Raw genomic sequence first — 244437 nt, forward strand, 5'->3', positions numbered from 1 at the left:
TGTGTGCTTTAACATCAGGGCCATACAGGTGCTCCCTAGAGAACGAGTCTTGTACCTCATGCTATGCATTCAAGTCTGAGTCTAACACTGGGTAACCTGGTTGTGACGTGTGCTGAGCACTGCACTTCCCCATGGAGCACAGGACTAGTCGTGGACCATGATGACCTCCGTCAGTAAATGCAGTAGTTTAGGAGACTGATTTCAAGTATGTAAAACATGGGAACTTAAACCAGTTTACTTAACCATGGCAACCAACCACATGAAGTATTGTATATCTCATGTTGAGGAAGCTGTTATCATAGGAGAAGCAATGCCTAAGTATCTCCTATTACTAATGGAGCCACATCTTGTCAAGCTAAGCAACAGTAAAGAGTGACTCCTACAGCAGGAGATTTAATCAGTCTGGTTCTCTGCTTGGATCAGTCTATCAGCACAGCCTTGAGCACCAGCAGGGTGGGTGTTCTTTGCCTTATGAAGGAAGTTTTGGATTTTTTCCTAAATGGACAAAATAAAACATTGGCTTCATTTTTTAAAATCAAAATAATGCACAGGAAAAACCAATAGGATACCAATTTGGTATCATGTGGAAGTGAATTCACCCCTCCTTCCTTACCACAAAAAAACCCAAAAAACCCTCCAAATCCTTTGGGTTTATTAGGGCTTAAAAGAGTCTAGTTAGAAGACTTGAGTGAAACCAAACTGTGGTCCATTGGAACAATCAGCTGTTCCTTCAGGACCTACTCTGAAAAAGTCAGACACTATTTTCATTCTATTCTTGTTAGTTCCTAGGGAGGATAGCCTCCATCACGGGGTAAGAGTGGGGCTGAAGTAGCCTTCCTGGTTGGTCTGGTTTTTTTAAGGAAACCAAGAGGGAAGGGGAATAAAACAAATACAGTTGCCTAAACACAGTATGTCCAGAACAGATGCCTGTGTTTCTATGGTAACTGTGACATCATACGTGCAAATTTTAACACTTAAAAAACATTTTTGTGAAAGTTATCAGGAAAGATTGAATGCCCTGATTGCATGTTCAGAAGTTTCCATTAGATCTTAAATCTTGAGATTTTAACCTCTGAGGACAATGTTCTATTGTGCACAACAGAATGAACACAATGACAAGTTGTTTTAGAAATTATTTAATATACAAATGCATACGCTGCTTCTTAAAACAACCACAGTACAAAATCTTACCAAATCTCAGCTGACTGCATTGAAGTAAATGATTATTTTAGATTAATTTACACTAGGAAGTCAGTTTTTCCAGTAATGCTTCTATTCCTTTTACATTTTTATTCTGCTTCAGCTTTGGGATGAGCTTTTTTAATCCTTTTTTGACTGCGCTTGCCACGTTTTCATCAGTGCTTCGGAGAAGGCTGCAAGACACAGGAAAAAAATGAAGGATATCAAAGATCAGCATGCAGGTTATAGAAAGAGAAGCAGTCCATGGCAGGAAACAGTAACTATTTAAGACTACTGTAGTTCAAGCCGGACACTATCATCTGGCTATATATACTATAAAAAAGATGTAAAACATTCCATAAAATATGAAACTTCAAGTCAGAACACAGTCAACAGAGGATAAATCAGCCTGCAAGAAACTGCTGATCCCTATTCAATGCACTTTCAAATACTGAGTCAGACCAGGTTGTTCTGGGTTTCACCCAGTCTGGGCTTCAAACCTGCCAGGCTGGGGACAGCCAGAACTCCGTGGACCCCAGCCCCACTGCTGCACCATCCTCATGGGGAAAAGGTTTTTCCTTATCTCCAGCCTAAGCATCTTCTGTTTAAGCTTGTACCACTGCCTCTTACACTCTACTCACACATTGCTGTGAAGGGACCAGCTCTCCATCCATCCACTGGTGCCAGACATGCTCTCAGGAGCCTACAAGCTGCCCCTTTTCCCAGCTCAAACAGACTTGGCCGCATAGCCTCTCCTTCCAAGCCAAGGGACCCAGCCCCAGGCTATGCCAGTCGCCCTCCATTGAATTAACTCCAGCTGTTGGTGCCTTTCTTGTAATGCAGGTCCTAAAACTGGATGCAGTCAAGTACATCTAATATACATCAAGCACCTTCATTATTGTACTTTCACGCTGCAGTTAGTGAGGAACGATGAAGCCTTACCAGTTCTGTTCTCCTTTCAGATACTACTTTTGGAAACCAAATCAGATTTCCCAGATAAATTCTCTTCCTCAGAAACAAAGAAATTCATCATCAGCTGTAAAATACTATCAGCTTAGTAGTGCCTGTCCTTTTCTTCAGTTAACATTGAAATATTCTTGGATTGAAGATCTGCTGAGTTAATGACATACCAAATTTGCTACTTCAAAGTTATGAGTGAACACTGGCTAGAAAAGTGCATTCTACAGCCAGTTTGTGCAACTGTAACACCCACGCACTGGTATGAAGCAGGCTGCATGATACTGCAAGTCCTTACAATCCCTAGGATTCTTCCAAGTGGCTCCCAAATTTACATCAACCTAAAAGCTTACTTCTTACCTACCTTTTAAGCAATGATTAGACATGGCAAACTGAACTGAGTAAGACATAAAGGAATTAACGTAGCTTAAGATGAGATTTAAATTTTGTCTCCTTTAGGGCACCAAATCCTGTGCTGGATGGCAACAATATAGGCAGAAAAGCACTGGATGTCCATCTGACATCGCCACAATTTTCAGCTACTTCCCAGATTTATTTCTATGACTTTACAACATACTTCAGCAGCAAATTGTGTTACACTTTTAGATGTAATGGTACCATTTAATCAAGAGCCCTTCTTTAAAACTGAATTCAGCTGAGAGTGGTATTTTCTCATCTCTTCTATGACTCACGTGCCCCTGATAAAAGCAAGGAAGTCCAGAATCCTGGAAAAGGACATCCTGAACACGCTGGTAATTAACATGGAAAGGTACGTTAACATGGAAAGGTATGTATGTTTCACTCACTACAAGAGACAAGGACCACACAAAGTAGCAAGCCACTCTGGACTGCATTTTACTTATGTCTAAAAATGAATGCCAGCTTCTGACAGCTGTACACGTGTGATGTTGCTTTCAAACTCATAGTAACCACAGGTATGTCAAGAGAACATTACTAATACAGAACATCTGCATGTTTGATAACACAGCCAAAAGATCAACATAGTGACAGAGAGGGATATTTTTAAACTACTATTCTCTAAGTTCTTACAAGGTCTAGAAAGCTGGCACCTATGTATTTTGTGGATGTAAAACATAACTTCCACAGATTACAGAAATAAAGGAAGTCAATAACACATTTGGTAAAGTACATTCTTATCCATGTTCTACTCTGACGCTACACATCATTTAAAAATTTAAAAATATACCAAAAAGTCATATATAGAAATTTAAATAGGCAAGCATCTATGACATTCATGTACTTACAACGCTTAGTACACATGTGAGCATGCAGAGGGTCCTCTCATTACCTTTGGGATCCTCAAGATAGTACTAAGTCAGAACCAGGTCCCATATATTTTTATTACAATCAAAAGCAAGTAGAGCAAGGAAAGGAGAAGGTCCAGAGGATACCAGGTTACTGAGAAGCCAAGCACATGCACTGCTTATAACTGACAAATAAACTTAAAGGACTAGATAGCCAAAAATTTTCAAAAGAACTCACTAAATAATTCTGAGTTTCAGATCTCCGCATATGTGACAGATGGCTTCCAAAAGCCAACAACAAAACAAAAATCAATCATGGCTTTAGGAGGAACTAGTATTGTCTGAAAATTACCAGTGTCTGAACATTTGAGATTCTTTATGACAAAAGAAGTGTGTTGGTTTTATATGGCCTAGCTTTTGGTAGCTGGGGGGGCCACAAAAGTGGCTACTGTGACAAGCTGGCAGAAGCTCCAACCATGTCTGGGAGAGCAATCCCTGATGGCTATGAGGATGGACATGCTTCTGGCCAAAACTGGGCCAATGAGAGATGTTGGTAACACCTCTGTGATGACATATTTAAGAAGAAATTCCTAACAAAGTAGACACACAGTTTTTTTCTACCCAGAGAAGAGGAGGCGGTGAGAACGTGTAAGGGAAACAGCATGGCAGTACCAAGGTCAGTGCACGACAAGGAGGGAAGGAGGTGTTCTAGGCACTGGAGCCAAGCTGCAGGCCATGGCACAGATCACGGTGAAGCAGCTGTGCCCCTGCAGCCCATGGGGATCCATGGGAAATCCACCTGCAGCCTGTGGGGGATGTGCTCATTCCAGAGTGGGTGGATGCCTGGAGAAGGCTGTGATCCAGTGGGAGACTTTATGGGAGAGAGAGGGCCCCTGCTTCCAGGGTGGAGCAGCCTGTCCTTGGAGAACTGCACCCCATGCAAGAGTGACCACACTGCAGCAGTTTTGGGAGGACTGCTGCTCATTAGAGTGGACCCACAGCGGGGAAGTTCGCAGAGAACTGTGTCCTGTGGAAGGGACCCCATGGCCTCACAGGGGAAGGACTCCTCCTCCTGAGCAGCAGAAGAAAACCCCGGGTGACAAACTGACCAAACCCCTGTGCCCTGTCTCCCTGCACTGCCTGTGAAAAGGAGGGAGGGGTTGGAAGAGAAAAAAGTGATTTTTTTTTTTCAAGGGCTTATTTAACTTCTCATTATCCTCTGCTGATTCTGTTATTAATAAATTCACTTTCTACCTTTAAGTTAAACCTGTTTTGCACTTGGAGTGTTTTCGCCCAGCCCTTATCTTAACTCATGAACCCTTTGATAATTTTTTTCCTCTCCTCTGCCCAGCTGTGGCAGGGGAGGGTGAGTGAGTGGCTTTCATGGGTGCCTGGCATTTGGTCAGTGTCAAACCATGACAAGAAGTACCTGGGTTTTCTAAATGAAAAGATTTTTTAAAAATCAGCCATTACTTCATGTTAAAGAATCCCCTGCTGTTACTTTACACTAGACTAAATTAATCACTGCTGTACAATTTAGGTAGTCTCTTGGCTTCAGTGCATGCAGTTAAACAAAAATGCGATTAATTGCTATGTGATAGTGAAGTAAGCCAGTGTGACATGAAATAGAACAAAAGGAGATAGTTATGTTTGTGTGCTCTCAGCTGCTTAAACAAAAGGACATCATGCCTAAAAAGTCATCAAGAGAAGTTCACTCTAGAAAGAATTTAGATTGTGAAATAAGTGTTATTTAAAGTGAAATAAACCAAAGACTACCAACAAAATTCATCAAACACACAAACAGTCCTACAATATACTTTTTTCTCTCATTCCTGTTAGTTAAGTTTCATTATGGATGAAGTACTGCCAGTCTGGGAGGTAAGATCCTCTGCATGGTAACAAAGGACACTTCTTAAGGCTCCACTTGTAGAGACATGAGTAATAGTGGAGACGGAGAAAGACTGCCATTCCTCTCAGACTTTTCCACAAAACACACCACCCCTGGGCCAATTTCTTTAATGATCAATTAAAACAGTTTCCTCTTTTATCTCTAAGTCTTCTATGTCTATTAAAAGACTATTACAGTGATCACGAACAGTTATTAAAGTCTTAAATATAGGAAAAAAAATCTATTAATTTACTTAACAAATATATTTCGACAATCCCAACAGCTTAGTACATATACCAGCAACATCACATGTTAAATGAATCTTGTTCAGCCTTGACTTAAAGGAAAAATATCCAAGCAATATCCAAGTGTCAGTGAGTAAGCCTTTCCAACAAAACTTCACTGAACATCTGTGCACAGGATCAGATAACTTAAAGGCATTAGGCGCATTTGTTGAATTCTAAAGGCCTGTTATAAGAGGCAAAGAAAGAGCATTATCATTTTGGCAGCTGAACAATCTTAACAGCCACATACATGTGAGACTAGTAAGATGTTGTGTGAACTGGTTTTGTATCTGGATTGCAACTACTCTTCTACTACCAGTTCTTCTCACCAGTGATCTGAGTGACAATGACTAAAAAAATGTAGAATTAAACTCAGATTAGCTAACAGAAGTAAAAATGGCTTTTGATTCACCTTGCAAAAGGGCACAAACGTTGAAGCAGCCCTACTCTAAACTGATAAATAGCAGAGATGGAAAACAAAGAGCAAGGAATCTAAAAGTAACTTTAGGACAGAGAAGAGTGGAGCAGAAAAAAGAGATCAAGGCACTTAATGTTCAAAATCATGTTGTCTGTTTGAATTGTTTGCTGATTTTGCTTCAGTGAAAGTCTTTATGAGGTGCCAGAAGGGCATGGCTGATAAAAGAAGTTCCAGAACACAGACCGCATACTTCAGGTTATAGGACAAAACCTTGGGTTTCTATGACCTGATACTGACAAGCAGATACAAGGTGAAAGCAGCAATGATTAACACTGCAGGTCACTCTTGATAAAAAATGTTACTCTTAATCTGATCCCTGTGGGGTGTTTTTGATTTCACTAGTTGCACGGCTCACTGCTTCAAATTTGTGAGCCAGTTAGCTCATCATAGGCCTTTGCATATAAGTCTATTCTTATGTATGGTCTCTTCCAAACACTTCTCTGCTTCAGTGTGATAACTTTTTAGGCTTTGCAATTAAAGCATCAACACAAAACAGTAATTAACCAAAACAAGCAAAAGAAAACAATTTACAGATTTTTGTATGCTGCCACCAGTCCCAGGTATTCTGAAGTTAACTATTTTAATGTAGCTATTTGTGGACTGCTCTTTTGAGAGTTTTGTGCTTGTAAAACAAGACACGGTAGGCACAATTTAAATGAAATGTTTTTAATCTTCAGATTTTCTGATACTGAGCTGCTTCCTAGTACTACAAAAGATGAAACTCAAGGAATAATCTATGGAAACACTGATTTGAATTTTTCTAATCCTTGTTTCGTTCAAGACTTGCCAGCTGCATTTAAGATAGCACATGCTGAATATCATTTTGTTGGTATAAACTTCAATTTATGTTCTCGCAGCTGTTCAAGAAATTAACAAGGTTAATTTAATCAGAAGTAGTCATGCACCACACTTACCAACAAAGAATAATGGCACCTCGATTTACTTCTGCCCAAGTCTTCAGGTTCTCAATACCAACATGCTCTACCAGTGTTCTCCCAAAGCAAACTGCAAAATGTGAGAAAGAAGCAGGGAAGTAAAAAAATGAGACAATATCTTTCTACAAAGAAGCCCGTTAAAAGTTCTCTGTAGTTTTGATTTAATCAAATAGTTTCTAGTGCCCCCAAGTATTCACAAAGTTCTGCCCCCTCAAAATAATTGACTGTTCAATGCATTGCAGACCTTTATAGATATTAGACTGCTTCCAAGTACTGCATGGAATTTGTTAAACAACACCAGCACTGTGTGACAGTTTACTATTATAAAGTATGCAAACTTGTTTGTTTTTTAAAAAGAGTGTAAAATGCTATTAATATCTTAAAGCAGGCACCCAGTCCAAAAAGAGTACTCAGCAAGAATCACAGAATCATTCTGGTTGAACAGATCATGATATGCAATATATTAAATATGTAAACACCTCTATTGAAAAATGTTGTATTTTTAAGCATCTGACTCTGCAACTGAAGGAAAAGAATTTGAACAGAAGTTACTTAAAATTTCAGAGCTAATCCTTTATTGTTGCAAAAACTTTATCTTTTTCAGCTGTACTGGTGCTCCAGAGCTCTATTTCTTCAGTAGCTTCAAAAGCCTAAGCTGACTTCAGACTCATTACATTATCTAGTTTGACTTCAAGGCCCCAGCTAAATTTAAAGAACTGAACTGCATGGAAACTGTTCTTTCAACTTAGCCTGCTGAGCAAACTTATCGGTAAACAATGCAAAAAACTCACTCAACCCCAAAAAACACCTGCCTCCAAGCACTGCAGCTGTTTTTCGCTGTCACTTTATATCCCAATTCCACCTGAAGACAGGTTAGACTTTATACAACTTGCTCCCCATGTGATAGGAATTTGTTTAGGGTTTAATGACAATTTAATAAACTTAGAGCAGAAATTATGAATGGTACTTTTTTGGAGAAAACCAAAGGGAATAGCATGTGATTAAACTGGAAATTGTACAGTTTTTACAGAAATAAATCCAGATTAAGATCATCATTTCAGATAGGCAAGTCTCTGAAAGACACAAAAGTTTTCCTTTGGACATTTTCAATGATCTGCTTGAGAAGAGGGAAAACATTCAGAAAAATTTAATAAAACATAACCAACATTTTTAAAGGAAATAGTGGCTACCTAATTGTAGCAAGAGGAAAAGAAATAAAAAGTTTTACAAGATCTGATAATTCTACATAGACAAAAATACTATTACACACAGAGAAGTTCCCTCAAATTACACTTTGCCAACCATGTGCTTTCATTTTTTGAGCTTTCTGTATGAGAAAAAGTAATCACTATTAGGATAGAGTGATACCCACAGAACATTTTACAGTTACATAATAACATAAGTTTAAAAGCTAAATTAAGATGGGAACATCTGTGCCCAATATCTGCCTTATGGAACATAAACTAGCAAAGATGTCCTATTTTTGTGCACAAATTATTTTAGTAACAGTTACAAAGCATTAACCCAGCAGCACTAATGAACACAGTAAAGATTACAGCCTGGCTTACAAGGACTAATGGAACAGGGGCTCCTGTAAGAAAGACTTCACTGTTTCTATTATTATCCTTAAACTACTATGTAATTTAGCAAAGACACTGTAAGCATAGAAATGAACTCTGCCCCAAATACACAATAAAGTACTGAGAAAAAAACCCCAACCACTGCTTGCATTGCAAAAAAAAGCAAACATATCCTTGGCATTCTGTTTGTATAGCAGCTCACAACAGCAAAAACATAGAAACAATAACATTAATATTTCCATATACTAGTATACTCAAAGAAATAACTGCAACTATCTTATCTGAGGTCAGATAGCAAACTACTCTGAAGTCAATCTGAGAAAATAAAGCTGTATTTCCAACATACCTTCTTTTCCACTTGCTTTCATTTTTTCATCTTGCTCTATTAACCATTTCAAAACTAGATGGCCTGCTGGATGTTCTGCAATGTGGAGCTTTAAGGGAACAGACAAACAAAAAAAACCCCAAAATTATTTAGTGATGTTGGTTCAAAATTCAGTTACATGCCTGCCCATAAATATTTCTGCTTGGTTTATTCACTCTGCCGTCACACTGATTCACTGAGTCGTGACCTATACTAGTATAACAAGTTTGAAGTAAACTTCTCGTTACTCATTTAAATTGACCATTTAAACTCTTACTATCTTCCCTGCAACATTTATCTTTCAGTAATATAAACTATGCCAACCAACATTTCATCCACCCTTCCAAGGACTTCATTCTTAATAAACAAAACCTCCTGGTCTGTCTCTGCCAGAACTTCTACATCTTTCACATTTTCACACCTGAAAATCAACTACAGTATGGTTTACAGAAAGTCACAGAAAACATGTGTAGTTCACATTAAAATTTCAATAAATGTTTATCAAAGAATGTGAAACACAGAGCTAAAACACCCCAACTACGGAAATCTGGAGATACCTATCTCAAACACAGTACACATCATATTTTTTTGTTTTCTAGTCTATGAACACATATCTGACTGAGTTTAACAAAGTAGGGGAGGGGAACTCTTTGAAGAGAAGGTCATACTTTGAAGACAAACAGCGCTTATCTAAGATCTTTCCTCGTATGGAGATATGCATGGTGAAAGGTAAGAGATCCTGTCCCTCTCAATGTAAACAGTCCGATGACCTATAAAACTTTGCTAAGGGCTTGACTGCACATCAGGCTGTGTAACATGCTTGTCAGCAACCTTCCCACTAAGTGTTTAAAGCAGTTCTGAAGATTGAACATCATGAAGCACCTTGCCCTACAACTCATATGAAATGCTGGCTTCAAGCCATCTCTCCAGATGTGCTAATAATAAACTATGAATTCAACAAGTCAGAAAACAGGATCACATCTAATGTGCAAGTGCTATCAGTGCAGTACAGTGATGACATACATGAAGGAAATCAAGACCAGACTTCATTTTACTGATGCAGAAGATCTGCAGGATATCAGCACCTTGTCTTCTGTACATTACCTGTCCATCACGGCCCCCTGGAACCAGCTCTTCTGCTGCTAACTTAGCAATTGCATCTAGTGCAGGCTGGATGTCACCAAGAGCTGTTCTTAAAATATCAGCAACCAAGACAAAAGTAGCTTTGTCTATCACTACTTCTTGGGTATGTTCTTGCAAATATTCTAGCAAAGGTGAGGAAATGGCTTCCAGGAGTTCATGACGACGGAGTTCAGTATTCTTCTTACTGATGAAAGAGATAGCAGATTACTGCAGAAGACTTGCACTGTATGCACATCAAGTAACAAGAAATTTCAGAATGTATGTGCTATTTGAGACATTTAAATTATTGCTAGATTCAAATGCAGGCATAATTGTTCCCTCTGTTTCATGTACAATTAAACACATGTTGGACACAGAAGTTAAGAACGCATGGAGTGAAAATGTGTTTAAAGCTGACTGTCTCAAAACCTCTTGAGTTTTTTCTTGGAAGTAACATTTACTATTTCTTTTCATTTTGTTATCTCAACTATGGTAATGTATTTTACACAGCTTACTAGTCATCTAGAACTGCTCCCTCTTCAAAAACTGGTAAGCATCAATGTCAATAACAGAAACTGAAACCAAATTAACAATTTCCATTCTTATTGCTACATTTTGAGATATACTTTTATGCTAGCCAAAGAACCAGTAATGCATATTACAAATTTTCTTCTAACTGAATTTGATATATGAGCTTACACACAAAATATATCACAATATTTTCCCTTTATAAAAGGGGCAAAAGTGTATTATTTATATATATTTACATTACTTAGATTTATTATGAAGAAAAGTTGAAATTAAATCATCACAAAAAGTTGCATGACTTCTTCTGGGCTCTTAAGAAAAACCATGTAATTTTCATATCTGAGTTACCTATAGGCATTTCCATCTCCCTGTTGCAAAAGTGTGATGATTTCTGGAACAAAATGTGCAGGATCTCTAGGACTTAGCAAGTACAACAAGACCTTCTTTCCATATTTGTTGTTTATTATATCAGGCAAAGAAGCCTTTATTTCCTGTGGGAGTAAACAAACCACAACAAAACGTTAATGAAATAATAGTTCTTGGTCACTATCAGTATTAGAACTGCAAAAAAAGTACCAGGAGAAACTCTAAATGACAGAGACATGCTATCTCTTGTTGGTAATGTATCCATCTTTCTGGAGTCCTCGTGAAAAAGAGGGATTTTGTGCTGTAATCTGCCTGAATCCTTACACATGCCAGGCACCCAGTGTACAGTTCCAATCACATACCAAAGTTCAAAGCACCACAGACAGACTTTGGTCCAGGATTAAGATTCTGTGGACCTGGGAGATGATGGTAAGAAGAGACTTTCCTTCAGAGGATTTAAAGAGCTTAAAGCCCTCCTTTACCTACTAATTCTCAGCCCATACTGCCAACCCAGACAAATGTGAATTTTGCAATACTACCAAAAAATTCCAAACCAACAAAAACAGCCCCAAAACAAAAAAACTACCAAGAATTTCTTTTTCTCTGTCTCAAGTTATACCAGCTTTTTTATCTTCCTAAAGCTGTATATTTTATGGACAGAATGATAATCTCTATAAGGTATCTTTGAAGTGCAACTGCTCTTTGAAATAATTTTAAAGATTGGTTTTCTCTACAGAATATGCTTCAATGCTTGATTTTAAGATGCCCCCACCCCATCATCTGCTACTAGTTTTCATTGGTTATCTGAAGAGCTGGTTTTGATCCTAAAATTTTTTTCTCCCTCTTCCACCATCCTTTCCCCATTATTCACCACACCTAAGACCTGATGGCCAATTGTGTATGTGGGAAGGCCATGTCGTGTTCTCCATTCTCTGCCCAGACTGATGTTGTAGGATGACCAAACAATAAACATTCCATTACCTTTGATAATGGATTAATTCTTGATCTCAGATGATTCTGTAGTTAAATGACACCTTGGAAGCTCAGCTAAAGACACAGTATCTGAACTAATAAACTCTCCAGAAAGCAGAGTGCTTGTTACACAGTACAGGAATAGGTCAAATATATCATACTAGGACAGCTCAGATATGTCAGAACTTACTTCCTTAGACCTTTCCCAGAAGTTGTAACATTCCAAGCCTGGCTCTGGGAACCAAACCCAGCTGCAATCACAGCTGTAATCCTTGAGGAACAAAAGCCACCTCCACACAGAGATGCTTTCATCCTTCCAGGCCCATTAGAGAGGCACAGTCTAAGGGACAAATCCCTATGATATGGTACAAAATCCCAACTGCACCCTACACAAAGTTTCACAAGGGAAAAATTGTTCCTCTGCTTTGCAAAACAAGCCTCATCAGAACCACTTTCTCCTCATATTCCTTCTCCACACACAGAAGATTTGCCTCCTCTTTACCTCCCTGCCACTTCCCCTAAACCCATCAGCCCCTACAGCTATAGCATGAGTACTACTGCAAGCAGATTACACCACGTACGTCAATGTGAATTTCTCTGCTGAGAGGATGCAAACAGTTTAGCTTGCAAAATCAATAAGGTACCATCATCATTCTCAAGTTTTCCACCAATTTCATCTCTAGAAATACTAGTAGAGTTTAAACTTCTATGATAAAAGACATTGACTTTAAAGAGACTCCAGTCACCCCTTATCCAGAATGAATGTGTACTAAAAGGGAAAATTCCACCAAGCACTGAAACTAGCTTAAAAATAAAATCAAGTAAATAATTAAAATTATGTCTGAAAGCGCTACGCTCTGCTAGGAAAAGAAAAAACGAATCATGATACATAAATATAATGAAACAGAAAAAATGGGAAGTATTTAAATAGTCTAAAAAAGCAGATGGATTCCTACTTTCATCCTCCTATACACTGACAAACACATTGACACTATTTAATATACTATTTTAGGAGAAATTCAATTACTTACTGATATAATTAACTGCTTCACAAGTTTAGTGTCATCAATGCAATCAAATGCTGCCAGCAAGACCAGATGAGAAAATTCACCCTGCAAAGATGAGACATCAGAAACCACATGCAATCATTTTTTATGAATCTACTAACTGACTTATAATCAGGATTTCTGAGGGTTTGTCTCAAACATAACACAACATGAAGCACAAGCAAATTCTGACTACTGTCAAAGAATGAGAGAAGTCCAACATTTAGATTTCTTTTCAAAAGCAAGGCTTGTTAAAAGAAATATGTTGTTAAAACAGAGAAAAATCTTCCATTTCCAGTGGATACACTGTTTTATCACATGCAAGCTATTAACCTAATACTACTGTATTATCAACATTTGAAATCATAGTATTTTCCCTACAGCAACATTACATACAGACTTTATTTCTATTGTAGATTTGCTTAAAAGTGAACTAAGTCACATAAAATGTTTTTGGAGATCATATCTCTGCAATGAGCCATACAGTCCCTATTACATTGTTGGAGATCAAGTCTCCAGTACATTCAAAAGGGCACAAACAAACCAGTTCACTTGCATGTCAGTGAGGCGCTACATCGAAGTGAAACCAGATCTTCCAGTGTTGTGTCAGTTATTATTTACCCACTGTCTCGTATTTCCACATAATTTATAAAATTAAACAATTCATTTATTCTACTGCTAAATTATGGAGAGAAAGATTACCTAGACCAGTGGCCCTCAAAGTGGGCTGTACAAGACAATCCACCACGGTGCAGAAAGAAAATATTTTTGGAACCATTAATAAAAAATAAAATTAGCCTCTGGTTATTTTTATCTCATCCTTTCAAATTTTCTATTTCTATTATAATGTACACTACTATAGTAGTAAAGGCATGTGATTTATACATAAATATATATATTGGGGATATATGCCCGGGATGTGGTCAAAATGCTTGAATGCCACTGATTGAGACCACAATAACTATTAGAAAATAAAAAACTCCACAGCAACCAGGAAGGGAAGTTTAAAAAGCTCTTCTTTTACACCTACTGTTTAGCCTGTAGGTGTAGGTGTGAAATCTGGTTTCAACTGTTACTCTGCTGGTACTGCAGACTCCAAAAACATGTTTTTCCTTAAAAAGTAAAACAGACTTCTTCCATTGTATGCCAATTTATTTTGAAGCTTCCTGACTTGAAAAAAATATTGAGCATCTTCAAAGAAATACACATGTTAAGAGAGCTTTTTCAGTGACATCTCCAGCATATCTTTATTTTAATTCCTCCTCTTTATACAGGCTGCTTTACTCCCAATCAAGGAAAATTAACCAATGAGCCACATGAAGATGTAGTACAAAGTTGGGATCAACAAAATAAAAAGTAGAAAGAAAACTGAGGAATAATAATGAACTCAGCAATAATGAAGCATAGTACTACATGCAGTGCTCACAATGAAGCTTCTTGGCATGTCTTCAAATATTCCATACAGTTCAATTATTTTATATTATCTAAAACATCACTGCTATTTTAAGACTGGTTTTATAAAGATCTCTAAATTGTTCCCAGTGCCAAAGAACATTCAAGCTAGCCTCTATCAAATCACTAGTTTCAGAGACTATGAAATAAATGGTTAATATACACTCACCGTTGCTATTTTTTCAATGTACGTCTTCATAGTTTTCACAATGACTTTCCTGTCCTATCCAAAAGGAAAGAGGAAACTCAAATGAGCCTAGAATACCAGTGATTCTGAGTAACTAAACTGCTATTTACACCTTTCAAAAAGATAATCTTCAGTTTGCTTTCTAAGGCAAAGGCATCTATGAAAGATTAACCCATATTCTATTACTTTACACCCAGAACCAGCATGGAAAGTTAAACCTCAATTGTAACTTGAACCCAGACAGATCCCATGGTATATTTACAAGTCCAGATCACCAATGGGACATGACAAAAAAACTTGGAAAAAACCACAGCAAACAAAAAACCCCAAACCATCACATATGTTCATTCATAATTTGTCCATTAATTAAAGGAGAATGCATTTCATCTCTTCATTTGGTAAGAAGCATATTCAACAGAACTTGAAACTCTAGCTTGGTTTAAATCCCTATTACTAGCAAGAATATTTTGTCAGAAAGTTCCCTCCCTGTATTTTTGGCTCTTGGAATCAGTCTTCTTTAGATCAATTACTATGCCTAGATCCTAGGAATTTTTTTTCTGCATTCTTTAGGAAGTGGACTATTTTAATAAGTAATCTTTTTTATTTTTTAACAGAGAAAAACATAGGAGGCATTACATTATGTCCAAGATGTGATGACATGTATTACACCAAAATTTCTGGATACTGTATCAGCTGATGAAACTAAACCACACTTCCTGTAACATTTTGCAAGTCTTGGCATTCTAAAGCCAAACATGGTTTCACACTACGACTACTTTACTGTTCCCTCCCTACCATCAATTTCACTTATATTAAGAAACCTATGGGATAAATGAAATGCCAATAACCTTGCAGTGGAAAAATTACTGCAGGCATCACTGCCAAAACCTCTGCTAAAAATAAAAGGAGGTGCTTCTCCTATAGAAGTTCTAATGAAAGCATTTAAGTCACAAAAAGCATTGCTTAAGTTTGCCAATAGATAAAAAGAGCCCGTTTTTAACCTTGCTCTCAAATTGTTAATTGCTTCGAAATGTGCACAAGCATATGGGCAGCCAGAGAGAACTAATTAGAGGGAAACCAAATATTACCTTGGGAGTGCCATGCCACAAACAGTGCATTGCTACTCGGGCTCCATCGTGAGTGTGTGCCAGGTAGATGACAGCCTCTCTGATAGCTTCTATCATTTCCTGAGGAAGAAAAGGTGATAAAGCAAAACATCAAAGAAAAGGCTTGAGGAACTCAAGAAATAATTATTTTGTCTGCCCACAGGATACTGCTCTACACTCCATCACTGGCTCTAGAGAATCACTCTCATTTCCCTGACCTATGAAAAACTGCCATAATAGGAGTCCAAAAGACTGTAAATGACACAAGTTTTCTTTCTTTAAAATTACACTGTTCATCATAATCATGCCATGAAATCACAGCTGTACTGAAGCTTGTCTGCTATCCTATTACAAAAAAAATCAACAAAGGGTGCTCAGAACTGAGACAGAAATTAGTGAAAAACACAAACATTAATTTAGGACAAAACCTTTGAAGATGATGCATATTCATAGATACAGAGTAGTAGCCAGAAAGTAAGAAGAACTAAGTCATTTAAGCACCAGGTTATGTTATAAATCAGGTATTACAAGACATAGCCAGAAGTTTTGTCTTCATATCAAAGGAATGAAATACCATTGCCAGATAGCTTCAGAAAAGAAGAAAAAAGAAAAAGCCAAAGAAAAAAATCTAATTAAATCAAATGACACCCTCTTGGGTTACTAGATACTACTTCTGTTACTATCCAATAAACTTCCTCAAAGTGCAGTTCCTACCTATGCCTGTTTTCTGTCCCTAGTTCTTCTTGCTCTTTAGCCAAAGGCTCCAACCATTTTACCAATTATTTACAAACTGTTCAGTCACAACACAATTGGTATCACTACTGTAAGCATAGGCAGGAACAGATCTGCAGAAGGGGTTTCCAAACCCCAAAGACCATGTCCATATACCAGCACATTTGCCCAGAAAGCCAAGCAAGGAGATACAACCTTATTCCCCTGATTCATGCAAGCCCACAAAACCAAAAGCATTCTCAGACATAGCATCACATAAAACCATGCACAGAAATGTTCTGGGCTCTGAAGATTTAGACTCAGAACAGGCCCTAAATAATCCATTCCCTATCCCTAGCTTTGGGTTTATTAACAGTAACAAAGATGTATTCAGGAGTCCAGTCTGGCAGAAAGAAGCAAGAGACAGCAAGTTTAGAAGGCTCTGCCTAACTTGAAGTGAGATGGCTCTGAGCTGCAGAACCAAGGTGAGGCTGATGGACAGACCTTGAAGACAGGTAAAGTCAAACAGGATACCAGCTTAAACCATGTCACATCACACAGACAGACTTAGGCCTAAATACAAGAATGTCTGATGTAATCTTAAACCTGCAATTTAATATGGATATAGCAAACAAAGTTTTGCTGACAGAAGGGCCAATTTCTCTATTTTGGTCAAGAGATTTCTGGACAATCACTGCAAGTTGTTAAGAAACTGGAAAGCTTAACTACTCCAAGCAATGGTCTTCACTTAAATTATGTTCGCCAGCTACTGAGAAGGTCATTTAGCAGGAAAAGAGGGAACATCAAAGTCATCTCACTTCTTTTTTAAGAATTCAAGTATCACAAACACTTGTGAAAGTTCGCTGTAGCTATAAATTTCCATACAACAATACTTCCCATCCTCTATCTAGAATCACCAGATGTGTAGAACTCTATTAACGAAAGATGTGTATTTTTGTCTAGTTAATTTACATTTTCACAAGAAGATGAAAAACCTTCCACAGAAAGACAAAAGAAGACAAAAAGCAAAATAAAAATACTTACAGATCTTTGTTTTGGAAGAGCGTAAGTGAAGAAGTCCAAAAATACTTTATGTACCAGTGAGTGCTTTATCACCGCCTCTCTGTACGTGGATAGTTGAAAATAAGCAACAAGCTCCCCACAAACAATCATTTTACATTATGTTAGCAATACCTCATTTGTATTTTAAAAAGTTAGGCAGCGTGGTGAGCAAAAAACACACGGTCATTTTGGATTCTAACAAAACTTACAAATTATAGAACGTATTTTCTTCACTGGAGAAGCATATCAAATAATGCATTATGGAAATATATCATAGTGCAACATTTCTGCCAATTGTCTGACTGGGACACAGGACACTAACTCAGAGAAGGAGAGTTCAAAAATCAGGGAAGACACTCTTTATGACACCTGGGACAAAACCACAGTCTATTCAGCACCACAGCATTACAGCTTAAAAGAGTATCAGTATCACTGTCATCTGAACCTACAAACATACTAGTTGTATGTAAGAAACAAACTGATTTGTGCTAGATTGTCACATGTTCAGCTGATTTTTGTCCTTACTTTTGTGCCATTGGTGTAAGAATCTGCTTCATTTCATCCAAGATAGTCTCTCTCTTTTCAGGTTGAGCTTCTAGCACTTTATCCAGTGTTGGGACAGCTGGTGTCTGAAACGAATGCACAACCAGAGGTTTAATCATACCAGAGTTCATAGAAAATTACAATGCCTAGAAATTTTTCAATCAAATGTCAGGAATATCAAAAACAAAATTAATTTTCTGCAAAACTAACAATTTTTACAATTTTAAAAATAAAAAGCTACCTTTTCTGAGTATGTCAGAAGCTGTAAATTTCAGTTTCTACAAATTAAATATTCCTCATTAGCAAACAATACCCACTTCTATAGCCCGAGCTGCTTTTTGCCAATCACAACCGTATTGTGATTGCCAATTACATCAGCTCTTCATGCCAGATAGAAGGCAAAATACATAAAACTGGCATTGTGTTAAGGTGCTCCTGAGCTAAGCAGAAATCCTGCTTTAGGCACACATCAGAGGGCAACACAACAAGTTAATGAACTGAGAAGCCAACAAAGGTCCAGGAAATTCCAGTTCAGGAACAGCAGAGAGAGGGAATATATACTATATACCTTATACACAAAAGTACTTCCTGGTAACTCTTCTAAAATAATCTGCTCTCAGAAGAAAAGTCTGACTGGATAGACAACTAGAAGAAATATTTTTTAAACCATCTCTGCTACTTTTTAAAGACTACACTGCAATTTTTTATAAACCTACATTTGCTGAATCTTGGTTTTGCACCACAATGTATGGCTACCTAAAGCACTTACGCCAAAAATACCAGAATGATGGAAGCTAACAGTGCCCTTCATTCCATGGGCTGTTTGACTCTCAGTACATATTACAGCCCATAATCACAACAAACAAGTGTGATTACTCAGCGCTGCAAAATGCCTAACTAAAACCTACAATAACCTGTTAAGAAAATACAGGTTCAGAAATGAGCTAGTTAATTTCTTAAGATGATTTTAACAGAAATCTTGCGTATCAGGGAACAGGTGAAAAAGTCACTAGAGTGGAGTTAGTAATTTTGTAAAACAGTTTTGTACTTTGTAGCAAAATTCATAACCCTAATGGATACCAACTTTACAAGTCAGCAAAAATTAAAAACAGAATTCAAAAGAATGGAGTTCGTAGTTTTTAAGAAGGTTCCAACTGCCTGGTGAACATCTACCATAGACCTAGATTTTGGTGCAGTTTGAACTCAAGTCCTACAGTCTCCACGGGAAAAGAAAACAAAGATTAAAATTAAGCCCAAATGGAACACTGTATGTGGATACTGGCCCATTCTGCCCACACTCAGTTTTCACAAGACCCAAGATAGTTCTGACACAAGAGTCATCTACAGCACTAATAAAGGATTACACCTAAGTCTTACCTCAGCAAGGATGATATCAGCCTAGGCACTATGAGAACTGAAACTATATAAGAATAAACTGTCTCTGATGAGCAGAGCAAGCTCATACATGAACATAGCATATTTTACATAGTACAAATTAAAACAACCCACAACAATTTCATCTAAACTAGAAATGTGCAAGTAATCATTACATTTAAACATGCTAAACTAGACTGCCTTTGGACAGCTGACAGAAAGAAATGCTATCAAAAGAAATAGCAGGTAAAATAGGTAAGGCGTTACTAACACAACACCTTATGGGCTAAACTGTCTTAAACCACAATATATTGAAATACCACCTTGTAAACCTGGAAAGTGTTCCCATATAGCTCTTCTGTCAGCATGTTCCTCTGCTCCAGAATGGCTTTGTCATTATATGCATATTCCACCACAGCAGATGCTTCGGCATGACGGAGCATTTTTTTCACATGGCCTTTAAAACTTTTTATTATTTCTGCAACTTGTGCTTTTGTCCTGTTTTACAAATACAAATATTAAGAGTTAAAACTTCTAGAGATAAGTTTACCTATTGACAGTTTTATTTTTAGAAACACATTTAGGTAGTAAGTTTTATCACAGAAACCATGAAATTTATGAATCTGAATCAGCTTTATGGCACTTGGGAAAATATGTAAGGCATTTTGAGGGAAAGTAAACAGTGAATAAATTCTAGAGAATAACAAATGCCATACTGAAATGCTTAGCAAAGAAAACTTTTTTAAACCAGTGTTTTATATACAGCAAAGACCAACTCTGACAAAAAATCTAACAATTTTTTTGGTCATGTTTTCCTTGACATGTACAGCATTAGCTTTATTTCTTGCAAAAGGAAAAATACAGTTAGCACCCCCCTGCCATAGTATTACAAAGGTGTTGCCGGAGACGTATTTTTCATTCATGATCGATCCACTACAGATTAAGAAGGAGCATTTACACTGGAAACGAAACAACACTGATGAGCAAATTCACTTGATACTCACCCATACATAAGAAACTTCTTCACAATATTTCTGGAATATTTTGACTTGCTCAATTCTATTAGGCTATCTAGAAGAAGAGAGAAACATTCAGCTGGCTTATTTTTCACTACATTAACTCCATGAAATGATAAGGCATTATTTAAATAAGTATGAGGAGTTCACTAGAAATGATGCATCAGTTCAGAAAAAAAGGTAAAAATATTCAATAGAAAACAACATGGTTTGTTAAAATCCTTCCTAACCACAATACAAATGCATATAAGTAAAATGAAAATACCTTTCAATTCTTCAAATGTCTCTTGCCTTTGCTTCTCATTACCATACTGAATAAAGCACTGGATCACCCGGGTTGAATCGTGAGCAAACGCCAGCTAAAGGACAGATATTTTGTTACTCTAGGCCATTCAAAAGGCAGTATGCACCATAATTATTTTAATGTATGTGCTCTCTGGTATTGTTTCATCCCACATGTAATGCCGATTATAAAATCAGAAAAGCAGTTACCTGCTTATAACAAACCAAGACTTAAGGGTTTTTACCTTAAGTCAAAGAAAATACAGACAACAGCTGGTGACAATTAAGGACAAGCATTAAGGTTTTCCATACTGAAATAAAACCATTAAATGGTATCTCCATTTTGTTCCTCTTCTTTATAATTTCAGAGTAAGTATGATGAAACAGTTCCACTTCAGCACAGAATATGAAAAGCTCAACATGCTCCACACTGCAAATTTATTCATTTCAAGAATAAAGCAGAAAGACTATTTAGAATGATTAAGCATGAGGACACTAACTTCCCTAGAAAATTGCAAAGCAACAGTTGTGACTAATTAAACCTCCGAGCTCCTGAACCCCAGCTAACATCAAATTTCACAGGACTAAATCTACTTGGCTACTTTTACAACAGCCAGCTGACAGACAAAGCATCCCAAGACTACTATCCCGAAATACAGGTGCCAAACGCAATCTTTCAGCCTTATTTTTTATTCTTTTTGCTCACAGTTTCACTATTCATTAAAGAAGAATTTATGAATTTCCACACTATGCCATTAGTATTTTCTTACATTTTTAATTTTCCCATGAAGAAGCTTCTGTAGTTCATTCATCAGTTTTTCTCGTTTCTCCTTGTTGCATTTCTTCCTACAAGCAAAAAAATCTAGTAAAACAATTCTAATTGAGGAAGAAGCCTTTTTGTAGTATGATTCACTTTTATCTATAAATTAAGAAGCAAGACAGTACAAATAAAACCAGGCTGGCTTCTGCCAATCCAAATTTATACTGTCATTCATTAACCCAGTACAGAGATGTGATTAAGCTGTTTTGGTTCATGGAAATCAAACTAGAATTCCACACTTTAACTTTATTCTATTTTTGAGTAAAAATTTCAAAAATATTTTTTGAAACATAAACTCAAATTTGCAGTCAGAGTTGCTTACAGGTCCAAAAACCTGTAGGCATGCAAAGCACAAGCACTTAGAAGAAGCAAAATTAACTTTTCTTGCCGATATGGGGCACCAGTTCTACAATTACACCCTCAGACAGACACAATGAACCTTCATATAAAATTCATGCAGTAATCCCACTGCAGAATCAGGGTGAATCAGTGCATGCTCTGCATTTCAGAGCTGAGAAAACCAAAAAAATACAATTTCTTAAGCAATTACTCACAAATTTAGGAATTTTAGCCTAAAATACAAGTTCAATCCAGACATTCCTAGGACCACAGGTTACCATATTCTGTTTGATCTACCTACAAAATTGCATGCAATGTTACTGTTCATTCAAAGAGACTCAGTTTAGAAATATAGTTTTATATAATTACAAGATAAGAAAGATGGTATTCTGGCAATTTATGACTAGAAGTCAACAGAGTGGAAGAAAAAAGTCATTACCTTCTCATGCCTTCCCATATTTGTTTAGATTTTACAATTATGTCATAATTACTTTTATCATTAATTTGTCTGGTTTGCTTTAACTCTTTCCTTTTCTTTTTGAAGTCATTCCAATCTGGCTTCTTAGAATCCGACCCTTAGGGGAAAAAAAAATTATTTTCTACAGTCAATAAATAAAAGAGCAGCAATAGAATTCTTTACCAGTCTAAACTGTGGCAGTTCTATGACTTGAATTACTAACAATTCAGGGCCTTTGCTTGCAGTTACCCAGCTAGCCATAAATCTTGAATGAGTATGCTAAGCTAGTAATCTAGACTACTGGGAGAACAAGGCAAACAATTAATTTTCCTCAAAACTGTCACAGGATGCATCACAAATCCCTTAACAGCTTGAAAGGTGACTGAAGATGTATTTAGCAGCTATGGCTGCCCCAATAATTCTCTCATTTTAGTTTACTTGTAATTCATGCACACCTTACCCCTCTCCCAAAAGGAGAACCCTAACACAAAGACACATATCTGAAAACTCTATAAAAGAAAAGAAGTGAAACTCTTTTTACATGCCTAATCTTTTTACTCAGTCGAATTTCTTAAGCATGGTATTTTACTATACAACCCTTGTACACTGCCACACAACAAATTGGGGCAAAATAATGTTATAAAGGGGCCACAATTTATGCATTAAAGACACCACCTAAAATTTGTATAGCTTAAAGCACTGTTCATTAGTATTTAGCAGCATGTACTTAACTGTTTTACCCATTCAAAAACTCATGTTTTCCTTTTTACAAAGCATATTATTGATTTTTATATCACTCTTCTAAAGCAACAGTGACAAGAAAAACTTGTAATGCTTTGAGAGCAGTGCAATACACAGAGGCTTTAATTTATTCTTATGAACAACATTAAAAGGTTTGCTGTGGGTTTACTTTTTTTTAAAGCAGGCTTATAAAAACATTCTACTGTTATTAGATTTTCAGACATCTAGTGCATATTCCATGTGAAGCCATTCTGCAAATGTGCAAGAACAGCCGTAATAAAACACTTGACACAATCTACTCTCCTTCAAGCAAATGACATATTTCTGCAGAACTTCAGAATCCCTATTTAAGTTCCCACTTCTAATTTTACAGCACTGATTAACTGCCCCAGTAGAGCTTTACTTTAGAAGAGAGGATGGGAAAGGATGAAGATCTCAAGCAGAAGGAATTAATTTGAAAAAGAAATCCATTTAACATGATTATACCAGACAACTCTTCAGGCTTTCTGTATAAACATCAGAAAGAAAAAAAGCTGTAAAACATAAAAGCAGTGTTAACACCCATTATGCTTTTTTTTCTCTCAGAGGATGTGACCATATAGTCTGGACCAGAGAAAGGAAATAATGTAAAGGATAATCAACACGAATTTCTGTTCCAAAGCCCATAGCAAGTACTTTTAGAACAGTCCAAAACACACCATGGAAAGCTCTGTGTTTGCAAATCATGTGTAACAATTGCCAGTTTCATGCTGACCACTTAACACTGCCATTAAAATAAATAGCTTTAGGATGGTAAGACAATTTTAAAATTTGCTACTGGGTCTTTATTTTTGACTTCCAAGAAAACTCCAAACTGTTGATTTTCATGATTTGACTAAGCCTCAGGCTTAGTCAAGTGAAGTAATCTTTCCCACAGCAAAGATTAAACAGGAAGCTAACCTGGAGTTAATTCAGCCAATTTGGAAAGGCAGATAGAAAGAGGAAAACCTAGATGACCAATGTGTTTTCCAAAACCTGGTTTCCCTTGATATCCAGGCTTAAAAATCTGCTCACCTCCCTCTTCACCATCCTGGCATTTTCTCTTCTTTGCAAACTTTTCTGGTTGCTGTTTATTCTTGAATTGTTTGACAGTAGTTTTTCCAGGTCTTAACTGTCCTTTAACAAATTTCTTGGAAATGAATTTTGGCTTTTCTTCCTCATCTCCTTTGTTAAAAACTTTCTTTGGTGGACCTGAATCTATTAACCAACACAAAAGAAATTAAAATGCTATCACATAGCTACTATCACTTCAAAAAAAAAAAAAGATTAAAAATTACTGCAACAAGAATTAAACTTCTTTCTAATAACAATTTTGTATTTAACAAAATTTATTATGTGCTTCTCAAAGCTGATGTTATCACTGCAGCCCCTGCGTGTGTATGCTTTCTCTAGGGTAGTTCTGCCCAGGCTTTATCTTCTGGGCAGCAGTGTAACAGCTCAGGCATAAAAAGGATTATTCCATATTAACAATTTCACCATCCCCGACATCAAAGTCATCAATCCCCAAATCCCCACTCCTTTCACAGTTCATGATCAGAGCTGCTCCAACATCATCTGTTCTGAGGCAGCAGAGAAAGGGATTTTCTCAATCCTAACCCACAGTAGGTTCCCATCTAGCTTCACCTCTCAGATAATTTTGTCTTAATGTAGGAACACCAAGTCTAGAATCAAAAGGTTATCAACTTCAAATTTTTAACTGAGAATATTTCAGGTGAATCAAACAGAGATGAAGGGCTTGCAATGCAACCTGTTCAAAGCATTTCAGCAAATTAGTGGCTCATACAGTCAGCACAGTTTTGAACACAAGACAGAGTTAAAGAATGGCTGTGGCAGGGAGGCACCTCTCAAAGACACCTGCTCCAACCCTCCTGCTCCCACAAGGCCACTCGAAACCAGGACCATGTCTGGGTGGCTTCTGACTGTCTCCAATGTGGTAAACTCCACCATCTCCAGGATAACCTGGCCCCGTGTGCAGTCACTCCTGGAATGTGGAGGTTTTCCTGATACTGAGAAGGAATCTCCTGTGTTTTAGTTTGAGCCCGCTGTTCTCTGGTCCTGTCACTGGGCACTACTGGAAAAAGTCTGGCTCTGTCTTTGAACCCTCCCTTCAGACACTGTACACATTGAGCAGATCCCCCTCAGCCTTGTCTTCTCCGTGGGACAGGCTGAACTGACCCAGATATCTCAGCCTTTCCCACCAGAAGAGATGCCCTGGTCCCTTCACCATCTTTGCAGCCCTTCACTGGGCTCTCTCTCTCTGTCTGTATCTCTGTTGCACTGAAAAGCCAGAGCTGGGCCACAGCACTTCAGGTGAAGCCTCACCAGGACTCCAGGACTGAGGAGAGGGCAAGCACACAGCCCTCAATCTGCTGACAGCACTCCTGCTAATGCAGCCCAGGATGCAGCTAGCCACCACAGCCAGGAGCCCCTGGGCCTTCCCCAGTATTTTCCAGTGCATGATGGAGCTGTTCCCCTCAAGCTGCAGGACTCTGCCCTTTGCTCCTTGAAGAACTTCCCTGGCTTCTGCCATCCCATTCATCCGACCTGCTGATATCCCCCTGGTGGGCAGCACGACCCTCTGGTGCATCTAACACTCCCTGCAGTTCTGCACCACCTGTAAATCTGCCGCACTTTGTCCCATCATCCAAGTCCTCCATGAAACTGTTGAACTAAACTCGATCTTGCACCCACTCCTGGGATCCACTGCTAATCAGTGGTCTCCAAAGAGCACACCAGTCTCTGGACCCAGCCGTTCAGCCGGTTTCAATCCACCTCACCAACTGCTCTTGCAGCCCTTAATTCATCAGCACCTCTCTGAGGATTTCAAAGGAGAGAAGCCACTGCCAAAGTCTTACTGAAGTCCAGGCAGACACCACCGACTTCCTTGTGCTCATCTGCCAAAACTAATCGTTTCAAAATACGAATTTACCAAGAGAGAAAAGATAAAGAATTCCAAGCTTTCCTGTACACAACCATAACCACGGAGGCAGCGCTCCTACTGACGACCTTCTTACCATTATCTTTTTTAAATCTCCTTTTCCCGTGCGGCGCTTTCCCACGAGGTCCTTTCCCACTCTTCCCCACGAACTTCTTTTTACCCCTGTTCTCCATCGCGGCAACACTGCAAATGGAGCAAGACACAACATTACTGCACCGCCGCAGCTCCTCCGTGAGGGAACGACAAGCCTGCGCCTGCTGCTTGACACCCACGGACAAGTCAAACCCTCACAGTGGAAGGTGGGGTACCAGAGGCCGCGCACGGGCAGGCAGGCAGGCAGGCAGGCTCGGCCCGGCCCGCCCGCGGTCCCGCTGTCCCGGCCGCCCGGCCCCGGCCCGCTCGCGGTCCCGCTGTCCTGGCCGCCCGGTCCCGGCCCGCCCGCGGTCCCGCTGTCCCGGCCGCCCGGCCCCGGCACACCCGCGGTCTCGGGCCCGCCGCTCTCACCGCACACGTGCGGCCCGGCCGCGCCTTCCGCCTGCGTGCGCTGCTGCGGCGCGACAGTGCCGCTCTGCGTGCCGTACAGCGCGCCGGGGCGCTCCTGTGCCGCCACGGGCGCCGCCAGTCCCGGCTGCGGGGCGGGGCCGGGGACAGGGCGGGACAGACCGGGACAGCGGTCGGGACAGGGCGGGACAGACCGGGACAGTGGGGACAGGCGCCGGGACAGCGGTCGGGACAGGGCGGGACTGACCGGGACAGGGCCAGACAGACCGGGACAAGGCGGGACAGGCGTCGGGCTGCGGCCTGCGGAGCGGGAACTGCCCGGCAACGAGCCCCCTGAGCCAGCTGTGTGCCCTTGTGGCCAGTGGTGTCCTGGGGGCATTAGGAACAGTATTCCCAGCAGGTCCAAGGAGGTGATCCTTTCCATCTGCTCAGCCCTGCTGAGGCCACCCCTGCAGTGCTGAGTCAGTTCTGGGCTCCTCAGGACACGAGAGGCATGGAGCTGCTGGAGCTCCTGGGTCCAACGGAGAGCAAGAGAGGTGACTGAGGCACTGGAGCATCTCTGAGGAGGAAAGGCTGAGAGAGAGAATTCTGTTCATAGAGTCATAGAATGTGCTGAAGGGACATGGAAGGGACCCAAAAGTATCATCAAGTCCCATTCCTGATGGTGCACAGATACCCCCCAGAATCACATATATATATATCTGAGAACATTGTCCAAATGCCTCTTTAAATGCCTCCACGAAGCTTGGTACTGTCACCACTTCCTTGAGGACTCTATTCCAGTGCCCAGCCACCCTCTTTGTGAAGAATTTTTTTTAGGTCCAACCTAAACCTCCCCTGACACAACTTCAGGCCATTTCCTCTGTCACTGGTCACCACATGTATTTATACTCAAGATGTACTTATTAGCATAGGAATTTTTTTTCTGTTGGGATTTTGTGTGATAATTATTTATTTTAGAGGAAGTATCATGTTCAGTTCTGTGCTATTTCCTGAAATCAGGTGTATTTCATGTTTTGTGGCAATATCCTCCTTTATTAATGCTGTTATGAGTGTTTGATTAATGTACATTTGAGGATCTCTGTAGTCAGAGATCACCTTAGCATAGAAATCTACTCCTAACTCTGAAAGTAAGTCTCTCCTTCCCCTTGCATCAGTGAAGAAATGCTAAAGATTGGGATTTCTTCACAGATACTCACAAATGTTTACTGTAGAAAAAAAATCAAATTAAAAATAACAATTCAAAGCAAAAGCTTAACACTAACTTTTGTTCAGAGGCCATTAAACATAAGATTTATTATCTTAAGTTCCATTGAGCCATTGAGCATTGCTCTGTTGGCAGTAGTTTGAAATCGTGATCCACTGGATATCTGACTACAGACTAACCGGTTACGAAAGGAACATCTAAAACCTCCTGCAAAAAAATGCTGAAGTCCCAGCAAAATCGGGCTGAAGTCTCCATTTAGTGTTGTGAGATCACATGCCTCAGAAATGGCTAATCTGGGGAGGGGCAGCCACTGATAGATATTTTTATACTTCCTGCTCCCTTTTCTTTGTTTTCTTGACTTTACTTTTGTTTTTCTTCTGTAAATATGTCCATCAGAGTGTCACTAAAGTCAGTGTGGGTTCAACCTGGGCAGCTGAACCTGAGCAGTTAACAGGTATTCAGTGACCTCTTGGATGCTTAAAGCAAGAAAGTAATTTTTCTGCCTGACTCTCCTATTGAACTCTTGTCCTCTATCCTGCTGACTCCCCAGCTACATTGTGACAGTGCATCTTTCCCCAGTTTTAGCTCCCATCTGATCAATGCACAGTTGTAAATATGTGTGTTTTCTAATTATGAAACGTAGAAACATGTATCTCACATGCCAGGGCTTAAGGAAGAATAAAATGCATGGAGTCTGGAGACTTACTCTTCCAACCTCTAAATGCCTTTTTTCTTTTTTCCCCTCCCTGTTACATGACTTGTGAGGGTTCCTCAGGGTGAGAGAGATAGACGAGAATCTTGCTTCATGATCAGAAGGCTGGATTTATTAATTTATGATATATAATACATTATGACTATACTGGAAGGAATAGAGAGGAAAGTTGCAGAAGCTGCTAAGCTAAGAATAGAATAGGAATCTAATAACAAAGTTCTGTGTCCAGGCAGAAAGCAAGGACAAACTCTCCTGTGAGTGGTCAGCAAATCCAAATGCTCACAGAAGACCAATCACAGGTGCACCTGTTACATTCCACAGCAGCAGATAATAATTGTTTACATTTTTCTTCTGGGGCCTCAGCTTCCCAGAAGAGGAAAACTCCTAAAGAAAGGATTTTCCACAAAAGATGTCTGTGACACCCTCCCTCTTTTTTTAGGGTGTTTTTATCTTAAAAAAAAAAAAAAAGAAGCAAGCACAACATGTAGAAACTTAGTTAAGCAAATTAACACCAAGAAAATTAACACCATAGTTATTTCACCGCAGTTAGATCCAGATGCATCAAAGTTGTTTTTTGATATCGCAGTTGTCATAATTATTGCAAAGAATTCTTTGGGTCTAGCACACGCAACATGCAGTGAATCACTGGGTCTCTTAAACACATTGATTTCCTATACTATTCCTAAGGATAGAACAGTCTAATACCACTTCAGATAGACAGACACTCAAAATGAATGCTACTGAAAATACAACTTACCATGAATTGCTATGTATATATCACTGCTTACAAAAATTTAAATATATCTGTTTGGGGTGAATGTAAAAAAATCAACCATCTGCAGTTGATAAGCCACAAAAAGCCTTTCTTACTGCTGTAATTTATTGAAGAGGAGCCTACTACATGACCATGAATCCAACCTGACAGCACTGTCTGCTGCTGTTGTTTTCCTCCCTCTCATTTACTTTCTTCCTTAAAAAGATGTGAAATTTTCACAAAAAATTCACAGTGTAAGGTTTTTCCCCATAGAAAATAAGTGTACAGATTGAGACTGAAATGTGAGATCAAAACAGACATGCAGGTCAATAGGAGATACAACAAATCTCTCAGTTGAATTCGGATTTCATGTACTCCTTTCATTATTGGCAAGGGAAACTTGCCAGACTCTCGAGAACTAAACAATGGCTGGCTGGTATTTGGATTCGGACATTCTTGCATTTGTTGCCTTCTCATAGAGGCTTCAAACCACCAATCCCTGTACAGACTAAATTTGGGAAGGATAAATAGTGAACTATGTGACATTGCATCAGAAGCCTCATTCCACTCCTTGTGCAGGGTAGAATGATAAATTCTGTTATAATTCAGAGGCAGCATACCACATAAAAAAGTGTAGTATATGGTAGAGATAATTCATGCTATTAATGTATAAAATATTGTAAAATCCAAACCATGTCTTTTGACCATCCTGGCCGAAAGCAGTTGTCTTATTCATATACATCTAGTTCTCGGACCACTTTAAGATAAACATTGACGCTTTAACGTAAGAATAGAAGCTTCTAGGTCGATAATCGTAATCTTAGGCTTCTCCAGGTCACTGGGCCCACCTGAAAACGATTATTGCCCCGCCAATTGCATCTGTTGAGATAACCAACGGTGCCACCCTGATACATGTGAATACATGGCTTCTCCAGAGCCAACTGACAACACCGAGACACCTGGACACAGCCTTTGTCCACCTCTGCACATGGAAAATAGTAGCGATGCATGTGAAAAGACACAAAGAACATTCGGTCATCTCTGCCTGGGGCAGAATAAACTGTATAAGAACTTATTTGTGAACTGGGGAGACTCTGACACTCGGGATCAGATCCATGTTCACCTGGCGCCAATCCCGGGCTCCATGCTGACCCTTGGCTGTGGTGGTTTCAACAACCGAACTTCGGTCTCACAGACGAATTAATAAATCTTTGCTAAATTTTCTTTTAAGTTTGGCTCACCATTTGATCATTTATAATAGCAGTATTTTTTTATAACTGTGTAACAAAGCAATCTTTTGTTGTGCCATCTTAATTTTATACTAGAAATCTCTCACCCTGCTTTATTAAATGTTACTAAAAATAACAAGCCAATTATTGCCTGATGCTACCTTCAGTGGTTTCATGGCCTCACCCAGGAAGCTCCAGCCATTTACAATTCCCACAGTTTTAGGGACTACTTTCCATAATGTCATAAACTATCTTTAAAGATCTGCAAATGGCCGTTGACTTGGAGAAAAATCTCTGAAACTACAGCTGTTTCTTAATTATTTTGAGCAGCATGTAACTTCCTCAGAGGAGGAGGGTCTGTTTTCCTGGGGCTTTTCACTCAAACCAGCCTTTCAGCAGCATGTGGAAGGCTAAAGGTTGATCATATTGTGCTAGAGGTAACGCTGCAGTTATGTTTTTGGTATTAAAATTATATCTGCATTTCTGATTTGACTCTAGCTCATTTGTTCAGAATGAGGCCTACATATATAAATGTGCTAGTGGACGGCATTACATAGTGAGAGATCTCATTAAAATCTGTTCTACAACTCTATAGATTTCTTCATTTGCTAGGTACACAAATGAAAGATAGATATTTATATAGGTTGTACTATCAAAACTTCTCATAGAGCTACAGAAAAGGTGAAAGACACACATATCCTGTAATTTTTATCACGCTGTGCTGAGGGGAATTTACAGATATGTTCTGTTAGATTTCTCTAGGCATAGAGAAATCTCAGAACACTTATAAAGGGTGTTAAAAATTATCAAATCGGTAGCCAAATTTTTGAAAAATTTAACAAGGATTTATTAGATCAATAACAAAAATAGAAATTTCGAAAAAAACCCAAAAAACCTACCACAGCCAAGACAGCATCAGCCCTGGGTGCGAACGCTGGGTGAACTAGGGTTCCGGCTGACAGAGTGACAGCATTCCCCCAGAAGTTCACTCTGAGTGCTCCCAGCAGCCAGCTTATATACAGTTCATTCTGCCTGAGGCAGGGATGACCACATATTTCTTTGTGTCTTTTTACATGTAGAGTTGGATCCATACATGTGCAGAAACAGACAAAGACGAGCTCGGGGACCCAGATGAATGTCTGAGTACCCAGGCAGAAGATGTATTCACATTTAGTAGGGTGATGTCAGCTCCTGAGTGCCGAGATTTAATCATATCCAGGTGGAAGTCTTGTGAGCTTCTTTGAGACATTCCATTAATCATCGTCCAGGAAGGTCCAGATGTTATCTTCCAGGTGCAGGTGCCAGAGGAAATCCTCTCTGATGGCCCAGGACTGTCCCATTCATACGGTAACAGATCTGGTATTGTCTCAATGCTGTCCGGGAACTGGTTACAATGTGCATAACTGTTCCCGCCCAGAGTGGTTGCAGGCATAGCTCATGGCAAGGACTGTCCCATTCATATGGTAACAGGTCTGATATTATCTTAACACTGCCCGGGAACTGGTTATAATGTGAATAGAACTCTGTTCCCACCAGAGTGGCTACAGGCATAGTTTTGGATTTCACTAATATTTTATACAAACATGTATCTATTTCTACAGCATGAATTATCTCTACCATATATAACAAGGGTATACAAGATGTCTCGAGGTTCATGCCTCAAAATGAACCAAATTGCTAAGTCCATTGAGAGAAAATTGCAGTATTTAACAGACTTCTGTGGTGAGCCACAGGATTATCCTCACACAGGGAACTACCTGGAAAGAGGTGCTGAATTTTTAAAGAATGAATGCTGCATATTGCTTGTTATAAATGATCAAATTGGGAGCAAATTTATAAGAAAATTTAGCAATGATTTTTTTAGATCATCAGCAAAACAGAATTTCAAAAAACAACCACCACAGCCAAGAGTCAGTGTCGAGCCTGGGTTTCGTCACTGGGTGAACAAATGGACCTGACCCCTGAATGTCAGAGTCTCCCCCTGTTCAACCCCACTGCTTCTCCCAGCAAGCTTATATACAGTTTATTTTGCCTGGGGCAGAAATGACTGAATGTTCTTTGTGTCCCTTCACATGCAGAACTGGGGCCAAACATGTGCAGGGTTGGACAAAAGTCCGGTTCCAGGTGTCCAGATGATATCAGAGCACTCCAGAGAAGTCGGTATTCACATGTAAAGGGTGGCGCCGGTAGTAGATGCAATCTTCGAGGTGCAGATCACTCTTGAGTGGCTCGGACATTCCAGGGAAGTCAGTGATCATGGTCCAGGAAGGTTCTATTATCTTAAGTTTGTCCAGAAACTGATTGAATAAAAATAAGACTCTGCTCCTGGCTGGGGTAGTCAAAAGACATAGTTTGAATCTTACAATATTTTATACATAAATAGCATGAATTATCTCTACCATATACTACAGTGCTTGAAGATCTTCTGACATGACGCATTCACATCATGAACATGCTGTGGGTTTTGTTCAATAACCTAGAATATTGGTAAGAATATTTTTAAAAGTAAGACCAGTGAACCTATGCAAGCGTACTGTAAAACAGTAAAAACAAATGCAAAGAAATAGTTCTTTCTCTGTCAAATGATCTCTCAGGAATAAAACTGAGTCTGGTGCAATTCAAGTTTAAATGTTAGTGCAAGCTAAATTTCAGATTAAAAAAAAGAGCTGGAAGGACAATATTCCCTTCTCATGTGACTCACATATAGTGATGCACAGCTGCAAACTGATTTTATACAACACCAGTAGGTCTATTAGGAACCTCTGTTTTCAGATGCTGTATTATGATATATTCTATCCATATGTATAAATGGATGGAATAATAAAGTGCTTCTGATAAAAATATACAATTCTGCAGCTTATAGCACTAGCTGAACTAGGTAAACTTAATAAATTCCAATATATTTTTTATTTTACTCTGCAGTAAAAACTATTGTAGTAAAAACTATTGGCAGCTTTTTAGTACTTAATAAAGAGTTTTATGAAATTGAACAGGTAAGCACAACGCTCAGCCAATGTGTGTCAGAAAAATATCACTGGAATAAAGCCAGGAAATCAATTCTCTGTGGTATTACTGAATTTGTTAAAAAAAACATTATTTCAAATTTGGATTGTAAGACTTTTCATCTTGATTTGCAGCTGTGCAAGCAAGTGTGAAATGCTGCCAAATCCACTGTTGTTTACTTTGCAAAGGCAGAGGCTTTCTTTTGCTCTTAAGTATAACATCTTGTTGCCTTCAGGGAAGTGAAAGGTTTCACTGTCTGGTGAAGTCCAATCTTTTCTTTTTACCTTATGCTGTAAAATTAGTAGGGAGTTGTTTTAAATCAGAAAAAAATGTCCAGAACTGCCCCTTCCCTACTATCCATCCATGTGGTACAGAGGCAAATATTTGCATCTGGGACACTTTGAAGCAGTCAGGCCATATGTGTTGGCAGAATCTCCCACTATGCACAGGAATTAACGTGTCCTAGTTTAAAACCTGTAATTTTTTAAAACCTTACAAATGCTCTGTAAGTTATCTCTTGCTATTGAATATGCCTTTTTTTTTCTTCTTTTGAGAAGTATTCTTTGCCTTTGGTTTTTCTTTCAAAGTTCTGGTAATTGTTATGGGAAGGCAGAGGATGAATGGAAAAGAATCAATTCAAAAAAGAAATGTAATGAAGCCTCACAAAGAAAGTCTATTAAATATGGTTACTGCTGTGGCAGGATTTCACAACCGAGCACTCTAAGAACAGTATATAAGAACAGTAGTCAACATTGTTGAACTCAATATGGTTAATTGGCTAGCAACTATGAAAAAAAAGTTATCCATTACTTTCAATTTTCAAACCAGAATACTACTTCATATAACTTAGGGTATTTCTAGATGTAACACACAATTTGAACATTTTACTTGGTGCTTTCTCACAAACAAGTAATAGCACTCTGAAAGTGATTTCTACTTCTTTTGTTGCTTCAAAACTTATTAAAAATTTCTTTTGCTTGTAAATAAATAGACTTGTATCATCTTTAAAGCCACTCATGCAATGGGTGCTGAGAATAAGAACAGAGATTTTAGAAAATCAGTAAATTTGTTCGTAATTATCCTTACAAAAAGCTTTTAGACTTGCAACCACTATTAGCCAAAGCAAAAATGTAAGAAAGCTAGGCACTGTCAATGTCACTGGTCAGATCTAAAGAAACTGATATTTTTTAGTGCTGCACTTTTGATATGCCAATGAAAATTAAGTAATTTTCATCAGACTCCATGAGTATTTGTTTTGTAGCTTTACTGTGGAATTTTCATATACATCTGAGTCAAAAATACAAAACAGGAAACAATTAATGTGTTTTCCATGGGTACTTCCAGAGAAAAAAAATAGTTCCACCAGCTGTATTTGCATATTTTTGTGCTAAATAAAGCATAAGAATGAGAATAGAGCACAGCCTGTTTTACTTTAAAATCCTCTCTTTTTCTTCTTCTTCTTTTGGAAAAATTGATGGCTCCTTCCTTCTGCTTGTTTTGATCTGTAATTAACAGCTTTTCTTATAAAATATGCTGCTGTAAACACCTAATTAAGGTCCCTGCTCAGTTGGAACAGATTGCAGCAGGTAGAATTTTTTTCCTCCGTTTGCATTTAAAACAGAAAGGACGTGTCCTTCATTTCCAACGCCAATATACTTACTTAGCAGAGTGCATCTTGGCATACTGCTGATTCCTCCAGTCATGTATAACAAAAGGAAACAGCAAGGGATTTAAGAACATATTAGTTCAAGTAAATGTCAACTATTTTGTCACAGCACTAAATCATTATCAAAGTTATATGAAGTTTTTGTCTTTTGTTCTTTGTCACGCAGCCTAAATAGAATTTGGACTTATATAAGTAACCACTGCTAATACAAAATAACAATGCCTGCACAAATACAATAAACTGTAACTGTAATAATAAGGTCAGAAACCTGTTCTTCTACAGTAGGTGTGCCTTATTTCCTGTCCTACAAGAGCTGACCACCACTGTAAAATACAATGGTGTATTTTAGTGAAAATAATTTCTTACCTAGAAAAATTGAGAGTTCATCTTTTTTTGCAATGATAGGACATAGAATACTAATTTCTCTCTCCTCTTACCACTCAGGCAACTTCAACAAATCAGGAAATCACAGGAAATGAAAATTTGTCTTTAATGTGAAACATAATTCTTTACAATAGAAGTTTCCTCCTTAAATAACACTCACCAAGGTGGTCCTATACTTAGTTTTCTCTTCCAAGACATATTTCTAGAATATACTGAAAAGATCTATAAGTACAAAAAAGGGATAACTTGGATATTATGGGGAGACAAATTGACTGAGGTTTCAAAATGTTAAGATAAAGAACTCCCAGAGTTGTAGACAGACAAAAGAACTGCTAATTAACAATTGCCTACTCCAAAATGGAAGCCTTCTCAGTAGATAGTTTAAGTCAGTTCTTAAGTCTGCCGTTTTCTTAACTGTTATAACTGATGCAGACTTTCTGGTTCTTTTTTTTTAAGTATTAAAAATGTTACTATCAGCTGTTAAACTAAATACAAATGGACATATGTCAATTTTCTTTTAATGTATGTACTATTATTAATTCCTGACAGTTCTAATTTCAAGGACTAATAAAAGGCAATTATCAACACAAATTAACAGAAGTGCACTTCAGAACTTACTGATAAACATCACCCCTCTTGCAGAAACATACCATAGAATCAGCAGTCACGCAGGAACATGTTAGTTCCAAGAATCACTGACATATTTGATGCATATTTTACAAATCTATCAAAGACTGTTCTATTCAGGCAAGAAACAACAATTTTTGTCCAGAGATTAATCACTCAGAGAAAATAAACAGTGGGTTTCTTTGACTTAGAGGTTGCTCTGTTTATTATAAGATAAACACATTTTAGTGTCCTCTTCTGCAATGCTCATTTGCGTAAATTGAGCTAAGACGGTGTGGAAATACTTGAAATATTACTTAGTATCATTTAGTATAGAAAGCAAAATTACTTAATACAGGTTGTCCCTAGAAAAAAGTTAAGAGTGGTCAGCCAGCAAATGGAATTTTTTAACTTAATTTTTCATTCCTTAATCATGTGTCATAATCCTAGTCTATCATTGCTCACAAACTTTCTTTTAAGTAAAGCAAACTTAATGTAAAGTCTTGTAGCACATTGCCCCAAGTTAAGCCATTAATAATTAATATCTAGCTACAGAAAATGGGTGAAGCATGGAGATGTGTGGTTTTTAAAAGAAGCAACAATTTAATTATGTTATAACTGCTTTTATTGAGCAATTAGTTCCTGGTCTTAAACAGAAAAAGAATCTCAGCTGAGAAATCAAAGCCAAACGTACTTCATTCAGGATGCAAGTGTGTGCTGCAGTCCTAGGGATTACTCTACTCTCTAACTGAAAGCCAGGGAGTCAGAGAGACATAATGGCTGTGCTATAGTCAAAGATAGGCTGAAATTTATTTTAAAAAATGAGAGTTTTCTCTTATGCATTTCTAATATCAAAAGCAGTAGAGTGCAGAAGGTCGTATCAGCAATCTGATGGTCTTGCCAGATTTCTGGGCAGGTTTTAGGGTTGCCATGCAACAGCAGCTGGAATTGTTACTTAAACTACTTAGCCTAAAGATAGCAAATATTGGCTGTTTTTTTCTCCAGAGTGGTAAGAAAGATTTTTTTTCCCACATTTTTTCTAAATAGGTCCCCCCCCTAGATTTTACTGATAAGAAAGATGAATAGTGGTGGGTACTAAATCCAAGAGACAAAAAAGAAAAAAGGATCATTACATGTTAAAAAGGGTTGTTTCATTATACAGAAACATGCTCATTTGCTCCTTTCTCTTTTCCTTTCATTTGCGGATGGCAAGAGAAAAATCAAGGTCAAGTCGCTTGTTTAACAGACTAGAAACAATGAGGGAAGCTAGCTGCATGTTAGGAAGGCAGTTGTTCACTGTGGCACCCTCACCCAGCTCAGAGACAACACCAGGGTGGCTGAGCCCAGTGGTGTGAGGCTCAACAAGGCCCAGTGCTGGGTCCTGCCCTTGGGTCACAGCAAGCCCAGGCAGTGCCACAGGCTGGGGCAGAGTGGCTGCAAAGCTGCCCCAGGAAAAGGCCCTGGGGGTGCTGGTGACAGCAGCTGAGCATGAGCCAGCAGTGCCCAGGTGGCCAAGAAGGCCAATGGCATCCTGGCCTGTGCCAGCAATGGTGTGGCAGCAGGAGCAGGTCAGGGACTGACCCCCTGTACTGGGAACTGGGGAAGCCACACCTCAAATCCTGTGCTCAGTTTTGGGCCCCTCAGTACAAGCAAGGCATTGAGGTGCTGGAGTGTATCCAGAGAAGAGCAATGGACCTGTAAAGGGTTCTGAATACAAATCTCATGAGGAGCAGCTGAGGGAGCTAGCCTAGAGAAAAGGAGAGGAGGTTTGGGGGGACCTTATCACTTTCTACAACTGCCTGAAAGGAGTTGTTCTGAAAGGACGCTGTAGCCAGGTGGGGGTCAGTCTGTTCTCCCACGTTACAAGTGACTGGATAAGAGAAAATAACCTCAAGTTCTCATGGAGAGGTTTAGATTGGATATTAAGAAAAATTTCTTCACAGAAAAAGTGGCCAAGCCTTGGAACATGCTGTCCAGGAGAGTGGTTGAGTTACCATTCCTGGAGGGATTTAAAATTCATATGGATGGGACACTTAGGGACATGGTTTAGTGGTGGACTTGGCTGTGCCTGGTTCATGACTGGACATGATGTTCTTAAAGGTATTTTCCAATCTAAACAAATTGTGATTCTCTGATTCCCAATGTGTTCACATTTCTAGGCATCTGTTATTAACAGCAAAACCAGAAATATTACATACAATAGTTAGCTATTTTCCAACAGCTCTGTTCACACTTGTGAGGTTAATTCCTGGCTCTTTATTCAACAGCCACTGTGCTCTGTTAGACAAGGAGGGTACTGTAGCTGTAGGATTTGGGGAAAGAGAGGGAAAAACAAGAAATTAGATCCCAGACATACAAACTTACCACAATACGTTGTCAAAAACACATCCACAGCTGCACTGCACAAGCTGCACAGGTTGATCCTACAAAAATATTTCTAGTATCTAAAAACACATAAAGTGTTCAGGGAAAAATTGTTTTTTTCTGTGTTCCAACCAAATGCAGGTATCCTAACTGTAAATGGCACGTGTAAGTGGCAGGTGAAGTGTGGCTAAACAATTATTTCCCTTTCTTCTGTCTTCCAAAAGGCCAAATTTCAGCCTTCCTAATCTTACCTTACCTTTTCACATACACGCTATTCAGCACTGGGGTGTCATTATCGCCTAGAATGGACATATGGAGACATTTCACACTATGCCTCTGAAAGAACAGACACACCAAGCAGAAAATAGGAAGAAGGACTGAGCTACTTTTAAACTACTTTTGTAATCTTGAGCTTTTCAGAATTGGGAATGGACCTTATATAAATCAAAACAGGGATGAGGGCACCTCTTTTACAGGTCTGTTATTTTTACTGATATCAAATAAGAAAATAAAGGTCAACCTATACCAAAAGAATGAGGAAAACCAAAATTTTGGTACTATCAATACGCAAATGTGGATTTGATCTATATTCCAAGTACTTCCATTATCAAATCTGAAATGAAAATATACATGCTTGAAGTAATCTTCTTCTTGCACATTACCCTCTTATCAATTAATTGAAAAATTTCATAGGTGTCTTTATTTCCAGGTAACACAAGGGGAAACAGAAAGGAAGCTCATCTCCTAGTCCCAGAGGTGTGGTCGAGATACAAAACCATGGTCAAGCCTTCTAACTTTTCAAGAAGCACTTAAAAAGGGTAACTTTGAATGTTTGTCATCATTGTTACATCATCATACAAATCCTAAACTATAACAACTTTTTTCAACATGAATAAATTAGTCTAGACCCTTCTTTAATGGCTTCTGGCTATATTCCTTAATAAATTATGCATTACTAGTTCTAAGCTAATTGCATAAAGGGAAAATGTCCAGCTGTGTGTCTTAAAGATATCTTAGAAGACATCCTTAAGGAAAAAACTCAAATGAACACCACAGAGAATATCAAGTGTCACCAGTAACTGAAAGTGACCTTTTACCCTTTTCCATATGTTTGCTATGCTGTACTAGCACTGACCACCACTAAGCCATGTTCCCTAAGCATCATGTTTTTGTGGTTTTTAAATATATACAGTGATGGCTACTCAATCCCTTCCCTGGGCAGCCTATTCCAAAGCTTGACAAGCCTTTTGGTAAAGAAATTTTCTAACCTAGACCTTAGCTGGAGCAACCGGAGGGCTGGCTCCTTTGGTCCTACTGCTGTTTACCTAGGAGACCAGCCCCCACTTCCCTGCAGCCTCCTTTCAGGGAGCTGAATAAAGCAGTAGGGTCTCCCCAGTGTCCTTTCCTCCAGGCTAACCAACACAGTTTGCACTGCTCAGGACCCAACTGTGCTGGGGATCACTCACCCCTCACACACACAGCACTAACAGTTACAGCGTCTGGGGCAGCAATCAGAGAGAGGAAAGTGTCTTGTTGATTTGAGGTGCAGATCTTTCTGCAAATAACTTTAAAATTGAGAGATGGGTTCACAAAAAGGCATACTCTTATACTTGCCAGTTCAATTCAGTCAAGCAAGGCAAATAATGTATATTAAATTTTAAATTTTTTTTACACTTACTGGAGATTAATGAATAGACAAAAAATATTTTTTAACATAAAACTCCTTTTTTTGTCAATTTTGAAGTGTTACGGTATACTTCCCAACTCTTCCTTTCAGAATCTGTGATTTTAACATATTTTGATCTCCAATTGATCATTTCTTCCCTTTGGTATTTTCTTGTAAACTGAAGTACTCACTTTAGTTCACTTCCCCCCCATCTTTTTATTTTCTCTATGCATTGTTCCACTTTTCTATTTGCTTTCATGTCTTCTTGTCTCTCCTATAGAAATAGATACACAAAACATTGTGTGAGTACCATTTACAGGAGCAAAATATAGGCTCTTCAGAAACATTAAAGAAGCAAACTTTCAGCACTTAGAGGAGCAACAGAAAAAAAATTTCATCCCAAAATGAGATTTTTTTTTAAACAATCCTCATGTTTAAATATATTCCATTTAAATATTTTCCCTCCAAAACCTTTCCAAGCAGATCATCACATGAGAACCGTGTGGTGCTTGCACAAAGTACCCAATTATGGTAGAAGGTTTAGCAAGGGATTACAAAGGGTGGGCTTAGGGTGCTTTGCATCTATGTTGTGCCTCAAAAGAATTTGCACCTCAGACTGGAATCAAAATGGCTTAATTCTGAGTATGGAACTGCCTGGGCAGACTTTCTGGAATAGTCACACCTGGGCCATCAGGACAGATTTGAAGCAAAATCATAAAGTTGCATTTGTCTAAGCCACCTGCTTTGGAACGATCTCCTGGAGTAGGGTTTCCAAAACTCAAGACCACTTGGGAAAATGCTACCCTCTTCTTTAAAGTAAACCATCAGAAAAATTATTAACCCAAGAAATGACGGTGCTCACCAGGGTCCAAATTTATTTGTCCCTGACTGACTTTCACAAGCTGCCTTAACAGTAATTTCACTTACTGGTAAAAAATCAAAACAACAAAACTCATCTCACCTTCTGTTTGAGCTCGCCTACTATCAGCTAGATCTTGTGAAGTATTTCTTGCCAGGCTGAAGTCTTCTTTAGTACCAAGCTTCTGTTCCTGATCCTTCACCTTCTCCCTGAGAAGTTAACCAGACTGGGTTTCTCATCATTAGGCCCTTTTGACCACCTCTCTGTTGTGCTCTCATGGCTTTTCTCTGCAACCTTTCACTGGATTTAAGTGGCAAAGTCTTGTAAAGGGAGACAAGGTAGAACAGCACAAGTGGCTTCTATGAGAAGACACCAGAAGAGAGACACTGTTTCTCCCCTCCAGGGAACTAGCTCTGCTCAGCAACTTCAATAGACATGGCTGGCTCCTTTTCTACCACGACTGCCCTACACTCCAGCAGGTGAACAAGACTGTAACAGCCAAACTGATGAGATGAGACTGGTATGGGATTTACCAAAGCCATGGAGATTAGCGAGAGGGGCTGAGAGCCCCACAGGACCATCATTCCCGGTATGCAGTAAACCCCTCAGGTTTAGCCAGGGCCTCTTGGAGAATAGAATGCTGACACAGCAGCAAAGAAGTTTCCTGTCTCCAGGGACATCTGCCTTGTACCCCATCCCTATAGCCATGTAAGGCAATATTGAGTTAACCCTACTATTGGTCACTTATGGTCACTCTAACCCCTTTGCCATTGGTCAGGATTGGATCCGGGCCAAGGGTATAAAAGTAGCATACTGTACCCCTACTAACTCGGAAGAAGAAGAGCTGAGACCCTTCACGGACCCTCCAATAAAGCCATACTTGTGGAACACGGACCCTCCAATAAAGCCATACTCGTGGGACAGCCGGCATCTTCGGCTTCTCCTCTCTCTACCGTCTGCTGGAACCTTAGGCCAAGGGAAAAGCTACCTAGCAAGCAAAGCTGAAATCATAAGAGCTGCGTAATCACTAAGAGCTGAATATTCCCTGCATGCTAGGGCTGTCCCGCGGCCTTGGTCTGAGAGCGAGCTGGCTTCTGGCACCCAGTCCCCTTGGGGACTGAGCTCTGGAGCTGTAACAGCTTGCATATGATAAGACCAAGTAAGGCTCATTTACCTGTCTACCTCAAATTGAATGATCTTGGCTACACAGCCCAGATGCCAAAACCATCCTTGTCAGTGTGGACCCAGAACAGCAATAGAAGCCATAAACAGCAAGGACACGCAGTCCACCAGATGGTGTGACTGTAGCTGGCAGGGCCAGCCTGGACTGTGCTGCATCTTTGCTTCACTGTGCTTTGTGCAGGAAGGCTGACACTGCTTGGGAGCACTTGGTTTATTGGGCTTGTACCTGGGCTTACACTTTGTTGCTTACCTATCACAGCTGTAACTGGATTGGATCTTCAGCACCCAAACCCATGCATACTGCTCTCTATTTAATGTTTTTTGGGAAGGACCATTAGCAAACTGATGCAGAGAGCAAGGTGTCAGTGAACTTTCCAAAGAGGCTGTGATTATACCCCATGGGTATATTCCTGTGAGTTTTAACAGGCAGTGCTGGAAGCCAAATGTTGCTACCTGCCACAAGGCCTGCACACCCTCATCCTACCAGCAGAGAATTCACTGGGGCCTGTCAGGAATGTCCAGTCCCAACTTCTGCCTCCCTTCCTGCTTGGAACTTTCATGGGTGGTGGTGAGGCTGTCTAAAGAAGCTGTTCTATCCCTGGAAGTATTCAAGGCCAGATGGGATGGGGTTTTGAGCATCCTACTTTAGAGTAAGATTTTCAGGCAGGGGAGTTGAAACTAGATAATCTTTATAGTCCCTTCCAACCCAAAGAAGATGATGCTACATTGCCCCTCCACTGTCCACGCCCTAAGACCACTGTTACCAAAACACTGAACCAGCTGCTCTGTGACATCAGCCCTGGGGCCAAAGGCACTGCATTAGTTGGTGGCTGCACTGAATGAGCCCTCACTCCTTGCAGCACATGCCACGGCAGTGATGCATTTGCTGTGCCTCCTTGTCCTACTGGCCATGTGCAGGTCTGTGCTCAGCACATGGCACACCTGTGGGTAAGTGGCCTCAGGCTCTTGGATGTAGTTTAGACAACTCTTGAGGGGTGTTCCCTGTCCCCTCTGGCCACACTACAGTTTTGTGAGCTCCACGCAGAAGCTTCAATTCCTTGACAGTGCCCAAGCTGCAGCACAACTTTCTATGGAGGCTCAAGAAGAAAACAGGAGTGGACAGACGTGTGCCCCATGGGATTCCCTGGCTCTGCTGTCCATGCAAACAATGCCATGTGGGGAGGGAAGTTGGCTGACCTTCAACCTGAGCAGCAGCAAGCCATCAAGCAATGACTTTCTTTTTACAGAGGGACCTGTGGTCTCTGGCCCATGGCTGCTTCCTATGGCCCCATGGCTTATGACTTTGACCCCATGGCTCCAGACTATGGTGAAGTGAACATCACTGGTGGCACAGATGTCCAGCCAGGAGCCTGGGCCGGGATTGTCAGCATCCAGGATCCCTGGAAACCAGGCACAGGGCACATCTGTGGAGGGTCCCTCATCAGCACAGAGTGGGTCCTCACAGCTGCCCACTGCTTCATCAACGCCAGGTAGGGAACAGCAGGGAATGGGTCTATCTCCACTACACCAGCAGGTACCCTGTTGGCAGCACCATGGGCTACTCCCATCCTGTCACCCTGCATTATGTCCAAGGTCTGTGCACTGCAGACCCCAGTTGAGAGACTACTCAAGAGAACACTGTGATCTTGCCACTGCTTCCTAGAAGCCTCTACGTCAATGTTCTCAGAGCCTAAGTTATGCTAGGGCAGTCATACATACTGCTTTCTTCTCTGACTTGCAAAGCAGAGAACAGGGAACTCCTGTGCTGCTGCAGCACGTCTCTGCTCCCTCTCACCTCCTTCTCCATGTCCTCCTTAGGAACACCAGCACATGGCATGTGGTGGCTGGGGCCACCCGGTTGACCAAGCTGGGCCCTGAGGTGCAAGTGCGCCAGATTAAGCAGCTGCGGGTTCATGAACACTATATTCCTGGTGAGGAGAGGAACAACATTGCCTTGCTGAAGTTGGACCAGCCTGTCGTGTGCAACCACTACGTACAGCTGGGCTGTGTGCCTGACACCACACTGAAAGTGTTGGAGCTGGAAGCCTGTTACATTGCTGGCTGGGGTATTACTACTACAAGAGGTGGGTTCACAAAAGGGACACATGCCCTGAGGGCAGACTTGGCACTTAAGGGAAATGGGTTGAGCTTCCCAACAGCAGAGGCCAAAGCCAGAGTCAGGCTGTAGGATGTCTGCCTCTGGAGCAGTAGTCCTGGACCACTCCCCAAAGCCAGACAGAAGGGGGAAAGCACAGCAACATGCTATTTGCCTAGGGAACCCCAGGGAAGCCCTAGGGAAGGGATTCATCCCCCAGCAAGAGAGGGGAATGGCCAAAGAACTGCTCTATGCTCATTTCTTTCTGTGCTCACAGCTCAAAGACCAAGTGATGTGCTGCAGGAGGCCAAGATCCACCTCATTGATGTCCAGCTCTGTAACAGCAGCCTCTGGTACACAGGGGCCATCCACACTCAACATCTGTGTGCTGGTTACTCAGTGGGTGGCATCAACCCCTGCCAGGTAGGAGCGTGAGATAAGCCACCCAGCCCCCAGAAGCACGGGCAGCCTGAGCAGCACCACCCCAACACAGCCCAGGTCCTGCTTTGTGGCCAGTCACTCACAGCCTCAGCTGCCCACCACTGTTAGGGCTTCCCTCCCCTTCCCCATGTGCAGGTCCTTCCCCAGTGCCCCCATTGTCCCAGAGGCATTACACCCAGAAAGCACATCTAGCACTCTTGGCTGTCCAGAGGTCTAGATGCTAACCCTGGAACATCTGTGCTCTGCACGTCCGCGATTACTGTGCAGAGACAAGAGACAGCCCTACCGTACATGCCCCTCACTGCTCCCAGCCAAGGTTCTGGAGGCTTGAGTACCTGGGCTGAGACTTTCTCTACCAGGAATACAGCTCCGTCAAGGGCTGTGAGAGAGGAGACAGCTCTAGTGCTGGCAGCAACTACCCAATATTACCTTATTCCTCTCTTGCTCCACTGCAGGGTGACAGCGGTGGTCCTCTGGTGTGCAAAGATAACAATGCTGCCTTCTTCTGGCTCATTGGTGTGGCCAGCTGGGTGAAAGACTGTGCAGGAGCAAAACAGCCTGGTGTCTACACCTCCGTTCAGCACTTCTATGACTGGATCCTGGTCCAGATAGACCCGCAGACACAGAGAAGGGCATCAAGACATTCTATGACTGCCCTAACTCCCCCTCAGAAGCCAAGACCAACACCAACACCATTTTCACTCCAGAAGATGGTGGAATTTTTTAGTCAGGCACAGGAGCTCCTTCAGGTCTTAAGGAGAAAAGTGGCTGAAGAAGCAGGATGAACAGGATCCAGTGCAGGCTGCAGTGGACCATGACCATTTTCTTTTGGAGCAATGTCTGCTGATCCAAAGGGAGCTTCAGTGTCTAAGGCCTGCCCTATCCTGCTCCTGCTTCTCCTCTGTGTGCATACAAATCCTGAAACTCACTTAGTTGTGGAAATAAAGTTGTCTGGTTTCACTGTTAACCATGTTTTCAGTTCCATTCAGTCTCCCATGCCAGGCAAGGACTTCCACACCTGGTAAATGCAAAATCAGGCTAAGGACAGACATCAGGCTCAACAGAAAATAATCAGTCCAAAGGACTGAAACTCTGCTTGGTCAGAGAAGAAGGCAAGGGTGCAGTAGAAGAAGGGAATACAGCTCACAGAGCAATGAGATCCTAGAAACAACACTTGGAAGTCTAAAGTGTCCTAGGCTGCCTACTGGTGGGATAACTCTGTGTTTGTGCACAGTGCACTAGGGAAAAAGGACTCTTTCATGGAGACATGGTTCATAGAAAGACCCAAGATTTGCACCAAGGACTGGGTAAGGAACTTGACATCCAGTCACAGATACTACATGGATAAATTTCAATTAATTTCTATACTGTTATTTGAAGAACATGCTGTGCTTATGACTATAGGGAGTGAAGGTGTGTTCATGTTTCACTAGAAAACATCCAATCCAGATCGCCTGGAAAAGCAGAGAAGGACTGGACTGTGCTCATTCTCATGGAAGGGATGGTTATGGATACTTGGGTGCTAGTAAAGGCATTGCTGTGTCTCTGTCAACCTGGTTTGTTGTTCACAGTAGCTGTGTAAGTCTCTGTGTCTGTTTCTCTGTCAGTGTACCTTGCTCTCCGGAATGCACACAAGCATAGACACACAGTTTTGTCCTTTAGGAAGCAGAGCTATACATAATAAATAGTTCAGAGCTATCAGCTACCGCAGACACTACTCATCTTTGATGTTACTTCCAAACATGAATTATCGTACTGGCCAAGTTTATCCATCTCAAGAAGTCTCATCATATATAAGTCGAGAAATCCTTGTTATTGTTATGAAATGCAGAATGAGTAACAAATTGCCATTATTATGGTATGATAATGGTATGATATCATAACTAGTGGTTCTTAAGTAAAATATGAACTTTGAGTAATAGAAGAACTATAGGGCTGAATAGCGCTGAATTTTCCTTGCTATTTGTTATCTATGCACTGAGAAAGAAAATTCCTTTAGGAAAATTATGACTTTTCAAGAGCTTGCATTTCTTAGCAGCTCTCACCTCTTCCTTTCAGTCTCATAAATACATGCAGTGTGAGTTGTGAAAAAACATGATGACAATCATTTTCCCAAAGCAGACTGATATGATTGCTCTAACATTTTTATTGCAGTAGAAGGATGGAAAATTTCAAGCAGAAACAAAATAAATCTAATAATCTATTCAGAGGAACCATAAGCTACCATTATCCAGCAGTATCACTGAGATGCCTCTATAATGCAAAATTCATAGCATTAAGAGCGATGCCAGACTCCATTTTCCTTAAGAAACTGCATTTGCGCCATAAACACTCTGTACATCTTTTTAAGGATATCTTATTACCACAGGAGATAACCATCTACACTTCATACCTTCTTCTTTGTTGAAATGATAGTAAACAGTAAGTTGCAGACTAAAACTACTAAGAAATCATTCACTTGCCAGAGATGATTGTTCCTTGCAGCTTGATGATTTTTGTGCATTTCTTACAGTATATTTTCTTATATTATATACTTATATAACGGCATTTCTGTTGGACATGAGGAACAATATGTAATTACATGCCTTTCTGTTGTAATTTGAACCCCTGGGCACTGTGTTAGTGTGGTGGTTTGACCGGAAATGGGATTTCTGAGATGCTGCAGTCAAACCAATGGGTGCTCAGATTTTAATATTGGCACCTGATGTGTCCGTTGGGACATTGGGATCCGCCTCTGAGAACACAGGGTTAAAATCAGGGCTCCCCCCTGTAAGGTTCTCTTTGGATTTCCGGCGGGACAGAGTTGGTTGGGCAGGGGGAGGGGAAAGCTACGCGGCCCGGGAGAGGTGGGCCTGACCCTGAGGGGCCCAAAGGTGGAAGCATCCAAGAACTACTGAGAGGTATTCCCCCCCTTCTGGGAGACAGACAGAGAGAGAAACAGAGCCGTGCCTGGGAGTTACCTTGAAACTTGATAAACATGTGTGGCAGCAGGCAGCACGGCTCAGAAGGAGGAAGGGGGAGAAGGAGGCAGAGGAGGCAGCGATGTGTCCAGCCGCTTGTGGGAACTTTTAACCCCTTTGTGGATAATGAAAACTTTACATAACACTAACCCTTCCTAGAAGAGTGATGAAGGTCTGGGCAGAGAGAGAGATATTGGAAGAATGGAGAAGATGGAGTGGCATTTTTGCTGGACTCTTTTTTTTTGTATAGCCATGGACTGTTGCCTTCTAATACAGAGACTGCTTCCAGGGGGGGCAGTGCCTCAGAACCAGGAGGGTTCAGTGTGGGTACCCCTCAGCCCCAGGGGGTGCAAAAATTATAGGGGGGACAGATGTCCCAAAGTTGAGACTGTGCCTTTTTGGAAGGAGACCAGGCATCCTTAAAAGGACCCTAGAGGCCGCCCTGGTCTATGTGCAGTGGTGAGAGCACTGGGCATGGAAGGAAGATGGCACAAAGCAGACTCCTTCTCCTCTTGATGAATGGAGGATTGAGTATTCTAAAGGGTGGTGCTGGACCAAGAGTTGGTGATTTGGGAGATGTATTGTATTGGAATTTGGTGGGGGGAGTAGGAAAATGCTTTTGTAAGGTTTTCATTTTCTTTGTGTGTTTTTCTCTTTCCTTGTAGTTTAGTTAATAAAGTTTTCTTTATTTCTAAGTAGGAGCCTGCTTTGCTTACTCCTGGTCACATCTCACAGCAGACACCAGGGAGAGGGTATTCTCATGGGGGCACGGGCATTGTGCCAGTGCCAAACCATGACATGTTAGTAATTATATTTTCTTTATCCACTGTTCTTTTATAGCTTTCTTCAAAATTAATTCTTTCCCCAATTTCTTTAGGGAATCTTACTTCAAGCATGGTCTTTACTAAATACTGTTAATTTAAACAACCAGACCTGAATCATAAGAAAGGTTAAAGACAAAGCATGAGTGCAGTAAGATTTATTATTTTTACTCTCACATTACATTTGCCTGTGCTCTTGGACAAGTCTCTGAACCGCCTTTCTAGGGTGTTTTCTAGGGTATTGTTATATACATACTTAGCAGCAGGACGAAACAGAGCACTAGCTGCTGAGAATAAATTCCCAGCCAAAAACTGGGACAAATGCACTACATGAATTATCTGTTCTTGCAAGAGTGAACAGTGGGAATTCAGAACTGGAACTTAAAATGGTATTAATTTTAGGTGCAAAACTACCGAGTTTTAAAGAAAAAAACCTGCAAAGAAACAAAACATGCTACATCCTTCAGTAACCCACACTGATAATAAACATGCTCAAAAACCAAGCAGTTTGAACCGGACTATTTCGTACCATGACATATTTGCAATCTGAGATGCCTATATACTTTCACTGCACAACCAGTATCAAAAGAGGCCTCCAAGTTTTACAGTGCTTTTGGTACAGGCCCATAGCAAATGGCAAGAGCTGAGGAGTAATGTGCTCTGTTGATATGTGAATGGTGACACAGAGCCAGAAAATAAAGACTTAGAGTGAGGAGATAAGAAATTCAGAGTAAAACCAAGAATGAGATACTTTTTAAGAAAAGTGTCTTATTTCTGAAATTACAAACTCTCATTTACACAGAACAAGACAATAACGTGAAAAACATCGCTGGTTTATATGTTCCTTGTACTGAAAAAATGTATTTAGCGCTTGTGCACTGACATACATTTTCCTTTCTGAAATGTCCTGCTGTTTGTGTTAGCATCTTTTTCTAAAACTACAGTGACCTTATTTCCTTACTGATGGATCTTTACCAACGGCAGGATCCCATGGGGTATTCTACTGTCCAGTAGTTAATTTGAATGTCTTTGCACAGTGGCTCCAGGTATGGTCCCTGATGATTATCTTTTCTACTCCCATCTTCACAGAATCACAGAATCACAGAATCGACTAGGTTGGAAAATACCTTTGAGATCATCGTGTCCAACCTATGACTGAACACCACTTTGCCCACAAGACCGTGGCACAGAGTGCCACATCCAGTCTTTCCTTAACACCTCCATAGATGGTGACTCCCCCACATCCCTGGGCAGCCCATTCCAATTCCCAATCACCCTTTCTGTGAATAAATGCCTCCTGATGTGCTCCCTCCCCAACCTAAACCTCCCCTGGCACAGTATAAGACTCTGTCCTCTTACCCTGTCACTGGTTGCCATGGAAAAGAGCCCAACCCACATCTGGCTACACTCTCCCTTTGGAGATGTATAGAAAGGGATGAGGTCCCCCGAGCCTCCTAAACAACCACAGCTCTTGCAGCTGCTTCTCATAGGACCTGTGCTCCAGAACCTTCACCAGCTTCACTGCCCTTCTCTGGACATACTCCAGCACCTCAATGTCCTTCCTAAATTGAGGGCCCAAGAACTGGACACGGGATTTGAGGTGTGGCCTCACCAGTGCTGAGTACAGGGGGTCAGTCCCTGCCCTGCTCCTGCTGCCACACCATTGCTGGCACAGGCCAGGATGCCATTGGCCTTCTTGGCCACCTGGGCACTGCAGGCTCATGCTCAGCTGCTGTCAGTCAGTATCCTCAGATTCCTTTCTGCCTGACGACTGCCAGCCACTCTGTCCCCAGCCTGGAGCTCTGCCTGAGGCTGTTGTAGCCAAAGTGCAAGGCCTGGCACTTGGTCTTGCTGAACCTCATACTGCTGGATTCAGCCCTTTGATCCAGCCTGTCCAGGTCCTCCTGCAGAGCCCACTATACTCCAGCAGATCAACACTCTCCTCCAACTTGGTGTTATCTGAATTTGCCTGTAGTGGACCCTAACAACTCAGCAGCTATGATATTGCAGTTTTCCTTATAAGAGGAGATGTGATATCTTGTAATATTATCAAGGGGGAGGAACATCTTTAAACTAAAATGGGGTAGGTCTAGATGAGACATTAGGAAGAAATTCTTTACTGTGAAGTTGGTGAGACACTGGAACAGGTTGCTTAGAGAAGCTGTGGATGTCCCATCCCTGGAAGTATTCAAGGCCAGGATGGATGAACCTTTGAGCAACCTGGGGTATAGTGGAAGTGAGGATGGACTAGATGGGTCCCTTTCAACACAAGCCATTTTATGATTCTATGAATGTGATTAAAAATTTCAACATTACGCATTTCCTCCTATCCAAATAGTAACAAATATTAAAATGTTTTAAAAAAATCTTTGTACACTTCTAGCAAAAGGGAATGACATTAGGGAGAAGAATAAGTATTTGTTGTAATCTCACAATTTAAGCAATTTAATCTTTCCTACTTTTTCTAATCCTGTTTCCAGGATGGAAATCGTGGCAAAAAGATAGAGAAGGATGTGGGCATTGGGGTTTAGGAGGTACAAGGGAAGGAGCAGGTAGGGAATCAGGTGCTGCAGAGTGATTTCAGCCAATGATAGCCCTTTGGGGGCACAAACCAAAGTGCCAGTACTGAAAAACAGGCTATCATTCTCCAGGGAATGGGTCTCTGAGGGGTAGCTGGACAAGCTGCCTCCAGAGAGTCTTGGAATGGCATTGAGTCAGTAGGAGCTGAGGGAGTTGCAGGGAGGACAGGAACACCAAGGATGACTGAAGCACTGGGAGGGCACTTGCCTGGGACAGAAGGGGGAACCCTCATGCTAAGGACGCGCACCCCTTTCAGGGACAGGGTGACATCTCTTGAGGGGACAGGGTTGGCAGGAGTGCTGGGCTCTCATGGCCCTGAGGGTCCCACCAAGCCCTGTTCCCCCAAAAGTGGGTGTTGTGACAGCTCTGGAGCTCCTGAAAAGCTCAGGAGCCTCCTCTCTGGTCCCAGAGAGGGGTATCCCAGAGAGAGGGATGAGGTATCACAGACCTGAGGATCCTGATGACCCAGCTATCCCCCTCAAAAGATGTGTCCTGGTTGTCCCAGGAGAGAGGTAATGGGGGGTGTGTCATTGTCCCCAAAGTCCCACCAAATCCAGCATCCACAGGAAGATGGTTCTCGAGGAGTGGGATATTCGGGGCCATGCTGCTGCCATTCCATCACAAAAGGGCAGCAGTCAGTGGGCCAACACTAATCCCTGCCCAAGCTACCATCCCCTGAAGGTGTGGGGGAAGTAATCATTCTAGCCCTCTCCCAGTCCAACTGGTGTCCATTTTCCCAAGCCTGCACATCCTTCCAGCCCAGCCTGGCATCTACCTTACAGCCGCAGATTAGGGAGTACCCACCCCACGCAGCCGGCATTGTGGTGTAGTGCAGCACTGTGTTGTAGTACAGGTCAGATTCCAGGCCTGCTCACCCTCCAGAATGAGTTATACTGTCCATAGTAAAAAACCAATCATAATAAACAAGAGAAAACAAGATCCATTCCCACACTGAGGAAACACTTCCCACCCTCCAAGCTTCAGGGCTAGGATGAAGTCCCTCCTATCCCCTGAGGTTCAGCCATAGTGGAAGGTCTCCCCAAAACCTCAGAAGTCCTTGAGGTGGCCGTAAAAATCCTACCTTCTGAGTTTGCCCTCACAGGAGAAGCCTTTGAAGTAGAACTTGCACAGCCCCTCCTTGAAGTCCATGTAGTCCATGGGCCCACAGTTTTGGGATCTGCAGCATCGAGACACCCGTGGCCCTGTCAGCATCTGCAGCACAGCCCTCAGCCAGACCCATCCGGGGCACCTGTTGCGTTCTGCTGTAGAGAACTGCGAGTTCTTTCAGTAATGGGTTTTTGGGAATGAAATTAGGCCAAACGAGGCAAACATTGTATCTGTAAGCTGTTTACGGGAACAAAACCGAAAAGGAGCTGCCCAAATGAAAGGCGAAATAGACAGAAAAGGAGGAAGGAAAACAGAGAAGGAACGGCGGAGCTGGGAGAGAGAGAAGAGAGAGAGGAAAAGAGGGGGTTACCCCGAGCGAGCCAGGCAAGTGCTGTCGGCGTCCAGGCGCGGGGCTGTGCTGTGCCTGCCTGGGCGCGGCTCTCGGGTGGCGCAGCTCCGGCGGTACCGGCGGCACTGGGCAACAGAGATGGAGCTGCTCAGAGACACAGGGAGGCAGGGCAAACGCGGGGGCAAGCAAGAGCCGGCAAGGGCAGGAGACCTAAATGGCAGGCTTGGAGCCAGGGCAAAAAGCGTAAGACTCAAAAAGCCCCCATTCAAAAGCAAGTTTCGAAAAGTCTCAAAAAACCGAGCCTCAAAACCAAAGCAGTCTCAAAAAAGCCCCAAGCTAAAACCACGAAGAGGAAGTTTTGAAAAGCCCCGGGGGCTTGTTACGCAGTTACTTTTTTGCCCCTGCCCCCTCCCCAAGCCTGCCTGCGGTTAGGACTCCACTAGTGTTACTGTGCAACTAACAGCTTCAGCAGTCAATGGAGTAAATTTACACTACCGTTTGCACTGCAGGACTTAATTTTTAGTTGCTTTAAAAAGATTAAACTTTTTGTTCTGGAAAGTTCTTTGTTATGTGTTCTCGGGATGCGTACACAGACTGGGGATTCCCAATGCTCTCTATTCTTGTCAGAAATGTCTTTAAACCCCACTGATAAGATGTCCCTTCCCACTCAAATTATACTCCTCCACGGTATGGCAATGGCCTACTGCCCTCCAATTAGTATCCAGTTCTGGCAATGGTGACCATGAGCTATTTTCCTTACTGTGATTTCTTTAGGCTAAGCAATGAGATGGATTTTTCTTCCAGTGTTTTTCCTGGATGCAAACTTTCAATGCACAAATTTCAACACGCCTTCAAATTCTCAGAAGCTGACTTTGCAATTTGTAATGATACTGTTTAATGTAGGGGCTGGACATAATTAAATGTTTACAGAAAAAGAGACAGAATGTCCAAAAGAGCTTACATTATGGCTTGTTTCGTATGTCACCCTTAAGCTTTACTTGCTGTACTGTTTTATCCACTTACAGGGCCATTAAGAAGTGTGGTTAAAAATGGTTTTCTGTTCCTGCTCTGTTAGATGTAAGTGAATATTTATCCATTATTTTTCTAATCACAATGCTGATAAACAAATAGAATAACAGATTTATAAATAAAGACAATAGTTAACTAAATTACAGTAAGATATCACATGTGCAATTACAGAAAATTCACATAACTGAAGCAAAAGCATAAACACAAATAAGATATAAGCACTCCAATGGATAATACTAATGAATAAAGAAAAAAAAAAGCCAACTATTTCAACAGAATTATTTGAAATATTGATCAAGATGCTAAACAGCACTGATTGAAAGCTAATGAACATTTGGAATTCCAGTCTGGAATTCCAATTTGGCATTCCAAATGTGTTCTTCAGAAACAAAACCTGTTATTATGATTTTTACATTTCAGAAAAAAAAAAGACAGTGCAATTATGCTTCATTCAAGTGGGACAGTCAAATCTTGGGGAAAGTCAATATTCCTTTTGTCATCAGAAACACTATAACATAGTTATATTCCTTCCCCCAGCTGGATTCCATGGCACTTTTATTGATATCATGCACACATGGCAGTGAAAACACTAAGGAGTCCAACAATTTAAAGAGTTATATTTAATAAATGATTTATAAATGGTTTACAGTTTGAAGGTGAGAATTAACGTTTTTGAGTCTTGCAGAATTTTGGCTACTGACTTTAAGTAGAGCCAAAATGTCACTGAGTCCATTCAAAACCACTGTTCTCTGCTGTAAGTCTGCCCATGACGAATGGACCTGAAGCAGACAGGTCAGCAACGGGCTGTTCAATGAGAGTACATACCAGCTTCTTCTCTGGCACTTAAGGATGTTTCTTCAGGTTGCTCTTATCCCTGCTGGCAATTTGTCTAAACTAAGAAGCCTTGCCTGTTACAGACGTCCAGGCATGAGTTTTGCTTCTGCTCCTTCATAATGTGGTGTGCAGGTATGTCCCTGCTTCTTCCTTTGCAAGCCTGACAAACTCCTCCTGACCTCCCTTGTCTTTCTGTCTTGTTGTTTATCCAACTTATGTCTCTCTTTTCCAGGGGGAACACATGACCACACATCAGCTCAGCCACTGGAAATGTCCTGCACAAAGATTACCAAAGAGTCAGGTCCTTTATCTACAAGCATTTACTGTCTACCTTTTGATTCTTGCTCCTGGGAGGTAGAAAATTTGAAACAGGATATATTGTATGCTAGCCATTGTATGCTAGTTTGGGAGTTGTAAATGTCTTAATTCAAATACAGAATGCACATTAAATGATGTTTCCAGGGCAACACTGTGACTGCTCCATAAAAAAAAAAAAAAAAAAAGAATGTTTTATGTTCTTAGGTATTTGGATTTTCTAAACTTGGCAAGTTTGGCAACAGTTTTCTGGCCACACCAACTGTTTTTTTAAATCTTTCACTAGTTTTTCATTTTTTAAACTAGATTTTCAGCTTTTTGTAAAGAAATCAATGGAACTGAAAAAGTCAATGGTGCCAAAGAACAATCCCTTTCTTTTAAAATATAGACTAATGTCTCATACTTTTTCTTCCTTCCCTCTGCATTTTGGCAGAAGTCTCTTCAGATGATACAGTATGCTTTTACAGGACTTCAGTGTGCTGAATGGGGTTGTTAGGAATGGAGAAAACATTCTATTCATTCTCCCATCCATCCATCCATCCATCCATTCATCCATCCATCCATCCATCCATCCATCCATCCATCCATCCATCCATCCATCCATCCATCCATCCATCCATCCATCCCTTGGTTCATTCACCTAATAGCCTACTTTTAGATCTCCAGTTACAAGTTGAGCATACACTATTACTCAGAAGTGGCTGATCTTTAAGAAGCTGAAAGAAAAGTAATTTAAATAAGCCAACAAAACTTTAATTTGGCACTGAATGAACCCTTGTGCTTCTGCTTCTCAGTAAATTCATAGATCAGTGGCAAATACAGCTTGTTTGCCACAGAGATGCCATGCTGGTGCCTTAGCAGCAGTATAAAGACATCACAATATGCAGTGATAAGTACTATGTGGGATCTCATGAGGCAGAACAAGAGACAGGGACATTGCATCATCCCTAAGCAACCTGGTCCCCCAGGGGGTCACAGGTCAAAGTGAACTCTGCTCACTCTGCTGTGTTACAGGGACTTGGGTGAATGAAGACAGCAATGTCACAGCATTGAAAGTGACATCAGCTTCAGAAGAGGCACATCATGCTTGGCAGGCAGTGAAGCAGAGCAGAAATTTTGCTAGATGGCTGCAGTCCTAGACAAAGAATAGGGCCACCAGTGTCTCTTTAAGTTTATTTCAATTCAGATAAGTATTTCTTCTTGTATGTGTCTGATTTGCCTCAATTTTTACAAGATGCTTTCCTTCCCAGGCTTCTGGGGTTTCTGGAGTCTGGGCACTGTCTTTTCTCCTCTTCTAGAACTGGCTGTGCTCCCTCTCTTGTGGCTGTTGTCCTGCCATGATGCTCCTGCCCCCTGAGCAGACAACTAGGATGTTTCCTGTGGCTGTAAGTGATCCCCTGCACAGTGAGTTTCCAATATTCTTTAATGATATTACACTTAAAATCTTCTAGTAGACTGGTGGTTTTTATTTTTAAACACACTTCAACTGTACTTGCCAGTTGCTGTTCCCACTTGCAGCACAAAGTAAGATATGTATTTGGTGAGATGACAGTATGCAGCATTTGTCATTTTGCATTTTCCTTCAGACATCTCTCTTCTGTGTGCTTTTAAAAAGATTGAGAAACCCTCCGATTCCTTCCCTTTCTCTCTGCCTTAGAAAATATATTTGCACTAAGTACAATTAAGATCTGACTGACTCCCCCAAAAGAGGAACGTGTCTTTAGGAATGTAGTTTAAATGCTTCACATGTCAGAGTCACATTAACTGTGGTTTATGATAATTTCATGGAATTTGTCTTCCTCATGCAAGGGTTTACCATGGGCACTTCAAGTAAAATATAGAAAGACAGTGTTGGTCAGAATTTACAGAATTCACAGAATCACTAGGTTGGAAGAGACCTTAAAAGATCATCGAGGCCAACCCATGCTCTAACACCTCAACTAAACCATGGCATTGAGTGCCACATCCAGTCTTTTCTTAAACACATCCAGGGATGGTGACTCCACCATGTCCCCTGGCAGGCCATTCCAGAACTTTATCACTCTTTCTGTAAAAAACTTTTCCCTAATGTCCAACCTATATTTCCCTTGATGCCGCTTAAGACACTGTCCTCTGGTTCTGTCAGTTGTTCCCTGGAGAGAGACCAACCCCCCCTGACCACAGCCACCTTTCAGGGAGTTGCAGAGAGTGATAAGGGCTCCTCTGAGTCTCCTTTTCTCCAGGCTAAACACCCCCAGCTCCCTCAGCCGTTCCTCACAGGGTTTGTGTTCCCAGCCCCTCTCCAGCCTCGTTGTCCTCCTCTGGACAATTTTTTCATTTACATCCACTATGAGGACATCAGGGGAAAAAACTCCAAAAGAAGTTAGTAATTTACAAGTGATTAATTGTGTGTTGCAACAATTTAGACTTCTAAAGATTTAGACTTCTAAATCTTTATTTAAAGGAGCTCATATGTGCGGTTTTTGGCTCTGATTCAGGGGAGCTGAGCCCAGAAAGCAGCATTATGATCATTTAATCTGAACCCCAGAATCACAAAAGCCATAGAACCTTCCCTCATGGGTCCTGAACACATTAAGTTTTATATAAATTGCTCCAGCTTTTCTTTCCATGTATGGCACAGCAACTGTGACATCTGAAGAACCCATGGTACCCTTAGTATCATGACTCAGTGACTTGCAGCAGTAAACTTGCGGAAGAATACCTGAGGCAGTGAATTAGGTGCCTGTTTGGGTACTGTACTTAAACCTCTAAAAAAGCCTTACAAGTTTGAAGTGGTATGTCTTACTTCACTTAGTTTCATTTCCTCCTCACTATTATGAAATGATCTTAAGAAGAGAGAGATGACAATGCAGACAAGATTTGGGTAGGAGCCGTTCACCCAGGTGGAGCAGACAGCAATGAAGCAGCGCTGACCGTGTGAATCAGACACAGCCTTTTGCACAAGCTTTACAAAACTCTAGGCTGAGCTCATTCCCACCCCAAAATTAGGAAGATCTTCTGGATTATCTCATCTGTTTCCTCTTGTTGTGCTAATGGAGGGCACCAATGTCACATTCTCTCTGCTGGGCTGCATGATGATCACTATCCTGCCTGTCCTCAGCCATCCCAGTAATGGCCCAGGTAACTGTGCTACTGTTTGCCATGCCCTGGGCTGGGGAACTTTTCTGTGGATGAAAGGTGAAAAAGGTCTTTCAGATATCTAAGGTAGGCCTCATGTTAGTACATCTTGGTGTTATCAGAAAAGCAACATGGCCAAGAGCTATGTAATGTGAGTGATGTGAAATAAGATCAGAAGCTAATTTCAAACAAAATAAACAAAAAAGAAAGACAGCCTGATGGAATGCTATTTGTAGGAAAAGGCAAGGTTTTGAAATTTACAAAGTATCCATGGATATATTTTCAGTTCATGTGAATGAATGTTACTTAACAATTCATATTTTAGAAAACTGGGTATGTGTTGAACAATAGCTCTTAGCCTATTGCATCAAGCAACCTTTTATTGAGATAACTGACTTTTCTATGAACTTCTTTCCTGAATTTGAGAACATTGAAAATTACTCAATTTGTGTGTGTTTCTAAAGTAGATCTCAAAGTCTTCCTTTCTCGTTTCCATTCTTCTCTATGTTGTATATGGTTTCCCACAGCTGAAAATACAAGATGCAGAAAGCAGAACTGCTGCACTATTTTCTTTTGATTGGCCTCTTCATTTTCAAAGCAGACTGAACTTGTGTTTTGGGCTTTTTTTTTTTTTTAATTACAAAGATTTTAAACATACGAAAGTATGCTTGTTGCATCTTTTATCTAAGTACAATTTGGTGTGTATATTAGTTTTAGGTCCTTGCTGGCAGTCTACAGGCACACTGAAACACTGTGAACCGTGTCATTCGTTGTAGATAATACAAGCATGACCTGTGAGCTACACAGTGAGAGGTATACAGATATTCAGATACATATTTTGATATTTGTGTATTTATATATAGGCAGCACAGTTGTAGCAATTTGTAATTATATTCCCTGTGTTTACTGGCAGCAGATCTACCTTCCTAAAGAACAACCCTTTTCTTAACACCGTGTGAACAGAGCAGTATCCAGCAAGGGCAGGGGACTCGCTCCCCCCAGGGCAGTGCCAATTTTCCAAGCCTATGCCATCCCCAGCCCGGCCACCCATGACCCCCCCGTCTCACCGGTCCTTCCGACCTCGCCGAGGGACGTGGGCCACAGCAGCAAGTCCCCTTCCAGTAATGTACTGCAAGTCGTCGGGCAGACGGCTGGTCACCTCCAGGCCAGCGTCCAGCTTCTCCTTGTTGGCCTTGGTCAGTCTCTTGATCTTTACGAGGAGGTCCGGGCGGCCGTAGCGAAAATGCGGGTTCCAGAAGTGGTGCAGGGGCCCATCAGCGTAGCTGGTATCGCCCACCGCCGTGGCCGGCCTCGGTCTGGACCCGACCGTGCTGCTGGCGGGACTCACCGTCAGCTTGTGGAACCCGTACAGGTTGAGCTGGCGGACGATGCTGCCGAAGTTCTTGGTTTTGAAGAGCTCCTCCTCCCCGGCGGCGCTGAGCCCCACGCCCAGCAGCTCCTGCTCGAAGAGCCCCTGGTCGATGAACAGGCCTTCGCCGTGGGCGTCCCAGCGTACCGAGTGGACGCAGGGGCTGTTGACCAGCAGCCACAGCTTCATGGGGAAGGTGCAGGGCCGGGGGATGACAGGGCGGGAGCGGGGCCAGAGAGCGGCGGAGGAGGGGCGGAAACCAGCCGGCAGCGGCGGCTTCGCCATCGCGCCGGGCGGCAACTGTCGCGACACGCGGCAGCGCGCGCCCAACGCCCCGCCGCCCACAACGGCCGCCGCGCGGGGGCAGCGCCGCCCCCGTCGAACGCTGGCACGCGCCCGATGCACGACGCGCGCTCGGGCCGGCCCCGCGGGAACCCTCAGGCTCCCGAGCATCGGTCCCGGAGCGCGCCGCGCTGCCCACGGCAGCTCCGGGCCCTGCGAGCCCTGCGGTGCCCTCAGTGCCCCCAGCCCAGACCCCGCTGCCCTCCGCGTCACAGAAAGAATACAACTCTCTAGCACTGTGATTTCAGTATTAGAAAGCAGGCGTTACTTAATTTCAGTGCTGGGTGCACGGGGGAGGAGGGGGGGGGGGGGGGGGACGGATGGACACGCCAGCAGAGTTTTCGAAAATTCTCGTTCCCCTTATTAACATGTACAAAGCTGTACACCTTATAGCTTGGGCATGCATACAGAGTTTGGAGAACAGTCCCAAAAGGGTCTTTGGTGGTTATTTGGAGAATGGCTCCCACCTTACTTTATCCTTTCATGGCCACAAGTTCACCTGAGGACATGACATGAATTGGCTCACAGTCTGCTGTCTTGGTTGAGCAACTTCTTTCCTTGGTAAGAAAACTTTTTTTACAACTTATGAAACTTTAAACAACGCGTCTCAATTTCTCGTCACAACTGAGATACTGCAAACAATATGCTTTTTGAGTATTTACATCATCAGTTTCCTGATGTCCTCTCAGTGTCCCCAGCCCACACTGTAATGTCCTCATCCTCTGCCCCTGCCATCCCTCAGCCCTCCAGCCTCTAACACCCCCCTCAGCCACCCCAGAGCCCTCATGCCCACCACCTCCTCTCAAGCCCCACCTTCCCCTCAGCTGCCCCCAGCCCCCTTGGCCTCCTGTGCCTTCAGTGGCTCTCCAGTTCCTTCAGATGTGACATCCCTGAGGAGGCCAGTGCGGGTGCCACCACAGCTCCCACTGTTCCCATGAGTGACCCAGCTGAGGGGATAACGCAGGGTGGATGGGGGGGCCAGGTGGGAAGGGGTTCAGGAGACATGAATAACAACCCTGGTGATGGTGAGAGGGCATCCCTACCTGGGCCATAGGCATGACAGACTGGCTGTGCTCACTCCAGGAGACGCTTGGGCACTGCCTGGATCAGTGCTAGCACAGACCATCAGCCACTCCTCAGACCCAAAGATCACCTATGCCACGTGCATCAGAGCATCGCCTCTATCTCAGGAACCCAGTGCAGGTCAGTGACGGCAGATCTTCAGTAGCAGCAGTAAAAAAATAATGAGGAATGTTTCATGGCAGAGCAAAGGGAATAGCAGTGATGCAGTCACCCTAAAATGGGGTAAGGGACTTCTGCAAAAGCCTCAGAGACACTTTATGGTCTTGACTCAGAATGTGAAAGGGAAGTGGTGAAACATAAACCAGAAGCTGGTTGCAATGTCCTGGGCACAGTTATATTAATAAAATGCAACACAATGGCTGGAATGCGATATGGATGACTAATTTCCCCTGTTAAAATGCGGTATCTACTTGCTAGGTGCTGCATATTTATCAGAAACTACTCAGGACCCACAATTATGAAATGCTGAAGAAAGGCTCATAGACCCACATTTTAATGTAACTGCTGTGTGTTGATAATCAGAACCTGGTTTTATGCCTTGATCCTTTAAAAGGATTTTAAATCCTTTAAATTATTTTCTCTTGCGGTTGTTTTTGGGGGTTTTTCATGCTTGCATGCATGCTGACTAATGCATGCTCCTTCTATAATATGGGGTATGAAGGAGACTGATTTTCAGTCAGCAGTACATCAGGGAGAAACAGTTCAGCCATTATTTGTCAAAAGAGAAACAGTCTTTTGTAATGTGGGGCAATCTCTCGCTGAAATTCAATAGAACCAAATTATCTAGCCAAGAAGCTATTGAAGAGCAAAGGGTTTAATCCTTTGGTGCAGTATGGTATAGACTTTGGGATCACTGTCATTGAAGATTGCTTTTCCAGCAAAAGAGGCCTATGTGCAAAATAGCAAGAGGGATGGAGACAGCACTCCCTCTGTCACTTGCAAATAAATATTGTGGTTTTCTGCTCCATTTAACCTTAGCTATGGATACTTGTGCTGGCTGTGTGATTAAAGCTTATAGAAAAATACTTACCCAGCAGTCTGCCGGGGCCAGCACTTTTGCTCTTGCCCTGAAAAAACGAATTGTTCCTTGGATTCACAGCAGGAAAATCAGCCAAACCTGAAAAAATGTTACTGACTGCTGACTTTGGTCAAGGTTGCAGCCACAGAAGGAGAGAGGGTTGATGCTGAATAAACTCACAGACCAATGCTGGACCAACTGTATGTGATGGTTTTGCCTGCACATGTGGAGCAGGAAGTACAGTGGCTCTGCAGCGGGCAGGAGTGAAGTGGAGCAGCAGCCAAGACTAGCTGTGGCAATTAAATTTTACGAGAAATAGTTGCTCTTATGTTACAAAGCAGGTGGCCTGCACTGGGCCTGCAGAGCTACAGCTTTGCTGTCCTCTCCCTAAGCCACATCACATAGCTGCTTGCAATTCACTGTCCAGCCAGTCATCTCTGTGAAGCTGATCAGAGAGAAAGGTTCCACTTGCTTTGTAAGAAATAGGCCCAACAAATTGTCAGAGGTCGCAAAACACTATTTCGTCATGCTGGAGTTCTCACATATGAGAGCTTTTTATCTTTAGCAAAATACTCAAATAAAATAAGTGAACCAAGCAAACTCAGTGTGCTTAGACACAAGTTCATATTTTCAAAGGCATTGAAGCATCCAGTGCAATAGTCTGGAAGCAATATCCGAGACTTTTTCTAATGGCAAACCAAAATTCCATGATTTGCAAACTGTCTCAAACAAATTGCTGTTTACTCAGGCAAAAGCTTGAAAACTGATTGCACATTCCTGTGGTATAGCTATATTCAGATTTACTTGTGGGGTCATTTATCACCTCAGCTAAAGCTGCAGAATCAGAACAGATGCCTGGAATTCTAAAGTCAGATTAACTTTACTTATACCATATTTCACAGCCTTTCAGCAGTTCTTTCTTCCCATGTGCCCTGCTACCCTTTCCTTGTCATTTCACAAGCAAAATCAGACACTGTTCTAGTGGCAGAAAGGTCCCAAAACCAACCTTACAAGGAGTAGTAAGTCATAGCTGTGCCATCCCTCAGTTTCTTCTATGAGACAGGGGTGGGGGCATTTTTTTATTTATTAAGGCTGTTGAGCATAGGAAGAGGTGGAAATACTCAGATGTTATGAGACTGCACAAGAATATTTTCTTGCTGCCATACCAGACAGAGTCTACATTTCAGGAGTCTGCAAAACTCTGAAAATCCCTTTCTTCCATGAAGAACTTCCACTCTGAAAATCCTTGTGGTTAGCCACATTTGCTCTAAATGAGATAAACTTGATAAGATACAGTCATGTTTAAGAGGTCATGTTAATGCCTGGAGGAATCTAGAGGTTCTGGATAAGGCTTTGATCTATCTAGTTTTCATCAAGGATTGCAAGATGTGGTTACTTAAAAGCCTTGCAACGAGGTCGTCCTTGGCACAGTTAGCCCAAGCCGTGCCCAGAGCACATGTGAGAGCCGCATGCCCATCCTGCTGCTCTGCCTGGGCTGCTCACACATCTCTTGTGATCCCTGATCCCTGCTCAGCCTTATGGGATCCAAATTTCCTCAGACCACTGCCTTCTGGAGAGAAAGGAGCAGGTTCATTGGTACTGGAAATGTTGGTATAAAATTAATTATGACAATTGAGAAAGCAAGAGTGGAGTCCCTTATCTCTCCCATACCTTTGTCATTCTCTCATTGTCCCATGTCAGTTGCCTGCAGTATGGGACATCAAAGAACATTAACAAAGGTGTTGCCAGAGGTGTTGTGCAGTGTGATGCTCCCAAAACACCTGTGCTGGACTTGCAGGCCTCTGCCAGGCAATGCAAGCTCTGGACATCTAAGAACAAGTTGACAGGGATTGCCAAAAGCAAAAGCACCCCCAAAGCTTTCAGTGTTCCTGAATTAAGTACTTAAGATGAATACATAACAGGTATTTTTCAGTCTAGACTGCTGTTTGCTGTGAGAAATTAAACCCTCCTGAGATGTCAGCACTGATTGTTTTTGCATCCTTTAGAAACTTTCTTGTTTTAAGCAATTAAACACCAGTACTTTCATACTGTTCTTAGTATGCTTCTTTATGAGTAGGTTCAGTCCTGCTTAATGTGTGAGCTACCACATTCACCTCTGTTCCAGCACTGACACAGTCCTGCTGCCTGTGATGAATGAGAGGGCAAGAGCCCAGGCAAGTCCTGCCTTTGATGCAGATTTCTGAGAGTGGCTGTTTGACGTGGCCTGTGCCAGACTGCTCTCGCTGACAAGTTCTTAATAATGGTTGATTAGGTCTATTACAAGGTGAATTATTTATTGAATTAACAAAATTAACAGACATAAGACTTTATACAGACTACTTAGTACACAGAAATAAAACAAAAAGAACTACTAGTAGACAAAATACAGTGCATTATAAAGGTACCTCTATTTACAGCCAGCACAGAAATAGTACAGATTAGGATTCAATGTAATTAACCACTGAATTGGTGATGGAGTACACTAGAATTCTTTCACTCAGTTGCCAGGAAAGTATCCAGCAAATTTGCATCCAAACTCTGCTTGAGAAGTCCAACAGGTTTCCAGGGTGTGTGTAGGAGGTTTCTGCCTCCATGAAAGTTTGTGTAGCTTTTATAATTTGTAAAGTAGTGTCTCAGTCAGAAATATCCAGCTTACCTCCCCACGTGTTCTCACACTCAGGTGTTTATTGGAAGTTCTACCCCTGGTGCCACAGAGAGAAATAATTCACTAGCAAGTGACAATTTACAAGTCAGAGAGCTGGCCTAGGTCATGTCATCACACCATGTGTGGGGGGGAGAACGTCCAGAGCTATTGCACCAGAGCTATCGCACCAGCTGATCGACAGAGCAGAAAAGCTCTTCTGTGTAGGGGGATGTCCTGCCACAGTGCCATCTCCTTGATTCCTCATGAATTCCCTTTCAAATTGCACGTCAGTGCATGCTCTAATCCTCATCAACTGCTTTTCTTCAAAATCTTCAAAATCCACAGTTTTCCACAGGCAGTTAAAAAAATCTCCAAATAACCAGACTAAAGTTTCATACTAAAGTGGTATCATCAGGCCCACTTTGAGAGCAAAGCAAGCAAACCCTATATATATTCCTGGTAGGTCACAAGGCAAATGTCCATGTTAAGAGGTAGTCATTTACCTGAAACACTGTTTTGGAAGAACTAGAAATAGCCCAAAAGACTCAAGTATCTGATACTTGAATAGAAAAGAAGCAAGCAGAATTCCATCTAGCTGCCTTGGTGAGCAGTATCTGTTCTTAAAAGCCTATTATTTTCAAGCCACAATAGATAAGAGACCAATTAATGAGTTGATTCCTGGTACTTTTTCCATTGGGAGCACCTGATTCATTGTACAACTAGGAATGCTTCATTGAGCACCAGAAAGTACATTTCTGAAGGTGAAGAAGGGCAGTATCTACTGTCAAAGATATAATTTCCAGTACCACCTGTTCCAACTACATGCTCTAGAAACACTTCTTTGGGGTGCTGCAAGAGGGCTTTTATTTTCACTAATCATTCTAGTGTGATTTAGAGCAATTCTAGTGTGATTTTTCCTTTTCTTCTATTTTGAATAACTTGTTAGCCATACAGTAGTATACTTACTTGCCTTGCTTCCTTCTTGGTAAAATTGGAAATGTAGCCCTTTCAGTGAATTTTTAATATTGAGAGACCCCCAAAGCTCAGTGTTACCTAAAACCGCTCCAACAACAACCACCAGCAGTTATGCATCTCAGCCACTTTATTGTATCCAGTTACAACTCCTGCAAAACCTCATACTGCTATTTGAAATTTGACTTTACATGGTTCCTGTCTACTCAACTTGACATGTAATGAGTCAGTGCACCTCCTTTGTTATACAAAAAAATCTTGGAGGCCATGAGCCTGGTGTAAAGTTACCAGATTTGCAGAGAGAAGGCCACACTCCTTTTCTAATTACAGAGATACTTATTTTTACTTTATTTTTCCTAATTCCATGTCCACATCCTTCTGAGAATATCATTACATTTCAACTACAGTTTTATGTGAATAAAACTTAAAGAGAATGAGCTACCATGAAACAGCGAAGAAAGAGTTGTGATGATACATGACTTCTGATCCTTTAGAAAACAATATAACAAGACTGATATTATCAGATCATCATAACCTCAGCACACATGGTTTGCTCTCCAGATATCTGTACTAAAGGGCTGCCATTTGCTTTCAACACAAAATAACGTAATCATATAAGCACATGTAAGTGTAATGCCACCCATACACCTTCCAGGTATATGGCAACTGAAGTTAATGGCAATAAATCACAGCAGAAAAATCATTAGTATACATTTTTATAAGATGAGGATTTGTGCCTGACTCATTCAAAATTAGAAACCTCAGAGAGGCAGGTCCCAAGGAAGATGTGAAGGATCATAAAGAAAAAAAAAAAAAAAAGATAATAATATAAATATGTGATAAGATACAGCAGACTTTCCCTGGGGCTTTCACTAATTTACTAACCCTTACAAAATTCATCACCTTCGATAAATGAAGACACCAACAATCTAAAAATAGTCTTTCTTGCATATATAATGCCCAAATTTTACTCCCTGTCTTGACTTGACCTAACACATATAAGGACCAAACCACACATTTATTACAGATTTCCTAACCTTTTTTCAACTGTAAATAGATAAAGAGAAACTAATCTGCCACCCTCCCAGTTTTTAGGTTTGTCATTTACAACAAGACTACTGCAGATATTGTTACATGGAAGGTAAGGGGAAAGGAAAAAAAAAATCAGTATTTCAAAAAAGACTGTTTGCTTTTCAAAACAAAACTAAAGACTACTCTTCCGGTTTCTTCTAGACCATCCTATCCATGTCCTTTAAATAAAAAGACAGTTTGCAAAAGCAGCTTACCTAGGCATTGGTGAGTTTGCTCTGTATATAACTAGAGAGAAAAAATGCTTTATATTTTAGGCTGCTGTTGAATTTTGTCAAAATATCTGCTGAATCAGAAAAATACTACTTTCTACCCCCCCACTTCAAACTACTAGTAACAGCTAATAACTCTTTCCTAATACCTTTCAAAGGTATCAGGGATTTTGTTTCCTAGTAACCTCAGGCAAAACAAATAATGAGTGTAGAGCTAGTGTAATAGGCTTTTGTCCAGAACTTGCACTTTAATGCAGAAATACATGGGTTCTGCAGCGGTTAGTTCTTCTTTTCAGCTTCTAAACGGATCTAAACTTTGTTTCACATTAAAATTGCCATGAATGAGCACCATGTTATCTACTTCTGTTAGGTACAGCAAAGCTGGATGTGTTTTTTGAAGCTTAAATCCTGATGTGTTTATATCCTTGATATTTGTAAAGGACAAAAAAATACAGTAATAAATCAACAGATGAAACCAAAACCACTACAAGATTCCAAGGATTCTTGTAAGTGTATTCAAGACAGCTTATTTTGTTAGATAAGGTGGAAAAAATACTTGAGACAAACTGCAGCTAATGGTCTTTCAGAGCAATTAAGCAACAGTATAACTGAATTAGAGCTGTACCATATGCCAAACTCTGAACCTTTCAATAACTTCAGTGGTCTCAGTTTAAGACCACTAAGATCAGTTTACATACCAATTTACACAGGACAGGGAATCCATGAGGCCTAGCAGGTCTGGAGAGGCCACCACACTACTATATTTGCATCTTAGGACTCTGCTATCTGCTCTTAAGGTTCCTTAGATCCAGATGGGTTGCAGCTCTGGATTTTCTCTTGGCTTTCTAGGAACACTCTCTGGACAAGAATTTTCTACTTTCTTCTGAGAAGTGCTCACTATTTTTACCAGTGTATTTGCTTTTGCAATTCTGTTATGATCATTCCATAAACCACCTATAAATTACATTTTTAGTATCACACCCCAAAGCAATGCACTGTGTCAGAGAGCAGGATTTCTTCTGTTCAACACCCATTAAAATATTTTGACTGAAGGTCCGAGTCTTCTTAGTAGCAGCTGCCTACCTTTCAGGAGTTGTTTTGCTGATTACATTTTCATTTCTGAACCAGCAGTAATGAACTGTCCCAGACAGTAATTCAGGCCAAGTCATCATCTGTCTTATTGACAATACCTCTCCTCCACAAGCGGCCTCAAGAGGCCCAAGAGTCTGCAGCTCTCCTTGGCTTCACAGCTCACCAGAATCCATGGTTTTCCTGATGGATGCTCCTCCCAAAGCAGTGCAGCTCCAGCTCAGAGCCAGTCCGTCTGCTCAGAAGTATACTCACCTGCTGCCTGAGGCACCTGTACTTGGTTCTTCTTTCTCCACATATATGAATACTGCATTGTGGCAATTATTGCTGTCTACTGTCCCACACCTGAAGCAGGTCCATTGTCTGATAAAGCATAATGACATCTTTTTCTGTGTTTTAATATCTTGTATTTGTCAGTCTTTGCAGGAGCCAGTTATTCCACTTAAGAAGAAATTCTATTGCTTCAGCGTTCCTTTCTGGGTAACAGAGTGGTTGTACTTACATCCCGTGACTTTAGACCCTGTATTGCCCCAGCATGCATCCCCATGAAGGGTAAGTGCTTAACGCCTGAGCTGGTGGAATTCTTACAAACAACTGCAAGCAAGGAGCACAAAGTCCAGCAGCCACTCACTTGTTGGACTTTAAAATCACTCTGAGTACCAGTCATAAACTGTATACTGTGTATTATGCTATGTAATGTAGTCTGCATTCTTAGTTAGCTCTGTACTTATTTACAATTATTAAATTACAGACAATAACACAAAAGAATCAGACAAATGCAGTAGTGATACATGAAGTATAAAAACTATAGATAAACTGAGTGCTGTAACAACATCCAGTCCTGATGGATCTGAACTTGGATTAATTTTTGACCAGACAGTTTGACCAGGAATATTTTATGACTTGAAAACACACATAAAAAGTGCATGCTTTATTCTCTAAAAAAATATTTTCTAGAAAATATTTTCTTATTGGTAAAGAAAGAAGATGGTTTTGAAAGGTAGATTTTTTTTTTCATTTTGTTGTTTGTTTTTGTTACTTAAATGACAAAATCATTTAGGTTGGAAAAGAGCTCTAAGATCATTGAGTCCAACTATTAATTTTTTCCAGACTTATCCAATACATAGGGGACATATATTTATGTAGGAAGTTTGAAAGTAAAGTAATTTTCATCATTTCAGTTTGAAGCAGGGAGGGGGAAAAAGTCAAGATTTCAAATTATGTCAATTCTTTTTATTGCTTAAATGACATATATCTACCATATGTAGTATGTTTTTCTAGTACTAGTATCTGCTTATTGGAATGATCTTACTAATGTTTGTATTTTTTCACCCACTGGTACATTAGCAGTACTAATTATAGGCTGCACCATCTAGCTATTTGCAGACTTCTTCTCTTACCTAACACACAAAGTATTCAAGCATCAAGTTGCTGATCTACCAACTTTCATAAAAAGTTTTGTATTACCCATAGGGTCAGATAGGGCTTAACTTGAACATCTTCTTACAAATGGAAAAGAAAAAAGAAGACAGCCTGTACCTCAAAACAGCTTTGCAATATTCCTCTCTTTTACCAACAACAGCACACCGATGCATCCTCACCCAAAACTTACAAATGTGGTTTTATTAAACTAAAGCCCAGTGTTGCTGGACACAAAGAACTCAATGTACGCACACTATAGCATCAAAGTTTTCAGTTGTGTTCTATGTGAGCCCTTACGTTAATATAAAAAAAATTCCCCAAAGCAAGAAATTGTTAACTTTGAATTTCTCTCTGCTTCCAGCAGGTCGTTCACATGAAAGAATGTGTATAAAAGGAAACACCAAGAGAATAGTAACTACAGATCAGTCTTCTGAGTAATACAATGCAAGACAGAAGCCCATATCAGCTGTGATTAGTGGTCAGTTAATGTCACTTATGCCTTCTTAAATGACATGTTAGATGACTGAAAACCCAAGTCCATAGCCAGTACTAATACTGATTCATTTACATTGCTGACCAAAAACCAAGCATAACTCAGCACAAGTAAAATATCTATTCCATCAATCCATTCAGAAGTTACTGAGATCCATTTTGAAAAACCAAAGCCACGACAAGCACTGCATGTCTAGAACAGTTCCAGATTGGTCTCCTTCGTCCTCCTCACTAACTGCTTTCTGTACATACACCAATTTCAGGTGGGGGTTTTTTTCATCATCTTCCCCTCACCTAGATTCAAGCAGTTGGTTTTATTTTAAAATTTCAGCTGTGCTATTACCCTGTAGAGACACAAATTTGAAAGATTGCTTTCAAAAAAGTCAGTAAAGATGTCCATGCAGACATCACTTCTGCATCTTAAGCCAGCCTACTTAGACAAAGACCAGAACCAGAGAGAATTCCTTCAGGACTAAGCAGTACCCTTCTGGTGGACCAATTTGGACTTTCCCAGCAGCAACAGTGCATCCCAACACACTGCTGTGCTCTGCTGCCGTCTCAGCACAGCAGTCCAACTAGCAGCAGCAGCAGCAAAACAAACGTAGTTATGTTCATACAGCTGCAGACTGGCTTCCATTACTTTCTACCCTTTTCCAGCTGGTTTTCTCTCTCCCATTTGGCTTCATAGCGAGAGAAGACCCTGTCCTTCAGGTAAGGGGGAAAGACCTCTTCTGACCATCCCTGCCTTAAGTTACAAACTCAAGAAGAGGGAGAAGAAACAACCGTGGCACACCAGCCTGTACCTTTCCCGGACGGAGCAGCTCCCTACAGCCGAGAAGCGCTGCCCCGCTGCGCTAGCCGGGACAGCCGTGCCGGGACAGCCGTGCCGGGGGGTCGCTCTCCCAGCGGCTGCCGGCCTGACCCTCCGCCCGAGTGCCCGCTGGATCTTCGCCAGCAGCACCAACGCCGCGCCCGAGGAAAGCCGCTCGCACAGACACGGGCTCCAAGGGCTGAAGTGACCCCGGCCCGGCCAGGCCTGCCGCTGCCGAGCCCGGCGTCCCTCGGCGCAGGGGCCGAGCCTCAGCCGCCGCACACCGCGGGAGACGCGGCCCCGCACCCCCCGGCCCCGCTTAAAGGCCACCGCCGGCACTTGGGCCAGGCGAGGGAAGACGGCGGGAGCCTCTCGCACCGCACCGGGGCTGCGCGCAGTGCTGACAGCCCGTGAGCCACAGCACCTCGTCCCGCCGAGCCGCCAGCAAGAAGTACCCGGGGCGCTTAGGGACCAGCTGCTTCCCGGCCGAGCGGGATGCAGAGCCCGCCCTGGGCGGCGACCCGCGGCAGAAGTCGGGGAGCTTCGGTACCCACCCGAGTGTCACAGTCACGTCCGCGCACCTCTTTCTCCAGGCTGCAGGACGTTCTGGCCGGGGCTGACGAACAGCAATCCCGCCGGCAGCCCCTCCCTAGCGTGGAGCATCCTCACGCTTCAACGCTGCGGGTGCGGAGAGAGCACGGCCGTGATCCCGTGTCCCCCGCTCGTCCCCGCGTCTGTGTCGCTGCGCCCAGGGGAGGCAGCGGGGCACGCGACGCGAGGAGCTGGTGACACCGTGACACCCTTCCTCCCCCCGTCCGTGTCTCCCTGCTGCATGACCACGGCCCTTGGGGGCAGCCCTGTGTTGAGACCGCAACCTGAGGTTCGTGGCAGCCATGCAAGGGAGAAGGTTCGCCAGCTCCTTGGGAGTTCAGCTTTCCCCTCCCTGGCGTTTTCACCTTCGCTTTATTTTCGAGGAGCATAAGGGTGCAACTGTGATGTCCAGCAGTGGGTGTCGCTGTTTTGCTATAAAAGTTTTTCCTGGATTGTTTGGTTTTTGTTGGGAGTTAGGTAGTGCCAGCCCCGCCCCGTCGTGGTCAAAGGGAAAAAAAAAAAATCTCCTGTTAATTAATTTAGCATGTACGCCACTGTGCCGAAAATACACTATGAAGGTTAATCAATCAATCTTTGAGAAGTGCTCTTGGGTTTACATACTGTGTGGATTTTAAGTTGGCGTCAGCTGTGTTTCCAGACATTTTGTAGTATGAATGTCGGTAATGTGTGGAATCAATGGTTACTTCGGCTATCCTGTATGGAAAGGAAGCAGATGTATCCACCCTGAATGCATTCAAAGGATTGTGGGGTTGTACAAAGTGACAATCTCCTGCTACATAGAGAATGGTTCATCCGAGAATTGTTCCTTTGAGCTTCTTTAGCCACAAGATGTAGAGAGATGGGGCACACTTTGCTGAACCTCTGTTTGCACTGATGACTGAGAGGGTTCATGTATAACCATAACTTCTTAATTATTCCTGTGAGGGAATTTGATGTTACCCCTGTATGAAGGAGGAACAGGGATGTGCACGTGCCATCAGGTGCACAGCGCACTGCACACAGTCAGTACTTCAGCACTCAGCAGGATTACTTAAACCCAAACCAAATTCCACAGCCTCTTAATTAACACCTAGTCCAAATCACAGAGATTTCTGGGCTGTCAAATTCATTCTTGCAATGAAAGGTTGAATAAATACAGGTAAGGCAACACGGCATTTGTTTAGCACAGAAGAAGGTATCTACAGGTAGCTGAAATACAGGGCAAATGCCAGCTAAGGGTTGTAGAAATCTAGTGGATAAGCAGGAAAGTGACATGCAGATAGATTTTACCTCTCCTAGATGTGAGAACCTGATGATGCAGCAGTAATAAAATGGAGCAACAGGCAGGATGTTGCTCACAATACTCTGAAAAAGATGGTGGCAAGACTAGTTTGAAGGGTAAGTTTTTTCAATGTACAAGGAGACAGAAGAGTATCTTTTTTTAACCAGGATCTTTACTGGATGACTACCTCACCTCAGCAGAAGTGTAACACTGACCACCCAGTCCTTGGCAGCTTCTCATGAGCATAAAACACAAATAGTGTCCCACAGAAGAGGCCAACATCAGGCAATGGTTGTTGCTGCTTTTACTGCCTCAGCTTCAACTTGCAGCCTTGGTTCCAACTTCAGGCCCCACCATTAAACCACTAAACAGCTATATGCCTGTGGCTCCAGTGCACTAGTTTTTAGCTGCAACTGTGAGTCTAAGGTAGCAAGCTTGCTTCCTGAAACAAATATATGTGGTTTTGAGGAAGGAAGGGGGGAACAGGGACATGCGGGGAAGAGTTCTGAGATAATTTTTGTGTTGCAGCCCTTTATCAAACATACACTGGGCAAATACGTTTTCTGAAGGCATAAATTAGTTTTAATTATCAAATCAAATAAGAGAACAATGCATCTGAAAAAACTCACCTGTATTCCTGAAAGTTTGAACAACAACAGGTAGTATGAACTTGAAATACTGAGGACAGGAAATTTTGATCCTTCCTTTTAGTCTTTATTGCACATGTTAAATTGTTAGGTGAATCAGCAAAAAAAACCCCTCAAAAAGACCAAAACCCAACTAACAATCAATTTATATTCTGCCTTTGTAATTTCCAATGATTTTCCTATCCAGATTTCCATCAGTCTCTTTAAACTATGGTGTTACTCAAGAATGCGAGGAAATAACTACAAGGGTTATTGCTCAAACAAGTCACTACCATATCCCTCATGCGGTGAATTCCATCAAAATTTGACTGTAAACACTCTGCAAGATGTTGCTCACCTAAAACTGCTACCTGGTTGTGAATGCCTTCTTGTGTGTGCACCATTGTGGTTTCAAAACTAATCTGTGGAAGTAAGAGGAAACCAGTTTTTAATTCAGTTTTGTCTTTCATTGACCATCAACAGTCAGCAGTATCAGCAGTATTGAGTTAATGCTACCAATGAGCACCTCATTAATTCTATAAACACTAGATTTTCAGTATCTCTTGGTAAATCAAATATTTTGTACTTAAAACAAAATTTAAGTCTAGAGGTGCAACAATATGCTCTATTAAACATTATTGTTGAGCTGCTGCTTTGACACTGAAGGCTAAAACAGATCAACCAACACTTGTTCCACAGGCATACCTGTGGCCGCAGCTCTGTTCACAGAGAGCAGCAGGTACAACGTTCCCAGGATTTTCCCTGGGGAAGGCAGTGAGAAGCTAAGAGAGAGAAAACAATTCTTATCTCTATTTGCTGCTCCTGTTGTTTGGCACATATGGAATGTGTTATGGAGATTTTTTACCAAAGAGAGATTTCTTAACTGGACACTGGTGATGGTTGTTTGGATTGATTGACCAGTTAGGTCAGAGCTGTGGCGTGACTGTCTGTAAGGGGTGACGCGTTTTTCTTTATTTTCCTATAGAGTAGTAGAGTATAGTTTTGGGATAGTATAATATAATACAGTATAGCTTAACAAAGCAATTGTTCAGCCTTCTGAATAATGGATTTCCCATTCTGGGGTTTGTCTGCTACTATATGTACCCTGTGCTGTAACAGAGAATTGGGCTTGAATGTCACAGTCTTTCCCAGCTGGACTGTTGTCTCTGCAGAGTCTCTTTGCCTTTAAAATCAAGAGCAACAGCAGGTACAATCCTGCTTAGTGGGTTTAAAGGTGTCAGATCTGGTGGTGTTAAATGAGACCACTTCTTTCCCCATCAGACATCACAACAGGATTTGTCTACAATGGATTACCTATTTGATCACTTTTTTATTTTTAACAAAAACTCCACCCACACTTTAAAGAAATTTAAATCAATTAAATTCTCTTTAATAGGAAAAAGACAAAAAAGCTTGATTGGGGTGCATTATTCAACATAGATATTGTTAGTTATTCTGGCCAGTTTGTCAGCAGAAACATCCAAAGCCAAGTGGTTTTTTGTCTACCTGTTGGTGTAATAGAGCATAGATTTGAATTTGCCATAATAAGTGGATGGAGGTAAGGTGTACAGGTAGAAGAATTATGCTTCCCAAAGACAAACAAAATAGTCCACCAAGAAGTTCACAGGAAGGTAATGTGGTCATTTATATGGTGATGATTTGGGCTGTCCCATTTTCTTGCAATTTTAATAATTGCAGATTTTGATTTTGGCTGTTTGACTTTCTTGGGTGAAACCTGGAGGAAGAAGGGAAGTCTAAATTTTTCTTGGGCATTGCAAACCATTGCAGACCAGGGAAATTGATGAAGTGATTGCTACTGTTCTGAATAACAGTCACCTTGTCACTCACATGGACCAGTAAATTCAATGCCTGTGTTGCAATGACACTGTCTGTGACCCTCACTTCAACATGTCACTATTGCAGCTTTTTCAGCTCTTTCTGACTCCCTCTGCCAGGACATCACTTCTAGTGGGGAAAGGTAACATCCAGCTGCAGAGCACTGAGACAGCAGCTTTTTAACACCTCTTCCATCTAGAGCTCTGAAAATGTGTCTGTTTGACTAACAAGTAGGTTACTGGATAAGTACTGACCAACCACATCTGCCATGAACTCTGATCATAAAAGCAGCAGCAGATCTTGTGTACGGTGTGCCCATGGCAAATGCCTATACACAGAGTCACTCTTTACTAGAACAGTTCTGCTTATAAAACATTTAGAATAAAATGTCAGCAGTAGCATATTTCAGTCAATAAGGGGTTGTTTTGGTTAGTCTGATATGTTAGGTTAGTTAATGTACTGGGGAAATACATGTACAATGGGATTTAGCAAAATTTTGAATGAGAACAGCAGAGCTAAGTCAGAATAAAAACTCTCTCTAGCATACTGTTAACAGTGCCAAAAATAGATCAAGGTTTCTTCCTCTTGCTTGTCTTGGTCAGATGCTTTTGTAGAAAAATAACTGGCTTATATTTCATGTGGTTTTTGGCATAGACCTTGACACAGAATGAAACAATTGATGCACACTGGATTGCTGCAGGCTCTATGTGATTTTACATAATTAAACTGAATGCTTTAGGTAACTCAAATTAAAAATACTAACATAACTAGATATAGAATGTATCTTACTTATTTGACAATAACATTGTGCAGAAAATTACCTTATAGAAGTAACATAAATAATTTATTACCTTTCTTACACTTCCTTTTTCTTACAATACCCAGTATTTTCAAGTTTCTCCCACATTTTACCTGTACTTTACACTTAGAGCTCTGGATCTGTGGATCTGTGTTACTGTGAACGAAACTTTCATAATAAAATCAGTTCAAATATGAACAGCAACAGGTTGAATTTTGCAGGGTCTTCCTGGTAGTACTGTCAGTAGAAAAGAGCTGAGCAATGTAGGCTGTTGGTTATTTCAGGAGTTGGTTGGTTTTGATCCCTCTAGGGACGATGTCCTCTACACATTGCTTTCCCATGTATGTGTCAGAGAAAAGCCTATTTAGTCTCAGCAAGGCACATGCTAGAAAATGAAGCCTCGACTCAATTAGCAAACCAATTAGGAGTATTCTGCAAACATAGACTAGCACTCTTAGGGAGTGATTTGATTGTATTGAAATTGATGATTATGATGAAGATGACAAGGCTGAGTGCCTATGGTAAGACAGGGGGAAGATCAGCAGGGCAGATGTCATGGTGGGAGTCTGTTAGAGACCACCCAACCACGATGAACAGGCACATGATGCATTCTTCAAGTGGCTGCCACAAGTCTCGTGGTTGCCCTTTTATGTGTGTATGATTCCAGCTTGCCAAATGTCTGCTAGAAATAGAACACAGCAGAGACAAAGCAGACCGGAGGTTCTTGGACTGTGTGGAAGGGAACTTCATGAACAGCTGGTGAAAGAGCCTGCCAGAGGAGATGCCCTGCTAGACCTGTTGTGGTTTTTTTTGTTTGTTTTGTTTGTGTTTTGGTTTTTTGTTTTGTTTGTTTGTTTGTTTGTTTTTTGTGTATGTGCTTGTTTTGGCAGGGGTAGAGTTAACTTTCTTCATAATGGCTGCTTTGGGGCTGTGTTTGAACACAGAGTTGATAATACAGAGATGTTTTTGTTACTGCTGGGTAGGGCTTGCACAGAGCCAAGGCCTTTTCTGCTTTTGGTGCAGCCACACTGGGGAGGGACTGGGGGTGCTCAGGAGGAGACTCAGTCAGGACGGGTGACTCAAAGTGACCAAAGGGATATTCCAGACCATGTGACATCATGCTTAGAATGTAAGTGGGTCTGCTTGGATTGTGCATGGCTTTTGCTTTCCCTATTAAACTGTCTTTATCTCAGTCCACAAGTTTCCTGGCATTTATCCTTCCGATTCTCTCCCTGATCCCACTGGCGCGGGAGTGAGCAAGTGGCTGCTTGGGGCTTGGCAGCTGGCTGGGCTTAAACCATGAGACGAGCAAAGAAAGACTAGTGGATGATGCGATGGTTGGTGGCTGTCTTGGGCAGAGAGATCATGAAATATTAGTTTTCAGTACTGGGTGGATAAGGAGGGGCACCAGCAGAACTTCCACCTTGGACTTCCATCTAGCAGACTTTGGCCTGTTTAGGACATTGATTGACAGAGTCTCTTTGGAGTCAGTCCTGAAGGACAATGGAATCCAGGAAGGCTGGATGTGCTTTAAAAAGGAATTATTAAATATTCAGGATCAGGCTGTCCCCTTGTCTAGAAAAACAAGTCATCAGGAAAAAAGACTGGTTAAAGAGAACTTGGGGGAAAAAAAGAGAATCTATCATCTCTGGAAGGAGGGTCAAATAACCTGAAAGGACTGTAAGGATGTTGCAAGATCATATAGGGAGAAGATTAGAGGGGCAAAGTACTACTAGAACCTGATTTGGCCACAGCAGTAAAAGACAGCAAAAAAGGCTTGTATAAATTCAGTGATAGCAAAAGGAGGGTCACGGAGTGTCTTCATCAATTGAGGAATGCAGAGGGCAGTGCAGTGAGTGACAGGGTATGAGGAAAAGGCAGAGGTATTTAATGCCTTCTTTGCCCTGGTCTTAATTTCATTCCCACTTGTCCTTTGGATACCCAGTTTGAGAAATTACCAAACCTGGAAATTGGTGATGGGCAGATGAGTGAAGCCCCCATAATGCAGGAGGAAATGGCTGGTGACCTGCTGTGCCAATTAGACACTCACAAGTCTATGGGAGCTGGTGAGATCCACCCAGAGTAATGAGGGAACTTGTAAAACATCTTGCCAAACCACTCTCAATCATCTGCCAACAGTCCTGGTTACTGTAAAAGTTCCAGAAGAATGGAAATCAGCAAATGTAGTGTCCGTCTGCAAGGACAGCTGGAAGGATGATCTGCAGGGCTGTAGTTACCTCAGTTCTGAGCAAGGCGGTGGAAGAGATGCACGAAGCCCATTATATGGCACATGCAGGGCAACTAGGGGATCAAGCCCAGCAAACATGTATTTACAAAAGGCAGGTCCTGCTTGACCAACCTGATCTCCTTCTATGACAAAGCAACCTGCTTAGTAGATGAGGGGAAGGCTGTGGGTGTTTTCTGTCTGAACTTGAGTAAATGCATTTGACTCCATTGTCCACAGGATCCTCCTAGAAAAACTGCTTGTGGCTTGGATGAGTGGACTCTTTGGTGGGTAAAAAAACTCCCAAGATAGTCGGGCCCAGAGAGTGGTGGTGAATGGAACTAAATCAAGTTGGTGGCCAGTCACTAATGGTGTTCCCCAGGGCTCTTTTTGTTGTGTTTAACACCTTTATCAATTGTCTGGGTGTTGCAATTGAGTGTCCCCTCAATCAGTTTGCAGATGACACCAAGCTGGGTGGGAGTGCTGACCTGCTGGAGGGCAGGAAGGCTCTGCAGAGGGATCTGGACAGGCTGGATCATGGCTGAGCCCAGTGGTGTGAGGTTCAACAAGGCCCAGTGCTGGGTCCTGCCCTTGGGTCACAGCAAGCCCAGGCAGTGCCACAGGCTGGGGCAGAGTGGCTGCAAAGCTGCCCCAGGAAAAGGCCCTGGGGGTGCTGGTGACAGCAGCTGAGCATGAGCCAGCAGTGCCCAGGTGGCCAAGAAGGCCAGTGGCATCCTGGCCTGTGCCAGCAATGGTGTGGCAGCAGGAGCAGGGCAGGGATTGTCCCCCTGTGCTGGGCACTGGTGAGGCCACACCTCAAATCCTGTGCTCAGTTCTGGACCCCTCACTTTAAAGAAGACACTGAATTCCTGGAACATGTCCAGAGAATGGCAACATAGCTTGTGAAAGCTTTAGGACATGCCACAGAGGAACACCTGTGAGAGTTGGGTTTATTTAGTCTTGAGGAGGCTCAGGGTACACCTCATTGATCTTGACAACTGCCTGAAGGGAGGCTGTAGTGAGGTAAGGGTTGATCTCCTGCTGTGCTTGCAGTGAGAAGACAAGAGGAAATTACCTTAAGCTGAGACAGGGGAGATTCAGGTATTAGAATTTTTTTTTCACTGTTAGGGTGGTCAGAGATTGGAACAGTTTGCCCACAGGGGTGGTGGAGCGACTATCCCTGGAGGTGTTCAAGAGGCATCTGGGTCTGGGGATGTGGTTTGGTGGTTTATGGGTGACAAGGGTAGTGCTGAGCAGACAGCTGGACTGGGTGACCATGAAGGTCTGTTCCAACCTTGCCAATTTCCCGACTCTTTAGCTGCAGCGGGTCACTGGTGTAGTTGTAGTCCTGTACTATGCAATGCAGGCACCGATACTGTACTATACTAAGTTTTTGGTCTTCATTTGAAATTAAAGAATAGGCAATGACTGGACCATAATTTATGGCTGAACATCCTGAGAAAAGCAAGCTCTAGAGTGCAACTCTTCTACCTTTACCACAGTTCTGTCTGAAATACCTGTTTTAGTCTTGGTATCCAATAGTTATTTGATATGTTCTAGCATCTACTACTTGGTGGGTCCTCCACATTAAAATAAAATTCAGCATTTCTTTATATGAAATATAATATGAAATATATATGGTGCCTGCAACACATACTTGAAACCCACAGAATATATGAACAGGTAAGATTAGTCTTTCAACTATGTTTTGTGAAATTGTCAAAACATCTAACACATCACCATATTGCAGAATATTTACAGCAAAAATTGCAGAAGTAGGTTCTGCTGGTACCAAACTGACACCACTAATTCCTGGAGGCCAGAGTCTGCATGCCTCTCACTGTTAGCTGTTAACTACATAAATCTGTAATGGGAAATGACTGTGAACATTGAAATGAATAAGTACATTACAGTCTCTATTTACTGGGAGTATGAAGCAACTCAGTTGAACCAACACTTCTAGGTGATCCTGCCTTGGCAGGGTGGGTGGGATTAGATGATCTTCAGAAGTTCCTTCCAACCCTAGCAGTTCTGTGATTCTATGATTCAAAATACTTGGGATTTTTGCCATCTGAGACACACTTGCTACTTAGTTCTGTTGTTAAATAAGAAAAAAAAGTGGTCTTATTTCAAAAGTGTAAGTGCAATAATTTTTTTCTCAAAATCAACCATACAACAGTCCAAAACAGCTATACAAGAACTGAAGCCATTCAGGTATGTTTGTAACAAGAAAACAAATTTATTGATTTTAAAAGACAAGACACAATTTTGTTTTGAAAAACACAAGAAAGCTAGCCTGAGTTCAAGTCTGAAATATTCAGAAAAATCCTACTGTCTTTAGTATGTTCCAGTCATTTTTTTTATACAACACACTAAAAGTTAATATATATTTTTATAATTATAAAAGGTCCCCAGTTATTGTACAGTACACAATACAAATTGCCAACAAACTATTATTTAGCTCCTGCCAGTTTTGAGAGGACATTATATACTAAAAGATTTAGCATTTGTCACAAAAATCACATCAGGAAATACGTATTTACAAAATCAAATACATTATACAAAAAAAACCATCACGTTATTCTGTAAAGATGTCTTCTTTAAATAATTAAAAAGTATATTCAACTGTAGCCCAAAAACTGGAAAAGAACATTACATTATCTCACACATACAATCTACAAAAAGTTGCTTACCTCATTTACATAATATATTCAGTCAACTGGAAAATAAGAATTTGAATATGTCCTAGTGTTATGATGTTTCTGTGCTGTGGGACTGGATAATGTAATCTGCCACTTACTAAGTGAAATTTGAATGATGGCACTTAAAAAAAATACAGTATAAAATAAATGCAACAAGGGGAGTTTCCTAGAAGGTAAGAAAGCCCTGAGTGATGATAAAATTACTGATTGGTAGCTCTAGAATTAACCTAATTAAAGTTTACCACCTCAGGCACAATTTTCCAAGTTTTTGAAAGGCACTCAAAGTTTCTTTAACAGCCTCATTGGTTATTAACTGTAAATCCAAATTTTCAGTGGGTATGAGTGGAAACGGGCAACTTGCTTTGGTACAAAAGTGGTATTTCCCCAACATATTTTAAGCTGCTTAACTGGGTTACTTTAAAATGGGTATTTAATGTTTAAATACAAGGCAGTCACTTTAATATTGTATGGAAGGAAACTTTATTTGGGGAACCCATTAAATATTCTTTGTGTAAAAAGCTTTTGCTGGCATCAGTGAGTCAAAAAGAATTGAACTGAGTTCCTGTTAAAACCCAATCCATTCAAGGTTGCTCCTCTGAAGTCTAAATTCTTCCTAAAAAGACATTTATTATTTCAGAGTAAAATTAATCTAGAACTGAAAATTCCTGTAAGATGTTTGCACCCTAACCAAGAAAGTGCTTAAGAACATACAAAGAACATCTTCCTGAAATAGTGTTAAGTGAGGCTCATTTGATGCCCATAGGCTTTTTCTGGGCCTTGTTTTCTACAGTGAATTTCAGCCTTAATGAGCAATCTCCAAGAATAATTCTTATCAAATATTTAACTACTCAGGGCTTCCAATCCCAAAATTCAATTTTTTTTTTCAACAGGAAAAGGAGAAGAAAATCAGAATAAAACAAGAGTTAAAATGATAGTTTTCAAACTAAGGCATATTTTACTCCAAACAAACACTAGGCAGTCACTTTGTAAGTGGCTTTTACTATTTCTTAGTTAAACTGGTAAATTAAACTCAGGTCTACTGGCACATAAAATCACTAGCAGCAATGATCAAGGCATGCAAACTCAGAAGCATTTACAGTAAATTATGAATAAAAAAAGTTGTTAAATTAAAACCCTTTGAGTATTGCATTTATGTTAATTAATTATGCATTAATTTGCATTAACTGACTAAAAGTGTTTACAACTTACTTGCACTATACTACTGACGTAATTCCCTTAAATAACTTTAAATGATACCCTTTTTCTTTGCCCTCAGCTAGACTTAAATAAGTACAGCTGCTTTAGTGTTTGCTGACTGATATTGCAAGGAACCAGTAGAAAATGTACTGTATTCTCACTTAGTAAGGTGGCATCAGTATCTCTAAGTTAAAAGCATCTTTACTTGCTGCTACACTTGTTCCCTTGTTCCTGTAAGCAGTAATTTGAAGAACAAAGGGGCTTTTAAAATTATTTGCTCGTGCAATTTCTAGTTGCTTTTAAAATTCTGACATTCAAGAAGGGCCATCCAAACTGTACCCTTGTATGTGAAATTTAATAAAATACCTTCATCTTCTAGCTAGTCATTATTGCAGTGACTGAGTTTTAAAAGGAATATTAACATAATTGTGCACTTTTTGTTCCTGTTTCTCACAAACACCGCCAAAAATTTCAATGCAAACACCTCAAATATTCTGCAAAATTTATTATTACTAAACCTTCTTTTAATCCTAAAGATTTTTCTTTTACAGTACTGGAGTATTCCAATACTAATCTATCTCAGGAAATTTTCAAAATAGCTGAATATATTTTCTAAACCTTTATCTTCTAAAGGAATCTTAAAGTAGACAACTTCCTATCTGTAGAATCATGTTTGATTTTCTTTGTATATATATATGCAGTTATGAAAACCAAGGAGCTGAAGTACTGTTCTACATTACACAGTACATATAAATGGCAATGAATATTTTGCCTACATCTACTGAGGCCCCTATTAATAAAAAACATCCCCATATTGTATGCAAGTATTTACTTTAGACATACGTAAAAAAAGATTTACAACACTATAAGCTATTTCAAAGTATATGCTCAGTGAACTAGTTAAATTATCTAAAAATCTTTGTTCCCATCATGTTACTTACAATGCTCAAAGGGTTAATGCAAGGCATCATATCAAATTAATTTCCTAGTACTAGAACTAAGCACTGTGTGTTTATGCTTCTATTCCAGTTTTTATTGTCAGAGTTAAATCACCAAACAAATTAGCAGAGATACTAGAATTCCGTGTATCAATTTGCTTTAAACCATATACAAAGAGCATGTCCTGTTAGTGTGACAAGGGCCCAATTTTCAGAAATTCATCTTGCTCTCTCAGATTTGCACTTTGAACTCTGAAATTATTGTTGTATACTTATATTACTAATAAATCTGGGGTTTTTGTCAGCACATTTATGGCTCTCAGTGGTTGCTTTTGTTTTGTAAAAGCATTCTGAATTAAATTGGATTGCAGTGCATCTCTAACATGGATTTTTTTTCTAAGCAGTGCACATGTCAGTTGGCGAGAATGATAAAGATATCAGATAATTTCTCCTAGGGAAACCAAGATAAAACAAAAAGTGTTTCAGATATTTAAAAATACCTTGCTTTAAATTAAATTTATATATAGACCTATGCATTCCTGAATGACAGAACTTAATTTTCCTATTTTTTTGAACTAAAGGCAGTATTGCCTTTAAAATCATCATTTTATAGGCAAATAATTTAACCTCTATTTTCCAAATTTTTATGGAACTTTTAAAAAATGAAGGTGCTTTGAGCATACTACAGTACAAGCAAAAAAAAAAAAAACCTGAAAAAAAAGTTTCAAAACTGATTTACCACAAGATAGATGAAAATGTAACAAACGCTTTAACATATATAAAACTTTTGAAAATTGGGCCCTGTGCTTTGAAAAGGTAGTTCAACAAGACCTCTTCCCCCACACTGTTCACTGTGCTATTTTGTGCTAATGGGGGAAATGCCTCTAAAATAATGATTCTGGATTCCATTTCAAGATTAGATAAAACACAATAAATCATATCAACTCTCATAATGTCTACCCTGTGGACACACGCTACACCTCTCCATAGCATTGACCAGAGACGTCAGAGCTGGTGTGGCAATGCAGCCGCACGCTACACATTACAGAATACACACTGAGGTATTCGCATCTCTCTACTTCAACAAGTACTAAAACCCAGCTATTAAACAGCAAGGGTGTGCAAAATGTTTTATCTAAGCATTTGATTGAAATTTCAGTAAGAACAAAACAAAAGACCCCCAAATCTGTAAGTTTACAACAGAGTAAGATAGTTGCTCTAAAAAACCTTGGTAAAATCTTTAGAATTTAAGAGTAAGAATACAGACTCCAGTCAGTTTTTTGAACCTGTGAAAGTTCCAATTTGTTTTGATAATTCATTGTTTTTAGAAGCTATGAAATACACTTCATTTTTTGTATTCAGATTTTTGTTCAGTTTTGTTTTTCACTTGATGACATTTAACAACTGAGTGGAGTGGAAAGCTAAGCAATGAAAGATACTCAAGTCCCACTATATTTAGCAATCTAGATTTACCTTTTACAATTGTACTCTTTTCTCAGCAACAACAAATTCAACATTAAACCAAGAAAGCATAAGATAACACAAACAAACACAAAAATTAAAACAACTACTACAGTATTAAAAAAAATCTGAAAATGAAAAAAAAGTTGAATTATTTCACTTTATTTTACTTGTAAACATCTTATAATGCACAATGAAGGGGAGTAAATATTTATCACAGCTTAGTTTTAGCATTTTTGGTGAAGGATACAGATGTGCTGATTTCTAAGGAAAAATCAGGACACACTGAGTGATATATGTGACAACAAAATCTATAATGAGATTCAGTGCATTTATGAGTTTAGAAATAATGAATATAAATGTCACTTTTATTTCTACTGAGGCAAAAGCCATCTACTGACATTGGTAGGAATTATGCCTACACAGAATGAGCTGGATGGGTTCACAATTCTGCAAAGGAATTAAGTATTTTTTTGTGCACCAGTAATGTTAGGACATTTTAGTTTATGTGCAGCTGTATTTGGAGCATATGTAAACTCTAGCAACAAACTTGTTTGCTATAAATAAACTTCCATTTTACATGCTCTTCTCCCATTTGGTATATATGACTTTAAAGTCATTTCCAGACACACTAGATAAACCAGAATAAAAGAATCCTATTTTTTTACACAGTCTTTCCTATAAAGTTGATACTTTTGTGTTCTCATTCACTTTTTGGATTTTTTTTCTTATTTAATTCTTCTACTTTAGTGTAGTAAATTCATGTGTCTGCATAATGAAATGTTTTTGAAGAAAAACTTGAGTTCTTTAATGTCAATTAATATGGTCTTTATAAACTCATATTATTTAACCATTAAAATGTAATATCTGGCTGATACACCACAAAATATAGAAATTGAAAACATGCACTGCATTATGTACCTGCTCATTTATTTCTTTTTAGTTTTTAAAATTAAAAGTAGGCAAGGGTTTAGAAAATATATAATCATGCTTGGGACTATGGTCAATCTATTTTGACATTTGAAGTTGGTATTAAAGCTAGTTTTGCTTTTCAAATTCCCAAGCAAATTTTATTTCTATTAAAGTGAAATCCAGCTAGAAACGAGAAAAAATAGGTCTATTGTCATTCTAAGAGGGATATTAAAATTATTTAATAATAAAAAAATCCTTTTATTCTTTTGAAGGCTGTGTAACCTGCCCTTACTTCTTAGGGAATTTGAAAATGACAGGCACACCTTGTTGAATTAATTTAAGAGTTAAGAATAACAAAAAGTACTAAGTCTTAGCTTCAGTTCTGTTTAAGGCACCATGTAATAGCCGAGGTACAATGATCCCTGATGTACATTCTTAAATGGCAATGGTCCATCTAGCCACCTATTCAAATTCTACACAATTGGGAATAGGTACAAGTGAGGTGTGCCAGTTACACTGCCTTGTCTAATTTTTGTAAAAATTTAAATCCACTTTAACAACAAGGAAATGTTTTTGAAAGGAAAATGATGCAGGTTGCTACATTCCTTGCATTCTATAAATCATCTTTTCTAAGAGCAGCAGATTGAACCACTAGTAGGAAAAGACCTGGAATAGAAGAAAGTCATCCAAATGGAATGTTTTCCTGTATGTCCAGTTCAGCATAAGTAGCACATACACATAAAATTAACAATAATCAAGTCACTTTTTTTTTAGCTTCAGTTTCTAACAACTACAGTGCCACTGAACAATCAAAAGCATCAGTTCAGTGGCCTCACATATAGAATCAGTAGTCTTCAAAACAGAGGAACTGGTATGCAAATAATATCTGAAACTGTTGATTTTAAATGAAGCTTGCATTGTTTACATCATGTTCAGATAATTAGGTACATTTATGCCATACAGATTACCACATTCTGATACAATTCTGTCTTTAAACAGCTTCTTCCTCACAGGAAGAAATGAGGAGATCTTCTCAACCCTCCAGCATTATTACAAAAAATCCCCCTGAATACTCACAATTTTATCAAAATAGTGTCTTCTCGTAGTACGATGAAAAGCACCTTTTATAACAAATTTGATACATCTGCTGTCAAATAAGTATGCCTCCAGTGTAAATCAAAGAAAACAGTTCTTTTGATATTTCACAGAAGTGCATCTAATTAAAAACCTATCTATATGAAATCAGCATAATAACTAATAATTAACATTAAAATATTTTTTAAACTATGAAAAAAATTAAATTATTATAAGAGGACAAAACATTAACATTAAACTTTGCAAAAATCTTCCTTGCATTTGATACAAAGAAACCTCTTCATATTGAGTGGCCAAAGTAAAATGATTTTGTTTACAAAAATTTGTTTCTAAACAGACCTGGCAAAATACGTACACCCATTCCATTTAACAACTCCAACAAAATAATGATCAGAACAGTTACATTTGACAACAGTCAACCTTCAGACTTATTATCTTTTTTTTTTTCTTTTTCATATTAAACCTAAACAGCTAATGCAATGGGGCGTATGTCGGAGGCCAGGGGAAGTTTCACATTAGACTGCAGTATATGTATTTCCAGTAGCACTGCATTGTCTGATAGTCTGAGTAGTTGCAACAATATGCTCATTATGAATTGGGTTCAGGAGGTTCTGCTGTACTCCACTCTCAAGCACTGGCTGCATGCAGCCCACCTGGAATGCCTGGTTTAGCTCAGTTTTCTCCCTCTTAGCTTGTGGCTCTCCACCTTCATCCAGCTCTTCATCTATTTCACTTTCAACTTCGCTGCCCTCATCTGCACAAACAAACCAGCATGTAACTACCACAAAAAGAGAAGTTTCTAATACAAGGCTCTTTATTTTGTAAGTAATAGTTGAAATACAGGGGAGCAATCTGATAAAGCATAAACTGAAAATTAAAATTTTAATGGAAAAGAAGTCAACTGTTACCTCAAATAGATAAACAGATTCAGGTTTCATCACTTGAGCTACACACTTTTAATGTGAAAAAAACCCCTGGAATCTCAAAAGGTCTAACAAATAATGTTATTATTATTCCAACTTCATGTTGGAAAATGTCTCATTTCCTAAACACGATGAACAAGAGCTGTTACTTTTAGGTACAGATAGGAAAATTGAAGCGAGGAGAGTTGGGGTCACTTGGCTCCAAATTTTGACAAACATTCTTATATTCACTAGTTGAGTTAAGAATGCATGTCAAAATAGAGCAGGAAGAGAATTTAAGGAACTAATTTTTCTCTGACTACTTGCATACAATTCTACTTCTTGACTTAGCAAAACATTCACTACAGTTAAATATCCATAAGCTTATTCTTGTCTTTCTTTCCCCAGCTGTTACCCTCCTGCATCCTATTAGATATAACAAAATTTGCATAAAAATTTGAGTATTTCTTTGTGACAATAATAAACATCTTCAAAATATTCTTACTGTAAAACAAACCTACAATATTCCAGTCATTATTACATGCGGCACATTACAGACACAGCTATTGTATTATATTAATGTATCCACAGAGCATATACATGCACTTTATAGGATGATACAGCTCTAAATTCTGTTTGACTTGTGTTTTTAAAACATAAGGATTTATTTTGCTCAGAGACACATTAGCTCAAAACAGAATTATACCCTGGAGATACTTAAATGCTTACCTTTATCCATATTTCCAGGGGACACAGCATTTAAATCACCAAACTGCAAAATAAACAATTAAAAAATGGACACAGTCTTAAGTAAATGTGGACATAGAATATCTATGATGTAGGAAATCTGTGCTCCACTGGTTTGATGCATTCATTCAAATGCATGATCTTAGCTGCAGCCACAGTCATAGCAGAACAATTTCTCATTCCATTTCAGTCTTGTGCTTATTAAGACAATTATCACTAAGTAAACCCTCAAAAATTAAAATGGAGAAATACAACCTTTTTAAAGATTCTCAGGGCCTTTGTTGTTTGAAGTGAGCTATTTCTGTGTCTTATAAGGCCATAAATTATAGTGGATATTCATTCTGAACTGCCAATATTATAACAAAAAACTCTCTTTAAAATTTCCCAGGCACCATTTTAATTGTGCTTGAGCAAAATGCTGAACTGCCAATATTATAATATTATAATATAATATCAATTCTGAACTGCCAATATTATAACAAAAAACTCTCTTTAAAATTTCCCAGGCATCATTTTAATTGTGCTTGAGCAAAATGAAGTATGTACAGTGTTGTTAATCTACCTGGAAGGCAGATGAAAGGCACTGCTGAGAAAAGGTTTATAACCTGTTAACTGATTTACATCAAAATCCCGAGCTTTTAAAAGAAGCTGCATGTGAGTTAGAAACCTTCTTCCCTTTCCTTCCTCCATTTCTCTTGTGTGAAATTTGGAAGAGTAAAATGCCACCAGTGGATACCAAATGAAAAGCACATTATTTACACAGATACATTTCTAGTCATAAATTATGATACCAGTCTTTTCCAGAAGAATTTTGCCAATACCTGTGTCCAAGGTAGGATAGGAGAGGAAGGGAGAAGTATGAAAATGCTTTTCTCAGTTGCAACCAGTTTATACTGTTTTACAGTGCTTGTTGGACTGTAATCTTCCTCATTTTATTTCAGTCATTGAATACACAGAACCATAAGAAGACATGCATTTCATGTATTACTTCTATTCTGCCCCTCATCTCCAAAAATTTTGCAATACTTACTCCTTCATAGTATTTCCATATTCAGTCTCATAAACTTGTTAGAGTTTATGAGACTGAATATGAAAATACTATGAGGGAGTAAGTCTGCTGAGACAACAAGGATGTAGTAACTGCATACTTGTGTAGTACTTTCTGCAAATATAAGGCAAGAAATGTAAGAGAATCTATACTGATGGTGGGTCTTTCTACTAAGCAAAAAAATTATTTAATTTTTCTGAAACATGTCATGACACATGATACAAAATAATTTGACAAAACAATCTGAGACACCTTCCAACTTCTCTTGAAAGTATATTATCTCTTTATAATATTTAATAAGCCTATCAATATATCTTGTGGGAAGAATGACAACTCAACTAGCAAAATTACCTGCAATTTATAGGTAACACAGAACATGATAGAGTGACTTGCAAGTGTAAAAATGTAACAAATCCTTCCTATTAACGATTTAGCATATTTTCAAATATATCCATTTTCCAGCACTTTGAAGTATTATTATTTTGGGACAGTTCATGCTTTTCTGACTGTCTCACTCAAAATAAAAGGTCAGATGAACTACTGAAAAGAAGAGGGGTAAGAGAAACTTTGCCTTGCAAATGCCATAGATGAGTATAAAAAAATAGTTGTCCTTTGAGATTCTAGATCTTCTTTTATAAGCCAACAGTCTTTGCAACAACTGTATGAAAATCAAATGTGTTGCAAACCTCTATGTATGTCTGCACTGGTATGTGAACAGGTCTGTACAAGCCAAAATTCTGCATGTAAACCAGACTTCTTATGTCAAAGAGGGTATACATTTTGTGTGGGAATTATGTGTGCAAATGCATGTAAACAGATCCACAGAAGTAACGTTTTCCTATTACTATGCCCTTTTTTATTTTCACGTAAAATATTCAGGTCTCAAAAAGTGGACAATAGTTGCCGGTTGATCAATGTTTTTCAAACTATGCATATGAATCTGTGTGCAGATTCATAAAAGAGTAAGTTCATTTAGAAATAACTGATTTTAGGAATTCAACGTTATTTTAATACTTTTACAATGAACCAGTTACACAAGTCTGAAACCACTGTATAGATTTGTAACTCAGTCTATTGTAATACTGCAGAACATCCAACCATTCCACATACACGCCTAAAAATGTGCAAAAACACTTTCTCCAATTCATCACTAAATCTATCAATCTAGTCTCTTACATATTATCTTACCTCTCCCATAACTGCAATAGGTGTCTCTCCTGTTGCCTGAGCAACACGATGTTCTACTAAGTAAAACATGTATTCATCGTAAAGCAAGCGGATCAGATGAAATGAGCCAAAGCTAGCAGCACTGCGCAAGGTTAAATCCCGAATCACCATTGAGCTATTTGAAAATAAAAAATATATATATGTTTATGTATTGTATGTCACAGCCATTTTAACATTTACCCATGTAGACAGACATTTCACCTCAAAACCAATATTCTCAAAAGTAACATTATCCTCAAATGTCTGATTTAATGGGATGACCAGGAAAGGGCAATCATTTGCTTGTCTCCTTTCTCAGAACGTACTGGTGAACACCACATAGGAAATAACCAGACTGGATTGGTTTTGGTATTGACCTATGCATAGCTACCACTAATTGAACAAGTGTAAAACTTAACTTGAAAGAAACTTTGTTGAAAACAAAAACAACTAAAATGGCAAGAAAACAATTTTTTTCAAAGAAACTGTTGCTTAAATAATGTCTGTTGTGTCAGTCTTTCTATGGCAATTCTTTTAATTGCCAGAATTTAAAAAGTTTTTAAACTTAAAATTAAAAAAGATATAGACTTATTGTGTGTTCATATTAGTCTTCATATCTTCAGCTAGCAGTCGCTACAGTCAGGTTCAAAGAACAAGGTTTACTCTGATAACTGTTTCAATAAGCAGCTAACATGAAATGCTTGTCTTAATGTTCTTTTCATATATTAAAAACAGCTTTTGCCCTTCTTATCTAATAAACATTGATGTCACAATGTTTTAGTACGTAATACTGAAAACAGTGACTTAATAACTGCATAGTTTTTTAACCGAAACAATTCATAGTATGTTTCTAACTCTGGACAAAATTACACCTGCATTCATTTTCAGATGGCCTTTAAAATAATAAACTAGAGCCATTTAGGTCCCTGTTCATTTACTGATAGCCCTGAGTTCAAGGTTAATAACAGAAGTCCTCTAAAAAAAACCCCATGGTTTTCATGATGTACCAAGCTACTGGTTGACAGAAGATTTATCAACTTCATTACAATGCACAATTCAGTAATTAATAGAATAGTTAGAATGTTTTAAAATCTATTAAATGCTACCTGTAGAAAGACCATTTTAACAGAAATTGCCGTGCTGCTTTAGGAAAGCTGGGTCTTCCTTCATATGGTTTCAATGCTTGCATCATTACATTATCAAGCCAGGCAGCCCACTGCTCCAGAGTGCTCTGCTGTTGAAGAGTCATCTTGAAATCTGTTTCGAGTCTCTGAACCATGTTGTCATCACACTGGCACACCCAGGAAGCCTGCTCCTGTTACAGCACATGGCAGCTCTTGAATTGACAATACATAAGCCAAAGCACACAATGTAATTGTATCTCAAAGGTTAAGCTGCTCAATGGATGAAAGAGACTGGACTCACTTACTAGACAGACTAAGAAGTGTTTTTTATTTTACATCTATTGTAATTTTTTTGAAAGCAAATAGGTGGGAAATGTATAGCATGAAAGAACAGACATCAAATAAAGAAATTAGAACAAACAATGTAAACAAAAAAGTTTCCTGTTTCCCACATTCATTTGTGAAAAAAGGCTTCCAATTTTCTAATTTTTCTGTTGGAATACTTATATCTTCTATTTTTTTCTGGGACTTCAGGCAGAAGAAGCAAGAAGAGTCAAATCTAGGGAACTAAAGTAATAAAAAGTAGAGAGAAATCAAGTGCAACATTCCTTTTGTTCTGAAGAAGTTAAGCTAAAAGACAAATCCTGTTACATGGTGTTATAAAAAAAACTTTGTACGCAAACAAGGATTGTTTGCTGACGCTACACAGTAATAGATTACACATCGCTTAAAGACAACATGAGCTGCATACAAGTGGAGAAACACACTACACAGCAATCAGCAATTTAGTCAGTGTTAACAAGTTTAAATAAAGTTAACTGTAAAATTCAGAAAATGAGAAAAAAATTAAGCTCACTAACTGCAAGCCATTTCCATTTAAACTTTAGTTGTCATGTGCCAAGTTAACATCTCATTCGCAGACTCTGTATCCATGTCAACATATTACTGTACTAAATATAATGTATCTTTGGTCAAGAACTCTTGACTAGATTTCTGTTAAGTGTGTTAACAAGTACATTAAAACACTCTTACAACTAAGAGAAACAGAGAACTACCAGGAGCCCAAAAACTTTCACTTTGCGGGCCGGAAGGACAAAAGTATTTTTCCTCAGACAAGCAAAAACATCTGGAGAAATTAAGCTTAGTAAAAACATGAATTTATACTATATAGGTTCCAACCACAATAATCTAATCCATTATTCAGGAGATCTTGTAAATTTAGGCAGAGGCACGTAGAAAAAAAAATACTAATGTATGGGGTTTTAATACTAATGTATGGAGACAGTCTCTACTGAAAATGCTATGCATTTAAATAACTTTAGAGACATTCAGAAGATATGCTACTGAGTTCTAATCCTAAAATATAATTTTTGCTATTAGTGAGACACGATTCATGGTACCCATTCTAAGAAGGTATTTTCTCTACATTTGTATAGAAGTTGGAAGAATATGTGCATTTCAAGAGAGCAAATTGAAACAGGTAATGGTTCTGAGCTCTTACTTTCCTAAAGCATAAGCTGTCACATTTGGACTGAGTCACAATGTATATGAATGAGCAAAATATTAGCACTTCTCTTTCTTGATCGAATGATGCCTGACAATAATGTTCGAAATCATAGAAGAAATCAAACTTAAAAAACCCCTGCTATTCAAAACTAAATTTTACCTGAACATTGGCAAAATCAACACGGTTGAGATCATTGAGCATCTGGTTGATTTGAGAAGTATTTTGAAGCACAGCACGAGCTGCTTGAGCCAGGTGATTAAGAGATGTGTATCTTCGCAGAGTCTGGGCAAAGGCACTTACAGCGGCAACCTATGAGGAAATTTATTATTTTTAAATATTGTGCCCCAAAGATTAATTCTACAGATTGAGTCTTGACTTTCATTTTAATAGTGTATATTAATGAGTCCTCATATTTTAATTATACCATGTAGCAGATCAAATAATATTATTTCCTCTGCGATTACTTCATGCTTGATGCTAAACATGAAATTTAGCATTGATGTTAAAATGCTTCTCCTTTTAGATGCTATTGCCCACTTGGTTTGCTATTGCAAGAATAGTACTTTAAGTTTCATCTACCTTGGTTTGTATCATCCTCTGTGGAATATTGTTCATGGCATTTGAAAGCCAACCTTCAAGGCTTTTTGCAAAATTGCGAATGGCTTGGGTCAAGGCACCTGCGCATTGGAGAATAAAAACAGAATGAAAAGAAAGCAGTGCACCTGTCTTGAAATGTTTTGCTTCTCCAGGACACTTGTACCCAACTTTCAGGTGTGCTGCATTTACTTATTAGACAAATCTAGTCTATGTTCAAAATGCCTCACTGAGATAAATTTTACACAATAATGTATTAATAATATAATGTAATAATTCTTTTTACTTTTGGTTTAATAAACATTCTGACTTTTTCACCAGACAATCTTCCAAAGAAACTTGTGACTTAGCAGTATTGTTGGGGGCACTCCTATACAAGAACAACACTAATTGCAGCAGTTGTGGTGGAATTTTCCATCACAAATTTTCAGCTTTCCATTTCACCTGGACACGTCTTTCAAAAAGCAAAAGTCTGGGGAAAAATCCACTTAGAGGAATATTGCAGTTTCCTCAAATAAGTCCAAATTAATCTTAAACTATGTCATAGTGCTGATTAATTCAGTTTTAAAGAATAAATTCCATTCACATGCAGTCCCATTAAGGATATCATCAATAAGCAAGATATAGGAATGTTTTTCACTGACAGAAAGTGAAATCATTGAAATGACTGTGAAATCTGTGTGCATTTTTTTCCTTTTCTATAGCATCCACAGAAATGCTGAATGGCTGACAGATTTAGAGAGACACTGAAGTCCCTATAGCACTCTGCATTACCAAAACCAGAAATTTTTATTTTTCAACAGAGGAGGACAGGAAGTATTATCCCAAGGAACAGTATCTGGAAAAAATAAAATCGTACCTTCTGAGTGATAGAAACCTAGCTTTCCCATGCCTAAACCTTGCATGTTGACATAACAGCACTACACTCAAATTGTTGCAAAAAGTAGGCAAAACAAGAAAAAACTAAAGGTTTCTGAAGACTACTAGAGAATGATATCAATGAGAATGAAGAGGAAAAAAACCTAAGGAAGTAATATATATTTTTAATAATACCTTTTTAAAATAAAGTCTTCTACCAGAAATGTAAATTTACTAAAAGAGAAACTACATTTTTTGTGATATCTTTTTCACATGTCTTCAAACTTGCAGTCAGAAGCAGTAAAATCCATATTGGTAATTCTTATAATTCACCACACCTCTGAATGCTTAGCTGATCACAATTTGATCTTAAAAAATATCTGTGTTAGCTGAGCCCTCTTATGCTATCACATTTTTTCCTACTTTAAGGTTTACACGTGAAGAACAAGCTTTTTTCCTCAACCCTGTAAATCCCCTAGTTCACATCTGTTGCTTTGTAAATGATTTCTGTGCACTTACTATTTGACTATGTATTCATTCACATTTTCCTACCTACCAGACAAGATGGAAGTAATAATGTAAATACTGTATGAATGGTACTTAGATATTTAAGAAAAACATTACCACTTTTTCACTTCGAGTGTTCTCATGACTCTTTTTTACCCAAGTGTATTTATATATATGTTAGAAAATTATTTGCATCACTGTAATGCTGATCTCCTTTGAAAATAAATATGGAAAAGCAGCTCAGGCCTTAAGAGAGGCCTTTAACTAGAAAGAAAAAGGAACAAATAAAAGGAATTCTAAGTTCTGAAGAAATAAAATAGCTAAAGTAGCTAATCAGTCATCAGTATTGTATAGAGCCATCATGAATTTCTAATGACCTTTGGAGATATAGTAAATACAGAATTTTTATCCCTAAGTACACATGTAGCCATTACCAAAACCATAAGCACCCATATCCTTGAACTTCTAAGTACATCTGAACCCTTTCAAAGAATCTTTGTATGATAAGCATGGTGCAAAGGGCCTAAACCATTAAGTTCCTAGTCACACACTAAAGGATGTGGCAATGGCAGTTACAGAAAGTCTGATTTGCATAAGCACCTAAAAAGCTTGACTTCTGAACCAAAATTCCCCTGACTTGTACAAAACTGAGCCTTACAGTCTTCCCAGTACTTCAATATTTTTTCTGTCTGGAATTGTGTAATATGGCATGGAAATGCATTTTGCATAAATTCTCCACCTATCATGGAAATTAACTCACAATCAAATTTGGTTTGGTCCATTCTGCCATATGAGAAGATGCAAGATGTCCACTCTAAAACATAACAGGACACTAGATAATTATGGTCCTTATTCCTTACTCCAATGGACAGCATTTCACTTTCTTAGGAAACTGAATTTGTTTTATACCCAGCAATTCTTCACTCATTCTGTGGGTGCGAAATATTTCAGCTGATAAATTTAATACAGAGGTTAAAAATAAAACAATTTTTTCCTCAACAGTCTTTTTTTTTCTAGTCCAGTAATATGTATCAACAATAGGACTTGTCTAAAAGAAAAAAACACTAAAGATCTAAACAAAAAAAGGGGCTTTCTTCAAGCCCTTTTCAAATAATATTTTTCCTTATTTTGAGCAGCAGCTGCTGCTATCTTCCCATTTATTAAAAAAAATCATAAACATGTCTTTAATGAAGCATTGATGGTCCCAGCACCTCTATAGAGTCCAGACTTTCCTACAAACTGCTATTTTCCCACAGAGGATGATTCACCCAGCTGCATTTTTGTTATATTCAACCTTAACCCATTATTTTAGTCTCTTGTAATGACTGGAAATGCTTTTATTCAAAAGCAGGAGTTTAAAAAATCATAAGATTTGAACCATTTAACAGTGAAGAAGAAACTTGGATGGCCCACCATTTAAAGGAAAGGTGCTAAAAAAAGCCATTTAGTTAGCTGGTCCTAAACGATAAAGTAAGATAATGTGTTAGCTGCCTTCTAAAGGTAGCTCAGTGAGTGCAATTTTGAGCAGAAAATCATTGGACTGTTCACAAAAGGTCTCTTGGGATGAATTTGTCCTGAGATCGGATGAGGTGCTTGAATCCAACAGTTTGATGACCATCCCCAAAACAGGAATGTCAAACACAGTAGGTATCAATTATTCAAATATGACTGGTAATTTTAGAAAGAAAGAAATTGCATGAAAAGGACACGATGCATCTAGTTCTTGATTAATTGATTTTGCCCATTTTCTTGAAATCCTGTATTGGCAATGCCCAATGAATCTTACAAAGCAAAGCGAGAAGACAGCATGTTGTCATTTAAACATCTCTCTAGAGCCTGCCAGCCTTTACTGGAAAAGCAACTGAAAAGGAGAGGATCAAGTTTAATGAAAAACTGTCTGCACCACCATTTTATTCAGAAATTAACTTGCTTTTGCAAGTGAGAGTTTTCATTCAACCTATTAAATGTTATAATTTAATTTGTGGGAGTTTTTATTATTAACTAATTGCTGGTGATACACTACATTACTGTAAAATCCTACCTAATGGTATTGTCATTAGAGAAGTAAAACTTAAATACAAACCAATGCAAAATAATTTAGACAAGTAAAAGTTGTCAATAGTTACATGTATTTGCAAAAACATTTTTCCTTTATTCTGCTATACAGATGCACAAATTATGCCAATTGCTACCAAGAACTTACTCATTCCTTAAACAAAAGGTAAAATGTGCATTGTAAATGGCAAACCTTCATATTTTATCCATTTTCCAGTTTCAATGTTTTTGTATTATCCATAAGTTGCTAAAAGTTGATTTTATTCCACTGGCAAGTAAGAAGTCAATAAACCTTTTTTGCAAGGTACCACCACCAAATATTCTTACTGAGCACTTATTACTCACTATAACAGAGGAGATGTTCACAGCGTGACAATACAGCTTTGCCACCTGCAAAACTACTTACAGCCCTAATTAAAAAAAAAGGCAATGCAATTTTTTTAAAGTAAATACTGTGGTTTTTTCATTGGAAGAAGATAATACATAGGAATGATGAGGGTTTTAGTGGGTTGCTAACATGATTTCAGTGTAACATTTTGGACAGTATATGTGAGACAATAAATACTTCATGAAGTTCAACTTTCTTCACATAAATTTGTTTTCTACCAAAAGTAGCCATAAAAATACACTGCTAGAGCAAAGACAGATTCTAGTAGAATTAAATTTGAAAAGAAAGCTCTACTCCTGGTAATGGTGATATGACTGGACAATCACTCACTACTTCCTGCAGAATGTAAGACAGGAAAACAGTAGATTAGAATAATAAAGTGAGTAGGAATTTTTCATTGCCTTAACAATTATTAGAATTGATTTCAGCAGTTAGGGATAAAGGACCATGTCTCCAAACATGGAATCACAAAGACCACAGTTCTCTTCCAGACTAATCAAAGACTATTATGTGTCGTAGGCATTTGCCAGCACAACTCCTAGTACAACGAAAGTAGGGATAAATTATACAGTATTTTGTATAATTTTTTGTATAACTTTCCAACTTTTTTCTTGAGCTGTCCTATGAGGCACAAGTACACTTCCATCATATACATGCTTACAGAAAAATCTTCACAAAATGTTTCAGATGTTGAACTTACTAGGAATAGGTCTAAGGACGTCAGGAATGAGAATCTCCACCAAAGCCTGGTACATCACATGGTCACAGTTACACATCCATTTCAGAATAGACTCATTCTTGCACAGAGTAATCAGCTTTGCTTTAGGAAGTCGACTTTCTATTTCGCTCAGATTGCTGGTGTTAAAAAAATTGTGGCAAATTAATAAACGATAATGCATTTAGGGGCATGGTTTAGCAGCTAACACGGCAGTGCTAGGTTAACAGCTGAATTTGACTTTTCTGACCTAAAGTTTCTATGATTCCATGATTTACAGCAGGTAAAAACCTGGGTGTTAAAATGTACTTTTTTATACAGGTGTCGCAGATAACTCAGTTGCACCCAGTATAACTTATTTACACATTGTCTCACATGGAAATGGATTTTAAAAATGTCTCTATAATTCTCCTAAATAGTGCAGACATATGAATGATGTTTCTGGCTTAGAAGTGGTGGATTGAATATTGGGAAGAGACAACTTCACTCTAGCTGTCCATGCAAAATGAACATGGATGACATCACTGTTTCAAGATGTACCTTTGGCATACACCCAGGCTATACAAAACTGCCAGACAACATAAATTTGATTTGGAAAATAATAAGAGAAGAAAAGATTAATATGTTATAACTAATTTGATTTTTATAATTTCACATTTACATTATTATGAGACACATTAAACACAGAGTAACATTTACTGACCTTGGTTCATTAACAGGAGTGCCATCAGGTGGAGCAGAAGGAGAATAGCGCCAGAAAGTTTGCCACAATTTTTCTATCAGGCTGAATTGAAGATTAACAACCACATCCAGTATTGCCTGAAAAAACGAAAGATGAGATCATATTGTCTTTTGCCCAGAATCCCTCCACTCCCAACTCCAACTAGATCTACAGCTCATTTCCTTCATGACAAAGTGGAATCAAGGCAAACTGTATATTTCTCAAGTTATAAATGGTACTTGTTTTATTATCTTTGATACCCATAAATTATCCAGCACTATAAACTGTTGTGCACAGAGACTTGCATAAGGCTTGCATGGAAGCCTCTGGGAACTAGTATGGCCTATGTTTACTACGTAAACATATCACAGGAGTTAAGGCACAGAAAATATTTACTGCTACTGCAAACAGAAAAGTAAACCTGACATGTTACTCCTTTTCATAATGCCTTCTAAGTTGCAAGCACCTTCAAAAATAATTTTAAAAGACATATTGTTAAGTATCAAATGTGGTTTAAATGTCTTAATGTTTTTTTGATACAAGACAAATATTACTGCTTTTAAAAATAAAATAAAATTATAATCTAACCTGATTCACACTTGCTGTTGACTAAACCAAATATCTCCATACACAATCTAAAGTCTAACATTCTGAGAAACATACATGTAACAACATTTTATTTGCAGTATTTATTACATATTACTCTTTCCCCTGCAAAGGGGATCAGTCAGAAAACCCTTTTTGCTCTTGTTTTCATTGAGATAAATAAAATATCGTGGGAAGGTCACATGCCACTTTCATGGCTACAATATATTGGACACTATTCTCCTGTACTGGCCTTCAGTAAAAGTCATAAGCTTTTGAAAAAAAATGGTTTATAGGAAATACCTCACAGTGCTCTCGATAAAGACTCTGTAGTGATTTGATGTCCTCAAAGGTAGTACCATCTGGCAGAGAAGATATTTCAACTTCTCCAAACTCTGGCAGTACTCGAGATGCATCTGTTGTCATGACAACATAATGAAAGACGTGCCAATTACAGTATAGTTAAAAAAAAAATTCTAAGGATTATACAAAGAAATAAATTCCAAAAGGTCATAATATTCAAAGGGGAAATTATTTAATACCTGTTGCATGCCAAAATGCTAAATACATTAATAATTTTTAGTAAAAAATGAATACAAAATTATACTAGTATAGATCACAATGCTATTGTGTACATAGTATACATATATGGAGAACCTAACACATGCTTTTTCAGACTATTACAAAGAAAATATGTAGATTCAGTGCAGGAGAGACTAATCCTTGAATAATTTTTTTGTTGCTCAGCTGAAGAGCTTCCATGCAGCCAGGTGTGATGGGGCTTAATAAACTTAATATACATTTTTACTTCACATTTACTAGACTTTTAAGTAGAGCCAATGTGTGCTTTTACTATGTGCCACAAATATTTCTGGGAGACAAGCTGGTAAGATAAAAATACTGGACTGAAAGATACCTGGAAAAGAAGATTCAAAACATTTTAATGCTACCCTTATGCTCCAAATGGTTTTAGTTACAGCAAAATCAAGCCAAAGGATTTGGTGGCTGAAAATCCCAACCAAATAAGCCTACACTAATAGCACACTCTATCAGCACAGCCAAGGATTCTTTTTACATAAACAGTTAACTAAATTAAGATTTGTTTCTGTGACTGGAATACATGCTTAACTGGTCAACAAATCCACAATCTGGATATTTTCAAACGTGACCTTTGAGTTTTCAGTTGAAACTATTTGTCTTTTTCCACTCACAACACTAGAACACCCTTTCAAAACAGCTAGGAGTGGCTAACCTGCATAGTAGCGCAATGCCATCCCCCTATGCCAACTTTCACGAAATAAAATGCACTGTAATGCACATGAAGGAAACAACTTTCATAGCAGGAATTTCAATATGCACATTTAATATAATTATGCAAAGCAACTTCATATTTATGTAATATGAAGTATACCTCACACTGTTTTTTCTAATTTTCCTTTTATACTTACATTATGCATATTAAATATTACATAAAACTTAAATTACATAAAGCATAATTTAAGTGCCTTTTGGTTCTGTTAAGAGTAAGGATTTTACAGAGGGCATGATAACTTCAGGTGCAACTATTTTACTTGTCTGGCTTGATATTCACTGTGAAAACAAAGTTCACCTTACTTATTTATACAGCAGTATAAAGCGTGCTTTTGTACCTAGAAACTGTTGATGATGTTGACTTTGGGCAATTACAGTTTGTTCAACAGATGTGCCTGTCTGTTGACCACTTCCTGTGAAGCCATCTGCAACTCCATCCACTTTCTGCATAGGCTTATACCTGCAAAATATCAAGTACAAAATTATCCCTTCTTTTACTTCGTTTACTTCTTCATAAATGGAACACTGAGTTTGATTTTTCCATCTCAAAATAAAATTTTCAGGAAAAGTGTCAAAAGAATTTGGAGGTTCTTACTTACTTTGTAAAAAACAGAAGGAAAAAAGCACTAAGGGAAGCCAGAGTGTTAACAATGGCTTACAGAACTCACAAAGGTGATATTCCAACAGTACTCCCAATTTCTGCTAGAATTTAGCTTAGTAACAGCATATTGTAACACCAGCAAATTTATACCAAAAAAAATCAAATCCTTCCCTTTCCACACAGATTGACATAATTTTGTAAAACAAAGGTAATGTTTCATGACTTTTAAGAAGCAACAATACTGTGTCATGATAATGAAGACTTAAAACAAGCATTTTTTGATACTGAAGTTATGCAAATCCAAAAGCTTCATGGTTCCCAAATTAAGAAAAGGAATGAAGAAAAATGAAGCATACATTCAGTCTACAGCTTTTGCTGAAGAGAACTAGAAGTATTTATTCAACTAAATGTGTCTGATAGAGATGGTAGAATTGGTATAACTATCAAGAAAAAAAAGTGTATTGACTGCAATTTACCACTACTTTAAAAGACAAAAGAACCACCAGAAATAATAATAAGCTGACGAAAGAGAAATATTCCCATAATCAAGAAAATTAAAATATTCAGTTTTTTAGTTCTCTCTTAATAAATCCTGCTAGAATTTTTGAATACACATGGATAACAATGATAATAACACACACTGTTATATATGAAACACTGAAGTTAAATACTAAGCCCTCTATAGCACAGTACTTTTCATGTAACAGCTACATATTGTGCATAATGGTACCTTGCAGTTCCCACCCATCATCAATACCTTTACAGATTCTCACAGCAGAGCTTAGGATTGGTGTGAATTGAGCCTGAATTGGGTGCATGTTGGTGCAGGTACATGTGTACAAGTACAAAACATGGGGCACAGAAGTGTGCATTAACTGCACACAGTGCCATATATGTGTTTTTGTTCAGATATAATCAAGGAACATATTGACTTAAAGTTAAGAAAATGATGCCAAACATATTTAGGTAAGGGAAATAAGGGAACTATGTAAGACATACAATGGTCTTAAATAAAATAATCAAGCAAATAATACAAAAAGAAATATCCAGTCCTAACAGTTATATAATGAAATTCCAAAATCACTTTTTCTTTGTGAATCACGAAGAAGACAAGAGATGTGACAGTGTTTAGCTGACTGGCATCATTTTTCCAGAAATAATTCTAGTTAGACCATATGTTTTGGTGCACATATGTAATTTTGAATGCAAGTGAATGAAATGTCTAAGTGAATGAGATTGAGTGGGTAAAATAAGCTTGCTGGGAGATTTTGTAAATATCTATCATCATTCCTTACTATATAATCCTGCCATGGTTTTTGTAATAAGCATTTTCTACATGATGTTATTATGAGACATCTCATGCTTCTGTACTATGCTCAGCAAAAGACAGTTAAGACCATATATCTTACCATGAGCTTCCATTTAGTGTTGTAAATAATCTGTACTGTCTGGAAATGACAGTAAAATCATTTCTGATCAAAATTATCTTTGTGTTTGAAGTTAAGTTTGAAAAGTTTGAAGTTAAAAGTTTGTGGTTTCGATATTTCAGTTTGTACAAAGACAAAAAATATGCTTGGTACACTATACCAAACTGTTCATTCAACTGAAGGTTTTTGGAGGAGTAAGTGTTCTAAAGATGACTTGCTTGATGTGGTGCTCTTCTATTCTATTGATTAGAGTAATGAAATTATGCATCTAATGTATTTTACTTTAGAGCAATATGACTGGCTAGTAACACCAGTCAAATCAAAATTAATTTTCAAAGATTATTAATTTTCAAAGATAATTAATTTTCTGTTTAAAATAGTTTTTAATATGCATATTCACACATTCTTTCACCACCAGTACAGCCCTGAGCCGCAGTTTTCAACTACTTCTGAGCCTTCACAGGTTCCTCAGGAACAACAGATACTAAGGGAATATACTTACATATACTTGGAGGCAAACCATTGAGGTCATATTAATTCTTCATAGGGACATGAAATAAATTGCAAGCAACTTAATTGTAAGTTCTCTGATAAGAAGTGTGAACATAAAACGATAGAGCAATGAAAAGAAATAGGAATGTTGAAATTAAAGCTCTTACTGCTTTTACTCATCTTGTGGGACAAGAATTCAATATCGTTAAGAAGAATCTGTTCATATTATAGGTAATTTTATCATTATTTATTTTCTGCAAATTTATGACAATTTCTAGGTAAATATTCTTTCACTTTGACTGATGCCTGACATAATTTACATCAATTGGGTATTCAGCACACTTTTGTTTTCACAGCAAAAAAGCTGAACAGGAATTTGAACTTGTCCATGTAAAGAAAAGACTTGATGAATGAGAAATAGCGTGAATAGATGTGGTTCACACTTTACCTCTGCTTCTGCTGCATGGGCTGTTGTCTCATGGCCATATATTGCATGTCCTCTTGTAGTCGATTAAGAGGAGAGTCTGGCTTGACCCGAATCCCATAATAATGATACTTGGAGTTCCCCCTTTATGGAAGAGCAAGCATTAAAAGAGCAGTAATACTAGTTTTACACATTTTCTTTACATTTACTTTAAAATTTACATTGACTGGAAAACAACACACACAAATCAGGTCTGGCTCTCCTGTCATACCTGTTTTACATGAGTGTCTTTTTGCTACCTTTGGGAAAGTAACTCACTCTCTTAAATATTATCAGCATACTAACTTGCACTCCACTTCAGTAAGAAAAATAAAATGCAAATAAATACAATTTATCTAGTATGGGCAAATAGTATTCTTAGTGATTTCCAAATAGAAAGTTATGTTTTATTTGTAATGATAAAAATCTGAAGTGTAGTGACCAAAATACAAAAACATTAACTGTCATAAGCAGAAGAAATGAAACTATAATAGCATCTTGAAAAAACACAGAACTGTTCAACATGAAGAAATAGAACTGACAGAAAAACACTAATATTTTAATGCAGGATTCTTATTAAAAGAATTCTTATGTATTCTTTTTCCTAGCAGACTAGTTTCTTATCCATAATTATTACCTTTATTTTTTATTATAATTCAGGATTTCAATTGCACAAACCTAGTTCCAAGTCTTCTGGTCCGCAGTCCCATGAAGATTGACCGTATGAGTTTTCCAAAGGAGGCAGCATTGACTGGATCCAACTTGTGCTCCTGACAGTGTCTTAAGTAATGGTTGTAAAGGGTACTTCTTGGAAGGCTCACTCCTTCTGCAGTTTCATAGTTGTCTAAAAGCCATTGAAGCTATATCACATACAAAACAGAAAAAAAACCACCCTATTATATACTTTATTGAAAATATTGTAGCCATACAATACTACAATATTGTACCCATACAATATAATGCTACAATATTGTAGCATTAACTTCTGACAGATGGAGTCACTTCAGGTCTATTAAAAATTACTCTCTTCCTCAGAGTGTCTTTAAATGTTAGTTACACAATAATGCTTTGATATCTTCAGAATTACCAGGAAATAATAGCAGAATTCATTGCATTTGTGACTTCAGAAAGTGCCCTTTTCTTAAAATATTTTTGATTCAGTACCACATATCAGTATGCAATAAAGGTATCTATGCTTTGGAGACAAATTGTTAGTACCACAAAGAAATAAAGGAATCATGAATGTAATACACATAAACTGCAGAAAACAAACTTCTTGGGCACAATAGGTAATTAATGTATTTGTAAAACCGGAAAATGACACTGTTTCTCTTTGTTGTTAAAAAACATTAAGATACAAATTTTAAAAAAGCTACTGCATAAAAGTCAGAGAGCTACCTAGGTAACATTGAAAATAATTGGTACGTCTATGAATCATTAGGGATACAAACCCTTTCAGCTGTAGCCTGCTTGCCTTTGACTTCCAAATGGAACAGAATGAGTTTCTTGGAAAAACAATAATCTTTTCATGTAATTGTGGTAGATAATTAGAAACATGCAAGAAGAGACATTATGTAACATCACTGCATGTTCTAAGTACAGCACACTCACGACACACCTCTAGCTGTTGCTAATATACAAAAAAATGTTAAAAGGACAATTTAATACTCCTAGATTTAGTACTAAAGGAAAATCACAAAATATAGCAAAACCAATATACACTGAGGATACATTAAATTTCACTGGTTTTTTTTTGATAAGTCAACATTTTCCTTATTTTTTCCTGCACTTGTCATGGATCGCTAGAGTTTTCTCACCTCTAAAAAAATACAGAAAGAAGATGCAAAAACTTCCAAGATACAAGATTTTTAGCTTGGTTTGCAGGCAATTTTGCATTTCAAATAAAGAAAATGAAGAAGTACAGTTAATCATGATTTATGATTGTTTTATATGTACTAACATTCACAAGTGCTTCCAAACTGAGCATTTGTCATTTTGAAATATAGCTGAAGAAAAGGTATAATTGTAAATATTTGAGTTTTGTGTGAATGTATTAGACTTATTTCACTAGTGATCTGACCTAAGCCTGTCTCGGCTTACAAACGTAATTATAACTTTCGGTGGTTGCAATCTATCCATACTGAAAATCTGTTATTACATTTCTACTTGTATTAATACATTTATATAACATTTGTCATATATTATTATATCTAGAATTGAATCAGAACGATACAGAACTTGAAGTACTTCTGCTTTCCCCAAGGGGAAAAACTCTGTCAATCCCAAAAGAGTGACAAACAAAAAATTAATTATTTTGCAATTAAGTTCTGTGTGTAGCATTAAAGATATTTTCCTCCAGATGGTTTCTAATCTATTATTAATCACTTTGAGTGCACTTCATTAATTATATGAATTTCTAACAGATGTTATTTCAAACATAACTTGCATTATTCAACACACAAAAAGCCAAATGAAAAGTTAAGTGCAATACTAGAATTTTTGCTTTTGGAAGGAGTTACTTAGTAGTAAGGGCTTGAAATCCTTACTTCATAGATTATAGCCTGGAAGAAAAAGTGCAGTTAATTCATGATTTTAAGAGAAAATTGAATCCAAACATTATTGTAAACAACTTTTTAAAGAACCCAAACACTTCTCCATCAAGCTGAAATACACATCAAGCTGAAATACAATTCTAAAATTGTTCAGGTTTGAGTGGTGGGTTATGAATTTGTAGTACTGACCATAATGTAATGCTAAGATGAGGAAAGGTACGAAATATTCACAGAGCCAAACCTGTTAAATTGAGTGTGATTTCAATTAATCTGCAATGTTTATAAAACACTCAACTATCAATAGGCTGAATAAGTTGATCCCATGCAGAAATACATCAAGAAACAAAAGAAAACAGAGGAGAAATTACAAGCTCCTTGAAATGAGAACTCATGTATTTAGGAAAACAAATCCTACAAAACTTCACTGAGGTAACAAAGGTTGAAAATTTAAATCCCAAACTAAAATATTTCCACAAATTATTTATCACCTTCTAAGTGTGTAAGTTAATTAAAAACACAATTTAGAATTCTATTTTTAAATCTGTTAAGCGAATTGTTTAATAAATGCCAAACCAAACCATTAGAAGGCAAATTCAAGAAAAGTTTAAAGAGACAAAGTGTACAACTACATTTAAACTTTCTTTACACTGTCCTTGAGTTTAAAGACAATAATCATTGCTTTAAAAACAGGCAAAACATCCTGTGTGATCTAGATTTTAAATTTCTTTCAAAATGACCAAAAGCAGTAAAGACTTTTTGTGATAAAAATGTGTGCAAGGGTTGTTTTAAATTCTTCTTTCCCCACAGAGTCAAAGATACATCCCTAACACAGTATTTTTCACAAAGTGTTCACAGTCAAGAATATCACGGTAAGTCTTCACAGCTGGAAGGACTGTGATCTTCTGTACCAATCTTGTTATTGGGAAGACACTGTGAACAGTGCCTAGAACTAGGAATGAGTGAAACACAGCTTACAGAGGCACTGCAGCTTATCTTGTAATCTTTCTTAGTTTTATACAACGACTAGAGACTTCCTAACAGGTTTAAACACAAACTTAGAATAGTTCTAGTGTTTTAAGCGTTCTAGATAGTTCTAAAACATTCCCGAAAAAGTCACAGTCTGTTAAAAATGACATTTAAACAACCATTTTGATACTATTAGTCCAATAATATCTATTATTATTTAAATAATAATTTTGATACCACCTTATCTTCAAAATAATTATTTTGTAAGCAGAAAAGGTGGAATTTAAATTTTCTTTCTGTATATAATTTCCTGTAACTTTTCATGATACAGTTTTCCTCTAAATTTTAGTTTTAAGAAAAAAAAGCTTGCCTAAATTCTCCACAAAACATTTTTAATTTTAAGTTCAACAAAACCAGACCCCTACAGGAAAAAAATTCAAATCCAAACTCAAACCTTCTTTTAAAGCATACATTTTTAATTCGATTTCCAAAGGATAATCTCTACTATCATATTCTACATTTCAGACTGCAAACTAAATTTCAATTTCTTCTGTAAAGCAATAATGGTATTTGAATTCATAAAATAAGCAAAGCTGAGAAGGAAAAAAAGTAATATGAATACAAACCAATCAACATGGCAAAAATACAAAATTCAAAACCATAAGAACCACCAGAAAAAAAAAAAACATTTCAGAAAGACTAACAACTTACAAAGTAATAACATTATTTACATAATAAGTTTAAAATTAACTTGGTCTTTTTCCTTTATTTTAAAGTTTTATATCATGAACTTGTCACTATATTTGGAGATCATGTTTTCCCCAAATATCTTTTAGCTTTGTCTATGAAACGTTAGACTTGCAGCGTAAGAACAAAGTAAAAGGCAGATGAATAAGACATTTCCGTGTACTTCAAATTAAGGCACTGCTTTCAATTTTTACCAGGTCATCAGAGGGATCCTTAGGATTTTTAAGTAATTTCAAAATAAACTCACTAGTCAGAATAAATGAAGAAACACCTAGGAATAACCTAAATATATTATTTAGGTGTGCTTTTTCTTCTCTTCCTCTTCACATGCCACAAAATTAGTATATGGTACACAGTTCTTATGATGCAGACAATTGTATTTAAAATGCCAAAAGCCACCTAATTTAGAATTGATTGAACCTTAGCTTGATATTTACACTGTAACCCGCAAAACAGTCATCCTAACACAGGTGTACAGCATAGGAAACAGGTAACACTCTGCAATATACCATAAAGACATTTAATCTGACAAAATAAAGCCATGGGAGGTGTAGTAGAAGATTACAAGCAACTAAGATGGGAAGATTAAGAGCAAAAAGTAATAATAAAATAAAACAAACATTTAGAGGCAGGCTAAGCATGCAGAACAAGCAAGAGAGAGTGTATGTGAAGAAGAGACAACTTACATGGCTGTTGAGAAGAGAGCTTCTGTGAGTGGACAGACCATCAGACTTTTGCAGTGTCTCAATCGCCATTTCAATCTGATAATAGATGTCATTAAAAAAAGGACTCAAGATGGGATAGTAAAAAAGCCTGATCAGAGAAGTTTTGACAGATTCCTTACAGATCAACAGAAATGCCTGCTTTATTCCTGGCTAGGGCATATATTTTATTAAAAGGCCTCAATCTAGAGTCCCAGTGAACACAAGCCTCCTCAATGGGGTCAGAAAGCCCTTACACATATCCAATTTTGCTAGCATGTATAATGCAGGATCACAGCCTCAAAGTTCATTTTACCTTCCAAACTGCTCAGAACGAGCTCAAAGAAGTAGAATTACTGGTGAGCTGCACTGAAATAAAAATAACCCAGACTGAACAAAAACATAATCACTAAAGTAAAAAAAAAAAATAAAAAAAATCCCTAAACGATTTTATGGAAGGCCTCCATATGTTTTCCCTTCAACTATACCAGGAAGAAACATGCAGAGCTTGCAATAAGAATTAAATTAGAAACAAAATTTTAACTATCTGAAATCACAGAATCAAATCCCAAACCAAAGTAATTCAATAGGCTTTACACCATTAGCTTCACTGGGACAGGACATCAATCCTTACTCCTGCCAGTACCCTTTGAAGATCCCCAGCTGCCAAAGTAAATGGAAAGTCAGGAGTTACACAGACTGCAGGATCCAGCCTTTGGAAAAGCAGATTTGTTCACAATAATTTTGCTTTTAAAAAGGAAAAGAAAACACAGTATAACTAAAATGCAAAGGAGATTTTTTAAAAATTCAAATGTATGGTTACTCTCATGTCCATTTTCTCTCTTTTCCTTTTAATTAACAATGGATATTTTGGTTTTGATCAGTTTGGCAACAACATTAAAGAAAAAACCTAAGTGTAATTTATCTGGGGGGCCAGAAGAGCAAAAACCAACAATGAAAATGACAGAGACAATGGAATGCACAGTAAGAAAAGGCACACAATTATTAGCTACAATAAATGGCCAAAATGAAAGCAATGGAACCACCACTTAAACTTTTTTAAAAAATACTTATAATTATCTCTGCAAACATTTTTAATGAGCCCTGTCTATCGTACTTCAAATACCACAGTACTAATTTTCATTTTAATGACATAATTTATCAATATTGGCTGAATTTACTCTCTGTATAGTAGAAATGGAAAACTACTATAGCTGATATTTAAATTTACCTGTAAAACTAGTTTCTCCTTTTTTTGAGGGCAATTGACAAGTATTTTAATATATTAGCTGTCAGGAGCAATTTCTTTTACTTGTGTAATATTAGCTTTGCAAGTCTTTAAAAAAAGGTACATTATTAAATATATACAATTACTATATAAAAAAAACCACTCTTGCTTGGCAATAATGTTCTTTCTTTAGACAGTCTGACTTGCTTCAGTGGAATAAACCTGAGGTCAAAGTATTAAATCATACAGGAAAGTTCAACTTTTAAAAGCATGCTTCAAGAAAAAAACTACAAGGTCAAAAGATCATCATAAGGTCAGTTTACTATATATTGTAGCCAGAGAGTTTCCCTTCCTAAAAAAATACTACAATCAAAGAATTGAGAGTGTACAGACATTTAAATCCTAAATCTGAATGTTAGGTCATATGTACCACAGTGCTTAATCCACAGCAGTACTGTACACCAGGGTTACACTGCCTGCTGCTCATTCCCTACTACTCTCATTTTGTTGCTGCAACTTGTGGTCTTCTTTGTTCAGGGAACCAACCTGCTAAAAAAATTGGCATCTCTAGTAATTTCACTTGAAAAGTGGCATTACAGATGACACTGACTTCTCACTACCATATCAATTGCATGGCTTTTGTGGGCTTTTCATCATTTGGGAGATGTTTGTTGCTGGAGTTTCTTTTAGTAGATTTCATGACTATAGCCACTGAAGGCACAGAATTTGTGTTCACTTTTTGTACATCACATAAGCCAAGCAACACTGGTCACCACTAAAACATGTTAATTACTTTATCAAGATCAGAATTGGGATCTATATTAAAAATGAGTCTCCACATATTCTACTAGGACAAGCTTAAAGAGAAATTGTTTTCACTACTATTTTGTTCACCATTTTTAGATAATATTTTGATAAAATGAACTTTAACTGTTATCTGACAGATGTCTCCACAATCCCAGAAACCCTCTTTCCATATAGGTTGTAAAATTACTTTAACTACTTTTGAAACTATGATTGAAGACAAATTTTTTAGACACTAAGTGATTCACTAGTCCTTTCTGAAAACTTATGGCTGCTTCTTGTTTTACTCCATTGGTGGCCTGCAGGGCTGAGTTCTAGGGCCAGTTCTGTTCATTTTTAACAATGATCTGGATACAGGACTTGAACGCACCTTTAGTAAGTTTGCAGATGTTATCAAACTGGGAGGTGCAGTTGACTCTCCTGAGGGACAAGAGGCCTTGTAGAGGGAGGGGAGGGATCTGGATAGAGTGGAGCACTGGGCAATCACTGGTGACATGAAAATGACAAGTCAAAATGCCAGATTCTGCACCTGGGATAGAGAAATGCCAGACACAAGTCTAAACTGGGACAGGGGCGTTTCTGGGGTTGTAGAGAGGGTTCTGGGGGTGCTGCTTGGCAGCAGGCGCTATGGCAGCCAGCAGTGTGCCCTGGCAGCCAGGAGGGCAGCAAACCCCATCTGGGTACAGCAAACTCCATCTGGGTGCAGCAAACCCCATCCTGAGTGCAGCAAACCCCATCTGAGGGCAGCAAACTCCATCTGGGTGCAGCACACCCCAGCCTGAGTGCACCAACCTTGGCACTCTAAAGGGTGACTGTCCCTCTGTGTCCAGCATTAGGGCAGGGCCCCCTGTCCAGTGCTGGGTGCAGCTCTGGGCTCCACCATTTCAGAACCATGGGAAGGTCCGCGAAGGCGTCTGGAGAAGGGCAAGAAGGCGTCTGGTGGAAGGACTGGACACCGTGGCCTGTGAGGAGCTGCTGAGGGCTGAGGGCTTGTCTGGTCTGGAGAAAAGCAGCTGAGGGGCAACCTCCTTGCTCTCCACAGCTTCCTGAGGAGGGGAAGTGGAGAGGGAGGTGCTGATCTCTTCTCCCTGGGACTCAGTGACAGAACGTGTGGGAATGGCTCAAAGCTGCACCAGGAGAGGTTCAGACTCGCCATTAGGAAGCATTTCTTTACAGAGAGGGTGGTCAAGCTTGATAATGCCCTGAGCCTATCAATGTGTAAGGGGCATTTGGACAGAGCCCTTAAGAGCCTGCTTTACTTTTGGGTTGGCCCTGAAGTGAAGCAGGTGGGCTACATTATTCTTGTAGGCCCCCCACAGCTGAAATATTTTATTTTCTTCTACTCTGCTATTCCAAGGGTTTGGGTTTTCAGGAGGCTCTGTGCGACACCCGTGTACAGGAAATAGAAGCTACCCAAGTAAAAAGCTCCTTAAATGAAGGATCTGTTCCTTATGTGAATAATCTGTTCCTTCATGCTTTTATATTCTAAGTTCTGGCCAGAGACTTTTATTTAGGCTGTAAAAAACTGAACACTACCTCTCTATTCTAATAGCACTTAAGCACAAACACGGAATAACTACACAGGTAATACAGTGTGTATTATTATAATATTTTGTTTACAGGTGAAAGTAATTTTAACATTTAAAATTATATTCTGTAAAAATACAAAAGGAAGACTGATACCCTTCCATTTTTAACAATAAACTGTGAGAGATTCCAAGCACAACTTCCTGCATATTTATCTGATATGTTAAATAGGAAGAATTTCATTTATTTGAATCAGTCATACATTCCCCCTTTTCTTGCCTTAATAAACTACAATAATTTATTTAAAAGTTCTGATAACTGATATATATGCTATCACTCACACTGCAATTCCAACTAAACCATGTTAGATGTTACACTACATGTAGGAACACTAATCAGTTTGTACAGTTACAAACATAGGCAGTCACTAAATTAAGAGCATTGTGAATTTCTTCAATTTACTTTGTTAGTGAGCTAAAACATTGCCATATACTCAGATACAATCAATAAGGAATAAGGATATTCTCCTAGGGTTAAAAACTTCAGCAGTTTGATCCCAGTATGTGCATCTACAATGTAATCCTTACATGATCTACTGATTTGGAAGTTACTGACTGTTTTTGCTAGGTTATGTCTCAGTATTCATTAACATGTTACTAGATAAACAAATGACAAAAAATAGTCTAAGATGCATATAGCACAGACATAGCAAACACCTATCCCAAACCCACTTTGCAAAAAACTCCCTTCCTCTTAGGAAGAAGAAAGAAATAGTGGTTTTCCACATGATTCAGCTAACAATTTCCACGATCAACTAACAATTTAACAATTACTACAAAATGTTATCGTAAGTTGCTCTGAGGAATTAAAAAGAAAACAATGTGCAGAAATTGAAGTCCTGATCTTTAGTGAATAATCTGGGTAGCCTACAATTTTCTTTTCTTTTAAATGTTTGCATTTGCAAACCACTGTCCACCAGCAGCAGGGCAGGCAGGTGTTATCTTAGTATTCAATACATTGTTCATCTTGAAAAAAGATAGCTACTGTCTCTTTTTCCACAGGCACCTCTCATTCACAATGCCCTTTATCCACTTCCAAAGGTTCACCCTTTCAGGCTTTAAAGGAAGTGAAATTCTAAAGCAGCTATCATCACAATGCTCCATTATCAAGGAATTACTTATTCATCATATGTATACAAGAAAGGCTGATTTGGTGGTACAGCTAGCTAAGTCCTGGGTACTTGAGGCAATTGCACCTACCTAAATAAGGCAGAATGAATCTGAAAATACATGATAAATGGACACAGGCTTTTTGAAAATGTGACAATTTCAGCCTTTTAGGATGCCACAAACATGCATGGTTCATGTTGGCTTTCAGGACTATTTCAGGACCGAGTATTCATGTACATAATACTGCTTTCTGAAACCTGCACCAGAGGGTTGTGTTAGGCCGACAAGCTTGCTCACAAGAAACAAGCTTGAAAATGAAATTATACTGACCCTGTGAGGAGAACTCCAATCTAGTCTGTACAGCTGGGAGACTTAAATCTAAAAGATTTGCATTCCTGTCAATAGAAAAAGCTGTAGCAACACCTGCAAACAGATTCTGTGAAATTTTGCAAAAAATATTGAAACAATACCATGAAAACAGACAGAAAGATACTTCTTTAAGTCTGTGGAATGAAAGAACTGTAAATATGCAGAAAGAGAAGAAGAAAAAAAAAGCTGTAAAATTAGTGTGGTATTTTACATAAAGCTGACCTTAAAAGAATGCTGATAGCCTTAAAGACTTAGAAAAAGAAGGGCTTTTTTATTTCTAAAAACTCCCCTGGTTAAATTCTAAATATGAAAATTTAATATACATAACAGATACGGGTCAAAACACCTGCTACAAATGCACACTACCAGTAGTCTACAGGTACATAAAGCATGCATCCTGACTAATGAATACAGCATGTTCTCTAGTGATTATAAAAGAACACGTGGAGTCGTTTGGGAGAAAAAGCACAGCTCGCAGTCACAGACTGGAAAAATAAAAATGCTTGGAGTTAAATCCAATTACCTTTTCCTTCCCAAATTTTCAAATGTAATGTTATTACCCAGGTCCCAGGGCACCTTGACACAATTCAGGTGGGGTGATGCAAATGTCATGAAGTTCAATAAAGTGAAGTGCAAGGTCCTACACTTGGGTCATGGCAATCACAGGCTACAGGGTGGGTGGAGAAGTGTGAGAGCTGCCCTGCAGAGAAATATTTGGGGGTCATGGTTGAGGAAAACCTCAACAGCAGCTGGCAATGTGCATTCACAGTCCAGAAGGCCAAAGGTGTCCTGGGCTGTACCTAAGCACTGCTGCCATCAGGGCCAGGGAGGGGATTCTGCCCCTCTGCCCTGCTCAGACCCCGCCTGCAGAGCTGCATCAGCTCTGGGGGCACAGCACAGGAGGAACACAGACCTGTTGGAGCAAGTACAGAGAAGGGCATGAGGCTGATAAGAGGACTGGAGCATTTCCTCATGAGGACAGACTGAGGAAGTCGTGTCTGTTCTGCCTGGAGAAGAGAAAGTTGTGTGGAGACCTCACAGCAACTTCCAGGATCTGAAGGGGGCCTACAGCAAAGGTGGAGAGGGGGAGAGGGACTCTTAATCAGGAACTGCAGTGATAGGACAAAGAGTAAGGGGTACAAACTGAAAGGAGAGAAACAAAGGTTGGATATTAGGAAGAAATTCTTTACTGCCAGGGTGGCAAGAAACTGGAACAGGCTGTCCAGAGAGGCTGTGGAATTGCCACCCCTGGGGCCGTTCAAGGCAAGGCTGGATAAGGTCTTGAGCAACCTCATCTAGAGGGAGGTGTCCTTGTCCATGGCAGAGGACATTGGACTAGGTGATCTTTAATATCCCTTCCAATCCTTAACAATCTATGATTTTATGTTTAACTTCTTTGCTAGAAGTTCTCCAACATAGGGTCAAACTGACTAATTTACCATCTTTTCCCTATATCATCCTGTTATTTGTATATCTAGTGTCTCTTATATACATCTTTAAACATATTCTAAACCTTTTTCTCCGTGGTCATTTTCCCCACATTTGGAAAACAAACCAAAAAATCCCACATAAAAATCTGTTGTCAAGCTTGTCATAAAGACTTTTAAAACATATACATTCCACCTAACACTGAAAAACACATGTAAATACATCAGAGTTATTCACACAAGAGAACCAAAATAGAGAAAGTAAACAGAAAATTCAACTCAGATAACTATGAAAATCAAATCTGAAAACATTTATGGCATGACAGCCTTATACAGAGAGGGTGGCCATATTAGGACAAATGTTTATTTAACTGAAACCAAAGAAAACCTGTAGTCCTTCAGAAATTATGCATCTATGCCATTGACAACCAGACTGTTTTGAGAACATCATCATGTCAAGTCTCCTGGCATCCAGTTTATTATGCATTTTCAAACAAAAAGAATTAACACAAAGTCTTCCCATGCATTGAAAGATACCTATTTTTGATCTCTAATGATGAAAAAATTGCATTTCTTAAAATATTTTCAAATCAAAAACTGGAATATTGCATAGGAATAAACCGAGTTTCCAACAATTCGGTTTTTTTATAAACAATACCAGAAATAAACATTAAACTGCCAAAATTGGAAACATTATAATTGCTACAGGGCTTTTATGGGGAAGACTGAAAGTCAATGAGGCCAGACTGTATCAGAGGAGAAGCAAGGAGCATAGATAGATGAAGCCAGAATCTAGTTGGGGTAGGTGTGCCAGATCTTAGTAGCAATCATTCTTCCTTTCTCCTTACATTCCCTGTCTTGTGAAGATTGCATTATCTCAATAAAACACTTCACAGTGTAGCAGCAAGGTATTCAAAGGGGCAGAGAAATACAAATTATTTTGGTGACACTGCTACACTGAAACCTCTGGAAGAGAGGGGGAGAAGCCACGATGCTCCATAGCCTGAAGCAGAAACCAAAGCAGGAGATTTATCAAGGCACAAGATCCACCTGATACCCTTTTTTCACAAAAGCCACTATACTCAGTTGCAGAAATGGTAAGTAAATATCTTGCCTATTTATGATGTCAGACAAAATGATCTAATAATCCTTTTTGCATAAAAGTCTGTGCACCTTTGATTTGATCAGAAATGTTTTATTTTATGCTAAAATCTATTTAGCTACCTCAAAATTACCACAAAAGAAATGGAGGCGGAAAAAGCTCCTGTACCAAGAGTGAAAATTAATACATAAAATCTCACCTCAAACTTAAATCCAAATTATAACCTTTATGCCTTTATGTAAGATGTAAAATCAGATAGTTTTTCTGAAATACTTATAAGACTTCCACTAGAATTGTATTATCAGGATATGGTATTTGCATTGGACCTTCTTACTTCTTGTTTTCTCTCCAATAATTACAACATATTTTCAGCAGGTATTATCCTTCCTTTCAAGTTATTCCTTTGCATGCTGTGTTTACTAGCAGAACTAATAGTTTGTGGGGATACATTATATACATATAAATTTTGGTTTTATTTTCATGCAGATTTAGATTTGCACTGACATAGGATGAATTTCTGTAACAGCATGAGTGGAGACCTCCTGTGGTTGGTGACGACTGGTGAATGACAACCGTAAATTGAGGATCAGTCACAAAGCTTGTTAGCAAATAAGACTAATAGATGGGAGCCTCTCACTGACTGACAAGCATAACAACAAATTTATTACTAGAAACTGTATGAATTTTTTAACCTTGTGATATTATGAAATATGGTGATTTGATTACCTTTTTTCATCACAAGAACAATCCTTAGGTGTTTACATATGGGGAAAAAATGGAACGAGATTTATATTTCATTAACTTAGCAGTCAATCCAATTTTTTGGAGAGTCCCTTAATTGTAGTGGTTCCTATTTAATGACAACTGCCAGTAAACCAAACAGATGACTCTTTCATGCAAGTTTCAACATGCAAATTTGTTTCAAACAGACATCCAGTTAGGCTAAACCAATTCTTCTTCAATGCAATCACACACATTCTTGACCAATCCACAAACATACTCACATGAAAATGATAATTTTGGAAATCTGCTTATTTACTGAGCATCTTATATAGAAGTTTTTATACTCTGAATGCCTTTCTGGTTTTATAAAAAAACCAACCTTTTCAGCATGTAGAGAAAGTAGTTTCATAGGCTAGCAAAGGATATAATGGAAAGAAGCAGTGAAATCAATGGAAAAGAAAAAAGTAAAGAAAAAGCTAACAAAAGTTATTCATGCATACCAACATAAACCTTTACTGTACATATGTTGGAATAGTTTTGAGAGAGCATAAGTCTTGATATTTTGGCTATAAAAGCAGTGCTACTGCATGCTGTAGCTTAATAAGGACTGCCTTCTTGTATGAATGTTACAGAAATTTAAACAAATTAAATATTACAACCAAAATATTAGCTCTTTATTGAAATTCTGAAGCAGAACTCAGAATTATATTAAACCATAAATAAAAAATGAAAATAAAATTAAGTTTAAAAGTCTATCTTTTATTGAATTCTGCATAAAACAAATAGCTTACCTGCTGAAGAGTAAATTAGATTTTTAATTTAATTTATCTAAAAGACAGTTAATAAAATTTACCTATTTTATATATTTGACTTATAACCTGAAACTCTTGTTTCTTCATTTCTTTTAACTTAAACTAAACATATCAGAAAGAGTTAACATCATTCATACAATAATTTCCTTATTAGATAATGTAATGATTTGATCAGTGAGGGTGATTAATGACAAAACAAGTGAAGTTATCAGCTGAAAAGAGTAAACAGAACTAGTACCTCTATGGCGAAATAAAGAGAACTTGTGATGACCACATATATTAATAAATAAATTCCTAATAATTTCTATATCCTTTTTCTCTATATGAAAATTCTCCAAACTAATCAAAACTGGGAAAAAATTTTCTGCATATTATTCTAGCAAAACAGTCTGGATACAGGTCATTTTGATCACTCTAATATATTCTCTACACAAGAATGAAAAAAGTTATGATGGTAAAGATCAAATGAAGATCACAGCTGAAACAAGCTCTATCTATCAAAGGTGCAATCCAATGAAAGTATTACATTGCTCTATTTCACTCAGTTTAGTTATGCCGCCTAGTAAAATTAAAACAGACGTGGTGCTTTCAAGTGAGCTTAAACTGAACCTTTAGCGTTTCAATTAATTCTTGTATGTTTCAGCTGAAACACACCTAGCCTAAAATTATTATCTAAAATCATATTGTGTCCCAGTTCCTTAGCAAGAAATGTACTTCTGATTACTCTAATGTATCATTCTTATAGAAGTATACTATACAGAAGAAATAATTCACTAAGAAACAGAGGAAATTATTATAGTGCCAAAATGCAACTTAGTAATTATTGTTTAACTAGCTGTATTTTCTCCTATTCTTAACAGTGAGTTGATATAGCAGTACAGAATTTATTTTGCTCAACTAAAACAGGCTATTTTACTGACACACAGGGAAAGAGAAAAATGCTGCTGAAGCCATGAACTTTAGCTTCCGTTCAAGGTTGGCAAATTCTGCTTTTAATTTTTGAAAAAAAAAATCAAACTAGTTTTTAATTTGCAAATATAGTGCGGAGTTCTGACATTCAAATAATTCTAGGATTTTCAGCTTCAAAGTAACTCTACTACTCTTCATTTGTGTTTACTGCATTCATTTAGGCCTCAATTGTTTTCAGAGTCAGTTTGAGCATCTGAAATCTGAAAGAGGAATGACACTTTTTTCAGAAACTCTGTTCTTCTATTAAGTCATGCAAAATACAGGGAAATGTTAATATACACTCTTTTTTATAACCCAAGTATAAAATTCTCTGTTGCTATGAAAGCTCCCCTTATGTCTAGGTGGGATACTTATACTATTCATAAATTATGATTCTTCACAATTTTTGTTTCCCCAAAATAACACTGCATGGGTTTTTTAGATGAAGTAATAATTTCCTGCATGGTACCAAAAATTGTATTTATTCATACCAATCACTTTAAGATTCAAATTGGAGAGACTTTTCAGATCATCTAAATTATACAATGCTTTTACATTTGTTCCAAAAAATTAAGTCCCCTAACTTTATTGCCTTTTTGAATATTGATGAATATTACTGATGTTTTATCTCCTTTCTATATCTTTAAACTGTTGCTATCAGATGTTTCACAATTCTTTTCCCCATCACTTTCAAATCTCTATGTGCAGACCAGAATACTCAGAAGCATGAGGTAAAAGCACTCCTTAGGGCAGCAAAGGTAAGAGTAGTATAAACCCATTTTCCTAACTGAAATATAGGCTGATTGAGTAAGTTCTTAGGTAAAGTTCTCCATGCTCATGTTTATGTATCCACAGTATTCTATACCATAGTTGTAACAGAATGCATTTTCCCATAGCACTGTCAGACATTCCCAAAAGAGCTTTTAATCTGAACACAATTTAGAGACATACCATAGATAAGTAAGAATGAAGTGTTAAAACATGGTACCTTGGTATTCTGAACAGTGGGAAATTTTTTGAAATAAGCTACCAAAACTTTACTAATATCAGGCAAACAAACTGATTAAATGGAGGGAAGTTAGATATACTGATCTGTAACTTACATTATTTAACACTTATGTCTAACAGTTATACTCAACAACACTGTATTTTTCTAACATTTCCAGAAAAATTACAAAATGTTTAAATTTAACATATGAAATGTAATTATTCACAAGCTGTCAAGGGAAAGGTATGCCTTCATGATTAAGTTTTCACAGTATTCTTACTCCTGTATCTTATACATATATAGTGCTTCTTTCACAAAAAGTACTATGTAGTCCTTATTCTGACAACATAATACCGCAATGCATTCTGTCACAAAAACCGTGTCAGTCTGCAAGAACATCTGAGTGACTAAGAGACTAGTCTCAAAGGTTTTGCATCAGTCTGAAATACTTACTGTCGCTGGAGAGGCCCGCGTTGTGTGAGTCACTGTATGACCAGAATTTTCCATTGAATTGCCAATCAGATAGGTTCCTCCTGAGCTGCTAATGAGTTGTCCTCCTGTTACGCCCATCTGAATCCCTCCAGTGCCCACCATGCTATGGGACGAGACCACTGTTGTCACCTGTGCAGAACTTCCTTGAGTATCAAAATAGTTTCCCCCAGTGTTTTGACTGTACATCTGGGTTTCTGTGTAAGGATAAGTTGTTGATCGGCTTCAAGAAAAGAAAATAAAAGAAAAGGAAAATACATTATTTGTATTTCATTTAGCTGAGGGTAATGTTATAACTCAAGAAATTGATTTACAAAAACTAAAATCAAATAAAATAAGATTGGCAAACAATCCCTGTCTCCTTAGAGAATAACAGTTAATCAAATAAAAGATTGAAATAACTAACTTGGTGTCAATGGTAAGCCAATTATCCACTGAACATTATAGAAAAAATGTCAGTCTTACACGAAGAGGAAGAGAGAAAGGAACAACAAAAATTGAAGGCAGGCACATAGAGCTAATGTAATTATTAATATATTGCAAAGTAATCTACAAAGCTCCGACTACATGAATTTTTTTTTAAATTTGACAATAGAATTTCAAGTTGCATGCTGTGTGTTTTGCATAATGTGTAGTCTGCAAAGTTACAAACAATTCATACAAATGTCAGCTCACAGAGTCCAATGTTCAAGAACCCTCTGTTGTCTATTGTTTTTAAATTCAGTGGAGCTTGAAAATCTGAGTCTGCTGGTATTTTGGGAAATGCAGTTATTTTTACAGGGCAAATTCAAAAACTGGACATGAATTAATGCAATGATAAAAAAAGCATTTAAGAAATAAAACCAAACAGAACTATAACTTGTAAAAACATTGCAAATATTAGAGAAGTTAAAGGAATGCAATAGTAACATTTTAAAAATAATTATCAAGTATGAAACATTTACATGTCATAAAACATTTCACCCCAATAAACTACTCAGCTACTGAAACCTTCTATCATGTCTTTCATATTCTTATTTACTTATTTTGAATCATTATTCTTCATGTGTTATAATTTACTTATAATTTTTGAATTTGTATATGTTCCCACAAACTAAGCTTTATATTTAACTCTATATATTTCAAAATTATAATAAATATAACTAATTATTTCAAAGACTGGATCTTTGTATGTTGTCAAGCATGATAACAAGTAAAAATCAGTCAGCTTACCCAACCAATAATTTTCATATTTAAGCATAAAAATCTGTAACATTTCTTGTAATCCACAGGCATTATCAATTTAAATGGCTTGTAACTAAACAAGTTAAAAAAACCACAACAAGCAAACAACAAAACCCCAGATACTTTTGTACAGAAACACAAGAGGCGGATGCAGCACTCATGTTTTATGCAATAAACTGATGATCAAGACACATATGCAAGAACCTGAAGTCAGATTTTTCTTCCCCTTTATCTATACAATATTTATTTTTAAATTAATATAGAGAAAAAGTCAAGGCAATTTACTGGTTTTTATTTATGGAAACTTATGTAAGATTGCCTTATTAGTAAACAACACACCCAGAAATTATAATTTCTTGTTTATCTTCAGAAAAGCATTACTTCTAAATGATTGAGGAACATAATAGTACCACATCAACAACCAAAGTCAGAAATTTTGCTTTGTTAAGTATGGCTACAACAGTTTCTCTATTCCCCTGCCAAGACTTTTAGAATCTCCAAACTTAAGTTTCGAAATCTGAAATGTTTCATAAGCCTCATACTACCTTATTCCCTCTCACCCCCCTTAAAGCTACTTAAACACCTTCCATTTTATTTTGACTGTTTCAAAAGCCTCAAGATCAGCTGCAAAAAAATCTTGAAGCTAATCCAAAAGAAATGCCTTGCAGTCTGCTGAAAACAAAGCAAAGTAGTTCCTTGAGGGACTAATGCTCAAACAGACATTTAATCTATTAACCTTTCTTTTGAAAGTTACAATCAGTTGATCTTTGCATTGCAATAACCCATGTATGCATTGAGGTACTGTGCAGGTCCTGCTTAATCTGTTCTCTCAAACCAAGGTATCATGGTGGTATCTTGTCATACCTTCGGGATCCTGTTTATTCTAGAACCATAGGAAAGCTCTACTGAGCTGTTAAGGTGCAAAAAACAAAAACAGTGAACGCTGCCATCTTCATCCCTAAATCACCTCCCCATGTGCCACATCTAGATATTTTGTGAACAATTCCTGGGATGGTGGCTTCATCACTTCCCCACACTGCCTGTTCCACATCTTGATCACCCTTTGCAGCAAAGAAATTTTTTCTTAATGTCTAACCAAAGTGTCCCTGGGCGCACCTTGTGGCCATTCATTTTGTGATGAGCACAATCACCACTAGCAGACTGGATGTTGCCTCTGTCTTTACATCTGTGAACAGTGCTGTGCAGCAGAGGACAAATGTAGGGAAATTTTGTGATGTAGGCTCAGGGGAAACAGTTCACGGAAATGATCACCAAGTGACTGAGACTGTAATATCTCTCACAAGAGGAAAGAAAAATCTTGGTATCAGCTGTCAGTAAGGAAAGTAACGAAAGGATAAGATCATTGTTCTTGCAATGCTGCAAGTTCTTGCTGCAAATTCTTGCAATACTGCAAAATAGAGGAAATATGCTGTACAAAAGATGCAAGGAGAACAACTCTCACTTGCAAAAGTGGAATTGAATATTGGAAGCAATGCAAATTCTAGAGGATGTTTCCAATTTTGAAGAAAATTTAGTCACAGATTTGCTGTGGAACAGGAGATGAAATATATGTTTGCTTTTACCTTGTTAAGGTCCATCATATGTATCATCTGTAGACCTCTATCACACACAGTCTCTAAATAAGGACTGACTGTAACAGAGCACCTATTTCTGCTCATAATAGCACTCTGTATCAGTGGGACACACATCAATGAGTCTGACTGCAAAATAAACACACTCTTCTGTTTGGTCCAACAACCAACCAGGTTTTCTAGAACACCCAATCATTGGAGGTGATTTAGCAAACCTTTCAAAACAGAGATCAACAGTGTACTTAAAAGTGAGATGAAACTACTATTACATGCAATAATAATTGCAACTTAGCAAAAAGACATTTAATTTAATCAAAATTATTCAATCTGGAAATTAAAAATGCAGCTGAATAAGATGATTTAGAAAGCAGTTTTAAGAAACCATGTTTTTAGAAAGCAGACTTAAATGTTTTAAGGTCATTGCACATGGTAAAACAATCCTTTAAAATAAAGTTGCAGCAAAGAGGAAAATAAATTCAAATGAGGAAGTGATCTTCTATTTCTTCACAGTACTTGTAGCACAAATACATTATACTTTCTTAAACAGCCTGACACATATCATAGTCAGTTCCTTCCCACTGCAAAGATTTTAAAAGCATTCTAGCATTCCTAGCTCTTCTCTCCTTTAACAGCTGCATATAAAATCACACAGGGAGTAATCTCAAAGTTTTCTTGCTCTTTATGAGAACACATTGATGATTCACTCTTGCTTGTGATAGCAGAAAGGCAAAAGAATCTGATAGTTCCTACTATTGAAACACTGTGAAGTGCTTTACTAGAATGTGGCATTAGAAGAAAGCTTACCAGTTACAAGTAAATTGAAAGTTTAAGTAGTCAGGTTGCAGTATCCTAATTTCCAGAAAGCTGCGCAAACTAGATCATGTTTACCCTGAAAGCAAGCCACAAAATGTCAGGCACTGTGTGAATTCTGATCAAGCAAGCACAGAGCAGGTGCCTGATGTTAAGATGCCACACTAGAAATTAACAATACCAGCAACAGTCAGACTAGCCTTGCAAGGTACAATAATCCAAGGCATTTTCCTCTTATGCCTCATTGCTTGCTTACATATATTTTATAATGATTTACAAAATATAATGTTAGAAATAAAAGATATGGAGTTGTAGTAAAAATTCATTTAAAACACTTTTTTTTTGCGCATTTAACCAGTAAATAATTAATTTCATTAAGCACCAGCATTACCACAGAAATCAACTGCAATGTCTTACCCTACATTACTCTAATATAATGTTACTGAGCTCAACTTTTACAGACACTTCTGTCTCCTCAAAGATACTGACATTCTGAAAAAAACACAACCCCAGAACAATGGCACAGAAAGAGTAGACTTGTTCTCGTCCTCCCTTGGTTTTCAGCATGCACATGCACACACTAGAAATAATTTATAGCCATCTGCACCTATTATCAGATTCTATGTAAATATCCAATCCATTTGGCCACTATGTATGAGTGTGCAACCTTAGGAAACCTCCAAACAACTAAGTTTTTTCATATCAGAACAATATCCTCAAACTCTTTTAAGTTTTTAGGATAATTCTGTGGTCCTTAAGCTAATAGAGAGCTTCACAGAAACTAGAGAGAACAGAATCCTGTCTAATACTGAGGGAAGGCCTTGCCACAGGCCAGATTCTGCAGGTGATGTATCCTAAGCAAAGGGAAGAAAAGGAAGTGCCATACACCTTGAGACTGTCACAAGAGAATATGATACAGCCATTTAATTATAACAGAGAGGCATTTATTAGCCATAAAACAATTGAGATCTTCAACACCCAGTCCAAGACCATTTTCTACATGTAAACAAAGCAATAAAAGCACACACAATGCACAGCTACAGAAAGTCATGCAAGCCAGGGAACACAGTAAATGAAAACAAAGGTGCCATTCTATAAATTCTATTCTCAGGATCTGTAATTTAGACAGTCAAAGAAACATTAATTACATATTTCTAAAATTCTAATTAAGTACAGCAGACCTATCGTCCAAGAAATACGGTATTGCCACTGTTAGGAACATGTCAAAGGGTACACACTAAATCTGCAAGACCTCAGGAGTTGGTCTTGTCAGTCTCTCTTTGTCTAGGCTTCTCTGTCTTAGTCTAGAGTTTTGTTCCAGTAGCGATTACTGAACAATTAAATAAATGTGATTTAATCTTTTTCCATTTTATCTAAGTTTTCTATGATTGTGTGGTATGAAACCTATAATTAAAATGCTGAGGCATTGCTCTAACAGATGTTAATATCAAATAGCTATTCTGTACAGAATAAACAATGACCCTAGATCAAAACTGTAGCAAAGAGAACCACGAGGTGGGATAACAGTATCAAAGAAGTATTCTGGCATTCTGGCAAAAATATACCACATAAAACAAAATCAGATAAACTACGGAAACGGAAACCAGTGAATACACTGATATGGATAAGGTATAGACTGTGCTAGAACACAAAAATAGCTGCAAGTACATTGTCTACACGTAACACATGTGTTAGTGGTAAATTGCTGTAACTCTCTCTAACTCAGTCAGGAGCCATTCACTTTAGTAAGCATAAGGGTAGTAAAAGGAAAAGGATAATGTCAGAGAAAAAGGGATAGATACTAGTAACTAGTAGGAAGATAACTATTTCAACTATATTGATAATAATTACTTTATTTAACCATTAAGATTTTAATTAAGGCAATAGTAAATTCTTGGGTTTGCATAAATGGTGCATTTTGCCAACATAAACACCACAAATCGTTGTACAATTTGGTGAAGAATGTGGTTTGGATCCAACACCAAAATCAATCCTTGCACAATCCCAGCAATTAAAACTCTGCCTGCCGCATGAGAACTACCAGGTAAATAGCTACATTTTATTCATCTGCTACAATCTGTAAGAAGAAAGTTCACATTTAATATGTGGAACCAACTGACTTGTTAACATAGGTGTAGCAATAATAGTCCTAATATATTCTAAACAGCCAGGTTAGCCTGTACTTGCCATTGCAACAACAATGCGGTTTTGTTTCAGGATACAGTGACATACTTGACAAGCAAAACTGTTGCTAACTACAGACAAATGCACATAACATAATTAAAATATTCTCATATCATACAATGTATGTGACAAGTTGTAGGCTACACCCTTGTATAATTATATTGCCTCCAATTATAATAAAACAAAATAACTATTAAGTGTAGACAAATAATGATATAAAATGTGTGGGAAGAATTGTATTACCGGAATACAACAATTACACTTGACAAAGAATGTGAAACCTGACAAACTTCTTAGTTTTATAATGCAAAGAATAAAGTAACTTTTTCCTGATGTATATTGCAATGGCATTCTCTGTTGCTACTGTATATGGATTTAAATCAGTGCTAGTTTGCAAGTGCTTTATTTTAAAATAAAGGTTAATTCTTTCACAGAATTGTAGAATGGCTTGGGTCAGGAGGGATCTTAAGGATCTTCTAGTCCAACTCCCCCCGTCACAGGCAGTGAAACCTTCCATTAGTCCAGGTAACTCAAAGCTCCATCCAACCTGGTCTTCAATGCTGCCAGGGATGCGGCATCCACAGCTTCTCTGGACGACCTTCTCTGCCACCCTCTGAGCCAAGAATTTCCTCATCATATCTGTCTCATCTAATCTAAATCTCTCCTCTTTTACTTTAAACTCATTGCCTCTTTAGCCTGTCATTATCTGCCTGTAAAAGAAGTCCCTCTCTTACCTTTTTTGTAAGCCTTATTTAAGTAATGGAAGGTTACAAGAATGCTTCTCAATCTGTCCTCATCTGTCCTCATAAGAGAGGTGCCCCAGCCTTCTGGTCATCTTCATGACTCTCTTCTGGACCTGCTCTAAAAAGCCCATGTCCTTCTAATTGCTGAGGACCCCAGAACTGGACACAGCACTCCAAGTGAGGTCTCATGAGAGCAGAGTGGAAGGCAATCTTTCATCAGGCACGCTGTGACAATTTATTACAGAGATTCCTGTATGAATTAATGTCTTCAGCCTAACTATGATTTGCAGACTTCTTAATCTGTTGCCAGAGCAGTACTGTTGCTTGACAGATCACAGAACAATCCTATATCCAATTTTGAGTTATAATTAAGGTTCTGATTTATCAAAAGATATCAAATACATAATCATAGGAAGACTACCCAAAATCTGGTGTATAAAAGTATATGGAAAATGTGCTTCACTATATAGAATCTTTGAAAAGTCTGAGTAGAAACACAGACTGGTTCCCTTCTCCATCAATAAAATTACCACCTTTAGAAACGCAAATCTTCCTGTAAGGATTGAACAACAAAGTCCTTGTCCACTATACTGCTGCTCACAACATAGGTAAGATCTCTGTAGGAGATAAAAACAATCCAGATTTGGCTCACATGCTAAGAACAGCTTTCTTCTTTTATATCATATTGACTGATTTTGCAGCAATTGACAGAGGGATGCAGACACAGAAATATAATAAAATAATGGAAAGCTGAAGTTTCATACCAAGCAGTCAGTGACATCTGCTTCTGTTTTTCCCTTGGACTGTAATAAATATTGTAGTACACTTTTTATAACTGCCAAAAGTCCCAACAGCACACATAAGAATTTAAAAGTAATGAAAAGAGAAATCTGAAAAATAGCATATTTAAGAATGACCTCTTTTGGAGGCTAATAGGCTCTATCATGGTCACAAGGACATTATGCTGCTCTACATGTGTGCTGACTTTGGCTGGGGTAGAGTTACTTGCTTCACAGTAGATAGTATCCAATGCCATTTGTAGCACAAGTCCAAAACACAGCTGTGTACTAGCTACTAGGAAGAAAATTAATCTATCCCAGACAAAATCAGTACAACAGAGATGTCAAATGCATATTTAAAATACATTGTTTAGCATTTACAAGTGAGAAGAAAACCAGAGAAGTACATGAAAAATTAATAAATCAAAATGTGCTAGCAGACATGACCAAAGAACACTGTCAATGTCAGCAACGAAAGTCCCTGAACCCAAATCATATTGCTCTTTTAAACTGCTTTTGGATTACCATCAATAAATAAGTATCTTCAGACAATCAATAGGCTTTCTAAATTGTACTTCTTCAAAAAGCCAGTTAGAAAGCAAAAATGGTAAATGAAAAAATAACATTGAGAAGTTCCTTTCCAAGCAATACACTCTACTTTGAAGTGTGAGCCAATTTCAAGGGTGGTATTGCTCCAAGCCTGTTATTAGACTAGGTAACGTGCAGAGGCCAGATCAAATCTAGATTTTTTTTTAGTCTTTCTTAGCTTGCATATTGAAGAAAGAAACTTGATGATGAAAAAGCTTGCTCAGGAAAGCAGGAAATGCTTTTTTTCACAATCATGTGAAAACAAGACGTTAAAGAATCAGCAAATGAGACTGTTAATTTCCTTCCTCTGCTTTTCCTCATTCCTTTGGAAAAAAAAAAAAAACCTGATCTCATTTTATGAAACACAAAAATGAAATTAAATTACTAGATAGTAACTACAGCTGCTGTATCTTTCTATCATTTGCCACTAGGATTGCAGCCAGGAAGAAAGAAGGCCTGCCTTTTGTCCTGAGGACAGAAGCTACACAATATGTCTTTCAGACAGAACGTACCTATGAAAATACTTTTTCAAACAACACTATGCCATACAGGGGGCAACTAAAACAATTACAAGAATTCTACTTACACAAAACTTCTGCCTTAATAAAAACAAATAGTGTGAATTCACATTTTAATACAAAAAACTATTTTGACACTGGAAGAACTGCAATGGAATAATTTGTCTTTCTAATTTAATATACAGTAGTTGATAGAATCTAACTGAAAATATTTAACTGAAAGTATTTAACTTCACATTTTAATGAACACTAAAATTCTGACCATTTTCCAACTTACATAGCTCCATTAGTGTAGACTGTGTCACTTCCCTCCACATACTGCACCTGGGCTGGGTAGACATGCTGTACCTGTTGCACAGTCTGTACTTGCTGTACCTGAAAACAAGAAAACCAAAAGTTTGGGATATCATAAAGAAATACCAATGCTCCAGTGGCTCCTAGTGGCTTCTAAACAATTTGGGGTATCTCTGTTCTCAAAATTGCTAATGGTGTATCACAGCACTAGCAAAGAAAATTACTGCTCTTACACAATATTTGTGCTGTAAGTTTGGTGAACAGAGGCCTAACACTGAAGATGCACACTCATACACATCTTCAGTGTCAAAGGAAAACTGGAGAACACAAAGATGAGATGAAGTGTAACTTTGTTTTGCATCAAGCTGAAGAACTACTTCTGTTTACTACAGAAGAAAGTATCATTTCATTTAATTTATTCTTTTTCTTATTCTGTTTAAGTAGTAAACAGTACAAGCCTTAAAATCATAGCTCAAATATGTTGCAGTAAGTTTAGAAATAAATGTTCTCATTAAGATGCTTTAGCTCTTGTTTAACTGCAGTTAAATTACAGTGATACAGTATTTTTTTTTGGTGTACAGTTATGGGCCAAAACCCCCAGTCTGAGTAACCCCTTTCCCAGAATACTATCAGCTATGAAAAATTCCAACACAACCTGGTTTTATTTCAATGAATTAAATAACAAGAGGCAGTGAGGGCATGGATTATCTTCACATGTATCGCTAAGGATAATTACTTATCAACTCCTTTGATTCATATACTATTGTAGGAACATTTCAGGTCATGCAAATTTTCTCTCTAATCCTTATATTTTGTCTTCTTCCATCTTTACTAGATGAAGAACTTCAACTTTTACACCTTCCAGTTTTCAGAGAAGCCATGTTTTGGTCCAAGAGCAGCCCAGAATCTAAAACATTCTAAAGGACTTACTTGACACAACTTTACCAAGGAATTGAATCAAGAAAGTATCAATGCACTTATTTAGCAAATAGATTTAACATTAGGTGACAATAATTTTTCTCACATTTATTGTTATAAGGCTACTTCAATCTAAACCATTTGGTTCTAATGACTGCAAATACCTAATCCCAGATCAGTCTGGGTTTCATGCACTTGATGACCCCCCCACAAGAGATCTTTAAAAATATCCTAATCTAATACTTTCACCTGTGTTATGTTTAAAAAAGTTATGCAAATAAGCACATTTTCTACTTTTCCATAATATTGACTCTGATTTTGAAACAAAAATCTAAATTTTTACAGAAACCTTCCCTTAGGTTAACAGTAAAACCCAAAGTCTGAAAAAGAGAGAAAACAGCCAAAGTTTAGAATGCAGCTATATTACCATGATGAAAAATCAGATGCTTCTGCCCACTAACAGAAATAAGACAGAATATGATAGCAAAGGTATCTATTAAAATCTAAACTTCTATGATTTCCCATATGAATCATTACATAAATTGAGAAATACACCTGGTATACAATCTCTCGACTTCAAAAAGTATACTTTGAAGATGTCTCCTTAATTATTAACGCACGGTAACTGTGTACATTTCTTCTCCTAACAACACTTAGTTATTTAAAAGAAAGGTTCAGTTCTCAAAGTAATCATAAAAACTCTAATGAAAATTGTGCACATTACTACGACCTTAGAAAATTCTCTGAGTTAGAAAACAGAAATAGCTGTATAGCAAACATCTCCCAAAATTAAATTATTTCTATTTCCATCACTTTTGACTTCATAACTTAAATTGATTCAAACCATCATTTCATGGAATGGGCTTGATCCAAATCCACTGTAAGAAAGACCTGTAACCTTGTTATTAATCTGTACTACTCAAAATTTAGATCTGCCAAACTCTGACAAAATGACCCACCCACACAATAATTGGACAAAATACGTATGTGCTTTATTGTGAAACATATATGCAACTTACTGTTGTGCTATTTTTAAAGTTTAAGTCTAGGCATATTTATTCCTTTTGGGTGAGTCAACTCTATTCCCTTCAATCAATGGGAGAAGGAGAGTCATTGTTGATCAGTCTATTACAGAACACCAAACTGATCTACTTGACCTATGCTGTGAGAAAACATCTTGAAAACAGGCTTTGTTCCTAAAACCAGTAGCTTGTCACCTGGCATGTAATGGAGATGCCCCATTTTTCTCTCAGTAGCACAGCTGGGGAAACACTGTGGAAATGATGCTGTTGTCAGTATCAATTCCATGTTCTCACCCAACTACTCCCAAAATGCACTTCGTTCCCTATTCACACATACTGAATATGGCTTAGTTCCTATTAAAAATAACCCACACTATTTTGCTGTTAATAAAGGACACATGGTTTTCTCCCTATAACCTGCATACACTGGTAAAATGGAACTCAACATTGTGTACAAACACAGCATTAAAACAGAGAGGTCACATTCCCCTTCTATGTAAAAGGCATTATTATGTCCTCACATTATTCTTGTATACAAGCTGCTACCCATTTCAAAAGCATCAGATTCGGTAAAGTGCAAGACCCTTCTGTCAGAACTGAGACGATACTGCAGGGACAAAGTGTGTACACAGTGCATCAATGTTTGCTGTCTACTGGACAGGAAACTGAAAAATTCTAAAATATGTTTCTCTTCTAATATGGAGCAAGAACAACAAAAATTTAATTTACCATGAAACAAAATACCAATATCTGTTAAAATTAAAACTTTCATTGCTTAATTTCAATTTTCCAGCAGTTTTTATCTAAGTTCTTTAATAGCCTAACATGTAGTACCACTAGAAACATCAGGACTTCTTACGCATAGAAAGTAACTTGTTTTTAAAACCAACATTTAAGAATGGATATGCTACAGTGCTATTAAAACATTTTACCTACTTTTGAAAATCAAAATGTTTTTCCTTTAACATTGAAGTACAATACAAAGAGGGCCACTGAAGTTTTTTTTTTCAATACAGTAATTTAAAAAGTTTACACAAAAACTTACTTTGCATCAGCTTCTCTGTACTCAGTACTGCTACAGTTAAATTAATTATCCTGCCAAAGGAAGCTGTAGTCACTACATAGTATTGCGATGTACTAAGAACTTTAGAGTAGGGAAGGTTAGAGGCAAATATTTCTCCTGTCAAGCTCTGACAAATGAAATAAGGAAGGAGCCTTTAGGATGGCCTTGTACATGAAACCTCTGCCATGATGAAAGTCTTTGTTGATATTTCCAATACTAATTTTATTTCCTATTTTATTTAATTTTTAATTTTTTAATGAGAATTAAATCTAGTGCCTCTGAATCTTCTTTTTAATATTCAACAGAAAGAAACAGATTAGTATATTTACTCTCTATGAGCACAAAATTATTTGAGAGAAGTCGATTATGAGGAAACAAAACACCATGAAAAATTTTGGAAAATGTGAAAAAGGTTGGTTTTTTCTTCACAACTGTTTTATTTATCATCTTTTCACCTCTTATTAAGCTGTTAAAGGAGTGGTATCAGCTAAGTCATGTAGCTTTTGGGGCAGAGCAGAAATTGTTGACTATTGCAGTGCTTTCCAGAGGCCTAAAACTAAATGGCCTTCTTATATTAAAAAATTCTCCAATAATTAATTGAAATGGGCTCAAAATAGAAAACGCAATAAAATATTTATGAAACAGCAACAGTATGCCTGTTTAAAAATTATCTTCTAGGGTGGACTGGTGAACTAGCCATGGTAATTTTCATTATTTTCTGGCTGGAAAACAGAAAATTAACAAAAAACTTTTGCAATTTTTGACTTAAATAACAACAGATAATAGAGCTTTCATTCCTCTTACTTCAGTGACTCTATCCTGAAATAAAAAAACTGGAATAGGATTAGAAGCAAGTAGCTGAAATGTTGCAGGACAGCAAGAGGTGAATGAAAACTCATTTCAATATATACATGTGTAGTTACATTTACTAGTTGAAGAAGAAAAAAAAGACAAAAATAAATTGTATTCTTAATTATACTACCTCGGAGGAGCAAATAAGGGACTAAGTTATATTTTATCTATGAAAATTTGTCAACAAAATAAAGCATATAAAAGCATACTGAAATGCTGAAATTACACTGAAGCATGAATCAAAATGTAAGAGTGAACTTTGATTTCCAATAAAAAGTGCTTCTGTTCAAAGTACTACTAAGCAAAGACTAAAACAACAGAGCAATATATATATATATAATGGTTTTTAAATTCTGTTTTAAAAAGAACATATAATTATCCACTGTGTCTTTGCAAACAGCTTGTACGTGCAACATTTTCTGTCCTTGGAGATAAAAATAATTTTTTCCTTCATTAGTATGGATTACTTTTGGCAAGTAACATATAAATAGCACATGCTGTAATATTCTAAGCACATTCATATTTATATAATGGCTAATGTCAGCTCATGATTATGTGTTTCATATGCTAAACATGATTTTGCATTAGGAGCAATTTTGATTAGCAGAAGTCTGCATCTCCAGTTAATGAATGACAGAATGCTTTGTGAATGCAATGGCTACTGAATTCAGTGACTGTGAAGAAATGCTTTGCCCAACTTGAGTTGCATGGACATATTTTTACAAAACAGCTTAATTTTATTTTTCTTTCCCCAATTCTTCCATATCACATGGCATACACTCAAAAATGAGTTTAATTTTGAATCCTTAGAAGCTTACTGCACTGAGCTGAAGACTGCCTGTTGAAAAAGCAATCATATATTAATGAACAATCCCACTATTCAAGGAAACAGAAGACGAAGAGAACTTCTTAGGCTATTTAAACAAAATTTAATTACACTCCCACATTTTTGGTCTTACTGTTGTTGCTTTTTGCTTCTTATTCCCTCTATCCCATCTCAACAGTGACTTCCGCTGTGTTGCATGAAACCAGTTGCTACTAGAGCCACTTCTGCAAGAGGAAAAATCCAGGTTCTCATAAATGGTACCTTTATTGTTCCTATTCTTAGAGCTTTACAGCAGACTTTTATGAGCTGCATATTACAACCAGCTATATGAAAATCAGGGATTTGTTTTAGCTGGAAATATTAAAAGTTACTAATTTGTTGATTGCTTTTTCAAAAGACAGGATGCCTGAGTACTAAGACAGCTGAAGAGAAAAGGCTCTTAGTCTGCCCTTCTACTTATTCAGCTTGCTCTTCTTCTGAGCAAAAATATTTCATTTTGAAAAAAATGAAAAATTTTTGTGCATATAAGAAACATGATGTCGTGAAATCAACCCCGAATTAATGCATTCAGGCAATGTCATTTAAACATGACATACATACAGGAATAGAAACTTCAGAAACAGAAACCTCCCTAGAAAAATGAAATACTATACATTTAATAGTAATTAAAACCAAATTAATCTAAAATTGCATTATTCACTAGAAAGTACTAATAAATTACTGCAAAACATGATATGTACGTTTCAGCTTACACCAAACTGTTCTATATACATGGAAACTCATGTTACACAATCCTTGAATTTAACAAAATCCCAGAAGTGTCCCATTGTTTTTAGCAATGTATATTCACAAGAAAATATAATCAAAATTTGAATATTCACACATAATTTGGATACAGTTGAAATCATTAAGCATGTCCATTATAAATCACAGAAAAAAAGAAACCACATTTTATATACTCTTGTCTAAAACCTTCTCTCCAGCTTTCAGCATTGGTAATTTTGAATGTGCAGAAATAATAAGTCCTCCCTCGGCCATCAAAAAAATGTCATTATTAAAATAGTCATTATAATGGCTCTTTCTCCTAATTTTCTTAACGCAAATTGATTTATTCCTACTAAAGATACATAAAGGCAATATTAATTTTATGCCAATGAAATTTATACACAGGTAAATCCTCACGACAGATCATACCTGCAATTTCCTCAACACAGTGATTGTTTTCATATTTGCTATTCTTTTTTTTCAACCCTGGAATTGAAATTACCTATACCATCTACATTCTTCATCACATTTCCTGCTGGCATACCATAGTCACATCTTCACTCTTCCCTTCCTCCTCACTGCTTCCATAATCTAATCATCTCTCTATACACATATTTCCCATACATACGTGTTTCAATCACTGCAATACTGTCTGCACTGGACTTCCGAACATTCTTGTTGGATCTTCAATCCCTGCTCCTTTATATTTCTTTTATCAAACATTATGCTGATTATACAGTCAGTGTTAACAGTCAATTAGAAAAATATAATTTACTATGTCCACAGGGAAAAACATTCCAGTATAATGACAGTGCATTCAACACAAGGTGATACTCAGAAGTACCATCACCATAAAGGTGATGAGAAACAATTTATTTTGTTCTATTTGAGTGTTGTTCTATTTGAGTGCAGTTCTATTTGAACTACAGTCAAATAGGGCAACAAAAATACTGCTTGCTGTTCTTATTAAGATATAATCAGAGAAGGAAAAACCAAATCTCATCCTTGGCTTCTATATTTTGACACACATGTAACATTATTAATGGACAACTAGCATTACTTTAGAAAAGATATAGACAGTTGGTGACAAAGATCAATGCATTATTTATGTGAGAAAATATGTTAAGGAAAACTCCCAGTCTTTCCATTAATGAGACTCTCTGGCAGTCACACTCCCACTGCAGAGACTCCAACTGCTGGGCCTGAGATTCCTTCAGCAGGCATCTGCACTCAACAAACAAGGAGCCAATTCTATCCTAGAAGTTTTCAAAAAGGTAGAAACTTTGCACAAACAAAGTTTACAAATACCAAAGTCCTGCTCATTCTCCATTTTTCTGTAGGAGTAGAACACAAACTCATAGAATCTGACCATACAGTTCAATCAATAAAAATACTAGAACTGCTATAAAGTATCCTATATGACATTAACTTTTTCTTACCAGTTTTTACCAGTAAAACCCTTTTTTACCTGTTTACCAGTTTTCAGTCCTTCACACTGACCAGTGCTTCACAAACTCAGTATGTAATATTAGACCATTGTATGTACATCTGATATGCCCAAAACAAGCAACCATCTAACATTACCAAACTGCCATCTTGTATTTGAAAAAGTGAAACACAGAAATAGCAAGGAACAAGTCATATAAATGGCATGTATTAACATTTGTCATCATGAAAGAAGATATAAATCAAACAATTATCCTTTGTATTTCACAAAGGAAAATAGTCTTTCACTCAGAAATCTTACAAAAGAGTTATAGACAAATCTCCTACAAAGTGTAGCTAAGACCAATAATTGTACTATAGTAATGGAACTACAAGGCACTACAAACTGAGTCTACACAACAGGAAAAAATATAACTGAAATGTATGAGACTGCGAAACACATATATGAAAATGCACTGGAATTTAAGAACTTAACAAATGCTGAAGAGTTTAATTTAGAGAGAAGCACTCCGCCAGCACAGAAATGAATGGCACTGTTTAATAAAATACGTCTAGTTCTCATATTACTGATTTGGAAAATGGAAAGTCAGATTTTAATGAAAAACATCAAATATCATCCAGAATACCCATCAGAGGACAGCTAATTTCTGTGCTTTCTGGAAAAGTCTTAGACAGTTATTGTGGCTTTCACACTGAATCCCCATTTTCTACCTCCATACTTTTCCTTTTTAGCTCCCCATTCTCTTCTGCCTCCATTTCCTCTAAAGCTCATGGGGGCTGCATAGGAGCAACCACCTCAGGTAACAGAACAGTGCATTGTGCTGTCTGCTACATTAATCTTCTTCCTTCCCTGGCAAATTTACATTATGAGTTATTGATTGTCATATCACAAAAACTTTCATGACATTGTGCATATATCTGCATGCATTGAAGTCTAGAAGTGCAAAGAACTGTGCTTTTCATATTTACATTTGTATTGTACTTACTTGGACATTCAAACAGATGAAGAAACTATATAGTCAATAATTTCAGAAACATATGCATTATTTAAAGGAAAAAATGTAAATATTCAATAACATAAAGCAATTTGCTGTGAGCTACTGCATGAATTACATAATAAATAGAATCATGTATGAGTACTATCAGAGCTTGTCAGATGCTCTAGTTAAGGAACAGATCCTGAAAATAGCTTGCTTTTCTCTGGTTATTTTAATTCCAGCAAACTAAAATTGATAAAAGCAGAGCAAAAGATCCTTTAGCAGTCTTGCACAAAACCAAGTTCTTCATTATATTGTAAAGAATTATTATTAGGATTTTGTTTTTCAATCTTAAAATTAACAGCCACATACCTGTTGCTGAACTGGTACTTGCTGTACTACCTGTGTGGGAACTGCTGCCTGGCCAGCCACAGACGTCTGTAAAGTCACAGTTGAACCTGTATCCGCCCCAGTCTCTGATGTCTGCATTGTGATCTCTGAATAAAATTAAAATATAAAATCCAAAAGTTAGTGCATAAATGTTTTTATTTTGCCACTTACATTAGCACACTAATTTGTCCCTTATTTCTATTAATATTTTAAAATTAGTTAATAATAATCTTGTTATGAGCCCAAAGATTTTTTCCCCTACTAGCACAAGTGTTTGTATAAATAGAGTTTTATGTTGTTTTTATCTTACTTATATTTCAAATATCTTTTGCTTACATATGAACAAATGTGTCACTTATCTGAGCTTTGTCCCTTTAGGAATAACTCAGAAAAATCAGCAGCAGATATTCTTTAGCTTGTAAATAACTGGCCAGCATTCAAAACCATATTTTCTCTGTCTTACTGAATTACACTAAAATCTCTATACATTCAAATTCAAACCTGAACTTGAAGCAGGCCACAGAACGAAGGCCTCTACTTTGGAAAGTAACCTTTGAAAAGCATTTAATGAGTCACAGTGAAAAAGCCACTCAAATAACCTTCTTTAGTAGAAAGCATTAAAGCACTTATTAAGAAATTTTTGTACTCTAAAACCATTTAGAAATATATAAATGGTAGACAAGTGCCTATGATCACGACCCTGATGTTTTAAGGAAACAACAAAATTTGGGTAGAATGAAGAAATGGTTCATTCTTCATTCTTCTTGATGAAGAATCAAGGAAAATGCCTGACAAAGAAAACTTATCAGAAAGACAACCAACAAGGACATCTTCATATGAAACATAGACTGTGAGTTGCAGATTCCTCAAATTTGCACAGCCAAAATGACAATACAATTTAATGGTGACAAACCAAAATGAATTCAAAATTGTGAATCAGTCTTTTATTTCCTTTTCTTTGTAAATTTTTTAAAGCAGTGGATTAACCACTGAAATTAATAAACAGATGAGACAGCTTCTTCTTCACCTGGTACCTTCAAAACAGAAGACTTATGTGTCTGTGAACAATCATGGTGAACAAGCACAAATTACTAGTCTGTAATCCAAATGTTCTGTGACAACTTTTACTGCCCTCAGTCTCTATTAATCTACATTAGCTACAAAATACTTTGGCAATCTGAGAACTACTGTCACTAAAAATTAGTAGCTCTATCATGCATAATAGAAGAGATTTATATGGGAAAAAATTATAGATACTTAGAATGACCTATGCAAAGGATTTTTTTCAGTTTAACTCATGAAATCCAGATGGCTGACACTGAAGAAACTTTAATCCCTACCACCACCACCAAATAACTAGCTCCTCCAAAAACTCAACAATTTTTTTTAGACAAAACAATAATAAAAATATTGAGGTATGTACCACTAGATAACAGGAGGAATTAATTACTGTACGAAAAAAAAATTCACTGTTCTCCTTGCAGAACCAGGTGTCAACATCAAACTTTCCTCTCAAGGCTGCATTCCACGGCAGTTTAAGCTGATTTAAGACTGGGTTTCCACAGTTCCTCCCTCCAACTGTCTCTAGTTCACTTTGCATTCAAATGTAGCCACTGCAAAGCAGGAAACAGGTATATAAATTTGGTCAGGTGAAAGGGCAAGGATCTTGCCAGTTGGGACCATTCTTGGTTTAAACTCCAGGAAACCATGCCTATGGAACATCTGATCGATTTAAATTCCTCTTCTTAAATATTCAGAAAGACTGATAAATTCTTGATCAAACTAATTTCAGATTAATCAATAGACTCTCAGAGTCTCATCAGGACCCAACACACCTGACAAAAAAATCAGCATACAAAAGAATAAAGAAGTAGAACTTCAGATTACATTTATATGTTAAAATCTTAACAATTAAAATGGATGTTCACACAATAAATATGGAGGAGTTGGAAGCCTCAAGGCTGCTAGAAAATTATGACCTAGTTGTTATTTACTCAGAGTTGGTGAGATGAACCCCATGGCTGTAGTGCAGGCTGTTCAGAAAGAACAGGTGAGGAAGAAGAGATGGGTATATTGTGTTTGTCTGGCAAGGCTTGGGTAGCAAGCACGGGGGGACTACATGGGTGGCTTCTCTGAGGAGCTGCCAGAAGCTTCCCCTGTGTCTGATGAAGACAGTGCCAGCTGGATCCAAGATGGAACTAGCGCTGACCAAAGCTGAGCCCTGGGCCCATCAGTGACAGTGGTAGTGCCTCTGAGATAACATATTGAAGAAGAGGGGAAAAAACTTACTGGGCAGAAGGACATTGCAGTTACAGAAGAAAGGAGTAAGAGTATGTGAGAGAACCTGTAGACATGTCAGTGAAAGAGCAGGCTTCAGAAAGTACCTGAGCTGAGACAGGAGCAGGTTTGCTGGCAGGACCTGTGACTCCAGGGGAAAGTAATGCTGGAGCAGCCTGGTCCTGAAGGGCTGCAGCCCATGTGAGCGATCCATGATGGAGCAGTTTGTTAAGAACTGCAGCCCACAGGAATGACTCACAGAGAAATACATGGAGGACCATCTCCTGTGCGAGGGTCCCTACACAGAAGCTGAGGAAAAGTGTGAGGGAGGAGTCTACCACCTGAGAAGGAAATAACCACAGAAACAATGTGTGAAGAACTGATGGTTATCTCCATTCCGAATTCCCCTGCACTGCTTGAAGGGAGGAGGTAGAGGATCAAGAATAAAGTTAAGCCTGGGAAGAAGTGGAGAGTGGGGGGAAGGTTTTTGAAGATTTAGGTTTATTTCTTACTATTCTACACTGATCTGATTGGCAATAAATTCAAATAATTTTCCTCAAGTCGAATCTCTTTTCACTGTCATGGTAATTGGTGAGTGATCCTTCCCTGTTGTTATCTTCCTCAATGAGCTTTTACTCACATTTTCTCTCACTTGTCCAGCTGATGACTGGAGGAGTTACAGAGTGGTTTTGGCGAGCACCTGGCACTCAGCCAGGACTGCTTCCATTGTTCTGGTTTAAGTCTCTATTCTAAACACAAAATTTTATTATAGTTCGGTACACTGTACACGTTTTTCCCTCTAGGTGCCATACAATATGGTCTGACAGTCAAACAAAGTATCTTCCTATTTACTGGAAGTTTTTCTAGCACCACATCAATGATGCAGTCAGCGTAATTCCTTTACATTGCATCAGTATTGAGAACACACTGCTGGTTTTGGCTAGGATAAAATTAACCTTCTCCACAGAAGCTGGCACTGGGCTGTGGTGAACACAGGGTTGATAATACAGAGATGTTTTTGTTACTGCTGAGCAGGGCTTGCACAGAGCCAAGGCCTTTTCTGCTTTTGGCATTGCCGCACTGGGGAGGAGACTGGGGGTGCTCAGGAGGTCAGGAGGAGATGCAGCCAGGACAGGTGACCCAAACCAACCAAAGGGATAATCCAGACCATGTGATATCATGCTCAGTGTGCACGTGTGATGGAGCTCTCCTGGAGCTGGCTGAACACCTGCCTGTACACGGGAAGCACTGAACTAATCCCATGTTCTACTTTCTCTTTGTTTGGCTTCTGCTCTCCCTTTTAAACTGCTCTTATCTCAACCCCTGAGCTCTTCAGCTTTTACCCTTCTGATTCCATCCCCAACTCCACCAGTGGGAGAGTGAGTGGCTGCAGAGGCTTGGCGGTTGGCTAGGATTAAGGCCAAAGAAATAATCTAAATGCAGACTCTCACATTTTTTCACTGATACTCCATGTGAGTAAAGGAAGTGAATATTACAGCAGAAAAGACGTCATCCTTGCCTAATTGGACTGTCAGGTGTATGACAAACAACAGATGAATATTTGGCAAGGTCCTTTTTATTCTGCCTAATCAAGCAGTTGGACACACCCATCTGTTAATGGTATTGCTTTGTATAGCCAGTGCTTGTTGCAGGATGTGAATGTAAGCTAAAAAGGCCGCATTCTGAAAGAAGACTAATTAACCCCTCCAAGTGGGAAAAGATACTCTCAGGACTCAGCTGCTGAATGCGACAAGGTTAGTATTTCCTCAGTATAATGGGCAGAACTTAGGCACAGCTGAAAATTATTCCTTTACTATATATTCTGTACAGTTTTGTGTTGTCTGTTAAATTTCTTAAAGATTTTTTAATATACCCAAATTCTCAGTTGGAATCCTTTTGTTTTTGAGACTTGAAATATGAAGACAGAATGATTTAAGAGTATAACTTGTTCTAATACTTATCAAAAAGGACTGTTAAAATGTGTCAGATTACGGTTTATTTTGTTCTTGGACTACTTCACACTGAACTAATTTACTTTTTTAAGCGACCAGAGTTTGCAAGTTTTGTTCAGCTACATATGCTTTATTGTCTAGATCAAATAATGTAGCAGTCTTTAATTCAATGCAGAAAATGAAAGCCTGTAATTTACTTTCAAGTGCAGCAGGAAATTTCTTTTTTCTCCTCTAGAAGCCTAAACAAAACATCACAGAAGATAAACTGAACTAGATCTCATAATCACATGCAGTAATGGTAGGCTTTTAATAGTCAGAATAAAAGGCTGATCTTAAAATCTTATCTATTTATAATGATGAATAGCCCCCCAATATTAGCCAATATACTAATTAAGAATTTGCAGCAACACAATGTGTTTCACTATAAAGGAAAACTCAAAACATTGTTTCAACAATTAATACGGAATTCTTGGCTCCTGAGCAAGAGTATAAATGGAAACAGTTTTCAGTAATATACTAGTTTCACATAAGCATTCCTTTTCAATTTTTGTATAAACAAAAATTTTATGAATAACTGACTTCATAACTGTGTTATGTAACCCAAGAGCAGAAGACAGATTACACAAGCTATTCACAGAGGATGAACAGAATATTACAATAGTTTCTAGATACTAATGTAATTTCATGTTAGAACCCCAGTGTCTTACTAAACACTATTTGATTGTTTGTCTTTTCCCAAGGTTCTGAGAATACCAAAGTAGGCAGCTGGACTCTCCCTGGTATTGGTACTAGTTGCTAAATACTGCAGTTAGCAATACAAATTTCCTTACTCTTTTTTCAGCTTGTAACAGATTTATGGAGGAGCAACAGTTAACTGATTGGCACAGAATGAAGTTTAGAAGCTGCCTCTCTGGACTTCCGTAACTACCTCTGATTAGTAAAACCCAGTAAAAGAGTAACAAACAGAAGGGTGAGACACAGAGATGCACATGGGAAGAGACCTGTGCAAGTAAAAACTCGTGGTAACTCCTTCAAAGAAAGTTCATAATATAAAAAAGCATTGTCTTGATGATCAGTTGTTTACTAAGTCCCTAAGAATGGTACAGTACTAGTCAACAACAGTCACAATGAAATCCCATATTGCCAGGAGTTCACAGCACATGGGTGCTTAGATTGAATGACTACTTCGTGACACTCTCACTTTGATCTACTTACTAATTTTACCTTCAAAACCACCAAAATTGTATCTTCTCTTGCTGGAAAATTAATCAATATTACACAGCAACCTTACCCATTACAACACACTAGCACCAAGATTACATTTACTTACAGGCTAAAGCTTCTCAAAATTTTTGTTGTGAGAAAACTAGCAAACCATCAAACAATTACATTTATGCTATTCTAAAGCATTAGTTTGCCCACTAGAGAGTCTGTGAGTAGAAAAGTCCAAGAGGTGCTTTCCTTCATCCTGGGTCAAAGGGTGTTAGGAAGAGGGCACTGATATTGCATGTCAACACTTCATTTTAGAACCAGCATTAGCAACAGGGCTTCATTTTTTTTTTTTTTATGACTATAGAGCCTTCTCTTAGGTTAACAACTTGGGAGAGCTGGGATATGCTTCATTAACTGGGGCAAAGATATTTCTGCCAGCATGACAGCTGACCTGGAAGGAAGGGACTGGAGCAAGGAGAGGTATGGGGAAGAAAATATTTTCCAGCAGCCCAATAAAGGAGTGGTGGACAAGTTCAACAAGCAAAGGCCTAGGGTGACATGAATGAAAGGCAACAAATAGTCAAATAATGAGGCTTAAGCAGGGTCACCTCCAACATGTGCGTATGAGCAAGGAAGTAGCTAGAAGGCATGTTTATGAGGAAGCCACACAGATAATTTTTCAGAAATCAGCAAGCTGAAGTGCCTGTCTGAAGAGCTCATATGTGAAGGCATATACAACAGCCCCACACTCAGCAGGGTGAATAAACATGAGGAATAGAGACCTCTGTGCACTTGCAGGACTATCGCCTTGTTAGATGACAGTCATGTGCTGGGACAGCAAACAGGACTGAATGGCAGCAATGGAGGGACATTAGCTATCTAACCTTACAGTTTGTTTTTTTCAGAAGTAAAAATGTCTTCAGGAAACAATCTAGGATGAAGTTCACAGGAACTTCCTTGTTGGGATGGTGTTTTGTAGTGTTTAACCAGAAACGAGTTTTGATAAAGAATTTTATTACAGAACATTTCTACAAGTTTAGTGTGCTTTCTAAGTTGCTATTTACACTGCTAAGTCTAGTATATTATGGCTTTTAATTCACACTTAATCAAGCATTATCCATCTTTAATAGTACTCGAGTACTTTTCAGATACTGAGGCATCTGTCTTTATTATATTAGCATAACTGTCATGAGGAGCTGGAATGAGCATGTTCACAATCTCCCAAAAATATCTCCACGCAGAATAATAGTTACAATATCAAATGAAATTTCTAGCTTGAGCCAAGATCTTATTCTAGGGCACTAATGATAACAACCGAATTAATTATGAAGTCTAACATGTATAATGCTACTTCTTCACAACTTTCAAAATTATTGACAACAAAATGTATTTTGATTACTTTCTGAGGAAGAACATGAAAGCAGGAGAACAGGAGAACCACCTGAACAAAACAGCTTTTTTTGCTTCTGCATAACTTATACAGTTATGGAGAAAGGAGATCTCTAGGTTATTTAAGAAGTTATGGGTGTTTGGGTGGGTTTTTCTCTTCTAGTATGATACTGTGCTGCAGTCCTTTCATCAAAAGATTGAGCATGTACCTAATAATAACGATACAAAGGGAGAAAAAGTGATGTCAAAATGGAGACTATATTTATTTGGACCACTCAGTAGATCACAACATAAAATGAAAAAGTAAAAACATTATGGCTGGAAAAATCTACTTTATTAACAGAATGAGCAGTATTAGAAGAAATAGCTTATGTTCTCCCTGTGTCACCTCTGTGTCACAAATTTTCTGTTTGTGATTCTTACTATTGGACTTTCACCAAATGGCAGAACAGTCCCAGAGACTGGAAGGGACCTGCTCAAGCAGTGCTACCCTACCTACCTGCTACTCAGGACCACGTCCAGGTGACTTTGAATACAGCCAAGAATAGGAATTCCACAGCCTCTATGGACAGCCCGTGCCCATCCTCGGTCAGCCTCACAGATAAAGCCTTGGTTCAGGTTGAGAGAGGACCACCTCTTGTATCTACACTGGGCACCACTGAAAAGAGTCAGATCTGCTTTAACCCATGTCATAACCTAACACTTAAAAGTTATGGTATTATTAATACACTGGCAACTTTCATATGCTTCAGTGTTAGCCATTTCCTCACCAGGTACTAGAAGAAGGAAAAAAAAATCATGCCACAATTATTGCCCCAATGGCTCTATTGATAATTTTTTCCCTCACCCATCACCTTAGCAGTAGTTAAACAGATGGTGAGACAGGTGACAACACACAGTTCCCCTATGAATAGGGGCAGGGGATGCCAATTAAGAAAAAAAAAAAAAAAAGAAATGAAAAAAAAAAAAAAGAAGTGGAAAAAGAAAGAGAATGTAGAGGGAGAGACATAGGTTTCCCCCAATAACAGCCTACCACATCGCATTTAGGTTATCACCAATATCATTTGCCAAACTAGAATTTACAGTCACTGGATAGGAAAGAAGGCTTAGGATAACTGATGAAAACTCTTAATGGGCTATTTAGAGTAGTCTAGAAACTAAAAGTGGTTCAATATTAAAATATCTTTAAATTTTGGAAAATGTACAGATAAAAGGTTCAACAGAATGATCCTGTCTTGCTACATCATATTAGAGAACAACAGTTTGAATGCAAGATTGTGCATCTATGGGAAAAGAAAATGAAGAGAGGCGTCTTTTCCCTTATTCTGAACTACAGCAAAGTTTGCTTCAAAATCCATACATCACAAAATTATCAGATTCCAAATAGGTAAAGCTTTGGTTGTTTTACTTAGGATGCATAAATCTTAATATTTCAGTTTTTGAGAAGCTGAAGCAGTTCAAAACATTGGAAACAGCGTTACAGGCTCACACATACTTGACATGATTTTAAGCAGACAGCATGGATACTGATATCCAAGCCTAATCCCCACAATATTTAACTTAAGTGCCTGGTATACATACTACAGTAAGCAGATAACTATGTGATGGCACCCTGTGTATACAACACCTTTGAATTAGATGAAATTCTGTATTTTTGCTGGAAGTATTACATTACAGTAGAATTAAAATTTTAAATTATTTTAACAGAAAGTGTTTTGATAGTAGCACACAACAAAACTAAGCTTATGCTAGAACAATTTACTAATATGTACATATTAAGTAGATGTTTAAATAAAAAAAGGTATCACACTGTCTGGCAGTATACCAAGTTTTGGACATATATCTCTGTAGCTCCTGTTTCTACTGCGTGATACTCTTCTCTTTACTAAGATACAGAATACTGCTCTGAGATTTGAGAATCCTAGTGAAAAATACTGTTGACACACTGAAAGTTATTTGCAGACATATATTCTAAACATCTCAGATTTAGGGTCTGAAAAATGATGATAAATTACCACAGAATTGTAGAATCATTAATACTGGGAAATATCTCCAAAATCAAGTCTGACCTTTGATCAAACACCACCATGGCCACTAAACCATAGCACTAAGTGCCAGGTCTGCTCATTGTTTGAACACTCCCAGGGATAGTGACTCTACCAGTTCCCTGGGCAGCCCATCCCAATGCTTAACCACAGTGAAAAAATGTTTCCTAATATCAAATCTGAACCTCTCTAGGCAACTTGAGGCTGTTCCCCCTTGTCCAGTCACTTGTTCCCTGGGAGAAGATGCTGCCTCCCATCTTGCATTGTCTCCTCTCAGGCAGTCATAGACAGTGGCAAGGTTCCCCTGAGCCTCCTTTTCTCCAAGCTTGAACATCTCCACCTCCGTCAGCTGCTCTTCATAGGACTTGTACTCCAGACCCTTCCCCAAGCTCCACTGCCCTTCTCTGGACATGCTCCAGCACTTCAATGTTCTTGTATTGAGGGGTCCAAACCTGAACACAGGATTTGAGTTGTGGCCTCACCAGTTTCAAGTATGGGGGGACAATTCCTGCCCTGCTCCTGCTGGCCACACCGCTGCTGATTCAAGTCATGATGCCTTTCTTGACCAGATGTGAAATCCATCTGGTTACTAAATACAGAAGCTACAGCCGTCTTTTATCTATGAAAGTACAAGGAACAAGACTTCAACAAGAATATTATAACTCTGCCACTAGGAAGGACTAGATCGCCTTAAAACAAAGAAGCAAGCTAAGACAAATCCTTTCTATGTTGACGAGGGAAACATGCAAAATAGTCTTAGAGCTGGGATATCAGCAGGATTACTTCAGGGATAACTATATGTAACCTACTTAAACAATGAATGGAACAGATAAAATCTCACCAGTTTCTCCCATTCCTGTCTTCCTCAACCTGCAGTTTTATTTTGTAAGAGAAGGATACATATCATGCATGTCAAGAGACAAGTTAGTGACTACTTTACTTTGCTAATGACTGAGACATCATCTGAGGCATATCTTTCCTTGGATCTTTCCTTCCCTGTACCGAGATGGTCTATTTGTGAAACATACCATTTTATTCTTGCTCTGAGACATTACCTTGCTTGCTTAAAACAGAAAAATGAATAAATTCTTATTCACCTTATACTCAGACACCTAAAAAGAATGAATTAGAAATCACAAGTACAGTATTTTATCATATTGGCTTGTATGCCACAGTCTGCAACTATTTGCAAGAAACAGATGAATGGAAAGATGTCTGAAAACAGGTATCAATCCTCAGAAGAAACCTGAAGACCAGTATATTTGATTAGTGCTTGATTCTTAGCTTGTAACAGACTAGAAGTAGAGCATAAAAATTGTGTGTCTGAAATTTGGAAATCTGATCAGTGCCTCTCAGAATATTACAACAGTCCCAATTATCCAATAATAATAGCTGCAATAATTCACACCTTAGCTGCAACTGGCACTCTGCTTGGTATGGTGTCAACTCACATAAAATGGAGAAGAAAGTGCTGGGAATGCAAGATAATTCCGTAATACAATGCAATTAGAAAATAATTAAGATGTCAATAGGCAGGGAATGTAGATGGTAAGGACAGTGTGTCCAGATGAACTTCAGCATTCTCATTTACATCTGCCATTCTCACCTAGCAGCTGTGTAGCCAAACAAGCATTGCTTATTACCCTCTTATCCTAAATTATTCTTACTCATGCTTATATTCCTACTGAAAGAGGATTAACTGAAGAAAGAAAAAAGAAAAAAAAATAAAAAAAGAACTCTCTAGTCATGATGTAATTTTGGCTGGAATAGAGTTAATTTTCTTTGTGGTTGTTGGACTTGTGCTGAACACAGGGCTGATAAAATACAGCTGCTTTTGTTATTGCTGAGCAGGCTGCTTAGAAAAAAAGACAAGGCCTTTTTTGCTTTTGACACCACCATGCTGGTGAGGAGACTGAGGGTGCACAGGATAGAGGAGACATGGCTGCAACATCGGCATATAAAATGGGGGGGAAGAAGGAGGAAGAGAGGGACATTTGGAACAATGGTTATTTGCCCTCCCACATCACCACTATGTGTGATGAAGCCCTGTTCTCCTGGAGATGGCTGAACACCTGCCTGCCCATGGGATGCACTGAATTAATTCCTTATTTTTTTATTCTGCTTATGTGTGTGGCTTTGGCTTTCCCTCTTAAACTGTTTTTATCTCAACCCATGAGTCTTCTCACTTTTCCAATTTTCTTCCCAATCCCAGTGGCAGGGAGGTGAGCGAATGGCTGCATGGGGCTTAGCTGGCAGCTGGGGTTAATTCATAAGAGTCCTTTTTGGTGGCCAATGTGAAGCACAAAGAGTTCAAGAAAGCAACAGATTTGACTCAAATGAACTAGATCAAATTTATAGCTAATGCCATTTAGCTAGTAAAGAGCAGTCTCCTGTGCTTGCCATGCGGCTTGCTTGCCTGACTGAATACTAGAGTCTAGTGCTCATTAGTGGCCACTTGTTGTCTTTGCTGCTCGCTGCAGTGCTGTGCTGCTGATCACCTCACTGTGCTGTGCCTGAGAGCATTTTGAAAACAGCCATGGCAAAGTGCCTGGGCTGGCAGGTGGCCAGGGCATTGTGGCAGTTTTCTGTGACGCTGTACTGGAGAGGCTGCAACACCAGTGTGAACTTGAGTAGAAGGATGAGTCAGTCCATGGAGGACCCCACGGTGGAGTAGCTGGATAACTGAAAGCGGCTGGGACCCGCTCATGCTGGAGCAGGTTCCTGGCAGGACTTGTGAATGCACGGAGACAGGAGCCCACCCTGGAGCAGGTTTGCTGGCAGGATTTTTGAGCCTGTGAGGGATCCATGTGGAGCATGCTGTTTCTGAAGGACTGCACCTTGTGGAAGGGACTCAGGCTGGAGCAGGTCATAAAGAGCTGCAATCTGTGACAAGGACCCATGCTGAAAAACTTGGTAGAGAACTGTCTCCTGTGATGGTACCCCATGATGGGTAAGATATTCCCCAGCAGCCTGTTTTGCTGAAGATCATGGTGAGACATGCTGTCTCTCTGCAGCCCATGGAGGTTCATGGTGACGACAGCAGGAAATCCTTGCTGGTAGGCAGGGTAGAAACAAGTGAAGGAGTTTACTGCAATGTTGAACCATAAACCTGGCCCAAAAGGATGAGAGACAGAGCTCATAATTGATATACCTTTAAACTGTTGCTGTAAGCCATGATTTGAGTTGCACCTTACAGGAATTACCATGACACTAACAACCCAAATCAATGGAAGAGAAGAAGGAGCTCCAGTGCAACAGGGACCTGACCAGAGATGGCTTTGGTGCCCAGTTACTCCATGCAACCCACCACCTCTCCTATCCCAAATGACCATCAGAACCGAGGGAGTCCAAAGTCACAGACTAAATAAACTCAATGGACCTTTTGTAGACATTTTATGAACATCTTCCTGAGGTGGTTCTCAGACTAAGGCAATGCTATTTGTGTATTATATCCAACGGAAAATTATTACATCAAATGGAAAGCAGGTTGTGGTTAATAAGATCATACCGAGTAGTATGGCACCCGAGCATGATGCAAATGCCAGGAAATAAGGGCTGGAATGTGCTGGGTTTAGCTGGGGCAGAGGTAATTTTCTTCACAGTGACTGGTATCGTATTGGGTTTTGAATTTCTGCTAAACACAGGATTAATGATACAGAGACATTTTTCTTATTGCTGAACAGCGCTTGCACAGAACCAAGACCTTTTATGCTTCCTGTACCCCCTACCAGTGAGTAGGCTGGGGTGTGCAAGAAGCTGGGACGGGACACTCTCAGGACAGCTGACCTCAACTGATCACAGGGATAACCCTTCTAATTCTCTCCCCCATCCTGCTGCTGAGAAAGTGAATGAGCACCTGCATGGGATTTAGGTGCCAGATAAATTTAAACCATACTTAAACCTAAAAACATTCCAAAGAATAAAATGCAGTGCTTCTGCATTCTGTCAGCACTGACAATGAAACCATGAAGAAAGAGCCAAGTTTTGTGAACGCTTCAGTGCAAAGCTTCTTTACTGATCACATTCAGCCATAAATTATGCAGAATGCTCTGGACAAGGCATGCAAACTCTTCCTTAGCATCAGAGGAAATTAACTCTGCCTTGAAGCCTCAGTCAGCCCTGAACACTGGCATAGCTTGCTCATCATGGTTTGCACCACACCAGGCAGATTTATCCTCTGAACTACCTAAACTGAAAAAAAATTTCTGAAGTTATTTCAAGGACATTAAACTTTCAGACCTAGGAACTGATAAAATAATTTACATGAAGGTGTGGAACCTGAAAATATGGAACTTGCAACGAAACAATTTAAAAAAATTTAGTATTTTAGTAACTTCAAGTCCTAGATCAACCACAAATTGGTGGCTTAGTATTTCTGACTTACCAGAAGGCTTGTAGGCTCTAAAACCATCTGATATTTTGTGTATCAACGGATAACATTCCTCTCTCTTTCTAAGACTACTTAAGAGTGTTCCTGTCTTGACAGCATTTGGTATAGTAGAACACTTATCTTTCAATATACTTTGATAACTTTACTTCATATTGCAAAAAGAATCTGCAAGGACTAAACTGTTTAAAGAACAGACAGTGGAATGCATTTTAATTTATATTTGTGATTTTTAAAAGGTAAAAATCCCAGCATATTATGCGCTCTCTATTTTAATAATAGTAGTAGAAAAAATATTCTCATATATTTTATTTGTGCTGATAGCTTTAATTATGTACAACTTTAACCTGTTTCAGATGAATCTTTCTGATCTCCCTAAACAACAATACACTGTAACACATATTAAGTGCTGGCATGTTAAAAATTACTAAGTATTTAGACACAACTGGAGTAAAGAAAATGGGAACTGTAGATTGATATAACCTTTCAGTAAAGACAGCCAACAGTAGATTTGACTGTAACAGTAAGTGCCTCAGTTCCAGACTTTAGACTGGAGGTCATGAAATGCTCTATCCATCTGAAATGCTCTATCCATCTATCCATCTTTGGACTCCACAGGTAAAAAGAAAAAAGAGAAAAAGATAAAAAGAAAAAAGCAATTATATTTGATGTGGAAGGAAAGGCAGACCAGAAGATCAGAATGGATTTGTTCAGCCTTAATAAAAGAAGTTTATTAAGTTCAAATACATATAACTTCCTGAAGAAAGACTCACAGGTAAATTGCCTCCCTAATTTCATGACATACCTTTATAACTTCAGAAACATCCAAATACTTTTAGTGGTAAATATGATCAACAGTGATTCTCTGAGATAGCCTCTCCATACACTCAATCTAAGAAGCGGCCAATTTCCAGATTACTTGTGTTCTAAATGCTAAAAATGATGCTTATGCTGTAGCACAAATAAATCAGTAATCCAGTAGTTTTTCTAAGACAACCTAAACCTCATTAAAAAATAAAAAAGGAAAGCTTAAGCAGAGTGCATAGATTTCTTAATTCAACCTAAAGAAAAACTATCGACCTTCTTCCCATAACTCATTTATCTTTTCTTAGAGAGATAATATCTAACATCTTGGGGAAAAAATCAAGTAAATCAGTAGTTACCAAATTATTAACCTATATTCAGCTTAACTGGACATTCTTGCTTACCTACTGGTATCTTCCAGGCATCAAAAGTGCAAAGATTTTTATAGGAAAACTGAAATGTTTGAGTTTCTCAGATAGGTTCACTTACATTTAAGAAGTCTGTACATAGAAAAGTGAAAAAAACCATACTGACTAGCTGCAGCAACTGACAAATTGACAACAAGAAAGACTGGACTCAAATCAAACTAAGGTATTGACAGTATGGTTCCAGGTTCAACAGTCTGCATCTGATCCACTGTGGTTGCACACAAAAGAATAGTGCAACCCAAAAACAATTTTGGGTTGCAAGCAGACTGGAAGATGAAGTTTAAAACACTATACATAAGAAAAAAGATGTAATTTTTTGAGGTAAGAAAATTTCCTATTAAGAATGAGCTTGGATCTGTACACCATCTTCACAAATAAGCGATTAAAAGACAGCTCTTAGATAGGAACAGAAATAAGAAACAAATTTCTCCACCATCTGACAGACGGAAATAGTAAGATTTAATTCATATGGTTGGTCAGGTGTAAGAAATAACATACTTCCTAGTTCACATAACTTTGCCTTACTAAGAATGGTCTTCACCATACACAACATTATTATTTGCCTGGCTTGAATTACAGCATGATACCTCCCCGTCTCCAGTTAAGAGACATAAAAGTTATTTGTTCTTTCACTGCTCACATCCTTGTAGCATTACAGCAATAGTCTTGTTATCCTTTTTGAAAAAAACTGTTTAATTCCTACTGCAGCTTTTCTTACAGCTTTTGTTCCTTAAGGCTTCATCCTATACTATGAGTCTTTCTCATTTTGTAAAAAATTACACAGGTGCTACTATGTTGGTTTCTTTTCACAAGGAAAGAGAGGACCTGGATGCCAACATTTGAAACTTGCACTGTATAAACAAACACATAACTGCCTTTAAATATAAAAAAGTTTTACTGCTACAGAGTTAATATTCCAAGTCTGTCTACAATTTCACAGCAAATAGTTCTTACCTTACCTGCAAAACAAATCAGTACTGATTTTTTTTTTTTTTGTAACTTTAGGAGAACAACTGTAGCATGAAGAGCTGAAAGCCTGAGCTACTCTCAACTATTCACTCATTTAGCATATGGAGAGACAAATATTACCAGCAGTTCTACCACAGTTCAACAAAGCAAGCTAAAACTATCAATCATTGTAAGGCAAGTTCCTTGACTGCAAAAAAAAACTTGCCTGTCAGACCCCACAAAATTAGCTGTACGTTTTAAACAAGTTTGTTGAAGTGTTACTGTTCACAGCACATATGCCAATGCAGCTATTATATTTACATTTAATAACTGACATGAATTGACAGGTATCACACTGACTACGTCATGCTTAGATAAGTGCTGATTTTTTACTTCTGGTAAAGAGCAGCTTTCCTCTAACTCTGTACATTGTAGTTCAAGTTTCTGATACCAAGCAGAAAAATGTGCCTACCTACTGCAAGATTTATATTCTCTATAAATGCGCCAACATTATGTTGTATTTTGTTATTTCTATGTAAACAACACTGCCCACTTAACCAAATATTTATTTTGTTTTCATTCTAAGGAAAAAAACAGAAAGCCACAGAACCCTACATCCATAATTAAAATACTTACTCAGTTAAAACGTCCAAATCTGGTATGCCCTCAAGTGATTCTCCATTTTTTGTGAATCAAGATAATGACACAACTATCTCAATTGCTTTGGGAAGGCAGGACGTAGTTCAAGTCACACCAAATACAAAGTAAGATCAGTGGCAGTACTTACAGGAGTTGAAAAACGGACAGATTTTGCTCCAGTTCCTGCTGTATCCACTATACTTTCACAATATATTTGCAAATAAGCATAATCTAAATGGTCTACTCACATTTGAAATGTCAAGGCTGCTCATTAACCAATGAAGAAGCCAGTCATATTGGCTACTTTTTTCAACTACAGTGTTTAAATACTTCAGACAAGACAGAAATTTCCTTATGAAGTACAAATTACACAAATCTAGAACACCTGGGCAAGCCGCACAGTTACCACACACTGCACAAAATACTAATGAAATATTCTTCCCTTCTTTTAATTCGTTTACTATAAGAGAGATGGCGTATCTCCTAGAATAAGAGGAAGCCACAACAGTATCCTTAACTCAGTTTTGTGATATTTACAAGAATTGCTGATTTTCTTTTCTCTCCCTTCCTATCTTCCCTCACACCTTCCCACGATCCTCAAGCTCCTGGACAAAAGTTCTCTACACTGAAGAAGACTACCTGCATGTTACTCCCACCTAACACAAACCTTTAAAAATGCATTAGTTTTGCACTTTGAAATGTGCCATATCAACAGAAATAATTCAGCATTTGTGTGGTTTTCACTTAGAGACGGTGCACACAAAAAAACTATTATACAACTACCACCTAACAAGACACAGCACAATAAAAGGAAAGGTGTCTGAAGTTCTCAGTGCAAGGTGTATATGACAAAGTTAAAATCTTTCTGTTAAGACTTTGCTCTAGGACTAGAAGTTTGCTTTAAAATACAAACAAATTTCATGTATTTTACATGCCATGAATATAATGAGCTATTACACAGAATATTAAAATATTAAAAAGAAAAACCCAGGAAGTTCAGTGCAGACATAGGAGAAGTAAGTTCCTGATCTACAGGACAGAAGAAATAACTAGGAACCTTTACATACATGTATACACATATACTTGCCTAACCTAAAAACAACACAAAAACATTTATAAACTTATTTTTAAAGTTACTGTCTCTAACTAATTCTGAGATAGTCCCAATATGCTCAACAGAACCATCTTCAAAACACCAAATATTTAAACTTAACCTTGCTACAGCTGGATGTTACATTGCTACAGCCATGTAACCTGAGCAATTCATGCGCCACGGAAATACTTTCATGTTTAAACGATCGATATGCACATATAAATGCACAACAGGTTCCATCCTGAATTTTCCTCCTTGAAAGAAGCTAGATTGTATTTTGCTACAAAAATCGCCAGCTGCATTACACAAAGTATTGAAGACAAGAAAACAGAGGTCACCTCCAGCCTCTGTTCAGCACTGGTGAGGCCACACTTGGGAGTGCTGTGTCCAATTCTGGGCTCCTGTATCAGTTGGGTAGCAGGGGGGCTACAGGGTTGACTTTGGTAAGCTTTCAGAAACTCTCCCCATGTCAGAGAGAGCCACTGTCACTTGGTTCCAAGACAGACTCACTGCTGACCAAAGCTGAGCTGAACACCAATGGTGGTAATGCCCCTGTGATAACATAATCAAGAGAGAGTAAAAAAAGCCATTCAACAGCACAAGAAAAAGACAAGTAATGCTGCAGACATCAAGGTTAGAAGAAGGAGGAGGAGGAGGTGATTCAGGCGCTGGAAGAGAGATTCTTGTCACCATGAAAAAACACATGGTGACACAGTTTGTGCCCCTGTAACCCAGAGAGGTCCACAATGGAGCAGATATCCATTCTGCAGCCTGTGACTGAAATACAGGAGAATCCTTACCGAATATCAGGAAAAGCTTTTTTTTTTCTGTGAGGTTGAAAAACCACTAGAAGTGCTTGCGCTATCTCCATCCTGAAGATTTTCAAAAGCCATCTGCATATGGTCCTAAGCAACTGTCCCTTAAGTGACCGTGTTTGAGGAAGGGTTTAGAAGAGAAGCCCTCAAGAGTTTACTTTCCACTTCTGAAGTTTTCTTACCACAAGCAAGGGGCCTGGGGAGACTGAGGCTTATCTTAGCTCAAAAAGCCACCACAACAGAATAAACATCCTGTGATTCAAGGGTTTTCACCCTTGAATGTTTGCTGTCCTCCTCAGGTGCTGGTTGTGGCGCAGGCCCAAAGACTTACATGCTATCACTGAGGGGCAAACAGCCATAAACTCCCAGCACTCCAGTAGCCAGTGCATTGGGTTCTGGCTCCTGAGAGTACTCCGGGGCCTTCGGCACCACTGAGGGCTCCCGGCCACTTCCTCCGTCCCGGACGCCTCCTGCAGGTACCCTGTGCCAGCCGAGTCCCACTGGCTGGGCGGGAGCGGAGTGGAAGGGACATTTCTGCTGCCTGGGGGAACGGAGTGGGAGGCAGGTGTCGAAGGCAGCTGAGGGGCTGCTCGGTCACTTTCCAGTAAACTCTCCTTAGCCTGCAAGGAGACCCTTCGGGAGGCCCCCGTCTCCCCTCCCTGCCCACACTCTGGGCCTTCTCTGCTGCCCGCTTCCCGGCGCCAGAGCAGCTCCGGCCCCGGGCCCGTCTCTGGCAGCCCATGGCGCGCGGTGCCGCCGAGGCTCTGCAGGAGAGCGGCTCCGCCGCGCCGGCCGCCCCGAGCGAGGGGCAGCGGGAGGCTGCGGCGGCCGGGCCGTGCCCCATCTGCCTGGGCGACCTGGACGACGCGGCGCACGTGGACACCTGCCTGCACACCTTCTGCTTCGCCTGCATCCGGCAGTGGGCCGCCGTGCGCGCCGCCTGCCCGCTCTGCCGGCAGCGCTTCGGCCGCATCCTGCACTCCGTCAGGGCGGACGACGACTACGAGGAGTACGTGCTCGGCCCGCCCGGCTGCAGCCAGAGCGCCGCGCCCGGGCACGGCGCGCTCGGCCCGTCCCCGCACTGGCGCTACCGGCTGCGCCCGCGGCCCCGCCGCCATCCCCCTGCCAGGAGAAGGGGGCGGCCCCCGGGGGACGGACGGACAGCTCCAAGAAGCTCCGACACCTCTGCCCGATAGGCTCCGGGCGGCGCCCGGCCCGCCCCGCCGCCGCACCTGCCATCCTCTCGCACGTGCTGGGGGCGCGGCTTGCGGCCCTCGTGCGCTTGGAATGAACATCCAGAGGATTCCCGGAGCACGCGTCTCTCACAGCCCCGTGGTATACTACACGCTCTTTTTCTTTACTAATAAATTATATTTTGTTTAAATTAATGAAGTGTTTATTTCCTTAACCGATGAAGCTTAGCTTTTCTCCCTCACAGTGGATGGTTGCAGGGAGGCATTAGTTGGGAGAGGGGAGTGAGTGAACAGCTTCTTAGTGCTTAAGTCTCAGCTAGGGTCTAACCATCATATTCTGCACCTTTTAAAAATGAGTCATGGTGGCTCCTAGGGGCAAAAAGGAGGAGTGAGCTAAAGCTGTGATAGTTTTTAGGGGGCATATTAATATTTTCAAGAATCTCAGTCTGTCTTCTTAAGAGAACTTCCTATGTGCTGCAGATACTGAAATGAATTACATTCCAAAAGTACAGTCCATTTTTTCTTTTTTTGTTTTTACATCAGCATTCCTTGACGTGTATTTTATTGTCTTACACAGATAAGCTGCACAGGTTAACAAGAAGATGGATTTTGTTGTTTTCTCTTTTTATGAGGATTCCAACAAATGCTAGTAACTTTCTAGATATATCTAAGCAAGTAAAAGACAAAAAAAACAACAACAAACAAACAACAAGAAAATCCCAAGCGATATGTATCACCAAAGAAAAGGATGATTTTAACAGAAAATATGTACACAAGCAGTATACAAAGTGCAAAAGCTGAATATGACCTCAAACAAATACGGGTATACTTCCTTTATCAGGCTGTCATAAATTAAACTGTTACTGTTAGCATACTCTGCAATAAAGGTCAGATAAGAGCACATTCAGGAGTTAATATATTACATCAAAGTCACAATATATTAGCACTTCATCATTTCAGTCTTAAAAGTTATTGTCTAACTTTTGCATGAAGAATGATGTATCTTCATGATAAGCAAATTATTAGAAAAATCAGTTGTGTCTTAGTTTAGGATAAGCAGCACAATTTTTGAAACCCTATTGTATTAGAGCCAAAAACCAGTCTGACAAAATGGAAGAAGGTAATAACCAGTAACAAACACAGACTCTGAAACAAGACAAATAGCAACTGTACCATCTGCAACCTGTCTCATGGACTAGAGAACATTAAGTGGTCTTCACAAAAGCACAATAAAACCTTAATAAAATGTAATAGCTTAAGAGCTGATTCTGTCATCAAGTTTATAGGATATTTGGTCACTACCAGCAATACATTCAGACTACTTCTTTTCAAAGTCAAAACCCATGCAGATTTGCAGTTTATTGCCACATGCTGTAGAGAAAGCTTTAAAATAAGAAATAAGGGAAGTTGAGCAGGATTTATGTAATTTCACTCATTATTTTAAGTAAATTAGAAAACTAGCTAATAATAATACAATATAAAAGCAAAGGGAAGAATACTACTACTGATGAAAGCACAAGGCAAGGAATGTGAAAATTAATGAAAGGATTGTGTCTAATCTGTTTAAAAAATGGATTTGGATAATTACAATCTCAGGCGTCAAAAAACCCCAAAGATTTAGTATCCTCCCCTCCTTTCTTGCTCAAAACCACAATACAGTTACTTTGGGATACACCTGAAACCTGGTACTATAGTGTCACCTGGAACATAACTATCATTTATAGGAAAATAAAAAAATAGTGCTGAAATATGAGATTTGCAAAAAAACAGGAATTAAGATTATAATCAGCCTAAGACACGCAGTAAGAATTTCACAGCAATGCCTGTAATGCAACCCTTACGAACCAGTCAGTGAACCAGGGCCCACACAACTCTGAGTATGCCCTGTGAGACTTTTTATACAAGTATGTAAGTGTAACATTAAGGACCAAGAGAGAGACTGCCCCACCCGTGACTTCTTAGGACTAGAAAGCACACATACTAAAGTCTTTGAAGCTCTGAAACATGTATTTGCTGATACTGGCATTTCAAAAGAGTCCTGAACACAATTTAACAAGAGAGGGTTGTGACCCGTGGCATGAAGTTCAGCAGGTTGCCAGTCCAGTTGCAAGGAACAATAGTGGATACAGTAGTGTTTAATGTCTTCATTAATGACCTACAGGATGGAACACAGTGCATCCCAGCAAGCTTTTGGGCGACACACAACTGCAAGGGCTGGTTTGTAGATAGTGGTTGATAGTGACTAAAAGCCATCAGGAAATCAATCTCCTTTTAAATTATTTTAACAATTTACATTCTTGCATTGACAAATGATAAGGATCAATCTTTGTGAAATAAAGGGGTAAGAAAAAGAAAAAAAACATTTGAGTTACAAAATATTTTTCTGGAGACTGATAGATGCTAAATAATTTTAGCCCTCAGTTTAGCCTCATTTCTTCTCTGATAATTAGGATATTGTCAATTTTATACCAATATATTCTTTTCCTCGGATAAAAGCTCTTCAATCTGATTGAATAATACTCCATATAAAAAGTATTAAAAAATAAAAAAGATAAGTCAAGACTGATATCTCTTAAATCCTAGACATTTCCTTCTAAATTCCACAACAAATTCAAGGTGCTAAATCTCAGTATGTTAAAAAATCTCACACTTTTGAGAAAAAAACGAAAAACATCACAACCAAAAAAACCCCTAACACTTAGAAACTCTGGCTAGATCAACTAACAAGAATTAGATTTGTGAACACCTTCAGGTATGTAGTCCTAAACAATTAATTCTGGATCACACACAGAATTTGCAACACAGGGACAGACCGCAAGTTTCCAGATTAACACCCTTATTTCTGGATCTTCTTTCCTCTTCAACAGACATGACAGATTCTAGAGGTAAGCCTTCAATTTAGAAAAACACATTTTTGTACTTCATAAGCATCTCTCACAAAGTATAATCACAAGTCCTACATTATTTCACATTAAAACAGTATGTTTTTAGCATATTAGTTTCTTTCCCTGTGTCTTCCACTTTACCTATTTGGATTTGACAGTTGTGACATTGGTTTATTTCAAATGGAGTGAAATGTTATTTCAGAGTATAAGATAAATTTTCTTTTCTCTGTAATTTCTATTACTGATACTGCTGTCAAAAATAAAAAAAAAAACAACCAAAATCACTAAAACAAAACACAGTTTTCAAAGTAATATTTAAACAATTGTTTCCATACTAAAAGCAATCCAAAATAGCAATCATTTTTCAAAGCTAACTTCTGAAACCTGAAGTGTTAAGGTTTATACATTTAGGACATTCTTTAGGCTCCACCATATGCTTGCTTTTGTTTTTCTGTAGAGAGGAATGTAGGTGTCAGTCATGCTTTCTCTTGCAACACATATGTTTTGCAACTTTTACTTATCACTTCCATTACATGCAATGTAGGAAGGTTAGCACTAAAAACAACTGAAAAACTTGAATAAGTTAAATACATAAATTATTATTAGAGGACAGAAAAGGTAACAAGTGTCTTGTGACTCCATTTGCTTTGTTTGTTAAGGAAGAGAAAGTCAATTAACTGCAAACACCAGCCATAAAGACCTAGACCTGTTTATGTCAACATAACCTTTGGAGAAGCTAAAATATATTTTACATTCAAACTTCATTCCCCCTGCCTTTTCTCCTTTCTGGAAACCGGGATGTTATTACAAAACAATAATTATCTATAAAAGAGTGAGCACATCAGGCATAAAAACTAGAATAATTTATTTTTAATAAACAAGTTCCTGTATTATTTTAAATATGCATATGCAATATGAAATAAATATATTCATTTTTTGATTGTCATATCTAAAATTCTGTTGTAAAGAATCACTCTGTATAAAAAATTTAATCTAAAAATCACAGCAAGAATAGTGGTTGCAAATTTAAATTTTTATGCGGCATTATTCAGCCTTTAGACTAGAAAGGCTGGATATTTCACATAAAAAATGGAAAATACCACAATTTTTATTTAATTTCATATTTCAAAGAGAAACCTAAAGTCTTTTTAAAGTATGTATTTTAAGGACACTTACATGAAGTGAAACTTTAAAACTTTCTTCTTTCACTGTGTTCTGCTATTATAGTTTCTTGTCTGGCAAAGTATAAGAAAGGGAAAAAAGCAAAAAAGAGGAGAAAGCAAGGGCAAAGGAAGGGGTGGTGGACAGACAGGAAGAAAAGAATGAAAAGTACTTTCTGCCCTCGTTTTTGTAACTGTTTAAGGTACAGAAGTCATTGCCTCTAGAGCTTTCATGAAATCTTACTTAGTTTTTACTATGTATTTTTGAAAAACTAAAAATTACTATCTTTTATAAAAACCTATCTGTGCTGCAATAGTTCTCAAACTTTTCCTTCCCTATTCTTGTTGTGAATGTCTTGATCCTTTTCCATCTCCATCTACATCACATTCTTATTACAACATGCTTTCTCAATCCTCCATTCTGTAATCAAGGTGTCACCAGTTGGCTTCACCCTTCTTCGTGTCTGCTATCACAAATGCATTGATTCCCCTGCACAAAATTTGATTTTCCAAAACATCTTCCATTTAGAAACTGCTGTAAGAGTCAACTGTCCATAAAGAAAGGTGTCCAAGTAGAGAAAAAGACCACATTCTCAATCTGAAAGTTGAAACTCCTGGCCATTTTTAATATCTTTGTTCTTACACTGACACCATGTGCTACGAAGTGAGCTGAAGAAAAAATGTGTTGCTAGAATCTTGAGAAATTCCAGTCACTGATAGTAGAAACTGAAGTAATCAGGTTCCTAGGAGAGTTAGTACTGAATTTAAAACACTAGGAGGAGTTTTGTGCAACTTCAGCTCAGAAAACAAAATTAGTAAAAAAACAACTGCATAAAAATCCACGCAAGAAAAAATATAACTGTTCCTCTCCAGGAAACAAAAGAAGAACTCATTCTAGAAAAAAATAAATCAGCCCACAGGGTGACAGAAAAGACACACACACACATGCACACACACAAGGTGTAACAATGAGGTAAGGTACCAATTTATTCACATGCCTTTCTTACACATTCTTCATAGTGTGGAAAGCTAGGTAAATAGTATATTATAATGTTGTAACTGCACAGTTTTAAGAATATTTCCTACATATTTTCTACAAGAACTAGTATCTAGAGATGCAGTTTAGCAAGCATAGCTCTTTCCCAAAGTGTGTTCTGTCTTACCCTCAAGTTAAAAAACTTGTTCATGTACTCCAGGGTTTCTGATAAATCTTTATTACAGTGAATGCTGTCAAGTTTTTGTTCCAGTATACCATTGGTATAGTGGTATTTCAGTTCAGCATAAAAAAATAATCAGGACAGGGGTCTGCATGTTTTCAAGCAAGGTCAAAGAAAACCCCAGATATATGAAATTAACATTTCCTAACTAAAATGCCCATCACCACTACTACCATAGTATCTAAATTATATAACTACAGAAGCAGTACAAAGAAAGCAAAACAGTTATTTACATAATCATACTTAAACAGCTAATGGCATGGAAGTTGAAGTCTTTAAACTCCCTGCAACCTTAAACAGCAAGTGCATAAAAATAAAATAAGCTACTGTAGAGATATTTGAAAACAGGTTGAGACACCAATCCTTGTTTCTATGACAAGCACCTACTAGAAATACTGCACACACCTGATAAGTTTTTAACTCCAAATGCATGCCTGAAAGAAATCCATTACCTAATTTTTTTCCCACCTTCTTATGATTACTGATAGAGACTGACTGATACCTATAGAAAATTTGAAGCCATATGGTATTTATTAAATTTTGCTTTTTTAAAAATCTTTCTTGTTGTAGTATGCAGAAATTTCTTTAAAACATGAAACATCTGAAATTAATGAAATGTAATGAAGATTAATAGAATCACTAGCATGATCTTTCTTACCTACATGCCATTTTAAATGCTTTGAGTAGTTATTTCTCTCATACTATTGGTCAGATCTGATTTGATGGTCAGATCATATTTATCTGACCATCAAGTTAATGTACTACATTGAGAATTCCTCTACAGTGACTGAGTTTATGAAACTTACTTTAAAAAAATTCAGTTAATGACGATGTTATTCGGTAAACTCCAACAGTATAATTGAAGACAAACTGATAAACCAATGTAGCTCTATTATGTTACAGTCATGAATGAACATAAACTTCAAAAATTACATTAGCTTCTGAAATACTGTTATGAATATGTCCTTAATACACTAAGAATGTTGCTAAGCTGCAGCTAATCCTAGAAGTTCTAGTCCATGGAAACTCTACTTTGGCTGCTTACTAACTTCATTTTAGTACAAATTGTGGTGGCTTATTATACCACTTGAGTAGATTTACTGATTTGAAAAAGTGCAGAATCATTACAGAAGGTGTGTGCCGTACAACGTGATAAATAAATCTCAGGCTGATGCTAACCAGTTTCTTCAAAATACAACTAATGTACTAATCCTCTTGCTTTTCTCACCCCTTTTTAGAATGTTTAGAATTCAACCCTGTAATAGGTGATATATGAGTGATTATATTGATCTTGTCAGAGGGCTGAATTCAGAGCTAGCAGCAGAACTGAGTCTCTTAAGCTCTAGACTCTAATAATATACACAAAATGAACATCTATTTCCATATAGCCATTTACTGTTTTGCATGTCCTAAGTGTTTCACTGACTTAAGCGTAGAAAAAAAAACCCTCAATATATCCAGTAGATGTTTCATTCCCCACATAATGTCTAGGTTAGAAAAACCAAAACAACTCTCAGGCATCCTGGCCCATGCAGTGAAGATCCTTGTCTAAGAGCTGAGAATCTTTAAATTCAGTACTGTTCTCCCACACTCTTTTTCATGATCTTTGATATATCTTTTTGCCTTTTCAACCATTCAATCCTCTTCATCAGCCTTCCTATCTCTGAAGTAGTAACTTCCAGTAGTAAAGAAATGGCAATATACAGCACAAAATGAATGATTCACACATTTGTAGGACTGAAACTGTTGACTGTAACAATTGAGTTATTTTTGACATATTTCCTACAGATATAAGATCTGGCTAATGTTTATGATCAATAAATCAATTCCCAAATACCTAATCATTTTAATTCAAATATTCCCTGATGAACAACAGACACTGACAGCAACTGTATAGTTTACAAAAATTAGATTTTCAGTTTAAAAGCAAATAATGAGGAATAAGCTCATTGCCAAACAGCAGGTCACATAGTAAGTTATGCAGTGCCAAGCCACGGAAATGTTGACATGGCATCTTTTTAATTACGCTAGCATTAATGAAAAGCAAGGAATAGTTCTATGCAACTTACTTTAGCATCTAGACTATCACTATGCTCTGGCATTTAGTTCAGATTTAGCTAAATAGTTTTTTTAATTAAGGTATTTAACTGACTAAATTAATGAAATCCAACTCACCATGAACAATTCTGTTCTTTAATTACTTCCTTACATTAGTCTTTTACTAGTAGAGGCTATACTATCCTAAAGCATCTTTAATAAACCAGATAGCAAAACAGCATTGAAAGCATTTTAACTAAATCACATCATGTTGCATTCAGAATAAATGTTCTGAAAGTGGTAGCTGAATAGCTTAATTATCTAGTGCTAGTATCTGTTTTTAGTCAGTATTCTACCAAAAAAGAAAATACAATCTTAAGCAAAAGTGAACACTACATAGATCTCTATTAATTTGAAAAACAAAAAAAAAGGTTCAATAAAATGGAGTAACACATGTGGAAGAATGTGCAGTTATTTTCAGTAAGAATATATATAAAACAACTGCATTTCTGTGGTAATTGTCTACAGACAGAAGCATGGATCAGAAATGTAGTAAAAGCACATATCCCCAGCCCCACATCTGGAACATCCCCTGACCACCATGACCTTTCAAACAATCAAGAATGATTTCCTGGTGGCATTGGTGAGCTCCCTCAGCATTCCTGTGTGCGTTTTCCCTGAATCAATGGAAATCTGTATGTCATGTTTGTTTAAATCATCATAACCTGACACTCCTCCACAGAGGGAAAACTTTCCATGATCCACAAGTTTTCCACTGATACCTGCAACATCTGAAGGAAGTTATTACCAATAAAAACCAAGGTGAAGAATGTACCTTGGGTACCTTGCCTTTGTCCTTTTCTACCAAATCTTCCCCAAATTTCACTTTCTAGAGAACTCATTTTCAATAACTCTCTGGACATTTCAAGTCCCTATTCTCCCTTCCACACATTTCTATTTTTAAATAATCCCCAGAGAGAGCATTGATAGCAACATATTTTTCACAGTGATCAGCTGCTCCCTTGTGACCCAACTCACTGCAGGGTATGCAAGACTGTGACATCACAATGGTTTTAGTCATACAGCTACAGTTTGATGTTTTGTTGATTCATCACAAATTAAACTACTTGCTTTTCTCATTTCCCATCTGTCTCACATACTGAAGAAGAAGTACAGAATGGAAATGAAAAGTGTAGGAAAGAACTGTAGTGTGCAGCCAGAAGTGACTAATAGTACAAGCCAGGAGTCAAACTCTCCACATTTAAGGCATCATTAGCTGGAAAAAGGTATTTTTTCAACACTACAATGGTTTTATTTCAGATATTAAAAACAACAATATCAAAGAAAGCTGAATAGTACTAGAATGCATTTGGGAATATTCCCTTCCCACCTTCCCCCAAACTCAAATACATGACACAATTGACATGTTAACAAATTTTGATAAAATTACCTAGTTAAACACATTAAGGAACTGAAACTTCTTGAAAGAACTGATGTATGTCTGAACCTATAACACTATGTTTTTACAGTGAGTATTACTACACTTATAAAATAATACTATTATGAAATAACAACACCAGGTACATCCTATATTTGCCACTTTTATAAGAGCATTGGCATGCCAATTAATTATTCCAGGGAATTACACTGATTTTAATGTCACATTTGTTATGTCAAAACACCTTCTAGTTCAAAAGATACTGTCTTCTACAGAAAAAACAGGCCTAACTACTGAGATTTCAAGTAATTGCAGTATTATTTATCTAATGATTAGAGGCTTAATATATTTTATTTCGATGAGGTAAATGACTGTAAGGTGGTATCACCACTATTCTCTTATTAATTTAAAAACTGAATGGCATATTATCTCAAGTCATGAATAACTTGATGTTACTGACAGATTTTGGCTTGGTAGTTATATTCCATGATCAAGTAAGAGAGAATTAAAATAAGATCTGCTTTATAGGTCGGCACCTTCCATGACTGTAACAGAAAATTTCTCTGCTTCTAGAAAGACCTAGAAATTACCCAAGTTCCAAACACTGGGCTTTTTGTTCTAGTATGCTTCAAAAATTAAATCATGAGAGACAGCAATTCACACATATATCTGTAAATTTCTTAAAAGAGAAATCCTTAATGACAGCTTTCTCATCAATAACTAATACAAAATAGGAAGCCCCAAGGGCTACATGGAAGATTGTCTGATCATAGTCAGCATTTTCAGAATAGTCAAAAATTCTATTAAAAATATGAGACAAATGAAACATTAAGAATTAGTACATGAAAGTATAATGTAAAGCTGTATGTAATATTTAGCAATACTATTTAGATGCTCTCCTATTTAGTACAACACAAAATGCATTTGAAAGAAAAATGGCAAAAGAGTATTTTTTTTCTCAGGATACCACAGAAATCTTAGATTCTTAATTGTCAGATACATACGAAAATACCTTAAAAAATCCATAAATCTTAGGCAGCTTCGAATTTTTCAATAATGAAACTCTCACAAAAAAAAAGTAAAATGTGAGCATTCTGAAGAATTACTTTCCAGAAATATAAAAATACATAAATCTTATATATATGGGCTTAAATCTCATAACCTGAAAATTCCATCTCTCTCTTCAAAAGGTCACCATCAAAGATTAGTTTTGTCCATCTTTGTCCTCTCTAGAAAAAAGCAGGTCTGATTCCCAGGAATTCTGCACAGTAGCTTCCTACACCTATCTTTCCAAAACAAGTAACTTTAAGATCTTCAAGGGTGTATCAAAAAGAGAGATACTGAACACACAAGTTCAGGTCACACGCACAAACAGCATTCTGTACTTATCTGATTAACAGTTATGTTTACATGATGTAGACCTATTAAGTTGAGTGTTAAGTATTTAATTAAGCAGAAAAACATCTCATTGACATTCTTCACTCTTCTTGGCAGATAAATGTGGCATAAATAACAGTATACCATCAAAGAGTGAATATTGTACATGGGTAAATTTATGGAAGAATATAATACATACTCCAGTAGCATATAAATAGCAGTTAAGTCCTAAAATTTAGTTAGATCTTGTAGTCCTCCACAAAAGAATTACATTTAATGCTAATATAGCTTTTTTCTTGGAAGCTTTCACTACTTCTGCCTGTTTCTTCACCCATTAAAAAAACTCTCCATTTTTAAACATCTTGTAATTTTCCACAACATTTCATTAACACTACATAAACCAACGTTATTGCTTGTATTTGTTATTTAGTCATAGTTAGTGTATTGAGAAAAGAAAGACATCACTACAAAAAATAAACAGAAAGCATATGCGGTGTTTGCTTCAGAATTGGTATCTGGTAAATTATTCCAAACTACAGTTTTCCACTTACAGATATTAAACAAAAAGACAATCGTTTTGACTTCTTACACTAAATTGTAGTGTAATTGTTCTTACAATAAAACAATATGAGAATAGAATATGTTTACATTAAATGGAAAATTCTGAAAATAAATTTGCATATCAACAGCACTAATTAAAACAAAATAGGATTAAGCATTCAATGCCATGCCACAATGCATTACATTTTGTGGTAATTTAGTAGGAGGATAAATGAACAGCCCAATGGACTACACAGATTTTTTGCCAAACTTCTTGTTCTCTATTGTCCTTTCTTCAACATTGTACAGCCCCCAGAGTTGCCCCTGTTATCAGTAATTAAAGATGAATGTTTTATAGTCTTAGAGCAGTTTTCATCTATTCAGAAAACAGAGTGCCATATTAATGGAACATAGCAGATTACAAATAACTAATTTGTCCTTTTTGTTAAGGTAACTGGCCTATACTACAGCGACACTTCAACACCATCCCAAAGCCACACTTAGGAACTGAAAAGTGGTGTTAATCTAGTGTCAATCTACGTCTTAATTTAACAACCAGTGTTACAATTTTCAACTGTTAGCCGGGTCAAAATATTAAAACTGAAATGTAATCATCTGGAATTACAACTATTACTATTTAATGACATTATTTCTGTCTCATTCCAAGTCACTTGCTTATCCATATATTTCTACCTTTCACATGTAACAGGTCCTGAAATACTGACAGATTAGTGCCATGAAACAAATCTGTTACTCAGTTTTATTCATTACCTTTTAACAGTATACTGACAATGTATTTCCTAATTTTTCTAAACAATATGCATATCAGTACAGCTAGGGGTTTTTATGAAGATCCAGTACAGGTCAATTTATAAAAGAAGTTGGGATTTAAAAGCAATGTAAAGTGGTTACTAAATACTCTTTTTTATTAACGCTTTTTTTATTACAACTAATTCAATGTTTCTTTGTTTGCCCCAATGTTCTGAACTGCTAGACATCAAAGTCACTCATTTTAAGCACTTTGTCAGGGTTTTGGTACCTCAATTTTCAAAATTACTTTAATTTTTCCAAAGAGGTTCACCACTTCAAGAAAGAGAATCTCCCTAAATTCAACACTAGTTTACTGTGAAAAGAAAACCATGACAACTGTTTGTACTCTTGCTTTATTATTACATCCGGCCTGGTCACTATTGGAAATTCAATCTATTATTGTTGCTAGGAGCCTGTTGCTATGCAACCTAAAAGGGTTATGCGGCACTTTCAGGCTGAGAAGCGTTGAAAACACCACAGGCCCTCTCCTATGGCTCTAACCAGTTTATTTAAATAGATAAACACTCTCCTTAGTCAACACCAATTCCAGGCATACCCTTAAAAAAAGTTACAATGACAGGTAGTGACCGCACACTACAACAAAGCAGAGAGCAGTATTTCCTCTAATCCATAATTTAAATTAGCAAAGCTAAAATCTGTTAACTCCAAACCCTGTCAAATTCTAACCTTCACATACTAACCAGATAGTATAATGGAGTTGATAAACATGCTCTGCAAAGATATTTTATAATAAACTTTTGACAGAACAATACATTTTCATACAATTTTCTCTAGATCATAAATGTGGAACTTAGAGGAAAAAAAACCAACTTAATTAACTCTGAAATGGCAGAATATTTCTTATTTATAATCTACATCAAAAGATGTCCAACAAACCTCTAAAGAGATTCCAAGTGAGTTCTAGTTTTGTGTCTTTGTGACCTTTACACATTCTATGTATTAGAGATCTATGTAAATCTCTATAGATTAATTTCTCTCAGCAATATTTCTGTAAATCTGCTGAAGAATGGCTAAGAAATGACATGAAAAAGAACTGATTATTATGGCTTTTCTTTTTAATTATCTGAGGCAGTTCCTGTCTGCATCAAAGAACAAGTTGTTCCATGGCATCAGAATTAAGAAAGCAGCATTTCCTCCAACTTGGTCCTTTAAAGGGATCCATACAACACTATAGATTAGATTGTGAGGTTTTGCTGCCTGACTATCCAGTCAGGAGTGAATGGATAGGATAGAATGTTGGGAGTGAAAAGTAAGTTGCAAATGCCTCTTCTTCAATGGCAGCATCTATTGTTTCTTACCTTTTCAAGCTAATTATTTTGTTAGTATGTTTTTCTGAAACTTCTAATTATCTTTTGAATAAGACAGACAGGCATAACAGAAAAAAAAAAAACCAAAACAAAAACAAAGAAAAAAAACCCCACCAAATTTATTTTCCTAAGAGTACAAAATTTAAGAAATTAACGCACTGTCCTAGTATTGGAAATGTTAGGATGTTAAGTATTGGAAATGTTAAGAAATGTTAAGATAAGTTATCTAGATGTAAAAGACAGCGCCACAAAATTGATTCCAGTAGTGATATAAGAAAATGCTAGGGTTTATCCTTTCCAAAATGCTTTGTACTACTTAGTGTCTGATGTTTTTTAGTGGAACCATGAAAACAATAACAAATATGAAATGTGTTCTGAAGACAAAAATCTCAGATGATTGGGAGTAAACTAGCAAGTATCAGCAGAATGCATTCATGAATTCAAACTCTTCCAAGTACAACTTTTTTACTTTTCCAGAATTTTGAAGCTTGCAAAATCTATTTCAAAAGCAAAACTGAACTTTTCACCTGTGTCAGATAACACTCAAACAACAAAAAACCTGCATTAATCCCTGTATTTGAGGGATTTCGCCTGGAATAGTTGACAGCCAAAAATCTAGTAGAGTCTAAAGGAAAATGCCAGAATGAAACACATTCTAACCAAATCCATAAATCTAAAGAATTGCTGTGTATAACCACCATTGCTAGTTTACTTTTTATAATTTTATTAAAAAAGGATGACTGTAATATGTTACCCTAGACAGCATGACCTCAAAGATGGCAGGGTGCTTGGACAACACCAACAACTAGATACAGCTAGAGAAGTAATAGAAGAATGTCATGCTGTAAAAGTACCTAAGGTTCACAACTAAAAAGTAGGTACTGATTATCTAAATTAAATTCTGCAGTCAGCATTTTGTTAGAGCTTGTAACATACTTCTGTGTTTCCCAAGAATTTATTAGAGAAAAGGAGGACTTTGACAAAGAGAACGGATCCAAAGCTACATCCATCCACCATTTTTCATTAAATGTTCTTCTGTAAGTACATTTACTTTATTGTTACTGAACGAAATTAGATTTGCGGACATCAGTGTTTTTTTTACACAAAACATGCCCTGACGCCTTTAGTCTGGTGAGACACTCTGGTTGTCTTCTCTGACACTTCAGAAAAAGAAACTTGACCAGAATCTCACTATAATTAGCTTAAGGAGGAGCCTAAGATTCCTTCATCCTTTATTACAGAAGATAACTTGCTTGTAAACTGGCCATTTAGATTAACTGTACAAGCTGAACGTTCCCTTGGCTCTAGGAGACAATTCCACATTAGTAAGATTACTTATGAAGGTAATGTTTCTCCCATAAATCTAAAATTCTATTCTTAGGATAGAATTCACTACCACCACAATTAGAGCAGACCAAATGCATGGTCCATACAACTGCTCCCCTGAGTTTACTGAAACAACAACAACAAGTATACCTCTTCCACCAAAACCCCCAAATGACTCAAGATCTTATTTTAAGATATTCTTCAAGCATTCCACTCCTCAATAACGGGTTATTTTCTACAGGGTCTGGAGATTTACCTGTTCTCATGTGGCCATTACAAGAAACATATTCTGAATTTCTCAATTCAAGTTATTTCCAATTACATCAAACTGGCTAGAAGAATGTTCTTCCAAACATATTTTTAAGTATCAATTCCGTATATATTACCATGAAGCAGGCTAAAGCACATGGAGAGAAAGCTAGAGATTAGCAAACATGAAAGCAAAGTGGCTGTTGGCAAATAAAAAAATCAGGCCGTCCCTGAAAGCCAATCTCGGCACCTGTAGGCAATCCCTACAACCATGTCAGCACTGTGTGAAGCTTAGCAGACTAGTCATACCCCACTATCTCATGTAAATTGTTAAATATTAAGCCACATCCATGCCAGGCATCCAATAACAACAGGGGAAAAAAAACCAAATAGCCAAACTGTGGATACTGAACTGCAGAGCTTAATAAGTAAAGGTAAGTGCCACAAAAATATGGAAAAAATATCTGCAATTGCAAAACATATGTAAGCAGATATCACTGTCACTAATGATGATATAATAGCAGCGAAAAAAAGAACTACATTTATAAACATGAAGGAAGGAAAAAATGCTGTCATAAAAAAACCCCAAGACTGGCACATACTTTAATTTAAAAGAAAGAAAGAGAAATGAACATTTACAAACTTAGAAATTTAGAAACCCATTTAAAGAAGGCTGTCTCGTTATAAAATACTGCTTTATTTCCTAAAGATATCGTTTACCTTGCCCTACCATCTGAATTTTAAGTATATATTTAGAAATCTGCTTAGCTTTGTAACTATGTATTTGAAGTACTGTAACTATAACAAGAAAACTAATATTTCATTATGTTTACCATATTCTTTCTTTTTTTTTAATTTAAGAAACTTATACTCAATTTAAGAGCAAATTCAGCAGCAGCAATTCTACAGGAAATATACAAGAAATGCATTATGTTGAAAGCAATGACAAAAAAACCTCTCACTACAAAAATGCTATTTTACCAAACATGTTTGAAATTTACTATCACACCATACAGCATTATTTAAGATATTAATTACAACTTTGTTTGCCTTCCTGTGTGACCCTTCCCAACACATTAGCTTTCACAAGCAGATATTTATTCACACTGTTACTACCAGTGTTGCTTTTGATGTCACATGAAATGAAATCTATTTTAACATTTAAAATACATACAAATCATACAAAAAAACCCAAAAAAACCACAAACAAACAAAAAAACAAAAACAAAAAAAAATCCTATAAAGCCAAACCTACAAAAAACCCTTCCATATGGCTTTTTGTTGACCTCACTGTAAAAGACACTCAGTTCCACAGCACATTCTGTTCGGCTTTTCCAACCTAACAGTACCAAGCACCTGAAAAGATAGTGATTTAGCAAGCCACAGCTTGTATTTCCTGGATAGATACCAATATTTTATTTTTACTCCATGTGTGACTTAGAACAAACCATTTCAACTTATATTTTCAGCCAATAGGCATTTATTTATAAACAATATCCTAAAATTATTAAACCCTTTTTAGTCACCACTACCTTTCTCTCAAAGAAACAGTTCTCTAAGCTCTTAGCTAAGACTGACTGTAGAAAGCATTTGAAAACATGAAATTGTAAAATGAAAACATGCATAAGGATTCTTATTAGCTACGTTTATCTACCATGGCTTTCTTGCCCTCAAATAAAAAACAATGAGTTAAAAAAAATTAGGTACAATGTAAAACCCAACTGAAGTAAAGAATAATGAAAAGCATACCAGCACACAGAAATGAAAATAAAAAATAATAAAAAAGTAAAAATTTAAGGGAAATTAATTAATTATAAAAAGGAAGAGGAAATAATTACATTAATCAATGACAATGACTAGAACTGTACAACAGTGTGTATTTAACTAATCTCTATATGTTTACAGTAATTGCACTTATACAAATTGAATATTGAGAAATTGAATATTGAGAATTGCACAATGGGATCCAAAGCATATTTGTTTTTTTGTTTTCTGGCTTCTAATGTTACAAAACATTCCTAATGGAAATTTTAATATAATCTGACAAAAAGCTTGATGCTCAGGAAGTTTAAATAATATTACTTTCAAAAGATAGTTTGACAAAAGGTGATGGTAACTGATTTTTATAATTATTTGGTAACTTTTTTAAATTTGGCTCCAGCCTACTGCACCTACAGAGAATACAAAACCAATTTAAATATAAGGAACATTCAGCCACAGTATTTATGCAAGATTTATGTAATGAATAGCAGAAACTGAATTTGATTTCTAAGTCTTAAGATAAAGATATACAACTATACAACATACCATTTCATTGTTCTTCCATATTGCCAAGTAACAGTAAAAATAATATCAAACAGATATCACAAGCTATCTCATTTATAATATAGAAAATAGAAATATAAACTATGACACAACAACACTGAACACTAATTCTATAAATTTTGATATATGTTTAAGTTTATTTCCTTATTGCAGCTCGTTGTCTTGCCCACCAGGACTTCTACTACCTGAATTTCTTGCTATTCATTTTAATCACTGACTGAAAAGTCAAGCAAGACTTTACAGGAAAATTCTAAAATACTAGCACATTAGAACAGAGGTACTTGAAAAAGGTACTGCCTATGTCATGGTGTTAGATCGTTTAGGGCACTTTGAGTTTTACTATGCATTCATGTACTTTATTCAATAAGAAAAATTATTTTTCCTTGGAAAAAATTCACTGGAAACACTTTATGGAAATCCTACACCCCTCCTTAACTTAAATTCTCAAATTTGACAGAGGTAAGTTTAACATATTATGAATAAAATAAAAATACATTGTAAATAATGTATTTGCTTATCCAGGCTTAATCATTCCATTCAACTCAGCTTATTAGCTGATATGAAACATCTCCATTTAAATAAAGGAATTACTTTCTAATACTGCCATGATTATCAAGACTACATTTATCATAATTAGTAATGTATACATATGTTTTTGCCTATCCCTCAAGCAGTGCTAAATAAAAGTAAGAGAAATCAAAGTACGTTAATTTTACTATGGATCTGAATGTCCCATCATAATAAATTCCAGCCAAAACAACCAAAAGACCCCCAAAGAGAACCACTTCAGTCAACAGAAGCATTGTTTATCAATCTATTTTTTCTGATTTCACCAATAATAGTTACTGCAATACATACTTCCTTAGATCCTTGCTCTTGATCTCTATCATTGCTAATAATTTTACATCTGTAGCTATATGATAAAGCAAATACTTTTTTTAAAACAAACACCTCTTTACATACACTCAAAAATGATCGTGCGTCCTTCTGAAATCCTTTTTTTTGGACATAGTCCAGTTCTTATCAAAGTGAACAGAGATATAGTCAAGTTACACGGAAAATATTTTAGATACCCTCATTACAAAAAAGATTGATACCCTCTTCAGATTGCTGGCTGTTATGTACCACTTACAAATCACCAGGCAGTAAGCCAAATATAGAATGTTTCATCAACACCCCTGAACTTGTTTCAACAAAGAAAGGAAATTATCCAGTTTATTTTAAAATTCTGAATAATTTCCAATAAAAATGTCATTTGCAGTTCTTCCACTTTTAGTTTATTCTTTTCTTTTGCTACAACAAAAGAATTAAAAGCTGCAAATTAAGACTTTGATATATACACAATAATGTCCACAGAATCAGCAACTGGGATTTGGTTTTGCCAGGTATTCAACCAAGGTCGCTCCTTCTTTCATAAAACCCTTTGTTCATCATTGTCTTTTCCCTGAGAGACCTAAAAAATTTTGGTTTCTTGCTACTGCTTTTATTTTTTCCCTCGGCAGGAGTCCAGTGAAAAGTCTCATGGTTTCAATCTAAAATATTGTATAAATAAATGTGAGGAGACCAGTCTATGTCGAGACCTAAGTTTGCAGAATCCATAGAATGAAGTGTCGGACCAAAATAACAAAAGTTATTACAGAAAACCAAAGAAAAAAGGAACCCAAGAGTTGTGCTGTTAGGGAGATCATCTCCTGGGCACCCAATCCAGATCTTTGTGATACATGTCAAGAGGACAACTTTGTGACTCTAGCTCTATCCCTCCATTTTTTACTTCCAGATGTGAAGATTTAAATACAGTCCTAGGAAACTGAACTGGCCAACAAGACTAGAAGTCAAACTAGATCACGTCTAGGAACTTCTGCTGTAGAGCAAGAATCCCAAGTAAAATTGTAGTATAGCTTGGGCTGCCATAGATATCAGGAGCTGCCAAGTCCAACTTCCCTCCCAAAGCAGGTTCAGATTTGGCATTAGACCACTTCCCCAGGGCTTTATCTAGTCAGAGGCTGAAAATCTCCATAGATGGAAATGGCAAAACCTCACTTAGTCCAAGGTGCATTGCTGGGCTGTCCTCATGTGGGAAAAGGGTCTCCTTGTGTCTAATCTAATCCTCTTGTGATTGTCTCTCATCCTTTTACCACACACTTCCATAGGAAGCGCACTTTCAGGGAAGGCTGCTGTTGGGACCCCTGTAACTCTCTCTTTCTAGATCCATGTCCTTCAGTACCTATTCAGAGATGTGCACTCTAGTTCCTGACCTTCTTAGTGGCCCTTTGCACTTACTCCAACCAACATCTTTCCCATAATTGCAGAAGAGTGATACAAAGCAAGAAATGCCTGTGAATGTTGTATAAATAAACAGAGATGTGGATAAACATTTATCTCAATTCCCTGCCTATACTCATGTCCACACACCCCAAGAGACATCTTTCCTACAGCACAGGCACACTGCTTGCACATGTTCAGCTACCTGGCAACCATGGACCTCAGGGTCTAATCCAGCCTGTAGTCTCAGACACTCGGTCCCCAGCCTGCAATCTGCAGCTACAGGTCTGTGAAGTCCTAAAGAGCTTCACAGGACTAGCATTTCTGTCTCTTTTGTCCAGAAGATTCTTGTCGAAGCAGGTTAAAAGAGTATTTTTTTCAGTGACCGCTTTTGTTCTAGATTTCACTAAGACGAGTATGTTTATAATAGGTAATCTGTATGTTTGCTGTAAGAAAAGACAAGCTTTCTAACACCCTGTGAAGGATGACTAGCAGATTATTTGAGACAATATGCTCAATACAGAAATGACATACCAGTCAGTGATGTAAAAACCACCAGTTTTACCGTTTGCTCTGACACAAGTAACTCCATTTGACAAGCTGAACCATCTAGATTAAAATAAAATGTCTTGCTAGATGATTCTTATTCCTATGAAAGTATCTTCCACATTTCTTTTACTCTTAAATGAAAAATACCCCAAACAAACAACCAAATATAAAACCCCAATCAACCAAACCAACCGCAAACTGCACACCATACTACACTGAGTACCCTAAGCATCTCCTGTTCCTTTGGTTTTACTGACGCCTTAAAGATCTATAAATGAGCAATACGCCTTTGAGGCAATATTAGTATAGGAGGTAACATAAAGGCTGGTCTTTATTGGAGGCCTGCAAGGGGCAGGTATGTAAAAACGCCAATCCCGCACAGGGTGAATACAGTTTTACAGGTTTAGCAAATTAGCAGAATTGAAAAGAATCTCTATTTAGAAGCACAAGTGATGAGGTAATTCCCTCTGGTTCTACCCTTTACTGAATTCCCCCCCCAGCTTAGATAGGAACTAAACTTTATTTATGAAGATGTGTCTCCAAGAGCTGTTTTGACCCTTGGCTCCCAAAGAGAACCAAGACAAGATACGGGCCTTCAACCCCTGGGGCTTGGAGCTTCAGGAATTCGTTTTCTCTTTCTGTCTATCAGGGTAGAGAAAAGTACTGGAGCTAACTAGGAACTATATAACTACACAACAGTAATCTAAATATAGTCAAAAATATATATATAAGGAGGAAACAAGAAAGCAAAACTCATTGTGGCATCATTACAGTAAACTTTACCATTTCCATACTAGCAAGTTAAATCCTGTAACTAGAGCACATAAAATGCTTTTGAATCAGTCTATGGAAGACAGAAGTACTTCATGTGGAATGAACATATTTTTAAAAATGAAATCTAAATATTAGTCAAAGAGAACAGATCAATGGGAAGTCAGAAGCATAGCAATAAAACAAATTTATACTTGTGACCATGCAGTTTGTTTTATGGAGATGACACATGTAATTTTATTAGAGGACATAACACATTATGAATCAACATCTCAATTCCCACTATTAACACACAATTACATCTTCAAGCCATTTTTAAGGGCCAAAACCTGTTACTTTCCTTTTCTTATACTACAAACTCTGGGACAAGTACTAAAGCATTTCTGACCAAAACTTACACACACATACACAGCTTTCTTTATCACAGATGACAAAAACATAACTTCTATTTTCCTATCAGCCAGATCCACCTGTTTTTCTGACTTGGACATTTTATCTTTTCCCATTTTATAACATATGGGAAGAAAATGGTCGTAGTTTTTCAAAATATTAATTATTTGTAAGTACAGGAAAAAAATTAACTACTAGCTCCAGTTTAACCCTTTTTTCAGTAGGCTACAGATGGACGGTCTGTTGATGTTTAGCTCTCAAGAAATTCAGCTGTGTATGAAGAGTTACCATCCTTGGATCATACCATGTAACAGAAAATACAACTATGCTGACACAAGAACTTCTGAATATCTCAAACTTACATCTGTGTTTAGAACACATGCCATTAAAAGCTTCTGAGACTTACAGCACTGAGTTGTTACAAGTCTTAGCCAAATAATCTAGTATTTTATCCTGAAATCAAGCAGTGGGTGCCCTTATATGTCAATCTTTCACATGGAAAGTAATCCTAAAATTTCTCTTCATCTCAGTTGCCTGAAATATGTTTGTGACAAGCAAACTTGTAACCAGTGTTTTGAGACTGCATTAAACATCCATCTTCATCAGGTCATGAAAGTTGGTCACTGCACTGAAATCATGATCCTGTGTCCAGCTCTTCCCTGAATTCAAGAAATGTCAGTTTCTTCAGAATTCAATAAGGAGAAATCAATAGTAAAGTAGGCCAAGGAGTGAAGATACTGAAGACCTTCAAGCCCTATTAAGGACAGGAAATTTGACTCAGTGCCCCTTATCAAGATCATGGCAGGAAATTTTAATATCTGGAATTTGAATCTGCCTCCACAGGAAGTATGGCTACAAAACAGTAACATAAAGTCTGGATATTCCAGACCACACAAGTTCATAAGTTTATAGTGTTTGTCAACTGACCATCTGAATGACCTGAAACAACAGCAGTAAAAAACTGCTACACGAAACAGATACAACTGAATCAGTGTAAACCCACAACTTTTAAAACACTGGAAGGTCTGTTTCATAAGACAGAATAATTACTTACATGATAAATTGTGCTATTGCTTTGCAGGACCATCTCTAATTCTGAGTTTACTGCAAAGAAACCTTTCCTCAGCGTGACTTAAATTTGCTAGCAAAGGGTACTTCAGAGACAAAACCTAAATTTTGTGAACTAGCCTGAGGTTTGCAAAACCCTAAGCCATTCTCATCTCCACACCACCACAGAGCCAGCATGCTGAACTCTCTATACATTTACTTGCTCACTACTGTTCCATGCAATACCCTCTCAGGACTGTGCTCCTTACCCTAGAAAGGAGTTTCAAAGTTAGAGAAAGCCAGAGCAACTCAGGACAACCTTCCATTAGAAAGCACTTGGAAAGAGACAATGAAGAGCTGTGTTCTCATCTTAATTGCCTCACTTCACTCTTGCCTCACTTCAAAATCAAGACTTGCAGCTCAAAAGTTTTTCCACAAATTAAGGGAATGAAGCTATATTTCTGTCCTACTTACCTCCACTTATTATTAAATAATAATTATATTAAATTACATTAAATCTGTGGCTTAACACTAAGCAGGTTCTATTCTCTAAAGAACTATAACGATGATGTAGCTCACAGAAGAGTTTCCATGTTTTTTTCAGAAAGTCTAATGAATAAACTTCCTAGAAGTTACAGGGAATTGCTATTAATATTACTCAGTTTCAACTCTGAGGAATTAGAAACATCCTGGATTCTACACTTTTCCATTTACTAAATCTGACAGGAAAACAATACAATGAATATGGAAGAGTTATTTATCAATTCCTCTGCAAACTGCAACTCAGTTGAATTGATTTAACATAGAGTGGACAAAACAAAATAGGAGTAAACTAAAGCTAAAGACAAATACAAATGTTGATATGATAGTTCAACCTGTCAAGCTTAGCTACCACAGTGTGTCAACTCACATCATAGCTAACAGTCAATTTGATAAATCAGCTACTATACAGGTAGCTCAACTGCTCCCCACTATCCAAGGCTCATGTAACTTTGAAAACAGCTGGACTTTCCTATAGAAGTAATCGAAATAATTTACATGCATTGTAATAGTTTTCAAGTAATGTATTTTATAAATGACTGTTATAGTCTCTTGAACTATATAAACAACACCTTTCTATAACTTAACTGTATAATGCATATCAGATAATCATTAAATTAGTCCAGATTTTTCCATCAGAAATTTTGAGACAATTTAGTTTTTAAATGGCAATTATGCAACAACTATTTTTCTTAAAAACATTGAAAAGGAAGAATAGGAGTTTAATTAAAGAAAGTAGTTCTAAAGAAAGGTTATTTTTTATTGTATCTTCTAAATTCTTTGGGATACAAAGTAATTAACACTGACTTCCAATAATAAACACAATATATAAAATATTAACTAGAAAGACAAATTAACAATCCTTTGTGTATAGCCACATGTCCTTCCTAATGGAAGAACTACAATGTGCATCTCATCAGCAAAAACAAGAGGTAGGAAACATTTACTCTTCCTTCATTAAGTCTGTAACTCTATTGTATCTACTCTCAAGCCACAGAACAATAAGGAGGTAAGAATACAGCAGGTATATTACTAGGAAAATAAAACAGTTAGGATGGAGAATTTTGAATACTTTTTGCAGCAGTTAAATAGAAAATAAGTCTTCAAATTCATGAGACATTAAATGTAAGACAGAAATCCTGACATTGATCGCTGCTTCCAAAGGCATGAGAACTACACCTATTTTGGGGGTTTTTTTGCTTTCCCCATACCAAAAATGAATAGATTAAGTCCTCTTTAGATAATGCTAGTTACTTTTTACCATTCAACTCTGTTAGTTTCACTGCTAATTTCATTCCCAGCTCTTTGCAGTGCAGAATGCTACCATGATGCAAGGAAGAAAAAGCTCAAGTGATAAGACTAATTTTCTTAAGATGATGCCACACAGTACAACAGCAACATTTCAAAATGCTTTGTGGATAATCTGCAAGAGATCACACCAAAAGACAACAGTACAAATTGACAGTCCTAGTCATCTAATGCACTAGGAAAGGAAACTTCAGAAATTCAATAAACCTCCAATATCATTGTCAGATTAGAGAGATACATAAGCAAGACTGCTTGCCATCCTCCCTTCTTCCCACCCCAGATTTAGGAACTTTTGGGGAGAGGGGAAGAAAATCAGACCAAAGGTATTAGAAAATCACCTGAAAATTTAGCAGACATAAACTGGACAATTCACTGGAGCCAAAAATGTATTTTTAATAAATAAATAGCTATCTATAACCTTAATAACTGTCTTGCAAATAGTTCTGTCACAGAATCCTATTATGCTATTAAAGTTGCTTGTAAAGGATGTACAGTTAGCAGCACATAAAAAAGTAATCAGACAAAAAAACCCCAAAACCCCAGAACACCTTAACTGAGGAAGAATAGTCTGAGTCAATGGCACCTGCAAACTGACATACTTCACCTTTTAACAGACATGCCTCTTTCTATTTCTACTTTGCAATGTTGCATGATTTAACTACACTGTTTCAGAGTTTAGAAAATAATCCCTGAGGTGGTATGTAAGAGAAGGCATAGTTAGATTAAATATAATGAGAATGTAGAAGAGAGAATCTACTTACTTGGTACATTAACAGCAAACACGACTTGAGTCATTAGTTGCAGTAGCAGCATCCAAAGCCTGAACAAAATCTAAATACATGGTTCTTGCCTTAAAGGCCTTATAAACTTACTTGAAATCAGCCTTCAAAAAGAAGAAATGAAATAACTAAATATATTGTTTACTCAGTGATGGTCTAAGAAGCTGAGATGGACTCAACATACTGGGTCTATAAGTGAATGAAATGACCTTTAAAATAGTGTTAAATTGCTCTTTCCTCTCTTTGATGAATAAATAAAATCATAAATACTGTAAGCATACTTCAGTTCAGTTATTCATGTAAAATATTTGGCATTCTCATAGCATTGCTGTGAATGTCATGCAAGAATTTAAAGAAGACAGGTTAGAAATAAATTAGATATTCAAAGAGGAAGTCTAAATTGCTAGAAATTAACCTACCAAGTCTCACTAAAATTTGTATTGTAAAATTTGTATTGGAAATTTCTTTATCAAACAGAATTTACAATACATTCCACCCACTACCTCTTGATTTTAGGAAGGTCCTAACTAACCAAACACCTTATAATACTGGAACAGGTAGAACAACTAAACTGTTTGCAACAGTGTCCAAAATGAAGCAATTTAAGGTGTACTACCCTAGCTACACTCTGCATCTTTTCGCATGTTTCCAAAAGGAAATTACTCGACATCATTAATCACCTACACAGAGGGAAAAATATTACCTTATTAATTTTATGGGGTATGATAAAAAAATAGATATTACTAAACTACAATTAAGTTACTACAATTAATTTCTAATTTGACAGGTTCGTATATCCATAGAGAATTTTTTTGAATGAAACTTAGTGGAACTTATAAATATGTAGAGGCAGGGGCTGGTTTAGGCACTTTTTTTGCTTTTTTGTTGGGTTTTTGTTTGTTTGTTTTGTAGGTTTTGTTTTTTGATTGTTGTTGTTTCTTTGGGTTTTTTTTTAGGGGGTAGGGTGTGAGGGGGAGGTGGGTTGGTGGCTTTTTTTCCCAGAACTACTGATTGAAGGAGAAAAGCATCCTGTCCTTTTTGCAGTTCATAAGTACATACCCTTCCATGCCCACCTCAGTTTCATCTAGGAAGAGCTTCAGTGAGAAAGGAAAAAAGTTGTATATACAGCAATATATTTTTTAAAAAGAGTTCACATATGAGCAAATTGGCTATATAATATGTGAACATAGACTTATAAATGAAAAATATAACATACAATAAAGGTCACTCCAAAATGCATCTATGCCTCACATAAATTCATGCAGTACTTCAATAAGTATACAGCTTATATAATTTTAGCTATATGTTAAACAGACATAATTTACATATAAATGTTTTCTTATGATGAACAGAAATTGCGTTTTAAGTGTGTGAATCTACATACACAGACATAATCCGATTCAGAACAGCCAATTTACTCTATGATTTTTAACATAATATTGTCAAAACAGTAGGTTTGCTATATTGCACTGCACAAAAAAGAAAAGTGTAAAAATTTCAGTAATGTTTATTCAAGTCTTATATGCCTTATCAATGCATTTCAATGAACAAACTTTTAGGATTTTCTCTCCTTTTTGTATTTCAAATAGCACAGCACCCTCTGGTGCATCCGCTAGAAAAAGAAAACAACTAACAATAAACACCAGTCATTGTGATAAAAAAGTCAACATAAAAAGAAGAAAAAAGGAGTCCTTAGAAACAAAAATATAAAAAAATTATTAGAAAACTAACTTCAATTTCATTCTTCCCTATTAAAATCTTTTGTAATTGAGATAATTATAACTATTGAATAAAAAATTTTAGAAGAAACCTGCAGATATGCTAATACAGCGAGGTGCCAGAAAAATAAAATTAAACATACATTTGTTTCACACTAATGTTGTGTTCTTACTAGTAATTCATTTGTATTAAAAAATATTCCAAAAAGAAATAATCTTTAAGTAGAAAAGATAAGGCAGTGAAACAAAATGTTACACCAAGCAATATATCCGCTCTTGGTCTTGCAAGAGTAATGTTTACTAGGTCTACAGCTATCCACACACTCAAATTGCTGAATTTCACACCAAAATACTCACATCTCCTTTCAAAGTCCAATGAGAAAACAAAAAATTAAAATTATTGTATTATATGAAATATTTAAAACTCTGCTGACATTTTAAGTATTAAAGCATAAAGTCTAGTATGACACATCAAACTATTAAAATACACCTAGTCACTAGGAAAATAATTTCCTACAAAAATACATTTTTCTAATCACAGAAGTGGAGATCACCATCTGCTTTAGGAAGCTCTTTTGTAAACCTCTGGAAGTTTCAACACAAGGCACAAGGAATGAAAGTGACACCTGTTTAAATCAGCCATCTGTCCCTAACAAACTAGATTTAGCCAAATCTAAAAATCAAAATCTCAGATGAGAGAAAAGAGAAGTATTGTTTTGATTGACAACCAACTGTAGGCAAAATACATAGACAATAAACTTGTGGCTAATTGAAATAAAAGGTGTTAAACTTCAGTTATTCATTTTAAAAGCCTCATTAAGCTTTCAGCCCTAATTTTTGGCCAAAAGAAAAAAAAAAAACCAAAAGAATTTTCATTGATAAATTCAAAACATTCTTCTTTTTGTATTCTAGTACATAAATTTAACAAGGAGCTCAATTTTGAAATGGAATTCCAACTACAAGGATACTAAATTGCCACTGAAAGCTTATTTTTTATTCTGTATTGTAGAGCATTCATATGTCTTTCCAATTGACAATGATTTTTAAAAAATATTTTAATAGTCATATATATTTTTTAAAGCCTATTCATTTTTTAAGCATTCTGCATGACACATACCTGCAGGTGGTAAGCTGTTGAAGACTGCATGTAAAAAATAAAACTTATACAGAATATTTTCAGAGGGAAGAAAGCCTTTCAAATTAAAGCATGAAAATGAGAAAAATTAACTACAACACTAAAAGGAACTACAATGATAAACTACTATTGCATTTTAGCCACTGGCTTATGTTTCAAGTAAGAGAAGCAAACAAAAGCAGCTGGACTTCCCAAAAGTTTAGTAAATGGAAATAATGTGCAACATTTATTTCTCTAGGCAGTTTTTGATTAACAATACCCTGTCAGGAAGGAACAAGAAATGGGATAGTGCTAACAAAGCTGAACCTAATTATCTAATAAAGCACCATGTCTTTAAAATCTTCAACAGCTTTTGACAGTATATTTGACACTGATTTCTTTTACCTACACTATCTTACTGAAAGGATTTCTTCAAAGTAGCATAATGAAGGTTAGTTGACTAGTAGCACAATAGAGCAGCTGATCCTTACTGTTTTGTTTGGATATGTTGAAACAAAACTAGATAGTTTTCATGACTCTGTAAGTCATGAAAACCTATACATTTAAAATAAATAAATAAATAAATATCACAAGCCATGTCATTTTTAAACACTAGTTAGCATTACAAACACCAACTATTTTGTTAGCTGTGGTCATTAGGGAATCAGAATGTATAATGCAGATGTCGTCTGTGATCACTGCAGTATCTCAGAGAGAATAAAAAAGTCAATACTTTTCTCAGTGCAGTTCATAATATTAAAAGCAGTAATTACACCTTCTTTATTATTTTCCAAATTGTAGTCACTGGCAAAGGAACATGCAGCCAAATAGCACTACAAAGGTCATTGGTTTTAGACAAAAACATGTGCTGTTAATATGATTTTTCAGAAACACCTGTATACATCACCCACCAGAATTAGAACAGAAACTTTGTCTCACACATAGGCACACACTTTCCTTTGCTACCCAGTGGCCTGGATATATGTTCTGCAAAGACAGATTTCAATACCCAGGAATAATCCCATCCTGAGCAGTATTCTGTCCTGCTCTAAGAGAGCTTCTCAAGAAAGGTATGGTGCAGAACTGACATCTTTTCAACAATAACAGATGCCAGGAATTATTTCAAAACCAATTAATCACAGAAACTAACAACAAATTCATGAAGACTTAGATGTGCCATATAATTGATACCCTACTAGAACTCAAACTGAAAATTCTTAGTGTATTTAGAACTTATTTACACCAGGGCCTACAAAATTAGCACACAGTGGCTTCATCTTGGAGTAAAAAAATTAAAAGATGACGATGTAGGGGCTTTTGGTCATTATCTAAAATAATTTATTTTCTAAGTTCTTGTGAACTATGAAATATTAAAACACATTTAAAAAAAGATCCAGTATGTCTTGCCCTGAGGAAAATCAGTATCAAACAATGCACTAACCACTTAGCAGATCTTTTAGTTAATACCTGCTTGAAAAAATTGCCCCAGTCACACTCATTGGTAGTTCCAATGTGAGACAACTCCTGTATCTTACACTGGATATCTAAGGATATAAAAATGGAAAAGGTGTATGCACAATTATATGTAGGGTTTAGATTAAAAACAAGAGCATTATTTTTCCTAATTATATTACTAAATAAATAAGGAAATAAATAAGTCACCACTTCATATCTACCAAAACAACACATGATTTGACAAGTCAAAGGGGAGAGTGGAAGTGGGTATGGAAACGTTAAGATGTTAAATGTTTCATTGCCATAAAAGATGCCAAAATTTCACTTCATCCAAAGAATTTAAAAAGTATATGAAGTGTGATTTGACATCAATGACGACACAAATCTTTAGACCTTAATAAGCAGTCACAAAATGGATGAAGAAAGCAAGCATTTTGGATTAGAACTAAGAAGGAAGTCATACTCATTAATAACATGAGTCCTCCTACATCTCTTTGAGGGGTAAATAGCTGCCCCTTCCCTCTTTCAAAAAAGTACTCCTGAAAAGCAGTACCACTAAGAAAATCACACAGACTTCTTTTTCATACTGTTTTTTCCTCCTTTCTTTGCTGCTTAGCGCTGAAACCCACAGTCAGTGTCTTGAATTTCCTTCATCGTGGAGAGTTTAAGGAAACAAATGGATTCGCTCAACATGAACATAACTCACTGTGCAATAAACTAGACCTACAAAGGCACTGTTCCATGCTACACTGTCACTATGAAAGCATAATTTAAAAACAATTCCCTGCACAACGAGTACAATAAGAAAAAACCCAACCTGCTACTCTATTTATGTATTAGCGGGGGTATTGAATAAACAAAACCCCACTTCCCAATACAAAGAAATATAGCTTACGCAAAACCAAACTGCAATATTAATTATGAATAAAAGAAAAAATTACACAGAGAAAGTACAAAAAATAAAAGGGGGTTGATATGATCGATAGTACGAGAGTATCATTAAAAGATGTAGCAAGTTCACAAAAACCTGCAACATTTAGTCATTTAGTGGTCAAATCAAATCAGAACAAGGCCCCTCTAAGTGAAAGGGGGAAATCAACCCCTGCTCTTGCCGTCCTACAGGATCCGTCTCCGACTGCATCTTTCCTCTCGACCCTACGCCTTTTTTCAGGTTTAAAGCCATTAACCTTTGACTGCGGCCGCAGCGCGTTCCCTGATTTCTCCATTTCCCGACCCGTACAAACGAGACCCAACTCAGACGCACACCCACCGCATCCCAGCGATTGTCCTGGAGGTCCCGCAGCGTGCCTGCGTCCCCGGCATTGCCCAGCCTTTCCTCCTCCTCGGCCCACACGGCGGCCGGCCCCGCTCCCCGCCCGACACCCCCGTCTATGCCCGCCGCCCCTCTCCCCCCGACCGCACAGCGCTCCCGGGAGGGCCCCGGGGGTTCGGCGGGGAGCTCCGCGTCCCCTGGCCGCCCCGCGAAAACGGGCGCAGCCCGAGGGCGCAGCCCGGGCCCGGATGCCTCAGGGAGAAGGAGGAGGGAGGGCCGGGGTGCGCCCGCCGAGCGCATTCACCTGTGCCGGGGCGGGCTGCGGCGGCGCTCCCGCTGTCGCTGCTGCTGCTGGCGGCGGCTGCGGTTGTTGTTGTTGTTGTTGTGGTGGGTGACGGTGAGGCAGGGGGTGCGGAGCAGCGGCAGGAGGAGGAGGAGCAGGAGCGGGAGCGGAGCGGCTGTTGTTGATGGGTAACAGTCGCCAGGACTACGGTGACTATGGCGCTCGACTCACAAGGCAACGGTTGCTATAACTCACAAAAGGAGAGCGGGAGCGGGAGGGAGGGACCGACGGGCGGACGGAGGGAGGCGGGGGCGGCGGCGCGGCCGAGCGCCCCGGAAGGGGCGGGGCCTGCGGTAACGGCTGGCGCGGGGCGGCTTTCCCGGCGCCCCGGCCCGGGGCGCGCGCCCGCCCGGTTCTCGGCCGGCGCGGGGGGAGCGCGCACGGTGGGCCCGGCGCCGTGCGGGGCGCGCGGCGACCGCGCGAAGCCCGGCGGGGGGGTGTGGCCGCGCGGGGGCCGCCTTACGCCACTTCCGGCAGGGGGCCGGGCAGGAGGGGCTCGGCGGCCGCCGTCCCTCCCGCCTCAAGATGGCGGCGGACGGGCTGCTCCCCCACCGCCCGTGGCCCGCGCTGCCATTTTCGAGGGGGGAGGAGGAGGAGGAGTGGGTCGCCGGCGACAAGTGGCGATGGAAAGGGAAGCGCTGCCGCCACTATGCTTGTCGTTTTTCCTGTCCCACCGACTCGCCGGTGGCCTCGTGTCAACCCTGCCGACCCCGGACTTGTGCGGGGCCCGAGCCAAGGCCCCGGAGTGCCCGGTGGCCGCTCTCAGCCCACGTGGCTTTCTGGCCGAGTGCGTGCGTTGGGCCCTTGTCCCAGCTGGCGCACCGACTCACAGAATCCATTGGGTTGGAAAAGACCTCTGAGGTCGCCGATTCTAATCCGTGACCAAACACCACTATGTCACCTAGACACTGCACTGAGTGCCACGTCCAGTCTTTCCTTAAACACTTCCAGGGAGGTTAGCACTAAATGAGGTTACGGGACGCTCTCCTGACAGGCTGTGTCTGTTCCTTCCAGGTGTATAGAGAGTCACAGGGTTGGAAGGGACCTCTGGAGATCATCTAGTCCAACCCTACCCCCGCCCCGTGCCAAGGCAGGGTCATCCAGAGCTGGTTACACAGGAACGTGTCCACGTGGGTTTTGAATGTCTTCCGAGAGGGGATATCCAGGACCTCGGTGGGCGGCCTGTCCCAGTGCTTGCCAAACTCAGGAAGTTCCTTCAGTGGGTATGTATATGTTGAGGCTATGTATAGTGGCCCTACATCTGCTGGCTGCTACTGTGTCTCCCGGTGGTCCCTGTGCATCGCCATCTGCAGCCTGTTACTAACCGGAAAAGTATCTCTGAAGCTTTATACACAGTGGCAGCAGTCTGTGTTGCCAGTAATGCTATAATCCATGTAAACCGTGGAGTTCCCCCTTTATCTATGTACTGGTCTGTGTCCTCACATGTTCTACCAACCTATGGTTTACCAGTCCCATCTTTTTAATACCTCCTGCTAAGAGCACCTGACATTTGTGTGGAATGGTCTCCAATCAATTCTACTCCACCTGTCCCTACAGAAAAAAATTGAAATTGCTCTTACATTAGTAGATTCACTCTGATTTTCAGGGCCCTGTGCAACCATCTTAAACTATTTACTAAAAAAATACTGGGAATTAGGGTTAAGTGTATACAAATAAGATCTTGATTGACAGAGATTTAAATCCATAACAGAACAATCTTGAATTAATAAAACTGTTTAAAGCCCTTCTGCAGCTGAAGCTATGTCTTGATATTTCTGCTGTGGAACCTGATTTTTGAGAGATGGTAAACTAGTAACTTCAGCTGAGATCTTCAACCTCATTGGATGTCTGGGTGTTTTAAGAGGTCACCCTCACATGACTAACCTTTTCAAAAACATGAAAATGAGACACAACTATAAGCAATCTAATTTAATAAAAATATATAGCAATGCATTCAATTAAAGGTAAAAGATGTTTTGATAAATATCTTTCATTCTATCTAGCAAATACAGATGCTTTAATTTAGCTTGTACTTGGAAAGCTTTTATGATTTGTGTTTCATACATTTTTAAATTTCATATGAACAAGGTTCATACTATTTGGTTTGGTGGAAAACCAAATAGAGGTGTCAGATACTGAGTAGTTTTACCAGAAAATTGTTGCTAAAGCAATGTGACCTAATTCCATGGTAAAGCTTTAGCAACATTCATGTCATCTATGTTGCTAAAGAAAGCATTGATGTTAAGTATTTTAATTCTGGATATTTTCTGTTGTGTCAATTGTCACTTGCATTGTTATGTGCTTGGCAACCTTAGTAGGGTGAACTGTGGTGAATGTGTAAAGTTGGAGGATAAAAGCACTGGGCTGTTGATTTTCTTCCTGAAATCATGGAACTTTATGTGTCTATATGTGTGGAAAGAGCAAATCGGGGCCTTGGCAGAAATTTAAAATATCTTATAAATATCACTATACATCTTCCCTGGGCCAGTATATTAGTGAATATTTGAATTTATGGCAACATTTCAGTCTATAGGAAAATGATCAATTTCTTTGTTAAAGGGAAGTGTATACTTTTGTTACAGGAAGATTATTTAATCACTTCAATATTTTTATGCTTCTGTCTGTGAAGTTAATTTGCAGAGGTGCGCACTTAGATCAGTCAGGGCCTAAGGGAATCTGTTTCAAATAATTTCAAATAAATTTCTGCAAATTTGTATCCTAGCATTTTATCAATTTGATCTTTATCAAAGACTTCATTTTTTATGAAGACTTTTTTTTTAAATTTATACAACAGTTATTCGCTGCAAGACAATCCCTAAAACATTCAGTCCCTTCATAGAATTTTTGTAACTAATGACATTAAACAACCTGCCAAATTTAAATATGAAAGCAGTGTTGATTAAAAGTGGTTGTGTTGCTAAAAGCCTTGTGTTTTATGTTTAGATGCAGAATATGCTGCATAGTAAAGTAATTTTATACCTTTTTACATGGATAAGGAACAATCAGAATGTAATCAATGTTTTTTACTAAAAGATGGTTGGACAGAAGTTGCTTGTGTACCTTGAAAATTATCACTTTCTGTTGCCAGATTCAAATCTTCAACACCTCTGAAAAAATAACTGGTGTCATATGCAGGAATTTCTACTGCAATCTTGTATGTTGCAAATGGTAATGGAAGACTTTCCCATTTCTTGTTCCTATTAATTCCTATTAATTCCTTTTTTTTCATACTAGATTTATAATACTTTAAGTGTTTTATTTTCAACAGAGCTACATTGCTATCCTTTCAGAACTTTTACAAAATACAGAATCTTACACAGTTTGTTTCCTATTAAGTCATAATTAGCCTGTCTAGTAATTTTGTATAACATTGCCCTTTTTTTATTTATGTCCATTTCATAGGTTGTTTGCATTTCCAAATGGTTTTCAGATACATTCTGCCATTTGTTGCATTTCTGAAACGTACCATAAGTCATTCCTGCCACAGAACACAGTAGCTATCTGTCTTATGAAGCAGTATGAAGACAATCCAAAGTACTAAGGAAAAGGGTGTAAGAGCAATCCAACTGATTCAGACCATGGGTATGCTTACTGGACAAAGTAGTCTAAGTTAATGCCTTGACAAGTGCAATAAGAAGCATAAGTGCATTTTGCTTGTTTAACTTTGCCAACCTATCTCCATTTTCATGATTTTCAGAACTCTACATGATAATCTTTTTATCTATATCAGAGAATTTTTTCCAAAAACTTCGCTAGTCACCCCATAAACTCATGTATAAACTTTGCATTTGCAATATCTTTCATCAAGAATTGCCAACCATCTGGAAGCTGTTATATGAGGAAACAAGCCCTTTTGCTTTCTAGTCCTGTTGATTTGTGTGATTTTCATTCTTAAGGGTGCTCATGATGTGGGGGAAAGAGGCAAAGGAGTCATGTATAGATGCTGATGTTAAAGGATAGGCAACTTAGGCTGATCCAGACACTCCAATGTCCAATTGCTTGCCGGGCATGATTCTTTTGGATACTGTTGTAAATATAAAGAAGGCTAAACAATTCTACCTAAGTTAGTTACTTAGTTATTCCATACCTTTCAGGTAAACAGTAGAACATATTACAATCTTTCTCTTTTGCTATCTTAGAGCCGTAACAAGTCACTCACTTGTCTCTTGAGTATTTTCTGCTTAGTCTCTTTATGGAGGGAATATTCCCTCTTACTTGGTGATCTGCATACCAGTTATATGTGGTACATGTTCTGCAAATGCCTACTAATATTTTGGTATTTGTATAGGGTTAGGTGAAGTTGTCTTGGTCTGTAGGGTCAGTTCCTTGGAGTTTGCAGGAACAGTATATGGGGTTTTTTTTGTTTACTTTTCTTCTTCAGTTAGCATCCTGGAATGTCATAGAATCACAGTCCTAAAATATTTTGCGTTGGAATGGACTTCTACAAAGGTCATCCTGTCCAACGCCCCTGCAGTGAGCAGGGACATCTCCTGTTAGATCAGGTTGCTTGAATCCATATCCAGTATGACCTTGAATGGTTCAAGGGCATCCACCAGCTCTCTGAGAAAATTTTGGCCATGCTTACCATCCTCATTGTAAAATATTTCCTCCAAATATCTAATCTGTATACCTTTCTTAAGCTTAAAACCATTACCCCTGTCCTATCGCTACAGTCCCTACTAAAAGGTCTGTGTTAATCTTTCTTGTAAGTCCCCTTTATAAGTACTAAAAGGGCACAATAATATTTCCCAAGAGCCTTCTCTTCTCCAGGCTGCTCAACCCCAAATCTCTCAGCCTTTCATTATATCAGAGGTGCTCCAGCCCTAAGTCATGTGGCCCTCCTCTGAACCTGCTCCAATCGATCCATGTCTTTTCCTTTTCCATGTCCTTTCATGTCCATGTCTTACCAAGGGTTCCAGAGCTGGATGCAGTACTTCGGGTGGAGTCTCACTAGAGCAGAGTACAGGGGGACAGCCACCTCCCTTGCTAATCATTCAGGTACATCAGGATTCCTCTATCGATCTGTACCAGATAGTTGAGGAACTAAGACACCTTTTCCTTTGCTGACACAAATGCCTGTGCAGTCTGCATTTTGACCTTGGGGATGGGAACAGATGGCCTCACTGCTTTGTTGGGCTGGAGACTCAGTACACTTTAGGGTTGCCTAGGCATTCTGTTATACTGCTATGCTGCTCTGCAAGTCCTGGGTTTTGATGAGGATAAGTTGATACCTTTTCCACATAGAAAATACTTGATTTTCTTAAATTATATTTTGTCCTTGCTGCTGGTCCTCTCATCAGTGGCTGATGAGACATCACTAGTTGACCATCAATTTGGTGTCTTCCTTGTACTATGAACTGTGTCCACACAGTTTTACAAGCAGCGCACTTTCCTGGATTCTCTGTAGGTTTCTTTGTGGCCCACTTGATAATTGATAATTCCGATACACAAGTCATGGGCAATACATCATTTACAGGAATGAGGAAGGGGCAAGATTGCAAGAATCAATCATAAATGCTGATCATAAAGAGCATGTGTAAAACTGATGACACCTAGCCTTTTATGTGCATGAAAAGCATTGCAGGGTATGACATAAGCTGTGCATACTGAGAGCTTTCTGCTCCTACCTCTGTGCTTGCTATGCACTGGTGGACTTAAGTGGGTGCAGCCTAATCACTGAGCTGAGGCACTTGCATCTGCATTAGCAAATAAAACATGTTATGTGAACTCATGGAATGTACCTTCCATGGGTTACATTGGAAACTGTTTTGAAACACTGTATGAAGTTTGTATGTATGAAAATGGCATCATGAAGGGAATCAAAGCATATTACAGAGTGTAATAGATTTGCCTTGACAGTGTATGAGCTTCAGTATGAACTAAAATGCTGTAGTACCACATCCATGGATAATTCAGAAGCTTGACATGTTAATCAGTATTTTCAGTATAATTAGTAACTTAGAGATAAAAAGGGAGGATTTATGACCTTTGGAAGAAGTAGGTAACTCAGGAAGAGTACAAAGATGTCATTGGCACATGTAGAGAGAATATTAGAAAGGCAAAAGCTCAACTAGAACTCAATCTGGCCACTGCTGTGAAAGATAATAAAAAGTGGTTTTATAAATACCTCAACAAAAGGAAGGCCAAGGAAAATCTCCATCCTTTAATGGACATGGAAAACATTGTCACCAAGGATGAGGAAAAGGCTGAGGTCCTCAATGTCTTCTTTGCCTCAGTCTTTAACAGTAAGACTCATCCTGAGGGCAACCAGCCAGATCTTCTGCAATACATGATGAAGTACTGAGCTATTTAGACACTCAGAATTCTATGGGATTGGATAGAATTCATTCAAGGGTACTGAGGAAGCTGGAAGAAGCACTCACCAAGAAATTCTCCACCAGTAGTTCTGGCTAACTGGGAAGGTCTCAGACCTGGAGGCTGGCCAACATGATGCTCATCTTCAAAAAAGGTTGTAAGAAGGATCTGGGGAAACTACAGGCTGGTGAGTCTGACCTCACTGCTGGGGAGGGTTATGGAACAGATTGTCTTGATTGTAATCACTCAGCACATACAGGACAACCAGGGGATCAGGCCCAGCAAGCTGGGATTTAGGAAAGACGGGTCCTCCTTGGTCAACGCAATCCCCTTTTAAGACCAGACGACCTGCCTAATGGATGATGGAAGAGCTCCTGGATGTTGTCTATCTGAACTTTAGCAAAGCTTTCAATATTGTCTCTCATGGCATTTTTCTGTAAAAGCTGGCAGCCCGTCTCTTGGCCTGGTACACTGTTTACTGGGTTAAAATCTGGCCAGGTGGCCAGGCCCAGAGGGTCGTGCAAGGAGTTAAATCCAGCTGGCCAGTCATCAGTGGTGTTCCCCAGGGCTCAGTACTAGGGCCAGTTCTCTGTAGTATCTTCATCAGTGACCTTTACAAGGGTGTCAAGTGTAGCCTTGCTAAGTTTGTGGACAACACCAAGTTGGGTGGGAGTGTTGATCTGCTGGAGATTGGGAACATTTTTCAGAGGGATCTGGACAGGCTGGATCATGAGCCAAGGTTTCCAGGTCCTGCCTTTGGTTCACACCAACCCCAGGCAGTGCCACAGGCTGCAGGGTGCAAAGCTGCCCCAGGAAAAGGCTCTGGGGGTGCTGGTGACAGCAGCTGAGCATGAGCCAACAGTGCCCAGGTGGCCAAGAAGGCCAATGGCATCCTGGCCTGTGCCAGCAACGGTGTGGCAGCAGGAGCAGGGCAGGGATTGTTCCCCTGTGCTGGGCACTGGTGAGGTCACACCTCAAATCCTGTGCTCAGTGTTGAGCCCCTCACTCCAAGAAAGACATGAAAGTGCTGGAGCATGTCCAGAGAAGGGCAATGGAGCTGGGGAAGGGTCTGGAGCACAAGTTCTGTGAGGAGCAGCTGATGGAGCTGGGGTTATTTAGGCAAGTGAAAAGCAGGCTTAAGGGAGACCTGTCACTATCTAAAACTGCCTGAAAGGAGGGTATAGCCAGGTGGGAGTTGACATATTTCCCCAGGCAACAAGTAACTGGACAAGAGGAAATGGCTTCAAACTGTGCCAGGGGAGGTTCAGGTTGGGCATCAGGAGGACTTCCTTCACTGCAAGGGTTGTTAAGCATTGGAATGGGCTGCCCAGGTACTTGGTGAAGTCACTATTACTGGAGGATTTCAAGAAATTTCCAGATGTGGCACTAAGTTCTGTGGTTGAGTTGACCAGGTGGTGATAGATCAAAGGTTGGACTCAATGATCCTGGAAGTCTTTTCCAACCTAATGATTCTGTGCTTATGTGATTTAAAGTTGCTTAGAGTTTGGCTGCACTTTTTTAATAAACTGGTATCATACACAGAAGTGTCTGTAATTATTTTTAAAATTATATTGAGATATGTTCCTAGAGCACTTCTACCTGTTATAATGAGTAAAAACAACCCAGGTGCAGTATAAGACATTTGTTTTTCTTCAGTATCTGATATTAAAAACGTGAAATACTTTTAGTAGTCATATATTATGCCACATTGTATCTGAACTAAAGAAATACAGATTTGTTTGGTTGCCATGCAAAACCTGAGATTATAGAAACCACTGAGAATCTGTATTTCTTTTCAGAAAATTACAAAAATTTTCAGCCCTAATCCTGAAAGAAATTCCTTTGATAATAGAATTCAGGGGGTTTTTAGTTGTTTAACCAGAGTTGGGATAGTAATTTAAACAATTGCTGCAAAAAACAATTTCGCTCCAAATTTTCAATGTCAGGGAATGGTGCCAAATTGATGACTTTTGTAGGTGTGGTGATGTGTGACACAGGGCCTGAGTCTAAGCAGTGGTGTTTGTACAGACACCAGAGGTGTTCATCTAGCTGGCTGGCCATAGATGAGGCTTTAAAACTTCTTCTTTATGCTCAAATACAATGACAGAAAAATCTTTGCATGGGTTGATGGAATTATTCTCTTGATCTGTTCTGATTAAATCAATATATTACAAACAGTGACAAAAGATAAAGTAATTAATTGCCACTTTCTGCACACTGGTGTCCAGCAGAGTTAGTACAAGTCCTTGCCTTCATCACAGTGTGGCTGGACTTCGTAACTGCTGAACACCAAGTGAGCATTGCCCTTTCCAGAAAAACAACTTTCAGACTACATGAAGTAGTAAATGAATGCAGCACAGAGTACTGTTTGTGAGAACTCTACTGCCTACTCCATGAGTGGGTGATACTGCAGATGAAATTTAAGAGTAGTAGAGACCTTCTCTAATACAAATATCCACCCGGAAGAACATATGCCTAGAAGATCTTAATTTAAATTCGGCATACAATTATAAACCAAATCATCCACTTATTTACATAGATTTGGCTCCTTTGCTGAAGTCAAATGGGGATACTTCCTCACTGACTGGGCTAGAGTAGATCAATCTAGGGTCTTCTAGTAGGCTTGGCACCTGTAAATAACAGCCCTTGTTTGTGATATAAGGCTTTGTATGTTGAGTCAGCGAACCAAACACATACAATGTTATGAAAATGCAGTGGGAGTTGCGGTGTACAGTCAAGGGCATTATAGCCTTCTTTTGGTATAAATATGTACAGTTTTCCACTAGAGTTTTTTACCCGTTGCAGTGAGCCTGGAGAAAACATTTATTCAAGCCTATTCTGTATATTTTAATTTCTTTCCTAATCTGTACAATCAAATCTGTCAAATTCAAAATCTGTTACATACTAAAGCTTAAAATTCGTTGCTATTTTGGGCTTTAATTATTTTCTTTTTAGTAGCATCTAAAATTAAAATAAGGTAGAAAGACTCAAAAAATGTATGTGCCATTACACATAGGTAGAGTCCCATTACTTGACTGCAGCTCTGTGGGGTTCTCCTGCTCATTTCAGAGTCTGTGATACTTCTCCTGGAAGCTGATGTTACAGCAGAACAAGGCAGTCTGTGCACCCGAGTGGTGGCTGTAGGGCTATGAAATGGAGGCATTTTATTCAGGTCTGTCACAGCAATGGTGGTCAAGCAGCGTGGGCTGCAAGTGCCCAAAAGACCTTCCCCAGGAGGCTGATGGGGGATTTGGGCTGCCTCGTGCTTGTTTAAAGCAGCAGGAGGCAGGAAGAGCAGAAGTACTATTTGTGAGAGTTTGATAATCAGGGCAGGTGCAACCAGCAAGCCTGCTCCATAGCCTTGGCTCCTAACTGAAGGGGTGAAACAAGCTCTAGTTTTTTGAAGAACGTGGGCGTGAAATCCTTCCTTGCTAAGAGCATCACATCAGTTTCCTGAGCAAGCCACCCTGGGCTGTGCAGGACCATCTGATGGGTAACTGAGGGCCAGGGTAAGCAGGGACATCCTGTGACTGCAGAGCTTCCTCTCCAGGCTGCTGGGTCACAGGATTGCCAGGCAGGAGCATGGTATGGCAGCACAGCAGGTAAGTCAACACAAGGGAGCCCAGGATATCATGTGCTCTGCCACAGCAACTAGGAATGGCAAAGGCCAAGACTCAAGGCACAAGGTGAATGGTCAAAAAAAGGGACACAGACTGCCATTAGAAGACAGGGGCAGAAACTAATTTTGGGTTTCATCCCTCTTAAGGCAAAACTCTCTTTTTTTTTTTATTTTCTGAGGTGCTGTCTTGTTTTCTTAAAGCATGTGATATATAGAATCAAAGACTACACATCTATTCCATGTGCCCTTGTGCTTTCTAAATACAAATTCAGATCCTGTTCTTTCTTGTTGAGAGAATATTGACATTAGCACAGTGTGTCCAGTCTTTGTTCCTGTTACTGTGCTATGCTACCATTGGGTCTAAATGAGGTTCTAGCTCCAGAACTGTAGAAGCATCAAAGCTAGTTGGCACCTCTGGAATCCCACCCCTGCTCAGAACAAATCAGCCACAGCACGTTGCTTAGGGCTGTGTATCCAACTAAGTTTGACTATTTCTAGGGATGGAGACTTCACAACTTCTCTGAGCAGCCTGTTCACAGTCACGCTCATTCAGCCTTCAATCAGTCACCCAGACCGTAAAAAAAAAAACTTTCCTCTTATTTTTGAAAGGAATTTTAAGTACTTTGATTTTTGTTGTTTCTTCTGTCACTGGGGACAGCTGAGAGGACCCCGGTTCTGTCTTTACTCTGCTTATCCGATTATTTACATACAGTGATAAGATCTCCCTGAGATTTCTCCACACACAGCACTCTCAGCCTTTCCTTCAGTGAGAGATGCTTCAATCTCTTTATCATTGTGACCCTTTGCTGGACTCACTCCAATATGTTCATGTCTCACTTCTGCTGGAGAACTCAGGACTGTGCACAGTACTTCAGGTGTACTCATCAGTACTCCAGTACTCATCAGGGCTGAGCAGAGAAAGATGAAATCTCCCTGGCTGCTGGCAACACTCTTCCTGATGCAGACAAGGAGGCTGTTGGCCTCTGCTGTAAATGCATTATGCTGGCTCATGGTCTGCTCATCCTCCAGGTCCTCCAGATGTTTTTTGGTCAAAGCTTCTTTCCAGCTCATCGGTCCTCAGTCTGTGGTGACCTAGAGGGTTATTTTCCTCCAAGTGCAGGACTTGGCATTTTCCCTGATGTTTCTGTTGACCCATTTCTCCAGCCTGCTCAGATATATCTGCATAGCAGCACTCATCTCAGTTTTGTATCATCTGCAAATTTTCTAAGGTTGTACTCTTGTCCCACCACTTCTAGGCCCTTAATGCAATTGTTAAACAATAGTGGACTCAGTGTCAGTTCCTGTAGCATATCAGTAGTGACCACTCCACACTAGGTGGTATTTGTGCAATCTACCATAACCCTTTGAGCCTGGGATTGAAGTGAAGATGATAAATCTGTAGTTTTATTAATCCCCTTTGTGCTCTTGCTGTTTTCCAGTCTTCTCCCATTTGCAGTGACCTTTCAAAGATACTCAAGAGTGGCCTTACAAAGACAAGGGCCAATTCCCTTAGCACTTGTGCACAACCTGTCAGGTCCTGTGAATGCATGAATATCAAGTCATATTAATGACATTTAAATGTTCTCTCACCTGCTCTTCCTCCACCAAGGATAAGTATTCCTTGCCCCAGTCTTTCTCTGTGGTCTTAGTGAACTGGAATAGCTTTATCTCTTAAGACTGAGGTGAAGAGGGTATTGACTACTTGGCCTTTACCATGTCCTTTACTTCTAGATCCCTGACCATTCAGCAATGAGCCTACATTTTCCCTTCTCTTTTTCCCAACAAGGAACCTCTAGAAAGCTTTGGTTTTTTCCCCATATCCCTTATCAGAGTCAACTTTCCTAACCCTTCATAAACACCTCTCCTTACATTAGGATTTGCCTTGTAATCCTTACCCACCAGGACCCAGGCGCCCCATCACCCATCCTGAGGCAGAGAGCCAGCCCAGAGCAAAGACCCATGCACTCTCTCACATAAAAGATTATCTCCCCCCTCACGTTACCAGCTTGTCCTTCCTGCAGACCCTGAATCTGCCCATTTCACTTCTCCCATTCTGTGAGCTGTCCCAGCATTTTTTCTGATCACCACATCTTGTTTCAGGCCTTATATTTGCTGTATATTGGTGCTTTTAAGCACTAAGTAACTGTCACTGTCATGATGACTAATATATTTTCATAATCTTTGTGAATCACAGAAACCCTATTGTACTTCAGTATTTGGACCGTATTTCCCAAGAATCTAATTACAATATATATGATAAAAGTGCACTCTTACTTTACATCACTCTTAAGAAAAGTCAAGAGTATATTTCTGAACTTAGTCATCCTTTATACAGAATTTAAGATTTTAGATGAATGCATTTTTAACTGACCATGATTAAGTGGATGTATCACAAATTAGAAGTTATTTCAAGTAACTGTAGCATGTTTTATCTTTTATTTTTGGCAAGCTGTAGGGGGAACAGTAAGATCTATATTGTGCAAGTTGCTTACTGCCAAATTCAGTGTCTATTGAGATACAACGATACCATCCAAAAGAATACAAAGACAGTTTTTGAGGACAGGAGGACAGAAACATGATGAAGTGTGAAGATTTTTCCAGTATCACACACTGGACCAACAGATCAAAAAATGTGCATCCTCATATTCTGCATCTTGTAAGAATATTTTATTTTTCTGACACCTATACAACTATTACACAAGTTCATAAAGTACAATTTAAACCCAGGAATTTAATGACACTGTATTATATGTTCCATATGTCTATGTCCATTCAGAGAGTAAATCTGTCAGTTGCGGTTCTTGTGCAGAGACACAAGAAGCAGTTTCAGCTTGCAGTCCAAAAGGTGTATGCTCATGATCTCACTATGGACAAGACTGGAAGGAATTTGGTTAAAATTAGTGCAGATCTTGTGCAGGTAGTAGAAAGGGAGTTGTGGTGGAAAGATAGGTATTATTTTCAGCTCAATACCCAGAAACATATTTCTGGGTATTGAGCAAAAGTGAGTATACAGTATCTACCAAAAGCAGAAGCTAGCGTCCTGACTGCCCATGAAGACCACAGTAAGATTAGTTGTCAGATTAGTAGGAGGGATTCAGTGTCCCTTATGAAGGCCAAATCCATTTAGCATTCAGGCTATCCACTGTTCACAGTGTTGTCTCTTAAGCCTTTCCTTCTGGTAGAGCAACAACATAGAAACAACATGGAATCACAGAAACGTCTGGTTTGAAAAAGACTTCTAAGAGCAAAAAGTCCAACCATTAAAGTCCACTGTCAAGTTCACAATTAAACTTGTCCCCAGGTTCCACATTTACACACCTTCTAAATCCCTCCAGAGTTGGTAACTCCACCATTTCCCTGGGCAGCCTGTTTCAATGCTTGGGCACTCTTTCTGTGAAGAAAATTTTCCTAATATCCAAACAAAACTTCCATTAGCGCCCTTGAGGCCATTTCCTTTTGTCCTGTCACTTGTTAGCTTGGGTGAAGAGGCCAAACGCCGCCTTCCTGCAACCCCCTTTCAGGCAGTTCTAGAGAGCTATAAGATCTACCCTAAGTCTCCTTTTTTCCAACCTCAGTCACTCCTCAGAGGACTTGTGCTCCAGACCCTTCCCCATTGCCCTTCTCTGGACATGCTCCAGCACTTTCATGTCTTTCTTGGAGTGAGGGGCCCAGAACTGGACTTGAGGTGTGGCCCCACCAGCACTGAGTACAGGGAACAATCCCTGCCCTGCTCCTGCTGCCACACCATTGCTGGCACAGGCCAGGCTGCCATTGGCCTTCTTGGCCACCTGGGCACTGCTGGCTCATGCTCAGCTGCTGTCACCAGCACCCCCAGGGCCTTTTCCTGGGGCAGCTTTGCAGCCACTCTGCCCCAGCCTGTGGCACTGCCTGGGCTTGCTGTGACCCAAGGGCAGGACCCAGCACTGGGCCTTGTTGAACCTCACACCACTGGCCTGGGCCCATAATCCAGCCTGTCCAGATCCCTTTGAACAATCTTCCCACTCTCCAGGAGATCAAGACTCCCACCCAACTTGGTCATCCATACAGTGCCAGAGAGTGCACTCAATTCCTTGTCCAGAGAATTAGTAACAGTATTAAGCAGAATTGCCACAGTACTGAGCCCTGGGGAACAGCACTGATGACCAGCCACCAGCTGAATGTAACTCCATCCACCACCACTCTTTGGGCCAGGCCATACAGCCATTTTGCTTTCACAGTGTACAGTGCACCGATCCAAGCCAGTTTCTCCAAGACAATGCTGTTGGAAATGGTGTCCGAAGCTTTACCAAGTCCAGGTATACAACATCCATAGTCTTTCTTTCATCCAGTAAGCATGTCACTCTGTCACAGAAGCAGACTAGGTTCATCAAGCAGCATCTGACTTTCACAAACTCATACTGACTGGCTCTGATCCCCCTGGTTGCTCTACAGTTGCCACATGATGAGACTCGGGATGATCTATTCCATGCCCTTCCAAGGTCAGGCTGACAGGCCTGTAGTTCCCTAGGTCCTCTTTCCAGCTCTTCTTGTAGATGGGAGTAACAATCCAGTCAGCTAGGACCCTCCTGGGTAGCCAGTACTGCCAATAAATCATGGAAAATGGCTCAGCAACCACTTCTGCCAGCTCCCTTAGTACTTCTGGTTGCATCTCATCTGGTCTCCTAGACCTGTGTGTCTAAGTGGTGTAGCAAGTCAGTGACTGTTTACCCCTGGATTGTGTGAGCTTCATTCTGCTCTCCATTCCCGTTTTCCAGCTCAGGTGGCCAGGTACCCTCAGAACACCTTGTCCTGCCATTAAAGACTGGCAAAGGTGCCATCAATTACCTCAGCATTTTTCTCATTCTTTGTCACTATAATTCTCCTAACATCTAGTAAAGAATGGAGATACTCCTTAGCCTGCCTTTGTTGGGAATATATTACAGAAACAGTTTTCATTGTCTTTTATGACAATAGTCAGACCAAGTTCTAGTTGGGCTTTGGCCCTTCTAATTTTCTCCCTGTATAATTTCATTACATGTTTGTAGTCCACTTGAGTTGCATGCCCATTAAGGCTTAAACTCTCATCTTTTTTGCTTGAGTTCCAGCTAAAGCTCCTTGTTCAGCCAGACTGGCCTTCCCTGGCACCTTATCTTTTGGTACATAGGGACAGCCTGCTCCTGTGTTTTTAACATTTCCTTCTTGAAGAATTTTCAGCCTTCCTGGGCATCTTTGCCTTTCAGGACTGCCTCCCAAGGCTTTCTGTCAATCAGTGTCCTAAACAGGCCAAACTCTGCAGAATTCTCCAGAATTCTAAGGTAGCAGTTTTGCTGACCTCCATTCTTTTCTCTCTGAGAACTGAAAACTGTCATTTCATGATTGCTGTGCCCAAGACAACCATCTCATCACCCATCAGTCTTTCTCTGTTCACAAACAACAGTTCTACAAATGCTTTCCCTAGATTGCTTACTCAACAGCTGTGTCTGCCACACACTCCAGAAATCTCTTGGGCTGTTGTATTCCAGCAGACATCTGGTAAATTGAAGTCCTTCACAAGAACAAGATCTAATGGTTTTGAGACTGCTCCCAGCTGCTTACAGAATATTTCATCTGCCTCTTCATCTTGGTTGTGTGGTCTGTAACAGAAACCCACCAGGATATCTGCTCTTTTGGTCTTCCCCCTGATTCTTACCAATAAACCTTCAAAGCCATCAACACAATTATTAAGCTCTAGATAATCAGAACACTTCCTAGCACACAGGGCTACCCCACCTCCTCCCTTGCTTATCCCTTCTGAAGAGCTCAAAGCCTTCTGTTGCAGCATTCCAGTTGCCTGAATCATCCCACCATCATTCTGTGGTGCTGACTATGTCATAGTATTCCTGCTGCATAGTGGCTTCCAGCTCCTCCATTTCTTGCCATGCTGTGTGCAGCATGGTGTAGAAGTTGTTCATTTGGGATATTGATCCTGACACCTTTCCAGGGAGAGAAGTTCTGCTGCTTATGTCATCATTCTCAGGCACATCTTGTTTCTGAGACATCAGCAGCCCACACGTCTTTGCTGTTGCATGGTCTCAATACCCTAAATCTATTGAGATGGCTGCACAAGCAGCCTCTCTGCATCATGCTGTCCCCAGGCTTATCTCTAGCAGTCCTGGTTTTATCCCTTTTCCCTAGACTTTCTCAATGAGTCCTGTTGGCTCTTGTGCAAGTTCCTTTTCCCCCTTTGAGACAGGTGTACACCATCTGTTGCCAGCAGGCCTGGTGTCATGTAAACCAATGCATGACCAAAGAACCCACAATTTTGCCAGAGACACCAAGCTCAGAGCCAGGTACTAGTCTGTGACCTTCCTGTTTCTTCTCATGATTGCCTGCAAGTGGCAGGTGAGAGAACAAACACTACATGTGCTCCTGATCCCTTAACCACTTATCCCAAGGGCCTAAAATCTCTCATTTGCCCATGGACAGGTACCAGCAGAACCATGAGGCTCTGATTCCCCCACTTTCTGTTACACATTGTGTATTTGTGAGCAAAATCCTGGGTCGGGGAGGAAAAGCAGCATGAAGGTACTTGGTTCTGCAAATGAGAATGGAGAGGCCTGTAGGAGGAAGGAGAGAATATGTCCTAAAACAAAGCCAAAAAGCAGACAGGAAGAAATAGTATTAGCAGCAGGTGAGCATTTTGACAGACAACTTTTTAGTAGGTGTTAAGTTCAAGGATAGTGAAAGAAGAAAATAACATACCAAAATTCATTATGTTACACATTTTTTGGCCTATTGCAGCCTGCTGTCCTTCACCTCTTTTGGTACGTGGTGCCATTGTGCTGTGTAGTAGGATGCAGGCATTGCATGTTGCTTTTGATGCAGACAGCAAAGATGTTATGGTGATTTTAAATGATGGGGTGTTTCGTGTTCCTTTTGTATGTAAAGATTTTGGCATAATAGATGAACTACTGAGGCAGCTCCAAGTTTAAAATTAAAGTTTTGTTCTGGCATTCTGGAATCCTAAGCATAACTTCACAAATTTAATATTCTTTCAATCTGTTTTTTTCGGTAGGGAATGTTAAAAGAATCAGAAGTAGAGATAATTCTGTCATGTCACGTCATTCATAGCCAATGAGACTCTGATCAACTTTTAGAATACTCACATGTGATTATATGTAATTCTCTGTCTACATACCCAAAGAGCCAGGAGAGGCTGCCTTCAGAAAAATTTGTTTACTTGTTTGTGCACTTTAGTTGAAGAAACAGGATTCTAGAATGAAACTATTAAAATTATATTAATTCTAATATGTACTTTCCTTATAAATATATGGCATTATGTTTTTAATACTAGAATATTTTCTTTTTGCAAGTTCTCATACAATACTTCTTCCTTTAGAATTACTTTGGGTTTTTTGTTTTGTTTTGGGGGTTGGGGTTAGTTTGGGGTTTTTTTTGTGTTTGGTTTTTTTTTTTGTTTGTTTGTTTGTTTGGGATTTTTTTGGTTTGGTTTGGGGTTTGTTTTTTTTGGGTTTTTTTGGTTTTTTTGTAAATTCCTTGGAGATCTCAAGATTATTCCAGCTCTATTTTTTTTATTTCACATTTTGTATTAATTTTGTATTTTTTTAATACAATATATAATAGAAAATCAATGGTATTCTGTTGGATTCTTCCCTCAATATATATTGCACTTTTCTTGTGTGGGTTCAAATAGGCTTAATCAGAACATGAAAAGCAATTTCTCTTGTGCTGGCCCATTTGATTAAGTCTTTAAGCTCCATGCTTATTTAATCTATATAGTTATTAGTTTACTTAGCATGATAGTTAATTTCAAAATATGATCTTTTAACTTTTCACCAAAAAAAATTCCAGTTTATGCTAGTAATTAAAGTACAACCCTATCTGAAAAATTACTTCATGATATGACACGTTGTTTATTAGATAAGGAATCTGTATACACAGACAAGACAGATGTGATATGAACCCTGGAGATCTCATAAGCATAAGTCTCTCACATAAGTGTGAGAGACAGGGGAAGAACTAGACAAGAGAGGAAGAAAAACTAACCTTCACAGGTGCATGTAAGCACTGTAGAACTTCTTGTCCTATGGAGAGAAGAGCCCACTTGCCCCCCAAAAAAAGGATTAAAGGAAGAGCCTGGGGTTTTGCAGTGTTTGCTTGTTTTTTTATGCTTCAATACTGAACAAATATCTGGGGAACCACCTTAGGATGCATGTACCCACTGCAGAAGGTAGCATGCCAAGCAATGACTTTATTCACTACTCTTCAGCCTTCCATTTGTATACTGGAATGTATATATTCTCAGGAGACATTTTGACAATAGTAACCCAAATATAAGTGACTGCAGTGAAGGCAGAGGCTGAGTAGCATTCAAGAACTAATCAGAAATAATTAAAAGCAGAAGAGGAGAGTACCTGTGTGATATTGCAGGGCTAACAAGATGCACTGTGTGTGGTAGCTTGCTGTTACTATTGCTGGCTGCTAGTTTATGGAAAGTGTCATTCTATTATTCTCCTTCATTGCCCCACTAAGTCTGCCTGGCAGTGCCTGAAAGCAAAAATAAAAAGCACTGAAATTTTGAGTGCATTGTTGCAGCAAGTAGCCTGAATATTCTTTTTTTTTTTTTTTCTGTATGATGGGCTTGTGTGAGACACAAGTCCTTTTCTAATCAATCATTATTGGAAAGAAGCTAGCTGAGCACTTTAGGAAGCCTCCCCAGGAGACTGTCTCAAAAGTCATTCTGAATCTTAGAGTAAATTTACAAGTATGAAAAAATTTAAGTCCTTACAGCAGTCAAGAGCAAACTAAGGATAAAACTGTCACGCTTTCCACACCAAGCTTCTGTTATATACAAATATTTAAGAATGGAAAACTGCCCTTGAGGACTCAGTTGGTCTTTGTCAATCCTGCCTCTGCTGGTTATAAAACTTTGAAAAGATCATCCCTACACACCCCAACTCAGATTGTAAATTCTCTGTGCATGTTAGGAAGGAAACACTGAATCTAATTTTCTGGTATTTTAAAATATTTATATGACTGTAACCAGCACATATCAGTACTAGAAAAACACCAAGGAAGTAGTAAAGCTGAACACCAGATAATGCCATACAGGCATTTTGAGCTGCCATAGTTCAATTTTGTCAAGGTGTCAGTTTCCCCAAAGAGCTGGACAAAAGAATACTGCCACAGTATCTGGGATCAGCACCATCAAAAGAGAGAGTAAAGAACAAATCAAAACAACATGCCAACCAAAACAAGGTTGCTAATGGCTCTTTCAGCCTCCAAAGACACAGATTCTACTATGTCTCCTTCTTAGGAAACTCCATCCTGACCTTTCCTGTTTGTCTGGGCCAGAAGCAATGCTGCACCCGCTGCCTGGCAGGTAAGTGTTTATACAGACCATCAGCCCACTCTTTGTCCCTAATAGCCACATTTATAGACCTTCAAAAAATTATCTGTCAGTCTTATGAGATAAAAACGTGCAGCAAAATGTTTCAGTCTTCCCAGCAAAACTGTGTAGGAACCTAAAGTTGAATAGCCCTGATGCTGCTAGAACAATTTTATCTATTTTTACCTTTGGAAAACTAATGTAGAAACCAGTTAGAAGGTATCTATTATAGGATAACATTAATTTAGTATTAGAATTTCCACTTTCACAGAATAACAGCATATCTCAAACTGAAGAGGAAAAAATGAAATAAACAAATGGTAAGGAAATGGTTGTTCAGCCTTATACCTAGAATGGCATTCATGGGTATTGATTAATGCTAATACTAATAGGATAAACTATTACTGCCAAAGTAGCCAAGTGAAAACAACTAGTTACTACTTCCAGAAAATACTGTTTGAAATTCTTAAGATTTTTAAAGAGACTATACTTGCTCAGCCTGTATTTACCTTGAAAAGTACTTTTCCTGAGTCACACGTTCCTAAAATGAAGTAATGTGTAAAGGTCAAAATGTAGCCTTAAATTTGTGTGAGATATTTTCTCTAGCTGCATAAGAACAACTACTTTAATCCCCAGCCACCGCAAGACAAACAACTTGCCTTTTCATCCTTCTAAACATGATTAATGTCTTACAACATTTTATTCCATCTTGCCTCCAATTACTTTGCAGTTTATTCTCTGTATTCCCGCATCTCATTTACTTACCTTCTGTTCTCACTTTAGGGTTCTAGTGTACATTTTCCAATATCTCTTGCTTCTCACACTTTCTAAGCAGCATTTCACATTGCCCCGATCAAATCAACTATCCTCCCCATACACAGAATGATAGCAAATCCTGGTAACATTGGTCTTTACTTAAAAAAAAAAATCCATAGAGAAAGCATTTTAGCATCAACTTAACTTCTGAGAATGCCTGTTTTACTGAAAATTCAACTCTGCAATAATTTAACACACCTATGTGTGTATGAAAATTCTCTGACTTGGGGCAAGCAATGCTTTGTTTTGCAGAGCAATATCAGGATATCAAAGCTCAAAGGCTGCTGCTGTAATGTGTCAACTAAACCTGGGATAGTTTTTGTTAATTTGTATATGTAATCTGCATGGGTATTTTTGCAGTCTGAATTTTCCACTGAACTGTACTAGCTTACATGTCTTAATTTGAAAACAAATACTAATTTTGGAGAAAAAATAATCTATCTGGTTGACTTCGGATCTGCAGAAAGTAATGGAAACACATGGACTTTTGGGTGGGCAAAGGAGACTGCTGAATATTACTAGTTACATGCCAAAATATACACACCAAGGCTTGTCATTACTGCTAACATAAATAAATTAACAAATGGAGATAATATACATTTCCTGCAATGCCCTGGACAAAGCTGGAACCTGTCCAGGTGCAAATCATGTGCATTACAATAATAATGGTAAAGATAAAGATAATTAATGATAATAATAGAATTTTTAAGTTCAAGTCAAGATGCATTTAACCATTTCTCTTTGAAGAGGATTATGTAAGACTGTGGGATGACATAAATGACAGCATTTATATAGGCCAAAGTACAGCACTAAAATAGCTCAGAACAGAAAATATTTACAAAGTGATTTCCACATACCAAGAGACAATATAAATTTACATTGGAGGAAGCCCTGCTAGGGCTCACTAAAGTTTAAATGGTTACCTTATCATCTGATTTATGTCATCCATTACCAGCTGTTAGATGTCAAGGGAATGGCTTATCAGCTGAGCTTGACTTGGGGATCAACAGGCTGCTTTGGAGCCTGCTGTTTACTCACAGCTAGATTAAATGCCATTAGCTTCCAAGAAATAAGTATTTGGAGTCACTAGAATAAAAATCTCTACTTGGTTTAGTACAGTTACTGCAGTAGTACTCAACTACAGTCCTTTCATAACAGTCAAAAGAGTTCCTTTCACACAAAGATCTAAAAAAAGCCAAAGCATGACCAAAAGATGAGAGGTAGACAAAGCAAAATCAGATAAAAGTGGGAATACTCTGATTTCATTATTCTGCCAATATACAAATTTTATTAGATTTTTTTCCTTTATATTTTAAATTATACATGTTTACTCTTTCATTCCTGTGGAAATAGAGGAAATGATGACATGAAATGACTGAAGGGTGAAGATGGCTAAAGACACATAGTAGAGATTTTAGTACAACCAACAAATCCTAGCACATCAGAGTTACATATTCAATGAGGTTTCTCACAGGTATTTCCATTTTTCCATAGTAGGGGCTTTGGTGGGAGTCTGAGAAAACAGAAAGGAGAAGGATCAGATGAAGCAATGATTTATAGCCTTCATGATTTATCTGCATTGGCTTTGAATGCACAGAACAAGCTGAGAAGCTTGAGAAGGCAAAACCCCTCCAGCAGCCCGTTGGTCCACAAGTTGGGGGGGACCTGTGCAGCCTATGTCTGATCTTTTCCAATAATTTTTGTGGTACAGTTAGTATTGAATTTATGTGCTAGGAAAGTGTTTGGCCTCAGATGCGAAATCAGTAATGAAATAATTAGGAGAGACCTTGTTTCATTTCCCTCAGAGTATAAAATAAATTAGTTTAGTATTTGAGAGGAAAAGCCATGATTTGATATTAAAACAGAAAGTGGCAATTAAGCACTAGTTGCTACCAGCTAGCACTAGCTGACCTGCACAGTCTTCTGTGGCACCTGTGAACTAGCTGGCATTGCATCCAGTGAGTTCACATTGCAGAACAGCTTCATGACAGTACTGTCATTAATCCTACAAAACCTCAGGCAAGCATATTTTAAAGAACAAGAATGGTCCCAAAACCCAAATTGTCTCAAGCGCGTCTTCACACTTGAGATTTGGTCCAGCCCTCATGTTTATGGCCCTCTGGACTTACACCTGGAGAAGTCCTATAGATGGCAGCAGCACTCCAGGTGGGGTCTTATGAGATCAGAATTAAGGGGCAGAATCCCTGCTCTTGCCCTGCTGGGCACACTGCTTTGGCTGCAGCCCAGAACACAGTTGACTCTCTGGGATGCAAGTGCACATGGCTGATCCATGCTGAGTTTCTCATCTACCAACACACTCAAGTCCATCTCTGCAGGGCTGCTCTCAGTCGATTTATCATCCAGACTGTATCCATGTTTGGGATTGACTGACTCAGGTGCGGGACTTAACACCTGGCCACACTGAGCTTTGTAAAACTCACACTGGACCATTTCTCAAGCTTGTAAAGGTCCCTCTGGATGCCATTCCTTCTTTCTAGAGTGTCAACTGCACCTAGAGCATCAATTAAGCTTGCCACTGTCAGCAAACTTGCCAAGGGTGCACTCAATTCCACTGTCCATGTTGCCAACAAAGATGTTAAATAATTCTCAGTACAGATCCCTGAGGAACCCAAGTCATCACTGGTCTCCACCTGGACATCAAGCTGTTGGCTGCATTTCTCTGAGTGAAACATCCAGCCAATTCCTTATCCACCAAATGTTCCACCCATCAGCGTCTCCTCATCCAGAGATAAGGATGTAGTATGGGACAGCATCAAATGCTTTGCACAAGGACAAGTAGATTATGTCAGTCATTTTTCCCCCATCCTCAAACACTGTAACTCCATTAGGTGGTTCACCAAATCAGGCAGGCACAATTTGCCATTAGTGAAGCCATGTTGGCTGTCACCAATCATTTTTTCTGATTTAATTGAACATCATTTCCATGTGTTCCATACACTTCATCATAGTTTCCAGGAGGATTTGCTCCACTATCTTGCCAGGCACCTAGGTGAAACTGACTGGGTCTCACATTGCAGCTCTCTGGGTCTTCCGTTTTAATCCTTTTTAAAAATGCGAATTATGTTCCCCTTTTTCAATCACTGGGAACTTTACCAGTTTAAGTGAAACGATGTCTCCTTTAACCTTTACTAATCTCCTTGTTTGGCCTGATGGGACCATCACTTTCTCTAGGGATTGCTGGTTTATTTGTAACAGAACATGATCCATCCATCCATCCTGTGTAAAGAAAGCTAAAGTAGATTGTATTTTTTTCTCAGTAATTAAGTATACCCTGCTTAAGTATTACTCCTTTTATTGCTGGACATATGTAATTTTTTCTAGAATTATACTTGAAATATTTATAGTAATTTTCAATTCTATTAAAATTTACGGTATCACATTCATAAAAAGTGTTCACTTTTTACATAACACACCTCATTATCCCTAGTTCATGTAACCATCCCCAAACAAAACTAAATATGGGAAAGAAATACATGTTAGAGTCACTCACACTATATACAGGTATGTCTGAAAAAGACAGTTAAATAAAATGTAAAAGTCCTCACTGGGGAATCTAGATAATTGATATTGAAAACCCAAACATATTCACATGTATTAGGTTCCTCTATACGATATGATAATACTTCTGAGCTTTGTTACAAGGGACCTAAAGGTAAAATCTGAAGTTCTTGTGCACTTAATATATTGAGATAGGTATAGTTTCTAAAATATACTCTGTAGTATAAGGAATAGGTAAATCTGGCTCTACTTGAAATTTGCTTGTTTAGGTGAAATCTGTTCTGCCATATCTATTTATCATGTTTTTTTCTTACCTGTTCAAAAAACAGTGATGAAAATTTTGTAACTTATTTTACACTTTTCTAATGGTTAAATCACCAAAGATACTGTGCAGTATATATAGAAGGAGTGATCTTAGAAGGAACTGATCTTAAAACACACTTCTAGGTAATAGGATTTTAAAGAATTTCTGAGGCATTTTGGAGGATGTATATATACGAAAGTACAATCTAAAACTGTTTTGAGAGATTAGCTAATAGTTTTTTCATTACTGTTAATTATTCCTAACTACACAAAAGGACTGGATGCAATCTGCTTAGGCATTCATTAAAATTACTGCATCACACATACCAACTGAAATTATTGAAACCTTTCAAAGACCATGCTCACAGTAAGTGGAGAAAACTCACATTATTATCTATCTTCTGCATGGGACATGAAGACTTAGAAAATCAAGGTTAAATACATTAGAACAAACTAAATTCCTGACAAAAGGTGATAAATTAATGGCAGGTAAGGCAAAGAAGTATGGCTACGGTTGAAATGCACTATCTTTTGAGCATGTGTAACTTCAAGCTAAGGAATGTTTTGTTAAGAGTAAACATTATCTTTCCTCTGTCAAATATCTCTCTCTCTTTTTTTTTTTTCAGTTTATGTCATGATCTCCACTTATGGTGATGCTAAAGAAAAGGGTAAGAAACCCCAATGGATAGGAGACTCTATCTCTTTACCATAAGTGATAGTAGTAGTAATTGAAATTATAGTAGTAAAGCATTCACTATAAAGTGGGATATAAGCAGACAAATACAGAGTAAGAAATCAGGCTTTTGTATTAATGCAATAAAGCTAGAAAACCAAAATGGAAATCTCATGGGACTGTTCCTTCTGCCCATCCTTGCTGCTACTATGTGATATCAGCATAAAATTTATCTGACGTTTTTCAGCATGATGGTCTTGGTTCTACATTACTGCATTATTTTGATCTTATAATCCTGCCATATCAAAAATTCTCACAGAAGGCAGGCAAATAAATCTGGTATTAAAGAATATCACCCTTTTTAAAGACAATTCTCATTATAAAACTGAAACATATAATGTACACATTTAAAATTTACTTTTGGCGAGGCAGCAGCTCTACAGAGGAATTTTGGCTATTGAACAATAGTGAATAAAGGGCTCCAAACTTTTCCCTATCTGCTTTTCCAATTGTTAAAATAAAAATAACAACTTTGAATAGGAACAAAGTATTATTTTTTTACAACTTTGCCTCGCAAAAAACATTTTTGTGTTGTTAATTTAAAATTTATTGATCTGAAATCCTCTCAGTAGTGATTACACCCTGCAAACTTTATTCCCTTGAGATTAGTCTTCAGTAATACAGATATTAATTGACAGAAGCTTAAACATGTCCTGTGCCTTTGTATTATCGCAGTGTAACAGAGGTGACTGGGCCATGTCTCCAAAAGATCTTGTTATCAGCTGATGGGCAATGCTGCAAGGTCCAACCTCTTCCTAGCAGAGGAAATGGTAAGATACAGAAAAACACCCACCATGTTCTTCTTCTAAATTGCTGCTGGGTTTAGATTAATAGTTTCAAGGCCATTACTTCAGGATTCTCAGTTCACCAGGATACACCCTTAACCAACATACAGATTATCCACATAAATTTAAAAACCAAAACTTATTCCTGGTCAAGACAATGCTTTGAGGCTATAGACTTACCACCTTCAGTTTATTTAGTTGATATTTTTCTAGTAACTAGCAGATGGATCAAGCTGAAATAAGAAAAATAAAATATTTTTTGAAATTGAGCAACTCTTGGTATATGCATGGAAACCAAAGCTTTCATCTCATGTGCTGGAAGGAATCATCAGCCATTTAACTACTAATCTTCTTGATGTTCAATTAAATCAGCACTGGCTAGAGACTCTTTGCTGAAAGAGGCAAGAGCCCTGACTCTGAGGCATTCATAAGAGATGCTAAAACCTCATATGATTTTAAAAGACTGTTAAGATTAAGACAATATAAAAACAGTGCTCATTACCTGTGACGATGTACATGGAACTGTAGCTCAGGAGGACTTTTTTCCTTTCACTGAGACAAAGTGAAAGGAAAAAGTAGACAAAGCTATATAGTTTGCATTGTTGTCCCCACATTCTGATGTGAAGGCCAGACAGAAACTGGGGATGGGGTGTGTATTACTTCAAGGTCTTAGTCAGATAAATGGTTAAATGTCATTCTGAAGATAAATATATCAACCATCTCTAGCGTCTAATGAACACTGAAGTGCCTTCCTGCTCAGAGCTGCTTCCAAGCACCTCCTATTGTCATCTGGATGAGTAAATCAGGTCCTTATTAGAAGTGTCTTTCTTGGTTATTTTAGAAATTTTAAAATGAGAAAGGTATCAGGAGACATGAGCCCAAAGGCACTGCACCTGTTACCAGCACAGTGAAATCAAATACCATTCTGTACATATTTTCCTCACCATAACCACAAAATAAAAAATTTCTTGCATTTTGCCCTTACCACAAAACTAGAAAAATTCTTCAAAGATTTTGACAGACTACCTTTGTCCAGCATATCACCTGGGCTAAACCCCATATATGAGCTAGTTTTTTTAGGCATATTGGAAAAAAGATTGGAGATTAGGATTGCTGAAGAAGGCCATATGGACATGCATAAAATCAGAAGATGACGTATGTTCTGTGTGCTTTGTAAACATCCAGAGGAGCTGATTTTACTGTGATATCTAGGGCTACAGGGCAAGCACTAACTCTTCATTCAAATCCAAAATTACTCATTTCAATATTAATGTTTTGGTTTGTGGGCCTGCCATGTGAAAAAAAATGAACCAGTTACTCAGGAATGTCAAACTTGAAGATGGTGGTCAGAGAACCTTCCTTGCCATACTTATTCAAGGCCTCAGAAATAAAGCAGACATGAAATTCTTCATATGAAATAAGCCAATCTTCAGACATGTATCACAAATTTGTACCATGATTATTCTTCACCTCATATGAGTGATTCTGAGTTTTTATACCACAATCATTCTTTCAGTTAATCAGATTCATGAGTCTTCCTTTTAAAATAAAGACAATGGGTTGATCACAGCCCTTATTACACTGTACAGCTTCAAGCTGAGAGATGAAGTGGAAGTACTCTTTAGTAATAAATAGATGAATTGCATATTTATTTCACTAGAACAATAATGAAAGAAAAAACTGTCAGCCTGATTATCATCTGCAAAGATGTACTTCATGTACCTCAGTGCTGAAGATGATGAAAATAGACATATTTACCTTAGCATTACCTTCAGTCCAAGCATGAATTATAGGGTGTTTTACTGTTGTGAACAAGATGCTCTGGAGCAAAAGCATATAACTGTAAAATAATGCTATTTATCATGACTAGGAACACACAAAAAAACCCCCAAAAAAAACAAAAAACACAAACAAAACCAAACAAACACAATAAAAAAAAAAAAACAACCAAAAACCAAACCAAAACAAAAAAACCCAAGGAAAACAAGAAGAAAAAGTAAACAGCTTGTGCTGACAAACATTGTCAGTTCTGTGTTCTATCTTCTCCTGACTTGTGCACTTTGGTAACATGATGTAAAAAAGCTGCATTTTTGCATGTTCATGTTTTGTTCAAGTACCATCTGCCAGGGACTGGGAAAAGCTGACTGGGTGCCTGCAAATGCAATTTCTGCAGAGAAACTTCTCTATTGACTGCAGGAAAGGCAGCTCCACCTACTGACATTTCTGTCTGTCTGCTTTTTAATGGTGGAGGGATTACTTAAAAGTGGCATCTAGTCTCATTTCCCAGAGGAAATGCTGTTCCCAGAACACTGGCAACTAAGTTCTGAGCTGTAAACCTAGCAGTCAACATTGGGGTGTATTTTCTCTCCTAGGATATCTCAATCATTCTGTAGATTCAGTTACTTAAAACATAACTTTCTGATAGTATGAGATCTTTCAAAGCAGTACCTTAGCACACTTAAAATGAGATATCAATTCAACATTAACTGTGATCTCTCCTGAAACAGCGTAAGTCTATCTCTTCACGTTTGATCTCCTCATATTTTTCTGTATTGCAGGTGTTCAAATATTTATCTTCACAACCTAGAGCATATTAGTCCTCAAAGGTCTTTCAAAGGATTTTTCAAGAAACAGCAAACTTCTTTCAGGTTTGTTTCTGATGCAACATTACTGTACTTGGTACATCAGTACCAATATCTACTGCATGGTCAATGCCATTGAGGCAAATAACACTTGACTTGGAGAGTATCAGGATTTGGAAGTGGATGAGTCACACCTTCTGAGCAAATCTTGGTCCATGACCTCACAAAGACTGCTTCTGACTGCTTTAGTTAAAGTCAGAGAAACTGATAGCACACCTTTCAAGTGGCCAGATGTGGAAAAGATGAAAATATCTGTTGTGCCCTGAACAGCCTAGACTGACTGCTGTAATGAGATGTTTGGGTGGAAATGTGAGTGAAGTGAGCTTGATCTGAATGCTAATGCAGCCGTAAGTAGAGCTGACCTGATTTCTACTCACTGAGTAGATGGGAAATGAATTTACACAACCTTTATTCTGTTTTTCTGGGAAAGTAAGATGTCAAATACACATGCATCCCAGATTCTTACAAAAAGTAATTTTTTAAAATTCTATATGGCACAACTTTCCCCCTAGATTTTGCAGAATTTTGAATAATTTGGCTTAATTCACTCACTTAGAAGAAGTAAACTTCTAAGTCAAAACAAGCTTGCCTTGCTGACTTTGTTTCCTGTGTATTCCCTTCTCACTAACTCAGGCTTTCCCCCTAGTTTGATTCACATTTACAAAAGTGAAAATTAGCTTATCCAGTGTTAGTGATAAACGCTGGTCAATCCTTTAAAATATCCAGTAGAAGGCTAGTCAGCTAAAAGCAACTTGTAGTGGAATATTGATCACAACATGCAAGAGAACCTTGTGTGCTACAGCGAAGACATGCAAAGGCAGAAACAAGAGAGTACCTTTGGTGGGGCAGATTTGGTGGTGTAAGTATTAGCTGGAAAAACAGTTATGCCTGACTGTAAAAACTAATATGGGGGTTTTATCACTAGAATAGTGCTCAGTTCCATGTAGAAAAAGACTGGTTTTCAGACTGAATCTATATATAAATATCAAAATTGCAAACTGCTCTATAGCTTGAGGACAGGTGCCTGAGAGCTTCATTAGCAGCAGCAGTGAAGATGTTACTGAGTGAGTAACTTCAGCCAATATCTGAGAAATTATGGAGTTTTGACACAGAAACTGACATCTCAGATATGAAAAAAAGCTGCTTTGCCTGTATATAGGTTTCAGTGGCAGTTAGGAGTGCAAATTTAACAGTGAAGAGGTAAATATACCAGCACTTCTATCAGAGAGGTATCACAACTATTGTCAGGTTAGCATGCAAATGGTCCACCTAGGCTGCTGTTGAAAACTGAGTTTGGAAGAGAACTCTTGTTTCCAAGCCTCAGAGGTTGTTGCCTTTCCAAAGGCACACAGCTCAAGCTGAAATAAACCAACTCTGCCTCAGAACCTAGGGTCCTAACTATTCTTTAACACAGGACATCATGTCTGATATTTTTTGCTAAGTAGCTTTATGTGCATTATTTCATTATTATGTTGGAATAAAACTTACTGAGTGCTCAACACAAGAGCCCAAGGTCATTATTGCCCAAGGTCAGAAGTATTTCAATAGTATAAAATTGACCCTTAGAATTTCTCTGTTACCACTGAAGATGTGGTTCCATCTCTTTTCAAGACACATTACGCAGGCTGTAAATGTAAAGCTTTGGGAGCTCCATATGACAGCTCTCAGAGGCAAAACAATTTGTTCCATTGTTTGTTAGGTGAGTAAACACAATCATGTTGAAACTCCTCTGTAATGAAGTTGTATAACTGTGCAATAAATGCATTCAATTCGCTGAGTTAAGGTCTTCCTTTTCAGATAAGACAGCATTGGCTTTTTTCAAGCTTTTAAAACAGTTTCACAGGTTCATGGCTGATATTCAGATAATTTCAGAAAGGATCCAAGTCAAGAAACATAGGAATAAATGAGTGTTCTAGAAAGGAAGATTGATGACAGACAGGCAGATTACCAAAATTATGTAAAAAAAACATGGTTCTAGACATAAAATAACAAAATTTTACTCCTTCCCAGAGAATTTGCCTGTGTAGATTCTGCTAAACTACTGTTCAACAATACAGGGGTATAGTTTAATTAATATTTTTCACAAAGGCTTACCAAATTGTGTCACTAGTTCTATATGATCTATACAGAAAACGCTCCTGCAGATCTCTAAAAATTCCCTGTTATGTGAATAAAGGATATGATTATTAGCATGTTTTCCAAGATACTAATACCCTGATATTTCTCATTTGGTTTCTGCCTCTTATCTCTTCCACTTCTTTATTTCTGTCCTCTCTTGTGCAATCTTGCTGTTCTATTTCCTCTTCTGTCCTGAGAACCTGAATTTTGCTGTTGGCATATGTTCTGTTATTATGAAGTCACAATATGAGATAAGTTACTCTAGGTCCACTGAGACCCAGAAGATACTGCTCCAGTAGAAAATGTGGACCCCTTGCTAGGGACTGTAATGAAAATGAGGACAGTAGTCTATTGTCCACAGCAGTTTCATTTACCAACTTAAAAAATACTCAGGGTAGTACATCATTATGTCATTAACTGCTGAGAAATTCCTGAAATTGGTGAAAATTTAGCATGGGAAAAGAATGGACTTTTAAGTTTACCTTCTGTGAGTTATTTTTTGACATGTTAAGAAAGTGAGAGTATAAAAATTTTTTCAGCATAATTTTGTAAAAATCCATATGCTTCTTTTACTCTGCCTCTCTTCACTCCACAAAAGACATGAGATTTTACAGTTTTGTTGTTTACATCCGCTTCGTTTGGCCTCAGTTTCTTGAGGATCTTTAAACTACCAACAACATGAAAATAGTTTGTTTAATCTGAAATCATATTTGAAATACATGATAAAGAATCAGACTTGATGATAAACTGTGCGGTTTATCATTGCTTAAATTCTTAATTGATTTTCTGTTTTGTTTTCCTGTTTTATTTTTTCCATGTTGGCATGTACGATTGTTGGTTGTCGCCATGGTAATTCTATTTTTTTTACTGTTATTGAAGCTTTTCAGAAAAGAAGCACTTCTTTACGCACATTTTATTTCCTGTAGAACAAATGATCACGCTGACTGCTATTCAAGTGTATAATGTTGCATCATCTTCAACACAGCATTATGCCTAGATGCCCAAATTCTTGCCATAACAAACTCTTGTATGTTTGAATGAACTTCCTGAATGAAATCTGAGGTAAGGCCTTTCTAATCTATCCACACAAATGTCTTTCAGGGCTCAGCTGCCATCCTAATTTTCAACAGTAATTATGTCAACATTCTTTTATCTCTGAGCAAAGCAAAATGTTTCACTTACTGCTCTTCAGCATGCTAATGCAAACATACTGTCACTAAACTGTGATTTTCATTACCTACACATGCCCTGCTGCACTCTGGAAATTTCTCTCTCTTTCACCAACCATAAAATACTGATTTTCATTTTTATGTCTCCTTTTAGTCTTACCTCCCATGTTTTACTTCCTTACCCTCAGGAATTCAGCTCCTTCCTCTAATCTGTCCATAGTAGTAGTATTTGTTGCCTGTTATTTATACACACAAATAAACATTTTCACATACTTCCTTATGGTCAGAAACAACTCACTAACTATCTAAGGTTAAATAATCTCTATTGTAAGTGTAATAATAGAACTAAGAACATCTTCAAAAACCTCTGTAGAATTGGTTTTTGTCAGTCATAGTTTAAAAAATGCAATTAAATATGTTTATTTATATTCTGATGTCATTTCAGGCTTGTAGTAATAGAAGGGAAACAGATCATCTCATATGTTGTGATGGTGTCCACCTTTTGCAATCTATAGTGTTTAGTCAGGCATGAGTATTTTAGCTTTGTGTAATATATACACATCTATGCATGTATGTAGTTTTGTCAACAAACAAGTGTATGTATGAGTATATATGTAAAATACATGTACCCTTCCATGTATATATTTAAAATTATAATTTTAGAATACATTTAATACTTTTTTTAATCTGAGGAGATGAAAAATATAGGTGGAAAGCACTTTCTGTAGTTCTTCAGAAAAGCTTCTCTGTAAAAGCACAGAGAATAGGTTTCCTAAACAGAAGAGTCTAGGAGTTTCTTGAAAATTTGTGATAAATGCAGAAGTGTAATATCACTAAAAGGCATGCAGATGACTTTGACAATAGGCAGCATTTTTTTCTTTATTCATCGTTTTAGAAAGGTGGAATAAAACCAGGGAAGTCTCAAGAAGCTCCACAGTCTCAAGACCAAACCAATACAGAAATTAGTTCTCTATTTGCTAAGCTACACATTTGCTTGCCTGTAGACTTATCAACACAGATTTATGTTTGCTTTTCTTTTTATCTCTATCAGACTAGTGCAGCTCCATTTCAGGGAACTGTCCGCCCATCTTTCACACACTCAGCTCTCACCCTGAATTAACATGACCTTTCTGGTGCCACAGAAACAAAATGGTGCTTGAGAGCCTGTGAGCCTGTGAGGGGAAGTGTGCTCAACCTCCCTGTGCATGATAGCTCAGTGAGAAAATTCAGGACTTGTCACTTACCCCAGCACAGAGTACGACATATCTCTTTTTGCGGATATTGAGGTTTTGCTGCATTATGACTCCTCTAGTCTTCTATTTGTGCTGCAGAAACACTCTGTGGCCAGTTACTGTATGGGCTGGTTTGGAATACGAAATGATGATGCTTTAACATCATTAGTCCTATTATTGTTCAACATGTTAGGATAATTCTTTTGAGAGTCACAAAAGTTAACAAAAAGCTTTTCTAAATAGAGCTTGAATGTCTTAAAAATAAATCTGAGTCTTTAATGCTCTGCAATTATCTTGTCTATTAGCTCATCTGCAACTTAAATCTTTCATGCCTTCTACTGATCTTTTAACTATATGGAGGGGTTCCCATTTTTAAAAACAAAATATATCACTTCAAACAAATTCTGAGCATTGATTTTTTTTTTTCTCTTCTGAAGCTTCATAACATTCACTTGAAGGAAATTAGTTTTGGGTCCTCATACAGAGATCATTGGCTGTTTTAGACTTGAAAAGAGTATCTAATTATGTGATTGCATTAGAGTTCCTTAATTTAAAGCAAAAATATTTTTTTTACTTGCCTAAAGCACAAAATGGTAATTCTATTACTTTCCTGTGCTAAGTTGTATACAAAGTGTTTTTGCCCAGACATAGTAGCATTAAGGTGACATTGGAAGGTAGATCTGTGGGAGTCAGTTTCTAGATTTTTCTGCAAACTAAAGACATGAACTTGTGCTGATTCCCATGCAGGATTAGATACATAAGCTCGACAACATTGACTTAGAGACAACACACCATCCAAGAACTGTAATTTGTCTTCATTCTATGTTTTAATGCATTTTTCATCCATATTTTATAGAAGATAATCTGTACTTAGTGATAACTTCTTCACAGCTGTTCTTAGGAGTGTAAGAGGCCCAGCAGTTGGTTCCTGGCTTATTTTGACTAGTTAATTTTGCACAACCAAGTAGCTAGGGAGCAGGTAGAGGGAAGAATTTTATCTTCTGCTTCTAAGGTATTGAATGCTAAAGATGGCAATTACATGTATAGACAACTTATTCAACGATATCCCAGTCTGTGGTCACCACCACAGTAAAAACTTTCATCTTGTGTTTTGCACAATGGAGTTTTGCACATTTTTTCAGGCAGAGAAGAGGATCATGAGGTTGGGATCCCTCCCTGTCCTGCTGGCAGCACTCCCAGTCTCCCCCCCAGAGCATCTCTGCCTTTTGGCCACAGGACACACCACCAGTGACATTTGTATGTTCATGTCCCCAGGACCTCCAGACCCTTCCCTGCCAATGGAGATGCATCCCACAGGAATGCTGTGCAGAGGCCTCACTGGCAGTGGGAACTCTGCCAGCAGGGCTGAGGACCCATGTGGGATGTGGGATAAGAGTTTGTGGGGCTGCCCCAGCAAAAGGGGATTGTGTGGAGCTCGTGGAAATGTTCAAATATGGTGCTGGTGTATCTGGGGAGAGGACTGAAAGTGGGGGACTGGGATGGGCCCAGTAAGACTCAGAGACAGAGAGGGGTGGGAAACCCATGTTTTGGCCCCTGGCACAGATGTGCTTTGCTTGCATGTCAGTCTGCTTCTTGGGTGGCTCCCGAAGTTCTGGGATGCTTGGAGTTTAGAGCTTTGCTCTGCAAAAAACACCAAGCCAAGGGTGCAGGTCAGCAGATGGTCCCCAGCAGCATCTTTTGTGAAGCCTGAACCCAGCCCTCTCCTGCATTTTAGCCAGTTTGGGCCAGAGGAGTTGAGCTGCTGCTGTATGGAAGGATCAGAGGAAAGCTCAGAGGGCTGTGACAGGGGAATAACCGAATCCATTTGGGTCTGGAATCCATTTGGGAGGGAGAGGGTTGTTAGGGTGCCCTGTGTCCATGGACCTTGCTTTGCTTCAGGTCAGGCATTCTGGCTGATGGCCACAGAGCTTGGGCAGCTGCAGGATATGGGGCTATAACTGTTAAAGTGGTTAATGCTTAGGCTCACCAGAAGGCCCTATGGAAAAGGCACAGCTGCAGGCCAGACGATTGAAGCCGGTTGAGGGCTGAGAAGCAGTTAGGAGTGAGGAAAGAGTCACTTGAGTGACAGTTGGAAGTCAGATTGTGATTGGCTGGAGAAATGTGTGGACAGAGTACGACTAGGAAGCCGATTGGATGAATGCACGCATGGACAGCAGCACAGCAGCTGAGCCAGCCAATGGGTGCCTTCTTTCTGTTAAATTCTGTTAAGTCTTCATTTGGTTTCAGTTATGTCAGGTAGAGATTAAAAGTATAAAAAGGAGACAATTTTTACAATAAAGAGATCTCTTTCAGATGCATAAAGGGGTCAGTGTCGCTTTGTTCCCCACTGCTACAGGCAGCGATGCTCTGGTGCTTGGAGAGGGAAGGCTTTGGGAGCTCAAGTGAAAGAGGCCCTGTTGCAGCATTTATTATAAAAAAGTTTGCAGCATTCTGCCTTTTGTTTTCCTACACTAACAAGGCACTGTTAGAAAGCATTGCCTGAAGAGGCTTCCTTTGATTTTGAGCGAATCATGCTCTGAAAAGTCTCTGGATCTTTGTGGTGTCCAACGCCAGTGATTTTCCAGCTCCAGCACCAATGAAAGCTGGGGTTCTTCCAGCTGGAGAACACCAACCAGGAACTGAGATCCATGTACCCACTTACTGCCCTCTCCTTACTGGGCAGGAGGATTGGAGAAAAAGGGATAAACCTTTTGGGTTGAGATAAGAACACTTTAATAATTTAAAAAATAACAATACTATTATGACTAATAATAATAGTAATGAAAAAGAGAGACAGAGATGAAATAACACCTCCACCGAATCAGTGTATTCATATGCGGTGTACCAAGGGGCTGGGAGAGACGCGTGCTCCGGGAATCCTCTGGATGTTCATTCCAAGCGCACGAGGGCCGCAAGCCGCGCCCCCAGCACGTGCGAGAGGATGGCAGGTGCGGCGGCGGGGCGGGCCGGGCGCCGCCCGGAGCCTATCGGGCAGAGGTGTCGGAGCTTCTTGGAGCTGTCCGTCCGTCCCCCGGGGGCCGCCCCCTTCTCCTGGCAGGGGGATGGCGGCGGGGCCGCGGGCGCAGCCGGTAGCGCCAGTGCGGGGACGGGCCGAGCGCGCCGTGCCCGGGCGCGGCGCTCTGGCTGCAGCCGGGCGGGCCGAGCACGTACTCCTCGTAGTCGTCGTCCGCCCTGACGGAGTGCAGGATGCGGCCGAAGCGCTGCCGGCAGAGCGGGCAGGCGGCGCGCACGGCGGCCCACTGCCGGATGCAGGCGAAGCAGAAGGTGTGCAGGCAGGTGTCCACGTGCGCCGCGTCGTCCAGGTCGCCCAGGCAGATGGGGCACGGCCCGGCCGCCGCAGCCTCCCGCTGCCCCTCGCTCGGGGCGGCCGGCGCGGCGGAGCCGCTCTCCTGCAGAGCCTCGGCGGCACCGCGCGCCATGGGCTGCCAGAGACGGGCCCGGGGCCGGAGCTGCTCTGGCGCCGGGAAGCGGGCAGCAGAGAAGGCCCAGAGTGTGGGCAGGGAGGGGAGACGGGGGCCTCCCGAAGGGTCTCCTTGCAGGCTAAGGAGAGTTTACTGGAAAGTGACCGAGCAGCCCCTCAGCTGCCTTCGACACCTGCCTCCCACTCCGTTCCCCCAGGCAGCAGAAATGTCCCTTCCACTCCGCTCCCGCCCAGCCAGTGGGACTCGGCTGGCACAGGGTACCTGCAGGAGGCGTCCGGGACGGAGGAAGTGGCCGGGAGCCCTCAGTGGTGCTGTGGGCACTGCCAGGGCAGGGCCTGGGTCCTGCTGGAGGCCGCACACTGGGCCGAGTGTGCGAATACAGGAGCCTCTGGCACCCGGCTGTTGCGTGGCGAGCACAACACACAGTCCAGAGGGAAAGGACCCCACTCGGACTGTCAGACGTCTTCTGGTGGCCTTAAACCCCTCAGTTTGTCAGGTCCTGTGGTGAGTCCGGTGCTGCTGTATCTTCTTCAGGAAGAACCGACCCAGCTCCCTCAGCTTTCCCTCATGGGAGAGGGAAACCCGTGTTCCTTTACCGTGTTTGTGGCCCTTCTGTGGGCTCTCCCCAGTAGCTCCTCATCTCTCGTAGGCTGGAGAGCCCAGAGCGGGCACCGCACTCCAGGTGTGGCCTCACGGGGCAGGGGAGAGGGCAGGATCCCTCCGGCTCCCGCTGGCAGCACGCCCAGTGAGCCCGGCAGGGAACTGGGCTGCTCACCGCCGGCCCGTGCTCCTCCTGGGCCCTGCTGGGTGAGCTGCTCTTGGTTCATGGCGGTTTTCCTCCCCAGGTGCAGTGCTTCCTGTGGGCTCCTTTCTCCAGCCATTGAAATAGAATTGTTAAAACAGTTTTTTTGAAAAACACAAGTGATAAAGCAATAGCTTTTAACTTTGTCTAAGTTAAAAGGTCCTTTTCCCTTCAAGGGACACCAAAGAAAAGAGAAACAATAATGAAGAATTAAATTTTCATTCTTCTTGAAGAAAAAAATGGTGATTTGAGACACAGTTGTATTCCATGCAGGGTGAAACAAAGCAATAGTACTAGTATATTGTTACTCACTTTTATGCTTTTTCCACCTCACCTTTGGCCTTTAGATGACACAGATATCTCTAAATTTGTTGTCATGGTTTGGTTTGCTTTTTTCCTAAAATCTAGAACATTGCTTTTTCATTGATAAAAAGTTTTTAATGGGAGGTTGAAACAAGATGTTTAGTCTCACCCATGAGATGTACCTTCAGTCTTCACATCCTGCCATTCTTTTGTCCATTTGAAGGTCAAATTTATAAAGATTAATACTGATAAATGCACATCAGCCATCTAATAGCATCTGGGGCATTCTGCAGTCTCTAGGTCTGTAGTGAATTCTCAGACTAGGCATACAGTCTGCCATATATTTATTTGTAGGTTTACACTTCATAAAAATTAACCTGAATGGTAGCAACTGAAATGTTAAAGCATTGTTACACATCCTGAATGATTTATGTGGGTTTAAGGTTGAATCCAGATCTTTTTCTAAATCACAAAGTCATAGAATGTTAAGGGTTGGAAGGGACCTTAAAAGACCATCTAGTCCCAACCTCCCTGCCATGGGCAGGGACACCTTCCACTCAACCAGGTTGCTCAAGATCTTATCCAATCTAAAAAATAAACATCTGCCTGGAATATCACTCTGCATCTCTGGAATGTTTTTTCTTCAGAAAAAAAGTCTCATCAAATTTCAAAGTTGATTTCAGAAAAGCATTTAGATAATATATAGAGGACACTGACTTAAAATTTGGGATGCATGACATGAAAACACATACTTGATGATCTCTCACTGATGTATATAATAACAATGTCCTAGAGATCTACAAGACCATTTATTATCTGTATTCCAAGAATGTTGCATGTGAGTATTAAGGTGCCTGTTGCGTAAGCAATGACCTCATCTGTATTGTTTGGCATATTTTACTGTATCTGCTTGGAATAAGTTGCAACTGACTTCTGATTTTTTCCTGGAGCTGCAAATAGAATGGTGCAGCTGACAATAAGGAAAAAAAGTCGTCATCATGATCTCATCATGATACCTCAAAATTAATTTAGTTGCATTTCTTGTCTGTCATTTAAGTACCTTGTTGTCATTTAAATAGTATGTAAAAAATTCCAGATACTTTAAGAAAGGCATGAGAGGGAGCAAGCTTTAAAAAGAAGGGGAAGAAGGGAAAACATATGAAGTAATTTTGTGTACTAAAAGCAGCTACTGAAGCAAACCTCTAATTAGGATATTTTTTCAATAACATTTTCTTATCTTTTGTAAGTACTTTGTACAAGTTTTATACCATTAACAGGAGAAACTGATACCAAAAATGAGGGGTATTAGGGTAATAAATTAGGATGAAACATACCACAATAGTGAAAAGGAATCTTTCTCTCTTTGTTAGTTTACAGGATAGTCAATGACTCTTGTAAAAAAACCTGCATAAATGTATGGGGATTTACTATAAGTTGTGTTTAATGTTTTAAAATGTTTGTAAACATTTTGTACAGTAGAGTGCATTGAAAGTAAGCCTATTCCTGCAGGAGATTTCAGATCAATGCCACAGTATCCACAAGTATTACCATGAAACAGCATGTTAAAATGAATGCACCCAAAACCGAGTCTGCATGGTCTGCTTTTATTGTTATAATTGAACAAAAAAGAAAAAGAGAGACCCATCAAAAATGGGTCCACATAAAGGGATTTTTTAAATAGAATTTTTAAAATAAAAGATATTTTAAAATATAGGTTTTAGCCTGACAGTGTCCCTTTCAGTTTGTGAGATCAGGTAGAGAAATTTCTTACACACACAGAGCCTTCACACTGCCCTGAAGGCTGGCAATTAGTAAGATAAGTAGATCTCCATTTGTAGAAGTAATGTTTTTGCCACTTCTGATTCTCCGGAAATTTCAGAGAAAGAAATTGTCTATGTGATTGAAATATGACATTCTGCTTTGCTTCACCAAGAAAAGCACACTATAAAAGAAATTCAGGGAACACTGTTATTCTTTTCACAGTAGGCTACAAAGAGAAAAAGCTAAAACTGATCTACACAAGCCATATGAAGTAGCAGAAATACCTTGTATCTTAGACACGTTTAATTCAATAAACCTACTGTCAAGTTACAACAAAAAAACTCTTGCCTAGCATCTCTTCAGGGTAATGGCTGTCTTATCAAGCAAGAAGATAATATTAAGTCCTCCTCCTAAAGCATCAAATTGTTTCTCAGAGAAACTCAAAACAGTTTTTGGTTTGTATATAACAGTCAGATCACAGTGTATTTGGAGCACAAAGAAAATTTTTATGTGTGGACATAATACAGATATAAATCTAAATATACGTGTTTATTGTTGAGGATTACCCAGTCTTTAAAGCCTTACTTCATGCCATCAGGCTGCAATGCTTACCTAATGTAAATGTGGTGAAATATTTTGGTGAGGACAGCAATGAGAACTGGTTGGATCCCTCTGTTTTTTGCTATGTATGTATTTGGAAGTATTTTACCTTTTTCTACTAGTAGAAAAAAAAGGGCAAAGATCTGTATTTTCACTGATTTCACAGGCATCCTCAGGTGACCCAATATCTAGCAATGTAAATTAATTATGCAGATTGCATATTCTCGGTGGTGTATCTATATCCCAAACCACTGACCAGACGATAACGCAGTTTTGTGTTCGACTGAAAGGATACTTTCCTGAGGCCCTTATTTTCCCCTTTCATTATGTTATACAGCACTGCTAGCTGTTAGGTCAGTGCTCTCAGTTACATAATGTAGTGATTTAGGTTGGAAAAACAAACATTAAATGTGACAAGAGGTTTCTTCATCACCCATATTATGTTATTGATTTGTTGGTCAGAACAGTGGCAGGGTTTTCTTGTAGCACTTTTACACATAGTAGCAGGATCACATGTAATTGTAACCTAAAATTTCAAGTGACAGCCCAGACATATATATATATATATATATATATAGTCTGAGTTGTCCCTCACAGCTGAAGGACACTTGATGGTTAATGAAAGTTGGCAGATTAGCCAAATGGAGAAAAGTTTATTTTATATTTGTAGCTGGGTTGAGTGTTAATTTTTGATGCCATGGTTTTCTGAATCTGAAACCATTTTTGTTTAGAACAGAGACCAAAATGCTGTATTTTAATAAGTTTTGAAGAAATACAAGATTATTGTGTTCTCTAGAGCTGGCCTCCTTTAATTGATGAACTCCTAGAAGAAATGTGCAAATCAAGTCTAGCTTCCTTAGAAAATGGGAGTCCTACTGTCCTGACCAGATTCTTACAGTCCTACCAGATTCTGTGGTTCAGCAGAGTTAGAAGTGAATGTGCTTTCGTCTCGCCACTTCAGAGATGGTTGCTTTCCCAGCTCTGCCTGCATTCTCCTGAAAAGAGCTGCTGGGTAGGAGAAAGTAGCATCTTCCAGGCTTTTTGCAGTGACCCTTCAATTTTCTCACGTCCTGCTTTTCTAAACAAATTGATTAATCTCATGATTTTCCAAGAAATAGTTTGTTTTCTGTAACATTTCTGAAATTCCTGGTGAGAAATAAATTTGTCTGGCTTTGTTAGACTGAAGTCTAAGATGATGGAGAAGAGAGAGATGGGAAATTTAATCCATGTGTGAAACTCAGAATTGCCTGCAAAAAAAATTACACTACACTAAGAAATTCTTCTGTCTGTTTAATAGTTTGAATGTTATCGATACATTTTGTACCTGATTAATAGAAGTGTAATGTCTAAACTCTGGTGATTTAGTGCTTCCCTTTTCATTGGGTTGTAAAAATGTTCTTCACTTCAGCTCTAAGTTTGTAGTTATCTTTTGTCTCCCACACATGTGCTAGATTTCACTGCCAGAAGACCAGGAATGGTAGAGAAATATCTACAGCTGGTGTGTATTTTACACACATTGCTTACCTGTAATAAATTATTTTTCTTAGCTATAAAACAGACATAACTTTTACGCATATGTCTAGGTTAGACACTTTCTACTTTATATGCATGCCCATAATGAAATAACAGTTTTTAGCAATTAATTCACAAATTCCAGCTTCTTTCTTTAAAACAATATTAAAAAGTTAGTATAACATTTCAGACCCTGTGTAAAAAAATTCCAAATGTTTTTATGGCTATTGTGCAACAACCTACATCATGCTGTCCTTTTAAAGAGCAATTTATATTGTGTGTTATCATAGTCATTATAGGACTTGGTGTATTGAAAGAAAAAGAGATAAACAATTCTCTAACTCTACATCTCCCTTAACTATTCTCTAGAGAAGTGCAGAGTCATTGAGTTGGTTTGATGAAGGGCTTCCCATCATTAATATATGACTCCAAAAGGAAGAACTTAGCACAGGCTTACCACAGAGTGTTTGCAGAAAGAGCTGTTGTGGAAGGGAACAGCAGGAACCTTCTCAGTGCCCTAAGCAATGTCAGACAGTGAAGGGAGTGTCTGGATTCGCCTTGTGATTGCTGTACTGTTTAAAGATTCCTCTTCTCTGGGTCATAAAAGAAATACAGTATTGATAGCTTGACTCTTTTTTTTTTTTTTTTAATGGATGCAGGAATACAGTTCATTAGATTACACCTGTTTAAGATGCTATCTCGTATATCTCTCAGGTCTGGTGCTAATCCAGCTGCAGAAAAGCTGTTTTCTTTGGCATGTCATAAAAGAATGTGTCCTTTTTGTATTGCTTTTCTTTGTTTTTTTTTATGATAGTGAGCACTGAACTATTCTTCCAAGTACATCTTGAGTTATAATTTAAATGCAGTGCTTAGTTTATTCAGCAGGGGTCATCAAAGGTCTGGATTTTCTTTGTCTACTGATGTGAACTGAATGATGACATTTCACAGCTTTCTTCAGGATTTGGCATTTGGAAATGTTCGTGTCCCCTCTTACAGCTCTATTGCTCAGTCTGTTGTAGCTATAGAGTGCATTATTTCAGATATCTAAGACCCCAGTGTTTGCTTTGGCAGACAGCTTAGTTCAAGAGTATTTTTTATGTGGTATTATTTTTCTGTTCGTGAATAGCATAAATGAGACTGTTAGAAAATACAGGAACCATAACAGTTTTTGTTCCTGCAAGTATTTGTAAAAGCAAATATGGGATAAAGTGTCAATGCTTGCATTAGGTACCAATTTGATCTTACTCTGAATTCTGGACTGTTTTGACAGCAGAAAAGTTACTTTTCAGATCTGATGGCTTTATAATGTCTCCAAAAGACAGCAACAAGGAAGAAAGCAGATACATATTTGTCTAGTGAAACACTTCTACTAACTCCTTTTCTGGGTGAAATGTATAGTGGTGGGGATAAACAGTGCAGTGTAAGTCAGTATGACTTATGTTACCTGTAGGCTTTTGTCACTAAAACACTACAGAGGAAGTACATATTTTCCTGAACCAAACTTGTTGCTGAATTATCAGATCAAGCATGTTCTCCATCAACTTCAGCTGGACATAAACTGGAAACTGTTTAACTCACTTTGCCAGGCACTTTAGGATGTACTTCCTAATCCAAGCCTGACAACAGAGTCAGTGAGAACTAATTTCTGGGTGGCAGTAGCAAAAGCAGCAGCTTCAGCTTCTCAGACTGAGTCTGAGGTACTTTTCTTACTGTTTCTGTTAGTGAATAATGGCAGCTCCCTAAACCAGGATTTTTTTTTTTGCACAGGAAATTATTTCTAAAAGGCTGGGATAGTCAGATAGTGTAATTAAAACATGTGTATTAGAATTTTGGATAGATAAAGTAGATAAAGATAGATCTGAGTCCAACAAACCACAGTTCAGACAGTAATAAATGTCCTGGCATTACTCTGTCATGCCTAAAAGTCTGTTGTAATCTACTGTGTGCTCTCAACTTCATTACTGCTTCCCATGGTAGGTGTATTTAGTGATCACCTCACTTTCATTAGACTAAATACTAGACCTGTGACACATGGATTTGCCTTTTTTCAGAGGACCTCTAAGTCATCTTTAAGATGTACCTTCCACCCAATACATTTGCCACCCTCAAAATTTCCACGTTTCTATAAGATCCAGCTCCATAAGCAATAAATCACTATTTCCTGTGGTTTCTGTTTCATGCTTGTATTATTCTCTGTCTTGGATTATATTCACTCGCGTTAAAATTTTTCCTGTAATGAGAAATATTCTGCATATGTTTTCAGTTTCTAAAGGCAAACTGCCTTCATGCTGCATCCTGACAGTGAGTCACTGGAGCGCTGATTCGTTTTCTCTTTGCTCTATTTTATGTGCATCTGCAAGAGCTGTTGTCATTGATACCTGTGTCACATTTGCCTAAAACTGATCAAAGGCACTCAAAAATGCTCAGAGGAGACTTGACTGACACAAATATTTAGAGATAGCTAAGTTATAAAACATACTGTTGCCTTTGCTCCCAGAAAATATCCTTAGGAAAGAGACATCTAGCACAGCCACACCATTGTCTGAGAGAGAATTTTTGTGCCCATCTTTTTTGCACTTCTGTGCTGCCATTTGTAACACATTCAGGACAATTACCTTATAAATAGCACTTATAAATGGCTTATATTTATATAATATACCTTATAAATAGCTTGGCACTTCAGGTTTTTATCTCCTCATCTGGGTCTTTATATATATTTTTGACTACATATATTGCTAAAATCTTCAAATGCTTTTATGATAAGAAGCTTAATAGGTGAAAAGAAATTATTAAAACAGTAACATAAGAGAGTCAGTTGGAAAAGAATACTTAAAATATGGGAAAGACCCAACAAAAATATTCTTTCATAACAGTTTCCATAGATTCTGTATGTTCCATAAGTTGCCTTATGGCCTTTTTTCAAATCTCAAAAAGATTACATGCTCTGATGTACTCTGTTTTACCAAGAATACATATCTGATTTACCATCATGATGGTCCTTGTGAGCTGAAGGTAACCTGACAGAAAATATACATGCTTTGGCAGAGATTTAATGCAGCAGTATTGATTTAGACCAGCCATTCCTAACTCAATAAAGATTTGTAGGTCTGTACAATTAATAATATTAACTACTTCTTTTGGAAAAGTATCTATTTAATAGTTTAGGTCAAGAATAAGGAAGCTGAAGTAGAAAACAACAGTGAGTGAAATGCCAACACTTATATACTTTTTTGAGACCAATTTCAATAAAAATTTCCAACAGATAATCCCTTTGTTGGAAGGACAATAAAAGATAATTTAAATTAAAAATTACAGATTGTCTAAATGTGATTTCATTTGTCTTAGTGTGAAATGTGTGCCATTAAAGGTCAAAGCAAGAAAGTGTTCAGCAAATAGTTTCTGGCTGATTGGCATGTCATGAAATACATTCAATCTATATAATGATGCCCTAAGAATTTACAGTTTTCCCCATCTTACCTGTGTTGAATTTCCTTCTTGTGCTTTAAATACACACACACACGCATGCACACGCACACGCATATATACAGCAACTATATATGTGGAACTAATACAGTCTCTTACTCCCAAACAGGAAAGCACAAAGTAATGTACATTTAATGTCTTTAATTGTCTAGAGTTTGTGGTTATCTTCTTTGATACTTCTTTGTTGCTAGACAATTGCATCTTTGTAAGTTTAAATGTTTTCAATAGTAACACTAAGAGAAGACTAGTGGACTCTTCCAAAACTACACCCAGGAAAAAATGTTTTGCTATCAGTCTTTTACCTGGTTTTATCTCACAGATCTCAAAATTGTCATGTGGCTGCACTGAGGAAAATGCTCAAGTAGTGTGAATACTCCTTATACACTTGTCAAGCAATTTTGCCTCTTGAGGAAAAATGATAGGAAATAGATAGTTAGCTTTTTGTAAGCAGGCCTTGCTTGGTTCACCTAGGAGAAGTAATTAATTTACCTTTTTTGCAACTTTACATTGTGGTGGTTGGGATAGGCAGGAGGCCATGAGCTGCTGGTGCATCTGCACACATCTCAGACCTTTGCCTGCCTCATTTAATGCGCTAAGAACTTCTACAGATAAGGAGCAGATATGCATGCATGCCTGCCTGCAGCATTGGGCTCACCACATTTACTATAGTGCCAGTCTTCAGCAAAACCAAAACTCTATTTCATCATTTAACATGTCTGTCAGACTTGGCCTGTGCTGTCTGACTCCTTCTGTTGGACCTAAGAAAGCTTAAATTAACTTCTTTCACCTACAGACTGTGGAAGAACATTTCTCAGTCAGAAGTATAATGGATGATAGTTTTTCTCTGAGCCTAGCTGCACAGTATTCTTGACAATCATTTTCAATAAAATATTCCCTTCTCACCTCTTTTTATATTCAATATACTGAAGAATGGCAACTATTAGAAATATCTTTTAGCAAAGACAGAACATAATATGACTTTTTGGAACCACCTTTGAGACAAATAACTTGGAAAAACAAGTGCTACCTCTCATAACTGTGTTAAACAACTGTAAAGATCACCAAAGGATTTTGCCTACTATGGCTAAGAGTATAAAATCTGTGACCACTGAAGCCCAAATATATACCCACAGGGAATAGGTTTGGGTGTTCCTACAGATGTAGGAACATCCTGAGCATGTATGAACCCATTGAGCTCAGTGTTTTGTGGGACACCCTCACTACTGAGTAGACCAGAACAAGAGGATGAACAGCACACCACTGGATCCACAGGGGCAGTAATTATCTTTCTGCTTAATCTGTCTCTCTTCCCTTCCCTTCCCCCCTACCCTCCTCTCTTTTCTATTTCTTTCTCTCTTCACCTAACATTTACTATTAAATAAATTATGTACCACTGACTTTGGCATATAGTCTTTTTTGCTCCTTAATTTGGGCAGAGGCATTTCTTTAATCATTAGATCATAACACTTTCCTAAGAGTCATTAATACTCATTTAACACAAGTATAGACATTGACAAAACATTCCTAATTTACAAACATACAGGTCATCTGAGTTTTTGCTGTAGGAGTAGGAATAGGAGTATGTGTTTTCTTTTTTGTTGCTGTGGGGCTTTTTGTTTTGTGACAGACAGCAGTTTATCTTTACTTGTCTTTCATTTATGAAACTGCAAGAGTCAAAAGTAGCACACTGGTTTGCTATCAGTGCTATCTATGAAATTATAACAATGCGATATCTTGCAGACTCCATTAAATATGGAGTGCTATAATACTGAAGTTGACAGTTTGAAGTATGAGAATGCACTTAGCCGTCCTTTGCATCGTTGGAATAGATGTAATTGATTCAGGATTCACTTCTTTCTTCAATCTACTTGGAAGAATTGTTACAAGTTGAGTAACATTTATGTCCTCTCATAAATGTATGTACTAGTATGTATCTCCCTGTGCACTCACCAGAGTAACAAATGTTTCTGTGCTGGAGAAGAAAAATAAAAAGAAAATTATGATTGTAACAGTGAATAATTCTTGCTGCGATTCTATGACTCCTCCTAATTAAACAACTGTTATACCATACCTTCCCATGCTTAGCAGAGCAATACAATTGAAATTGCTTTGTAGATAGAATAATGCTACTGTTTAGATATTTTGCTTATTTTTTCCATTTCATAAAAATGTTTTGCTTTCTTAGTTAAACTCCATTCAGACAGTAAATTTTACATTGTTTTTAAGAGTGTTGTTGTCCTTGACTGCCATCAAAAGTGTGGCTTGAAATTATTCAACTTTATTTTTCATATAAGTAGGTTTTTTTCTAGATTTTTGGATGTGGTTGTTGTTTTGGTTTTGGGGTGAGGGTGTTATTTTTTGTTTTGTTTTTAACCTGGGAGAAACAACACAACTGTAAGGAAACAGCATAAAAACAGTCTCTAAATTAATTGCTGGAATTATATGCAGAAAAATTATATGTAGAAAAAAATGTGAGGTGGGTTACTTAGGACAAGTGTGACAGATTAAGCAAAAGAGTAAGTTTACTTTTTAAAAGTAATTAAATTTATAGGCTATTATTCCTGTAAATGGATAGATTACATGAGGAGGACTTAAATATACTGAAGCCAAACCTTTTGAAATTTATAGGAGGAATAACCAGATAAAATTAATTATCAGATAGAAGCAACAGCAGTAGGAAGCATGATAGCACAAAACAGTTAGTAGTCATTGTACTATTTCCCATTCACAATTTTTGCTCTTACAAGAAAATGCTGTTGGTTTTATTTCATTTTGGCTTTGTTTTCTCCTGTGTTATTAAATAATTGTAACATCCTCTGAAATACTTGTGAAATTTGTTCATTTTACCCATTAGAAATCTATAACTTTAGCTTGAAAGTTTCTTCTTAGGTTTTAAAGAAAGAGGAAGGCTGAGAAGATTTTTAGTGCTCCCGCTATGAATTTTGCCGTCTATTTTCTGCTTGTCCTTTACTTGAAGTGCCATATAGTTGCCCTCATTAAATGCTGTGCAGTACTGGAGTTCCTTCAGCTGACTGCTAATAGCCTGGCAAACATGCAGCAGAAAATTTTCACATTAATTATATATCCTTACCATCTTTCCCACATAACTTTAAGTAAGGTGTTGAAATCTTGACAAATCAAAAGGTTTCAAAATGGATTTAGAAGTAATTTTCTGAGGCATTTTCTTTCAAATACATTTAGACACCTATCTGTTTCCTGAGTTAGTTTCTCGGCAGTAATGCACTTAGAATTGAAGATCATGAGTTTATTCATGAAGTTGTAATTTAAGGTAATCATTGCAATTGGTACATTTCCAACTTGTTCTGGTTTTTCCTCCCAAATGACTTCTTTGACTGATAGTTTACTGTTAATGTATGGCAGTTAAGTTTCTTAGCTTTTAAATACCATTTCAATTAGAATTTCCTAGAGTTTCCACTGGATTTGCCTTTTTTTAAAATTAAACCATTGTTCTGCTGTTTGCAACATTTCATATTCCTTTGTTACTTGCTTAATAGCTGTTGGATTCTTCATTTTAAAGCTCTATTAATCAGGAAACTCAAAATGTCTTTCCTAATTTGTTGTTTGTTACTACACCAAACACTGTATCAGCAAATTTTTAATTACAACTAAAGTATCAAAAGTGGGAAGTGAGAGACTGGAAGTTTGGTATCAAACTCTACACTGAGGCTGATTGTGTTTCCTTTAAAATTACTTGCTGTGCCTGTTTATAACTCCTTGACCTTTTTAATTGGTTTCGACAGCAAGTAGTAATATTCCAAGTTGTTCCAGGGATGTGATCTTCAGAAATTTGATAAAGACTCTCAAATGCTTTCATCAAACTCAAATATCTATGGTGAGAGATTTTTTTGCTGTTGTATAGTCTCTGTTATTGCTGAGTTGAAGGTGATCTAGGTCTAAAGTCTAGCTTTCACCTCAGTCACATCCATTACTCAGCCTTAATCCTGACACTACACTTACTAGAATTGAGTGATTTTCCTATTCTTCTTCTTATCAAAATCTTTCACTTCCCTAATCACGATCTTGATCTTCCCCTTCAGCTTTCCCAGATTTTAACTTTCTATATTTTCTTCGGTGTCACTGGACACTGCACTGGTTTGCTTTGGATATTTATTTTACAAAAAGGTCACAGGGTGCTTTGGGTTTTGTGATTTTGATTTGTTGTTGTTGGGGTTTTTTGTTTTGTGTTTTTCTTGGTTTGAAAAGACAGGTGTCTGCTAAGGAAGGCAGATTGGTTTGGTTTGGTTTGGTTTGGTTTGGTTTGGTTTGGTTTGGTTTGGTTTGGTTGGTTGGTTTGTTTGGAGTTTTTAACATTGAGCATTTACTAATACTTGAAAAAATCTGTTGCTTTCTTGCTTAAGGTCTTTCTACATTTCCCTGTTGTGTTGAATAGCACAAGCTTGCTCATTAAAAACTTGCTAAACAAGATTTTACAACCTTACAGTTTTAATGATATCTTTAATGGCTGAGAAAAATTTATTAAGTATTCTTGGTCAATATTTACAATATTTATATGCTCATAAATAGTATAACTGTGCAAAAATTACATAGAATAAAAAAGTATAGACGTTATTGCTTTGAGATAATGGGAAAAATTAAAAATCCATCATTTCTTAGAAGTGTTTGAGTGTGGTCAAAATACATAATGAGAAACAGTTAGATCTGGAGCCAGATTTACTGCGGTTGATTCTGACCCAAAACAGACAGAAGTTTCAAGATAAAAAAAATATAATTATTTGTCAGTTGTCATATTGGAGATTTTTATCTTTTCCTTCTCTTCCAGTTGAGTTGCAGCCATCCTACAAGTACATGAAGTCAGTTTGCATTGCTTTACGGTACAAACTGTACAAGAATATGAAACTAAATCTAAACAGCTCTTAGAAAAATCAATAAATACTGCTTCTAGATATGTGACTCAAATATTCATCATCACCTAAGGCTCTTTTAAATTCCCCCTTAGAGAGATTTTGGCACAATGAGAACTCATTGACCTTTGCATTTGACTTTTGCCTTTTGAAATACTTAAGTTTACAGTTAATGGATGGTAGACAGATGGAAGATGTGCAGTGCAAGTAGTTTATCTCAGCACTACCAAGAGAATTCCTTAGACATGACATTGTTATCATACAGTGATCACAAATGTGGGATTAATGGTTAACCATGAAGCGTATGAGTCACAAGGCTTTCTGCTGGTGCTTACTTCAGAGGCTGTTTTCCACTGGTGTAAGATGTGAGAAGAAATATAACATAAAGGATTTCTGTCTAAGGTTCAAATTTTAAAAACCAACAAACCAACCAACCAAACAAACAAAAAAAAAAGACCAGCAAGTGATGTCTTTGTCTCTGAGAAGAACTTGTCAACAGTTTTGCTGTATGCTCTCAGCTGAATTTAAGTATACATAATCACATCAGTCCAGTGTCTTAGGCTGCAAATGGGGGGTGTGTATTCTATTGCCATCTGTTAGAGTTGGGGCAGTTATCTGCTGTTAGTTGGGCCACCTGCTAAAACCAGGTGGGGCCTTTTTTCTTTATCTCTTCCACAACCAATCATCCCTCAGGGAGAAGTCTTCTGTTAATGGGCCATTGAGTGTCACTGCATGACTGATAAAACTGCATCATCCCATTGGGAGATGCTCTGCCCAGGGGAAAGAGCCAAGCATTCCTACCTGGATATGATCTGAGATTTGGAACATCCCAGGCAGCTTTTTCCCAGAGGTGGATTTCCAGAGGTGTATAGCTGTCTTCCCCACTGGATTCCCAGAGGAAGACCAGGCCCATCAACACCACCACTGGACCTTCAGAGGAAAACCGCACCCTTCTACAGGATCACTGCTCCAACAGAACCACACCTGTCACTGCAGGAGGGCTGCAGCCATCATTTTATCAGACCAACAGGGTGCCAGGTTGTATTCTGACTCTGGCAGTGTTGTTTTGTATTACTGCATTTTTATTTTAATTTTTTCCTTAATAAAGAACTGTTATTCCTACTGCCATAGATATTGCCTGACAGCCCCTTAATTTCAAAATTATAATAATTTGGAGGGAAGGGGTTTATGTTCTCCAAGGGAGGCCCCTGCCTTCCTTAGCAGACACCTGTCTTTTCAAACCAGGACAACCCAACTTCACTGTAGTTTGACTGTGGAAATGAGACCATTTTATCCACACTCCATATCGCTTTTTAAGACTGCTAAGTAATAAATTTCTCACTTCATTCACTTTTAGGACACATTATGCTGCAACATGTGTGGCAGATTTGCTTTTGAAAAGTAAAGAATGTGACACCAATGATAAATTTCTATGCATCTGCTTGCAAATAGTAAGTAGTTTCTTTATAACCTATCTTGTTATCTAGAACATGATAGAGGAGATTGTTGGAGCAAAATATAACTGCTACCAGCTGTCTTAAAAACCAAAAGTCATTTAAATATTTTTATAGTAGAGTGTTCTTTAGAGTCAGGGCTCCAAGGGAGTGGATCTGCATGCACTTCCCCGCACAGTCACCTTCTAAGGCTAAATACTTAATTTTGACTCTGCCAGTACTTAGCTATGTCAATCTAGTTCCAAGAATTTCAGAGAAACTGCTGTGGGATTATAACTGCCATCATTCCACAAGTACATATCTGATCAGTACCAGCTTCCTACAGAACAGAAAAAAATCCTTGTTTTAAGGTATCTCTTAAAGCTTGACTGTACTTTCCTCTGTACAGAAAACTGTTCTTTCAGTGTCATAGGTATTGTATTAACTTCCCAAATCTTTTTATCAGCACAACCTTTCAAACATAAATTAAGTACACAGCACATTTCTGCTAAACACAAGCATTCTGTGTATTCCCACTGTAAGCATAAAATTAATTCCATGGAAACAGAGTGACACTACTTCAAAATCAGTAACTTAACTTGAAACCATAACTATCAAACATAAAGAAAGGTAGCAGAACAAAATTAATGTTGTCAAGCAGTAGGACTGAGACACTCAACAAATTTAGAAATAACACATACCAACTGAATGAGGCACATAAGCAGTTACAGGAGTGATGGCACAGTTTCTTAGAATTCTGTGACTCAGCAACATTATTTGGGTTGGCACAAGATTGCATTTTTTAAACAATTTGTATATTTTCACTTGTCTTATGCAACTGCCACATGTGTTACCAGGGCTGTTGCTCTGAAACAAATAGAGAGTTTTTCCTCTGTTTTGTTGCTTTCGTCTCTGCACATAATTTTTCTTGGTATAATGCAAATTAAAAAGTCTCTTGAATAGCAGAAGAAACACATGCTTGCAGTTGTTCTGCTGCTTGAAACATGCCTCTTGCTAATTTTAGTTTTTGGTATTGAAATAACTCAGTGGCCAGTAGCAACTTTTGTTCATCATTCTAGATACTTGTAAATTGTTTTACACAACAAAGAATCCCTTGAGTTCAAAAAGGCATGAGGAGACTTTCCCTGACATTGTCAAGAATATTCTAGATACCTGTGACCCCAAGGGAACAGGCAGGTCTGGGGCCTAGATCTCTCAGCAAATGCAGAGCCCAGGCAGAACTTGCTTTTATTTTTATCAGCATCTCCTCTTGCTGCAGACAGAGGAAGGTAAAAGGGATGAATCCTCAAGATTGTTTCACTCAATTGCTGCATTTTAGATAGCAGCTCTTACTGTCTCAACACGTTATTCCATAACAGAACTCGCTCACCTTGGCTGAAGAGGAGTTAGGCTCACCAATATCCCTGAGTTTTCCTCATGTGCTAATCTTGTAATACCATGAGTAACACTGAAATTTTTACTTTCACAGATGATCAGTGGTGATGACCTTGTAGAAAGACAGCGAGTTCAGGAGATAATCTGGGCAATACATCTTTCCAATGTATCCTTACTTAGAAAATGCACACTCATAAAGGAGAGTTTGGGGGGCAGGGATGGTGGGATGTTATCTTTGCTCTGAATTTGGTCTGGGGCATAACTTGATTCTGCTTTTCATTTTTTTTTCAAGATATGCCGTTTATATATTTTAGTGGGCTATCATAATTATGTTTTTCAAATAATTTATTAAGATTGTGACCCCTTGAAGAAGCATGGTCAGGCAACATTTGTCACCATTTCTGGAGTGCCCTTGCACACCATTAGATTTTCTTACTGTGCAAAGATGCATGTTCGAAATTTCCACATACATTTTTCAGGATTAATTAACTGAAGGCTGTAAGGAAATTCAGAAAAGCAAAGAATCTCCCAATTCCTGCATGTAAAATACAACCCTGATGTAAAATACAACCCTACTGCAACAAGCCTTTACACACTTGAACAGGTTAAATGATTTACAAACAGGGGGCACACTTACTAGCTGCCATTTTTCAGCAAGTGCTCTGCCTCCTCTGCTGAGAAGAACAAGCCTGTTTCTGGAGCACATGAAATGTTGTCCTGAAAGCATGTTATCCTAGACGTTTTGGTGAATTATTAACATGGCATCATGTCAGGTGCTCTTTGTCCCATTTTTCTCTCAGTCCTGATAATTAGTTGAAATTCGGCATTCAAGAATACTGCCTTTGTTAAATGCCTGTGGGATGAGGTAAGGCTACAAGATTAATTCCAACATTTTACAGACCTACACATAGTTTAGCAAGTAGCAGCTTTGAGAGGCTAAAGAAGATTACTCACTTTTTCTCTCCTCTCCACCAAAACCCAAGTATATGAAATTTAGATGAGCTTTTAGTGTGGCACTTGCTAGGCTTGATTTGGTATTCATGTTCATTACAGGGTTTCGCACTACAGACTGTAGGAGAATCACTCCTTGTTCAGTTTAAATGGGGCCTGGATTAAAGTTAACATTTCTATGTCACTCTTTCATAGACTTTTCTATTATTGCCCTTCAACAAAAAAATGGATGAGGCGATCACAGAGATTCTTTCTGACTTTGGGATGAGATTTTCTGTACTTCCCACATAGGCCCACTTGTCTTACAAATGAATCTCAGGGTATTCAGTAAGTGCCACAGAAATATCAAGGAAGACGGCATACCTGGTATTGTCAAAAAATGTGAGACAAAAGAATAGAGGAATAAAAGATAGGAATCTGTGCATGCAAAATTCTCCTCTGTAGTATAGTTTATGCAGTTGGTTTTGTCAGGGAAGAGTGGATGTACAACTCTGCCATGCCAAAATGATGGTATAGTATTTGCGAAAAGGCCACTTGTTACTAACAGGTACATATAGTAAAATGCCACTGAGAATCTGCTCAAGGGTTCACATGGAATTGAAATAAGACTTTTAAGTGCACTGGGCATAAAATCAAGGTAAGCCAAAATTAGGAGGCAAAACCCACCACTATAAGGTTTTCCAGGTTGTAAGCAACCTATGCCTTCTAGTAAGCAGTGATTTCTGTTTCTGATTATGTTGGCAATGGCTTTACCTAGACTGAAAATATGTAATCTATAGTCTTATAAGTGCTACTGGCAACTAAAATTTATGCTAATGATGCATTCTTCTCTTGGTTAAGGAAAAAACTTTGAGAGCTTTGAAAGGAAAATGCTTTTATCAACTCTTGTATGAGCTTTCTCTGTCTCTGTACATATATAGAGATATATCATACTATGTTGTACTATGACTGCTTTTATTTTTTCCTTCACATATCACATTTCCTTCAGTGATGCATTTCCTGAACTTATCTCTGACTTATTTTTGCTTTTGAGTCCAAACTTAAATTCAAATTTAGACTTGTGTATAATTCTCAAGCAAGACATACAACATCAGTTTTCCTACTTACTTTTTCTGCAAAGAGAAAGGGGTAAATTTGCCCTCATTCACATTTATGCAGCCCCAAAATGACTTAGGTGTTTAGTGTGATTTTTCAGGAAGACTTTCTGAACACAAAAGAGAAAAGTATAGAAGAGAGAACAACAGAAAAAAGACTTTTCCCCTCTCCTTTCTTAGTACTGATTTTAGCCTTTAAAAAGTGTGCTAAACCCACTAAACAAAAAGATACAGCAGTAATAACAGGGCAGTATTAATGGGGATTAATTTGATGCTACATGTTGCATTAATTAGGAAACCATCCTATACTAGATTTCTGCTCCAGTTTTTCTCTAGGACAGGCAGCCAGAATGACATCCAGTGCCTTTGGTGCTGCCCAATAACCATAATCCTTCCAAGTCCAGTGAAAAATGCAGCTGGCCGGCTTTGTGAGAATCCTTCCTGTGGTGGGATTCTCAAGCAGCGAGAGTCACCAAAACCACTGACCTTTGCAGAAAGTGTATTTGGTAGAGGTGCAGGCTGTGGTCACTTGTGGGCAACATTGGTCTCCAGCTGCTTCAGTGAACTTTTGCCATCAGAGTCCTCCAGTTTGCATCACCAGGCAGCACTTGTGGTCCCTTGGTCTAAATGAGCATCAAGTTCCTTTTAGCTATCATTTCCTTGAAGGTCCTTGTTTATCTGCTAACAGCCTTCATTGTGTATGATGACTTGTGTAAGGCCATAATTCATGCAGTGAAAGTAACAACTTCATCAGTAAGGCATGAAAAACTGATCAGACAAGAATTCTGGCTACTGCTTGTTCCTGTATGGTAAATGTCCTGTTAGAGGTCACATAGTGATGTGAAAGTAAAATGAAGGACAATAGAATTGGCATGATCAATTCTTTTAGTCCTTTGAGCCATTAAGTGTAGCCTCCTTGACTGTCATTTTAGGGATAAGCATCAAAGAAGAAAGCTTAAAGTAAACGCAATGAAGCTACTATTACATAAGTCCCTTTTAGCTAGATGCAGACTTCTTCCTCCTTTACTCAAACTGGATTTGTTCAGCAGTGTTTATAGCACGTGATTTCTGTGAAAAAGGCCCACCAAAATAAAAAGCCCAGCTGCCAGCACAAACTCTGCACCTAACAATTGAATGGGCTTTCGAATATCTGAGACACGTAGCTGCAAGTAGGGAAAAAAGTGTAGCAACAAGAGTACCACAGTGGATATGAGTGCCATTCTTTCTGGTCAACCTTTAGGCAGCATTTCCATCAGTTGAGTAAAATCACCTTTTTATAAATGTTGGTTCAGCTTTGGTTTGAGTAATTCTGATATTGAGTAAATCTGCACACTTCTGATTTGTGCAGGTTATATTTTAAAAAGTTTCCTAAAATCAGTTTAATAATTTTAATACAGTTTCTCTTCTACACATACCTAGGTAAAAAAATTGCTACTGTATTCAATGCCTTTGTGGGCTATCTTAAGAAAGTCAGAAAAGAGAAAATTGACATCAGAACTAGAAAAATTTAACAAGCATTTTTAGGCTTCTACAGAAGGGTTGGAAAAAATGTGAATGATAGGAATGCAGCCTTCACCGATTTTAAACTTCCAGGATAAAAACTTCCAATTTCTTTTAAGAACTGTTTCATCTCCTCATTGCATAAAGGTTTTGTGCAATAATGGAGCCATGTAACACTATTCCAACTTCTTCAATGGATAAGCTGGCTCAGTATTAGTGTTTTAACTTTTTCTCTAGGAACTTCCCTCATATACTACTAATGTAACTTCCATTAAAGTATCCTTCCTCTTCTTCCAGTCAAAGAAAACTACAGCTTAATTTCAGCTGTCTGCTATGCAAAGTGGTGGCTTAACAAGTGAAATCACAATGCTGCCAGTCTAATATGGCAATCACAGTTGCAGAAGCCACTTTGGCTTTTATTTTTCCAACAGATTTTAGCCATAGTTTTCAGGAACAAAGAAGGCCAGCTCACCCTTCCATGAGCTTAATCAATTTCACTATGTCTATTCCTGGAACAGCTGAAGCTAGATGATCTACATGCAGCCAAGCCTGAAGTTTGCCCACTTGTTGACGTTTGATGTTTGATCATTTTTGATCAAAAGGGAAAAAAGTATAATATTGAGGAAATGGTTATATTTTGTTCTGTCTGCCTAGATGTATTTGTAATGCTTTATCCTGTGTACCTAGCTGCAACCATGCATAAGGTTTGCATTTTTTAGTTGTAACAAAGGAATGTTGGAGTGTTTAACTAGACACATAGAAAGGTGTTCTTTGTTACAGTTCACTGAACTAACCCATCTCGTTTGTGAATCATTAATGATACTGACTGCTGTGTAAATTTACTTTGGTTGTAAATCTATAAATGGCATGGGAAGATGTGGTAGAATGATTTTTCATACTTAGCTTTTAAATGAGAACATTATAGTTTGAAGGAAGATGAAGGAAAAATATAAATTAACATCTTGGAAGAAGACAGGAACCTTAAAAGAGCTAACATTTTTCATTCTGTAAGATTAATTTTACCATTCTGATTCTTGTTGCAGTAAGTGAGTATACACAGTCACGCACAAGTTGTCCACTTTAAGACTATCCCTTATGGGAGAAAAATTTGAAAACTGCTTTTCAAGAAGTCATATTTACAGTGAGTAACAGACACAGTCTAAAAATCAGGGAATTCAAAACATATATGATACTTGGAGTTACAAAGGGATCCAAGGTAGGAAACAGCAAGTTTGAAAGACAAGTATTTTCTTGAGGATCATAGGAAGAATTTTCCTGAGGAACATGGTCTAGGAAAATGGTCAGTTTTGTTTTCATATAGACATCCTCACTCTTATCTGCAAATATAAGGTATAGTGTTACTAGGTGCAGTAAATACAAGTAGATACATATTCAGAATGGAAGAATTATGTTTATTTTTTCCCCTTCTTATTGAAGGAGATTGCTGTACATGAAGCTTTATTGAAGTATTTTCCATTAGGGCAGAGATGATATGAATTCACAAATACAGTGGGCTTTGGCACAGTTGCATGGGAGAACTCACAGCTGTAATTAAAAACACAATGAACTGACATAATCTCTCCCACCCCCCAAATTTTTATCTTGTAAGAATTTCTGATGTTTCAAAAATGATTCTGTTCTGAAATAGGAAAACCCCAAACACCAACACTTTATAAATAAAAAAGCATAGACGTTCATTCACTTTCATTCAGATATTATTGTTCTTTGGAGGAATATACCTGTCACATAATGACATAATAATGATTATTTTTCTATAGGATAGTTTTCAGGACATCATGAAGCACTGGTCCAGCTCAAGCTCATAGGAAAAAGCACATGGCTTTGAGGTATATTGAGCCATGTTACTTTCCACTGCATATGGAACTTGTATACTTGTATAGTTCTCATTTTAAGAGCTCTCCATTAAAAAAAAAAAGAACTTTGGAACACTTGAAATCAGCAACTCTCAATTCTTCATGGTAGCTTATAGAATTCACTAACAACATGTGCTAAACCATGGATCATACTTCCTACATTAAATTAAGATGCAGGGTAAATAAGATTGCACTGGGCAAAGCTTATTTTTAGCAAAACTCTATGGGATCATATGTAAGTGTCAGCAGCTGTGGGCTTGGTAGTTTTTTATCTGCTCATGGCTGACACAGAGCCAACCATGTCAATAATTTCACAGTAAGATCAACTAGGACCATTATTTTCAAAGGTTTCTTTACAGTTCTGTAACAGGATTTTTCTCGACTCAATTATTTTATTTTGTATTTTGTCCTTTGATTTCTAGTCCAATATGTGGGTGTGGTATGAGGTAATTTCTTATCTCCTAAGCATGTTGGGTTTTCAGGATGTATTTTGGACACAAGCTTGCATCAACTTCTGTCTCTGCCTTTTGTTTTCATTTTGTCCAAAGTA

At 38.4% G+C, this 244437-nt stretch overlaps 4 protein-coding genes and 1 long non-coding RNA gene across 10 annotated transcripts; 2 read left to right on the forward strand and 3 right to left on the reverse strand.

The window, feature by feature from the left end:
- Positions 1 to 1120: 1120 nt before the first annotated feature.
- On the reverse strand, positions 1121 to 71001 carry PUM3 (pumilio RNA binding family member 3). Of its 5 annotated transcripts, none has more exons than XM_064736556.1 (18): positions 70910 to 71001; positions 26108 to 26214; positions 24108 to 24290; positions 22296 to 22431; positions 21468 to 21543; positions 20681 to 20774; positions 20404 to 20470; positions 19723 to 19897; positions 18008 to 18111; positions 17465 to 17543; positions 15692 to 15790; positions 14586 to 14639; positions 12950 to 13030; positions 10929 to 11071; positions 10035 to 10257; positions 8913 to 9000; positions 6966 to 7056; positions 1121 to 1373 (listed from the first exon to the last, which is right to left on the reverse strand). In XM_064736556.1, the coding sequence occupies exons 2-18, from the start codon at positions 26202 to 26204 to the stop codon at positions 1244 to 1246; spliced, it is 1920 nt and encodes a 639-aa protein (XP_064592626.1). In that variant the 5' UTR covers positions 26205 to 26214; positions 70910 to 71001; the 3' UTR covers positions 1121 to 1243. The 5 variants fall into 5 exon arrangements, with proteins under 5 accessions (XP_064592626.1, XP_064592622.1, XP_064592623.1 ...); XM_064736552.1 differs by lacking the exon at positions 70910 to 71001 and adding an exon at positions 26536 to 26654; XM_064736553.1 differs by lacking the exon at positions 70910 to 71001 and adding an exon at positions 26509 to 26527.
- On the forward strand, positions 43418 to 45665 carry LOC135459805 (acrosin-like). The gene is made up of 4 exons (XM_064736172.1): positions 43418 to 43654; positions 43983 to 44248; positions 44537 to 44682; positions 45156 to 45665. Exons 1-4 carry the CDS (start codon positions 43434 to 43436, stop codon positions 45483 to 45485), a joined length of 963 nt encoding a protein of 320 aa, XP_064592242.1. The 5' UTR covers positions 43418 to 43433; the 3' UTR covers positions 45486 to 45665.
- On the reverse strand, positions 54419 to 59370 carry LOC135460110 (heat shock factor protein 5-like). Its single transcript, XM_064736780.1, has 2 exons — positions 58880 to 59370; positions 54419 to 54655 (listed from the first exon to the last, which is right to left on the reverse strand). The coding sequence occupies exons 1-2, from the start codon at positions 59368 to 59370 to the stop codon at positions 54436 to 54438; spliced, it is 711 nt and encodes a 236-aa protein (XP_064592850.1). The 3' UTR covers positions 54419 to 54435.
- Positions 71002 to 79932: 8931 nt separating the features above from the next.
- Positions 79933 to 186471, reverse strand: RFX3 (regulatory factor X3). Of its 2 annotated transcripts, XM_064735803.1 has the most exons (17): positions 186197 to 186471; positions 136795 to 136919; positions 128537 to 128634; positions 119786 to 120044; positions 108221 to 108295; positions 103948 to 104129; positions 103255 to 103374; positions 100625 to 100746; positions 99279 to 99391; positions 98373 to 98488; positions 97655 to 97809; positions 93132 to 93229; positions 92712 to 92861; positions 91028 to 91236; positions 89904 to 90057; positions 87650 to 87692; positions 79933 to 86772 (listed from the first exon to the last, which is right to left on the reverse strand). In XM_064735803.1, exons 2-17 carry the CDS (start codon positions 136909 to 136911, stop codon positions 86534 to 86536), a joined length of 2250 nt encoding a protein of 749 aa, XP_064591873.1. In that variant the 5' UTR covers positions 136912 to 136919; positions 186197 to 186471; the 3' UTR covers positions 79933 to 86533. The 2 variants fall into 2 exon arrangements, with proteins under 2 accessions (XP_064591873.1, XP_064591874.1); XM_064735804.1 differs by lacking the exon at positions 108221 to 108295.
- A 352-nt stretch (positions 186472 to 186823) lies between these two features.
- Positions 186824 to 220725, forward strand: LOC135459823 (uncharacterized). The gene is made up of 7 exons (XR_010443103.1): positions 186824 to 187458; positions 205465 to 205530; positions 210801 to 210842; positions 211583 to 211677; positions 214251 to 214340; positions 217379 to 217514; positions 219996 to 220725. It is a non-coding gene; the product is annotated as an uncharacterized LOC135459823 (long non-coding RNA).
- Positions 220726 to 244437: the final 23712 nt, after the last annotated feature.

The sequence above is a fragment of the Zonotrichia leucophrys genome, chromosome Z (genome assembly GCF_028769735.1).
Source record: "Zonotrichia leucophrys gambelii isolate GWCS_2022_RI chromosome Z, RI_Zleu_2.0, whole genome shotgun sequence".
Classification (NCBI taxonomy): domain Eukaryota; kingdom Metazoa; phylum Chordata; class Aves; order Passeriformes; family Passerellidae; genus Zonotrichia; species Zonotrichia leucophrys.

Bases quoted from the DNA above. Each gene is read 5' to 3' on its own strand.
- LOC135460110 (XM_064736780.1), bottom strand. From the start codon at position 59,370: ATGAAGCTGTGGCTGCTGGTCAACAGCCCCTGCGTCCACTCGGTACGC. The intron at 54,656-58,879 runs GTGAGACGGGGG...ATCTTTGTGCAG, and splicing joins CGGCGAGGTCGGAAGGACCG to GACATTTCCAGTGGCTGAGC.
- LOC135459805 (XM_064736172.1), top strand. From the start codon at position 43,434: ATGGCTGCTTCCTATGGCCCCATGGCTTATGACTTTGACCCCATGGCT. The intron at 44,249-44,536 runs GTGGGTTCACAA...CTGTGCTCACAG, and splicing joins GGGTATTACTACTACAAGAG to CTCAAAGACCAAGTGATGTG. The intron at 44,683-45,155 runs GTAGGAGCGTGA...GCTCCACTGCAG, and splicing joins GTGGCATCAACCCCTGCCAG to GGTGACAGCGGTGGTCCTCT.
- PUM3 (XM_064736556.1), bottom strand. From the start codon at position 26,204: ATGGAGAACAGGGGTAAAAAGAAGTTCGTGGGGAAGAGTGGGAAAGGA. The intron at 19,898-20,403 runs GTGAGTATCAAG...TTTGTAAAACAG, and splicing joins AAGAAGTTTCTTATGTATGG to GACAAAAGCACAAGTTGCAG. The intron at 1,374-6,965 runs GTAAGTGTGGTG...TGTGTCTTGCAG, and splicing joins GGTGCCATTATTCTTTGTTG to CCTTCTCCGAAGCACTGATG.
- RFX3 (XM_064735803.1), bottom strand. From the start codon at position 136,911: ATGCAGACATCAGAGACTGGGGCGGATACAGGTTCAACTGTGACTTTA. The intron at 128,635-136,794 runs GTATGTGGCTGT...TCTTGTTTTCAG, and splicing joins AAGTACCAGTTCAGCAACAG to GTACAGCAAGTACAGACTGT. The intron at 90,058-91,027 runs GTAGCATTTAAT...ATTTTCAAATAG, and splicing joins TTAAAATGGTCTTTCTACAG to CTCAATGGTGATTCGGGATT.